Genomic DNA, 288,358 nt, shown 5'->3' on the forward strand with positions numbered 1-288,358 from the left:
ATCAATATTAATTGTGATGTTTTGGCTTAAATACATTTGTTTAATAGCGAGATACGGCTTTTGAAAGGAGTGCAATTGGCCGATACTCTTGAGTGTGTGATTATTACGTAGTCAATTCACCACACACGAATGGGAGATGTTCTCTAACTATTTTTAATGACGACGGTTACATTCACATTGACACTTCGTTTACATCTTTCATTTACAAAGTGTCTTGGTTAATTTCATTCGTTGGCGATTTCAAACTGAGAGAATGACTGATGGACACACTTTCATACATTTAGGTATAGGGTGTGTGTGGTGTCTGTGATGTACCTCTGTATTATCTATTTCTGGGAACTCCCTTTCATTACAACACGTTTTAATGAACATAGAAGGCCTAGTAGTACAGCTTCAGAGGTCTCAAACCACATTCACATCGAGTTTCCTGGACAATTCGTGGACTTGGACAAAGTCCGCATACTTGACAGAGACAGCAGGTGGTTCCAACGTGGAGTCAAAGAAGCAGCTTACATCAAAGCTAACCAACCATCTCTCAACATCTCTTCGAGTCTGTTATCTGGTCAAAGGTCAAAAAGATCGTGACCTGATACAGTAACTCACTAACTGATGAAAGATGGAGTACCATCGAAAATTCCGAGGCATCAATAATAACAATAATTATTATTATAATTATAATATAAACTGAGCACAAAAAGAAACTTATAATTTTTCACAAGGTCATATCTTGAAATCCTGTCCATCAAATTGAACCAAAATTACACACAGATTTACTTCAATACTCTACTCTTAACACATGTCGGTAACCAAGCAGTTATCCAACTGACACAACAGCAAAATGCACTGACATGGGACAGCTTCCTGGACCACATTCACAGCCCAGCCCTGTTTCATGAAAAAAGTGTATGAAAAGCAGAAAGCAGCACCGTTTTATCATCTGTGCAAGGATCTTGTGTGCATTCTCACAGATTTTTTGTCCTGGGTGCCAAATGTTGGGCTGTGAAAGTGAAGGAAGTCCAGGAAGCTGTCCCATGACAGTGCATTTTGCTGTTGTGTCAGTTGGACAACTGCTTGGTTACTGACATGTGTTTTGAGTAGAGTATTAAGGTAATCCCGTGTGTAATTTTGGTTCATTTTGATTGACAGTATGTTAAGATATGACCTTGTGATTCACAAGTTGTAAAAAATTATAAGTTTCTTTTTGAGCTCAGTTTAGTAACATTAAAAGAGAATTATTATTATTAAATTTAGTTTAAATTTGTTGTTACTCTTTTTAAATCTCAAAATGTCAAAACGATAATAGTAATAACCAACGCTCTGCAGGGTCTATTGTTCTATTGTTTCCGATTAGAGCGCTGACATATTGGAAAATGTTGCCAATCAATATTCATGAGAGTGTACATTCAACGTCCAGTTTGCGAAATTGGGTGAGTTGTGTTTGGTAGGTGTGAAATACATCTGACTGGGCGTTTTAATTACGTAACGAATGAAGGCATTGACAGCACCGAATGGCTGCCCAGTGCTGTTATGTGCTTAGTTATTATATAGGCCTAATAATTATTATTAAATGTATTCATCATTCCTGTCTTTTCCCTTCTCTGTACTTATTCTTTCCTAGGCCTACACTTCATCACTACCTCGCTCTCATTGTCCCCTCTCACCCTCCTTCTCTCATTTCCATCATTTTCCTTATATTTCTATTTATCTACTTGTCTTTATTATATCTTTTTATTTCTCCCTTCCTCCAGCCATCTCTCATTCTCCATATCCCCTCCTCCCCTCCTCCCCTCCCAAGACTTCTCACAGAGGTGAATCTGCCCCTCCCCAACCCCCTTCCCTCTTTGGGTACACCACTATTTCTATACCAATCTCCTTCTTAAAATAAAATTAAATGGAAATTTCTTAAAACAACCTTTATATGCCTATGCTTATACTTACATTTATACGTATAGCGATTACCATTATAGTGCAATATAGATATATGGACTGGACATGGCAGCATTCATACATTCTAATGTGTAATCGATCAGCGAGAGCATTCAATTTATTTAAATGAAACGCTTAACGTCAGGTGGGTGGTATTTAAAGATGATTGCATCGACAGCTAAAGCCTCCTTATATACTTCAGACCCACACAAGCACACATTTGGGATACGTGAGTACAATGGTACCACTTTACACATGACTGCCCTTACACATGACTGTAGTGTGGTCACTTATTGATACTCGCCTGTTGTGTAGAGCTTTAATATGATGCCGGATCAGTGACCAATTTAATGGCGGAACCCCTTTATTCGAAACAATGGTACCACTTTTATGAATAGCCTGTCGCAACTTCTAATCGGCATCAAACGAACAAAAGATTATATAATCTATTGCGACTCTATTTCTATTTAAAAGCTCTTTGGTAATAACTGTCAGGAGAAGTTTATGCCCATTTTAAGCCGAAATAGATTGTGAGCTGGTCGGTCGACAACACGTCTTTAATTAGTGAGTACATTTTACACATTATCAATTTGATTTGTAGTAACTTGAAATAAGAATTAGATATAATGCAAAGAAATCAAATTATTGGTTTCAGCTAGTTATTTTGTGTTTGATCTCGGTTTCCTCTTTTGGCGTTTTACATAATAAAAAAGGTAAAGTGAAATGAAAATAAATAAATAAATAAATAAATAAATAAATAAATAAATTTGTATTGTTCCTCTCAAGTAGGAATAAAAAAGTCAATTGTCATATTACTCTAGGGTGCTTAGTTCGGGAGTTGTGAGTAAATAATATATCAAATATTTCATGCTCAGAAGCCGATTTTTCAAAATGCACCTATTCAATCGAAATTTGAAAACATTTGAAAAGAAAAGAAAAGAAAAGAAAAAAGAAGAAGAAGAAAAAAAGAAAACTTTGGTTCCACTAGTGTATGAACCTAAAATCCCAAACCCATAGCGCCTTGCACTACGTTGTTAGTTATTTGCATAACGTTTTGATATTTAAAAGTGTAAAAAGGAACAGTGTTTTATAATATCTAGACTTGTTGCAAGTCCTTAGCGTCAGTTGATATAGCGAGCGAAAACACTGATCAATAACACCATTTTGATACACATCCACATAAGAATACCGTTTGGGCGCACTACAGTTTAGTCAAATTTAACTTTAACTGCTTTTTCTCATAATCAATCATTCTTCTCATCTAGATTTTAAGTTTTAGGTACTTTAGTGATTAAGGGTGCTCATTATATCTAATTATACAAGAAGCAAATATCTTGACAATTCTAACCCGTCGTCTTTCAATGAAAAATATTATGTTTGTAATAATGCCACAAAGTCCATTTGTGTCAACAATTAATATTATTTGCATTTACTAGCAGGTTTATGGTGTCATTCACAAAAGAATGTTTGAAATACTATGGATATTTTAATAGAAAAGTTTTCAATTCATTGCATCATATGAGAGGGTTGGGCGTAAGACCATGGATCGTGCAATGAACGAAGGGAGTGGAAAACAAGTTCTGTCAAATTATGCTTATACTAAAATGCAGTAAACCTTTGACGAGCGCGTGTTGTAAGGATACATCGCGTATTTACTGCGTTGCACGCACTTGTCTCTGATTGGCTGCTGAGGCGATCTGTTGTTGCCGAGTGGAAATTTATGAATGAACTGTGTGCCGTACGCGTTGTTAGCGCCGAATTTGCAACATCACGGTAGTCGCGCTCGTCAAAGGTTTGTTGCATTTGACTATAATGTCTCTAATTTTTTGAGGTTAATGTCTGTGTAGCGTTAAGAATCATTTACATGGGAATTTGGAGAGAAAAAAATTAAAGGTAAACATGTAGGCTCCTTCCATCACGAGCCACATATCGTATTGTTATAGTATTGTTATTCGTACCATGGTATGGAATTCCACAAAATAGTTATTTCAAGTTTTTTTTAAATAATATCGTGTCATAATTGTCAATTACAAGGTAACATGCTAAATAGTCTTTTTTATGATTTAAGTTAACGCCTATGAAGAGGATTTTAATAAGATACAGTTAATTTCCAAGTGCATTACCTATAATAGTAAGGTTCATCTTTAGGTGGAAAAATAAGTAATAAACACAATAACACATTTTGTAACACACTATTAAGTGATCTGGAATGAGCGTTTTGAGCGTTTCGACAGTATTTTTTGTGGGACATGAGAGCACGTCAGACATATCGAATTGCATTCTGAATACGAAGAATGTCTTTCTGAAATTCACGATATAATACAAATTTTATGACAAATTATTAAAATTTGATATTTTTCAAATTTTTGATATATAACAGTCCTCGAAATAAATTTTATAAATCTAATGATTTATTCTTAAAGTGTATGTAGCTGGGAGGAAAAGCCGACGATCAATTGAAAATTTTGAACTTTTATATTGAAGATATGGATTTTTTCCCAAAAGACCTTTTTTTTTGTGTGTGTTTTGGGGAAAAATCCATATCTTCAATACGAAAGGTCAAAATTTTCAATTGATCGTCGGCTTTTCATCCCACCTACATACATACACTTTAAGTATAAATCATCAGATTTATAAAGTTTACTTCAAGTAAAATGTGTATTACATTGCGAATTTCAAAAAATCAAAATTATTTGATATCAGAAGGACATTCTTCGTATTCAGAATGCAATTCGATATGTCAGATGTGCTCTAATGTCCCACAATAAATACTGTCCAAACGTTCATACCCCTTCCCTTAATAACATATCACATACAATTACAATAGTTTGCTTATGTTCACACACAAGTGATTTGTGGTAGAACATAGGCAAACTGTTTATACACTTCTGAAGCCAAATCAGACAATTGGCACGTACATTTATATATGGAGGGTTAAGTATGTTGACCTTATATTATAATGTCAACTCCGACTTCCAACCCCAGATTTTCTTTAGGATAAGGACCATACTGGGCCAGATATTATTGCACGCGAATATTTATTTCAATCTGCGCATGAAGACTGCTTGCAATAAATATTGCTTTTAGGATTGCATGTATATTTGCGTGCATTTAGTGATACGACATCCTATATATAAATCGAAAATCGCTCAAAATGTCGACGGTATATGACTATGTTGTGATCGGTGCAGGAAGCGCTGGATGTGTAGTGGCTACTCGGTTGTCAGAAGATTCCAATTGTACTGTTCTTCTGTTAGAAGCAGGGCCATCTGATGTGGAATATCCTAATATTGCTATACCTGCTATGGTAGCAACGCTTCAACAAACCGACATAGATTGGAATTTTAAGGTGAGGCCATAAACCACCATAAAGTGAGGCTGGTGAACCCAAGGAATACGTGTCATTTTCTTCTAGCATGATTTTTGGCATTCCCTCATTTGAAATTATAAGTTTGGGTTTCTCTTTTGTTCAGAAACCCAAAATCAAGGGATTAAAAAGTACAGTAGATCTGGTCTGCAATCATAACACTATTGTGCTGGGAGGACCCAGTATATGGTATATAACCATAAGTATATAATGGCCTATTGTGCTAACATAATTATTATCGGATATCTGTCAACGCGGGCGGTGCTTGCTGTCAGTATATAGCCACTATAAACACGCTCTTTGAAATATTTTGTTTTACTTCAGATAAGTCTGTCGTAGGGGGCATACTTTCATGCCATCGTATAATTACACCCCGAGTTCATGCGTGTATATTGAGCAGGGGGTGTTTGTTTGTACATGTATGAAACATAAACGATGCATGGCGATGGCGATGATTTGATTAGTTTATTGTCCCCGGTAAGCACAATCCATACCTCTTACCTAGGCTCCCCTCTCCCCCATCTATATAAAACCATATTCCCTAAGCGCCTCCTTCTCTCCCCTCCTCGCCTCCCCCTCACATTCGATATCTCCTCTAATTCGAACTCTCCTCCCCTTTCCCTTTCTACTTCCAATGATCACTCCCATCTGTTTCTCTTTCTACCACCCCAACCTCCACATACCTCCCTTCCCTCCATACACGGACACCCACATATCAAACACCCAAACCTCCACACATCCACACTCTTTCCCCCGGTAAAGAGACGGTAATGGGATTAATTCTGCTCAATAGAAATTGACCTTCCCCGGTAACATTTTCCTTACCGGCGAACTCCAATAGAAACTCACTCCGTTCCGATGGATAGAAGAAAGAAAGAAAGAAAGAAAGAAAGAAAGAAAGAAAGAAAGAAAGAAAGAAAGAAAGAAAGAAAGAAAGAAAGAAAGAAAGAAAGAAAGAAAGAAAGAAAGAAAGAAAGAAAGAAAGAAAGAAAGAAAGAAAGAAAGAAAGAAAGAAAGAAAGAAAGAAAGAAAAAGAAAGAAAGAAAGAAAGAAAGAAAGAAAGAAAGAAAGAAAGAAGAACCTGACAGAAAGAGGCATTTAGCCAAATGCTATTTGTCTAAGGTAAATACACAGATTTGTCTTTGGAAGCCTTTGTGAAGATTGTCCTTGTAAAAGTTAAATTGTGGTTTGGTGTGACCAATTATTTACTTACTGCAAATACCATGAATACAGCAAGGAAAACGTCATTTCCTAAATCTAACAGCTATTGCATGGGTGATAGAACAACAAAAGCTGGTAAAAAAGATTTCATCTGCACATATACAGCCTGTCTCAAAAAAAATTGTGCAAGTGAAAAGCGCCCTCTTTGGCAATTAGAAAATACCTTTGTGGCATAATGCTTAAATCAACGTCACGGGCGTAGTCATAGGTCTTAAATGCCGTTTGTTCTGTTCAATTTGCTCCTTCCAATTTCGAGATCTGTTTATTTAACAAGGAAAGGGTAAAATCACAATTACTAGGGAAGAGAGCTGTACATGTAAATCAATGATAGCTGATGTTGATGCGTCTAATGCACTCCCCCTTTCAGGGCGCATGCATTAGACGCATCAACATCAGCACGCGTGCACTGTTTTGTCTAATATCTCTCCCAACAAGTAATACGCGTTCATTAACCTATAACATGTATAAGTGCGCAATATTTGTTTCTCTCTTAACATGTCTTAAGCAGGGGCGTAGCCAGCTTTCTTATAAATAAATTAATAAATTTTGGATTTATAAAGGTCTTGGTCGGGGGGGGCAAATAAAAAAGGGGGGTCATAGGCAATTTTAGTGAAAATTATGTTTTTTGACCATTGACCGGAAGTGGATGACCTTTGACCGGAAACGATCACGTGACATTTGTAACACAACCCAATGGCCCTAGTGGCCAACTATGTATGACCAACACGGCAGAAAGCATATTGCTACGATGGCCGATTTAAGGTATTTGGTTACATACCAGAAATGACCCCTAAATGACCTTTAGACACTGGCTACAGACGATGCATGTGTGCAAGTGACGTCACGCTGCTATTTAATATGAGTAAGGAGAAGCATTTTAGTGAAAAACAGGTTTTTGGCCATAATGACCTCCGGGAATGACCTTAACATGAGCCATTTTCACGTGACATTTGTGGCACCCCCAATGGTCCTAGTAACCAAATTTGGTCAAAATTGACAAAGGCATATGGTTACGATGGCTCATTATACGATTGATAGAAGAAAGAATCTGACAGAAAAAGGACCTTAGCCAATCGCTATTTGGCTAAGGTATGTAATGAATCAATTAATATATTATTTAGAAAATAAAGTAATACAAAAGTAATATTGTAACTGAATGCAAAATTAATAATAAATTCATATATTAAAGCATATAGCCATAATGGGGTCATTGGGTGAGATTCGCCCTGTTTGGACCTAAATTAAGGGGCATGTGGGAGTATTATGATCGTTTGGGATCCAGTCCACGTTTGTTTGATGTGATCATTTATTAATGTTTCTAACAAAACATTACACATTTTTCAATCTCAATAACAGCTATTACACTAATATACACATTTGAAACTTAGATTTTAATTTCTTTATCAAATTTTTAATCTTTTTCTGTGTTTTGTGGTAATTTGTATAAACTTAATATTTGTGTGAAGATGTTTAGTGTTAAAATTTCATAGTAGTAAAAAATATTTTGTTTTTCATGCACAAGGAATTTCGATTGTCAATGTTGGGCAAAGTCACAATGTTAGTACACTGGTAATGACATCTGTTTGTAATAACATTACAATCTAGTATTATGATTAATTTTATCACTTTCAGACAGTTCCCCAGAAACATGCAGCGCAAGCATATACAGATGGAAAAATAATATGGCCTCGTGGAAAGGTAAGCCAAAATTATCAAGAACCACAAAAATACCATCTATTGTGTCCGACAAAACACCTTTTTTGAAATTCAATCAAGTTCGTCAACAGCCAATGAATGTGTGCAAGTGCCGAAGCTATGCTATTTGTGGTAGACAAGGCATTATGCTTCTAATGCTGGGCTTGTGCATTTGACGAATTGTACAATTTCTCGAGCAGTGATACGCAATTATTAACATATTTCATAGCCGAAAAAATAATTTTTTATAGCAAAATTGTCACTAAAGTGCTGGAAAAAAACAAGCACATATAAATGCATCAACCGGAAGTGCGCATATTATTATTATTATTATTATTATTATTAGTAGTAGTAGTAGTAGTAGTAGTAGTAGTAGTAGTAGTAGTAGTAGTAGTAGTAGTAGCAGTAGCAGTAGTAGTAGTAGTAGTAGTAGTAGTAGTAGTAGTAGTAGTAGTAGTAGTATTATCATTATTATTATTATTATTATTATTATTATTATTATTATTATTATTATTATTATTATTATTATTATTATCATTATTATCCTGCCAGATAAAAACGCATCATTTGAAACGTGGGCATAACCTAGCGCTGTTTGAAATCGGACACACAAGAGGAATCATAATAGGTTCTATAAAGTAGATCAAAAGGCTTGATATAAGGGGTGTAATTTCCGTCCAATGTGCATGGTTTTTTCGGAAGGAAGAACATTCTGTTTTGATATATTATTTGCCTTAAAAACCGCAAAACCTATAGAAATATAAATGCAATTGGCTTCCTTGATATTTAAAAGTACATCGCATTTTGTTGTTAACATTTAACGTTGTTTTTCTGGAATTTGAAGCATCGTCTTTCGCTAAAAAATATTAAACGTCAAGAAGGAGAAAAAAATCTCCAAAGATATATATATAGCAGCAGAGAACCAAATTGCTGCGGAGGACCAGAAATTGGTGCAGAGAGCAGGGTCGTTGCGGAGAACCAAAAATCGCTGTGGAGAAACGAAAAAAACGCAGCGGGGACCGGAAATCGCTGCGGAGAACTGAACATTGCAATGGGAAACCGAAAATTGCCGTGGAGAACCGGAAATCGCTGCAGAGAACCGAAAATCGCAGCGGAGGACCGGAAATCGGTGCGGAGATCCGTAAATCACAGCGGAGAAAATTGCAGCGTAGAATAAAAAAAATCGCTGCGGAGAATAAAAAAAATCGCTGCGGAGAACCAAAAAAATTGCTGCGGAAAACCAAAAATCGCTGCGGAGAACCAAAAATTGCTGCGCATAACCGAAAATCGGTGCAAAGAGAACCAAAAATCACTGTGGAGAACTGCCAATTGTTGCGGAGAACCAAAAGACGCAGCGAAGAACCGAAAATGGTTGTGGGTAACCGGAAATTGCAGCGAAGAACCGAAAATTGCTGCGGAGAACCGAAAGTTGCTGCGGAGAGCCACAGATTGCTGCGGAGAACCGAAAATTGCTGCGGAGAACAGAAAATCGCAACATCAGCAGCAGATAAGGGATTGAAATGATTTTCTTTATTATTATTTATAACATTTGGCCGTCAACTGAGTATGACGGACAGAGATATGGGAAGCGGACCGATTTTAGAAGCAGGAGGTCACCCGAAGAAAAAACATTGCGAGGATCGGCAACCAAACTCACATGTGACAACGCGGGGAATTGAACCAGGGCCGCAGAAGACCATTACACTAACCCGTCCTCCCTAAATAAGTGAAGTGACATGTTTATGCATTCTGCTTAAAATTATGAAATAACGTCACAATTTCATCTCTGCTATTTTCATTGGCAATTGATTTTAACCTGTTTAAAGAAAATGCAATTGCCGAAATTAATTTGTAATTATTGTGTTTCGTCAGCTTTTTTATTTTCAAATGAGATTTTTTTTAACAATACTTATTTCATATCTTGATGAATTAAAATGATAAATAAATGTTATTTGTGTTAATTTAATAAACTTCAACAGGTTCTTGGTGGTTCGAGCTCTTTAAATTTCATGGCTTATGTTCGTGGACATTCTGCTGACTACGACTCATGGGAGAGTCTAGGATGTGATGGGTGGGGCTGGAAAGATGTGCTGCCTTACTTCATCAAAAGTGAAAATAACACTTGGTGAGTAAAAAAAATCTATATTTCACAATGACCTTTTTGCGCATTTGCTCATGGTACTGAAATATTTATATTCATACTATCTATCAAAAATAATACAAATCATCATCTATCGTCAGTCTACTATATATAACAAACAATGCATCGGTATACAGACAAAATAACCCTAATCTTTTCGAAAACTTCTGTTTTGATGGGTTTTTTTTTCATTTGGCTTGTAAACTGCAATGCATTTTTAAAGGTTTCAAACTATAGTAACTTAACCCAAGCCGTACTAAATATCAAAAAGGATAAATGTTTTCCTTCCTTCCTTCCTTCCCTCCTCTCCCCATCGCCAAATTCTTTCTTTCTTTCTTTTGGAGTAACTACAGAATACCCCTCTCGGGGGTATAGTTGTATAAAGTTGTAACATGTTTGTATGTATTGGAATAGGGTGTTTTGTGCTTGAGTGGGGGTATTCTGTTTTAATGATTTGTGTATGGTAATGTTGTGAGTGTGTTATTCTGGAGACTAAGTATAGGTCTTGGTTTTTTTGTGGGCGCAGTTGGCGCAGACGTAGTCGAAAAACCGACAGAGTTGGCGTTTGACGTGGACGCAGTTTAAATTGGCGGGTTGATCAATGCAGCGTAGATGCATTATTTAAGTTGCAGTTGAAACAAAGGAAGTATGTTTGCTGGTACTACTCGGGAGTAGGCCATACTGCAGTTACTGTCCGTTTTCCTATACACAATACACAGTGCTCTTTCCCATTGACGCGTGACCTTTACAAATAGCCCTACGTTAACAGTATGGGGATATGACTTGTTAACGTCGCTGTGTGAAAAATAACCGGCCAATATTAAAAGTACTCTTCTAAAGTTCTAGAAAATATAGTTTTGTAACATGTCCTAAATTTTTAGCTAATTTAGATTTTTGGAAATATTCGTACTTTGGTGTTTTAGTTAATGTTATAGGTAATAGTACATTGCCTAGTTAACGTCGCTGTGTGAAAAATAACCGGCCAATATTAAAAGTACTCTTCTAAAATTCTAGACAATATAGTTTTGTAACATGTCCTAAATTTTAGCAAATTTAGATGTTTGGAAATACTCGTACTTTGGTGTTTTAGGAAGGATATGTAAACGACAGATAACACCAAAAATATGAAGAAATTATTTCTAAACCGTGTTAAGTCAAAAATCATTATGTTGCTCATTTTCAAGAATGCTGGTTTACAAAAAGCACGACATTGTCTGATTTCGTGAACAAAGCCACACATAACATTGTTTCCTTTCGTTTCCTTTATAATCGGTTACCCAACTGAAGCTATGAATACCATCTTTATTGCGATATCGCACATGAAAACAGTCACTTGTGCACAACCAGAGAAGATCCGATTTAATCAGTTGAGCTGTTTCAATGAGTGTTATCTTGGTTTAATAGCTTTTAATGGGGTTAAGTCCTGCAAAGGTCGAGATGAATTCTACTGTAGACATGACTGCATCATGCCTATAGGCCCTATAGGTGTCGGTTTTTAACAAGGCGCAGTCGGCGCAGACGTAGTTGAAAATTGACAGGTTTTTATAAATGGGGCGTAGACGTAGTATTGCGGGGGGATTTGTCCCCGTTATACCGTTGAAGGAGTTCAAGATGTGGTATTTTTTTGTGTGATCGTATTTGAATTAGTTGTTGGTACATGTATAGGCCTACTAGGACAAATTCTATGTCTAGTTTTTATGTCGGCGTAGTCGGCGCATGCGCGTATTTTGGGGGGGGGGGGGCTTTTGGGGGCGCCAGCCCCCGGGGTCAAAGTAGGGGGCGGCAAAAACGAAGGGGCGGCAAAAACAGGGGCGGCAAAAACGAAGGGGGCGGCAAAACGAATTATCAAAGTAAAAAGGGCGCAAAAAATTGAAAAAGCATAAAAAAAGGTTGCTTTTAGGGCGCTAGCGCCAAAAATCCTTTTTCTTTTTTTTTTTATTTATTTTTTTTTTTTTTTTGCTCTTCACTTTTCAAACGACCATGAAAAAATTGGGTCAACCTTTTCGGGCTGTTAAAGAAGGGCGGCAAAATTGTTTCTTCTTCAGCCCCCGGGGTTGGGGCGGCCACGGTACGCCACTGGGCGCAGACGTAGCTGAAAATTAACAGGTTTGGGCTTTGGGCTTGGACGTGGATAAAATTGGTGATTTTATGAATGGGACATAGTGTTTGGGGGATTTGTGCCCATGCTGTTGAATTAGTATAATATGTTAAATTGTGTGTGAATGTGGTGGCAGTACATGAACAGTATGTTGGACATAGGTCTTGGTTTTTAAGTCGGCGTAGTCGGCGCAGCCGTAGTTGAAAATGGCAGATTTTGCGTTTGGGCGTGGACGTAGTTAAAAGTGGTGATTTTAAAAATGGAGCGTGGCGTGGACGCAGTATTGCGGGGGGATTCGTCCCCCAATGGCGTTGAAGGAGTAGGCCTACAAGATGTTGTTTTGTGTTTGATAGTGTTTGAATTTGTTGTTGGTACATGTAAATTGGACAAAGTATAGGTCCTGGTTTAATGTCGGCGCAGACGTAGTCGAAATTTAGCATGTTTGGGCTTTGGGTGTGGTCGTAATTAAAATGGGTGATTTTATAAATGGGGCATGGACGCAGTGTTGGAGGGGATTTGTCCCCGTTGAAGTTGAATTGGGATGGTATGTTGTTTTGTGTTTGATACCAGAAGTGTTTGAGTGTTTTGCTGCTACATGTAGTGTTTGGACCGTAGGTCTTGGTTTTTATGTCGGCGCAGTCGGCGCAGACGTAGTTCAAAAATAGCAGGTTTTGCGTTTAGGCGTGGACGTAGTTAAATTATGTTAACTGTATCAAATAAATACCCTTATCTGGAATGAACTTTTGTTTTGGTTTTAATACTGGAACATTTACGAAAATATTGCAGGCTATTCTTTATTTTTTGCTTCAGGTCTAATGTTGCTAAAGTTTTTACAGCCCCCCTCTAAGTGCACAAAAACTTTTTAACCCCCTGTTCATACACCCAAAACTTTTGAATCCCCTATATTCATAACTCCAAAATTTTATAACCCCCCCTACATATTTTTCAGCCCCCCTAATAATTGAAGATTCAGTATGTTTTGAAAGTGATATTAGTTCTTTAAGGATGACTTTGGCTATAGGGGTGGGCTTTGGCACAATTTTATGGCACATGATTATTTTGTTCATTGCAATTTTTTCGCGCGCATTTGTCCTGGTAATTAATGTTTTTTTAGTTGAACGATTCGATGTGGAAATTTTGGCCCCTGGCTCCGGTATCCCCCTTCGCATTTTAGCATTGATAGCAAATTTTCACGGGAAAAGAGATTTTTTGGGACAGTTTGGAAAAGTTAGGTTACAGATCTGAAGGGCCAAAGCTGAATCATGTTGCCTTGCACAGGGCACCCCCCCCCCCCGAGAAAATGGTCTCTGGCAGGAGTGATGATGAGTTTACTGACCTTTACAAGTTCAACCATGGTTCAACAAAAGTCAATACGATTACGTAATTGTTCATGTGATGACACACACAGAGGGAAAGTCAATATTTACATTTCTTGGTCATAAACCTCACCTCCATGCAGTAGCCCTTTTAATAATACAGGGTGTCCCAGAAAAAATTACCGAGTGAATATAATTGAACGTAAGTCGAGAAATATACATCAGAATCAAACAATTTAAAATGTAGCGTATAGCCTGTTTTATTGTGCATCACGTATGAAAAGTGTATTTGATTCGGTCGACTGGTTGCGAGGGAATTAACGATTACATAATTCGCGCATCAATGCAGTTCATTCCAAGTTTGATCAACAGGCGCTTTTTTCATACTCACTCAGCGCTTCCTAAAGTTTGTGTATCTCATTAAATGTAGTCCACGTGATCTATTTTATAATCCGACGGTGTTATGTTATTCATGCTTTCACTGAAGATAAATAACAGTTTGTCTGACAAAACTTTGATTTCTGCAATTGGAAGGTTTCCAACTTTAATTTTTAGGTTGCGCAAATATGTTATATTTTGACTTTCCAAAGAACATTTGAGCCAAGAATGACAATGATCAAGTGCTTACAGCTTAACGTGTGAATTTTGATACTATGCAACATTATGTTGGAGTTTAAAAAAATTTAAACTTTGCATTACAATTTATTGGAAATATTCCAAAAACATTAATGTGTGTGAGAATTTTTTAAAGCCAGCTGGAATTCTTATGCAATAATTCTTTATACAACATTTATATCAACATTAACGAAAAAAAGATATTTACAAGTACCGAGCACCATCTTACATGCAAGCTTATAATTTTTCAATATTGTGCAAGTTTTCAAATTTCAAATTTCCTAATTAAATGTTTTACAAGAAACAGATTGTTTAGAAAGAACGAAAATGATTTCGCCGAACAAAGTATGAAGCCCAATGACAGTGTTAACCACTAGTGCGTATTGTGTTGAATGATCTTTATTTCAAACTTGGAATGAAGTGAATTGACACATGTGTTATGTAATCGCTCATTTCTTCACAATTAGTCAACCGATTCCAGTAAAATTAACGTATAAGATGCACAATAAGATGGGCTACACGCTGATATTTAGATTTTTGGATTTTGATGTCTATTTTTTGACTTACGTCTAAATTTATTCGCCCGGTAATTTTTTCTGGGACACCCTGTATGTTACGCATGTATAGCTGATCTGGGTAATCAAAAACAAATCTACCCATCGTGGCTTAGGGTTTTAATAACATGCTTAATTTCCGGGATTGATTGAATTTAAATAATGGATACACATTTTAAGTTTAGCATCAGTTTTTGTTATTTAGTTAAGTTGGGTTTTTGAGAATTAACAAAAAATATTTTGCTTAAATCATTAGAAAATATGTACCAACAAATTGTACCAACACGAAATTTTTATCACTTTGTAATATTTTCGCCAGCCCATTCGCGGGCTGGTATATATTTCTGGGATCGGGTCTGTTTGCTCAAGAGATTAACTTTTATTGGTATTGGAATGACTTATTTTTTTAAATTTTATGGGTGGAATTTTTAAAAATTATTGTAATTCGATTTGTCAGGAAAAGTAAGTATGTTTTGTCGTTTCAACGAATGAAAACGAGTGAGTATTACCAAAGTTATGTTTGAATTAATATGACTTTAAAAGTTTTAGGTATAGGCCTAAAATGTAACAATAATAGTTAATATACAGCATCATATGGTCAGCAGAAGAAAATTACATCACCTATGATCCGGGGTCCTTGACCACTGAACAGCGTGATATCATGTTGATAACAGATCTAAGAATCAAAATCTTCATCATATCATTGATGTCAAAGTAATTATCTATCCTATCCTGTGTCGTTTTATGGATAAAAATGACTCAAAATGCTATTGATGAAATAGTTGCTATCATAAACATCAGTTTTGTCTTTTCAACGGGAAAAATCCGATGCAAAATAAAGTTTTTAGGGCCTAGTTATAATATGGGCATAATTTATGCATGTGGGCATAATTTATGCATGTAGGCCTATAGTATTGAACAATGTACCCATTTGACATGCACTTATAGATAAATAAATTGTCTTACTTTATTAATTTAATAACTTCTATGTTATAAATAAAATGACACATAACGTAAGTGAAGCTACTTTCTATCTTTTTTATTTGATTCATAAACTTACAGTCAAAACACACAAGAGTGAAGATTGCAGTGAGTAATCAGTCCTTGTGCTTGCCATAGTAAACTATACATTGCGAATTAATATCAAATTATTTTAAAATAAAATGTACATGTAAGGTGAGTTTAAATTATGTTATATGGCGAATTAAAGGAGTATTTCGTGATCCTAGCATCCTCTTTTTATGACATTTTTCAGTAGATATCCACAAAAAAGCTTATTCTAAAAAATTTCAGTTGATTCCGATTTTGTCTTTACGAGTTATACATGATTATGTGTAGACAATGTGTTGTAATTTCGTTCTGGTATACCAGAACGAAATTCAAATTTCACGACCCCTTTGCTAAACGAATTAATCTGCAAGAAATATTTTGTACATAAACATTATGTAGCCAGAGGTTTCCAGTGATATAAAAATCTCAACTTTTTTGAGAAAAGTTGGGGATGATGCTGTGGATCACGAAATGCCCTTTGAACTAAAACCTGCAGTCAGTGCAGTGTAGTATTTGTGACGTGGTATATCGAAAGCAGACACTTTTGGGCAGGATCGGCTACCCGGGGTGATTTTTTCACGATTTGGGTTTATGATGTTATTAATGTTTAAAATATCTGATCGTTTCAGACCGGAATAAAACTGGCATCTTGTATTGTTGAGACATTTTTCAAGGTAATTCCTACTCTCAACATTGTCAATAATATTTATAAAGGCAGCTTATCTATTATTAATATTAAAGGCCATTCAGTGATTTGCTCATCCGGACGATCGTAAAAATCATCAAAATTTTGGTACCGTACCTTTGTTATTACATAGATGTGCTAAGTCTGCGAATGGTTCAGCCGAAAGCCGTGTAGGCCTATTTAAGACAAAATAAGACATTTTACACGAATCTGTATTTTTAGATACTGACAGTATCTAAAATTAGCTACATGTATTTGAATGGCGGGGCTTGAACTTCGTCAGTACTGCTGTTTTCTTCGTTTTTGCCAAATTTGGCATTTCAAAAATACCAAATGACAATTTGAATGACTTAGGCCTATCCTTCTCTTTTAAGCAATTTATAAACAATTTTAATTTTTTTACTCTTGCGCTGGGATCACTGAATGGGTCTTTAGTATCATGTCAAAAACAGACATCTTTTGACAGCTTATAAATTTGGAGGCTTTCACATAAAGAGCTATTTTGCTCCACAACGCCGTTTTCCCCAATAAAATCGGACATTCCTAAGCGAAGATATTGAGTTCGTATAAGTTATGGTATTAAAAAATTGGAAATTGAGATATCGTGGGGATAAAGCTGAAAAGACAAAAAAAACCAGAACAGAACAATTTAGAGAACAATAATGAATTAATAATAATGAACAATAATGAATTAAAGAGTTGACATGAGATTAGGAGTTAATGTTTTCTGCAGTTTCAGTGTAGGCCTACATGTTCTCACCGTTGATGGTTTGGTGGACTGTCATGTAACATGGATGTAGTAAGCCGTGATCCTAAAAATGCCTTTCACATTGACCAAAACTAATTACAAGACCTCTTCTACATTGAGGCTGGCTTTCCCTTTTAAAGGGAATTTTTATCATTTGGTATGTTTCTTCGCAAATTTTTCATTTGTTACGTTTCACATTATTTTGTATGGAAAAAAGATTTTGAAATTACTTCGGATTTTTTTTTATTTTTTGTATAATGTACAATGTTGCTTTAAGCTCATGGATTGAGAAATTTAATATTATTATTCCATGCCTTGATATTGTTTGATTGCATTTTGTAATATTGTTTTCAAAGTGATGAAAAAGTGATGAATTATTATGATGTCCAAAAAAATAGGTGCCAAAATTTCTCCCCCAAATCGTGCCATATCTAATTATATTTCGAATGTGATAGAAATCCTCACGTATCTCATCACAAAATAATTTTAAAAAATGAATGAAAAATTGGCGTCGTAATGAACAACTTTTTTCATCACAAAATAATAAGAAATATAACAAATGAAAACATTCCAAAGTGATAAAAAATCCTCACTTTTTCCTCACAAAATAATAAGAAACGTTAAACATAACAAATGAGAAGTTGGCGAAATGATGAAAATAATTCTCACTGTTGTCATCACAAAACATGATGATAACAAGTGAAAAATTTCCAAAGTAATACAAAAATTCCTTACTTTTCCTCACAAAGTAATAAGAAACATAACAAACGAGAAATTTCTAAAGTGTTAAAATATCCTTACTTTTATCATCACAAAATAATAAGAAACATAAAAAACTGCAAAGTGAGGATTCTTTCTCATTTTTAACTTTCCTTAAATCGGGCCTCAATTGTCTGAAATTGATAACATTTTATTTTTTAAAGAGGGACTATGAATTTAATTCCAATATCATATTATTGAAATTCTCATCAATATTAACTGTACAGGGTGTAACAATAAAATTTATACAATTGCATTTTGACTTCTCAGGAAAAAACTAAAAGAGTTATGGCACAAATGTTATATTCAATACAATTAGTAATATCTTGGCTAAAAGAAGACGTTTAGTTGGTTTCTTTACTAGCTTGGGTTCAAAAGTTATGTCCGATTAATTAAAACGTCCAGAAAACGTGTTGGGCCACTTTTGCCATGTTTGCGCACATCAAGTTTGTACCGCGTAGATATGCTTATCGTGCATTAGACATCAAAGAACTGACACAAAAGAATTATAAAGTCGTGTTTCTTCATATAATTAACATGAACTTAATGATAATATGATCTTTCTTTAAAATCTATAAATGAAGTCATGAAATTTCTTTAAAATTATCTTATAAATAAAGTAATTTCTCATATCCCTGAGATATCGTTGGTAAAACTGAGAACAGTTTTTGCATCCATAAGTACAAAACAATAGGATTTTGAAATTAAGTTCAGCTTGGCTTCTAGCTGTTCTGGGGCGACCACTATTGCCAGCATTTCTGTTAACAAATTCCACATACTTCTCATAGTTATATGTAATTGTATGCCTTGATGGAAGACATGAGTTTGGAAAATGAGCTATAAACAATCTTATGGTTTCTGCTTGACTCCATGTGCTACCGAATGTCACAACCATAAAAATACGCTCTTCCAACGTGAATTGGGGTTGACGTTGTTGAGCTGCAGCTACAATTTCTAGTAAATGAGGTTGTTATGTCAGTGATTAGTTGTGACTTTCAAAAACTCAAGGAGATATTCTATTATGTAATCATTTTTACCACTTCGAATTCCCCATTGTTTAAAACTACCTATCATAAGAGCATCGTCCATAGTTCCAACTCTATTCAGTCACTTTTGTAACAGTTTAGACAAAAAAGTGGCCCAAGTGGTTTTAAGACTAGGTTACATAATTGACCATATCTTCACTTTTATACCGTCGATTTTATTGAAACAAAGCTTAGCTGGTGGCTAAAGAAATTATCTTGATAGACATATAAATATCAAACCACAACATAAGCGGCATACTTGTGTCATTCTATTTTCAAAATTGTACAACTTTTATTGTTACACCCTGTATAGCTACTACTAGCTAAAACTACTGTTCTTTGAATGGTACAAAATGCAGATGATCAATCGAAATACATATTATGCAATATAGGACTGTCCGCATTTTTTAGGTGGGTAATGTGTATAAAACAAATGAATATCTACGTCATTATCATTTGTTTCCCAATTTTAAAACAAGATGTTTTAGAAAAGGAAAACAAATCATACAAAAAAAAAAAAATCACATTTTTGACCAAAAACACCTTCCAACCCAAAAATCACATTAATTTTGACCAAAAGTCACATTTTGATTTGTGATCAACAAAAAATCAAATTATTGATCAAAAAGCACATTTTAGACCAAAAACTAATTTTTTGATCAAAAATCACATTTTAAACCAAAATATCACAATGTAAACCAAAAATCACATTATAAAGCAAATATCACATGAATTGAGTAAAATTACCCGGTGTTGAGTAATTAGGGGAAAGATTTTACTCTGCTGTTTAGTAAAATTTTGCACAATACCGTACCGTACCGGGCAAATGATAGCATTTTTTGCAAATCATTTATTAGACGAGTGGATTCTATAGCCATTTTAGCTGCTGAAACCGAATCCGGAAAGCTTTTTTTGCCCCGGGGGAGGCACTCCCTATCTGAAATGGCAGGGATGTGCCTCGGCCATGTTAAAAGTAGGGGGCATTCAGGTCAAATGTACAATGACAAAATATGGGGTCATTCAGTACACAACCTGAATAAAAATGAGGTCATTCGGTATTAAACTTTGAAAAAAGGATGGTCATTAAGGTAGCAATTTGTAAAATGGGAGTCATTGGGTACAGGATTGCCAAAAGAATATCATTAAGTACACATAAATAAGTGCGAAAAAACAACTTGGCCAACTTGGAAATTTGAGAAATCTCATTATTTCTGGAGGAGAACACAAATACCACCTAAATTTGGGAATTAAAAAGGGGGGGGGGGGCATTGGGTAGCAGGAAATAGAAAAAGGGTGGTCATTGAGTACATGAATTTTTTTAAAGGGAGTCATTGGGTAATAGGTAGGACCATAACACAAAAAAGGGGGGCATTGGGTACAAGCCGGTTTGAAAAAGGGGTCTATCCGAGGCACATGATGCATATCTGTTATGGAAGTGCCCCCCCCCCCGGGTTTTTTTGCATAAAATGTATCTACATTGGTTCAGTGGACTTTTTCAAAATGGCCGGCAGTATAATTTACTGTGGTAGGGTTAGGGTTAGGGTTAACCGGCCAATATTAAAAGTACATGACCTAAAATTACAGCTAGGTTAGATGTTCAGAAATTTGGTACTTTGGTAAAATAGTGAGTGAGGGCAAGGCATAGCTAGCCAACAATAAATACATCAGTCTTATAGTCTTAGGAAGCAAAAACATTGTTTAAAATTTCAACCATTTACTAGAAACATTTTACCTTCATTTGTAAATATTTATAAAAACGAAATATTTGGAGCAAACATCGTTTTCAAAATATTTTTCAACTCCAAAATAACATTATGTTTAGAATGATTTGTACAAAGTTTTCAAAAATGTTTTTGGAATGTTATAAGAACGTAAAACATTTTAATAACATTTCAATGTCGCATTATATAAAGATCGTGAAAACATTTTAAAAACGTGATTGTAAATACTTGGACAAACATTTTTTTTCAAAATATTTTTTCAACTCCAAAATAACATTCTGTTTAGAAGGATTTGTACCAAGTTTTCAAAAATGTTTTTGGAATGTTATAAAAACGTAAAACATTTTAATAACATTTCAATGTCGCGTTATATAAAGGTCGTGAAAACATTTTAAAAACGTGATTGTAAATACTTGGACAAACATTTTTTTCAAAATATTTTTGCAACTCCAAAATAACATTCTGTTTAGAATGATTTGTACCAAGTTTTCAAAAATGTTTTAGGAATGTTACAAAAACGTTTTTACATTGTTGAGCAACGATAATGCTGTAGGATGTAAAACATATAGCCCTTAAGTTAGGCCAAATAAACAAAATTAACATGTTTCACGTCTTCTTTGTTTCCTTTGTTGAGGTTTCTTCAATTAAATTTGTATTTTGTGAAAGTCATTTATTTTAACAAAACAAATATTCTTCCTATAGCCTTGCTAATAAACTAGAAACACTTTAGGAATGTTTTGAGATAAATAAGGGGGTCCTATATGTCAGTATAACAAATAAAAAGATTTCTCCTCTTTTGTGCAGACATAGTGTATGCTAGAATAACTATAATTATGGGTATTCACGATTCTGCTCTAAAAAAATAAAATGCCCTTTCCTCCACCTTGTTTTGAATAAGTCGGATGTAAAACAGGTTGTTTATTATTGAACTTGGCCTTCACTATATAATACATTAAAACATATTAGAAACACTTTGACCAAGTTTCAGGGCAAATTTATGCAAAATAAAAGTACCCCGAACATTTATGCATGGATTTTTAGCAAAATATTGGCAAAAATTATATGTTAATGAGCTTCTCCAGTCATTTTAGCTTATTGACTTGATTGATAATTGATAAAGACAATACGATACAAAGAAAATATAAATTGATGTATTTTGAAAACCGTAGGCCTATGTCCGATTGATTCCAAAGAAAAGGCATATTGATCAGTGTACTTTGGTCTACTCAATTAATCTGTTTAGAGCACTTTTATAATGCCTGCATAACCACCTTAAACAGCTCAAGACACAAAATGTTAGGCAGTAGTCCAGTTTAAATATTATTTTCTTCATGTATTAATTTGTAAGTATTTAGTGGTGGAGGGTTTTATGTTATGTTGTTCTTCTATTTTGTACAGAGCGCAGTAAACATACGAACACATTGTTCACCCAATTGTAATTAGGTAATGTAAAACAAAGCTTTAACATAGAACTTATTATGTGTTACAATCAACAATATCATTCGGAATCCGGCAATCGTACTTTCGTTTAATATAAGAACATCAAGAATGTAGCAATGGAAACAGGCCTTCCTGTTGAAGTCAAATGTTTATTGCTTCGGAATGACAATGGGCTGAGATTGAACGTACCAGCCCTGAGGATGATTTAAGGAAGGTCCATCATGCACTGTAAAAGTGTTATCACTAGAGTTTCAACTGCCCATGATGCAGTCATGTCTACAGTAGAATTCATCTCGACCTTTGCAGGACTTAACCCCATTAAAAGCTATTAAACCAAGATAACACTCATTGAAACAGCTCAACTGATTAAATCGGATCTTCTCTGGTTGTGCACAAGTGACTGTTTTCATGTGCGATATCGCAATAAAGCTGGTATTCATAGCTTCAGTTGGGTAACCGATTATAAAGGAAACGAAAGGAAACAATGTTATGTGTGGCTTTGTTCACGAAATCAGACAATGTCGTGCTTTTTGTAAACCAGCATTCTTGAAAATGAGCAACATAATGATTTTGACTTAACACGGTTTAGAAATAATTTCTTCATATTTTTGGTGTTATCTGTCGTTTACATGTCCTTCCTAAAACACAAAAGTACGACCCTCTCCAAACACCTAAATTAGCTAAAAATTTAGGACATGTTACAAAACTTTATTTTCTAGAACCTATTTAGAATAATTTAAATGTAGCTTTTACCGGTTTTTTTGTGGCATCCTTCAGAAGTGAGCGGTCCGATACCAATATTTTCGGTCAAATCTCCATTCAAATAACACGGGGAGTTGGCTAGCTATGCCTTGCCCTCACTCATATTTTACAAAAGTACGACCATTTCTGAACATCTAACCTAGCTGTAATTTTAGGTCATGTTAGAGAAATATATTTGCTAGAAGTTTTGGAGAATAAATAAAATATTGGCTGGTTATTTTTCACACAGTGATGTTAACTAGGCAAGTGTCCATTCTCCCAACATACATCATTTGTAGGGTCACGCGTCAATGGTGAGAGCACTGTGTATTGTGTATAGGAAAACGGACAGTAACTGCAGTATGCACTATATTTTTCAAATCCCATTGAACTCTGTGCAAAAGATGTTGTTTAAGAATTGTCCGTGTGTCATTATTACTTGGTCGATTTCAGATGTAAAGTGATGTATGCATGAAGGATAAATCACACCTTCTGTAGATAAGATAACATAAAATGTGAAATCGACCAACTTTTTGAAGGTGTTTTTATTGTAAATATATCTGTCCAAATTCAAATTGAACCATGCACGTGTACGTGTGTATGCAGTGGGCGGGCAGTGTTGTCATGTTCACCCCCACAGCTATGCTAACCGCAAGACTTGCTGGGAAGTGCTTAATTCATCCTCTGGTACCAGCCGTGGGACGTGCAATACATCCTCCCCGTTTTGGGCCCGTGCTCCATAGCCAAAATTATCAAAAAGTATCATTATCACCTTCAAAACATGCGGAATCTTCAATTACATGCTTATGAAGCTTGCATATTTTCAAAAGAAAACACAGTTAACATGAATGACACATAGCCATGATTACCATTATCAACTCTATTGTACACCTTTCTGTATTTCTTAATAAGGCAAACAAATTCGTGTACATTCTAATCTTGATATAACTGTATGACTACAATCATCTCACTTATATTTGCATCCAATTTTGTAAGTATATTTTGTTATTACTATCAATAAACCATCAAGAATTTAACAATAATTGTGTATATCTCTGTCTTTGAGTCACATTTGTATACCATATCCAACTTGGACCTCGGGGACAGGGGGCACTCAACTTTGGAAGTGACGGGTATGTGCCTACCGGAGTCGCGAAGTAGGGGCCTATCGGGTACAAAGCGTTATTTTTAAAACTAAGGGGTCATTGGGTACAAACAAAATAAAAAAGGGGTCATCGAGTATAAGATTGAAAGAAAGAGTCATCGGGTAGAAAATTGTGAAAAAATGTAGCAAAATTTTGAAACTTTCGGCATAATTTGGAAAAAATGAAGCAAAATTGGACAGTTTCGGCATTTTTTAGTTGCATTTTGATGATGCTATTATAGAAAAAAGGGGTTATGGGTAGCCGCAACCAAAGAAAGGGGTTCATTGGGTAGCCGCAACTAAAAAAAAGGCCATTTTATCACGTTAAAATTGGGACAATTCTCCCGCGAATTTATGGCTTTGGAATAAACTGAATTCTAAAAAATAATAGAATCCAAATTATATGACTTTGGTCTTGTTGCGATGCATTGCACTAATTACACATGTTCTTATACCAACAAACAGCAAAATAGATAAAAATTAATGAGACTGATTGAGACTCTTTTTATGGTTTTTACAAGTAAACTAAAAATTTGATACGATTGATTCCAAATATATTACAAAAAATAAGGTCTCTCGTCCCAACGCGCAGTCGGGCTTTCTTGTTAGAACGAGGCATTCCCTCATATATTATGTTTAGTCGTGCATTGTGATTAAGTAAGGAACACTGCGAGTTCTCAACTATGAGGTCTATACCTACACGCAAGTGTGTCCATTAATTACGGAACACTGCGAATTCTCAACTATGTCCACGCCGACTGCGGCGAGGTCAAGTCCTGTTAAGAAGCATGCTGTTTTCAAAGCCCCATATCGAATTCAGAACTACGTCTACGCCGACTGCGCCACCATAAAACCAAGACCTATAAGCTCTCTATCGAATTCAGAACTACGTCTGCGCCGACTGCGCCAACATAAAACCAAGAATTGCGTGCATATCCTATTTGGACATGGACGCACTTGGTTAATGGCCCATGGTGCGGAACCTTGGACGTACTCAAATAATGAGTTTTCAACTGCGTCTACGCCGAATAATACCTTATGGCTAAATCGCCCTCTCTGTGTACAAGTGTGTTCGGTTATTTGTCCAATTACCAGAATCCAAGACATTAAGACGTGACTATAGGGGGATTATTTGTCCAACTACTAGATAGATGGCGCTTCGTTGAAGACACTGCGTCTACGCCGACCAACACCGTCGGGCTGTTTTCAATCAACACGCCCTCTCTGTCTGAAATTATTTGTCCAAATACCAGAACCCAAAAGCCATGTCGTGACTGTAGGGGGATTATTTTTCCAACTACTAGATAGATGGCGCTTCGTTGAAGACATTTGTCCAAGAACCAAAATGTAAAAGAAATTATGATGTGACTATAGGGGGATTATTTGTCAAAATACAAGAAAATATCAAATTGAGGGGGCTATTCCCTTCGAAGCAGCTCGGGGCTGTGCCCATGGTGTGGTGGGTATTGTGTAGTTATGCCCTTTCTTTTTGCTTTCTTTCTTTCGGTCTTTCTTTCTTTCTTTCTTTCTTTCGTTCGTTCGTCCGTCCGTTCGTTCGTTCGTTCGTTCGTTCTTTCTTTCGTTTGTTCGTTCGTTCTTTCTTTCAAAAAGGATAAATGTTTTCCTTCCTTCCTTCCTTCCCTCCTCTCCCCATCGCCAAATTATTTCTTTCTTTCTTTCTTCTTTCTTTCGTTCTTTCTTTCTTTCTTTCTTTCTTTCTTCTTTCTTTCGTTCTTTCTTTCTTTCTTTCTTTCGTTCTTTCTTTCTTTAGATATATTATTCAACTTACGTCATCAAACATACTGTAAATAGAATTGACGAATAGATTAAATGCATTCATTTTCTCTTTCCTTCTCTTCTTTCTTTATTTTTCTAATTTCTTCTTTCTAAATTTCTTTCTAAATTCATTCCTTCCTTTCTTCCTTCCTTCATTCGTTCGTTCGTTCCGTCCTTCCTTCTTTCCTTCCTTCCTTCCTTCCTTCCTTTCTTCCTTCCTTCCCTCTCTTCCTTCCCTCCAAATAACAAATTTTGAATATTGTTTCTATATTGATCATGATTACTTATTAATTGTTTTGATCATAATAACATGTATAGCAAGAAGTACACGGATCCAAAGTTCCACGGCGTTGGTGGACCGTTAACTATATCAGATCACCATAGTTACAGGTCGCTACTGTCCAAAGAATTCATCAAAGCTGGTAATAAGATATAAAATTATTTAAAGCCTTACAATAACAAGTAAGAAGGAAGAAAGTGGGAAGAAGAAGAACGTTGAGAAGAGGACAAACAAGATCAAGGGGGAAAATGGGAGTAACCAAGGCAGTAACCATGGTAATAGTAAAGACTATTGCCTACCTTGTGACAACACATACACAACAGCAACCAGAACAAAAATACAAAAAGGATTTAATACTAATGTTTTATTTGTAATCACACGAAATGTCCGGGAAAGAGTAGATATACGATTTTCTTGCTATATTTTGCTTGCTGTCTAAAAGTGAAGATTATTTAATCATTATAACCTTTTCTCCTTCTCAGGTATAGAACTTGGATATCCGGAAATTGATATCAACGACGGAAATTGCGTAAGGAAAATAGTAATTATGCTATATAGTAAGACAAGGGACCTTATATTTATTTAAAAATTGTTTTAGTCTCGCAGAAATATCATGATGATTATTGAAACAAAACAAAAGACTCTACCAATATGGTTTTAGATATTGATGGTAAAAAGTGTTTTGAGAAGAAAGAAGTTGCTGATCATTTCAACAAATTCTTAACTGGAGTTGCTGCCAAACTTGTTAGTGTGCTACCTGAGCCAAGTGGTCTTTATGATGTTAACTCCTACATGTTCCAAAGCTATTACAGTCGTATTAGGTATGGATTCTTTGAGCTCCATGAGGTCAGTGAGGTCTTTGATGAGCTAACCAATCTTAACATCGATAAAAACACTGGCTTAGATGGCTTGGCGGCCCGTTTTCTGAAAGATGCTGCAGAGGTCATTAAAACTCCAATCACATCTAGTATTAATCTCTCTATAAGGACTAAAGTGTTTCCAAGTAAAATGAAAATTGCCAAGGTCAAACCATTATATAAAAAGAAGAGCAAGTTGGAAGTAGGCAACTACAGACCTGTTAGTATTTTGTCTGTGGCCTCCAAAATTTTGGAGAAAGCAGTGTTTGTACAATTTAAAAGGTATCTCACGAAAAATAACATCTTATTTAAATTCCAGTCAGGTTTTAAAGGTACATATTCCACAGACACATGTCTTATCTATCTTTAAGATCATATCAGAAACCAAATCAGTGCTGGTCTGTTTACTAGAATGGTGCTTCCTGACATCCAGAAAGCATTCGACAGTGTTTTAAAATCACTCTATTTTATATTTAGTCAAAAGCTAACTGCTCTGGGAATGAACTACGCTAAATGGTTTGAGTCATATCTGAACTGCAGATCTCAGATTGTTAATTTTAATGGCTCAGATTCCAACTCTATGGCTTTAACATGTGGAGTTCCACAAGGGAGTATCTTGGGTCCCATTTTGTTCATTTGTTACGTGTACGACATGCCCAACTGTGTTGATTATGCAGACGATAGCGCTCTTTTGGTTTCTGATAAAGATCCGTTAAAAATTGGAACTATTATTATTATTATTATTATTATTATTATTATTATTATTATTATTATTATTATTATTATTATTATTACTATTATTATTATTTTGCTATTAGATGGGTACACCTTCTTTAGAAAAGTGTGAGCGATTCAAAATGTCAGGTCTGTAATTTTCGTAGTAGGACCATCGACCAGTAATAATTTTAAATTACCAGCACGACTGGCTACATTCCAAAACTGTTATCACGATAAAAACAAACACAAACAAACAAAAACACACGATAGGACGTACCCATATAATAGCATTGAAATGTCGGGTTACATAAATATTATGAATAAGTTTTTATAAAACGTCATTGTAAAATATTTTGGGCAAACATTTTGCAAAATATGTTGTCAACAGTTAAATAACATTCTTTTTATACATTTTACAGTCAGTCTACTCTGAAGTACAAAGTACTGACACGGACGCACAGATTTTGCCGACTTTGAAGGCACGCATATCTGCAGCAGAGACCCAGCACTGCGCACTGTTTACGCGCTGTATACACGCGCTTTGTCACTTTGTACTTCAGAGTGGACAAACTGTATATTAGCCGACATTTAAACCTTTTATGTAAAACGTTGGGTGTTTGCTGGGTAGTTCGACCCATGTTCTTAAGGTTTGGTGTGGGTCCGAACCCCGTCAGGGCCAACCATGAGGAGAACAAATTATTCCGTGATCGATGGTAAAATCTATAATTTAACAATTAGTGGGTTTTTAGCGGGTTAGCCGTCGGACAAGTTAATAACTGTCAAGCTTTCGTCAGGAGTAGCTCTGACTTCTTCAGGACAAAGTACCAAAGAATGAGACATGTCGACCGCCCTTGCCTACTGATTGCTCTGAAAAGAACCGTTCACTGAAGACTGCCTCTTGTCAACAGAGAACAAGCAGATCTCGCCTATCTGCTAATTTTAAAGGTTTTGGTGGCTCTGAAATTGTTATGAATTTCCGTCGTAAAAGCCTATCCCACAATTATTTCTATAATTTAACACACTATTTCACGAATTTTCAACACAGATAAAAAAAGTTTTCTACTGAACTGAGCATTTTATATCACCCAGTGAGAGCAGTTTGAGGAAGGGGTAATCTTACTGTGCGCCGGTATTTTGGCAGCATATTAAAGTAAAGCTCTGTGATACAGTGATCTGAATGTAAATTAAACTGCCTATATTTATTTTATAGTACAACCATTTTCTGAACTAATTGCCAATTACGGAATGTGTATGTGTTGCAAATATTTCACAGATTGGATTTGGTGATTGTCCTGTAACCATCTCTGATGGCGAAAGAAATAGTACCGCCCGGGCATTCTTACGTCCAGCCATGGATCGGGACAACCTCACTGTTACTACCAGTGCACTTGTCACCAAGGTTGGTGGATTCATGTCAAGTTTATCTTTAGAAAATATGATGAAATTGAGTGCCAAAATTGACTAACACAATCTGCTTCATTTGGGCTTTGTTCTTTTCTAGACGTTATTGCAACTGCAAAACGACAAAATACATTCTTGCTTTTTATGTAAAGGGGCGGGAATTAAGTAGTCTTGAGGAAGTCTTAGATCATATTGGCAAAAAGTAGTGCCATGCTTGACAAGTAAATATTTCGAAGACTGAAGTTAAAAAAGTATTTTTAATTTGCTGGCTTTATTTATAATTGTGACCTATTTGTTATTTCTCAAAAGATTCTTATTGAAGACAATAAAGCTGTTGGTGTAGAATATATGACAGGAGAAAGGACTGAATCGGCTTATGTTACCAAAGAAGTCGCTTTGTGTGGCGGAGTAATCAACTCACCTCAGGTATTTGGTTCGCGGTATTTTCAATGCCTATAGAAGTACATGTACAATACTGAATTCGCCCATTGCATATGCCATACCAGTTTCTTTGCCCAGGCGTTTTTCGTAGTAAATGTACTTGGAATGTCGATTCTTCATAGCACATTCACGTACACTATCTAGCGTCTACATGTATGTTGTTCTCAAAAAACATTTCGTGTATAATTCTTCTAACTCTTCATAGATTTTCGCCTATACGTTTATACTTTGGTGCAAATTAATCACCCAAAGAATATCAAGAATTAACTGCAACGGCTATCCTCCTATAGACATTTTAAAATGTCTGTATTATATAAGCGGTGTACACAATACACATCTAACACCTGGCAGCTATTTCAGATTGTCCAGTCACCTGGCAGCTATTTCAGATTGTCCAGTCGGATTCCGCTGATGGCTCTCCAAACGGCTTTGTTCTGCACAGTGCAGTTCATATTCTCTATATCCCAGTATCCTCGGTTTATAATAGTGGTAGTCTTTCCGTGGTTGTCCTCTTGATTATTTACCCATTATAGGCTGCAACAGCAAGACAGGGGAAGCCGTCCCTGTTTCACTTCTGGCACAATGTCCAGATAATCTCAGTCTTTACGATTTCAGTCTTTTGGCGATTGGGGAAGATTGCTTGGACTTCCATATTGGTTGTATTTGACTGCCTGGTTACACTAAGTGCCTTTGTCAGTTAGTCTTATGCAAGCGTCTTCCTACACTATGATGTAATTTTTGTCCAGATTTCTGCACCATACATCAAGACTGTTCATTTGTAGTGGTGAAAAGCTTGAATTTTAGATTTCTATAGAGGCTGCACCGACAGATCTTGCTCATGCTGTTGTATGTTGTCCATGTTTTGGCTTTCCTGATATTACAGTCTTTTTCACTGCTACCAATCCAAGCCCGAAAGTATATAGTTGACGTTATCAATTTTATGTTGATTTTTGTGCAACAAAATATTACTAACGTTAGCGAACATCTCGACACAACATGCACAAGTGTTCAAAAACTTCAACCAACATTATCAGTCCGGTCCGACTGCCTGATCAGGAAATACTGCCGAGTCAGGCAGCATGTTACCTGCGTAGGCAACATGGTATTCCACAATGCAATGCTATATTTCAAATAGAGCATCTTTTAATATACCGCTATTTCTTGATTTAGAGTAAAGAAGTAGGAAAAATATCAATGGATGTACAATAAGTAGTATTTTTCATCAATTTTAGTTAAAATGAAGGTAATTTGCATATTTAAATCCCATTTTTAAAAAACCTTAGAAATTGTTTTGTTATTTAAATTATTTTCCTCCCGTGGAATTTTTTTTCGCCCGGTGAAAAATTTCATGTGTGTAAAAATTCCACCGATCTTTTATAAAATCACCATGAACAATTTAGTCCTTAGTCTGTCAAATTTGGAAGGGTTACCAAAGCCTGTGTTGCCTGCGCAGGCAACATGCTGCCTGACTCGGCAGTATTTCCTGATCAGGCAGTCGGACCGGACTGATTATACTTTTAATCCGATGTTTGTTTTAAGGTAGTACGAGTTTTTTTAGATGACATGACATTACAATACCTTATTGAAAATCATTCCCGAAAGTAACTGATATTTAGAGCAACAACATATTAATTCCAAAGAGTCCCATAGAGTTTGCATATGCTCTGCAGGGAGTCTTTTGCAGTCGGCACCACAAAATATTATCTCCACGGATTTGTTTGGGTTTTTTTAAAATTAGTTTTAAGGCAATAGTACTGACACTAATATGATCAATATTAACAACAACATCAATATATTAAAATAATTAAATTTCTTTGACATTATATTGTAATGTGATCTTGCAGATTCTGATGTTGTCCGGGATAGGTCCTAGAGCTCACCTTCAGAGTCTTGGCATAGAATGTATTACTGATTTGCCCGTCGGAAAGAATCTTCAGGTACGTGTAATCTTTAATCAATTTCAATTCTAATATGCTATGAGGGCGTGTAATTTCAAACAATATTCCACTCACTTTTTGTGAAAAGGCTAAAGGGTATTGAAAACTTTTCAAAAACAAAGGAATCGCACGCAATTTGCAATGTTGACTAAAGACTATAAAATAAGATGCAGCTTGACCTGAAATTAATTCAACATGTTCAAAAAGTACCTAATTGTGATAATGTTAGCTTCGTGCTTTTCTTTCGCGACCCACGGTTTAGGAGCGACTATTTTACCTCAATATTTCTCACACCAACAGGATCATATATTCTGCCAATTGAAAGGTAGAATCAATGAAGAGTGTGGTGTGATGTCACTCAACGATGTTATGGATTCGAAACATCAGGAACAATATAACTCGGATAAAACAGTATGTGTACAATTGAACTCATATTATTTGATATAGCAATAAAATTTGAATTCATGATTTTGTCATACATCGGCTTTTCTGTTATGGGCTCGCTAAGACCTGTACGCTTCCACTGCTTCCAGAAAGAGGCCGTTGTTTGACACAGAAATAACATTCAGAAAAGAATAGAGAATAAACTAGAAGGCTATATATTTGTACACAGAACCGGCTATACCCGCCTGTTATCGGTGTACACAAACTTACAGTCCTTATTTGCTGGGACTTAGGTTGCTGTTGTCAGTCTCTCCAATTCACAGTGAAGCTATGCAATTTGATGGATTGAAATTCACAATACGCAATTTGATTAGGAGAAAGCTATTCCAGAGGGAGTATGTAAACTAAATGGAACAGCCATTTCAGAAGGAGTATGTAAATTAAATGGAACAGCTATTTTGGGACCATTTCAGAGAGAGTATGTAAATTAAATGAACAGCCAAAGGTATGTCATTTAAATGGAGCAGTCTTAACGCTTCACACATAGTATTTCCAATCATCATCTGTAATTATAATACGCTATTGAAATTCACAATATGCAATTTGATTAGGGGAAAGCTATTCCAGAGGGAGTATGTAAATTTAATGGATGTCCAGTACACAATTACAAGAATTATAATTAAAAAATAGTCACTGTTTTATACACGAAATCTCTCTCCATGATTCTTATGGAACAGCACAACAACAATCTCGCAGATCCACGCATTGGTTTTATGCAGCAAAATTCACAGATAATTGGTTGAATCCAACCAAAAGTGTCCACGGGCCAAAAATAAAAGTCCAAAATAAAAATGTCTCCACAATTTTTTCCTTTTGCCCAATTGATTGATGGCATGTTGGCCTTATAGGAACCAAAAGTGCCATCACTAATCTTGAAAAATAAATCCAGGACGTGTGATAGTAAATGTGACATCAAAACCCAATGTTACCTACGAATACCACTAGGATGCTTTCACTATCGCAATACTAATCAACCTAAAACAAATGGAATATTCCCATTAACACTTTTTTCGTGTAATGTAGACCATAGGGTGTCAGGAAAATGCCAGCTCAACCAGAAAATAAACTGTTTTTCAACAAAATGATTTTGTGAATTTTGATCAAAATGAGGTTGAAGAATTTGTTTGATCCAAATCTAAAATGAAATGTAAAAAAGCTGTTGGTCCTGATGGACTCCCAGCTGAGGTGTTTAAATTTTCTCTTGATTACATTTTGCCTTTGTTGGAAAGATATTTTAATTTATTTTTTGATACTGCTGTCATTCCAGATTCGTGGACAGTAAGTATTATTGTTCCAATTTTTAAGAAGGGTGATGTGAATAGTCCCTCAAATTACAGGCCTATTTCTCTTCTCGATGTCATAAGAAATAATTTTATGTATATCATAAACAGTCGTTTGTATTCTTGGTGTGAAAATAATAATATTTTGCCTGAAAATCAAACCGGTTTTAGGAAGGGCTATATGACTGTTGATAACATTTTTACACTCCATGGTATTATTCAAAAATTTTTGTTCAGAAAACGTGGTAAATGTTATTGCCTTTATGTTGACTTCTCGAGGGCCTTTGACAGCATACCTCAGGATAAGTTCCTTAAAAATTAAGGATATTGGTGTTAATGGTAAATTGTATAATATTCTTTGTAATATAAACAATATTTTAAAATCTTGTATTAAAAGTGGCTCACATCTTTCAGATCTCTTTGATTGCCCCTTTGGTCTTCGTCAGGGCTGCCAAATTAGCCCTCTTTCCTTCTCAATTTTTATTAGTGAGCTTTCAAGACTTCTTGATGTTAATGGTGGTCATGGAATTCAACTTGATAATAACACTGAAGTCAAATCATTGTTCTATGCAGATGACATTGTTTTAGTTGCAGATAGTGTTGGTAGTTTAAAAAAACACATCGATGTTCTTGAATTGTTTTGTAATACTTGGGGCATGTCAGTAAATGTAGATAAGACCAAGGTTATCATAAACCGAAAAGTAGGCAAATCAGGAAGGTACGAAAAGTGGTTTTTTCAAGGTAAAGAGCTTGAAATTGTTAGCGCCTATAAATATCTTGGTGTAATGGTTTCAACTGGTAATACTTTTACTGAAGCAACCAAAACGCTTGCTATGCAAGCAACAAAAGCAATGTATGCTTTAGAAAGTGCAATGAAAAAGGTTGGTGGTTTGCCCTTCTCAGCATATTTCAAAAATTTTGATTCAGTCATTGCACCTATTTTGCTTTATGGTTCTGAGATCTGGGGTGTAAAAAGATATGATGCTATTGAGAATGTACATATAAGGCCTGTAAAAAGTTTTTAGGGGTGTCATACAATACATCAAATAGTGCTTCTTTGGGTGAGTGCGGTAGACCCCGTATGTATATTTTTCAGGTTGTGCGTTGTATAAAATACTGGTTGAAATTAATTTTTATGTCAAATGATAGATACCCAAAGAAATGTTATCTGATGCTTTTTAATTTAGATCAACGTGGTATGACAAATTGGACTACAAATATAAAACACTTATTGCAGACATCTGGTTTCGGTGTGGTGTGGCAAACTTAAAATGTTGGTGATTTAAAATTATTTTTTAATATTTTTGCCTCCAGAATTAGAGATATTTCCTTTCAAAATTGGTTTTCTGATATGAGTTCAAGGAATAAATTAAGAACCTACATTCAGTTCAAATCACTCCTTGCTCCTGAAAGGTACTTATTATTGATTACAAATTTTGGTAAAAGAAGGGCCATGGCAAAATTAAGATGTTCCGATCACCCTCTCAGAATTGAAACTGGCAGGTGGAATAAAATAAACGCCGAGGAGAGGTTTTGCGAATTGTGCAATGATGGTAGTGTTGAAGATGAATATCACTTTGTTTTGGTATGTCCCTTTTTTCGGATTTTAAGAGATAAGTAGATTCCTGTTACCTTCGAATAAACCAATTTGGACACAAATTACTCAGAAACCAGAAGGTCGGTAAACGTTTGAAATGAAACACACATGACAGCTGACAAATCCAAGTATTTATCCCCTACGAATACTTGCTTTTATTGTTGACATCTCAGAAATATTTAAACGCAGGCTATTGAAACTTGGTAAAAATAAAGAGTGTATTATCCTGCACCTATTGCTTAACTATTGTTTACTATTCTCTCAGTTTGTGGAAATGACACAGCTTTTAACATGTATTCGGAGGTAATGCACATTTTTTACCAAACCTACCTTTGTGCCATTTAGAATTTCTGGCGGCTAAACACAATAATAAAGATGTCCGAATGCAATGCATTTCATTATTAGACATATCAAAGCTTGTATCAATTGCGCATTTATTAGTGATTTACATTTGATAGAGATATATATAGTGCTATGAAAAATTGTATTCGTAGGTAATGTAAAAAAAATACCACTCAAAAAATTATCACAAAAAATTCATAATTATGTACAAATATGTGCATATTGAACAGGCAATCTTTGAATACACACCTTTCAGGCAATCAATTTAGATTCAATCCAATGACTTCTTTTCATAACTGATTTAGATGTTTTTAAAAATACTTTAAGAAATATTTTGAAAAAATGGGTAAAAATAGCATGTTTTGGGGTCTCTGTGTCTAAGTTTTTCCCAGAAGAAGGTCTTATTATATATGGCGCGAAGCGTATGATCAAGGCGAATAAACACAATACAAAAACGAATGCCAATTGATTAATACTTTTAAGTTATGGCCCTGAACAAGCCGTGTACACTTTTCGTTGGATTGGACCAATTACTTGCAAATCACATCTGTAGCTTCTCGATCAAGTCGACGATTTATCTCAATCACATCAGCATCTCATGATTCCACTAATTGCGATGATTGTTGGAAATCAACGCAGAAAATAATCTTTTAATCACGCAAAAATCACCCCACCCCCTCCCTCAGCTAAGATTATGCTGCCACAGCAGAAGAAAATATCATCCATCCTCTAGGGGCACAAGTTCCAGGCGGTGATGGAAGCGATATCGCCAATCTTGAGGTCGCCATTGGATTAACACATAATCATGAAATCTTCACAAACAATTCTAAATTTGTTATGTGGTGTCAAAGCAAAATTATCTTACTCTAAAACCGTTGGGGTTCGACAAAGTACCCCACTGCAAGTATGTTAACTTTCCATTTATATAAATTGCTAACCGTATATTGTGAATGGGGCTGTCAGCCCTGTATCTTCGCCAGCCTCGTACGTCACATGTTGCGCTTCCTATGCCGCCTGACAAGTTCAGTTTACGGAAATACTGCCACACGGCCTGACTTTTTGCTAACTTGGCCCAAAGGTCTAAAATTCCTAAACAAATAACATTGATGACATGTACTTTGCGAAAATGTGTGTCATTGCCGTTACATTGGCGGTTGTTTCTAAACCAGTTTTTAAAAGTTTTCCGATCAAAAAAGCAAAATGCGGACTTTCCGTACAGGCCACTTGTCCGTCGTGCATATGATCTGTAGCTAATATTTATACATATTCCATCCCGATTTGTATTCGAACACAATTTATTTGATTTTTCACACCCGATCTTTCCCTCTTTTTCCTAGCTTCCCAAGATTTCAGATTGCGCGTTCAATAACTTATATTTAGATCCCCAAATCAGAATTTAATAGGTGAACCCTCATTGTTTATTATGCCAAGATATTTTCATGTGTGCGGATAATTGGGAATCATTGTTCGTTCCACCATCCCCCTGTATACGCCACTCTCCAAAATATAAACTAATTGTAATGTAATGTAATGTAATATAATGTAATTTAATTTAATTCACTTTAAATTAATACGTAGTGGTAACCGTAAATAGAAAGCATAATTAAACTTCTACGCTACTCAATTTGGTACACTCACTGGAGCGCTACACCTGTGACGTCATCGCAAATATCTCAACAACATCACTAGCAACAACAAATCCTTAGAGAAATAACGTCCGCTGAAGAGGCCAGTGAGTGTACCAAATGTAAGTAGCGAAGAAATGTAATTTTACTTTCTATTGTAATTTATTTTTCTCCAAAAGGGATTGTGGACAAACAATGGCGTAGAAAGCTATGGCTTCATCAAGTCAGGCCTAGTGGTAAGATGCTGTTTCTAAAGTGTATTCGCTGTCGTAGTGCACGTTACTATATGACCGTTGCCAGGTCAACTGGATCACGCTTTCTTTGTTACGAACCACTGATCGAAATGATCACAACACAAATCCTATGGCATATCAAAATTCGGAACAGGTGTATGAGCCCAGGCTTAGAGCAGTAACCAATGGTAACTAACGTGCACTACGACAGCGAATAGAACACTCCCTCGTCCGGATTTTGTTGGTGGGAATTATAGATCTATATTTAGAATAATGTTTAAAATATTCAACCAGGTGATAGACCTTAAAGCCTTGCATTAGTAGATTATTCTTATTATATTTAAAACTGGCAATAAAATTATAATGTTGTCTTGCCCAAGTAGATAAATAAACTTTTTTCTCATAACTTATAAAAGCAGTGATATTTAAATTTTAAAACTAAAATATACTTTTAATTTTATTAGAATGGTATTCAAATTTATGTGCATCTAAACATAAACAAAAATACTATACCAATCATCATCGTCAGTTTTTGCAGCTTATGGTAGTCTGAAAAGAGCCGTTTAGACTTTTGTTACACACTTTCTTTAACCTTAAACAAGGCGGGGGAAATGGAAAAAAGGAGTTCCATAATAGAAACTTACTTTGGTCCCATTTTTAGAAGAACCACCATAGGGATAGTATATAGGACCTATTTGTATAGAAATGTACTTTAGGTTAGGGGTTACTGGTGCTAATTTTACTGGGGATTCGTTATACATTTACTGATTTATTTGATTTATTTTATACCAAGTCAACTAAATAGTATTACTAGCGGCAATTTTTATTTTCATCTTTAGAAGTTTTAATGGCTCAGAAAAGAGCGGTTTGAATTGGAATCCTGAATAGCACCCAGTTTCGGAGAAAATGATTGTGAATCCATACTTAGACTAAATTCGCATACTGGTGAACAACTTGAGAAGCTTAGGGAGAATTTCGTCTATACAGATATACAAAGCTTGTATGTTGTCATAGTTCTCGTTTCCGATATCAAAAAGATGGGTTTTTGTTCCAAAAAATCATAGAGTAGGCTTATAATTATGCTAGGGTTTACATACATGTATTGTCATACTGTACTTAGAGAATAAAGGTATTTGTTTTTAGCCGCTGGAGTGCATCTATCGTCTCATATAACACGGGCGACATCATTATTTTAAGTAAAACAACGAGGCGAAGCCGAGTTGTTTTACGCCAAAAATAATGATGTCGCCCGTGTTATATGAGACGATAGATGCACGACAGCGGCTAAAAACAATACCTTTATTCTCATTCTTAAACACTTCAATTCAAATAAAAATATCATACAAATTTTAATCAAATTAAATCCTACATATTGCAAGGAATTACCTAGGGCTTAAAATCGATCAGTCCCGTTGTTGCTGTGCACCTCCGATTGGTCCAAACAGCGAGTACGAGTATCGCGTCGACGCACACGTGCGGTCCCGTGTCATATCGTGTCATATCACATGGGTAAAGCTGGGTAAGAACCAATAAGATTGCAGGGACGTTCTCAAGTGTTTAAGAATAATTTATAATTTTCGTTGTAACGTTTCATAGTCTAAATAATTGTAGCAAGAAAATGACACCCGGGTTCATTTGAGTGTTGTCACTACTTATTTCACACGACTTAAAAGGTCCCCTTAGCGCTTTTAAAAATAAATCGACAAAATTGGTCTTTTTTTATTTCAAAAAGTTTTAGGGTGAACATCCTATATTAGACACGTGGAACTGATAATGTACATTGATATTGACATACACACAGAAAGACATAGAATGGCCAGAGCTCCAAGTAATAGCTTTCCCAATGTATTACTCATTAGGCCCTGAGGAACCAAAAGTGCTCGGCATCAAATCTAAAGAGTAAGTGCTATCTTGTATTTAAAATCATAGGGTAGAAATGGTTATTTTGCCCGGGGCTGAATAGTGGCACACTTGATCACACAAATTCAAATGTGTGCCATATCAAAAGTAAGAAACCGAGTAACAGTCAGTCAATGTTTCTTTTAAGACTTAAAAGTACAGACTATATCCCTTAATACATCTAATTTAACCACATCTTTCAATATTTTAGGGTCTCACAGACCTGCTGACAACGTCAACATGGCTTTGTATTAAAGGGGAATGTGCCAGAATCAATTCAAAAGGACCAAACAGTGATACAACATTTTTTACGGGATTGTAGTTTCGATCCTATATCAATTATATAATTCGTCATTTCCTTAGTCTGTTGCCCGATGAAATTTTACTTTTTCTTTAATCTTGTATATTTATACTTGTACTTTATGTTTTCACATTTGTACCACTATGACCATTCAGCCTCTATCCATGCTTTGGATACGACGTAAACCAAGAAGATGTCATGTCTCGTAAAGGCTTCATTTTCACAACATTTATATTGCATCCAAAAAGTGTTGGCGAGATTACTTTGGCCAGCAAGGATCCCAATGAACCACCAATCATTGACCCGCATTACCTCGAGGATCCGCACGACGTCAAAGTTTTGGCGGAGGTATTTATTTGTTAAACATTAAGGATGTTACATTACATGTGTTTTTAAAGGCTTGATTCCAGAGGGGCGTAAGTTAATAACAGAACCAGAAGGCCACGGACCTATGAAACTAGCGGTATACTAAGGGGTAGGGCTTGGGGCGACCATGGTGGGGGGAACAAGAGGGCAACGGGTCTGATGGGGGGGGGGGGGGGCACAAGCCGTTTTCCGGCATTTTTCCTTTGGGATTTTCTCAATTTTCAAATCGATTTGCTACCCAGCAAACACAAAAATGTTCTTAAAAATACATTTGAAGGTCATTTGAAGATCATGAATATGCTTAAAACGTTATTGATTGCAAAATATTTTTTCAACAGTCAAATAATATTTTGAGTTATATAATGAAAAACAATTAATCACTGAAGTCAGCGAATCAATCGAGTGAAGAAAGAAAGAAAGAAAGAAAGAAAGAAAGAAAGAAAGAAAGAAAGAAAGAAAGAAAGAAAGAAAGAAAGAAGTGAGTGGCTGAAACTTGAGAAATATTGTATATAGGTACTTGTATGTAAAAAATAACGTTCCACAATCACGATTATTGATAATATAACAAAAGTTTATTGTTATTATTTTTTTCTTTTTTGTCATGCAATATTTGTCAAATGTTCCCCACAAACGGCCTTTTAAAATTTAACTGGTATTGCGATTGGTTCTGATAAGTGGCGACTTTATTTCTTTAAGGGGGTTTGTAGCACAACACAAAATAGGAGAAAGCAATCACTTTTTATTGGGGAGGAGGGGCACATATTTTAAAAAAGATGATGGTACCTGTTTTTGAACCGGTTTTGACGTACTTAGGCTACACTTAGAATTAAAGCCATATTATAACATTTGCTGAGGAGAACGCCCTCAATAGTTGATCAAAATTCAGTTTTTTACATGATTATATTGTACTTTATTAAACTAACATACCCTAAAAAAATCAAGACTATAGGTGCTGTAGTTTTGTCATAATCCGAGATTTTGAATAAAACGCCGGATTCGGCGTTTTATTATTACGATGGAAATATTAGTCGAACGCGTACACGATATTGACAACACAGTACGTGCATTGCGTGCGGGACGGATATACACATCAAAGGATAGTACCGTAACACAACCGACGGAGTGATACACATTGGCGACATCGGCGCTGGTAGTAAATTCCAATTTTCTTTGCTTTACCTCGGTTGTTTGGCTCAAAATTAAAAAAGGGACATATTTGATAATAAAAGCTAACATTTTATGGCAAAGAAATACTTATCTATTTGAAATGAAAATGTTATAATATTGCTTTAATATAAAATGTTAATTTTTTAATAGATCACAATTTTTTCGTTGTTTAAAATTACGCCAGTCATTCATTACACAACTATTTGAATTCTAAAACGTATTTTATTCTTTTACATATTGTTTTATTATGATAAAGTAAGTCCTCCCGGCCTTCTATATTGTACGCAAAAGCAATAAGTACCCTTAATGCGAGTTGATACTTTTGCTTATAAAAATAAGTTTATTTCTGCTGTGTAATACATTGATCTTATAAACGGGTCAATGAAGCCACTGGTCACTGGTTTTTCCGTACGTATTGATGGCATCAAATGTTCATCTTGCAAATTCGTTGATATTTTTTATTCATGTTGATATTCCCACCTTCCTTTTTATAGGGCCTGCGTTTTGGAAAGCGATTTACAGAAACCAGTGTGATGCGGCGTTTTGAGTAAGCGAAATAGTACATAATATGATTATTATTGCAAAGATAATAATAATAATTGTGTTAGAGTTAAAAACAATGAAATAAATAAATAAATAAGTAACTAAAATAATGAAAATATATATATTATATAATGAAAAAACAATCAATCACTGAAGTCAGTGAATCAATCGAGTGAACAAAGAAAGAAAAAAAGAAAGAAAGAAAGAACGAAAGAAAGAGAGAAATCATGAATACGGTGAGTGCATTGAACAGTTTCCGAAAACGGCCGTGATATTTATATACAAATAGCACGAGCTACAACAATTTTAAGGGTTTTATTCTCTATTCACTGTTAACAGTCAGAATTAATAGGTAAATTTTCACGGGAAAATTTTCTGGACACGTGACACCAATGGGCGCAGACATATTAGCATTATGGAATGTGACCCCGATCACAGCGGGTGTTCTTCCAATGTATTTGAATATGATGAATTCTTCCTTTGAGGCAAAATAAGTTACTTGTCGCAAGTTAATAATGGTATGGTAAGAGTTTCCGTAGATAAATATATTTTTCCGTAGATAGATAGATATTTTTGAAATTACGTTTTGATGATATTGTGAAAAAATTAAGATAACATAATATTCAATAAATTTGCAATGCACAAATTTCTATCAAAATTGCGGTCAAAAATACTATTCCAATTCAAAATTACTAAGACTTGAATAGCGAGGTCACCGCCGGGGGTCAGAGATCAGGCTCGAGGTTACACTCACATTGATACGCATTGGTCACGTGTCCAGAAAATGTTCCCGTGAAAATTTACCTATTAATGTTGACTGTGGTTAACACTCATTCGATAATGTCTCTAGGGCAAAGCTAAATGAAACAAAAATGCCAGGACAATCTGGTGATGCATTTTCTGACGAGAACCTGGAGATATACATTCGTAACATTGCCAATACCTTACACCATCAGTCAGGAACTTGTAAGATGGGTGGCATTGATGACGATACAGCTGTGGTCGATCCTAAATTGAGGTATGTTGCTATATAATTATTAGAGTGGATTTAATGCTATGTGTATTATTGCGATCTAGTTAGGAAAAACTCAAGTTCACTCTTAGGCGAACTATTTTGTGTTAAAACTCACAGTTTTATACTTTTAGTAATTCAATAAAAATTAATTAATGTAAGAATAGTACAATTGGACAATGCATATTATGATCGTAACGTGCATGTTACAATGTTTACTTATCAGGCAATTTTACTTTTATTGCTGATCAGTTTCGCCCATTTAAAGTTCCAGACGACTCTTTCAAACTTGTCTACCGTAGACTTGGATACAGCTAGCATATCCTTGCGGCAACGATGACGCATAATATGATGTCATTATCACATCACTCCTTTCTTCAGGAACTATTTTCAATCTATTCCACATAATTCATAGGCGTATATCCGGGGGGGGGGGGTTGTGGGGAGGGATAAATCCCCCCAATATTTTGCCTATTGGGGGGATGGTCCATACAATCATTCGTTAATGTTGACCCCTGTATGTGGGTTTCTGACCAAATTAACCTCATATTTGGCCAGTTAGCCCCAAAAATGACAATTTCTGCACGCTTCGCGCGAATATATTCGCTAATTTTGCACCATATTTCATCATTTTAGCTTCAATATGGCAACAAATTTCGCGCGCGTCGCGCGCATCGTAAAGTCGGCATTTTCCATTTGGAGATACAATCAAAAACAATATATGGATTTCTCTGTAAAATATAGTAAGAATTTGACCTTTGATGAACCATAACTTCACTTTCAGGTGTCCGATGAAGCTTGTTAAGGTGTCATTTTAAAGCTGAAACTGCATTCTTTTAAAATCTGCAATAAACAGAAAATGATCTAGAGCCGACTTTACTACCACATCCTGGTGGATGGTCACATATTTGGTCGCAAAAAGGTGCTAGATTCACTCTACATCAAGAAATCTTTTCCAACCCCCCCCCCCCCCCCTAGCAAAAATAAATATACGCCACTGCCACATTTATTTACAATATTATGCTAACTAGTGCACTTTTGGCGTCATTCACAACATTCCTCCTTCCACCAAGTGGCTTCATAGTAGTAATGTGACCACACGTCAAATATCTACTTTTACCTGTACTTTTCACAATATTTATCATTACAGAGCTATCGTAAACTACCAATCTGGGGTTTTCTCGACTTCTAATATTAGATCCGCCATAAAATTCACTTATACCTAGCTGTTCCGATTCTCTCATGCACTGATTGATCTAGGGATTCCCGTCATGTTGTGCTTGCTTATCTCGGGTGGTTTTCCCGAACTACGACAGCTCTCCACACCCTCCTGTCCTGCATCGCCGTTCCCAAGTCAGATGCTTCCAGTCCTGTGTCTTGCTTGAGCAAATAATAATAATAATGAACATTTCTATCGCGCACAAATCTGCAAAAAGCACTCATGGCGCAAATGTGTACATACATCTACATATGTACACTCAGAGAAATATTTACACGTTATGTAAAAAAAACACGATGTAAATGAAATTATACACAATATATGTAAAAGTTTGTCAAAAACTTTTACCATGCCAGTTTGTAAATGCTTCAAATACATATTTGAAATGTAACGAAGCTAGTTTACCTAGTTTGTGTAATCATTGCATGAAGTGAAGTAAAATGCCAGCCAAAAATACTTCGCTGATCGGAGAAAATCTACCTAACGTATTATGTAAATCGACACACATGTAGTTTTTACCTATTTCATGTAAGAAATTATAACGCAGACCGAAAGCAATGGCGGACACGACGTGTGTGTGATCGTGTAGCGCATACCTGCTGAAACTTCATTCAAATAGGTAGGTTTCGGGGTCATTAAGGTTAGCCGAGAGTTTTACATGCGCTTGATTTCAGAGGGGCGTAAGTTCATAACAGAAACAGCCATGCAGAAAATGAACAGGCGTACTGGGACGTAGGCCTACTTACAATAGAATATTGATCCACGGTCAAGACATGAAACTTGGCTTAGCTCGTGCCCGGAGCTCGTGAGTCGGGGGCGGGCGGGGGGTTACATGAGGGGCGACATGCCGGGTCGGATGCCGGGGAGGGGTACAAGCCATTTTCGGCCATTTTCATAAGGATTTTATAAATTTTAAAATTGATTGGGGCACTTCGTCAAGCTACGCCCTGGAAAATGTGTTGATTTTGAATTTATAGCCTTGATATCTTTGATGAAATAAATCAATGCTGCTATTCCCCTGATTACAATGTAATAGGGTAGGCCTACAACAATAACATCAACAACAATATCAAAAAGCAATTATTTGCAAATCGAATTTGGGAAGAATATTCAAAAAGACAGACTTAACAGGCCTACAAATTTCTGAATTATATAAAGTGAAAAACAATCAATCACGATTCACTGCAGTCAGCGAATCAATCAAATAAAACTAAAAAGAAAGGAGCAAGAAAGAATAAAGAAATAGTGAAAGAGAAAGAGAGAGAGAAAAAAGAAAAAGAACGAAAAAGAAAGTAAGAAAGAAAAAGAAAGAAAGAAAGAAATGAAAAAAAAATTAAAAAAGAAAAAAGAGAAAGAGAAAGAAAAGAGGAAAGAAAGGAAGTAAAAATGAGAAAGAGAGAAAAACGGAAAGAAAATTCAGCCACATGGGGACTCGAACCCACAAAAATTGTTCATAACAGATTCACAGTCCAACGCTCTATCCACTGGACCATACATTAGCTTACGCAATTTTGTATTCTCGAAGCGGATATGTAACTATAATTTGATGTAATTACTTGATTACAATCGCGTCCGCACAATGGCTCTTAGAATAAACACGCATGTCGGCGATGATATTTTGAACGAACTGATGGAGGAAAAACCTCGTTTTTTGCAATACTAGCTTCAATTTGGAGTGAAAATCAAATGAAATAGCAATTGGCAGAATGTTGAGAAATAATGTAGGTATTCAGATGTCTAAATTAACGCCCCGTTATCAAGATATCGATAATTTCACAAAACAGTTTTTTCTCAGACAAGATTCTCGAAAATGTTCCCCAAAAACGGGCTTTTTAAATTTGATCGGTACTGTATTTGGTTCTTCCCCATGGCAACATTATTTCTTTAATCGATTTGTAGAAATACAAAAAAGGAGAAAACAATCACTCGGCGTGGTTTTATACGGAGCGAACATTTGAAAAAAACTGCATGGAACGTGTTTTTGATCTTGTGAACATGATGCGTAAAAATGATTTAAACGAAGGATTTTCAAACGGATTCTAAATTTTTTTATAAACGCACAAAAATAATGTAAAGATACATCCATGCACCAACGTTTGACTCACTGCGATATTTGATTGCTGAGAAAACGCGGTTTTAGAGAACAACTTTATACGTCTTTTATACGTTTTTTATACGTTTCTTCGACTGGAGATTCGTTCGATAATTTATGCATGGATTTCTTTGAGACTTTAAAAATGGCTATTTATGGGTTCATTTTGCTAGATTGATTAACATTAGAATTGACATGCACCGGGACATTGCAGCGATCATGTGCTACGAGTAGGACAATCATTACAGTACACTTATTACTGTACTATATACTGCGTCCGGACCGGCACTGCGTGTATCTAGCAATGTGTGTACGTTGAGATAGATCACAAATACCACAGGAGATCTTCTTTGGTAATACGGACAGCGTACTATAGACGTGATATGCATTGAAATGACTTCGATAATGTAGCCTAGTGTACCAAGTGTGGGACTCGAATTAGGCTTGAAGTGACAATGCATTAGTGTACTATAGCATTGTATCGTACGTACATGCGAGAGAGAAATGCTTACATTGAACATTAACTAGATAGCGGGTTGAACTGATAGAATGAAAAGAAAAACAAAATAAAATAGTTCATGCATGAAATTATTGTATTGTTGAATGAATCTGACAGTTGACCAAGATCTGATGACTTCAAATCTATCATGAATTATGTTTCAGCATAAAATAAAACACACAAACAAACAAACAAACAAAGCCCCAATCATATTGACCTGTTTTTTTGTTGTTGTTTTTTTGCTTAACTGGTATGTATTTTTTACATAATTCAAGGTTGTGTGAAAAATACCTATTTGTTATATGCACATAAATGTTATGTATTTTTTACATACTTTGTGTAAAATATTACATAACAATTATGTAGTAAAATACCTAATAGCTGAGGTAAAAAATTTACACAATAAATTATGTAAATATTTTACCTAATATGTAAGTATTTTTTTTACTTATCTGCTATGTTTTTTTACATAATTCATGGTTATGTAAAATATACCTATTTGTTTATACGTATATCGAAGTTGTGTAAAATTTTACACAATTTGTGTATTTTTTTCTGTGAGTGTAAGGGGTGGTCTACCAGGGTTTCTTGTTCCATGTTTTGGTGCCCAGTTTATCAGGTTGGCGACAGGTTCACACTTGCTCCTAAAGCAGTGGTCAGCGAAGCGTGTTCTACTTTCTCTGATGTTCTCTGAGAACCTCGGGAGGTCTCCATACAGCTCTTTGCCTGATTATAACTAACCATACGGGTGTAACAGCCATCCAGCTCTTTAGATAGCTTGGGAGTTGGCTTCACATCCATATTTTAACACAGACTCCACTGTTGCACTGAAGACCCGCAGTTTGAAATTCTATGGCAGAGCAGACTTCCAGATCTTGCTTAGGCTGTTGCATGCTCTCCAAGCGGCCGCCTTGCGTGTTTTGACATCATGCTCTGTGCTAGCCATCCATGCTCCGAGATATTTGAAGTCTTTCACCTCATCTAGCTTTGTACCATTATTTGTGCTGATGTTAACTTGCTGATCTTGGTTAAAGGACATGAACTTTGTCTTGTTGGCATTCATCTTTAAGCCGACTCTTCCGACTGATGCTTCTACCCTTTGTAGCAGTTCCTGAGCTTGTTTAATTTCTTCTGACAGTAGGGCGATGTCATCAGCGAAGTCTAGGTCTGTTACCACTTCTGGCCCAACTCTTCTGCTCTTTCTCCTTTCTAGCTGGAATCCTAGTGCGTCCTCCTTGCCATATATAGCCATTCTCAAGGCATAGTCAGTTACAAACAGATACGGGGCAAGGGTATCTCCTTGTAGAACACCGGCTACGATGTCAAACAGCTCAGTTTCTCCATCAGGGGAGATCACTTTGGCTCTGGTTTTCTTGTATGTCCTTCCAATAGCATCCACAGTTTGTTTTGGTATCCCATAGGCTCTGAGTATTTGTAGCATCTTGCCTCGGTGAATAGTGTCGAAGGCTTTTCGGAAGTCAATGAATGTTATAATGGCTGGTAGATTGTTGGCCTTCACTCCTTCTATTATCCTTCTAAGAGTCAGTATGTGGCTGACAGTAGTTCTTCCCACTCTGAAGCAATTCTGGTTGTTTCTCAGAAGTCCATCAACTTTGGGTCTAATCCTGTTGAGTATCAACCTATTAAAGGTTTTGGCCACTATTGAGGATAGGCTGATGCCACGGTAGTTACCTCCTTGACTTAGGTCTCCTGACTTTGGTATTGGGATTATGTTAAGAATTGACCACTGATCAGTCATTCTTTCTTTCAGCAATGCATCGTTGCAAAATCCTAGCACCAGGTCATCCAGGTCACATCTCTTTAAGACTTCTGGTGGGATGCCGTCTTCTCCACTACTCTTTCCTTCTGCTATTGCTGTCTTTGCCATTGTATATTCTTCCTGGCTAAGAGGACCAACCTCAATCGTGAGATCATCTGTGATGGGCTCTATTATATCATCTTCTCTATATCTGGGGAGCTTCCTAGTAGGTCTTTGAAATGATGATACCAGTTGTTAACCCTTTCCATCTGAGTGTCTCCTTTCAGCTGGCCCCTCATTGACGATTTTCTTCCTGTAATGTCATTAATCAGTCTCCAACTCTGACTGTGTTTACAGTTGTCATGAGCCATTGCAACTTCTCTCAGCTTGATGTTGAGATCATCCTCTATTGCCTGGTTATAGGCTCCTGCTAGTTCAGACTTTGCCTGATTATAACTGAGTCATGTTGTAATAGCAAACAAATTTAGTTTACTGACTTATCATTGTGAACAGCCAAGGGAATCCCCCTCTTGCCAAAGTTATGAAAGTTTGTTTAATTGCCTGATTTGGGGTTTTCCCTCCAAAATTCTCAATATCAAATTGTATGACCAAAAAACACAATAATAAAAAATTGGTATATATTTTGTGTGCCAAGTATTATGCTGTAGATATTTGCACCACCCCCATAATGTTTTTATTTCGTCATAAACAAATGCCCATCTTTACGCCCGAACGACTTAAGCTCATTGTAGATCCATCCTTTGTGCTCTTTTTAGTGATAATATTTTCCACTAGCACCTTTTTATTCATTTCTCTCTTTCAAAGTTGTTTCAAGATTTATTGACTTTTTATCGGTTTGTTCGTTTAAAATAGCCAATTCAGGAGAAAATTCTATGAAAATCGCATGTTCGTGGAATTTGTAGCCGAAAATCAACTTTTGTACATATGCACATTTTTTGTGGACTGTTTGTACTAATTTGGTATCACTGGGTAGAGGAGAACCATATATATTAGTACCAATAAGGGTAAATGGTATTTATAATTTAAAATTAGGAACAACAACTACTCCCTGTCCGTGTTACATAATGTGGCTTAGTAATTCATAATGTCATCATAATATTTGTAAATATTTTTGAAGGTACTTGACCATATTGACAGCCTCAGGCCCCCCCCCCCCTCCATTACCCCGTCAGAATGCATTTTGGTACCAGGTGAAGGCTCATACTTTTTTATAACCCTTAGGCCGGTAAATTGTTTTGTTTTATGATATGAACAAAATTGTGGTAGTTTGGTGATGAGGTAGAAAACACACTCGGTCATTTCAAATGTTTAGTTTTAGTTTTGGTTTTGGTCACGTGCTTTCCTATTATCCTGCCTAACCACTTGAGTCACAAGATATCGAACTCTTTGTTTCTACCTTTTGTTAAAAACTGAACATTTGTATCAGGCAGATTCGGTTTTCGTTTCAGTTTCTTATAAGTGATGTGAAGATGAAAATTACAGGGTTTGAAGTTACCTGATCTAAGTATACAAAAGAAATTTTAAATTTCGCAGTGCAATATTTACGAGCAGAGAAGTCGAACAAAGCAGTCTACACTTGAAAGCATTGATTTAGTTTGAAAGCATTGACTTGAGACTACGAACTAGCCATAGCTTATTTCACTGTGAAAATATATAGACCATCGAAATATTACCACAGACATAACAATAGACACTTGACAGATTATACACTTGAGTGATATAATAGACACTTCAGTGATATAAACGATTATACACAACTCTATTTATGTGCATGTCGCACGAAAGAAGATCAATACTGCCATACAAAACAAACTCATTATAAATACAGAATGTGCATGCGCTTAACCTACAATTTTCGATCTCATTTGAGCTCGATTATAGTATGTATTTTGAATGGTGTATCAACAAAAGTTGAGGCATATCACCTATCGTATGCAAGTCATTTCGGTGAAATTAAATAGGGAAGCATCGCCTGCGGGCGCTGCTTCAAAAACATCCCACCCCCTCAATATATGCACATGATTTCTACATGTAGGCCTCGTAGAACTCGGGTGTAATTATAAGGTTTCATGAAAGTGTGCCACCTACGACAGAGAGCGTCAACTGTCGCCCGCGTTTATAGATATGAAACTGTTAGCACAATAGGCTGTTATATACGTATGGTTATATGCCATTATACTTTTGGTTATATATACCCTCTTGTGTCCTCCCAGCACAATAGTGTTATGATTGCAGACCAGTTCATCTCCACTTGATTTTTGGTTTCTGAACAAAAGAGAAACCAAAACTAATGATTTGAAATGAGGGAATGTCTTACAATCGGATTACAATATGGTCAAGCAATATAATGTTCTTAAGGGGTGGGGTATGAACGTTTGAACAGTATTTATTGTGGGACATTAGAGCACATCAGACATATCGAATTGCATTCTGAATACAAAGAAGGTCCTTCTGATATCAAATAATTTTGATTTTTTGAAATTCGCAACGTAATACACATTTGATAGCAAATGATTAAAAATGGATATTTTTTATATTTAACTGTACTCGAAGTAAACTTTATAAATCTTAAAGTGTATGTAGCTGGGAGGAAAAGCCGACGATCAATTGAAAATTTCGAACTTTCGTATTGAAGATATGGATTTGTTTTTCTTTTTTGGGAAAAAATCCATAACTTCAATATGAAAGGTCAACATTTTCAATTGATCGTCGGCTTTTCCTCCCAGCTACATACACTTTAAGATTTACTTCGAGGACTGTTATATGTGACCCGGCAGCACAAACGAGCCGTAAATTCCCTAAATTGTATTCTAAGTTATGGTGTAAAATGTGTACGAAGGTCGTATTCATCGGTCACTTAAGCCGGCGCGACATCCGTCTTATTTTGATAGTCACAACACCAATCAATAATCCTATTATTGAAGTGGATAATAAGCTTCTACCTTAGATGGCTATAGAACTTTTAATAGCGCTGGTCTTTGTTTGCTTTTGCTAAATCCTTTTCAAGTGGTGGGTTACCAGACATTGTATTTTGTATAGGTATGCATAACCAACAATTAACAATGAGAGAACCTTCTTTAAACCTCGTTGACTTGGGGATGATTTGAAATGACCGTCAATTATGACTGTTTGATATTTATTGCCAGCAATGTGGAAAAAGAGACACACATAGAAACGAAAAAAGCTATAATTTTATTGAAGGAGCAAAGTTTAACTAACCATAACTCCGCTTCTGGATATCGTTTGAAGTCAAATGATATACCATTTTAAGTTTATGATGTTTATTTTTAAACACGAAATAAAACAAAATTGACCGGGGAGGAATTTACGGCTCATTCGCCGTGGACGGTCACATATATCAAAAATGTGAAAAATATCAAAGTGTAATAATTTCTCATAAAATTTGTATTATATCGTGAATTTCAAAAAATGAAAATTATTTGATATCAGAAAGACATTCTTCGTATTCAGAATGCAATTCGATATGTCTTATGTGCTCTCATGTCCCACAATAAATACTGTCAAAACGCTCATTCCAGATCCCTTAAATTATACGAAAGGTAAATCTAGTATTTTCGTATTTTCTTCCAGAGTCCGTGGTATCAAAGGCCTTCGTGTAATCGATGGGTCGATTATGCCACATTCTATATCTGGCAACACAAATGCACCTTGTATCATGATTGGCGAAAGAGGCGCAGATTTGATCAAGTCTTCAAGTCCAGATGAATAGATCGAAACACGCCATGAGGGAACACCAAGGCACCTGTCACAGGGGAAAAAGGAAATCGCTCATTCAGCACCAGTTTTGCTGTTTCTTGGCAGATTTTTTTGATACTTGTGCGATTTTAGCAATTTGATCAGTTGAAACAATTTTGTAAAATTTACCACAATGTTCTGTGATTTATCAATGTATATCCATTTTTCACAATTATACTTTGACTACCAGCATTATGGTTAATTTGGGATATTGCACGTTTTCCACCTGTGACATGGGGCCTCCTGGCATCATAATTATATTGGTGAAAGAGGGCAGATTTGATCAAGTCTTCACGTTTTCGTGAATAGAGCCATGCCAAGAGATGAAAAGGAGATTACAGATAGCAAAAAACGCACAAGAAAACAGTATATTGCATTGCAGATATGATGAGCGGTGACATTCAAAAATAAGTATGGGCATAGCTTTTTATATAATTATGTATGTATGTCTTTTATACGAACGTAGATCAGGCAACAATATAAGCGTGGTCAAGCTGATCAAACTATCATCAATTTGCAAGGTAACCCTGTGGAAAAATATCAACGTGATAAGTCATATGAGTACCTTGGTTATTCAATCAATATGACGGGTGATTGGACTCATCAAGTGTCAGAATTATTCCAAAAATTCAACAAATTCTTACAAAAACTCGACATTGCTCAGCTTGAAGCAATCAATACATTATGCATTCCAACAGTTGAAGGATTTTTCAGCATTCTGCCTATACCATTTAAAACTTTGACGGCAATGGAGGATTTAATAATCAAGTATGCCAGATCATGGTTAGGCCAACATACTAATTCTAACCGCAAATATATACGTCGTATGAATTTCAATGGCCTTTTGTTCGAACCTTCCCGATTTCTCGTGGAACAAGGTCGCATATTATACACGTGACTGAATGTCAAAAGAAGGGGAAGGACCGTAAATTGGTGTACAAGGCAGATTTTACAAACACAATTTCTCTTTTTTCAGGAGAAATACGAATAAAAAATTGCAACGAGTGTCAACTTGTAATGTAATAATTATTCTCTTCGAATGGAGTTAAACTTGTTTTTGCAATAGATATGCCCTTTAAATAGCATTGAAGGAGGACATATCCACATTTACATATTCAAATGTGTCCAGCTTAGTGGAATAAAATCGCATCGTCCCGAATGTGGTTTGGTATCAGAGTACGCAGGACTAATTGTTCCATCTATCGACTTTTTTAGTTTCAGTGTCTTTAAGAAATGGCTTTTGTTTTAAGTGTTGGGATGCAACTTTAAATAACAATAATTATCATTTATTTCTTGCTGTTTTAAGGATATTTCACACGACTGAAAAGTCACACGATTATGAATACTGAAAATGTAACCACAACTATAATAAAATATATAACTTTGAAAGCATATCGATTTTTTCGTAGCTACAGGAAAGTACACACCTCGTTCACTAATGTTAAACGGTATAATGTTAGAAAAATGTTAATCAGAATGCAAAAAAAATGTTCATAAAAGTAAATCTCTATATATTAACAAGACAAGAATTTAAATTGGATTTATTTAAAAGGGTAGTTTTTCATTTAAAATGTCATTCCATTTAATTGCATTGTTATTTTTAACTATAACTGCAGCTCTATGAAAGTACACAATGCATACACACACTGCAACGTTGTATAAAATGTACACAGGTGCCAACAGTTTCATAACATCATAATCTCCGTTAAATGTTAATCAGAAAAGGAATAATTGGATTCATTTAGAAGGGTAGGTTTTCCTTCAAAATGTCAATTCATCAAGTTAAATTGTCAATTTTTACCTAGCTGCAGCTCGATGAAAGTACATAAGACCTACAAATGCAGCATAGTTGCATAAAATTGCTACACATTTTTATAAAATATAGTACAGTATCGTAAACGTTTCAAAATGGGATAATATTTTCTGTAAATTCCGCCACGTTAATGACGCAAAGATATCGGTAGATGTTTGTATAATTCGAGAAAGTTGTATACAAGTTATATTTACAAATTATAAAACACGCTGCTTATGAACTAAATGTCTAAATGGTGCTTTTTGGTAATAAGGTTAATATATAAAATTAATAACAAATAATTATCAGATTATTGTGAAGGACGGTATATATTAGAACCACTAAACTAACTAACTTTCTCCTCTAATACGTGTGATATAACTACTCAAATAATCAATAGATAATGTAGACAAACAAACAATTGAATACATACTAACATAAATAAATAAATAAATAAATAAATAAATAAATATAACAAGTTTACTTTACAAGTGACTAACTTTGGAATTTAGAGTGTTCAAACCCATTACAGGTGAGGTATAGAAACAAATTCAAAGTATAGACCTCTGGCAAGGCAACCGTTACTTAAAGTTTCACGGAATACCCTCACTTACGATCATTGGGTATACCGATCATCAGACGGATAATTTGTCATGATTTCAAATTTACAGATATGTTTATACAAGTATATACATTCTGTGGTGTCGAAAACATGACAAACCCAGCCAACCAGAACAGTCTCTACTCCAAAAGTAGTCGAGAGTGCTCAACCACTAAATATAGTGGGGGGGGGGTATTATAACAAGTTTACTTTACTATAGCTCACCTGTAATGGGTTTGAGCACTCTAAATTCCAAAGTTAGTCACTTGTAAAGAGGTCTATACTTTGAATTTGTTTCTATAGCTCACCTGTAATGGGTTTGAGCACTCTAAATTCCAAAGTTAGTCACTTGTAAAGTAAACTTGTTATAATACGCCCCCACTATTTTTAGTGGTTGCTCTGAGATATTAATACAGCACAAAATAATACAGCTTTCCCGAACGCAGCCACAAACCCTGTATGCAGTAGTAAATTAATTTCCCGGTAAGCTTAAAACGCATTATACATGCTGTCCAAAAATGTTCTTCAGAAATGTTGAACATAGAAAATATTGGCAAAAATTCAACTTCTTGCAACAGCACCATATCCTGCCATAGTCCATAATAGTTACATGACCTAATCCGACACTAAATTCTTATATCGCAAAGACAATAAGGTCAATTTTTAAAATTAAAAAAGGTACATGAAAGCTGTTTTACTGTGCTAATGAATAATGTGTTCCTTTATGTTTGATCAGGGTAAAATACTCAAAAAATAGTGTTTTTCATGGTGAAGTTCTTTCATAGAACACAGTAAATACATATGTGTGGCGATAGACCTGTATTCATTTTAAAGCAAATTTGAACAATGATGGCGCTATTTATCTTATATCTTGTTTGCATCTTTACAAAGGGTGGACAGCTGTACAATTACATTAAAATAAAACTACTTTTTGGGGCGCCAGCTACGACGGGCCCCTTATTTGGCTTGACTTTGTAAAAAGTTTCTAATTTCACTCTTGCTAGATTTACTTCGCAATTGTTTTGCTTAAAGTATGCCCAGCTTAGAAATAAAACCACAACTTGCTTGGTTTTGATTTTGCAAGGGATGAAATCTTGTGCGTATAGGCTCGTTATCCTTTGTTTAAAATACAAAACTAACGGACTCATAAAAACACCAAATATTCCGATGGCGCTGTGCAGCTTTGGCTGTTGGTGCCAGCGAGGGGAGACAGGCGCTTGGTGTGTTTTCATGGTTTCGTTTTGCGGATTGGGAGATGTTAATAATTTTTGTGGTTGCTTAGTATAAATGTATTATTTATAAACATTGTCAGTGCAGTAATACATCTGTTTAAATGAATGAAATGAAAGGTACTCGAAAGCAAAATAATTATTCTTGTCTTCTATACTTATTATACCTCTGCTTAACGAAATTCAACAATATTCAATATCCAATGCAATATCCTCACTACAATAATACAAAACTCCCCCACCCCAAATGATCACAAATTGACAATGAACGGTCCTGTCATACATCTCCCCCCTCAAACACATATCTTTTGAATTTAGGCCTAATAATTTTCCCTCTTCCCTAGGAAAAAAAATCATTCTATTATCTATTCCAAATCTTGTGATACCTTATGCATATAGACGAATCCAACGAGCCAAGTCATGGTGAGGATTTGGTCGGCCATCTTTGGGTCCCCGCAACAGCGAGATACTATTGATTTATATGAAAGGCTCGAGGTCACCTGAATATTATTCGACGAACGATGATTTCAAAAATCCCCAATGAAAATTAACCTGCAGGCAATAAGATTTATGCAAATAATATGATAACACTATGTATAATTTCATTCATCTGGGAAATGTTCAAATTGTGTAAAATTGAATCTTGTCAACCAGAAAAAACTCACTTTGGTTAGATGGAATCACCGACGTTGCGGCCAAAACCTTTGGCCTTCAGCTGGGTGGATGATCTAGGGTCATCCGAGGTCAATCGATGAGGAAGTTGCTTGATGATCCGATCCCAACCATGTGACAGATTCACTCTAACGCCCCCACTCCTGTTGAGCGACGGTTGTTCGGCACGTACCCACACTGCTTCTTTGACACCTCGTTCGAACCAACGAGGTTCCCGATCCAAGATGACCACGTCGTCTATGTCAAAACTGTGACCGCTGCCCTCAAGATGTTTGTAGACCGCCAAATCGTTGCCACTTGAACTGGCGCGTCTGTGTTGGGACATGCGACTCTGCAGGGGTTGGCCGGTTTCTCCGATCTTGACACTCCTGATCCTCAGCGCACTTGACACCGTAAACTACACCGCTAATACCAATACCCTGCGGCAATCGCTCGTGCACCCACAGAACAAGCAGCCCAAGGGCCGCATTAAATTTTGCTCACCTAGGTCAACGGGCAATACTTGTTAACAGTCGGGCAACGCTGTGAATTGTAGAAATATATCTTTCTCCGGTTCATAGTTTTATATTCGAAGCCGCATATATTTTGACGACCAAAAAGTATTCGAAGCCGAATATTCGCCTTCGAATATTCACTATGAACCGGCCCTTAGGGCAAAACATGGCTCGCTCGTGGTAATAAACATTACATATTTGGCATACTAAATAACACTTTAATAAAGATTGGCTATATGAATAATAGAACAAATATTGTCACCAATAGGTAGTTAAAATAGTAATATGCAATATGGAGGAATATGTAATATGGAGGAAATTTGTAAAGTAGGATTATGCCTTTTAAAATAATTATACTTCAATATACTTCAATATACTTGGTATAGACGTCTTAGGCCTATATTTGTCTTTTATTCACTGATTGGTGAATGCTATATTGCGTTGCAAAGTAGCAAAACTTTCTTTATATATGGCCCATTCGTGCCTGGAAAGCTATATTGATTTTATCAAGGAAAAGGCTATCCCCTCTTACAACCTATCAACAGGTCTGATTTTCTATAATGAGGTGTCACCGAGAACAGATAATAATACCAAATCTAAACACCATGGAATTCACCACATCACGACCAAGTTCACATTGGGCGCCCATTCCTTTTTTAAAGGAAGTTTTATTTATCGGCTTTCTGGTACTGAACCCTCGAAATGATCGCGTCACACAACCGTGGTGTTCGATTGGTAGAGTATTCATTGTGCTATTGACCAGGCATATTGTCCAGCTTTTGCTGTTGGTATGCTTTACTTCTGAACTATGGATACTCAACAACTGCTACAAATTATATCAAAATGGAGCGATGTGCCGGAGACGAAGGTAAGTCTATTGCAAAAACAATTTTATCTCTATTCGAAGACAATAATTATTACATTACAAGTTGACACTCGTTGTAATTTTTTTATGCGTATTTCTCCTGAAAAAAGAGAAATTGTGTTGGTAAAGTTCGGGCTCGTACGTGTTCTTCCCCCGTTTGAAGCGAAATTAATTTTTCTGATGACGTAAGTAAATGAAGCGGACACTATATCATGCTCTCATTTACAATCACAATCCCTTTGACAAGTTTGATATTAGTAACAATGAGTTGTACTATTATTTACCATAACAATGCTGCATAACAATATGTAGACTATTGTTCTCATTTCGGAAACAAAGCCTCACACAGTATTGTTACTATGCGTTTGCTTTGCACTGAATATTTCATCCAACTGAAACTATAATAACTATAGCATTGCAATATCGCACAGGGAAATCAGATGCATAAGTTTGTGGACTTAACACGGTTCATGTGCTAGTCTCGGATTGATCAAGCTGAATTTCTATGCTCAAATTATTATTTTTTATTTTTTAGCCCAAATATTTCTCATGATATTGATATACATATGAATTGTAATATCACAACGTCGGTCGCAACACATAGTGGCGTACGTGAAGGACAAAATATGTTTCCGAGCAAAACGTTTTTGAAGGATATGCTACCAGTAACAGAGTCGATACTCCTCCACTGTTATCTCTCAGTGGCCCTATTTCATTTGAAATTGAAGTGTAGGGTTCAAACTATTAAACTGCATCTTTAATAGTTAAGAAGGAATAACTATTATAGAATAATAGCTAGCTCTAAACCTATACGCCACTATGTGAAACGGAACATTTGAAAAATCACTCTACGCCACTATGTGTTGCGACCGACGACAATTTACTAATACAGTCATGGACAAAAGTTTGGAATATTTATATTTTTTGCATAACCCTGTTTTTAAGTGCAGAATTCTTACCATCAGTGACCATGGGTCACTTCAAAATGGATCATGGGTGTCTGACAAGGTCTTATAGGTACCATTCCATATCACACAATACCTAATGTAGGACAATGGCTTCTTATGCCTGACCAATGAACCATCGGACATCCTTTTGCAGTTATTTTAGCGATATGATTCATAAGGTAAATTTGGCTTTTGCATTACGGTGTGAAGAAACTAGCTTTATTTTGTTGCATCTGTCTGTTGCATACGATATTTCTGATCATGGGGTACGAGTTGAGCGCAGATTTTAACGCCTGCGTCATCGACTTACGTAATCGCGACTACAAACAGAAGGATATAGGTGCTGCTTTAGGAATTACATAAGGTGCAGTCTCTAAAATTGTGAAGAGACGTCGGGAGACCGGAACTACTACACCTAGACCAAGGTCAGGTCGGCCCCGGAAGACAACCGCCAGGGAAGACCGATCTCTTCTGAGACTTTGTCACAATAGCCGCACTAAGTCTGCATCTCGGCTACGAACAGAATGGCTGAGGTCCATAAAACCGCCTGTTACCAGGAAACTTGTGAACAATAGACTGGTTAGTGCAGGTTTTCGCGCAAGACGACCACTAAGACAGCCGTTACTTCTGCAAAGACATCGGCATGCGCGCTTGCTTTGGTCACAGAGACATAGGGATTTGACAGTAGGCCAATGACGTAATGTGATCTTCAGTGAAGAGGCCCGGTTCCTACCCTACAGACAAGATGACCGATTCAAGGTCCGAAGACAGGTTGGTCAAGCCCTGCTTGAGGATTGTATCCTTCCTAGAGTCCAGGGAGATGGTGGTGGAATCACAGTATGGGGAGCATGTCACAGTAGGTCGAAATCACAACTCTACATGCTAGAAGGACACATGAACCAGGACCAATACCTGTATGTTCTTGATACAGTTATGCTCGTGATCCAAGATGACAACACCACGGCGCACAGAACCCTACACGTGAGGGAATTCCTTGAAAATGAGAATGAAGATCACCTGGACTGATCGGCTTTGAGCCCGGACATGAAACCTATAGAGAACTTATTGGCAGAAGTATCTCGCAGGATAGGTAACATGGACAACCAACCAATCACCCTGCAGGAACTTAGATACGCCCTCATTGCCTTCTGGCGAGATATTCCACAAGTGACCTTGGCAAACCTGGGCGAGGGAATGTCACGTCGCCTAAATGACCTTGAGCTGACAAGGGGTGGACACACCAAATATTGAGATGTATTTTCTCAAGCAAGAGACTTATCTGAACAAATCACAGTGAGAGTTTAAGTTTTTGTTTAAACAATTAAGTTTTTTAGTGTCTTTAAGCCAGAGTAGTTTTCAAGCTGCCCCCATAAAAAAGGCTGCGTCCTCGCTTTTTGACTCTCGTCCCAAGCGGCGTATCATGGGTGGGCAGCGTGGTGAAAATGTTTTAGTGTCATTATTTGTGGCCTGTTTTACAATTGGGCGCGCAAAAACTTTCCATTTTACACTTTTTAGCCCAAAATCAAGGTGATATGTTGTGTAAATACGAAACAAAGTGTTTTGTACTAATAAAAATATCTTGCAGCATAAAACACCAATAATATTATTAGGATATAAAAACTAAAGTTATTTGATCTCAGACCGGAAATGACCCCTTTATGACATTCGACCTCACATTTGTAAACAAGATACACTTGTGGAAATTTGAAATGAGAATTCTTTCAAAAACGATGAGAATTGGACAAAACATAAATGCTTTACACACAGATAAATTTTCACATAAAGTTATGTAAGTATAAAACCTCATAACAAAAAGTTACCATGGTTACCTCAGAACTATTATAATATTTACTAAATTATGTATATTTTTACTTTATCAAGTAATAACTATAATTACTTTATCAAGCCATAAAGTTGGCTCCTTGCTTTCCTCCACGATGTCTTTCGTATAGTTTGGTAATGTTTTATACATGTTCAGGGGCCAAAACAAATCTTTCACAACCTTTCATGATGTTTTCACCCTGGAACATGTATTAAAGATTATACATGCAACCCTAAGAAACTTTACGTAGCTGTAGTGTATACATGTTGAGGGCCAATTGAGCTTACGGTCTTCTTGCGCTCAAGTCTTCAATTTTTAGCAAAGATCCTAGGGCCGTTAGTCGGTAAATCTGAGCACCATATTCTTAATTCCAAAGACTTCGCTGATAAGATTTGTGACTTATCGCTGGAAGTGAACCCGACGAGACAATCACATCATTTGATGTTACGGCACTCTTCACCAGTATCCCCCCGGTTGATGCGGTGAAAGCGATACGCGAAGTGTTGAGACAAGATACGAGTTTGCACGAACGTACTGACTTGTCACCGGATCAGTTGTGTGATTTGCTTCAATTATGCCTGGATAACACCTATTTTAGCTGTGGCGGTCAATTTTACAAACAATCGCATGGTTGCAGTATGGGTTCACCAATTTCTTCGATCATTTCCAACCTTTATATGGAGAACTTTGAACGTGTAGCTTTGTCGACGTTTGACGGTATCGGTCCATCCAAGTGGTATCGTTATGTCGATGATACCTGGGTGTTAATTAAAGCCTGTGAACTAGATCGGTTTTTCAACCACATAATCCAAGTTGACCCCAATATCAAGTTCACCCAGGAAGGCTTATCAGACAATAAGCTCGCCTTTCTTGATTGTCTCGTTCACGTTGAGGAAGACCTTTCCCTGTCAGTATCTGTTTATCGAAAACAGACTCATACTGACCAGTATTTGCACTTCGACTCAAACCATCCGCTAATCCAGAAACTCGGTGTGGTAAAGACTCTTTTCCATAGAGCGGAGACCATAGTCACCAAGGAATCCGAAAAGAAATCGGAACAAGATCACCTGCGTAAAGCTCTCCACCATTGTGGCTTCAAGAACTGGGCAATTGATAAAGCCCTGAACTCAGGTGGAAAAGACGGAAAGAGCCCACCAAACATTCCAACAGTAATTCTGGTAGAACTGCAAGTGCTACAATCTCTTACCACGGTGATTTATCAGAGAAACTTAAGCGTATATTCAGAGAGTATAATATCACAACTCACTTTAAACCAGTCAATACCATACGCCAAGCCTTAGTCCACCCCAAGGACAAGCAACCCAAAGGCAGGCAGAGTGGACTTGTATATGGTATTCAGTGCGCGGAGAGTTTCAACTCTACTGACACTTATATTGGAGAAACATCTCAACCACTAAAGAAACGGTTACAGCAACATCAGCGCTCTAGTTCGGGCCCTGCAGAATCAGCGGTTTATACACACCTAAAAGCCAGCAAACACGAGGTGGACCTAGAGGACGTCAAAGTCCTCGACCGCGAAGCACGGTGGTACGAACGGGGAGTAAAAGAAGCCATCTGGGTGCGAGCAGAACAACCATCCCTCAACCGTGGTGGAGGACTCAGAAACAACCTCTCACACGCCTGGGACAGAACCATCAGAACTCTACCTCGCCAAATGACGTCACAGGGTGACGTCATCGGGTCTCAAGGTGTATAACATCACAACCCAGCTGAAGGTCAGTGGTACTGGCCGCAACGTTGGTTGCTCCAAGGTACGTTAATCTGGTTGAATAGATTAAATTTATTCTCTCATTGTATGATTCCCAGATGATTGAGAGTATTCACAAAAAAGTCTTCAATTCTTATTGCTTCTGTAAGAATTCTCATTGTAAATTGTTCTCATTTAAAACAATGTGACATCATTCGATGCATTATGTTTGTTTGCAGATATTATCGGGAGCATGTGATGTAGAAGAAATAGGCGATGGATATGTGAACTACGTTTGGCGAATTCGGAGTCGAGAAAACCCTGACATGGCTGTGGTAGTTAAACACGCACCACCATACCTCAAGGTACACTTAACACTGTAATAGTGAGGCCACATCGGTTTATCTGCTCTAGTTAATTAAGGTTTCCTGCATCATTTTCAGACAAAGGTGCCAGCCGGGTTAAAATGAACCATGTGCATACCTAACGTAACAATGATTTCTTTTAAACAAAAATGTTTGGATTTAAAATCGTAACGTAAAATGTTCCAGATGCATTGTGACGAAATAAAAAGGTTGTGGTTATAGACTAGGAGCCCAGACCATTTATTCAGCTCACAAGGGACAAAAGGTTTGATGGCCTGGTTTTGTTAGTATAGGCCCAAGATTCAATATTCCATATTGCTGCCGGGTCACAGCCTGTACGGGCAGCATGGGGTCACAAAATAGGGGGCCAAAAATGCATTTATTCAGCTCAAGAGAGACATGGACAAAACTTGTTGCATATCACTCCCAGGAGGATACTTTTCGTGCCTATAGCAATGACAGCAATTTTGGCCTGTACGGGGGCCCAGACAGTAGCCCCAAAGGGGCCCGCCCCTATGGTGTTATTCAGCTGAAGAGAGACAAGGATAAATCTTTTTGCATTGGAACTATTACACATTGGGGTGCAAAAAAATAGCAATGACAGCTGCAACTTTTTCCTGTACGGGGGCCCAGACAGTAGCCTCAAATGGCCCAATATCCCATAACCGATTTTTTCACATTTTCCAAAGGGCCTAATGTCCCTTAACTGATTTATCCAATTTTGTCATCTTCCAAGAGATAACTACACCAGGAGTGCTCATCTTAAGAAGGGTGAAATTAGACTCCGAAGATGACCGCGCTGGTGATCTACCAATGAACTACCCATTCAGCTGAATGGCAAAAATACCAATGACACCAACTTTTTCCTGTATGGGGGCCCAGACAGTAGCCTCAATGGGCCAGATATCCCATAACTGGTTATTCAGCCAAATAAACACATGGATGGATCTTTTGATTTGGAACTATTGCATATTGGGGTCTACAAAATAATACCAATGGCAACACATTTTTCCTGTATAGGGGGCCACGACAGTAGCCTCAAAAGGCCCGATGTCCCAAAACTGGTTATTCAGCTAGCATCAGATAGTTTTACTTCATCAATACTAATATCACCAGTAGTAAAGATAGCTACTTCATCAATACCAATATCAGCAGGAGATAGGTACTTCATCGATATCAATATCAGCAATAGGTAGCTTCTTCGTAGCAAATTTTAAAGCCTCATTCGGCACAATGCGACTTTATTCCCTCATGTTAAACCAATTTTGATTGGAAAAAGAGAGCATTTAAAAATTAACACTTTCTTCCTTCATGGCGTCCCCACTGCATTTTAACATGCTCACTACATTTGGCTGATTGACCAGTTATGGGACATCGGGCCCTTTGAGGCTACTGTCTGGGCCCTCGTATAGGAAAAAGTTGCTGTCATTGGTATTTTTGTAAACCCCAATATGCAATAGTTCCAATTCAAAGATATGTGTGTCTTTTGGGCTGAAAAACATTTTTACTGGTTTTTAAATACTAAAGTGAACAATAGCCCATGAGGAGTGACACATTTCAAGAACTTATAATTATAGGCACTCGATTATATAGGCACTATATAAAAGAAAACCACATGTGCCAATCAGTTGTTCACAGTAGCTTAGGGACAACAAGAGCAGTCAGATACGCAGTCAGATGTTTGTGTGATGTCCCGCGGGACATCACACAAACATCTGACTGCGTATACGAGATCCCATGCCTCAATTGCGACAAAACATACATTGGAGAAATCGCCAGACTGTTTGGAACTAGACCCAAAGAACATAAAACCGAAGCGGAAAAAGCGTCAAAGAAAGCATATACTAGATCTCAAAGACAAGCATCCATTACAGGGGTGGACAACAAGTCCGCTATAACAGATCATGTCGCAGAAGACAATCACGTAATTGGATGAGAAGAATCACAAATCAGAGACAGAGAACAGAACAGAAAGAGAAGACACATAAAGGAAGCCATCTGGATAAGAAAGAGGGGGGCCAAAACACTCAACAGAGACGAGGGGAATTACTTTCTACCGCACATCTACGACCAACTCCTAACAGCGCCACCAACGTCAGCTCCAACCGGAAGCAGCCGTCAAGGTGCAGAAATTGGTCAGTCAATTTGAGAAAGTCTTAGCACGAAACTGTCATTGAGGTACGTAACATCAACCCAAATTTTGGATTTGTATACAAGAAACTCTAATTATCTGCTTCAATTATTATCTTAAAGCGTGATGGACCACAGTACTCATTAACCGTTAGCAGAATCAACACGGAATTTTGCGCTCTCAACAAGTTTGATGAACTCCTACCTGGGTGTGTGCCTAAGCCATATGTTCTGGATGATGAACACAAGCTTGGTAAATATAGCATAAAAGTTCGTGTGTTTTGTAATCCAATTCAAAAATGCATAATATAGATGTCATACCGGGATGTCATAGCCTTGTAAACCGATTGTTTTCTTCTTTTTGCTTTAAAACGTTGATGCTGTATAAGTAATATATTTTATGTGCTTATATGTTTTTAAATACCGATTCCGTATAATATGTTGTTACTGACATGGTTTACTTTATTATCTTTAAAAGTGGATTTGTTTCAATGAGAAAGGTCCCATATAGAAAATGCTAATCTTAGAACAATGTATCAACAACAGAAATGTTCAGGAGGTATATATGCTATGGTATGTAACCCTTTCCAGTATACATGTATGCCAGTAATCAGTAACCAGTTTAATGTTTTTCTTTCAAGTAATAATGGAAGATCTGCATGGCTACAAACCTATGCGAAAAGCATTGGTGGAGGGTGAATTTGACATGGGAGCTGTGAAGAAAACGGCTGAAACTACGGCCATATTACATCGAAAACTCATCAAAATGTGTTTCTGCTGCCCATTTTGCGGAACTTGTCAACAGATTTCAGTATGTATTTGTTTTCATGTTTATTATTGCGATATTCTATTTCTTCTCTCTGTCCATGCTATATTGCATTGTCCCCGGAGAGGGTTTTCATTGGTTGAAGGTATGTATACGGGGATGTGCCACGGTTTTGGGTTACCTTTTCAGCAATTTTGGTATATCGATGGGTGGGTTTTCAGTGGTGACCAAGCGCATTTGGACAAAAGTGCCCCTAAAAGCGCCCGATTAGGGCAAATTTGGGTGATTTGGGTGTTTTTGGTTTTTTTAGAAAAATTTGTATACTGATGGGTGGCAAAAACAGCAAAAAGTAGGTATAGAGAAAGTCAGTATAGCCTGCGTGGCGCATCCCCATATTTTTTTCGAAGACCCCCGGGGGGGCATTGTCCTTTTCTATATATGACTTTCAGTGGGCCTCAATCACTGAGTGGTACAAACTTCAGGGCAAGATTAATCAAATACATCATAAGATTTATCTTAAGGGAGGAAGTACAGCAAAACACACATTTATAGCCATATTTCATTGTCATTCCCTGTAAAAGAGCAGACTTTCTTCTTGCATGTTGTTTATTTCACAAAAATCGCACTTACGGTTCCCAAGAAACTGCAGGTTGAAGTGAACAATCTTGCGCGATATTAATGTATTATTACAAGCCGACGACGAACGTCGGCTTGTTCTGTCTTCTTCCAATTCTTTCTTTCTTTACAAGCCGACGACGAACGTCGGCTTGTTCTGTCTTCTTCCAATTCTTTCTTTCTTTCTTTCTTTCTTTCTTTACACAGCCGTGACGTTAGTCACGGCTGTGTCTTTTTTCTTACAGGTTCTTTACCTAGCCGGGACACCGGCTAGGTCTTGAAATGCTACCGGATCTTTCTTTCTTCTTTCTTCTTTCTGGCAACAAATTTCAAAGTGCTTCTTCTGTTACATGTTACATCGTACAATGACGTCACTTGCACATATGCATCGGCTATATCCAGTGTCTATAGGGTGTTCACAAATTTGGGGCTCAAAGGTCATTAAGGGGTCATTTCCGGTATAAAATCAAATATTTTCAAAATGCTTCTTCTGACACAAATTACATAGTATGATGATGCCCCTAGCACATATGCATCGGCTATATCCAGTGTCTATAGGGTGTTCACATGTTTGGGGTCAAAGGTCATTTAGAGGTCATTTCCGGCTAAAATCTAAAAATCTTCCAAAATTCATATCTGCTACATGTAACATAGTACGCTGATGGCACTTGCACAGAAATGATCCTTATAAAATCCTAAACATACTAAAAATATTTGTGATCCCATAGGTCAAAGTTTAGGGGTCAAAGGTTAAATTTTAAAATTAGTCCAATCGAGCTCAAATTTAACAGGAATGATCCTTACGGCATTTTAAACATTTTAAAAATATTCATGACCCAAAGGTCAAAGTTTAGGGGTCCAAGGTCAAATTTAAAAATTGGTCCAATTGAGCTCAAATTCAACAGGAATGATTTTTACGACATTCTAAACATGTTAAAATATTAATGACCCCAAAGCTCAAGGTTTAAGGGTCAAAGGTCAAATTTTTAAATTGGTCCAATCAAGCTTAAATTCAACAGGAAAGATTCTTACGACATTCTTAACATGTTGAAAACATATGCATCGTCTATCCAGGGTCTATAGGGTGTTCACAGTTTTTGGGTTTAAGGTCATTCAGGGTTATTTCCGGTTAAAATCTAAAAATCTGCTACATGTAACATAGTACGCTGATGCCACTTGCACAGAAATGATCCTTATGATATCATAAACATATTAAAAATATTTCTGACCGCAAAGGTCAAAGTTTAGGTGTCAAAGATCAAATTTTAATTCAAATTTCACCGTACTATTTTGCGAAACGAATTAATCTGCAAGAAATTTTTGTACATAAACATGTAGATTCAAAATAATTTTGGAAAAGTCTTTTTGTACCAAATGCCACCTTAATCTTTCCCCTCGCTCTTTCTTAAATTCCAAATAATTGCTTTTATTGTATAAAGGTAGTTTTATCGGACACCAGTAAATTATGGCCCTATTGCCATTTGACTCCAAATCTGTGACAACAGCATAGACATGGTACACGCGGCAAACTTAAAAGAGAGAGAGAGAGTTATGTACAAGATTCACAGTGTCAAGACATGAGTAATCAAACCCACACGCAATCGCGTTACCCGTCTGGGGACACCGGTGCACTGAGTATGATCGGAGATGGAGCAAAACGCTTGCAGCTTCATATAGGCCCAGACTTTGATTTAAATTTGATGCAATAATTAAAAACAGGATGACAAGCCGCAATTTCTTTAAAAAATAAATATGAAGTGTTCGCTCATAGATTTAAAGATTTATGGTTCACAAAAGCTAGTGTGTATGGGAGGGGTGGGGGGGTTTGGTGGGGTGGAGCTGGGTCCCTGGTCAATGAATTGAAAGAAGTGAGAAAAAGTGTCTAATTATTGTATGTCTGGATTCTGGTTTATGTCGTAATGCTAACATTTTTGTTTATAGCACTTGTATCATCACGATGATGAAGATGATGATGATGATGATGATGATGATGATGATGATGATGATGATATCACCTCCCCCTCTCGTAACCATATAGGCTTGGCTAAATAAATAATCTCAAAAAAAAAGCGGAATGTCAAATTATTACAGAAAACATGCAACATCTTCAGTGGTGTAGCCATGATTTTTTGCGCGGGGGGGGGGCGGGGGTGATTTTGAAAAAGTGAAATTTTGGACTTTCTTGACCAGGAAAGTATAAACAGCGATATGAAGAAGCTCATTTTTGGTTATGAACTCCCGTCGTTGAAAGCCTACGATCACACAATTCAGTTTTATTTACCTGACCTTTTTATATTCACGCAGTTATAGCAGCGGCTATGATTCTTCTCAGTTTTATCTTTTGCTCAATTTAATAGATAAATATTTTACCAATTTCACGACATCTGATGTGCGGGAATGGGAGGTAGGGGTGCATGTGGGGCGGGTGTGTGTGTGTGTGTAGTGGACAATTGCAGTGTTAGTGTTATTTTACAGCCGACACCACGCATAGTACATTCGGCGAAACACAAAGGGGTTGTGTGCGTGCGTGCATACGTGCGTAGTACACAATACAATGTATATGTCGGTAAAGCGATGTGGGCGTGGTTTGGGTGAGTGAAAACAGGTTGGTGCACGCAGACCTGCTTTGATAGCCATGGGAAAATTCCCAGTGTGTCTGTGGCGTTGCTCTGAACAAGACACGTTTGTGATTGCTCGAATAAAAACCTCGTGTAACGTGAACGTGAAATAAGAAAATTACTTGCCGTTTGTTTTCTTATTTCTTAATTTCTTGCTTGTTTCCTTCCTTCATTCATTCATTTACCCGATCATTCATTCAATCATTCATTTACTCATCTCATTCATTCTTTTATTCTTCTCATCTCTTTTCTCTGCCTTCTTTCTTTCCGTTTGAGACCTAGAAGTTGCCTAGCTTCGGGTGCCTACCCCAGGCTGTGGGGCCACATACACTAGTGGAAGTTTTGGATGAGAAAACGGACATTTTGATGAGAATCGGCCAAAATGGTGAGAATTTAATTTTCTCATTCTTTCGGATGAGAAAATAATAATCGGGGATTAGCAATTCCCACCAGTTTTAATAAGACAATAATGATTGACACACACACCAGGAAGTTTCTCATCCAAAAGAATGAGAAAATTAAATTCTCACCATTTTGGCCGATTCTCATCAAAATGTCCGTTTTCTCATCCAAAACTTCCACTAGTGTAGGTGTTCGTGATCGCAGTCTTTATTTAACACGCCACGCCGGTAGATGTCGTTGTAAAGCAGTGTTTGAGTTGGTGGTGGTGGTGGGAAGGGGGGGTAATAAACAGTCGATAACCGACCATGAATGATCAATTAATTGTCAATATTCAATTAAATTCTAAAACCTAACAAGCTAATGATGATCACAGACTGTCATGTTCAATCGCAGTCGCTAAGGATGATTAGGTCGGGGGGGTAATATGTGTGTGGTTGAGGGTGATGGAGTAAAATCGATAATCGATAATCGATTATCGATTATCGATATCGATAATCAATCATTTGTCAATACAAAATGTTTAAAATGCATAGGCCTACGCAATCGACAAAACTAGATATCTGCAGTAATTTGAAAATATGATATCTCTAAAGTGCTAGAAAACCAACATTTTTGATCATTTCTATGCATATCATATCTCATGCAACCTGAATGAACCAAATTTGTTTCCACTTGGGATTTCAAGAGCTTAAAATTCAAATTTTTCGTAAAATACGGTTCAAATATTTTGTTCTGAATTGGAAAATCTCTCTTGGTATAAAATGGCAATAAGAGGGATTTTTATCGTCAATTTCAAACTTTGTTATCTTAATCATCATGGCCGTGGACACATGATACTCTATTTTGAAAGCCACCCGAGTTTCCATTTTGACAAACGAATCAAAACGAAAATATCTTTAACGTTGTCGTCAATACAAGAAAAATCACAAAAATGCCTTTTTCTCAAGAAAAAATTTAGCACCCGAAAATAAATTTTCTTAAAAATCGTTTTTTAAATTCTTTATATATGCTTAATAACTTAAAAAAAAAAAAAAAAAAAAAAAAAAACAAAAAAAAAACCTATACTAAAATATCGTAAAGTAACACGTGCTAGTATGATAGCCTTATTGTTGGGGGGTTTGTGACCATGGTCATCAGACAAATCAAATTAAGACAAAACTCGAGAAAAAAGATAGCCAGCAGTACATAGAGTATCATGATGCCTACACTAGTGGAAGTTTTGGATGAGAAAACGGACATTTTGATGAGAATCGGCCAAAATGGTGAGAATTTAATTTTCTCATTCTTTCGGATGAGAAAATAATAATCGGGATTAGCAATTCCCACCAGTTTTAATAAGACAATAATGATTGACACACACACCAGGAAGTTTCTCATCCAAAAGAATGAGAAAATTAAATTCTCACCATTTTGGCCGATTCTCATCAAAATGTCCGTTTTCTCATCCAAAACTTCCACTAGTGATAAACGTAGCCAGGACGATAACCAACTTGTGCAAGAACTTGATATACTTGAACTTGATATATACTTGAACTTGATATATACTTGAACTTGATATATACTTGATACATACTTATATACTTTTATATAAGAACTGATATACATTTGATTAAAAGAAAACTGTTATTAAATTATTCAGTGATAACTTTGTTATATTAGACCTATTCATATTGTGAGAATACCTCGTCCCGTGACCTCGTCAATCAAAAATATCACAAACGAATATATATGAACTTGAATAAAGAACACTATACTCAATATCATCATAACTTATAATCAGTGCTTAATATTATATTCACCCTACTGCCCGGTAGGCCTAGGCCTACTATATACGAATTTTGGTTATCTAGAAAATACCATTAACTTGATATATAGGCCTACTTATACTTTATACATACTATCAACAAACAAATATGCCACGCAGATCGAGAAAGTCCCGTGTAAAGTCGGAACAGCAGAAAAAGAAAAATCTTGGTACAAGTTTAGAAAAGCATGAAGCAGGATTAACAGATAAAGATACTAAGGTAATTGGAAACTTCCACCAAGGTGATATGCGGTTTTCCGAGTTATCAAGAGGGAGGCAGTGTAGTTGCAACACGTTAGCCATGCTATGCAAAATTGATAAGGTGTATAATTCATTAAATTCATCTCATATAGACGAAATGTTGATACACGGGGATACCTTATATAAGACTACCGCTACCAAACTAGAAGCATGTAGTGAGCTTGCTGCTGACGGAATTTTGTCGAATGATCAATTGCCAACTAATTTTGCTCTTGATAATAGCACTTACACAGTTCGGTACGAAACTGTAAGGTACGGAAGGCTTGATGACAACCCCAACATTGAACGTGACCCACTTACTGTTGAATTGGAAACATCTTTTAATATTACAAATAAGGTAATTTTCAATGTTGATTGTTACATGATGGCCATTTACAAGAATCCAGAGACTGACGGTTTTATATTTTTGATTCTCATTCGCGAGATCAGTCGGGTTTCCCTGCTCCAGACGGCACAGCCATTGCATTGTTTTTCAAAGACCTTCAACATTTGCATACATATTTGAGTTGTTTGGCTAACACATTGCACTTGACTGAAAAAATGTTTTACATTATACCCATTGCTACTAATGAAGATGCACATACAGAAAGTGACCCAGCGTGTTCCTTCTTTCTAACACGGACAAATAACTCATCAAATCATACACAAGTTCAAGAACAGGAAACAGGAAACACAAGCTGTCTAAATGAAATAAGTGAGCCATGTCCCAGACTCTCGAGATGGCAAACTTGGTACCAAGGGCTTTCGAAGAAAAGAAAAGTGACCTTCTTGCCAGAAAACGAAAACGTTCAAGAGAGGATTATGCTTTGGTAGAAAAACATGAAAAAAAGAAACAACAAGCACGCGTACATTCACATGAAGCATACCAGAATCCAGATATAGCTGAAAAAAAGAAACAACAAGCGTGTGAAGCATATCAGAATCCAGATATAGCTGAAAGAAAGAAACAACAAGCACGTGTACATTCACATGAAGCATATCAGAATCCAGATATAGCTGAAAAAAAGAAACAACAAGCGTGTGAAGCATATCAGAATCCAGATATAGCTGAAAGAAAGAAACAACAAGCACGTGTACATTCACATGAAGCATATCAGAACCCAGAAAAGGACGACGTAAACGTGCTCAAGCCCGGGAAAGATCTAAAGATGCTTATAACGACCCTCAAAAGAAGGTATCAAAACTCCAGGAAAACCAGTTACGTAGACCACGAAAGTCTTCCGATATTGACACAGTTGTTTCACGATTCAAATCATTTTGCAAAGAAGGTATGCAGCTGATATTTGTATGTCAAATATGTCAAAGAATTAACTTCAGACACCAGGTCAAAATACTCAGAAAAGAAAACTACAATCAACGGATTCTACTCAAAAGTCTCCCTCCTGGCGTGTCCATTGAAGATATAAATGTAGTGGAAGATAGGGATGACCACAGAACATGGATATGTAATACCTGTCATGCAAGTATGAAAGCTAAACGTATGCCAACAATAGCAACAGTTAACGGGTTGAACATACAAGAACAGCCTCCCGAACTTTCGCATTTGAATATGCTAGAAAGGCACCTAATAGCTCCAGCAATACCCTTCATGAAGATGATATCTCTAATTAAGGGTGCTCAAAAGGAGTTCATGGCCAGATAGTGTGTGTAAAATCTGATGTTAACTCAGTTGCCCAAAGTTTACCAAGACTGCCAACGGACCATAGTCTGATCAGAGTAAAACTGAAAAGAAAACTGGAATATAAAGGACACCACATGTGCCAAGATGTCAATCCAAGTAAAATACAATCAGCACTTGTTTGGTTGAAAGAAAACAACCCTGAATACGAAGATATTGACATTAACTTTGAAGCTTTTGACAACATGTTAGATGACCAGTTAATTCATAGTGACCTCTCCGATGATAATGAACATGACATACCAGATTCAGGAAATGAATGTACACAAGATGACAGTGATACCTCCCCCAATGTGAATCATATCCAAGATAATGATGATGTTGCTTATGTTCATGACTTTGACAACGATCTCAATGATGAATCGGTCAATCATGCTGATGACAATAGTATGAATGTAGATAATGTCACTGATGAGTGTGGAGATGATATAAGTTTGCGACACTCCCATGATAGCAATGAAGACGATCATTCTGATAATGAAGATCAGACCAGAGATGACAATATTGTTGATCGAGATAACATTTCAAGTAATGAAGTCAATGAAAATGAACATGATGTTACAAACACGTCAGTACCGCTGTATTCATTCTTACACGCTGTAGATTTTGCACAGTACGCAGCAGACAAGAGTGATAGCACTATTTTGTCAGTGGCTCCAGGACAAGGCAATAAGCCAGAACACGTTTTAGAAATGGAACCGAAGTGCTTCCCAGTAGAATTTCCAGATGGTTCTAATACATATAACGAGAGCCGAGAACAAAAGCTGTCGCCTTCTAGATATTTCAATGCCAGGCTCTTTTCAGCTGATAATAGATTTGCCAGGAACCCGGAATATATATTTTTGCTCTCTACTGCACAGAAGTACATCAAATTCATTCAAATGTATCTATTGCTACCAGAATAGGTTGCACAAAACTTCAGATGGAAAAAAATCACAGCATCTATGTTACGAGACCACGAACAGGTGAAGCAACTTATTAAAAGAGACGAAGGTTACCGATTCCTGGCTCAACTTAGAGGAACCCCTGCATACTGGGAAAAATCGAAGAAAGATATCTTTGCAATGATTCGTCAACTAGGAATACCTACTTTCTTTGTGACATTTAGTGCTGCTGATAGACGATGGATCGAAATACATAATTCTATCCTTAAGATGTTAGGAAAACCACCAATGACACCAGAGGAACATAAGAATATGTCATGGGATGAACATTGCGATATCATCATGTCCAATCCAGTTGCAGCTGCCAAACTGTTTCAGGAAAGACTACACACATTTATCAATGACGTGATTATGTCACCAGCTAATCCTATTGGCAAAGTCAAAGACTACTTCTACAGGACAGAATTCCAGCAACGTGGCTGGCCACATATTCACATGGTTGCGTGGGTTGAAAATGCCCCCCAAATGGGTGAAGATCCAGATAATGAGGTCCTAGAATTCGTTGATAGATACATATCATGCGAAATTCCACCAGAAACTGATCCTGAATTACATGAAATTGTTACGAGTGTGCAAGTTCACAGTAAAAATCACACAAGATCGTGCAGAAAAACCGGGAAAACATGCCGGTTTAATTTTCCAAAACCACCATCAGACAGAACATTCATATGTACTCCAACAGCAGAAAGAGATGAAAATGATGAAGAACATCAGGAAACCCTAGATCGTGAAACAAAAGCAAAAAATATGCTGAACAACATTTGGGAACTTTTGCAGAATCCTGATCATGACTTTGCAGATTTTTATGATGTTCTTTGTTTAGCTGGAATTGGACAAGACGAATTTGAACAGGCACTAGAGACGCTTTCAAAGCGGCAAACCATGTACCTAAAAAGGCGTCTTGAAGACCAATGGATCAACAATTACAATCCAGACCTGATTCGCTGCTGGAATGGCAACATGGATATTCAATATGTACTCGATCCATATGCATGCGTTATGTATATTGTTTCCTACATTACTAAATCAGAAAGAGAAATGGGTGACTTGCTCAGAAATGCCCAGAAAGAAGCAGGACAAGGAAACAATGATGCCATACAGCAATTACGAAAGCTTGGAAGTATCTACCTCCAAAACAGAGAAGTTAGTGTCATGGGAGCAGTCTACCTTATCTGTAGTATGCCTTTGCGAAATAGCACACGAAAAGTAATGTTTCTGCAAACTGCGTTAGACGGACAACGGATATCTCTACCTCTGACACAGCTACAAGCAAATGCAGGTAATTCTGAGCAAGTATGGCAGACTACTCAAATTGAAAAATATCTTGATAGACCAAGTACGCAAAAGTACAACAACATGTGCATGGCCACGTTTTACTCAACTCACTATCAAGTGTCGGCCAAATCGGACAATATCAATAGAGACCCAGATGATAACGTAGATGATGAAACCGATGATGACGAAGCGTCTGATCGTCGTGATAAACTAATACAGTTGAACACCTATGGCATCAAGATGAAAGAACGTAAAGGAAAGCCAGCTGTCATTCGTTACCCAAGGGTATCAAAAAAGAAAGACAGTGAGAGGTATCATATGAATATGCTACGTTTGTACCTTCCTCATGGGAGTCCAAATATCAAGCCAGATAGTTTTCCCACCTACGAAAGTTATCATATGACTGGATACACAACTATCAACAATGACAGACTACGAGTTAAAGACGTGGTTGAACAAAACATGTCAGAATTCGAACCGAAAACAGATGAACTAGATGAAGCGTGGGAAGTACTTCAAGAAGTAGAAAATATGGAAGATGCTTGGGCAGGAATTGCTCCACAATCTGAGCAGCAACGTATTGATGATAGATTAAAAGATGTCAGAATCGAAGACTCAGATGATGACTTAAATGAAACTGAAGTTCCTGAACTTCAACCAGGAAATAGACCTGGCCAACGTGATGCAGGTTTACCAAGGTGTGCTATTGAAACCCGTAATCCAGATATAACTGAAGAACAGGCAGAGACTATGATGCGTCAGCTTAATGATAAACAACGACAGCTATTTAATCATGTTGCTAAATGGTGCGATGAAAAAGTCAGAAATCACAGAATAGACCCATTTCATATCTTCCTCACTGGAGGAGCAGGAACTGGAAAATCGCATGTGATCAGATGCATCAGTTACTATGCTCAAAAGAAATTTGCAACAATGACCGAGTCCGCTGATGATGTAACTGTGCTATTAATGTCACATCTTGGAACAGCTGCATACAACATTTCTGGTCAAACCATCTGTACAGCCTTAAAAACAGGTACTAGAATGGCCAAAGATTACAAACCTCTTGGAGAACAAAGTCTGAGCACGCTCCGCATAAAGTATCAACACGTACAGCTTGTAATTATAGATGAAATATCTATGGTTAGTGCTACTCAGCTATCGTACATTCACGGACGATTACAACAAATCAAAGGAACATCATACACTTCCTACTTTGGCAATGTCTCTATCCTGGCAGTAGGAGATTTCTTTCAATTACCACCGATAAGTCCACCAACGCCGTTGTGTTTCCCACACGAAGAACCCTTGAAAGACTTGTGGAATTCACTGTTTGAGATAGTTGAACTAACTGAAATAATGCGACAGCGGGATGATGCAATATTTGCCCAAATGTTGAACCGACTTCGCGTGCGGAAAAAAAATGAACCACTAGAAGAAGCAGATAAGGAACTCTTACGTTCCCGCATAGTTCATGAGCACATTCGTCAAGCACCTTCTGACGCGTTACACTTGTTTTACCTCAACGTGGATGTTGACAGTCACAATGAAACAAAGTTAGCTACACTAAACACGGAAACATTTACTATCAAAGCAGAAGACGTTGACCAAAAGGGTGGCAGAGTGATCAAAGTCCACGAAACACCACATGACACATCACGTCGAAAAGACGACACATCACTTGTACCTTATCTGAAGTTAGCAGTAGGTGCTAGAACTATGCTAATAGCTAACACTGATGTTCCCGATGGTCTTTGTAATGGAGTATCTGGTACCATTAAAGGAATTGAATTCGGTAACTCCAAGAACATGCCACAGGCTGTTTATGTCAAGTTTGACAGTGACAAAATTGGAATGAAGACTCGATCATCACAAGTTATACCACCTGAGTATGTATCGTGTGTCGCTATAATGCCACGCAAGGAAACATTTCAATTGAAAGGAAGAAACTTCACTACCACAAGAGTACAAATTCCATTGAAACTTGCTTGGGCTGTTACTGTTCACAAAGTCCAAGGACTGACAACTGAACAAGCTGTGATTTCTATGAAATGTTTCAAAGAATCAATGGCATACGTTGCACTTAGTCGAGTGACAACTTTAGAGGGAATGCATTTAACCAACTGTGATTTTTCCCGGATCTATTGCAATCCTGATGTAGCACGATATGTTGCAGAGATGCCTACTTGTGATCTATCCAATGCCAATCCTATGCTACCCATCGATCAGAATAAGTATTTCATAATTGCTCATCATAATATACAGAGCTTGCGTCGACACATCGAAGACATGAAGAGCAATACAGAAATTAGGAAAGCACATGTTATTTGTTTATCAGAAACATGGTTGACAGACAATAGTAACCTAGACTCTCTTGCAATAGAAGGATACTCTTTAGAAGCAATACATTCTACTCGAGGCAGAGGTGTGGCAATTTACATTCAAAATGGTGTCAACTACACAGTAGTGCCCATTCCAAGCGATGTATGTGATGCACTTGCAATTAGGACACATGGAAACACAAACATGCTAATTACCGTCATATACAAACCCGTTGGAACTAGTACAGGGACATTTTGTACAGAAATGAATAACATCACTGCACAAACTGATTTACTTGATACAGATTATACAGTCTTTGTTGGCGACTTCAATCACAATTTAATGGGAGGTAGAGCAAATGAGTTCCAGTCCTTAAGTCAATACCATCAAGTTATCACAGATCCTACCACGGCTGGCGGCACTCTTCTTGACCATATCTATGTAAAACCATGTCCTGCATTATATTATGCACAGGTACTTAATACGTATTATTCATATCATAATCCGACTTTCATCGCAATTAAGTATCAGTAATCTGGGAATCGATACCCGTATACGAGGAAGTACCCACATCTGCTGCATCACATCTGTATAATTTAGTGCAATGTCTGAAATTAACCTATAGTAATTATTTAGTGCAATTTATAAATATGTAGTGCAATATTTAATGCAATGTCTGAAATTGAACCTCGGAATTGAACTTGTATAAATTATTATGTGCAATCTAGCATTTAGGACGTTTCGTGCAATGTTTAGTTTCCAATATCTGAAAGTAAATCTTTAATATTTAGTACAACCTGTATATTTAGCAAGTTTATAGTGCAATATTTAATGCAATAAATTGAACTTGACTTGCATATTTAAGTGCAATCTGTAACATTTAGCACGTTTAGTGCAATATTTAGTATACAATATGTGAAAATAAACCTATATTTCACATGCTTAGTGCAATATGTAATGCAATAATTTAGTGAAAGTTATATTTGCGCGTATTGGTGCGCCTATAACATAACCTACTTCATATGAAAATGTAGGCAAAAATGTCAGCCTGAATTATCAATAAAATAAACGGATATTTTATTTCTATCCCTCTCGAAGATAATAGTAGCTCTGAAATGTCAAGAACAGGAACAGGGTAGTGGAAATTACTCCACTACCCCCCCCTCCCTTCCATTCACCACCGCCGCGCCACAACCATGGCAACGAGACCCCATCACCTGGCAAGATTTTCAGCCTTGATGCGGCAGAAGGAGTATTGGCCACATCTCACGTAAATAACAATCACAGACCAGGGCCGCACAGATATATCGGCTCAGCTCCCAGGGGACATGGCACAGTCGACAGCTTTGGTATCGCACGATGCTATACGATCTTCTACCTCATCGGACAGATGAAGGCCACACCAAGACTATGGAATATTACAACGGGGCAGGTCATCGAGTTGTCATTTCAAGACGATCGACCAAACATGCTACAAACATTGACAATAACATACTGTAGAATGAGATTTGAGGATGAAATTCTGTTTCGACGCATGCAGTACCAAGAAAACAATGGCCAATTTACATGTATGTTGTAAGTACATTTGGATTATGTAGACTGATATGACTTTATAACCCATTTAATACCAAGACCAATTCCGGGAGTTAAAACTTGCAAAATACTCTTTCTTTTAATATTCAATGAATAGTCCAACTGCAGCCCTGATTAAAACCTTAAACAGTATAGAGGCTGCAATGACCATTATACTTCATTGTTTTGATTAATAAAAATCATAGATACAATTACATTGTCCATTTCCAAAACTAAAATGAATCTCTTCATAAAATAGCCTGTGTCTTCAGAGATACCACTGTAATCGTAGATTTTGTTCTGATATCAAATTATATTTGGGTCCAAATCCCTGATATTGGTTAAAATTTTATATTACATTTACCTTTTTTTCAGGTTTCCTTAAAGGTTTTCCAGACCAACACACGTCCATGGGACCAGGGCAAAGCCTATAGAACTTCATATGAACCAGACCAAGGCCTTATCATGAATATAGGTCCTATAATTTTAGGCCTACTAGGCGACAAACTTGAATTTGGTCAATATAGGTCCCTATGTTAGCCTTTCCACGTTTACGGAATATGCGAAGTAAGTCTTCAAATTGGGATTTCAAGATCATTCAAGAAAATCTGTCACAAAAGAATAACCAAAGATTCGAGGAATGTTTTACAAATCAGACTCTCGAGGACCAAATTCCTAATAGCACATCAGTACCAAGACTTAACCAGCATGATCTGCAAAAATATTTTGTAAGTACACTTTTTCATTTGATTAATTATGGTTATAATTGATTGATATGATTAATTCCTCAGTGAAAGCTGCAAGACATCCAGTTTCTTTCCAAGGTCAATAAAAAATTTGAACAACTTTTCGTAATTTCCACCAAAAGTCATCAAGAAATGCTAAATTTTGCTCAAAAATCATAAAAAACCTGTTTTCGCCCAAATATTTTTTGTGAAGTTGATCCTAGATTTTCTCAAGAAATTGGCATTTTACCCAAATTTGACCTCCCAGATGGATTCATCAAGTCTTTTCTATTAAAATATGTATATCTTTTGTATACTGTCGATCAACAATTTTACAGTTATGAGGCACAACATTTTCCATAATTCCAGTGTTAAGAACCACCTTTCAGTGACTAGATATTGAAAACATGGAATATTCGCGCCCGGGTATTCGCGGGCATGTTCGACATGTTGAACTAATTCGGATGACTCCGGGGATGACCATTGATTTTCATTCATTCATTGGAAATGTTTATTGTCTTAAAAATTATTTATATTTTTGTTTTTCTATGATTTTCTTTACAGCATCTTTCGCAAACACCGCCGGCGGCATCCGCCTGAATCCACTAAGGGTCATGTATGCACTAAAGTTGGTTATCAAAATAGCTTTGAATAGCAACAATGAACGTGGCAAGGAAAAAATATGAATTTAAAAGGATTTTTTTACCATTGGAATTTATATATAACTTTTAAATAGTATAAATGTACCCTGACCCGTCCACCATTAAGTTAGGCAACAGGTTACGGCGACCAAGAGCCAGGACTTGCCGCTGAAAGCGCCCCGTCAAACTCGGATAATAACCCATGCATATCCAGAAGACGGAACTGCATCTGATGGAGTGCGAGCGCGGTTATGGATATATCCTGGAAAGTAGACTTTCTAACCTGGAATTACTTTTGTGCTTCAATTTGCTGAATGGATTTCTTGTGCTTTTGAGCTTGAATATGTCGGACAGAGCCTGAGACTAGAACAAAGCAGTGTATGGACTTTTGCAGTAATTTTGTTTCGTAAAAAGTTTTACTGCATGCATGGGAATAATTTTTCCTATAGGCCTATGCTGGAATATATTTCGTGTTTGTTTCCTGAACGGACATTAGACTCATGGAAACTAAAAGGTGAGCTTGTATGCTACTTCATAAACTTTCGCAATTCTTTTTATACCTGAGTGCTATTTGCCTATTTCGGCTTTGAAATAATTATAAACTATGGTGAATGACATTTGCACCGGGGACGAAAAGGGGCACGAAAAGTATCTATTCTGGCCGCAGCCGAGTGTCTGTAGCCCACGTCCAGCGTCTGTTGTTATTTTAACAAATGTATCTTTTTTGCCAACTCTGTACTTCGAATTTTTGTGCCATATTGTTACTAATCTTTTAAGATCCAGCTGTATATTTCATGTGATCCTATTGAATGTAATGATTACATTGAATGACTTGTAAAATGTTGGTTGATATTAAAGACCCATTCAGTGATTTGCTCATTCAGAAGATTATTATCAAAATTCAGTTATTTACACCATTGTTAGTAGCATATGTGCTAACATAGACTGCAAGTGGTTGAGCCAAAACCTCAAGACAAAATTCAAGACAAAATATGACATTTTACATGAAAATGTAATTTCTCTATAGCTCCATTTCGCTCGGATGACTGCATGGGACTTTTTAATGTCATTAAACTGAATAAGGCTTGTGAATTGTGCTAAATTGTTTATTATTTTTGTTTATCAAACGAAAGAAAATCTCATCTGTCATTTAGTGAAACCGCAATTTTTTCTAAAGCCATGCTTTATTTCTTGAAACTTTGATAAGGTTGTAAAAAAACTGTACATCTTGATATGAGACTGGGAAAACATAAACATTTGTTTTGCACATGTTTTGTAAATATTTTGCGATACATTTTGTCATAAAACAAGCAAAATAATTGCGTAAAATCAGCTGTTTTGATTTTGTTATATTGTTCGATGACCATCTGCGAGAGGTAATTTTTTTAGAGCATTGCTATGTGCGCGGTGCGTTCGTGCATATATAGGGTCTAGTAACCTACGGATAGTATTGTCTGGGGAAATGATGTACACCACTCCCGTAGTTATGGGCGCACCATTTAATACTCAGGAGGGAACGTGGAAGTTTAAAAAAAGAAACCTCCACCACTAGTGAGTGAATGAAATATAAAATTCTATTTAGCTGTGTATCAAATGCTGCGCTCCTATTTACATGATTTATGTCACAAACAAGGGTGTTTTTGAAATTATCAGGTGCACTTCTCAGAAATGGGGTTGGTGTATGTGTATAATGTACAAATAGGTATCAATCAGTCTTCTTATTCTCTTTGTTCTTTTGATCCTGATTGTAAACAATTAGACGACGATGACAGACTTTGTATAATACATTACTCTTGACAAATTACAGTAAAACCTTTATAATCCAAAACAATTCTATAACGTGTTGATAACTAGGCTATATTGTGATAAAAAGATTAAGAAAACGTGTGCTTATTGCTTGCACCAGAAAATTTTAGTTTTAAATATGTAATTTTCTGTTTGTTTTGAAAATGTTATGCATTATTATTAAATTCACATGCAGAACGTTGCATTTCACTCAGTTTTCTACGCGCGGGACATGCTTGTCCAGACGGGCCTCCCCATCCAGAAATGGCCTGATACCCCGCCTGATACCCTCCTTTCATCTTTTCGCTTCCGACTGTCATGCGTAGTTTTTTTTTCCTGGATTGTATTCACCATTTTGCTCTGATCTTTGCCGCGATACGTACCGATGTATGCGCCGCATTTCCGTACATGTATAATGTACGTACACCCCTACTCAGGGACCGTGTATACTGAACTTGTTTACAGTCATCAGCGAAACTTAAAGTTATGGGCGGGGCTAAAACATTGCCGCTGCAATAACAACAAACAAACAAGTTCGTAGTACGGGTTCCTTTAGCGCTATGGGGCCTACCATGTGTAGGAGTTGTAAATCGGCCCCAATGCGGATTTTGATTTTCAAAATTTTGGGAAATTAGTGTGATTTTACTTTTAATTTTACAATTAAATCAATAACTTGTCAACACTCACCAAAATTTTCATCGGATTTTGGCAAATTTAAAGCAAATTCCCATTTTCAACTGTGATGTAGGCCTACATGGTTACTGAGAAATGTATATTATTATTATTATTATTGTTATTATTATTATTGTTATTATTGTTATTATTTTTATTATCATTTTATTATTATCAAATATTATTATTACTGTTGTTGTAACATTTCAATTCCGTACAGATGACTGATTAAATGTACCAAAGACATTTATCACAGAAAATCATACTCCTGTATTCTTTGTATTCTGTTTGTTGTATTTTTTATGTAGGCCTATCGCAATATCTGGTATATTTTACCAAAACAGAACTCATTATTTACCATGATATTTTATTTTACAAAATACATTAGTGGTACGGTGTTCTATTATTATCTGTCAGTTATAATTTGAATATTCTCTATTCTTGAGATCATGTCATGTGAGGGGTGACTTCCGGTCAAAAACCAAAAATGAATTTTGTTTATTTCGAAAAGTAAACAGCAAATTGACTTTGCTTTCACATATGCATTGCTACTATCCAGTGCCTGCAGTAGATTTTTAGATACGGAATCAAAAGGTCATTAAGGGGTAACATGTTGAAAATATTTATGACCCCAAAGGTCAAAGTTAAGCGGTCAAAGGTCAAACTTTAAGACTGGCATTTCCGGCCCCGGCTAGGTCCAGATCTGTAGCCAGATCTAGTTCTTCTTTCTTTCTTTCTTTCTGTCAACCATTACATTTGCTCTAGCACTCACACGCTTACATCGATTTTGACCTAACTTGGTCACAATAATCATTGAACGTGCCCCTACATGTCATATGAAACTTGCGGGGTCAAAGGTCACGCAGGGTCTGGGGTCAAAAACGTGATTTCAACTAAAAATGCATCTTCTCCCACAACTTACGTCGGACAGCAACCCCACTTGCACACATGTATTGCTATTACCCAGTGTCTATGTGGTGTACACAGATTTGGGGTCAAAGGTCATTAAGGGGTCACTTCCGGTATAAAACGAAAAAACCTTCAAAAATTTTTATGAGCTAAATAAAACATAGCACAGTAACGGTATGTTCACATATGATCTGCAGTCACCCAATGTATATGTGGTATTTTTTTTTTATTTGGGGTCAAAGCTCATTAAGGGGTCACTTCCGGTATAAAAAGAAATACCTTTAAAATGCATCTTCTTCCACAAATTATGTGGGACAGAGACGCCACTTGCACACATGCATTTTTATTACCCAGTGTCTATGGGATGTACATAGATTTGGGGTCAAATGTCATTAAGGGGTCACTTCCGGTATAAAACGAAATACCTTCAAAACTTTTTATTAGCTAAGTAAAACATGGGACAGTAACGGTATGTTCACACATGATCTGCAGTCACCCAATGTATATGTGGTATTTTTTTTATTTGGGGTCAAATCTCATTAAGGGGTCACTTCCGGTATAAAACGAAATACCTTCACAATTTTTTATTTGCTAAGAAAAACATAGGACAGTAACAGTTTGTTCACACATGAATTGTGGTTACCCAATTCATATGTGGTATTTTTTTATTTGGGGTCAAATGTCATTAAGGGGTCACTTCCGGTCTGAGACGAAAAACCTTCAAAATGCCCCTTCTGCCAACAAATAACATGGCAAAGTGATGCCACGTGCACACATACATTGACATTAGCCAATGTCTATGGGGTTTTCATATATTTTGGGGTCAAAGGTCATTAAGGGGCCACAACACGGCTGTGTTCGTGGTCTTAGACCACAGCTAAGTCTAGTTCTTTCTTTCTTTACAAGCCGACGACGGATGTCGGCTTGTTCTATCTCTTCTCAATTCTTCTTCTTTCTTCTTTCTTTCTTCTGGCAACCAATCAACTGCATCTAGCTTCGCAAAGGATTGACAGATTTCAACCAAAGTTGACACAAATGACCACTGGGCTAGGCCAAACCTTCCATTTGACTTTGACCTCGCTGTGACCTTTGACCTAGCTATAATGGTCAAAAATGTGATTTCACAAAAAATGCTACTCCTTCCACAAATTTCATGCAATGATCATGTGACTCATGCATATGAATCAACATGTGGCAGTGCTTAAAACTTCCTAAAAAGAATTGAGGTCAAAGGTCATTAAGGGGTCATTTCCGGTCTGAAAGCTAAAAATATTCAAAAAATCACTGTCTTTACAAAATATATAGCAGAGAGTCGCCATTAGCACACATGCATTGCTACTAGCCAGGGTCTTTAGGATGCCTACAGGTTTGGGGTCAAAGGTCATTAAGGGGTTACTTCCGGTCAAAAACCAAAAATGTTCAAAAAAATTTTATCTCAAAATGTAAACAGACCAGAATAATATAACCAACATACATGAATTAGTGTTCCCTGATGTATGCATGGTATTTTTATTTTGGGGGTCAAAGGTCATTAAGGGGTCACTTCCTGTTTTTAGCTGAATAACTTCAAGAATTTTTATCTCAAGAACTGAACATGTTAGAATTTTTTAATTAAAATTGGAACAATGCATTTTGTCGGTGTACATAAGGTTTTTTTACATTCAGGTCAAAGGTCATTAAAGGGGTCAAAAGGTCAAAAAAAAATTTTCAAAAAATCAAAATCCATGTATAAGTTCCGATTAAGCTGAAATTCACCAGGAATATTTCTTATGACATCCTAAGCACAGTGCAAGAGCAGTTGACCCCATCCGTAACCCAGGTGTCAAGTTATAGGGGTCAAATTGCGGCTTGTATTCAGCGTCTGTTGACTCTAGTTACAAGCCGACGACGAATGTCGGCTTGTTCTGTCTTCTTCCAATTCTTTCTTTCTTTCTTTCTTCTTCTTCTTCTGGCAACCAATCAAAATGCTCTAGCTCCGCCAAGCATTGACAGATTTCAACCATATTTGACCCAAATGACCACTGGATTAGGCCAAACCTTCCATTTGACTTTGATCTTGCTGTGACCTTTGACCTAGCTATAATGGTCAAAAATGATTTCACAAAAATGCTACTCCTTCCACAAATTACATGCAATGATCATGTGACTCATGCATATGAATCAACATGTGGCAGTGCTTAAAACTTGCTAAAAAGAATTGAGGTCAAAGGTCATTAAGGGGGCCATTTCCGGTCTGAAAGCTAAAAATATTCAAAAAATCACTGTCTTTACAAATTATATAGCAGAGAGTCGTTTTAAGCACACATGCATCGCTACTAGCCAGGGTCTTTAGGATGCCTACAGTTTTGGGGTCAAAGGTCAATAAGGGGTTACTTCCGGTCAAAAACCGAAATATTCAAAAAAATTTTATCTCAAAATGTATACAGACCAGAGTAATATAACCATCATACATGAATCAGTGTTACCTGATGTATGCATGGTATTTTTATTTTGGGGGTCAAAGGTCATTAAGGGGTCACTTCCTGTTTTTAGCTGAATAACTTTAAGAATTTTTATCTCAAGAACTAAACATGTTAGAATTTTTTAATTAAAATTGGAACAATGCATTTTGTCGGTGTATATAAGGTGTTTTTTTCATTGAGGTCAAATGTCATTAAGGGGGTCAAAAGGTCAATCAAAAATTTTTAAAAATCAAAATCCATGTATAAGTTCCGATTAAGCTGAAATTCACCAGGAATCTTTCTTATGACATCCTAAGCACAATGCAAGAGCAGTTGACCCCATCCGTGACCCAAGGGTCAAGTTATAGGGGTCAAAGGTCAAATTTCGAAATTGGTCCAATCGAGCTCAAATTCAACAGGAATTATTCTTACGACATTCTAAACATGTTAAAAATATAATAATATTTATGACCCCAAAGGTCAAAGTTTAGGGGTCAAAGGTCAACTGCGGCGGCTTGTACTCAGAGTCTGTTGACTCTAGTTACAAGCCGACGACGGATGTCGGCTTGTTCTGTCTCTTCTCAATTCTTCTTCTTCTTAAGTTAGGCGGGCAGCCTAACTTATTTCTTTACTTGCCATTTCTTTCTTTCCTCTTTCTTCTTTCTCACAATTTGCTACTACTGCCACATGCTTGATCGGATTTCGACCAAACTCAGTCACAAGCAGTATTGGGTAGCTGGCTACAAAAGTTATGGGTTGTTTAACGTCAGAGGTCATCCAAGAGGTCACAGGGGTCAAAAAGGTCATTTTAACCGAAAATGCTCTGATTGAGCTGAAATTTAAATGCAATGATCCTTATGACATTCTAAACATGTTTAAAACATTTAAGAATTTATTGAAGATCATTAAAGGGGTCATAAAGGTGGTCAAAGGTCAAGTTTTTGAAAATGCTCCAATTGAGCTGAAATTCAAATGCAATGATCCTTAAGACATTCTAAACATTCAAAACATATTTTAAAATTCATTTAAGGTCATTAAGGGGTCATAAAGGGGTCAAAGGTCACGTTGTCCCAAATGCTCCGATTGAGCTGAAATTTAAATGCAATGATCCTTATGACATTTTAAACATGTTGAAAGCATTTTAAAATGCATTTAAGGTCATTTAAGGGGCAATAAAGGGGTCAAAGGTCAAGTTTTCAAAATGTTTCAATTGAGCTGAAATTTAAATGCAATGATCCTTATGACATTCCTAACGTGTTTTTAATATTTTAAAAATTCATTTAAGGTCATTAAGGGGGTCATACAGAGGTCAAAGGTCAAGTTTTCAAAATGCAAGCTTTCCACGATCAAGGTATATTAAAACCGCAATTAATGAAACAGTCTTATTAAAATTAATACTATCCAGCACAGTATTGCTGCTTGATCAGATCGTCACAGTCATCCGCCTAACTTACCTCGTGCCCTTGTAAAGGGCACAGTTGCTCTAGTTCTTCTTTCTTTCTTTCTTTCTTCTCACAATTTGCTACTACTTCTACATCCTTGATCGGATTTCGACTAAACTCAGTCACAAGCAGTATTGGGTAGCTGGCTACAAAAGTTATGGGTTGTTTAATGTCGGAGGTCATCCAAGGGGTCACAGGGGTCAAAAAAGGTCATGTTAACCGAAAATACTCCAATTGAGCTGAAATTTATATGCAATGATCCTTATGACATTCTAAACATGCTTAAAATATTTTAATATTCATTTAATGTCATTAAGGGTCATAAAGGGGTCAAAGGTCAAGTTTTTGAAAATGCTCCAATTGAGCTGGAATTTAAATGCTATGATCCTTAGGTAAGCTGACAATATTATTTATAAAGCCTACCCAGTCGCACTGCAGTTTTTAGCGGGATCCCGCAAATGGGGCGTACCTCATCCCATTTTTTCACACTTCTGTAAGTAGCAATTAGCACCTCTTGAATTTTCCGATAACATCAAGGATCATTAATAGTAGTGGCACCAGTCGCGGTACACCGCAGTACGGCGGACTTCTGCACTGGTGCACATTGAATAAACAATGTTCATTGTTTACTCTGGTTTAAATCATGGGTCATTATAACTATAAACAGATTCTAGGGAGTGTGTGTGAATGTGTGATAATGGATGAATATAACTGTTTACTGTTACAGTATTAACCAGCTATTGTTGATGGTATCGGTAGCTAGTGATTTTTGCTTTACGGGCGGCACTAGTATTGTGTTAGCATGGTGCTGTGTGCGATGTATTAAATTCGTGTTTGAGCTCTGTTTTGGCATGTTTGGGTGTTTATAAGATATGTCCGAAAATTGGGTTTGATACTTTGATTTACCGATTGTATTAATAATACTAATACCGCTGCACGTCGATCTTTTTTACGGGTAAGGCATATACAGCTACAATGTACACTTCATGTCAAAGTTTCACAAAAAAAGAAACACACAGGATGTTATTTCCTCATAGGCCTATTTTGTTGAACGAATCACCGTCATTCCTCTCATACCGGGGGGGGGGGTAGGCGATCTTCAACCACAAGTAAGTAGCAATTAGCACCTCTTGAGTTGTCCGATAAAATCCATGGTCACTATACTAGTAGTGGCACCAGTCGCGGTACACCGCAGTACGACGGACTTCTGCACTAGCCTGGTCAGAGATATCTGCCTGCCCAGACCTGGCCCTTGGTCCGATTAATATTTTGGAGAAGTTTCACTACCAGGTGCTTCATAAAACAACTTTACATGATCATCGGAAAAAACATGTTGAAAATTTGAAAACATGTCTCCGGGAACGCAAGAATATGTACCGGGCTATTTACTTCCTTGCCATCTAGGCCAATTAAATTTTGTAGCCTACCATGGCAACAGTTGATATATATTATTTCTGGAATATTGCCAACATACCCTTTACCCCGAGACTAGTATACCAAGACATCTAGTTGTAACCATGGTAACACGGGACGACGGTCTTTGTGGTCAATGTCTGGTATACGTACGTACAACCAATCACAGCGCTAGCTGGAATCAAGTTCACCTTATTATAATTTTATGAATGGGCTGTTGTCAACATGTTACTCGATCCCGGGGTACTCGATTCATGAATACTGTGTCTTATTGACCAGCTTATTGGAGTGCCGGGTTGGGGTCCCGGGGGGTTGGGTGTCAGGCTTATAAATAAATAATTACGGGGGTCATAGGCAGCCACGTTGTTTCATAATTATAGTTTCCGCCAATGTTCCTGGCAAATAATGGGGTTGTCATTTTCTTCGGAAAGGGGGGGGTGTTGTCACAAATATATGGGGGGTCATAATTTTTTGGAAAGATGACCAAAATTAATGGAGGGAGTCACAAAAAGACTGGTTTCAATACAATTTTAACCTGTTAACATGGTTATTGGGGTAAGGTGTAGGCCTATCGGTGCTGGTGGGTGGGGTCATTTTGCCGAAATAGGGGGGCGTAATTGTATTGACCCCCCCGAAGAAAAAATGATAGCCCTTATATATGGGCTGGACAATAATAATTATGAGCCCGAGGGGGATTTCCAAACGGCTTGCCAAAAATCAACCCCCCCCCCCCTCGGCCTGCCAAAAAATGCTTGCCTTTCCTCTCCAATTCCAATTTATTTTGCATCTATTTACTTTCTCAATAATAATTTCAATTTGTATGGGCCTTATAAATGATAAAGATCTGATAATTAATCATTATTTACAGATATCGGCACGTGCATGCATCTCCCGAATTTTATATACGCGCATGACCGTTATCACAGATTTATCAATATTCAGTTTCTTCTTGTTTATTTTTTGTAAAATTTTTCCTGCTTGTCTCACAATATCGCCAATATCATATAACCAATAGGCCAACCAATATCTAGAGCATTCAAATATGTTGATTGGAATTCAAATTTGGACCATAAAAAAGAAAATTTCGAAAGTTAACGTGACTTTCTTATAATACATATTCTGCGGGAAATGGTGCCGGCAGGCATGATTAATATTAAATTAATGAGCTCTGAAACTTCTAATCACTACGCAATAACATCGCGCTATGAGTTTATTTTCTCTCATTCATTCATCAAAATTGACCACGTGACCATTAATACGCCGTGATCTCGTGTTGGAAGCATGTTTTGGGCGGGGCCTGATGTAGTTGGCCCCTGGATTTTTAAAAAAATAATATACGAACAGGTGAAACTTTTTTCTGTCTGAAGTAAATACTAGTAAATAGGTCTAAGGAATCAAACTGTGCTTCTCAAGCATGCGTTTTAAATAAAGGCTCTGACATATTTCGATAATAAAATCAATTTTAGAAACAAAATGAAATTAAACTAGTAAAAATTTTATCATGTCCACGACACTGCATTCATGGATTTTGAATTATTGGAAAAAAAATTGCACATTTATGCAACGGTTATTTTGGTTCCTTTCCCTCCTCTTTCTAGGCAGCAACCCAGAACTGTTTTAACAGCCAGGAGGGGGGGGGGACACGGGACAGGAGGGCAGAGTGCCCCTGACCAAAAAATTGACATTCACGGGTCAGATGCATCACGATGATATAATCCTGTCCGGTTCACAGATGGTCCTGATTCCTGAAGTGTGTGTGTGTATGTGGGGGGAGTTAGGGTCAGGCAGAACTTCTTCTCTTTTTCTTTTGCCGCCTTTGGGGGCAATTTTTTCGGCGAATTGTTTTTTTTTTTCAATTTAAATGCATTCCTTCACAGAGCTGGGTAGGATTTTTTTAAATCTAGGGCAACGGATTAATTTAATTTCAATTCTGGATTTTAAATCTTGCTAGTGTAGGCCATCGGCTTTGGATTCATAATCTTGGGATGTTGGTATTGCATTTGGTTATTTCATCGGGAGCTTCCGGGCTGGGGTCTACCAAATCACAAGGCTGGCAATCTTGGGCTTCGGTGCACTTGGATCCAGACCAGGGCTGTCAACTCTCAAGCATTGGCCGTGAGTCTCACGCATTGGGTCACTTTCTCACGGTCTCACGCCAAGGTAATATAATCTCACGCCTAGGTAGTAAATCTCACGCAAAAAGCTGGAAAATGAGTAAAATCTCACTCATCGTCATGAATTATTTGTTGCCCCCCCCCCGCTTTTCACATTCTCGAGCGCCGTGGCTCAAATAATCATGGTACAAAATGAACATTGGAGTCGGCAAATCCCGGTACGCCTCTGTCTCACGCCAAGCAATTCCAAAAAGTTGACAGCCCTGATCCAGACTTGAATGTACATGATTTATTATTAAATGATGCAATTTGCAGTTTTTCGTACTGCGCTGCAACGATAAGTCGAAAGGAAACCGGCCGGGCAAGCACTATAACATGTATAAGGAATATATTGAGATGAAATAAGTTAATATAAATATATAAATATAATTGATCATACAGCACCGGGGGGTGCACCCATGCGCATTTGTGGGGGGCACCCATGCGCATTTGTGGGGGGGGGCAGGCTAAAGGCAAGCGGCGGCAAAATAGAAGGGGCGACAGAAGATGAAGAGGTGCACGTGTATTAAACGGCCAAAATCACCAGTAGGGTTTCTTTCACTTGAATACCTTGTTCAACTCAAAATGGACAGAAACCCTTCCTGATAATTATTATTAGTATTATTTCAGCATTTTGAGTATATAATAACACGTTTAGAATTAGAAGGAGGCGGGTAGAATAATTATTAATGAAAAATAACGGAAAATTTTTTGTGCACCAACAGGGCGTAGGCGGTGCTGATATTGGGGGCGTGTAACACCTCAAATACTTTACAAAACCAAAAATTTGTTGAAAAAAATTTAGCCTAGCTGCTACCCCTCCCCCCAACACTTTTTAGATTTTCGAGAGTCGTCCTGGCTGGAAAAAATTCGGGTTTTGCTGCAAGGGCGGCAAAATACCCCCCCCCTCCGTAAGAGCGGCCACGGTACGCCACGGGGATGTGCGGTCACATTGACCCGCCTTTTTCAACTCCCTCTGACCCAATGACCCCCTTTCTTGTTTTACTGAACTCCTTCTCACCCAATGACCCCCTTTTTGGTTTTCCTTTCACCAAAAGACCCCCTTTTTTCAAATATTTTGGGGACATTTCTGATAATCTCTCACTGGATGACCCCATTTTTTCATTATTTTTCTTCAAATGTTTTGAAAGTTTTGTATCAACTTTTATATCTTGACCAAAAATTGTTCCCAGTCTCACTGAATGACCCCCCTTTGTTGGTCAGAATCTTTTTTTGGGACCTTCTCACTGAAAGACCACCTTTTTTGGTGTCTAGACTCTCACCGAAAGACACCTATAGTTTCAAACTACTGTCCGCAGATTCCCGTCACTTCCAAAGTCGAGTGCCCCCGGGCCTACAGCTATAATGAGAACTGACGAAGGTCGAGTTATCAAACACACTGAGCAGCAATTTTGTCACGGGAAATAATATTAAAAGTACAGTCTTTCTAAAATTTTGGGGTTTTTTTAACGGTAATTTTGTTGTATAAAAACGTATTTGTGGTCAATTAGAATGCAAAAAAATGTGAAAAATGTTTCTTGATTTTTATAAATTAAGGTTGGTATTCTTAATTTGTACACCTTTTCCCAAAATTAGCAGATTAGGGCGGTCGATTGCGGCCAAATATAATAATGTCATCGAAAGAAAATCGAATTGGCCAAAATACTGCAGATTGTAGGCTAAATGTTTTGATTTGAACTGGCCGGCAAAACGAAAATCGAAGTGGCAAACGCAATGCAGATTATTATAATATTATTGACTTGTGGCTGCCAAATCCCATGTGTGAACTGCCAAATCCCATGCAATTGATTTAATCTGGCAATTAGGGTAGAGTTGTAAACACGGCTGCAATGTGTGAACTGCCAAATCCCATGTAATTGATTTAATCTCGCAATTAGGATAGAGTTGTAAACACGGTCCCGTTCCCGGTCAATCGAGAACAATTCACACACTTCAGTGGTAAACAGAATTAACAGATTAACTCATTATACCATTGGATGCTCAAACAATGTTAATTGGGGAGGCGATTCAATCAGGAGGTGTATCGGCGATCAGATCATGACAACCTACGAAATGGCTAATTTGAATTTGTCGAAAAAATACTGGAAACAAGGAAATACTGTACATTGTCACAAACGTTTTCAGGACTATAATTATTTTTATTAATGAAGCTTGGTTGATCATATACATGAACTTGATACGACTCGATTAAAAAAGTAAGACTTTGAAGCATGTTTTAGATCGCCCAATGTTTTCATTTATCATGTAAAGGGGGAAACCCCGACTCTGTGCGAAGCGTTTTTCAAATATACTAATTAAAATGTTTGTACATTTTAAGGAGTTTAAGCTCATTAAAATTATATAAAAATCAGATTGTTTCTCTCTTGGGAAGATTTATTATAAAATAATATGGACTATACTTTTCAGCATAACCTTTGATTCTGATATCGTAGAAAAAAATATGCAGGGAATGCTTGCACCCTCCTTTCTAGAAATACCACGTGTATGAGAACACGAGGCGATTGTGCAGATTTTTTAATGCGGAAAAGGGGATTGCCATCATGCCGTGTATTGCATGCGACGAGCGACTGATGTTTTCAGGACAGTTATCTGAAGTTTTCGCGGTATAAAAACAGTTCTATAGTATAACCCATGTAACATTACCATGAGGAATGTTATAATTATGTTACTGTTAGGCTTATTTATTGGTGTGTTAAAATCGAAAACCTTTCTAGGTTATACCCAGGGTCTATTGTTAAACCATTTTTACAAATTTACCAGCGATTTTAAAATAAGTCCTATTTTCAGGGTCATTTTAAAAAGCTTTTAAAAGCTACAATCCAAAAGCTTCAAACCCGCCTTGCCATTTCCCCTAGCAGTTATATGTTATTATTAACAATGTAAACATGATTTAAGATAAGAGTTTCAAATCAGTGACTTTAGGTAGGCCTATGTAAATAGATCGGTGCTGGAAGCTTACCGCGGTAAGCTTCGTATTGAGTTGATGCGATGGTGTTTATTGATCAGTCTCACACTTTTCGGTGATAAAACAGATTAGCTGATAACAACTAATTGTGTCGGCGGCCTGCGGTATAAAAAACAATAGATGCGGCGCGTCCGTTCTACTGCAGGAAACCTTATAAATAATATTGTCAGCTTACCTTATGACATTCTAAACAATTTAAACATATTTTTAATTCATTTAAGGTCATTAAGGGGACAAAGGGGTCAAAGGTCAAGATTTTCAAAATGCTCCAATTGAGCTGAAATTTAAATGCAATGATCCTTATGACATTCTAAACATGTTTAAAATATTTTAAGATTCATTTAAGGTCATTAGGGGGCAATAAAGGGGTCAAAGGTCAAGTTTTCAAAATGCTTCAATTGAGCTGAAATTTAAATGCAATGATCCTTATCTTATCCAGCACAGTATTGCTGCTTCATCAGATCATCACAATCATCCGCCTAACTTACCTCGTGCCCTTGCAAAGGGCACAGTTGCTCTAGTTTCTTCTTTCTTCTTCTGGCAACCAATCAACTGCATCTAGCTTCGCAAAGGATTGACAGATTTCAACTAAAGTTGACCCAAATGACCACTGGGCTAGGCCAAACCTTCCATTTGACTTTGACCTCGCTGTGACCTTTGACCTAGCTATAATGGTCAAAATGTGATTTCACAAAAATGCTACTCCTTCCACAAATTTCATGCAATGATCATGTGACTCATGCATATGAATCAACATGTGGCAGTGCTTAAAACTTCCTAAAAAGAATTGAGGTCAAAGGTCATTAAGGGGGTCATTTCCGGTCTGAAAGCTAAAAATATTCAAAAAATCACTGTCTTTACAAAATATATAGCAGAGAGTCGCCATTAGCACACATGCATTGCTACTAGCCAGGGTCTTTAGGATGCCTACAGGTTTGGGGTCAAAGGTCATTAAGGGTTACTTCCGGTCAAAAACCAAAAATGTTCAAAAATTTTTATCTCAAAATGTAAACAGACCAGAATAATATAACCAACATACATGAATCAGTGTTACCTGATGTATGCATGGTATTTTTATTTTGGGGGTCAAAGGTCATTAAGGGGTCCCTTCCTGTTTTTAGCTGAATAACTTTAAGAATTTTTATCTCAAGAACTGAACATGTTAGAATTTTTTAATTAAAATTGAAACAATGCATTTTGTCGGTGTACATAAGGTTTTTTTTACATTGAGGTCAAAGGTCATTAAAGGGGTCAAAAGGTCAATCAAAAATTTTCAAAAAATCAAAATCCATGTATAAGTTCCGATTAAGCTGAAATTCACCAGGAATATTTCTTATGACATCCTAAGCACAGTGCAAGAGCAGTTGACCCCATCCGTAACCCAGGTGTCAAGTTATAGGGGTCAAATTGCGGCTTGTATTCAGCGTCTGTTGACTCTAGTTCTTACAAGCCGACGTCAAACGTCGGCTTGTGCTGTCTCTTCTCAATTCTTTACCTAGCCGGGACACCGGCTAGGTCTTGTGATGCTATCGGATCTTTCTTCTGCTTCTTTCTGGCAACACGTGCGTGACTTGCCACGTTTCGCCCTAGCTCTGTTATGCTTTGACCGATTTTGACTATACTTGGTCGCAAACACCACTGACCATGTCCCCACATGTGACATGACATTGAACTCCATTTGACCTTTGACCTGCTCACAATGGCAAAATGCGATTTTACTCTAAAATGCTTCTTCTTCCACAAATAACATGTGATGGTGACATGCTTAGGTCATGTGACTTGACTTTGGTCGGTGTCTATAGCGTGTTCACAGATAAGGGGTCAAAGGTCATTAAGGGGGTCATTTCCGGTCTGAAAGCTAAAAATATTCAAAAAATCACTGCTTTTACAAATTACATAGCAGAGTGTTGTCATTAACACACTTGCATTGCTACTAACCAGGGTCCTTGGGGTGCTTACAGTTTTGGGGTCAAAGGTCATTAAGGGGTCGCTTCCGGTCAAAAACCAAAAATCATCAAATATGTTCATTTTTTATATCTCAAAACGTAACCAGACCAGAGTGACATAAACTTCATATATGCATTAGTGTTACCCGATGTATGCACGGTATTTTTATTTTTTTGGTCAAAGGTCATTTAGACGTCATTTCCGGTTTTAAGCTAAATAACTTCAAGAATTTGTATCTCCATAACTAAGCATAGTAGATTTTTTAAATTTAAACTGTAACAATGCATTTTCTCGGTGTATATGAGGGTTTTTTTATATTGGGGTCAAAGGTCATTAAGGAGGTCAAAACGTCAAATTTGCCAAAAAATGTTTAAAATTACGTAAAAGTAGCTGCATCTCAGCCTATGGAAGACGGATAAAGCACCTACATGCTACAGTGATGCACCATTAATGGTGTGAGATGTCCATAATAGCCGGTCAAAGGTCAAACTTTAAGATAAGACTGGCATTTCCGGCCCCGGCTAGGTCCAGATCTGTAACCAGATCTAGTTCTTTCTTTCTTTCTTCTGGCAACCGCAATCAACTGCATGTAGCTCCGCAAGGGATTGGCAGATTTCAACCAAACTTGACCCAAAAGACCACTGGGCTAGGCCAAACATTCCATTTGACTTTGACCTTGCTGTGACCTTTGACCTAGCTATAATGGTCAAAAATGTGATTTCACAAAAAATGCTACTCCTTCCACAAATTTAATGCGATGAGAACATGGTTATATCATGTGACTTGACTTTAGTTGGTGTCTATAGGGTGTGCTCAGATAAAGGGTCAAAGGTCATTAAGGGTCATTTCCGGTCAAAGTCTAAAAATATTCAAAAAATCACTGTCTTTACAAATTACATAGCAGAAAGTCGCCATTAGCACACATGCATCACTACTAGCTAGGGTCTTTAGGATGCATACAGTTTTGGGGTCAAAGGTCATTAAGGGGTTACTTCCGGTCAAAAACCAAAATTATCAAAAATGTTCAAAATTTTTTTATCTCAAAATGTAAACAGACCAGAACAATATAACCAACATACATGAATAAGTGTTCCCTGATGTATGCATGGTATTTTTATTTTGGGGGTCAAAGGTCATTAAGGGGTCACTTCCTGTTTTTAGCTGAATAATTTCAAGAATTTTTATCTCAAGAACTAAACATGTTAGAATTTTTAATTAAAATTGGAACAATGCATTTTGTCGGTGTACATAAGGTTTTTTTTTTCATTGAGGTCAAAGGTCATTAAGGGGGTCAAAAGGTCAATCAAAATTTAAAAAATCAAAATCCATGTATAAGTTCCAATTAAGCTGAAATTGACCAGGAATATTTCTTATGACATCCTAAGCACAATGCAAGAGCAGTTGACCCCATCCGTAACCCAGGGGTCAAGTTATAGGGGTCAAATTGCGGCTTGTATTCAGCGTCTGTTGACTCTAGTTTCTTTCTTTCTTTCTTCTTTCTTCTGGCAACCAATCAACTGCATCTAGCTCCGCAAGGGATTGACAGATTTCAACCAAACTTGAACCAAAAGACCACTGGGCTAGGCCAAACCTTCCATTTGACATTGACCTTGCTGTGACCTTTGACCTAGCTATAATGGTCAAAAATGTGATTTCACAAAAATGCTACTCCTTCCACAAATTTCATGCAATGATCATGTGACTCATGCATATGAATCAACATGTGGCAGTGCTTAAAACTTCCTAAAAAGAATTGAGGTCAAAGGTCATTAAGGGGTCATTTCCGGTCTGAAAGCTAAAAATATTCAAAAAATCACTGTCTTTACAAATTATATAGCAGAGAGTCGCCATTAGCACACATGCATTGCTACTAGCCAGGGTCTTTAGGATGCCTACAGTTTTGGGGTCAAAGGTCATTAAGGGGTTACTTCCGGTCAAAACATTTTTATCTCAAAATATAAACAGACCAGAGTAATATAACCATCATACATGAATTAGTGTTACCTGATGTATGCATGGTATTTTTATTTTGGGGGTCAAAGGTCATTAAGGGGTCACCTCCTGTTTTTAGCTAAATAACTTCAAGAATTTTTATCTCAACAACTAAACATAGTAGAATTTTTAAATTAAAATTGGAACAATGCATTTTGTCGGTGTACGTAAGGTTTTTTTTCCATTGAAGTCAAGGGTCAAGTTATAGGGGTCAAAGGTCAACGCCGGCGGCTTGTACTCAGAATCTGTTGACTCTAGTTCTTTCTTTCTTCTTACAAGCCGACGACGAATGTCGGCTTGTTCTGTCTTCTTCTAATTCTTTCTTTCTTCTTCTTTCTTCTGGCAACCAATCAAAATGCTCTAGCTCCGCCAGGCATTGACAGATTTCAACCATAGTTGACCCAAATGTCCACTGGGTTAGGCAAAACCTTCCATTTGACTTTGACCTGACTGTGACCTTTGACCTTGACCTTATGACCAATAATGTTAATTTCACAAAAAATGCTACTCCTTCCACAAATTACATGCAATGATCATGTGACTCATGCATATGAATCAACATGTAGCAGTGCTTAAAACCTATCAAAAAGAATTGAGGTCAAAGGTCATTAAGGGGTCATTTCCGGTAAAAGTCTGAAAAATTTGTAAAAATATTACAAAAAATCACTGTCTTTGCAAATTATATAGCAGAGAGTCGCCATTAACACACATGCATCGCTACTAGCCAGGGTCTTTAGGATACCTACAGTTTTGGGGTCAAAGGTCATTAAGGGGTTACTTCCGGTCAAAAACTAAAATTATCAAAAATGTTCAAAAAAATTATCTCTTAATGTAAACAGACCAGAGTAATATAACCATCATACATGAATCAGTGCTACCTGATGTATGCATGGTATTTTTATTTTGGGGGTCAAAGGTCATTAAGGGGTCACTTCCTGTTTTTAGCTAAATAACTTTAAGAATTTTTATCTCAACAACTAAACATAGTAGAATTTTTTAATTAAAATTGGAACAATGCATTTTAACAGTGTACGTAAGGTTTCTTTTTCATTGAAGTCAAAGGTCATTAAGGGGGTCAAAAGGTCAATCAAAATTTAAAAAAAAAATTCACCAGGAATCTTTCTTATGACATCCTAAGCACAATGCAAGAGCAGTTGACCCCATCCGTGACCCAAGGGTCAAGTTATAGGGGTCAAAGGTCAAATTTCGAAATTGGTCCAATCGAGCTCAAATTCAACAGGAATTATTCTTACGACATTCTAAACATGTTAAAAATATAATAATATTTATGACCCCAAAGGTCAACGTTTAGGGGTCAAAGGTCAACTGCGGCGCCTTGTACTCAGAGTCTGTTGACTCTAGTTACACAGCCGTGACGTTAGTCACGGCTGTGTCTTTTTTCTTACAGGTTCTTTCTTCTTTCTTCTTTCTTTCTTCTTTCTTCTTTCTGCCGACCACTTCATTTGCTCTAGCACTTACATGCTTACACCGATTTTGACCTTACTTGGTCACAACCATCATTGACTATGCCCCTACATGTCATATGAAACTCGTGGGGTCAAAGGTCACGCAGAGGTCATAGGGGTCAAAAACGTGATTTCAACTAAAAATGCTTCTTCTCTCACAGATTACGTAGGACAGTGACACCACTTGCACACATGCATTGTTATTATCCAGTGTCTATAGGGTCCTCACAGATTTTGGGTCAAAGGTCATTAAGGGGTCACTTCCGGTATAAAACGAAAAACTTTCAAATTTTTTTATTTGCTAAGACAAACATAGGACAGTAACGGTATGTTCACACATAAATTGTAGTTATCCTGTGTATATGTGGTATTTTTATATTTAGGGTCAAAGGTCATTAAGGGCCACTTCCGGTATAATACGAAATACGTTTAAAATGCTTCTTCTCCCACAAATTACGTAGGACAGTGACACCACTTGCACACATGCATTGTTATTACCCAGTGTCTATGGGGTCCTCACAGATTTGTCGTCTCTGAACTCCAAAGATCGAAAGCGGGTATAAAACGAAAAACCTTCAATTTTTTTTTATTTGCTAAGAAAAACATAGGACAGTAACGGTATGTTAACACATGAATTGTGGGTACCCAATTCATATGTGGTATTTTTTTATTTGGGGTCAAATGTCATTAAGGGGTCACTTCCGGTATAAAACGAAAAACCGTCAAATTTTTTTATTTGCTAAGAAAAACATTGGACAGTAACGAGTATATTCACACATGAATTGTGGGTACCCAATTCATATGGGGTATTTTTTTTTATTTAGGGTCAAATGTCATTAAGGGGTCACTTCCGGTCTGAGACGAAAAACCTTCAAAATGCCCCTTCTGCCACAAGTAACATAGCAAAGTGGTGCCACATGCACCCATGCATTGACATTAGCCAATGTCTATGGCCGTTTTCATATATTTTGGGGTCAAAGGTCATTAGGGGTAACAACACGGCTGTGTTCGTGGGTTAGACCACAGCTTAGTCTAGTTCTTCTTCTTTCTTCTGGCAACCAATCATGCAACTGCATCTAGCTCCGCAAGGATTGACAGATTTCAACCAAACTTGACCCAAAAAAGACCACTGGGCTAGGCCAAACCTTCCATTTGACTTTGACCTTGCTGTGACCTTTGACCTAGCTATAATGGTCAAAAATGTGATTTCACAAAAATGCTACTCCTTCCACAAATTTCATGCAATGATCATGTGACTCATGCATATGAATCAACATGTGGCAGTGCTTAAAACTTCCTAAAAAGAATTGAGGTCAAAGGTCATTAAGGGGGTCATTTCCAGTCTGAAAGCTAAAAATATTCAAAAAATCACTGTCTTTACAAAATATATAGCAGAGAGTCGCCATTAGCACACATGCATTGCTACTAGCCAGGGTCTTTAGGATGCCTACAGGTTTGGGGTCAAAGGTCATTAAGGGGTTACTTCCGGTCAAAAACCAAAATGTTCAAAAAAATTTTATCTCAAAATGTAAACAGACCAGAGTAATATAACCATCATACATGAATCAGTGTTCCCTGATGTATGCATGGTATTTTTATTTTGGGGGTCAAAGGTCATTAAGGGGTCATTTCCTGTTTTTAGCTGAATAACTTTAAGAATTTTTATCTCAAGAACTAAACATGTTAGAATTTTTTAATTAAAATTGGAACAATGCATTTTGTCGGTGTACATAAAAAAAAAATTTTCATTGAGGTCAAAGGTCATTAAGGGGGTCAAAAGGTCAATCAAAAATTTAAAAAATCAAAATCCATGTATAAGTTCCGATTAAGCTGAAATTCACCAGGAATCTTTCTTATGACATCCTAAGCACAATGCAAGAGCAGTTGACCCCATCCGTGACCCAAGGGTCAAGTTATAGGGGTCAAAGGTCAAATTTCGAAATTGGTCCAATCGAGCTCAAATTCAACAGGAATTATTCTAAACATGTTAAAAATATAATAATATTTATGACCCCAAAGGTCAAAGTTTAGGGGTCAAAGGTCAACTGCGGCGGCTTGTACTCAGAATCTGTTGACTCTAGTTTATGTATTCATTACTGGTCGACATACAGGCTGAGTCAAAAAGAAGTAAACTCGTGTTTGAGGGGCTGTAACTGTAACTAAAAATGAAAATACCACTGGAAAGAGAAAATTCTATACGTCTAAGGGACCGCTCATTATTAATGCGGGAGGGGGGCCGGAGGAATGTTGAGCTTTATGGGTGAAAAATACCTAGCCCCCCTATTGCGATGAATCAATTTCACGTAACCCCCCTATTGAATCAAACAAAATCACGTAACCCCCCCCCCCCCTTCAAGCAAACTTATAAACATTAATTAATTCAGTCACAGAGATTGGGATTTTGACATTGGGGGTGATGGGGTGGGAAACAATTTCTTGAAGTCATAGGGAATCCAGCTCTTTTTGGCAACAAAATGAGTGTAGGTTTTGTACAAATGTGCGGACATTTTTGCCATTTTGAAGCTGAATTGATGAAATATGATGCAAAAGTCGAATAAATTCGCGCGAAGCGCACAAAAATGTGCAATTTTGTGACTAAAATTGCCAAATATAAGGTTAATTTGGGCAGAAACCCACATAGGCCTACATGTGATTGTATGGACCACCCCTGGCAAAATAGGGGAATTTAACCCCCACCCATCCCCAGGGATCTACCCCTATGCCCATTATAGCCTACTTTTGATGAGAAAATTTATAGGTGTGTGCTTCAGTGGAGGTGGGGTGGTCATGTGGTGAGGAGTGAGAGGTGTGTGTAGCATGTGGCAGTGGCGTAGATTTCTTTTTTGACATTGGGGGGATGGGGTAGGAAAAAGAAAATATTTCTTGAACTTGGTATAGTGAATCCAGCACATTTTGGCCGTTGACTATGTTTATAACTACAAATGCGCGCGAAGCGCACATTTTTTGGCCCAATTGAAGCTAAAATGGTGACATATGGTGCAAAATGGGAAACAATTTTGTGCGAATAAGTCAAGTTAGACAATTATGTATGGTATGATTGATATTGTTACTGTATGCGAGATCTTCAAGGATTATTGGTATTAAAAAAATAGTGAATGACTATTAAATTTCACATGACCCCCTATCAGGAAAAATAAAATCACATAACCCCCCCGGTTTGTCAAAGTGAAAATCACATAACCCCCCCCCCCCTACATTTCCCCCATCCCTCCCACATTAATAATGAGCGGTCCCTTAAAATGAAAAAAAGAATTGTTCCAATTGCTCACAGCAAACTTAAGTTATACTCATTTGAACACAACCAACCATTTTTGTAGCTGCACACGGTTTCACTTCCCAAGTAGGGGCCTACCTATTATATTGATTGGTAAGGCGCGATATTCAAATGCAAATAAAGTTCTGTGGCAGGTGTGGTTTCGATCAATAATTCCTACATGCTAAAGGGCTCTTTTCAATATGAATTTTACCTTATTGCACTACATTATAATTAAACGGGCATAATGAAAACATGGCACGGGGGTGCACGTTTCTATCGACGAAGTATCATGAAAATTAAAGTCCCACTGAAGTTCAGCGTCTTCTTCGTCTCCACTTTCCTACAGCTAACCAGGTTTCATGTAAGGGAGCAGTATATAAGAATGTGAACAAGCTGTGAAATGTGCATGGGACACTAAGGAACAGACAGCCGGAAGCTTCAGGCAGACCGCGAACTGCTAGATCACAAGTGAACATTGCTAGAGTTAGACATGCGTTACAGCAAGACCAAAGATCAGCTCAATCCTTTACCCAACATTCCCCAATCAAGCTTCTGCCGGATCGTTCGTAAAGACTTGAATTGGTATCCCTACAAACTATAGTAGCGTCAAGTTGTTTTTTTAAATATTAATTAAAAGCAAAAGTTTTCTTTTCAACAATAAATCCTGTTAGCACTTTGCTGATTCGTCGAAATTGAAAGGATGGAAATCAATCAGCCGTGTGCAGCTACAAAAATGGGTGGTTGTATTCAAATGAGTATAACTTGAGTTTGCTGTGAGCAATTGCAACAACTCGTTTTTTTATTTAGACGTGTAGAATTTTTTCTTTCCAGTGGTATTTTTATTTTTAGAAGATTTATTGCAGTTCTTGAGTTACAGCCTCTCATACATGAGATTACTTCTTTTTGACTCAGCCTGTACGAAGTTACGTAATAATCGGATTAACTACCATAGCAATAGGTACACAATTTTTTTGATTATATCGCGCTGCACTACTACGTTTATGCGGTACCTCTGCATTGAACCATAGATGTCAAAGAAATGCTAATCACTTGCACCTGTAAGATTAGTCTCTTTGAAAAGAGCGGTATTGTATTCAATCTATTATATGATTGACGACAGGTGATGAGTGCAACCTGCTTGCAGTGCAGCGCGGTATATTCAAAATTGTTTGTACCTATTGTCCATTCACCCATATAATAATAGCAATCAATAAAAGCTAATGAACCAAATATCCACCACAACAGTCATTTATCGGGTCATATCATACGGTTTGAATAGATTGACCTCGATTTTCTTTTCACAGGACTCGCTAGTATTTTGACGTATTTTGGAGATGACTGAAAATGGTTCTTTTAAATATTAGATTTTTTTGTCTTTGAATGACAAATTGGTTGAAAGAACTACATGTTTCAGCAGGTAAAGGAATGTTACATTTACATATCATTAAATTATTTGAAAAAAAACCTGTGAATTTAAATGATAAAATGTGTAGTCGAAAATTAGTGAATTTTACTGAACTAAAACCTGAATAAAATTTCACTCCACCAAAAAAATAAAGGATATCAGATGGGAGCTGAGCATTTCAACTAAATAAAGTTCTGTGTACGTGAAGTCCAATTTGGCTTAAGAATATATCCATAGCTAACCATGGCAAAATGTTTAATATATTGGGCGATCTATCGTATGTCAACCAGTAATGTTAAGTCGTGATATACAGGGTGTAACAATAAAATTTGTACAATTTTGAAAATAGAATGACACACATATGCCGCTTATTTTTTGGTTTGATATTTATATGTCTATCAAAATAATTTCTTTAGCCATCAGATAAGCTTTGTTTCAATAAAATCAATGATATACTAGTGAAGATATGGCCAATTATGTAACATAGTCTTAAAACCGCTTGGGCCACTTTTTGTCTAAATGTTACAAAAGTGACTGAATATAGTTGAACCATGGACCAGTTGAACAGTGCTCTTATGATAGGTAGTTTTAAACAATGTGGCATTCGAAGTGGTAGAAATGATTACATAATAGAATATCTCCTTGAGCTTTTGAAAATCACAACTAAGCACTGACATAACAACCTCATTTACTGGAAATCGTGGCTGCAGCTCAATAACTTCAACCCCAATTCACGTTGGAAGAGCGTATTTTTATGGTTGTGATTTTCGGTAGCACATAGAGTCAAGCAGAAACCATACGATTGCTTGTAGCTCATTTTCCAAACTCACCTCTTCCATCAAGGCATACAATTACAATTAACTATGAGATTTATGTAGAATTTGTTAACAGAAATGCTGGCAATAGTGGTCGCCCTAGAACAGCTAGAAGCCCAGCTGAACTAAGTTCAAAATTGTATTATTTTGTACTTATGGATGCAAAAACTATTCTCAGTTTTACCAATGATATCTCAGGGATATGAGAAATTACTTTATTTATAAGATTATTTGATAGAAATTTCATTACTTCATTTATAGATTTTAAAGAACTATGTTCATGTTAAATATAAGAAGAAACGCCACTTATAATTCTTTTGTGTCAGTTCTTTGATGTTTAATGCACGATAAACATAGCTACGCGGTTCAAAGTTGATATACGCAAACATGGCAAAAGTGGCCCAACACAATTTCTGGACGATTTAATTAATCGGACATAACTTTTGAACCCAAGCTAGTAATGAAACCAACTAAGATATTACTGATTATATTGCATATAACATTTGTGCCATAACTCTTTTATATTAGTTTTTTCCTGAGAAGTCAAAATGCAATTGAATACATGAATACAAAAGCCACCTAAGTCCATAGGAAGTGATTTTGAGAGAAAAACCTGTGTATCATTTTAATTCCTTCAGTTAGATTTACCTGGTCAATATGGTAAGTTTTACGTGCAAATGAGTGGATTAACCTGTATTAGGTATGACGATTAGCATTTCAGGGACTTCGTGGGGTTCATTTTACTGATTTTAAATTTTGTGGTTTTTTTAATCATATACACAGACAACAATGTTAGAATGAGATTACCACTAGTAAGATAATACAACATAAAGCACACAGGTATGTATAATGTTGATAAGCATTCTGCCATGTAATATAAACCACACACTTCCCTTTATTAAACCCATTTTTGTTCAAAAGTCACTCTCTAGCAATGAATGTGTTACAAGTGGACTTTTATACATAATGGATTTCAATCAATGTGTTACAAGACTCAAATCATGGAATTGGGTGATTCTTTCATACATGCTATTTTTCACATGCTTAATAGACACAGAGAATGAATTTGAGTTGTTCTTTCATACATATGACAGGCCTATGTATAGCAACAATTTCCCATGCTTAACTCAATTTGGCCAAAGTATGGACTTAGGTGGCTTTTGTATTCATATATTCAATTGTATAAATTTTATTGTTACACCCTGTATAATCTTTACAGTAAATCTGTACATCAAAGATCAAATAAGTTTTATCATGTTATCTTCACAGCATATTATAATAAATAAAGTGCCTGCTTCTTTTACATATTGCATCTAATTTATCTAATTTGCATAAGAAAATAAAAAGGTGTTTCTAGATGTTTTTAGGATTTTTCTCATTTTTGCGCCTTCAAAATAGTACCAGGAGGCTATTTTACGATGGATTTGAATGAAATTTTCACAGAATGTGTGTTTTGTTATTTATAAAAAGATAGATTTTTGTTTTGACACGTACCGACACATTTTTATGTAAAAAAATCACATATCATATATCGGGTTCTGTTTTTTTTTTTTTTAATAAAATGAAATATTTTAATAAAAATCTAATAAAACACTTTTTAATTTATATTTCTTTTTTTTAATCTCTAGCATCTACGGTTTCGTCCCGGTACTATTATGAAATCCGACACCCGAAATCCAAGATAACCGACAACTGAATATGCAAATTAGATATTCTTTTGGTTTCAAGTGTCATCTACACCAAGTATGAAGTTCCAAGCATGTTTCGTGTAAAAAAAATGATTTTTGCTGCACTTCCTCCCGTAAGATGTACTGAGACAGAAATCCATTATCGGTGGAAAAATCTTAAATAGTCTACAACACAAATTTTCGCGGTTTTTTCCCGGGGTTTTTTCAACCGGTCACAGATTTTTCATGGATAATTTTTTTTATATATATCAATCTTCCATGGTGACCGCGACTACATGCGAATGCGGTTGGCTACACTGGCCTTGGGTAGCGGATGCCATTGTAATCCATATTATCACTAATAGAGGAGGTGACCGCGTTGCTGGAAAGGGTTAGGGTTTAGGGCTTCCGGCAAATACGGTCATCGTCACTCTCTATTCAGGACACCTGGGTAGGTGCCGTAAACTTACGATATATTCGGATATTCGCACATGCGGTGGCCTTGGTCGACGGTGTAGAGTCACGCAGTAGGCTCCTACACAGAGGTTGATGCACAGCTATAGACGAATCTCACCTAAAATTAATGTGAAATGATTCGGCCTTGGAGGGTATTTTAAACTGCATTCTATCACCTGTGCTACACGTAGACAAAAGAATAATGACAGTGTACAACACAAAAGAATCTAACATCACATCGAATTTTAAGCGGCTTTAATCCACCCAATTGGGCAGTCACTACCATGACTACACCAGTGTGGTGCATGCGGGGACCCGTCATGGCCGACCAAATCCTGACCATGACTTGGCGCGTTGGATTCGTCTATAGAACGTTATCTGGGCAATTCCAAGCGTTGCGGAATGATGCAAACTGCCTTTGTACGAATTTCTTTTTGATGCAGCAGCCAAATATGTATTAACAGCACAAGGTGAATAGCATAATGTTAAAGTATTTTTGGTTAGTGAATGATTAAGGTAGGAGAAACTTTTCCAAACCACCCTAATTTCCTAATTTGCATATGCAAAGTTCGCGTTGCGGAATGATGCGCACGGGACCAGTATTTTTTTGCACTAAAACATTTTTGACAAACTCTGTGAGTTTAGTAATCTGAGATATTAAATTTGCCACTTAATCTAAAGCTTAGGATGTAAACTGACAATTGTCAGTATCGATGTAAAAAAATTTCATCGTCTCTTATATGCCAAATTTTCCGACACTAGGTCACGTTGCGGAATGATGCAAGGAGCGTTGCGGAATGATGCTGTGTGTAAAATCCCATAGAAAATGAAAAGCAGTCCATGTTTGAAAATAAAAATAAATAGATCAATAAATTTGAGTAAATTGTGTTTTATATACTTGGCTACTTATGTTAACTGACAAATATCAATATTTATCCAAAAATATTTATCACCGATTTTTTTAAATCAGATAACTTGTGTTGCATGGTCACATTTTGAAACTAAAATTATGTCAACATTTTGCTAGTCTAAAATTCTTGGAAGTGAAATTTAGCACTGGGTGTTAGCCATAGGATGTAACATAACAACTATCACCATCTATCAAGAAATAATCATCACTGTTTTTATTTTATCGTAAATTTAAAGAAAAAATCCTTGCAATCCATGAATCCTTATGGCGTTGCGGAATGATGCAGGGGTTTTGTGGAGTTATGTCACTTACAATGGTTCAGGCAATGCTGAAACATCAATTACTGTAAAGATAATTCTGTGCAATGCATTTCAGAAAGTTCTAACCCAAAATTGTGAATATTTTTTTCAAACGGGCACATTATGAATTATGCATCATTCCGCAACGTTGCGGAATGATGCAACTTTAATTGGTCGTTACCGCCGCAAATTAGACCTTTTGAAAATTATTTTTGGGTCATCGGATAGGGATGAATAAATTTGCTTTGCATTCTAGTTTCCCGGTCTAGTTTCAATGAAAATCAACCTTATTTTAAAATTGCAGTGGTAATAAATGATACTTTTGCGTTGCGGAATGATGCTTTTAATCGTAAAATTGGTACTCAAACAATGCTGACGAAGCTACACGTTATAAAATTTGAAAATTTCTGGTGTTTATATTTTGAGCTACTTATAAACTTTATATTCACATGCATAATTTGTTTCCAAAATTTTACAGTACAGAGCAGTTGCTGTGTTTTTAGTTTTGCTGCTTTTACCAGTCAAGAATATGCAAATTTATGCAAATTAGGATGTTTTTCTAACAATGGACACCATTTCCTCCTAAAAAAAAGTACGTTTTCAGAAAATATAGCTTTTTAGCTACAATATGAGACCAAAATCACATACTTGACTTGATTTTTAAATTTTGACAATTTGGGCGAGGTTGCTTGGAATTGACCATCTAAGAGAAATGTACGTGAATCTGCTGCCCCCGATCCATGTCCTTTCTTTTTCGTTTTTCCTCAGAAATGACGAAATGCTGAGCATGCTAAACGATCAAATTTTTACCTATCCATTTCTTCCGTATCATAAAACCAATCGATATTCAGATGAAGTGAAAGTACAATTACCTCGCATCCATGGTGATCAAATTCTTCAAAAAAATGCGTCCAAGATGAGGGCCAAGCATACTGACATGAAACAATGTCTTGTACACGGTGATTTCCATACTGGGTCTATCATGGTGAAACATGACTTAGCCAAGGTAAGGGTATGCACAACGTCCTATTTGATCCTGTAACACTATGGACCACTATGGTGTCATACCTATGGCATAGTCAAATAACCTCAATTAAACAATCTCGGTGCAAAATTTGACCTCAAGTTGCTGAGTATGAGTGTTTGTACACAAATGTTCAAAGTTCATCAATGAATGTGCAAATGTATTGGGGTTAAAGAACTGTGCCCTTGATGGATAAGCATGTTGTGGATCCTAGTGTAACGCTTAGGCTCATGCTTCTTCCAATTAAACTGTAATTAAATAAATGAATATCTCCGTCCTTACGAAAAAAGGTCGCAAAGGGATACCAGAATGAGAACTTAGCAACAATCATCAACATTAGTTGAAACAAGCACTACCAGAAGTTATACTTACGAAACTCAGATAAAGTTTTTTATTTAGATGATCATAGTTATATTATCATAAATTGCTGCCACCTCGAAAATTTAAATAAACAATTTTGGTTCAAATTTAGTAAATATTAATGTAGTAAATACATCATCATCATCATCGTGCATCGTAATATACGGACATTTTTATCTGTAAAAAAATCGGAGCCATAGCAATTTTCTAATATAATATAATATAATATAATATAATATAATATAATATAATATAATATAATATAATATAATAGTGATGTAAGATTGATTGACACGGTCTGGTCAACCTAGGTTAAAGGAGACTTATCATCATTTACCAAGCGTGCTGATATCCATACATTTCAAGCATGCCATCATCTTTTACAAAGCCATTTATCTCTCTTCACGCGGGTGTCGACTGCAGACGACAAGTTTCAAAAAAAATTCAAAATTCAAAAATTTCAGAAATGTAAATTTTCATGACCATATTTGGAATCAGCATGAAAAATGCATTAAAATGAGTACAAACAAGCCCAGCATTGGTTCAGTGGTTCTTAAGATAGCTCTTGATATTTTGAAAAGACATCTCAAGACTTGAACTTTTTATGTTGAAGTCTATGGCTAGCACGCAGAGTATTAAATCTAACATCTTTATTTTCGATTAAAGTATTATTACCACCTATTATTTATTATTATTTTTATTTATTATTATTTTATTTTTTTTGCTTTGCTTTTGTTTTGGTTGATGATGATGTTGTGTTGCTGTTGTTGTTCACTGCAGGTAATGTGTTGTTGTTACGTATGTTGTTCACTGCAGGTAATTGATGCGGAATTTGCTTACATAGGACCGGCAGCTTTTGATGTTGGAGTACTTCTGGCAAGCTACATCTTCGCTTGTTATTCTCATAAGCTTTATCCGACAGAAGTATCGTCAGACTTTTACAAGAATCTTGAGGACGCCACGAAAGCTACACGTAATAACCATTTGAACATATTTACAAATTGTTATTAAACCCATCCAACATTTACCACGGTTGTTTGATGTGATCATTTATTAATTTTTTTAGAAAACTATAATGCATGTTCAATTCTAGACATGGGCAATACCAACAACTTTAACACTATTATGTAGGCTACATTATATTTCTTTCTGACTTTATTCATCTTTTTCTGCATTTTGTAATAGGCCTATTTTTCATTCTTTAAACTATATAAACTAACAAAAGTTTGGAAAGTTTTTTCAAGCATCTGTATCTCAAATTATTTGTGACATATTCATATCGTGTTGCATATCAATTGATAGCTACAATACTCCCCTTTACAATGACACGGCTGAATACACGCCTTGTGAATGTATTGGGGTTTCAAACAGAATTTGCCAAATTGACCATTATTCTGTGCTCAAACAACGCTAGCCACTAACCATGGAAGAAAGAGATGAGAAGGAACCACAACGACTTCGATCGGCCAAGTTTTAATCCGCTTATCTATTGACGCATGAAAAGAAAAGCTATCAATGGTACTTACTTTCATGTATGATCCATTTACCGCGATCGATGCTTGGCGAAATCATTACTGGAAAAAAACTATAACAAACCCATCCAAGAACAAACAAACGCTACCCAGAAGTAAGATTATGGAATTTCACTGATGCTCTGAACATGTATAGTAGCTTTGTTTTGGGATCTACAGTCAAACTGTTTTCTTGATCGTGTTGTATAGAAAATGTCCTTTAAAAATCGAAAAGGTCATCAAAATCGGCCGTTTTTTGCCGAGTTTCATCTTTAGCAAATAAGGTAAGATTTTGGTGACTTTTTCGATGAAAAATAGATGCAAAATGTTCTTAAATAATGTACAATGTTCCGGTTGAGTCCGGTACATGAAACCTGTTTAATTTAATAGTTTATATGTGTATAATCGTAACTAGCTAACTCGTTTCAGTGCCAAAGACTGCCAACTCTGAGAAAAAAAGTCATCGAAGTTCGGGAAAATTGGGCGAAATGGAAGAAAAAGATGTAGGCCATCAATGACCGATGATCACGTCACCAGAAAAAATCCTATAGAGTGCTTGCACGGAAGGTCATTAGTTCAAATCATCCTTCAGACACGCTCCAGAAGACATGCAAATACATGGAGTACAATACCAATCACCTATTTAACGCGGGGTATTGATCAAAGTAAATCCTCATGAATAACAATGTCAATTAAATGTCGGTCAAGGGAGTGGACAAAGTGAATCCGTTCGTTGTGGTTCCTTCTTATCTCTTTCTTCCATGCACTAACCACAGAGCATACATTGAGAGGACACTTGGCTCATTTACATGGCATTCGGACTCTCCATTGTATTTGTTCATTTGTGTATGGAGAGCAATGGCGACCCTTCATTGTATTTGTTCATTTGTGTATGGAGAGCCATTCTTGGAGCCCATGGAACTCAGGCTAGGTCCTCAGGTAGAGTCAGACGCTGTATGTACTAGAAACGCCTATTCTTAATCCCGCGTTTATTCAATGTTAGCCTAAATTTGTATTGCCCAGCGGCCCCGCGCAATGGAAAAACCTGAATTTGCTACATAAAAAGAAATGAAAATTAAAAAAAGTCGGGTTCCACCTGTCGAGTACATATTGAATGGGTGTAGAAATTGTTCTCAAAATATTAATTAATTTAGACAAACATACGGGATATAATGAACCTTTGACATGACGCCATGATGACATGATTTTATTAGTCGTTTTATATATCACCTATACTGTGTGTCATAATTCCAATATTTGTAATTTTATATAAGAACTAATTTTTGCTTCATAAATGCGCAGTCCATATGCACAAACGAATACTAATCTTCAAGATATTTAAGCTTTAGAAGACTTAAATAACATGTCACTAAGCAGGTCATGGGTGCTGGCCTTGTCCAATTGTACTTGTTCATTTGTGTATGGAGAGCTCACTGACCTGAATAGAGGTCAATGGGATAGCTTCTTTACAAGACACAACACCATCGGTTTCAGGGCGTAGTTCACATAGTGAACTCAACGGGCTGTTATTTGAAGTGCTTTTATGTTATTGCAAAACGGATCGTGGCGAAAGCTAATAAATAATTCATACCAGGGTTTAATTCATCCTGGGATGCGGACATTTCATTATTCGCAAACCACCGGGATTCGATATAGGTTTGCGTTGTAAATAAACATGTGAATAAGAGTGTCATCCCCATGGAGCTATTATAAGATGGAGATGAAATAGATTACGTAACGCATTGAAACCTTGTGCCGATTTGAAATCTGACAAGCTATTCATCGAAAGGTACCTTTTGTTTGGGACAAAGGGCTTCCACCATTAAATCGGTAAGCTGACCCGACAGTGTATTAACGCTTTACCTAGCAGGCTACTGTCAATAAGTGATCAAATACAAGTCGCGTGAAAGCGCTTAATGGAATGAAAAGTACCTATTGTTATACATAAACCCAAGGGTGTGATTGAGTAGCCGTAAGCACAAAAGGCACACATTAGCCGCTAATGCATAGTTCGTTGTCACCCCACTGACATTAGGTGCTTCATTTAAATAAATTGAATGCGCCTGCTGAATGATTACACATCATGGCTGCCATGTCTATAATGGTATTAAATAGCTACGTCCCGGGAGCTACGTATACATGTAACATATAATAAGTATACCGGTATAGGCCTATATGAAAGATTTTATTTTATTTTATTTTAAGAAGGAGAATGTCATAATCAGTGGCGTACTGAAGGGGGCAGCTCTTCTGTGAGAGGTCTTGGGAGGGATGAGGTTGAAGGAGGGATATGAAGAATGAGAGGGACTGGAGGAAGAGAGAAAGAGGAAGAAATAAAGAGAAATAAATAAATAGACGTAAATAAATAGAAAGGTAAGGAAAATGATAGGAATGAGAGGGGACAAAACGTAAGAGGGGATGGAGAAGGGAAAGGAGATAAGAAGAGGGAGTGATACTTTAGCAAGTACAGAGAAAGGAAAAGAAATGAATGACACATAAATGTAGGCCTTATAATAATTATTATAGAAACTAAACACAGCCCCCGCCCACACACCCCCACACACACCCCCACCCCTAACACTAACAGCGCTATAGGCAGCCATTCGATGATGCCAATGCCTTTATGCGTTACGTATTTAAAACGCCCAGTCAGATGTATTTTACACCTGCCACGCACAAGTCACCCAATTTCGAAAATTGGACGTTGAATGTACACTCTCATGAATATTGATTGGCAACATTTTCCAATATGTCAGCGCTCAAATCGGACACAATAGAACAATAGACCATTCAGTGCGTTGGTCATCCCCCTGCACTAACCTCAATAGCGGGTGGAAAAACCACAGGCAGCCACAATAGTCAGGCACCTTCTCATGCTGCTCACCGACCTGGTTACACATTACTGTGGGGTGGCATTCCATTCTTCAACAAGGATTCGTCGCAGGTCATTCAATGTGGTTGCATATCACGATCAAGCTGGTCCGACAGTGGCGTAACTAGGGTTGGTAGCGCCCGGGGCAAGAAACAAAATTGGCGTCCCTACCCCCACCCCACCCCCACCCCCCGCGATATTTTTAATACCTGAAAGAATTGCGCGCGGAGCGCGCGAAATTTTGGACAAATAAGGCCTACCACTAATTAATTTTGGTTACTAGAAGTTATCGATCTTAAAATGTTCTTTGAATTGATTTTGTGTTGAAATGCGAAAATTTTGACTTTCACCCCTTGGAGGGGCGCAGAATTGATGCTGGTCCTGGCTTAATTGGTCAATTTGGTGCCCCCTAACGGTAGCGCCGGGGCATGTTGCCCCCCCTGCCCCCTAGTTACGCCACTGTGGTCCGACAAGTGTTCAATACGGTTGAGGTCTAGCCCCCGGGTCTAGCCTGGTGGCAGGCCATTTTGGCTCTACCCATATTCTGTAGGTACTCGTTGACTACCGTGGCTCTGTGGGGCGAGCGGTGTCATCTTGGAGGAAAATTGCGTTGCTATTAATTTTTGTTACTCTTTTTCTGATGTTTTAATTCCATCATACATGTTATACCAGTGTCTACCCCTTGCAAAGATGAAAACACGATTTCAGATAAATAGCGCCATCAGTGTTCATCTTTTCTTTAAAATGACGTAGATGTTATCAAACAGCCGTGTTGCCAGCACGAGAAAAGCCGGTGGTAATTTTCATATTGTTATTATTTTATCAATGATCTCTGCATAACAAAAAAACAGTTATATTAAAAAGGTGCTATTGGGTGTTCTGACCTTTACAACTACATGGTATCATCTAAAAGGTCGAATTCACAAATGCTTGTCTCACTATGGACGAGTGGTGATTGAGGATCCTGACTTGAATTAATTTCCCCTGCTCCAGCGGCGGCATGGGGGGGGGGGCAAGTATATTTGTCTTACCCCCAGTTTCCCCAGTAAAGGAACAAAATAACGAAAATGTCCACTTTTTGCGGCAATTTTGCGCAATATTGGTTGACTTTGCCCCCCCCCCCCCTCCAATCACTTTGCCCCACCCCCCATGCCCCCTCAACCCGAACCTCAAAGTTGGAAGGCTTATCATACCCCGTGAAAAGGGGATAGACTCGGAAAACTACACGAATCCGTTTGATGGTTCGTCTAAGCGTGTTACGGCGGCAAGAATAAAATACGGAGAGGGTGTATCTACCCCAGCGTTAGATGAGGGTTAATGCGCTACCTGAAAACTACACATCTGCGCTATTTATCGTTATCATTTTGGTGACAACTCTCTGGTCCGAAGGTTCCCTAGTCCGAAGGCTCTTTAGTCCGAATAGAAGGTACACGTAATTAACCATTCGCAAGTCCAAATTCTGAAAATGGTTCGCTAGTCCGAATATCGGGTTCTCTAGTCCGAATAACAAATAAGGTTCTCTAGTCCGAATATAGAATAAGGCTCCCTAACCCTAACCCTTAACCAGGCCTTGCCGTTTGAGGCGAGCGATCGCTCTCGCTCGCCACCGATCGCCCAAACTCGATTTTCCACCCGCCATAGACATTTAATATCACTCGCCGCGAATCTCCCAAAATCTACCATCGAATCAACCAATTCAGCATTTAATCGATTTTGTGCCCCCTCCAAGCGGAGAAAGTCAAAAATTTTACCGCGCTTCGCGCGCATTTCAACATAAATACATAGATACCGTTTTAAGACCAAAGCTTTACTTGATTATACCCAAATAAGTGATATTTGTGAAAAATCTAGACGGCAAGGCCTGCTTAAACCTAAACCCTCACACTAACCCTAACCCCTAGAGAGAAGTCACGATCATATTATGATGCGTACTATTGCTTGGACTGTGATTGTTGTTTCTGCCCTTAATCTTTAATGGGATATATGGTACATGTTTTGATAATGATCTACATAATGATAATAATTATTATGATCATTTCTTTACAGTATCTATCTATCTGAAAGACTTAAATGACTATATGACAACAGATGAAATCAAGTCTACAGTATCAGACATAGCAGGCTTTACAGGTTGTTACATATTCGGACGGTATGTTTAAGTTCCCTGTTTGGCCCCACACATATGTGGGGCCTATGTTATCGTATCACCCAAATGGATGGTTGGGTGCCTGTTCGTTTGGCTGTCCGTCCGTCCGGGCCGCGTTTTTTTCTGCAACCATAACGGGACGCAAAATTTTATTAAATCCTAACCCTAACACTTACCGTAAGTACCCGTCGGTACTTTGTACTTCAGAGTATAGACTGACTACGTACATTCACTCCGCGCAACTAATATTTCGATCGTATATGAATTAAATCTCGTGTGTAATAATAATCTGATATTTTTGTCCAAATTACAGTTAGTTCATTAAAGGAGTATTTCGTGATCCTAGCATCCTCTTTTTTTTTTTTTTTTTAGTACATATCCACGAAAAAGCCTATTCCCAAAATTTCAGTTGATTCCGATTTTGCGTTTGCGAGTTATGCATGATTATATGTATTACACTGCTCCATAGACACCCGGGCATAGACAATGCGTTGTAATTTCGTTCTGGTGCACCAGAACGAAATTCAAATTTCACGATATCTTTGCAAAACGTATTAATCTGCAAGAAATATTTTGTACATAAACATTATGTAGCCAGAGGTTTCCAGTTATATAAAAATCTCAACTTTTTTGAGAAAAGTTGGGGGATGAGGCTGTGGATCACGAAATGCCCCTTTAATGTCCATTATAACGTGTAAAATTCAGGCCCCCCCCTTCTTGACATGAAAATTATCGGTCAACCCCATAGAAAAGCATATAAACTCAATTTTCCCAGAAAAATTTGTGGCCATTTTTCAGGGCCCCCCTTAGGAGGGTCAAAAATTTTCAGGCCCCCCTTTTTGCATCAGGCCCCCCTTACAAGTGTTTGTGAACGGTCCCTAAATGTAATAATATTGCTTTAAAGAAATGTTGAACTTGAAGTGTTACATTTTGAGTATGCACGTGTAGATATCAGTTTCTTTTATCATGTGATTTTAAACAATAACAAGAAGTTTTTCACTGTTCACTCTTCCTTAATCATGTTAATAGGACAATTGGGATGTCTCATGTTGAGGATCTGGAAGGACGCCCTCTAGCAGAGCTGAAATGTGTGCATATAGGAATCCAATTGTTGCAGCGGTGCACGGAAATAACCAATGAACAACAACTATTAGACTGTATGTTCAAATCCTGAACATGTCAGGGCAAAAACAGTTGAGATTTTTATACCACTGGAAATCTCTGGCTACATGTTTATGTACAAAAATTTCTTGCATGGACATTTCCAAAAAGAGTTTAAGGCACTTGAATACGGTGTACCATCTCCGCCAATTTCCCTTTTTTAATTTCCCCTTTTTTTTTTTATTTCCCCTTTTTTTTTATTTTCCCTTTTTTTTAATTTCCCCTTTTTTTTAATTTCCCTTTTTTTTAATTTCCCCCTTTTTTTTAATTTCCCTTTTTTTTTTTAATTTCCCTTTTTTTTTTGAATTTCACCTTTTTTTTTTTGAATTTCCTTTTTTTTTTTTGAATTTCACCTTTTTTTTTTTTTAATTTCACCTTTTTTTTTGAATTTCACCTTTTTTTAAATTTCCCCAAGTAAAATAAAGTTTGGCAGAGGCGGGGTTCGAACTCACGGCGCAGGGCTTTGGATACTCTGTGGGCCTAGCGCCTTAGACCAGTCGGCCACTTGTCATATTGTTATGCTTTTGAAAATTATTTGAACATATGGTCGCAACTTCAACATAGGCCTACCACGTGACAAGCAAAGGCAGAAAATGCGGGAGAAAATGTACCATATTTTGGAATTTTATTTGTTAAAAACATTAATGTGTATTAATAGCGCTCAATTGTTGAGAAATCCGACAATAATAAACATGATAAATGGGCAATTATTATACATGCATTATCGATTTGAACTCGCTAGGCCGTATGGCCGCACCGGCTGCACGTGCTATAATACTCCTATATACCGGGCCCGGGATACCGGGTATATACATGTGGTTCACATTATAGAACCTGCCATTTTTCGTGCATACACGGTCTGGATTTTCGCAATTTATAGGATAATTACACGTAGGTCCCCCAAAGTTCCTTCCAGTTATTGAAGTGCTTATATAATGACATGATGTTGCATTCAATAATATAAGCCTACGTATACTTTACTTTACCTTTACTGTCACTATTATAATTATATAAACTTTTTCATAACCATTTTATACTAGTATTTTGATGTAATAAATATCAGTATAATTTCGAGTTCAACTGAATGCTTTCATCATGATTAATAACATGTTTTATTTATCAAAAATCGACTATGGCATAGTCTAGGACCTACGTAAAATTTTCATAAAATTTTTACCATCAATAGAGTGTTAATTTTGACTAAATTCAGACAATATTTTGGCGTATATAAATTATAAAATTGAAATAAAATTCTCTGCCTTGATTTATTTGTTTGTTTATGTATTTATTTAACAATTACCGGTAATTGATTATTTGCTTATTTATGTGTTTATTTATCAATGAATGAATTCTTTTATTTATTAATTTATTGATCAATTAATGATTTATTTTATTTATATTTATTTCTTTATTTAATCGTTTTCATTCAATAAATTAATTGATAACAACCGTATTCATTCCAATAAGCGTCCATGCCCCAATATAAAGCGCCCACCCAGGGAAGCTTTGGGATTAAGTTTAAAATGTAGCTCCTGGATGACCTTTGACCTCGGATGACCTCGATTTTAAGTTTTACGTGTTCCCCTCATATCAAGGATTCCACCCACCAAGTTTGAGCCCGATCGGACAAAGTTTGAAATTTGACCCCTCCATAATGACTTTTGACCTCGCTTGACCTCAATTTTATTTCGGGAATATATTCCCTCGTATCAAGGATTCCACCCACCAAATTTGAGCCCGATCGGACAAAGTTTGAAATTTGACCCCTCCGTAATGACCTTTGACCTTGGTTGACCTCGATTTTATTTCGCGCATTATATTCCCTTGTATCAAGGATGCCACCCACCAAATTTGGGCCCGATCGGACAAAGTTTAATTTTTTGATGAATATGCATTTTTTTTTGCGAATATTTCCCCTTTTTTTTAATTTCCTTTTTTTTTAATTTCCCCGATATTTTTTTTTATGTGCGTATAATGTTGCAGCTAGTGGATTCATGTTAGTATACCGCGGGGAGCATTAGCCTTAGTCAAGGCTTCGTCCGTACTTTATATTTGAACACAGCTGTCCAACATGGATAGCGCTCGCATAGCTTTCTATTTTTTTTTTATATCTTGGCCTATAGTGAAGACAAAAATTAAATCCAAACCTAGTAAAACAATCCGAATCCAATAGAGTGATCACGAGGCTTATATTAAAGAAGGCCTAATTTGAATTAGATTAGAATAATAATTGTTAATAATATATTAAATATTTAGACCCTTCCACTGTATAAGTCTTTATTCGGCCTATAGCTAAAGCCACAATTTCTCCGTGTTCATGGTGTTACAAAATCTAAAATCCGTCTTGCAAATTGGACGATTCCGTGATTTTCCGTGTCCACTGTAAAGCACTAGGCCTATGGCCAGAATCTTGGATCGTAGGCCTAAAATTAATGCTAGAATTGATTGTTTAATGGTTGATTACTGCTAAATAATCACTTTTCTTTGTTTTATTTTACAAATCAACACAAAAGTTAGACATTTTATACAGTTTTTCACTATTTGGTGGCATTTTCAAATTTCCCTGAGCAAACCCCGACATAAGATGAGTTTTTAACATCTTTTTAAACATAGTTACATTTTTAGCAGTTCTAAAATATATAGGCAATTCATTCCATGACGTGGAGCTGCAATTTCAAATGACTCATGTGCTCTTATTTTGTTTCTTAAAGAAGTTGCATGTTTCCAGATCGAAGAGAAGGCCTACGAGTGGGAACATAATTTGAAAGAAGTTCAGATAAATATGACGGAGCAATAAGTAATAAGTTAAACAACAATTCATTGGAACACAAGCCAATGCAGTTCCTTACCAGTGTCTTATTAGTTTGTGAGAAAAATGCAAAAATAGTCACATAGGCCTAATAGTCATAAAATAGCTCTATTAAATAGTACGAATATGCCGTCCCTTTACATGGCAATTTTAATGACAATTTTAAAACATTTGGCATGTGCAAAGGAGGGGGGGGGGCCGAAGAATTTTTTTGGCAGGCCGAGAAGGGAAGCAAGCAATTTTTTTGGCACGCCTTGGGAAAATTACACCCCCCCCTCACGGGCCGGGATAAAACCACTGCGATTTATATACTAGTATTCTTATGGTTTTCCCGTGACTTGAAATAAGTCTACGGCCCTAGCACACAGGCTCCGGCACAGGCTATATCAGTGGTGTAAATAATACACACACATGGTCTGACCACTGACTTCTACACAGTGGGTCTGTCCATATACTATATCCATGGTCTGTCACACGTAAAGACTACAGTGCGAGCAAATTCTTGGACAACTATTGAGTATGTGTCTCGGCCAAGATTCTGCTTTGTAAGAAAATAAAAGGGGAATTAAAAAAAAGGGAAAAAAAAAAAAAAAGGGGAAAATAAAAAAAAAAGGGGAAATTAAAAAAAAAGGGGGAAATTAAAAAAAAAAAGGGGAAATTAAAAAAGGGAAATTAAAAAAAAGTGGAAATTAAAAAAAAAGGGAAATTAAAAAAAAGGGAAATTAAAAAAAGGGAAATTAAAAAAAGGGGAATTAAAAAGGAAATTGGCGGAGATGGTACACCGTACTTGAATAAGTCAAAACAAATGAAGGTATTTGTGAGAGAGTGTTGGGGTGTGGTTGGGGCCAGAGGCGGCGCCGGGAATGTTTTTTTTTGGGGGGGAGGGGGATCAACCAATTTTGTGAAAAATTGATGCAAAAAGTGAAAATGTTCGTAACTTTGAGTTTTAACTGGGCCGGCAATTTGCTCCACCATGACCACCCCGGTCCCCCACCCCACCACCAACCGTGGCGCTTTCACTGGTGAGGGTGCGTGGTCAGTGGACTTCGGTTGTATATATAAATGCGCATATATAAATGCGCACGTGACATCTACAAGTCGCCATACCGTATTAAACGATATAAGGTACCCGGATGTACATAAACTCCCCGTGCAAAAGTATAGGGGAAAATGACAGGTCGCAAGGAAAATTGCTTTTGCAAAATAGTGGCATTGATTGCAACGGGTAAAATAACTTGACCCGAAAGATAAACTCTTTATTAACGTTTTCCATTACGGAAAAAAAAATTAACTACGGAAAAGCTAGATATAGCTGATTTACAAACTTATATTTCATAATTTCCGTGCTAAATGGGCGTGCCAATTGGCCATATCTATGACGTAGTGTTGGTTTCATACAATCATGCTGCTTGCCGTCGAGCGGCGTGCCACACGCGCATTGTAGACAAACAGACACAATCAAGACTTGTGAATGGCTGGTAAGTCATGCCTCTTGTCGCACTACGGCATGAAAGTATGAAAGGGGACATGATTGGCTTTAAGGTCAGAACTGTGCAGGCGGCGGATGACATGATCGAGCCGGCAACTTGTGAAACCGCCCGGCCGTATGGCATTTTCCAATATAGTCGGTTAATTTACTAGTCAACATTTGCATAGGAACCGCATAGCCGGAGGCAAGGTTCATTATTGATTGGAGATTATATACGTATTTATTAGTAATAAACAAGTAATATATATATCGTGTGTTTGCGATTTATTCCGTAATCAGTAAGTATGATGAACAAACGCATTTCTGGCAGAAGCACTCACAGCGTAGTGGTATTCGATCTCGACTGTTAATCAAAAGGTTGTGGGTTCGAACCCTGGTAGAATTTTAATTGTAATAAATTTGTTTTTCTTTTGTTAAGAGGTAATAATTATGGCAATAAATCCGCCGTATAAAACTGAACACAGCGCAATCCAGCCTCATATAGGCCTATATCATGTAAATGTATTATATGTGATGCAAATGTTGACTAGGAAAAAAATATCGCCGCCCGGCCGTATGGCATTTTCCAATATAGTCGGTTATAATTTTGTCGGTTTTAGCTTGTATTTATATTATTTATCAACATAGGCCTATTTGTTTGTGATATTTCAAGCGTTTTAAAAATTCAAAATAATCCCATTCAATTACACGGTTGACGATGAAAATTTACTGAATTTAGAGAATGCAATGCGGCCACCACCTGGAACGGTGGTCGCAATTTTAGTGATTGACAGTGAGGTAACACGAACATGGCACTGGCCATCTGGTCACGTGCGCATTTATATATGCGCATTTATATATACAACCGAAGTCCACTGGTGGTGGTGTATGTGTCCATGTTGACCGGGTGTGTTTATGATCGTTATGGGTATAAAAGAGTGTTATTTTGTGAGGCAAACCTGAGACAGGAAAGTCAACATTGCTGTTACAATTGCTTTACACGCACATCAAATGGGCTGTGGCATGTGGTTCAGGAATCAATCAATCAATCCCTGAAACATGTATAGCGCCTAAAACCAGGAAAACTTGCACTAAGGCGCTGGGGACACATACAAAGAGCAATCATATGCAAACAAATGAAAAAATACATACATGATATCAATTCAAAATATATATTTACAAAGAAAGTTAATGCTTTCTATTGTTGTGGGTTTGCTGTTGTGTCATTTGGGCAACTGCTTGGTTACTGCCATAAGTTTAGAGTAGAGTATTGAAGTAATCCTGTATGTAATTGGTTCATTTTGATGCGACATTATTTTAAGATACGGCCTTGTGAAAAATTAAGTTTCTTTTTATGCCCGGTTTAGTTTCATCTAGGAAATTGTTAATATTTCGCCTACATGCATTAAATATAATGAAAATGCATAAACGCAGATGAAATGGCGTAAGGTATTACTTCAGAAAATTGGTATATAGCAGGATAAAATGTGATTTATATCTCCCAGGGGTTTGGGTAGGGATGTGTTTTTGAGAATATGAAAGTGGACAAATCAATATATTTTGGAAGAAATTAGGACCCATCGATACACCAAAGTTTTTTTGGCCACACAGAGGCCAAAAGTTAAATATGCTCGATTTCAACCCAAATGGTCTCAAATAGCTTGTCATGTAAACAGAAGTGTTGACCTTTCACCTTGAATATGGCCGGAGTGTTGTGAATTATTTTTGTTAACATCTTGAAAGTGTTATAGGACATAAAAGGAAGCTAAACAAGTTGGTGTGGTAGAGTCCTGGGGATGCACATTAAACCCTGGTATATACTAGACTAATAAGGCTCTTCGTATGCAAATTGTATTTGTCTTTAAGTTATTTATGGTTTATTAGAAAACACATAGTCAATCAAAATACATTCTCATACACTACTCTTTAACAAAGAAATTAACTGTTTCATAACTTATGTATTTCGACTTAACTTAATATAAGACAATTTAAGGTTTTAAATTTGGGTTCCCAAAAGTCTTGCATGTGCTAAGGGGGGGCAAAGATTTTTTGGCACATCAAAATGGGGGTGGAGGTTTCTCGCCCCGGGGTTACACTTTATACAGGGTCAAATTTCAAAGTTGCTCAAACTGTGTTAAAATGTTCCAACGTATTCCTCTAGTCACAAGGATTCAGATAATGTATAGTGTGACCTATCTAGGACGTACTTGAGTTATAACCGAAAAGGTCAAAGGTTACGTTTTTGGCTCTATGGGGATCAAAAACGTCAAAGTGCCCCGACTTAACCAAAAGGGTTTCAAATTGTTTGTTTTGATAAAACAATTTATCAAATAAGGATAGGATTATACCATCTAGGATGTTTCGTTCAAGTCGATTTAGGTTATTCCTTCCATTGAGGCCTATTGACCTTGACCTATTTTGCTGTGTTACCTAAGTATTGAAACATCCAAGACATTTTCTGAATCCTTGTGATTAGAGGAATACATTTTTATGGGTTTTAACACAATTTGAGCAACTTTGAAATGTAACCCTGTGGAAATATTGCCATAGATTGTTACAGGTTCATGGAATAAACAAAAAGTAAGGTTCAATTATAAACTCTAATGGTGACCCGCAGGTCAAATTATGCTAGAATTTACATTAATCACACCTATTAATAGAAACAATACAATTTGCAAATAGCAGCTTAATCAGCGCCAATATTGCAACATAGAAACTATACAAACATCCAACCCACCCCATATAGGCAATGATGATAAAGTGCCTTGCCCAGGGACGGTAATATATGTGCCAAAAATCGCTTGCCACCCCCCCCTTTCGACCTGCCAAAAATGCTTGCCCCCTTTGGACTGCCAAAAAATATTTGCCCCCCCCCCCCTATAATTCACCACCCCAGGGGTACACATAGTTATTGCACCACGCCTTATAATATTGAAAATATTTTCATACCGAAATTATTGTTATCCTCATTGTCTTTTGAATGTGTCGAACAGTATTCACACTGGTTTCTCTTTGCTATGAATACTCACATTGTAGGAGTTCTTTTCGGTGTGAGTATTTCTGTGGATTTTCAGATATTTCTGACAGTACTCATACTGATTAATGGTTTCGCTTTGTTTTTGGTGTGAGTATAAGATTGTTTTTCTGATCTGAGGAAAAACACTTCTGGCAGTATTAACATTGTTTTCTCTTTTGGCATGTTTGGTGTGAATTTGGATGTCTTTCTAGGTGATATTTAGAGAATAAAGGTATTGTTTTTAGCCGCTGGAGTGCTATCCTCTCATATAACACGGGCGACATCATTATTTTAAGTAAAACAACGACGCGAAGCCGAGTTGTTTTACGCCAAAAATAATGATGTCTCGGGTTATATGGGACGATAGATGCGGCTAAAAACAATACCTTTATTCTCATTCTTAAACAATTCAATGAAAATAAATATATTAATCATAAGTATACCATATTTTAACGAAATTAAATCCTACATTTTACAAGGAATTACCTAGGGCCCGGGGGGGGGCACTTCAATATGAAATGGATATAGGTGTAGGGCTGGCACTTTCGCACTAAGGGGCATTCGGTGAGAGCCAAATGTAAAAAATATGGGGTCATTGGGTCAGAGCATGATTTTTGGCATTCCGTGAGAGCAAAATGTAAAAAATATGGGGTCATTGGGTGAGAACATGACCGTTTTTTAAATGTAATCTTTGGGTGAGAGCCGAAACAGCGCCGCAAAAACCTCGAAAATCGAATTTCTAGTTCTAAATGGCGTCAAATGTCATTGTTTTTTCAAAATAAGTAACAAAATCAGTGATAAATGAAAGTTGCTGTTTAAATTGAACTTGTAAGGGTCTTTGGGTGACAGATCAAATGGAAAAATAGGGGTCTTCGGGTGACAGAGCATGTGTTCGTAAAAAAATATGGGGTCTTTGGGTGACAGCGATGCTGAAAAAGGGGTCTTAACAGCCCTACATACACATCACCTCAAAAGTTGGAGTGCCCCCCCCCCCGGGCCTAGGGCTTAGAATCGATCAGTCCTGTTGTTGCTATGCACATTCCGATTGGGTTCAAATAGCGGGTACGAGTATCGCGTCAACACGCACGCGCTAAGGTGTGTGATATCGTGTCATATCACACGGGTAAGAACCAATGAGATTGCAGGAACCTTCTGAAGTGTTTAAGAATAATCTACAAAGCATTTCTGACAGTGTTCACATTGATATGGTTGCTCGTTGGTGTGAGTAGATTACCACTTATTATAAAGCATTTTTGACAATACTCCCACGAGAGATGGTTTGATCTCTTTGATAGAAGTTCGAACATGAAATTCTAGGTACATATTACCTGCTTTTGCCACTGATTCTGTAGCTATGTCTTGGAATAGCGAGCCAGTTACTGTCAGAAAACGAGCTGAAGGTACGAGCAGGAACATAAACAGTAGATTTTAAACAGTACTAATGAGTACTTATTGGCAAACTGGAAGCCAGTGCAAGGTTGTCAGGAGTCCTCCAACACTGTCACATATGGTACTAGTTACTAGTTGGTGGTAATCATGGTGTGGTAATATGTCACTAGGTAATATCTATCTACAAAACACTTCTGACAGTACTCACTGCTATTTCTATTTGGTGTGAATAGTTCTAAGAAAAACACTTCTGACAGTACTCACACTGATATGGGTCTCTTTGGTGTAATAATAAGGAATGTCAACTTTGTAGGTGAGATTTGTCAACAAAATTGCAGAATTCACACTGATATGGTTTCTCTTTGGTATGAATAAGAGTTTGCCTTCATAAGTTGTGAATAGTTCTGATGTGGGTATTCAGACTACCTTTCTGAGTAAAACACTTCTGGCAGTATTCGCACCGATATGGTTTCTCTTTGGTGTGAGTTCGAACGTGTGTTTTTAGTTGAGATTTAGTTACAAAGTATTTCTGACAGTACTCACACTGATATGGTTTCTCTTTAGTGTGAACAGTTCGGATGTGCGTTGTAAGACTACTTTTCTGAGAAAAACACTTCTGGCAGTACTCGCACTTATATGGTTTCTCTTTGGTGTGATTAGTTCGAATGTGGGTTGTAAGACCACTACTCTGAGTAAAACACTTCTGACAGTACTCGCACCGATATGGTTTCTCTTTGGTGTGAGTTCGAACGTGACTTTTTAATTGATATTTATTTACAAAGCATTTCTGGCAGTACTCACACTGATATGGTTTCTCTTTGGTGTGAATACTTCTGATGTGATGGCTTAGACCACCACTCTGAGTAAAACACTTCTGACAGTACTCGCACCGATATGGTTTCTCTTTGGTGTGAGTTCGAACGTGACTTTTTAATTGATATTTATCTACAAAGCATTTCTGGCAGTGCTCACACTTATATGGTTTCTCTTTGGTGTGACTTCGAATGTGCCTTTTTAGGTCAGATCTAATTACAAAGCATTTCTGACAGTATTCACACTGATAGGGTTTCTCTTTGGTGTGAATACTTCTGATGTGGATATTCAGACTCCCTTTCCGAGGAAAACGCTTCTGGCAGTACTCGCACGGATATGGTTTTTCTTTGGTGTGTGTTCGAATGTGAATTTCTAGAGGCCAATTACCTGCAAAGCATTTATGGCAATACTCACACTGATATGTTCTGCCCTGGGAAAAATACTTGTACTCAGAGTGATAGCTATAGGCCTTGTCTTTGATGCCACTTATGCTGCAAGTGTACCTACGTTTGTCTGGGGCCATTTGCAAATCATTTGACAAAACTTGCAAACAATTGTTACATTTGTCCGATAGTTTCCCGTGGTTTTTCACTTGTCTGTCCATCCTACTATATTTTGACAAGACTTTCTGACAAAACACACACCTATGAGCCCGTGCATATTTAACTAGATGTCTGCTAACATGGATTTTCAATTTATCCAAAGAATAATGGTTCAATCCACAAAATGTGCAACGAAATGGTTTCAAAAGTTTCATTTTTGACTGTAGAAGTTTGTAGTTTAAATGTATATTACTGAGTGCACATTAAAAGAAACAAACAAAGTTCAAATATGTACTTCAAATTCCTATGCGCACCTCAAAACCAACCATCAACAAAAACAAGCCAGTGGAACAGCAAGCCCCGGCAGCAAGCAAGACAAGACCACAATCCTCACTGCCTTATGCAAAGTACGGTCCTGGTGATCTCTGTATCAATATATCTGAAACGTTAAAAACAATTAGAAATAATAATGTCATTTATTTGATTTAATGGTTCATTCCACAAAATTTGCAACGAAATGGTTTCAAAAGTTTCATTGTAAAATATATATCTTTGCAATTAATGTATTATTGAGCGTACATTAAAATATCATGTGCGCACCTCAAAACCAACTATTGTATAGTCAACACAAGCAAACACTAGATGGAGCAGCAAGCACAATCCGGACTGCCTTCTGTAACAGCCTGTTGGAACGTACTTGTAAATTTCAAATGCAGAACTATACCTCAACTCGTGTATCAAAATATCTGAAATGTTTAAAAATTTACGATTTGAAATAACATTTCACCAGATATCCGAAATCGTAAACGTTGATAACTTAATTTACTGTTGTTTATCATGTTGATTTGAAAGTTTATGCACATGACAGCAGTTCCCTTTTTGTCAGCAAATTTCCTATGCGATTTTCTCAATTTTAAGAAGGGGAGGCACATAGCCCCATGCCCATATGACGCTATGCCATGCACTGTCTGCGCCTGGCCCCAGACAATTTTTTGGAAGGTCGAAAGAGGGCCACTTTGAGATTGTAATTTCCATTTATTTTTAATGCAACAAAAATCTGAAATCTTAGAATATTGATGGCTTCTTCTTAGGGAACAAAAAAAAATCTATGTTTTACTATCTAAAAAGAAACTAGTTTCGTGAAATCTTGAATATATTCATACTTTTTTTGCATCAAAATCTAGACCCTTCTTGTTACAAGGTCATGTCCAAGTCATTTTGGGGTCATATCGCCATAGATTGTTACAGGATCATGGAATATGCGACCAACGCAGCGAGACAAAAATGTCAAGGTCAATTTGGGGTCATTCATCTGGTTTTACAAACCGCGAAAGTTCAATCTCAATAAAATATTACTAGTTTCCGAATGAATATTCAACCAAAAAGAAAGTATTGATATTCAACATTTTGCAGACTGTTAAAATATGACTGCACAATCTATGTTTTTTCGTTTATACCTATACGTAATGCATCAAAATAGGTCAAGGTCAATAGGCCTCAATGGTACTTGACATATTTTGCCATATTACCTTGGTAACAAAACATCCTACATCATTGTGTAATCAAATCTTAATTTGAATTGTTATATTAAAACGAGCATTTTAACACCTCTTTGTCAAAATCGGAGCATTTTTATAATTTTTACCAGAGAGGCAAAAATGTGACATTTGACCTTTTTGGAAATAACTCAGGAACTGTACATCCCAGATATAGGTAAAAAGAACCATTTTCTGAAGCTTTATGACCAGAGGAATACATTGATGGTTTTTGACACAATTTGCAGAGATGCCACTAAGAACCACTCAAAAAGTCTGAAAAACATGAAATAGCGCGTAAATTTAGAGTAAAAAAGTCCCAAAATGGGCTGAAAATAAATAAAAGTGCTGAAATTTTGACTTTATTAAAGTAGGAATTCAGACAAAAGTAGGAAAAGTGGCATCTCTGATTGAGAATTTTTGAGCTTTTTAATACCACCCCCAAAAAAAAACCTGGCTCCAATTCCTACTTTTGCATGAGGGGTCGGGTTCACTCACTAAAAGATACTATTCATGGGATAAAATCAAGGTCGTCTAATGGACAACAAGATAGGAATATCTTTGATGCAGGTGATCGATTCAACGAAATGATAATAAAGGCACTACATTTGCAAATTGGACTTTTCTGAATATGTTTGTGGTTTATTACATGTAGATGACAAATTATCAAACAAAATGCATTGTCATACATTGTTTTATACACTACCAGCTCTTTAACAAAGTAATTCAGTCTTTTTTGATTAAGGCTATTCAAATGGCAATGCTAATTTTAAATGCTCCCTGCGAACAAACCGGGATGGATTGTGACAGCAAGGGGTAAATACACTCTTTTCAAACTGCAATATACATTGTTGTAAATTCACAGGTATGACTCTCTACATCCCTCAAAAGGATGGAGCAATCTCATAATTGATTTAGGGGCTGTGCAATAATCATGAGCCCCCTCCCCCACCCCCTGCCAAATTTTTGGGATCCCAATTTACAAACTTTAAATGGTCTAGATATAGGTACTTGCAATCGAGCAGGAAAATTTGCATATTATAAGCATTTCCGTACTGTTTTCCTATGAAGCCTTTTTAGAGCGTGGTTATTTAAAGGCGCCCCATGAAGGTGTGCCAATAATTGCTTGCTTCCCCCTCTGATCTCGACTTGCCAAAACTGCTTCCCTCCCCCCTTTCTGCTCGCCAACAATTTCTTGCTCCCCCCCCATTTTACCCTCCACAGGGCTCATAATTATTGCACAGCCCCTTAACCAATTCTAAATGTACCACAAGACTATGTCTGAAATTAATCTAATGGTTGCTATGCTATATTTATAGTTGGTCTTAACCCTGGAATTATGGAAAATTTCGTGTCTCATAACTGCAAAAAAACAGGTTTTTTTCTCAAATTTTTTTCGGGAAACGTTACAAAAGAATTCGTGGGTAAAAACATTTAAAAACTAGATATTTTAATATCTTGGACGCGTTTTTAATTTTTTTGAATTTTGACCAACTTTCAGAAATTTTCACCAAAAATGGTTGGAAAATGCTAAATTTTGCTTTAAAATTATTTAAAATGCCCGATTTTCCCCCAAATTTCAAAAACTTTTGGTGAAGTTGATCAGAAAACAAAATAAATAAATAAAGGGGCCTAAATATCTAGTTTAAAAAAAAAAATTGTTACGTTTCATGAGAAAAAAAAATGGGTGAAAAAACCTGGGTTTTTTGTTTTAATTTTCTCCAAAACTGAGCATTTTTGCCCAAATTTGACCGCAGACCTGGATTTGTCAAGTCTTTGCCATTCTTGTATAGAAATATGTATACTTTTATATACTTTAGACCAACAATTTAGCAGTTTAATATGATGCTAAAGTTTCCAGAATTCCAGGGTTACGCTTGACCACCCTTGTTGCACCAGAAGCGAGTCAGTACTCTTAAGCACTAGGTAAATTCTTGTCAAATAATATACCGTATTTCCTCGAATGGTCGCCACCCCCTTCAAATAAACACCCCACCAATTTTTTCAACCAAGATGTTTCAAAAATGCCGATATGTCCATGCTATCTAGACGTTCGCCTTTCGTATCTCTTTCCTTGTTGGAAAGGTATAACGTTGAGGAGATAGGAACATGTACAGAAGATCCGGGACCTACTCTGCCATGTTTGGCTGAGTAACGGTACATGAACACAGTCTTTTGTGCCTATGTAAATTAGTCATTGTGTAAAGCTGTGTTTATACCCAGACTGAATCATTGCCGCTAACTACACAAGTTATGTGTGCCATTTTAGAGAACGTTGACCGACAGAGGGTGTCAATATAGGCCTACGTGTCGCTTTTGAAAAACAGCGAATCATGCGCATGCTCAGCAGGCAAATACGACGGCGATTTAGTACACTGACCATGCGTGCGATTCAGGTTTCTCCAAAAGCGATTGAGTATAAATGCATCTTTAGAAATGACCGGCGATTGTGTGTTCTCAAGGGGTTTTATCATGTTAATTAGTGACCTCGATCAAGCATTGAAATGCTGTCATTTTTTGTACTGGATCGTTCAAGCATCTCCAACAAATTTTTCAATGTAACAGGCATGAGAATGATCATCCATGAAAACACCTGAAGTGTTTGAAAAAAGCCTGAAAAAGTACGTAAAATTGGGCTAAAAAGGTTAAGTGCCTCTGGCCCTAGTAGAAGTAAAAACGGATACTATTGCCAGAGTTCTAGGGCTAATGCTATCTTGTGTAGTAAGCTTACCAAGTTACTCACATGGTCGATAATAGCAGCAATAATTGGCGAAAATCTGCATCGGAAACCCGGAAGTGAACCAAAAGTCAGTGTTTCTAGTTCATAGTACGTCATTTTAGCGTGACTTTTAAGCTTACCTAATGATTTTAACGGGAATTGTGCTAAAAATGACCTCTAATAAACGCCCCCCCGTTTGGTTAATGCAACGCCCCGGGGACGTTTATTCGAGGAAATACGGTAAACAGTTTCAAGAAACATTTTTCAAATTAGTAATTTACAGTTCAATAACCTGTTAGAAAGTTTTGATCAAGTTTTCGAAAATGTTTGTGAATGACATGTTTATAATAACCTTTATATGACCACGACATTTTTTTACTGATTTCTGTAACACGTTTGCTTGGGAATAATCCACTTGTATGAAGCATTTTTAGTATTCACATTGTTTTGCTTTCTCTTTGGTGTGAGTTTTACCATGGTTTTACTTAGACCTAAAAATTGTTTGATTGGCGTAATAAAAAGATAGGGTAGATCGGTCGGATGATGCCTTGGAACTTTTTCTTTAATTTTTTTAATATCCACTTTTTAAAAATGTTTTGGTAAAAAAAAAAAAAAAAGTCTAGGGTCAAGAATATTTTAGAGTTGGTCGGGTTACGCCAATCAAACTTATTTTTAGGCCTTATAGCAAAGCAATAATCACACTGCTTTTTCTTGGTTGTGATTTCCAACGTGCCTTGCTAGATGGTAATTATAAACTATTCATTTTGGACAGTGCTCCCAGGATTTTCAACCAAAGAAAGTGCGCTTGCTGATTTTTTTTGTGTGAAAAACTTACCCTTTACAGACCAAAAATTCCATTTTCTCTCAGTTTTGCGTACGGTTCTGACATTGCTATAGTTTGTGTTTGATGTGAGAAGTTTTGGATGTGAGCTTTAAGATTACTTTTATACGCAAAACGCTTCTGGCAGTAGTCACACTGATACGGTTTCTCTTTGGTGTGAGTTCGAATGTGCCTATCCAGGTGAGATTTATTCGCAAAGCATTTCTGACAGTACTCGCACTGATATGTCTCTTTGGTGTGAGATCGACGGATGTGCATTTCTAGTTGATATTCATTTGGAAAACATTCCTGACAGTACTCACAATGATATGGTTTCTCTTTGTTGTGAGTTCTGAAGTGGGTTTTAAGACTACCTTTCTGAGAAAAACACTTTTGGCAGTACTCACACTGGTAGGGTTTCTCTTTGGTGTGGGTTAGAACATGCCTTTCTAGGCGAGATTTGTGTACAAAGCATTTCTGACAGAATTCACACTGATACGGGTTGTCTTCAGTGTGAGTAGTTCTGATGTGAGTTTTAAGATTACTATTATGCGCAAAAAACTTCTGGCAGTGTTCACACTGATGTCGTTTCTCTTTGGTGTGTGTTTGGAAGTGCCTTTGTAAGTGAGATTTACTTACAAAGCTTTTCTGACAGTAATCACACTGATATGGTTTCTCTTTGGTGTGAATTCTGATGTGGGTTGTAAGACTACCACTCTGAGTAAAACACTTCTGGCAGTACTCACACTGATATGGTTTCACTTTGGTGTCACTTCTGATGTCAGTTTTGAGACAACTGGAAGTGCACATTACTTTGTGGATGATTAAATCACAATCATTTGAATAACCTTTCAAACAGTTTTTACATTTGTCTGACAAATTCTTCCTGTGGTTATTCGAGTATGAACACAGAATACCATATTTTGACAAGCTATTCTGACAAAATACACACTGTTTTCGTCTACGAGCCCGCACATATTTAACTAGATGTCGGCTGACATGGATTTTCAATTTATCCAAAGAATAATGGTTTATTCCACAAAATGTACAACAAAATGGTTTCAAAAGTTTCATTGTTATCTGTAGATGTTTGCAATATGAATTATATTACTTAATAGTGAACTTTAAAATAATCTTACAACATTAAAAAACGTAGCTCAAATAAAATATCTGTGTGCACCTCAAACCAACCACGGAAAGTCAACACAGTGGTGCAGCAAGTAGGATCACAAAAAATTCTTCTCTATTAGCCCTGGTGGAACTTGTCGTTTAAAATGCAGAATTGTATCACTGGTACAAAATATCTGAAATGGTAAAACAATTTGAATGTCATAAAAAAAATGACAGAAAATGCAGTTTATTCATCATTTTAATTGCAAATATTCTAATAAAAACACTGACAAAATATGTTTTCATTTAATTGATGCAGAAATACTCAGAAAAGTGGAAATCAGCTGAAACACAATAAAAATTGCTGGTCCTAGGAATTTGCATAATATTGATGGATTCTTCTTTAATAGAGAAAGATCGATAACGTACGACCTAAACATTACTGGTTTTGTGAAATATTGAATATTATTAATTTTTATTAATTTTTCACATCAATATTTAAACCAAACATATTTAACTTAATCACGGTTTTTAACAACCCATCAAAGTAAAACTGTAGTCCATATTAAGGTGGCTGTGTACTCTCAGACATGCATGTAGTAAAAGTGCAATAACTTTGTAATTATTCGCGCAAGACATATAAAAGTATACATTTTTATAAAGGCAAGACATCAATAAATCTTAATATAAATACAGATTTGGGGTAAAAACAACAATTATGAAGAAAATCACAAAAAAGTGAGTTTTTGGCAATATTTTTTTGGTACATCATAACATAAAAACACTCTTTCCAAAATATTTTATTTTGTTTTTAGCTCAATCATGAGGCTCCATTCCAAAAACGGTTTTTTTATTTTTTTGATATTGGCCTTAGTTTTTGAGATATTGACCATATAAGGCATCAAAATGAACTTTTAAAATTCACAAACGCCTATTTGCACAAAATGATGCCTAAAATCGGAAATAGACCAAAATATAAAAAATGAGAAAACCGTTTCTTGAGTCGATCATGCTCTTTACGATGATCATATTTGCTTACCTATAGATGCTGTATTTATTGAGTTATCGTGTACCTAAATCGTCATTTTACCGAGAAAATGAACATTGAAATAATGGCCGTTGAAGTTTAAAGTGGTCACATTTTGCCCTTTCATCGAATCTCACAGGAGAATGCGGCAGTTTTCGTTTTTCTACCTTATATTACGTGAACATCGGGTAAATCCACAGCCCGTTGAGATGTTTGAGCGAAATCCATTCATAACTTGATATTCAAATCGAGGGAGAGAACTTGAAAAAACCCACATTTTATCAGCTAAAACGGAGCCATTTGACCACTTGAAATTAGTGTTTCCAAAGGATGCGCCACGCATGCAGATACGCGTCGCGTATGCGTAGCGTATCTGTGCGTTAACAAATTGCGCGATACGCAGCGCGATGCGTTGTTGCGCGCGTGTACCTCGCTGATACAACAAAGATTTTCTCTCTTTTAAAATTGCAAACACGAATGAAATAGTGAAATAAAATCCATAAAATAGCGCAGTTGGAGTTTATAAATCTGGATTTTCTTTCCTTGTATTTATAAAAAACATAACAAAGTAACAAATATCAAAAAATCTCAATTTTGCGAAAGAAACAACGTCTTGAGTACACAGCCGCGTTAAATAATGCATATAGTGTAAACACATGACAATGGAACTTTTGAAACCATTTTCTTGTACATTTTTGTGTTCATCAATTATGTTGACAGGAAGTGTAGATTAATAATAATATACATGTATGGCAGAATACCCAAAATATTGATACACATATTTGTCAAAATGTCGTCAAAACATTTTAATCTGAAATTTTTTTTAGTGGTGTTAGAGACTGGAATCAGTGGAACCTTTCTCGTTACCCAAAACGGCTAGAGCAAATATTGTACCGTCCAAAAAGGATTGTCAAGATGCAAGTCTTACGAAATGGCATTTCCTGAAAGACGGAAAAGTTTGTCGAAATCGGCCTACTGGGGCCATGCAGCTTGGGGTAGACTGGGGATGGGGGTAGTGTGAGCCGCGAACCCTCTCCTATTATGGGTTGTTGTCAAGTTCCTATGGGAAGATCATTTAAAACAAACAAACAAACCCGCATTGAAGTTCACAAAAAGCAGTAGCAGTTAGAAAGCTATAATTTGTTTTATCATAATGTGTATGAAATTTTGCAACTTGTAAGTTGATATTCAGGGTGCACATCATACATAACATCATTACTGCATGTAATTGGCTAGTAGTAAAATCTTATCTTATCAGCTGTAGCAACTATGATTCAAGGTACCGATCGGTCAATAATGTAAACAAGTTTTTCCGAGGTTGTACTTCTGATGCACTAATTGGAAGAATTCTGCTTGCTTGTGCATGAAGGACAGTACGACAACAAATTGGTAGATTAATAATAATTGATTTGCCGAATGAAGCAGTGAGTGGCAAGCCAACCCTGCAAAACAAATATTAAGCACCGCCTCTGTTACAAAACGCAACGGAATCGCCAAGTTAATGAGTTTGAAATATGATCAGCACTACGAACGGTTTGCACAACGAGACAATTGTAAGAAATTGAACTCGTGTTCAAAATTGCTCGGACTTTTCTTTGTTAAAAACAAAGTTTTCAGCAAATAGGCAACATTGCGAGGTCATAGGTCAAATTGGGGCTGCACATGGGGCGAAAATGATTTTGTTTTGTTGACAATGGTCTCAAACTATTTGTTTTGTTATGAAGATTTAAAAAAAATACCTTTATCTATGTAGGATGTTCCATTACCTTGGTAAAGCAAAATAGGACAATATCCACTATTTCACATTGAATTCTTTATTGAGTCAATTTCACCTTGACAACTGTTGGAAACACAAAGAGTGATTTCTTAAAAGAAATCACTCTATGAGGGTTAAAACTATTTTTTTCTCATTTCTTCAAGTGCAATAGATGAATAATTTAACACCATTTTGAACCAAAAAATAAAGAGCAATTTAATTGTCACCCCTTGCGGAGCCAAAGTTAGACATGACATCACAATGTGACTTTTGCCCATAACTTCATAATCAAAAGTCATAGATACATGTAGGTCAAAGAATACTTTTTCTGAATCCCTATGGCCAGCGGATGCGATGGTGTGGGTTGTGAGCAAGTTTGAATAACTTTGAACTTGACCACCTGTGCAAAATTCAATTATCTTTTACAACTAAATGAGGGGTGTTCTTAAAATGGCTCCATAGCCTTAATCACCTCTGTATGTACTATTACTCTGACACGATTGTAGTGCATATGAACTGTAATCTCTTGAACTATTAAACTCTTCTCATCGGTAGCCACATATATTGCCATTAAGCAGCATCATGTATCATCTTACTACTTATAATTGAAAACCGAATTAAAACACTAGTTTGCGTCTGACGTCAGGGCAAAGGTGTGGCGTGAATGGTTGCTGACGTGGTTGACAGGACGTAATACACAACTAGTTTTTTTATTCGGTCTTCAATTATAGGAGATTACCTACAGTACTCTCTTCAAAAGTATAAAAAGAAGACAAGTGAACACAGGCTATCAATATTACAAAAATCAACTTGTGTCATCCAGTACATCATTAATTAAATTGCCTAGGCTCTATGTATCGAAAGACACTGCTATTCAAAAGTATCTCATTTTGGAAAATGGATCTCATTTTGGAATCATCTCAAATTGAATAGAATTGAGAAGCAATTTGAGATCCAATATGAGATCCAATTTGAGTGTCAAATTGAGATATAATCCACCCAATTAGTTTTATTGGGTGCTAACTATTATAGTTGGTGAAGTATGGTACATGGAACCAGATGTACCCAGTGTCTGGACTTCTCATGGTCAAGTATATTAGGTTTAATTGCTGTTCATGGTCTTTTGTAAACAACCAATTCATGCCTCTTGTTCTTGTCCCCAAACAAGGTCAACCCTCTGATGTTGAATGCATTTGTAGTAAACTATAAATAGTAATGTCATAAGATTTTTCAGCTTTTCTCCAGTTAAGTTTGAGAGGGAGGGAATTTAACAAATCTTAATCAAGTTTGTAGGGAAAAAATAGAGAATGCAATTTGTGTTAGCCGAGAATGTGATAAATTTGATGCACACGTTCCTACAGAAAAGTGGTTTCATTTAATTCTTGAGCACCAACATTGAGTGAAAAATATGTCAGGTACTTTTAAGTGGGAAATAAAAAACAGGTAGGCCTAATGCCAAAAATCATTTGCACAAAAATACAGTATAGTAAAATAGCAAACTTTATAAACAAAGGAATATCTAACAGAAAGGTTCATTTTCTGGTTGTTTGCTACTACTAGTATTTATTTTAAAAAAATAAATAAAAAGAGTTTTGTAATGTGGAAATAATTCATCGTAGAGAAAACTGAAACAAAACCCTGATAATGTGGGATACATTAGTGTAGTATCAATAACACATGTACATGCACTGGTATTGACCTTGTCTTCTTGGCAGAGAAACATGATCTGTAACTTGTAAGCACTAAATTCCCAATGCTACTTAAATTGGAGCATTTAGGCCTTGCTCTACCAAAATACAATTTTGGTGATCCCCATCCAACTTCTTTGACCATGAGATGACAAGCATTTTGTACTAAGCACCAATTGGGTGATTATGGATCTCATATTGGTACTCAAATTCATTCTCAAATTGCATCTCAATTCTATCCAATTTGAGATGATTTTCAAAATGAGATCCATTTTCCAAAATGAGATAGTTCTGTACAACAGTGAGAGACCTACAAAAATAATGATGACCATGTTAAAAATGTTTATACTAGTATCATAATTGGAACTTACTTTAGTATGGCCATCTGCATGACTTCGCCATCAATCAACTTCAAACTTAAAATTGATCAGCAATGATATCTTATGCTGTTTCATTTTATGGGGGTTTTTTTGTTTGTTTTTGTTTTTTTCTTTTTGGAGTATGAGCGTTTGGACAGTTTTTTTGTAGGACATGAGAGCACATCAGACATAGAGACTTGCATTCCGATATTATTGATATTTAACAGTCCTCAAAGTGAACTTTATCAATTTAATGATAAGTACTTGGGATTTAAAGCAGACGATCAATTGAAAATTTTTACCTTTCGTATTGAAGATATGGATTGTCCCCAAAAATACCAAAATAAATTTTGTATTTTTGGGAAAAATTGCCACAAAATTTTCTATTTTCTTCAAATTTGTGTCATTTTCGTTAATATTTATGTCAATAGATATTTGTTTCCCTCTTTCTTGGTGTTCTTGGTATGTGATTTAGGGGCTGTGCAATAATTATGAGCCCTGGGGGAGGGTAAAATTGGGGGGGCAATAATTTTTTGGCAACCTGAAAGGGAGGGGCAAGCAATTTCTGGCCAGCCGAGAGGGGGGGAGGGGCAAGCGATTTTTGGCACACATTCATGGGGCGCCTTTTAAATAAAAAAGCTCTAAAAAGCCTTAGGAAAAAAGAAATGGAAGCGCTTTAATATGCTCGCTGCACTCCCAACATATATCTAAACTGTTTAAGGTTTGCAAATTGGGATCCCAAAAATTTGGCGTGTGTAAAGGGGGGAAGATTTTTTGTCGGGCCGAGGGGGGGAGCGATATTTGGCAGGCCGAGAGGGGGGCAAGCGATTTTAGCAGGCTGTTCGGAAATTTTACACCCCCCGGTGGCTCATAATTATTGCACAGCCCCTTATTTACAAACCATTTCTGACAGTACTCACACTGATACGGTTTCTCTTTGGTGTGAATAGTTCTGATGTGGGTTGCAAGACCCCCACTCTTAAAACACTTCTGGTAGTACTCACACTTATATGGTTTCTCTTTGGTGTGAGATCTTCTTTTTATTTCCGATTTACTTATAAAACATTTCTGACAGTACTCACACTTATACAGATTATCTTTTGTGTGAACAGTTCTGTTGTGGGTTATCTACCACTTCCGGCTGTACTCGCACTGATATGGTTTCTCTTAAGAGTGAGCAGCATTCATGTGGATTGTAAGGTGAGCATTCCGAGAAAAACATTTCTGGCAGTATTCACACTGATAAGGTTTCTCTTTCGCGTGTATAGTTCGGATGTGGGCTCTAAGATTACCACTCTGACTAAACCACTTCTGGCAGTACACGCACTGATATGGTTTCTCTTTGGAGTGTACATTTCGGATGTGGGTTGTAAGACTACTTCTTTGAGTAAAACACTTCTGGCAGTAATCACACTGATATGGTTTCTCTTTGGCGTGAGTTCGAACGTGCCTTTCTAGGCGAGATTTCATAATAAAGCATTTCTGACAGTATTCGCACTGATATGGTTTCTTTTTGATGTGCGTACATGTAGTTCTGACGTGGGTTGTAAGATGACCACTCTGATAAAAACACTTCTGGCAGTATTCACACTGATATGGTTTCTCTTTGGCGTGTACAGTTCGGATGTGGGCTGTAAGATTACCACTCAGAGTAAAACACTTCTGGCAGTATTCACACTGATGTGGTTTCTCTTTTGTGTGAGTTCGAACGTGCCTCTCTAAGTAAGATTTAATTGCAAAGCATTTATGACAGTACTCACACTGATATGGCTTCTTTTTCATGTCACTTTTCGCAGTGTTAACACCGCTAGAAGTACACACCCGTTTGTGAGTGACAAAGTCAAAATCATTTGAAAAACTTATCAAACAATTTTTACATTTATCTGATAATGTCCTGTGGTTATCCAAGTGTCTACGCAGCGTACCATATTTTGTCAAGCTTTTCTGACAAAATAAACACTTTTTTCTACGTCTATGAGCATGCACATATTTAACTAAATGTCTGCTAACATGGCTCTTCAATTTATCCAAAGAATAATGGTTCATTCCACAAATTATGCAACAAAATGGTTTCAAAAGTTTCATTGTTGCCTGTAAATGTTGCAATGTGTATATTACTGAGTAAACATTTATAAACGAAAGAAAATTATGTGCGCATCTCAAATTACCCACAGAAGTCAATACTAAACAATGGTGCACTCACTGTCTTCTATATTATTTCCACTGGAACTTGTAGTTTCAACAGCAGACATGTATATCAGTGGATCCAATCTGAAATGTTAAACAATTTTTGAATTTAAAAAAATGTCTTATTTGCCTACATTTTCATCAATCATAATCCCCTTTAAGAGCTCGGTCACCCACCTTTGCACAGTATTTTTGTGGGACCTATAAGAGCACATCGGGGACACCAAATTGCAGTCCTTCTGATATCAAATTGAAATAATTAAGCTTTTTTGAAATCCGCGATATAATAATACATATGGCAAATTATTAAAAATTGAAATTTAACGTTTGTAGCTGGGATGAAAAGCCGGTCATCATAATGAACATTTTTACCTTTTGTATTAAAGATACTTATAAAGTTTAGCAAGAATAATAATTTTATGGTTTTTTTGGACACTTCATGTAAATTATATCTTCAATACGAAAGGTCAATTTTTTTTCATAAATTAATATGATGGTCTGCTTTTCCCAGCTACATACACTGGGGTGTATTTACAGTCTCGTTATGCTAGGAAAAGTTTTCGAAACCGTTTTACGCAATTTTATGTAAAAACAAAGGGCGCAAAGACTTGTATGCAGGGGAAACTAAGCAACTCCTGGCTAAACACATCCGGTTGTGGAGACTCTGTGTATTTGCATCTCAACAGTACCAACCACACGTTTCATATAATGAAGACAATTGTCATATTGGACAGAGAATCGCGGTGGTTTGAGAGAGGTATTAAAGACGCTGTATGTGAAGCAGGAGCCATCTGAACAGAGGACGTCTGCGCCACAACTTGGCGGGGGCCTACAGATCCCTCAACGACCAGTGGCGGCGCCACGGGAGCCATGGGCAATCCCCCCCGTCAGAACTCTTCCCCCCACCTCCTGTGGTCCCACAGTGAAAACCCAAAATTGCAAAAAATTTCTACTTTTTGCAGTAATTTGTGCCCCCCGAAATTCACTTGCCCAGTCCTGTGATCCCCATCAAGGGTCACTAACCAATCGCCTATGAGAAATCAAACTGCTTGAAAAAACAACCAGGATATGAAACGTCACCAGTTAAAAATAGTAAGTCCAGATTTTAATAACCAATTTAAGATACCTACTTCTGGCAATACTCTCACTGTGGATAGGATTTCTCTTTGGTGTGAGTTAAAATGCGCCGTTCTAGGTAATATTTATCGGTGTGGAAAAAGCATTTCTAACACATCAGTTGATGTGGTTTTTCTTTGGTATGACTATCTTCATACGTTTCTGGCAGTACTAACACTGCTATGATTTCTATTTTGTGTGAGTTCGAATGTGTCTTTTTAGGTGGGCTCTACTTACAAAGCATTTCTGACAGTATTTACACCGATATGGTTTCTCTTTGGTATGAATATTTTTGATGTGGGTTGTAAGATTACAACTCTGAGAAAAATACTTCTGGCAGTACTCGCACTGATATGGTTCCTCTTTGGTGTGAGTTCGAATGTGACTTTTTAGTTGAAATTTATACACAAAGCATTTCTGACAGAACTTACACTGATGTTGTTTATCTTGGTTGTGAATAGTTTTGATGTGGGTTATGAGATTACCACTCTGAGTAAAACACTTCTGACAGAACTCACACTGATAAGGCTTCTCTGTGGTGTGACTTCGAATGTGCCTTTTTAGGTTAGATTTAACTGCAAAGCATTTCATACAGTATTCACACTGATAAGGTTTACTTTTGGTTTTGGGGTGAATAGTTTTGATGTGGGTTGTAAGACTACCACTCTGAGAAAACCACTTCCGGCAGTATGCACACTGATATGGTTTCTCTTTGGTGTGAATAGGTCTTGTATGACTAACACCCCGAGTAAAACACTTCTGGTATGGCTTCTCTGTGGCGTGAAACGTTCCGATGTGAGTTGAAAGACGATTCCTCTCAGTAAAACACTTCTGGCAGTAGTCACACTGATATGGTTTCTCTTTGTTGTGAACATCTCCGATGTGTCTTGTAAGACTACTCTTCTGAGTAAAACACGTCTGGCAGAATTCACACTGATAGGGTTTCTCTTTGGTGTGAATAGATTTGTGTCTTGCAAGTTTATCACTCACAGAAAAACACTTCTGACAGTAGTCACACTGATACGGTTTCTCTTTGGTGTGAGTTCGAACATGCCTCTCTAGATGAGATTTAATTACAAAGCATTTCTGACAGTACTCACACTGATATGGTTTATCTTTGGTGTGAAACGTTCTGATATGAGTTGAAAGACTATTACTCTGAGTAAAATACTTCTGGCAGTACTCGCACTGATATGGTTTCTCTTTGGTGTGAGTTCGAACATGCTTCTTAAGGAGAGATTTAGTAACAAAGCATTTCTGACAGTATTCACACTGGTATGGTTTCTCTTTGGTGTGAGTATTTCTGATGTGGATTGTAAGACTACCACGCTGAGTAAAACATGTCAGGCAGTACTCGCACTGATAGGGTTTCTCTTTCGTGTGAGTTCGAACGTGCCTCTTTAGGAGATATTTCATTACAAAGCATTTCTGACAGTATTCACACTGATATGGTTTCTCTTTGGTGTGAACAGTACGGATGTGGGCTGTAAGATTACCACGCTGAGTATAACACTTTTGACAGTATTCACATTGATATGGCTTCTCTTTGATGTCACTTCTACTCGCAGTGTTGACACCACTAGAAGTACACAACCGTTTGTGTGTGACTAAGTCAAAATCATTTGAAAAACGTACCAAACAATTATTACATTTTCCCGATAATTTCCTGAGGATATTCAGGTGTCTACACAGCCTACCACATTTTGCCAAGATTTGCTGACAAAATAAACATTTTCTACGTCTATGAGCATGCGCATATTTAATTAGATGTCTGCTAACATGGTTCTTCAATTTATCCAAAGAATAATGGTTCATTCTACAGAATGTACAGCGAAATGGTTTCAAAAGTTTCATTGTTGCCTCTAGATGTTTATACATACATTACTGAGTGAACATTATAGAATCAAAGAATATTGTGTGCGCACCTCAAATCAACCATGGAAGTCAATACTAGCAAACAGCGGAGCAAAGACTACAATCCTCACTGCCTTTTGTACTATTGCCGATGTGGAACTTGTAGTTTCAACAGCACAAATGTATATCAGTGAATCCAATCTGAAATGTTAAACAATAATAAAAATGTCTTCTTTAAGGGGTGGGGTATGAACGTTTGGACAGTATTTATTGTGGGACATTAGAGCACATCAGACATATCGAATTGCATTTTGAATACGAAGAATGTCCTTCTCATATCAAATAATTTTGATTTTTTGAAATTCGCAATGTAATACACATTTTATGGCAAATCATTAAAAATTGATATTTTTGATATTTAACAGTACTCGAAGTAAATTTTATAAATCTGATGATTTATACTTAACGTGTATGTAGGTGGGATGAAATGCCGACGATCAATTGAAAATTTTGACCTTTCGTATTGAAGATATGGATTTTTTTTCCCAAAACACCAAAAAAAAAATTAGGTCTTTTGGGAAAAAATCCATAAATATCAAATTTTTATAATTTGTCATAAAATTTGTATTATATCGTGATTTTCAAAAAATGAAAATTATTTGATATCAGAAAGACATTCTTCGTATTCAGAATGCAATTGGATACGTCTGTGGTGCTCTCATGTCCCCTAAAAATACTGTCGAAACGCTCTAAACGCTCATTTCAGATCCCTTAAGTACAAACCATTTCAGACAGTATTCACACTGGATTTTCAAAAGTCATAATAACTAGTGTAACAACTTTTAATTATCATATTTAGAATTGTGGTTTATCCATGAGATGACTGGCATGCTGGTAGATGTATCAAATAGACAAGTACAGAGTTTGCTCACACAACTAGACATGCCACTGTCATGTCCCAGTAAGGCCACATGAAAACGTTTGATTGGTGTAACCCAACCTACTACATGTACATACAGAATGTACCAAATTGACCATTATTCTGTGCATCAAATTCTGCAATCCCATGTCTTCACAATCTGGGACCTGATGCAATCCTACAAAATGACAATGCTTGCCACCACAGAGCCAGAGTAGTCAAGGAATATGGGAGTAGAGAGAATGAAATGGCCTGCCATCAGCCCAGACCTCAACCCAATTGACCACTTGTGCTGTGCGTGCCAGAGTGGCCAATGCAACCACGTTGAATAACCTGCGACGAATCCTGGTAGAAGAATGTAGAATGGCAACCCACAGCAACGTGTGACCAGGCTGGTGTGCAGCATGAGAAGGAGGTGCTCGGCTGTTATGGCTGTGAATGGTTTTTCCACCCCCTATTCAGGTTGGTGACTAATGTTACTTGAGCACAGAATAATGGCAATTTGCCATATTAAGTTTGAGACCCCACTACATTCACAAGACATATACTCAGCCGTGAAAAAGGCGATTGTTTCAAATGCTGTGTCATTGAATAGAGGAATAAACTAAGTACATGTAGCTATCAATTGATATGCAACATGATATGAGCATCTCATAAATAATGTGAGATATAGATGCTTGAAAAAAAATTCCTTTTTAGGCGAGATTTCATTGCAAAGAATTTCTGACAAAACTCGCACTGGTACATGTATGGCTTCTCTTTGATGTGCGTACATGTAGTTCTGACGTGGGTTGTAAGATGACCACTCTGACAAAATCACTTCTGGCAGTATTCACACTGATATGGTTTCTCTTTGGCGTGTACAGTTCGGATGTGGGCTGTAAGATTACCACTCAGAGTAAAATGTATATTACTGAGTAACCATTTATAAACCAAAGAAATAAAGTGCGCATCTCAAATTACCCATAGAAGTCAATACTAACCAAAGGTGCACTCACTGTCTTCTATATTACTTCCACTGGAACTTGTAGTTTCAACAGCAGACATGTATATCAGTGGATCCAATCTGAAATGTTAAACAATTTTTGAATCTTTAAAAAATGTCTTATTTGCCTACATTTTCATCAATCATAATCCCCTTTAAGGGCTAGGTCACCCACCTTTGCACAGTATTTTTCTGGGACCTATAAGAGCACATCGGGGACACCCAATTGCATTCTGAATACGAAGAATGTCCTTCTGATATCAAATTGAAATAATTAAGCTCTTGAAATTCGCGATATAATAATACTATGGCAAATTGTTAAAAATTGAAATTTATTAAATGTAATGATATACTTAACACGTTTGTAGCTGGGATGAAAAGCTGATCATCATAATGAACATTTTTATCTTTTGTATTGAAGATACTTAATTTACCAAAAGATAACAATTTCATGGTTTTTTGGACACTTCATCTATTATATCTTCAATACAAAAAAGGTCAATTTTTTTCATAAATTATGATGGTCTGCTTTTCCCAGCTACATACATTAGTGAAAACTTTTTGAAATATAATCAGAAATACAAAAAAGGAGTTGATTTTTGACAAATTGCAAGATGTGACGCAATTGGGTCCCACCTCAAAAAACATGACCTTCTGGCAATACTCTCACTGTGGAAAGGATTTCTCTTTGGTGTGTTAAAATGCGCCTTTCTAGGTAATATTGTGGAAAAAGCATTTCGAACACACCAGTTGATATGGTTTTTCTTTGGTATGACTATCTTTATACCTTAAGCACTTCTGGCAGTACTAACACTGATATGATTTCTATTTTGTGTGAGTTCGAATGTGTCTTTTTAGGTGGGCTCTACTTACAAAGCATTTCTGACAGTATTTACACCGATATGGTTTCTCTTTGGTATGAATATTTCTGATGTGGGTTGTAAGATTACAACTCTGAGAAAAATACTTCTGGCAGTACTCGCACTGATATGGTTCCTCTTTGGTGTGAGTTCGAATGTGACTTTTTAGTTGAGATTTATACACAAAGCATTTCTGACAGAACTTACACCGATGTTGTTTATCTTGGTTGTGAATAGTTCTGATGTGGGTTATGAGATTACCACTCTGAGTAAAACACTTCTGACAGAACTCACACTGATAAGGCTTCTCTGTGGTGTGACTTCGAATGTGCCTTTTTAGGTTAGATTTAACTGCAAAGCATTTCATACAGTATTCACACTGATAAGGTTTGGAGTGACTTCGAATGTGCCTTTTTGTTTTGGGGTGAATAGTTTTGATGTGGGTTGTAAGACTACCACTCTGAGAAAACCACTTCCGGCAGTATGCACACTGATATGGTTTCTCTTTGGTGTGCGCTCCAATTTGAGTTTCTAGGAGACATTTATGTACAAAGCCTTTCTGACAGTGCTCACACTGATCTGGTTTCTCTTTGGTGTGAATAGTTCCAATATGTCTTGTATGACTAACACCCCGAGTAAAACACTTCTGATATGGCTTCTCTGTGTTGTGAAACGTTCCGATGTGAGTTGAAAGACGATTCCTCTCAGTAAAACACTTCTGGCAGTAGTCACACTGATATGGTTTCTCTTTGTTGTGAACATCTCCTATGTGTCTTGTAAGACTACTCTTCTGAGTAAAACACGTCTGGCAGAATTCACACTGATAGGGTTTCTCATTGGTGTGAGTAGATTTGTGTCTTGTCAGACTACCACTCAGAGAAAAACACTTCTGGCAGGATGCACACTGATAGGGTTTCTCTTTGGTGTGAGTTCGAACATGCCGCTCTAGATGAGATTTAATTACAAAGCATTTCTGACAGTACCCACACTGATATGGTTTATCTGTGGTGTGAAACGTCATGAGTTGAAAGACTATTACTCTGAGTAAAATACTTCTGGCAGTACTCGCACTGATATGGTTTCTCTTTGGTGTGAGTTCGAACGTGCTTCTTAAGGAGAGATTTAGTAACAAAATATTTCTGACAGTATTCACACTGGTGAGGTTTCTCTTTGGTGTGAGTACTTCTGATGTGGGTTGTAAGACTACCACGCTGACTAAAACACGTCAGGCAGTACTCGCACTGATATGGTTTCTCTTTCGTGTGAGTTCGAACGTGCCTCTTTAGAAGAGATTTAAGTACAAACCATTTCTGACAGTATTCACACTGATATGGTTTCTCTTTGGTGTGAACAGTACGGACGTGGGCTGTAAGATTACCACTCTGAGTATAACACTTCTGACAGTATTCACATTGATATGGCTTCTCTTTGATGTCACTTCTACTCGCAGTGTTGACACCACTAGAAGTACACACCCGTTTGTGTGTGACTAAGTCAAAATCATTTGAAAAACTTACCAAACAATTATTACATTTTCTCGATAATTGTCTGTGGATATTCAGGTGTCTACACAGCCTACCATATTTTGCCAAGATTTGCTGACAAAATAAACATTTTCTACGTCTATGAGCATGCGCATATTTCATTAGATGTCTGCTAACATGTATCTTCAATTTATCCAAAGAATAATGGTTCATTCTACAGAATTTACAGCGAAATGGTTTCAAAAGTTGCATTGTTGCCTCTAGATGTTTATACATATATTACTGAGTGAACATTATAGAATCAAAGAATATTATGTGCGCACCTCAAATCAATCATGGAAGTCAATACTAGCAAACAGCGGAGCAAAGACTACAATCCTCACTGCCTTTTGTAAGTTTGCCGACGTGGAACTTGTAGTTTCAACAGCACAAATGTAATGAATCAAATCTGAAATGTTAAACAATAATAAAAATATCTTATTTGACTGGATTTTCAAAAGTCATAATAACTAGTGTAACAGCTTTTACTTATCATATTTAGAAATTGTGATTTATCCATGAGATGACTGGCATGCATGGTAGATGTATATAGACAAGTACAGAGTTTGCTCACAAAACTAGACATGCCACTGTCATGTCCTAGTAAGGCCACATGTGAAAACGTTTGTTTGGCGTAACCCAACCTACATGTACTACATACAGAATGTGCCAAATTGACCATTATTCTGTGCATTAAATTCTGCAATCCCAATCTGGGACCTCATGCAATCCTACAAAATGACAATGCTTGCCACCACAGAGCCAGAGTAGTCAAGGAATATGGGAGTAGAGAGAATGAAATGGCCTGCCATCAGCCCAGACCTCAACCCAATTGACCACTTGTGGGACCAGCTTGGCCGTGGGCTGTCGTGCTGTGCGTGCCAGAGTGGCCAATGCAACCACATTGAATAACCTGCGACGAATCCTAGTTGAAGAATGGAATGCCAACCCACAGCAACGTGTGACCAGGCTGGTGTGCAGCATGAAAAGGAGGTGCCCGGCTGTTATGGCTGTGAATGGTTTTTCCACCCCCTATTGAGGTTGGTGACTAATGTTACTTGAGCACAGAATAATGGTCAATTTGCCATATGTGACCCCTCGGCACAACTGAGCCCTGAAGTCGCCAATCATCATTTTTGAGATATTCAACAAAAATATTTTGCTTGAAATTAGCTTTAAAATGATGTATATCATGTCTATAGTACTTGACATTTAAGTAGTGAAAAATCAATAAAACAGTCAATAAATCCTTTGTTTCCTATTGTTTATTGTTAAGTTCGATGGAGCATATCTCAATAGTGGCACTGGCGACATTCGGGCTCAGTTGTGCCGAGGGGTCACATATTAAGTTTGAGACCCACTACATTAACAAGACATATACTCAGCCGTGAAAAAGGCGATTGTTTTAAATGCTGTGTCATTGTATAGAGCAGGCGCGGATTCAGGGGGGGGGGCGGCGCACCCGGCGCGCGCGGCCCCTCTAATTTTTGCAGAGCGGCGCCTGAGTTTTAGTACTACCAAATTTGTTTGTAAGGTTCTAACCAGTTGCATAGATTTCTTTTGGACATGGGGGGTGGGGTTGGAAAAAATTTCTTGAAGTATAGTGAATGTAGCACCTTTTGGCGACAGAATACAAATTTTGCCATATTGAAGCTAAACTGATGAAATTTGGTGCTAAAGTGGAATAAATTTGCACTTTTGGGGCTAAAATGGCCAAATATGCTCAAGGTTAATTTGGTCAGAGACACACATACAGGCGTCAACATGGGGGGGGGGGATGATTGTATGGACCATCCCCCTGACAAAATATTGGGGGATTTATGTAGAACGTGGAAGCATCTTGTGATATGGCCAAAAAAAATAACATGTTTGTTTCCTGTAGCATGTCTAAAAAGTCAAATGCGAAATGCGTTTTTTTATTTTTATTTTTTTATCCATGTCTTGAAATGAAAATCCTGCATTGGTAATTTACAGTGGGTATCCCGACACACCTTGGCATATATGCATATGTCACTTAGTTTGACCTATTGACCTACTGTGCAAGGCCAAGGGCCCTCAGTACACTGGTGAAAATACATAATAATCAGATTAACTACCACAGCAACAGGTGAAAACAAGCACCGATACGTTCACGCGGTACCTCTGCATTGAAGCATATCATGATCATGCTGATCACTTGCACCTGTAAGATAAGTATCTTTGAAAAGACCAGTATTGTATTCAATCTATACTGCGCCAAATAAGTATCCTTACACTTGGAAAAATAATCATAGTTTCAAAAGTTAACCATATTGAGGGAAATTTGTTTTTTTTATGGATGCGCTATCTAATCCTGCACATTTTGACACCACATCGAATCCAATGTGATCTCAAGAAGTAAAGTTACAAGCAATTGAATAGACGAAGGTCAAGTTTTAAAAGTGACAAATTGTCCTAAACCAGGCGCATAAAGATTCCAACAAGCGCAACAAAGAGATAACACAGTTTCGTCAATGAAGGGGTTGTTTCAAGCAGTTTTTATTTCTCTGTACTTTTCATAACTTTCATTTTATTTGTCAGCTCTTTTCTTACAGTTTTCATTTGTTACTTTTGTTTTAAATTAAAGACATGCACAAATTAGCCATTCACCACTCTCAAACCAGATGTCTAGTCCGTGGAGTTTTGAATAGACCAGTTTGTCACTTTTAAAACTGGACCTTCGTCTATTCAAATGCTTGTAACTTTGCTTCTTGAAGTCACATTGGATTCAATGGGGTGTCATAATGTTCCTGATTAGATAGCGCATCTATTAAAAAAACAAATTTACCCCAATATGGTTCAGTTTTGAAATTGTGATTATTTTTCCAAGTGTAAGGATATTTTTCTGGTGCAGTATATGATTGCAGACATACACAGGACGATGACAGGTTAGTTCACCACGTAAACTTGTATGGCTCAAAATTCGGACCGCTCGCCATTTAAGTTTACTGTCATTGAGTATTTTGAAATTGTTGATGTTTTAATGATCCCCGATTTCCGGTCGATTATTTTAGCTGTGTCATGTCACGTGCATGACGCTGGTGGGAACTAGCCTAGCCTAACTTCAGTAAAAAAAACACGATCGCCGATATCGATGTGATGTGGGACTTGCATAGGATTACACAGAGATATTTCTTGCCAAAATTTGACCATTTCTAGGCAAGTTGGCCCTACTTTGTCTGTGTTACGTTATGTGAAAAAGGACAGTCTTAAGTAAGTATATGTGACCCACTGACCCATCACATCGAAACAGACTACCTCGCGGCAGAAATGAAAATGGAGATTTAAACACTAGGATAAACTGCTGCTTTTTAGTTTGAAGATGACACCTTACTAAAAATGTTTTATGAGGCAAAACAAGCTCTGAATTATTTTTATTTTCCCATCTTCTTTCATTGTTATCTGCCAATGAAGCTAGCCGCTGTTTCGATGTGATGGGTCACATATGTGCAATGCTTTTGATGTCTTGGGAGACTGTGAGGGATCCGAAACAGCGGGTGACGGAACCTATTCTTGACTACATGTGTAATATTCCTTCAACACACTGCAGTACGGTAATAATCTTATACAATGGACAGATAGTATACACCCATTGTATGTGTGAGTTTTCACAATCCTTACTGTATTTACGTTTACACATTTTGTACTGACTCTCTGGAGAACTTTTATATTACCTTGTTTGTATGGAGATGGTTTATATACCGGCTCCATACATTCGATGTATGTACAGATAGTATCAGTTTGTGAATGAGGACATTGTATTTAAGTTCCTTGTACTAATGACAGGTGATGAGTGTAACCTGCCGTGCCTGCTTGTAAGTTGCAGTGCAGCATATATGATGTGTTCAAAATTTGCCATCAAGCATCATTTTTAATTACATATCAAATTAAAGCCCTTGAGTAGGCCTAAAGAAAGCCAAAACTTAAAACATTTTTGTCATAGTAGGGAGTCCAGTAGTTTCCCGATTTCCGAATTTGTATCTGGAAGCACGTAAAACACGCAAGAATTGTCGTATGTTTTAAACATGATTTTTATGTTCAAATGGAAAAATAAATTATGATTTGAAGAGATTAAAGATTAATCTTTCTAACTGTGTGATGTTTTTTCCAAAAAAAGTCTGTATAATCCTAGATCAATGCGATAAATATGGTGTACCTTCAGAGCAACAGATTAGCAGTAGATGCATTCGTCGCCATCTTGTCACATGAGCTTCCGGATGTGACAGAGTTTTTGGATCACATCTCATTAACCCCTGACCTAGTCCAAAATCTGAGATTATTATGGGATAGACAAAAGATCAAGGTAATTTTCCCCGATTTTTCTTGTCAAAAGCCTTATAATTCGGTTATAAAGAGTCCATGAATATGTTGTTACTTTTTTATTCATTATTTGTCAATATGATATTACAATACTAGTTGTCTTTTTTAACTCCCTTTCCAAGTTTTATTAGATTTCAAATAAATTTTGAGACAGTAATCGACATAATAGGGACTTCGTTGCACACATTCCAGTTGGTCGCGGTGACAGACACAAAACCTGTACGCACACAACTTTAATTGAGCATAACTTCACTATACTTCAAGCTACTGAGCTGATTTAAAGACTGTTGGTTTTCTCTTTAAATTCTCTTTCCAGTGATACCAAAAGTGCCGGACTCCCTAGTCATATCAAGTTTCCGTAACAAAGTACATCTTATCAAAAAGATTCTGCTAGCAAAATTCCCCAAAACAGCATTTAGGGGTATTTCTAGATCTTAGTCTCATGGCGATAGCAGCTTTTTTTTATGGAACTGCTATCAAAATCCCTCTAAAATTCCATGTGCGAGTGGCTCATCACCATAAAAAATCATATATTTGGGTCAAGTGAAGTATATAGAAAACATATTTATGTAGGTTTCCTTCACCGACCTGTTCTCGAAAAAAATTCAAATTTCTAGGTAAATATGCATTGTGTTTGGGCCGGTACGTTTGGGCCCCGGTCTAGGCGAATTTCGCTGACTAGCAAATGTGTTTAATAACTAAGGTTTGCCTGGGATACCTAATTAATGACGTAACTTAGCTTCGCCAGCGTATACAAATACGATCATGACGATGGATGTACACTCAGTATACCGAGTATTAGTCCGAGGTGCTCTGACGATAACACTCCGATCGCCAGGCAAGACTACGTTTATACGGTGAAGTAGGCCAGTGGGACAACGAAACCGCTACGTGAACGAGCTAACCGAGTATGTGCTGATGCATGCAACGTCGAAATTTACATGCATGCTAGTCCGAATAAAAAAATCAGTCGCAGGACAAAATATTAATTTCTGACGTGCCAGTTTGTTCGAAAATTTCTAACTTTCGTATGAACAACCGATAGCTTGCCACACATTAACTATCGTGTCGTCGTGGATAGTAGATAGATTTCTCGATCAAATGCCAGTTGACACTGACACTGACAGTTCTCGAGTTTACACTGCAGCTACACTGCCTGGGTCTTTCTACTTACACTATTCCGCTATTCTAAAATGAATCGAATCCTTTGGAAGGGTCTCCCTTGCATGCTTGAGAATCACGACTTTCCTCATCCCTGATTACATCTTGTTTCCTATGTAGCGGTATCTTAATCCCCTTTGTCCAATGCAATGAGAAAATACGGGCAAAAATGTTATCTGTAAGTCACCATTGGACTGTGAATATTGAAAATCCTGTTCTTGTCTATGAGCACCGCCTGGCGCCAAATTCACTGAGTCAAGTTTATGGGAGTTTACCTGGGAATTTACCAGGGAGTTCACAAGATAAAGTTTCTAAAAATGTGTATAAAGTCACAAATTAGCCTCAAAGGGGCTTTCATTTTCTTCAGAAGGGGGGGGGGGTCTTGCTAAATAGGCATAATCAAAAAGTGATGTATTTTTCCCGTACCATTTGCATTACTAAATCATTTGGAGCAGGAAAATCCTGCATTTTGGCCCAAATTTGACCTCACAGATGAACTTATCAAGTCTTTGCCATTCTAAATTATGTATACTTTTATATACTTTAGACCAACAATTTAGCAGTTATGAGGCCCGAAAGTTTCCATAATTCCAGGGTTCAGACCAACCTTGGGATCCAAAATGAGCGTTTATTGCGTTTCGACAGTATTTTTTGTGGGACATGGGAGCACCTCAGACCTATCGAATTGCATTCTGAATACGAAGCATATCTTTCTGATATCAAATAATTTTCATTTTTTAAAATCACAATATAATACAAATTTTATGACAAATTATAAAAATTTGATATTTTTCAAATTTTGATATATAACAGTCCTCGAAGTAAATTATATAAATCTAATGATATATTCTTAAAGTGTATGTAGCATGGAGGAAAAGCCGACGGTCAATTGAAAATTTTGACCTTTCATATTGAAGATATGGATTTTTTCCCAAAAAATCCATATCTTCAATACGAAAGGTCAAAATTTTCAATTGATCGTCGGCTTTTCATCCCACCTACATACACTTTAACTATAAATCATCAGATTTATCAAGTTTACTTCAAGTACTGTTAAATATCAAAAATATCAATTTTTAATGATTTGCCATAAAATGTGTATTAAATTGCGAATTTCAAAAAAACAAAATTATTTGATATCAGAATGACATTCTTCGTATTCAGAATGCAATTCGATATGTCTGATGTGCTCTAATGTCCCAAAATAAATACTGTCCAAACGTTCATACCCCAGCCCTTAAGAACCCCCTGTTCTAACAACAACAAAACAGGAAGAAAAAAAACAGTTTCAAAATAACAACAACAAAATATACCGCAAAATGTCAATATACAACCCCCCATTTACCCTAACAAAAACCAAAAAAAGCCTGTTTTGTGATCAAGAATATGCAAATTATCGTGATAAATTCAATACTACATTAACTATAGGCCTAGGCCCTATTACAACATTATAACATTTGTGAGGGCTGTCATAGTTGTCGTCGCTCAATCATGTCTTATGTTATGTTATGTTATTTATTTTTTTAAATATATTTATTTATTTATTCAATTAATTATTCATGTATTTGGCCATGCGTTTTGAGTTGGGCCGGTAATGTGTAACATGTTTCGCGAGATGAAAATTGCATATTTTTTCGTTTAAATGTCCATATCTTTTACATACTATACCCAATATAAAAGTATACATTTTCTTGCAGCAAATAACCCAAGAAATCCAAACATGCACTTTAAAATGACACAGGTTGTAATACTAAGGAGTTATGAAACTGAAAGAACCAAATATTTTAGGGAAAAAATGGAAAATTTGATTTAAAAACAAAACAATTAAGTGTAGGCCCTACCTCACCTATTTAAAAGTTACATATTTTAATTCCTCTCAGTCAGAGCTTTTTATACATATTTAACACCATAGGGTTCAATAAAATGAAAAAAGTTTTGCGCTAGCCTCTTTCAAGGCATTCTTTCCCATTGACCTCAATATGTAACCCGAACAGAATATAAAATATGCAAAATTGCTTCTCAAAGCAAATTAAATTACCTGGAATATGCTTGTATGGTGTTAAAGTATGTATGGTGTTAATGTAAAGAAATGGACCTCTTGCATTATATGACTCCCGGGGTCACTTTTATTAAATTTGCTCCTCCTGGTCATCCTCCTCCTGATCATCCTCCACCCCGCACATTATGCTAATTAGATGCTAATTATTCAAATGCTAATAATTTTTTACAACATTTATTATGCTTTCTGTATTGGTCTCATCACAAGCTTTAATTTGACACCAAATTTAACTACATAGGCTGTAGGCCTATTATTATGAACCCCAAAAATGTCGCGCGCATGTTACATCTCCACCTACTGGCCCAACTTAAAACGCATGGCGTTGACTTATTGACTTATTTATTTCTTTATTAACTTATTAATTTATTTATTCATTTTTATTTTACAGACATTAAATCATGACAGTAGTTCAATATTGAGTTTACCTATTATTGTATTGACTTCGTTAAAGTATCTAAAATGAGCGTTTATTGCGTTTCGACAGTATTTTTTGTGGGACATGAGAGCACCTCAGACCTATCGAATTGCATTCTGAATACGAAGCCGACGGTCAATTGAAAATTTTGACCTTTCATATTGAAGATATGGATTTTTTTCCCAAAACGACATAATTTTTTTTGGTGTTTTGGGAAAAAAAATCCATATCTTCAATACGAAACATCAAAATTTTCAATTGATCGTCAGCTTTTCATCCCACCTACATACACTTTAAGTATAAATCATCAGATTTATAAAGTTTACTCAAGTACTGTTAAATATCAAAAATATCAATTTTTAATGATTTGCCATAAAATGTGTATTAAATTGCGAATTTCAAAAATCAAAATATTTGATATCAGAATGACATTCTTCGTATTCAGAATGCAATTCGATATGTCTGATGTGCTCTAATGTCCCAAAATAAATACTGTCCAAACGTTCATACCCCACCCCTTAAAGAAAGTCTCTAAATTTTGCTTACCTAGGTCAACGGGCAATAATTGTTAACAGTCGGGCAACGCTGTGAATTGTATATCTTTCTCCGGTTCATAGTTTTATATTCGAAGCCGCATATATTTTGACGACCAAAAAGAATTCGAAGCCGAATATAATATTCGCCTTCGAATATTCACTATGAACCGGCCCTCAACCCTAACACTGACCCGTGCTTTTTGATATCGGAGGTCATTGCTGCCCGGCCAGCAATTCCGTGAGCATATCACACTTTGGGACGCACCATTAGACTTAGGGGGAGGAAGTTTATGAAAAAAAAAAAAAAAATTCCCCCACGCAAAAAAAAACTTTCCCCACTAAAAAAAAAAAAAAAAAAACTTTCCCCACCTAACTGTATAAATGCATGAAAATTTTTTAATAAAAACTTGCCGGCGGCGAAAAAAAAAAACTTGCTCCGACCCCAACTTCCTCCACCCCCCCTTGAAGTCTAATGGTGCGTCCCATTAGGGTGATTGCGTCATCGCAGACCCTGGGATTCATGCATGCGCAGAATTTTTCACCGTGGTATTTACAAGTTTTAGGGTTAATCAAATTTCATCTTAAGCAAAATAATACCTCTTTGGATCAAACAGAGAGGATTGAATTGGAAAACAATGCCAACTCAATCAATGAATTTTTATCACACGGGAAGGTGGCAGCAAAACTGGATATAAAACAAAATGTTCTGTATATTGGTATAGTATACCTCACCAAAATCTTTTTAAAGATTTCACTGTATTAATTACATTAAATTTTGGCTGATTTTTCAATAATTGCCAGCTTCTATATAGGTATTTAAAAATACCTATATATAGAAGCTGGCAATTATTGAAAAATCAGCCAAAATTTAATGTAATTAGTACAGTGAAATAATCCACTGACAAAAACAATCAAGCCAATAAAGACCCCAGCAAACACACAAAATTGTCGACATCATTCGCAAAAGGTTATAAAAGTTTGTCAGAAAACGTTTAAATGTCGGGTTATATAAAGGGTATACAAAGGGTATAAAACGTTTTCATAGCATTCAAAAACGTTTTTTGATAACTTATTGCAAATATTCTAACATAATGTTATTTAAGTGTTGACAAAATATTTAGCAAAAAATGTTTGCAAAACAATATTTTTAATAACATTTTGAAAACATTTTAAAAATATTTTTGTAGCATCTTTTCATACAAAATGTTTTAAAACGTTTTCGTGACCTTTATATAACCCGACATTTAATGTTATTAAAACATTTTTACCAAAATCCAAAATAGAACCTGTTAAAAACGTTTTAAAAACATTTTGTGTTTGCTGGGATATTTCAAACAAGCATTCATTAAGCCATCATAAAGCGAAGTAGAAAGTCTAGACAATCTACTGACGAGATTCTTCAGGCTTTATAAACTCCATACAAAGCATTCATTAAGCCGCCATCACAAAGCGTAGTAGAAAGTGGAGACAATCTACTGAAGTCTACTGACGAGATTCTTCAGGCTTTAGAAACTCCATACAAAGCATTCATTAAGCCATCACAAAGCGTAGTAGTAAGTGGAGACAATCTACTGACGAGATTCTTCAGGCTTTAGAAACTCCATACAAAGCATTCATTAAGCCATCACAAAACGTAGTAGAAAGTGGAGACAATCTACTGACGAGATTCTTCAGGCTTTAGAAACTCCATACAAAGCATTCATTAAGCCATCACAAAGCATAGTAGAAATTGGAGACAATCTACTGACAAGAATCTTCAGGGTTTGATGAAACTCCATACAAGGCATTCATCATAAGCCATCACAAAGCGTAGTAGAAAGTGGAGACAATCTACTGACAAGATTCTTCAGGATTCAAATTAATGGATTCAAGTCATATTTCAAGTTATTAAAATTGACATTTTATTAGACGTAAAATATTCGGTTCAACCTGTCTTCGTTTTTAATCTATTCCCACTCTATTTTCATTATAAAGGGATTCACCATTAGACTTCAAGGGGGGGGGTAGGAAGTATTTAAAAAAATTCCACCACTACATGAGCAACAAAAAAAACCTTTCCCACCAACACTACACTAAAAAAAATCCCCACCTAACTGTGTATAAATGCATGAAATTTAAAACAATTTCTCCCTACCACAACTTCCTACCCCCTTTGAAGTATAATGGTGCGTCCCTAATGTTTAACTTCTAACGAATGGTTGATGCGTAGGGGCTGTGCAATAATTATGAGCCGGGGGGGGTAATATTTCCAAACGGCTCAACAAAATCGCTTGTCCCCCTCTCGGCCCGCCAAAAATGGCTTGCCCCCCCCCCCCCTTCTCGGCTCGCCAAAAATTCTTCCCCCCCCCTCGCACATGCCAAATTTTCAAACTGCATGGCCTTACCCTTACTCATATTGGAAGAGTTTCTTCTTATGATTAAGACTAAATATCTAAACAATATTGAGTTACACAATAAAATACTATACAAAATTTATTATATAGGCCTACATTGTAGCCGTTAATTAAGCACTTGTTCGGTTGAAATTACAAGTTTCAAATGTGGCGAGGAAGTTTAACTTAACTTGGCCGGATTCAAATTGTACCTTGTAGCTGCATTATTTGCCTGGAGCACAAATAAGGTAAACCGCCTTAGTTCTTCAACCTTAGCAGATGACCCTTTTGTGTACCAAGAGTCCAGGTAGTTACAATTTGCGTGCTCCAAGCGGTCGACATGAAGGTAATGACGGAACAAACATCCACTTTTATCTTAAAAGGGCATTTCGCGATCCACAGCCTCATCCCCCCACTTTTCTCAAAAAAAGTTGAGATTTTTATATCACTGGAAACCTCTGGCTACATAATGTTTATGTACAAAATATTTCTTGCAGATTAATTCATTTAGCAAAGATATCGTGAAATTTGAATTTCGTTCTGGTGCACCAGAACGAAATTACAACGCATTGTCTATGGAGCAGTGTAATACACATAATCATGCATAACTCGCGAACGCAAAATCGGAATCAACTGAAATTTTGGGAATAGGCTTTTTCGTGGATATCTAATGAAAAATGACATAAATAGAGGATGCTAGGATCACGAAATACTCCTTTAAGCATAATTATGACATATTGATTTATTGTCCTTAATCTTAGTAACTTAATCCTTATGGGTCGAAGATTGACCACCTACTAATCCACTACACTAATTATTTCTTGAGCTATTCCAAAAATTAACTGCATTCCCTAAAGAAGTCATTTTTTTTTAAATGCTCGGGAATTCTCAGAGCAGAATTTCATTGGGTAAAAATGTGAATTTTCAGTTAGGGGCAAACTCCATTGAAAAATTTCCAGAAAAAAAGGAAGAATATCACAAAGATCGTTGGGAAAGTGGAGACAATCTACTGACAAGATTCTTCAGGATTCAAATTAATGGATTCAAGTCATATTTCAAGTTATTAAAATTGACATTTTATTAGACGTAAAATATTCGGTTCAACCTGTCTTCGTTTTTAATCTATTCCCACTCTATTTTCATTATAAAGGATTCACCATTAGACTTCAAGGGGGGTAGGAAGTATTTAAAAAAATTCCACCACTACATGAGCAACAAAAAAACCTTTCCCACCAACACTACACTAAAAAAATCCCCACCTAACTGTGTATAAATGCATGAAATTTAAAACAATTTCTCCCTACCACAACTTCCTACCCCCTTTGAAGTATAATGGTGCGTCCCTAATGTTTAACTTCTAACGAATGGTTGATGCGTAGGGGCTGTGCAATAATTATGAGCCGGGGGGGTAATATTTCCAAACGGCTCAACAAAATCGCTTGTCCCCCTCTCGGCCCGCCAAAATGGCTTGCCCCCCCCCTTCTCGGCTCGCCAAAAATTCTTCCCCCCTCGCACATGCCAAATTTTCAAACTGCATGGCCTTACCCTTACTCATATTGGAAGAGTTTCTTCTTATGATTAAGACTTATATCTAAACAATATTGAGTTACACAATAAAATACTATACAAAATTTATTATATAGGCCTACATTGTAGCCGTTAATTAAGCACTTGTTCGGTTGAAATTACAAGTTTCAAATGTGGCGAGGAAGTTTAACTTAACTTGGCCGGATTCAAATTGTACCTTGTAGCTGCATTATTTGCCTGGAGCACAAATAAGGTAAACCGCCTTAGTTCTTCAACCTTAGCAGATGACCCTTTTGTGTACCAAGAGTCCAGGTAGTTACAATTTGCGTGCTCCAAGCGGTCGACATGAAGGTAATGACGGAACAAACATCCACTTTTATCTTAAAAGGGCATTTCGCGATCCACAGCCTCATCCCCCCCACTTTTCTCAAAAAAAGTTGAGATTTTTATATCACTGGAAACCTCTGGCTACATAATGTTTATGTACAAAATATTTCTTGCAGATTAATTCATTTAGCAAAGATATCGTGAAATTTGAATTTCGTTCTGGTGCACCAGAACGAAATTACAACGCATTGTCTATGGAGCAGTGTAATACACATAATCATGCATAACTCGCGAACGCAAAATCGGAATCAACTGAAATTTTGGGAATAGGCTTTTTCGTGGATATCTAATGAAAAATGACATAAATAGAGGATGCTAGGATCACGAAATACTCCTTTAAGCATAATTATGACATATTGATTTATTGTCCTTAATCTTAGTAACTTAATCCTTATGGGTCGAAGATTGACCACCTACTAATCCACTACACTAATTATTTCTTGAGCTATTCCAAAAATTAACTGCATTCCCTAAAGAAGTCATTTTTTTTTTAAATGCTCGGGAATTCTCAGAGCAGAATTTCATTGGGTAAAAATGGGAATTTTCAGTTAGGGGCAAACTCCATTGAAAAAATTTCCAGAAAAAAAGGAAGAATATCACAAAGATCGTTGGGAAATCCCATGTCCTCTTTAGTGAACATGATACATTTTTGGGAATTCCCACTGCTAAATGACGATTTTTCTTGGGAAGGCTACAAAGTTTCTACAATCCCGTGTTTTCTTTGGGGTGGAATTAAGTTCTGGAATAGCCATTTTCCATCATCTATGCAACTCAATCCCCAATGTACTTCATCACCAACTTTATTTCAATATCACAAATTTACAGCTCTGGTATTTACAACCACTACCCTTTTTAAAGGCTTTTGTTTCTTTAAATAAAAGGTAATCTGTGGTAGCACATTTTTCTCTTGTACCCACAAGCTTCCCTTTCCACACACGTTGTAATGTTATCAACATGCAACTTTGCACTGAAATACAAGGCCTTAAGGGACCGTTCACAAACACTTGTAAGGGGGGCCTGATGCAAAAAGGGGGGCCTGACAATTTTTCACCCTCCTAAGGGGGGGCCTGAAAAAAATGACCACGATTTTTCCTGGGAAAATGGAGTTTATATGCTTTTCTATGGGGTTGACCGATAATTTTCATGTCGAAAAAGGGGGGCCCTGAAATTTTCGAGGTCTGTAAAGGAGGGGCCCGAAAAATTTTCGCGATAATTTTTTTTTTGCATCAGGCCCCCCCCCTTACAAGTGTTTGTGAACGGTCCCTTAGTGGTGTGTGGTTGCTCAAACGTCCCATCAGAGAGTTAAATTTTGGTTCTCAAATGAGTTGATGTTTTTCATGTTGTCAAAATATTCATTAGGCTTAGGCCCTATGTCACATGGGGGAAATGGGAGATCACACAAAACAGCCAAATTTCCTAACTTGAAATAACGACAAAATATGTTAAAACAGGCTGCTGATTTCTGCAAAATTGTGATAAATGAGAGAAATGCTGCTAAATATGTGTGATTTACCATTTTCCCCCATGTGACATGGGGCCTAAAAATTGAAATCCTTCAAATCCTACAAAAGTAGAACTGTTGGGTTATTCCATTTGAATTCCATACTCCCCACCCGGCAAGACATCTTCCACACAGGGAGTGTGAATATCAAATGGAGTTGCCTGAATGGGTGACTATATTTGATATCTACACTCCTGTGTGCAAGATTGACGTCATGACCTCCATCTAAAGGGTGTAAGGATGTTAACTGGAACAGCCCATTGGCTGCATTTCACACATCGGACACTACACAGGTGCTGCTAATCACAGTGTAAGCACATTGTGTACTGTGGAGCTGTGTAGCAAATTCGATATAAATTTCCCGCTTTTTTTTTTAATCTCCAAGTCCACAAGTAATATGCGCGTTCTCGTTCTGAAACTTTAGTCCGGAATCAATTCTATTTTTTTTGATGCCAGGGGAAAAAAGCACTTGGAATTCCAGATAAATGCTTGTGATATTTTAATTTTACATCGAACCGTATGCAAAATATACAAGTTGGAGCCCAAATTGAGCTATATCCTACACATTTGCTGCCTTGAGATTCCAGTGGTTGAAAATATGAGCGATTTCGAATTTTCACCCCCACCCCCAACAACCAACCACCCACCGACCCCCCCTCCGGAATTTTTTTTTCAAGGCGAGTGATTTCAAATTTAAAATCATGCTCTGGAACAGGCCCTGTGTCACATGGGGGGAAATGGGAGATCACACAAAAACAGCCAGATTTCCTAAAATAACGACAAAATCTGTTAAAACCGGCTGCTGAATTCTGCAAAATTGTGAGAAATGAGGAGAAATGCTGCTAAATATGTGTGATTTACCATTTCCCCACATGTGACATGGGGCCAAGGCTTCACCATGTTCACTACCTGAAGCGAATTGAATTCCCTCCTGAGGTTAAATTTGTCAGTGAGTTGATGACCAGATCACCAGGCTATCATTAGGGCCTATAGCTAAAGGCAGCAGATAAAACATAATGGGTCAGTGGGTTACATACAAATGACCTTCTGTGGTATTAAGTTCCCAGGAAGTGAGTTTTGCCATTTGTAGTTTTAACCACAAATTGATCCCTGCTACCTTCGATTTGGTTGGAAAAGGAGGTGAGACATGATCAATTCTGGTGAGACATGATCAATGCTGTTCAGGCAGTGAAACCTAATGTCCCGAATTTGATTCCCTGACACTTTTCTTAATCACGCGCTTGTATTTGTTTGCTGTATGTTGCTAAGTTGAATTGCACTTCGGACTGGTTTGTTCTCGAATTTGATTCTCCACAGGCGCCTCACTCGACGATTAAGTGCAAAGAAGATGAACATGAAGCACCCTTGAGTAGAACATACCAAAACAAATATCCACCACATGACAGTGACATCGGTAAAAGCAGCGATGAATCCAAGAATCCAAACTAGACCCATAAGTGTAGCAATCTGACAAGGAACAGAACAATGATTGAATATGTTATTTTTGGTACATGGTTCCAAACGGGAAGATAATTGTCACACATTTATTTTATTTATTTATTACATCATATTTACCCAGGGTAACCCGATCAGCAAAAATGCTGTTCTTACACGAGGCCCTGCATCATATAACAATTGCACAACAGAAATTTAAAATTACATATAAAGGTACAACAAAATTATTAACACATATCAAATCAAACCAACATGACAAAAATAATATAGCACCAACTAGAGGAAAAATTATTTGACCAAAAAACCAAACAAATGAACATCTCTACGTATATATAAATACACTGTTAAATACATATGAAACCACTAATAACATCATATGTGACCCCTCGGCACAACTGAGCCCTGAAGTCGCCAATCATCATTTTTGAGATATTCAACCAAAATATTCTGCTTGAAATTAGCTTTAAAATGAGGTATATCATGTATATAGTACTTGACATTTAAGTAGTGAAAAATCAATAAAACAGTCAATAAATCCTTTGTTTCCTATTGTTTATTGTTAAGTTTGATGGAGCATATCTCAATAGTGGCACTGGCGACATCCGGGCTCAGTTGTGCCGAGGGGTCACATATTATAGCCTAAACCATGGAAGTACTTCTCAGTCAGTTGTGAGCACGGTCGCTAATGAGCTCAATTCGGTAGTTGTGATATGAGGATCTCGAAGAATCTCATGATTTCTCGCTCGCAATCTGTGTACAATAATTTGGACAAAATCACGCTGAGCACTGGCTGACCTGAAAGATATAGTATAGTCACCAGAGGGGGTTCCCATGCACCGAGTGCTTTTTTTTTTCTAACTTACATTTTTGTAATCCTGAAGGTGTCTAGTAAATGAATTTTGATGTTCCCAAAATTAAATATTGTCCCATGGGGCTCATTTGGCGGCCATCTTGGATTCCGACAAAATTCAATCAAATTGACATAACTTTTGAACTAGACATCATAGGAAGAAAAATTACCCCATTTTTCGGGATAATGTGGACATGAGCAATCAATTAAAAGGGTTATTTTCATGATTTAAACATGTTGGATACATTAAAATGCAAAATATTACTAAAATAGTATCTTCAAGGCATACTCGTCTGTATATATGAGCTCTTTTTTGGTACATTGAGAAGGATATTTTGATGTTATTGATTTATTTACTATTTTCTCTTCTAGGTGCATGACATTCACTTATTATTAGCTAGAACTGGTGTTAGTGAACTAAAAATCGTAGAATAGTTATAGTGAAGTGGTGGATAATCATGCCAAAACGCAAGGGTGATAAAGGTACTGAGTCAGACTCACTGCAGAAACGTCCTCCTGTAAATTGTATTTTACATGTGAGTGGTATTGAGCATCTAGATTTTACGCCGCTCAGTAACGTCACTGACAAGCTGGCTCAGCTACATGATATTTGCGACAAAAGACACATTGAACCTCATGATTCACCCTATCGCATGGATGATGTCTATAATCACATTCCGGAGAGTCTTGCTGGTGTAGATTTATATAGAAACAATTGGATATCATCGAGGCTGCTACCAAAACTTTACTGAAAATCAATATCGTTTGAAATGTAGTGCAGGAACTAATGAAGCTTCAACATCACAATCCTCTCGTAACCGTAAATTACAATTATCAACTGTCATGCGACTGTTCCCTCTAGAATGTATCTTTTGTGAAAGACTGGAAATTAAAGTGTCTGGAAAGACTGAGAGACGCAAAAATTCCCAGTATGCAAGGACAAAGACGGAGCATTTAAGGAGCCTACTTGGAAACAGATTGAGCCTCAGGCACTAGAACTAGGACTACATCGTCTACATAGCATGGTGCTAGGTGAGGACATCTTTGCAAGAGAGGCGAATGAGAAGCTGAAGGTCCTACTTGAGAACCACATTATCCATAACTCGATCGCCTATGCCAAATTTCATCTAGGTGACAAAGGGTATTTCACCAACAACCTGGTCTACAGCGGCAGCATCTCTGTCGCAGACGCGGTGACTGCAAACTACCAAAACACATACTGCTCTGCACTATCATCCGGCACCTCTACAGAAGCACACAACTCGCCACTATTCTCAGTAAGCTGGATATAACTGCGACACTGAGACATATAACTTCACCTTGGAACTTGAGACAGTGCTGGCCAAGGATCTTAATCACGGTTGTTTGATGGGATCATTTATTAGTTTTTCAAACAATTCATCATGTATAACCAAATTTTAGGCTTAAACAGCTAAAAGTGATATCGTGCTAATGTATACAGATGATTTTAAGTCGTTCCCAACTTTAATTTCCCCTCTTTTACAAAATTATTCACTTTTATAGTATTTTTATAAGCTTTTTCGGCTATAAAATGTATATATTAATGCCAAAATTGGTGGCGCTATTTAGTTACTGGAAATTACCCTTTCAAGCTTTTAATACAAATAATTCCTTTTATTGTTTGATAAAATATGTTTATAAAATTTCTTTGTTACTTGTTTTACCTATTCCAGTTGTTTTAATGGCGGTATTAATCACCTAACCCTTGCAAATAAAGAAATATGATTTAGGATAAATAGCGCCATCTATAGTTTGCATTTAGTTAATAATGAAGCCAATTCTATATACATCAAACAGCCGTGTAATGAGGTTTCCACATCCCTTACTCCGCAGATCATTACCGGCGAGGGAAAGGATGTGTTTCATCTCGAATGGGACAATCTAAACAAAACTGACGAATATTCATGGGTCAAACGTGGTGACCAGCACTGGTGGGATAATGATACAAGATGTGAAACCCGGGTTTGATACCACTAACTAACCAGGATCGGACTCTCCCTCTGTATGAGCGTAGATATACCCGAGACCATGGCTTCTGTTCATTTCTGTAGTCAAGTCGGGCCCAAATTTCCTGAGGGAACCGTGTTCACTCCGCCCATGATAAATAGCGAAATGTACTCAACATGCATCTCAAAGAATATCGTGTCTGGTCATTTAGACGGGAAGCAGTGGGGAGAAGCAGCCTGTCCCAGGGTTTGGTGGCTTCCTCTCAGCTACCGGTGTGAAACCCCAAAGAAAGTCAACTATCGACTATTTCACCCCTATCCATCACCCCTTCACCGAATTCTCGACTTTCAAGGAGCTTCTAAAGTGGTCAGAAGATGCCACCATCCAAGTGGGTCAGGAGTATGTCCTTGTCTTCATATGTGACATACTTCACAAGCATGGTAAAAGTGGAGGGGTCCTGTAAAGCGAGGTCGAGGGTCTCACAAGGAGTACATGTCTGTACGAGATTCAGCAAGGTCTTGGGGTTGGTGACCTCAACATTCTCCTCCTCAATGAATCGCTCAATTAACAAGCGCTTCACCGACTGTTTAGTGGCAGAACAGTGCTTTTGCATATGCCTTCCCTGTCAATACACTACGTAGGCAGCCACTGGTAATGAGATAAGCCACCAAACCCTGGGACAGGCTGCTTCTCCCAATAGCTTCCACAGATGTGAACAGGATCAGGGTGTATCTACTTTTAGGGAGCGCAACTTGCTCCGCGCGTAGAGAGGGAGAGTTCGATCCTGGTTAGTGGTATCAAACCCGGGTTTCACATCTTGTATCATTATCCCACCAGTGCTGTTCACAACATTTTAGCCATGGATATTCGTCATTGTTTTGTTTAGATTGTCCCATACGAGATGAAACACGTCGTTTCCCTTGCTGGTAATGATCTGCGGAGTATTATGTGGAAACCTTAGCTAGCATTGTCTCTAGTTCCTAAGGCGAAGTTGCATGTCTCACAGTGACCCAGCTTACTGAAGATAGTGGTGAGTTGTTTGCTTCAATAGAGGTGCCCGATACTAGTGCAGCATGTGCTTTGGTAGTTTGGTAGAAGAAACAGGGCCACATCCTTATACTTATCTTTGAACCCCAGCTTATATGAATAAGTCACCGCGTCTGCGACAGAGATGATGGCGCCGTAGACCAGGTTGCAGGTATATATATAGCCTTTGTCACCCGGATAAAACTTGGCAAAGGTGATCGAGTCATGAATATCATGGTTCTCAAGTCGGACCTTCAGCTTGTCACTTCTGTACTCTGGATTGGGGAAGCCACTTCTTTCAAACTCTTGTATGATTGTACAGAAGACTCAGCGATGTACGTAACATAACCTCCTTCTGCCCAACAACTCGGTCTTGAATGAAATCAAGGACAACAGTGAATGCCAACAGATGTGCAGCAGCTTTACGATCCTGCTCTGTTTCAATTGTCGCTTTCACTTCATCACGCAGGTAAGTTGTGTACTTCGTGTTGAAAGAATCGCGACAGGAATAGTGGCAATTCGCCTCTCTTGCAAATAGGTCCTCACCTTGCACCATGCTATGTAGACGATATAGTCCTAGTTCTAGTGCCCGATGCTCAATCTGTTTCCAATGCTGGGAATTTGATGCATCTCTCAGTCTTTCCAGACACTTTCATTTCCAGTCTTTCACAAAAGATACATTCTGGAGGAACAGTCGCATGGCAGTTGATAATGGTAATTAACGGTTACGAGAGGATTGTGATGTTGAAGCTTCATTAGTTCCTGCACTACATTTCAAACGATATTGATTTTCAGTAAAGTTTTGGTAGCAGCCTCTATGATATCCAATTGTTTCTAAATCTACACCAGCAAGACTCTCCGGAATGTGATTACAGACATCATCCATGCGATAGGGTGAATCATGAGGTTCAATGTGTCTTTTGTCACGAATGTCATGTAGCTGAGCCAGCTTGTCAGTGGCAGAGCCCCTTAGTTTACTGAGCGGCGTAAAATCTAGATGCTCAATACCACTCACATGTAAAATACAATTTACAGGAGGACGTTTCTGCAGTGAGTCTGACTCAGTACCTTTATCACCCTTGCGTTTTGGCATGATTATCCACCACTTCACTATAACTATGCTACGATTTTTAGTTCACTAACACCAGTTCTAGCTAATAATAAGTTAAGTCATGCACCTAGAAGAGAAAATAGTAAATAAATCAATAACATCAAAATATCCTTCTCAATGTACCAAAAAGAGCTCCTATTATATACAGACGAGTATGCCTCGCAGATAATATTTTTAGTAATATTTTGCATTTTAATGTATCCAACATGTTTAAATCATGAAAATAACCCTTTTAATTGATTGCTCATGTCCACATTATCCCGAAAAATGGGGTCATTTGTCTTCCTATGATGTCTAGTTCAAAAGTTATGTCAATTTCATTGAATTTTGTCGGAATCCAATATGGCCGCCAAATGAACGCCATGGGACATAATATTTTGCATTTTAATGTATCCAACATGTTTAAATCATGAAAATAACCCTTTTAATTGATTGCTCATGTCCACATTATCCCGCAAAATGGGGTAATTTGTCTTCCTATGATGTCTAGTTCAAAAGTTATGTCAATTTCATTGAATTTTGTCGGAATCCAAGATGGCCGCCAAATGAACCCCATGGGACAATATTTAATATTGGGAACATCAAAATTCATTTACTAGACACCTTCAGGATTACAAAAATGTAAGTTAGAAAAAAAAAGCACTCGGTGCATGGGAACCCCCTCTGGTGACTATACTAATAAGTGTATACTGGCATTTGTTTTCTAAAAAACATTTCAAAATTGCTTCCAAATTGCTAAGGAGACATGTACATTTAATTCTGTGATAAAAAACGAGACCAACCGTGGTTGCGTTTGTAATAGGCTGCTACTTGGGAAATTGTGCATGTGTATGCGTATGTTCATATGAAAGTAGTCGGAGCATAAACACATTGCATTTGAATGTATTTTCACGGTGTGAAATTCTCAGACCTTTTGAAACCGATTCATTCCGATTAAACCCCAAACATAAAATATTTCCCCCGATCGCACGCGCAGAAAAAATGCCCTCTTCAGCATTATGTACATGTACAGTGCGAAGTTCCAATGTGTAACGCGGCCCATACACGTTCAATCTTACTGATCAATATCAAGGACCCAGTGGATACAAAATCTACCACTGAACACGCACAATGGTGGATTTTGTATCCACTCCTGCATCTAGGGTCCCAAATGTTGATCAATATTTTGATCGTGTATGGCCCGCATAACAGGCATCATAACCACAACGGACTTTCGCACAATCAACTATGCACCTTTGTTTCATAACCATGAAGGTATAGGACATTTTTTGTTTTTGCTATAGCCCCCGAATGAAATTTATTTAATTATGTTTGTACTCACTCAGGTAGCATTGTGTGTGAATTTTACATCCGGACTAGAGGCTATTCTTTTTTATGGGCATTTTAGTGTCTAAAATGGCCCAAAATGAGGGTTTTTCAATATTGCCGTCCATTTCTAATCGTCACCCCCATAGGCTTTACATGTAAAATAGAAAGGCTCGTAAAAATTTAATAGCCTCTAGTTCGGATGTAAAATTCACACAAAATGCTTTTTGAGTGATTACAAAGATAATTAAATACTTTTCATTCGGGGTTATGTGGAATTTTTTTTATTATATTCCTTGTACAATGACATTTCACAATAAAATGTCCATTGGAAACAAAGGTGTATGGGTGAAAGAAGTACTTTTGCCAAGGATACTCAATCAAGCGTGTGGTGCTATGTCTTGCGTAGGAGACTAACGAAAAAGACGAACATTTGCACTTTTCTTTCCAATACTGTCATATTGTGAAGTACCAAATAGTAAAGGTGAAATACCATTGGAATATAATTCTCGCGATGGCCCATGTGACAAGTTGATTTTGGCTAAGTAAGTTGTCTTTTTACTCAAAAGTACTGCGATTTTGTCCGCCAATTTGACCCTTATAGCTTACTGAATAAATGCCGCTGTTTTCAGACCAGACACACCCTTAAGTGCATGGCAATTTTTAGCTGGTAACTGGTAATTAAGTTAAGGGCTGGGGTATGAACGTTTGGACAGTATTTATTGTGGGACATTAGAGCACATCAGACATATCGAATTGCATTCGAATACGAAGAATGTCCTTCTGATATCAAATAATTTTGATTTTTTGAAATTCGCAATGTAATTCACATTTATCGCAAATGATTAAAAATTGATATTTAACAGTACTCGAAGTAAACTTTATAAATCTGATGATTTATACCTAATTATGTAAGTGGGATGAAAAGCCAACGATCAATTGACAATTTTGACCTTTCGTATTGAAGATATGGATTTTTTTCCCAAAACACCAAAAAAATTAGGTCTTTTGGGGAAAAAATCCATATATTCAGTATGAAAGGTCGAAATTGTCAATTGATCGTCGGCTTTTCCTCCCAGCTACATACACTTTAAGAATATATCATTAGATTTATAAAATTTACTTCAAGAACTGTTATATATCAAAATGTGAAAAATATCCAATTTTAATAATTTGTCATAAAATTTGTATTATATCATTGTATATCGTGAATTTCAAAAATGAAAATTATTTGATATCAGAAAGACATTCTTCGTATTCAGAATGCAATTCGATATGTCTGATGTGCTCTCATGTCCCACAAAAATACTGTCGAAACGCTCAAAACGCTCATTCCAGATCCCTAAAGTGCATGGCAATTTTCAGCTGGTAACTGGTAAGTTAATGTTTCCAAATGCATGTATTTAACGGATGAAATAAATAAACCATTATTGCATTTAGTAGAGAATCTGATAACAATGTCACAATGCTATAAACAAATAAAATGCACTAACGAATATACAACAGGAAAACAACTTACAGTAAGTAAAAGAATTAAGGTAGCAATTACGTTTACCCCCTGCATATTCTAAACAAAATATGTCATAATTGCAACCAGTAGCAAATAGCTGCATTTTTTAGCTCGAATTTAAGACCTCAGTTGTTGAAATCGTTCACGAAATAAAGACAAAACGATTCAAAAACCCAAAGAAGATGCCAATTAAAAAGTTGCAGTTTGCTCCATTACAAGCCCTACTCGCTGTCAAAATGAAGTAATTAATCGGATTAACTAACATAGTAATGGATGAATACAATTTTGAATAGATCGCCCTGCACTACATCGTTCACGCGGTAACTATGCATTGAACCATAGAGATGTCAAAGAAATGCTAATCACTCGCACCTGTAAGATTAGTATCTTTGAAAAGAGCGGTATTGTATTCAATCTATGTTTGGTGACATACACAGGTGATTGGTGCAATCTGCTTGTAGTGCAGGGCGATCTATTCAAAAATTGTATTCATCAATTGGTATGGTAGTTCATCTGATTATTATTACGTCACTTCGACAGCGAATTGATCATGTTGACTTTGTACACGAGGCGTTCTCGAAAAAGAAAACTAGCGCCGTGCTTCCATTGATTAGCTCGTTAAAACTAGCGTCGTGCTTTCATTGATCAGAGCACAAACGTGCAACTTTTGCTTTCGTTCTTCGGGCTGCTTGTTTTAATTTAGACATATTTGTCTTTGTTTAGGATGATGCAATGGTGAACATAACTGGTACCTTAATTCTTTGGCTTACTGTATTTTCCTACTGAAAAATGTCGTTACATAAATAAATAAGAGCTGTTCTCAACAACTGATAACCTACATGTTATGATTAAGATTATCGAAACGAATATTAAGAATGTAGGCCACTCATGTGTTTGTGCTTTTTCGAGTGTGCGAAAGCATTCGATTCGATAGCTATGAATTCCAGCTGTGCTTGAAGCTCTTATGAACTAAGGAATACATCCAACCTATACAAATTACATTTAGTTCAGTAAAACTGTTCTTTTTATAGATTTAATCTATAAAAACATCATTCATATCAACAAAAATTTTCAATGCAGGTATTTGCAGGAAACTGCATTTAGCTAATAGTCTAGGAGCTATATCTCATACGGGCCTTATTAAGGATTGAGTTCAACACCAATGTCCACCAATGTTTCTTACCATAAGGTGTTAGGATAGACCGTCTGGATCACTGCTAGGGGGGGGGGGGTAGTGGACTCAAATTGTACGGTACGTTTTTTGCTAGAGGTCACGAAAGGTCACACAGGGGTATAAAATTGAATATGCTTTAATCTTGTTGACATATATACCAAGTTACAAGAAAATGTATAGTCTGTGCTATCTACGATCTATTGTTATCTTACAAAAAAACAATTTTTGGCAAAATTACATGTGCAACCAAAAATGTGTCATTTAGCCTTAAAATGAGGTTTTTGTAGGATAACTCAATAACGATAGGTCGTAGATAGCATAAAAAATACAATTTCTTAACCTTTAATACCATCAAACGAGTAATTTGATAATTATATCTCTCAACAAGATCGAAGCATTTTCAATTTTTTACACCCTGTGTGACCTTTCGTGACCTCAAAAGCGAGATGGCCGAGCGGTTAAGGCGTTGCGCTGTCGGCCGAGAGATATATGATCGACGAGGGTTCGAGTCTTGGGCTTGCCTAAGGTGAAAATTCTCTTCCCTCCCAAAAAGTTCTTATATGGTCGGGAATCCTTTAATTAAGTCCAGTTTCAGTACATAATTGATTTAATTGTAGAATTTCTTCTCGCCCCCATACACTGCTTAGCACGTGCAGATATAAGTATTCGAAAGTCACGTAAAGCCGTTGGTCCCGTGTTCAGGAGGATTCATCCCTGTGCACGTTAAAGTGTCAGAGCTATTCGAAAAGAGAAGGGGGACCATCCCCGGTTCTGATATCTGCACTCAACCCTCTAGGTTCAAGAGGACAAGATGGGCGCGATACAACGTAAGTTGTCTACCCATAAATCCAGTAGAACTAGAAAACGTACCCTACGATTTGAGTCCACTACCCCCCTATCAGTGATCTAGAGGGTCTATCCTAAGATAACAAATATTGGTAGACATGGGTGTTGAACTCGACTACTTTTCAAACCCCTTGCTCCCAGGCTATAATGATGTTGCCCTTCTAACAAATATTGCTCATGAACGGGAACAAATCATCAAGGGTTTGTGCAATAATTATGAACCCTGGGTGAAGGTGAAATTGGGGGGAAATTATTTTTTGTCAAGTATGCTTTTGGTAAGGGCGTAAGCGATTTTGACACACATTTCCTGGCACCTTGTACTTTAAAAAGGCTTAGGAAACAGTACAGAAACGTTCAAATATGCAAAATTTCCTGCTCGCTACGCTCGCATGATATTTCTTCATAATCTTGACCATTTAAAGTTTGCAAATTGGGAACCTAAACATTTTGGTATGTGCAAAAGAAAGGGGAAAAGATTTTTGGCAGGCCAAGAGAGGGACAAGTAATTTATGGCACGCCGAGAGGGTGATCAATCAGTTTTTGGCAGGCCGTTAGGAAAAATTCCCCCCTCGGCTCATGATTATTGCACAGCCCCTGGCCTATACTAGGATATCATGAATAGCAAGATGCCAACGTGTTTTAACCTGTGCATTATGACGGCAATGACATGTGGTGTAGAAACATGTGTCAGGACAAGAAACATGGAGTAGAAGTATGGAATGATGCATACTGGGAATCACCATATAAAGGGACAGGAGTGAGTACAATTGGCTACGAAACCAAACAAAATCTCACGACATCATTAAACATATTACAAACATTAAATGAATATGGTCAGGGCACCAGTGGCGTAGCCAGGGGGGAGGGGGCGTAAGAAGTCCCTTCCCTCCTTGTGGGATGCTGCCCGAACATTTTAACCCATATTTGACCGTTTTTGTCAAAGTTTGCCTCCTTTAAAGTTGCCTTGAATCCTTTTGCCCACCCTCTGAAAAAGTACTAACTACGCCACTGCATGGCACATCACGATCAAATGACAATAAATGGACAAAGCGCTGCACACAATGGAGGACAAGTTCACAAAGTAGAGCTAAAACAGATGGTGGTGTGCAATGTAAGGTTTGTAGGCAGAACATGAATGAGAGGAGCATATGGCCAAATAGCACCAACTTGGGGAGGCCTTTGCCCTGCAGTGGGCCAATGACAATTGAGATAAATGAGTACAAACGAATAAAACAGGTAAACACGCGCATTAATGGACACACACAAACAAAACACTGTATTACAGAAAATAAATATTTTACACAATTACCGTAAACCTCGCCTATAAACATAATTAAAGAATGCTTCTGGTGAATCCAGGCACTATCCATCGACACAATTATAACATTATGGAGTTTAGGCAAATAAATTACCGATACAAGAATATCACAAACAAGTGATAGTGTAAGACCAATTTATTGTATTGGCATATTTACGGCTGTTTCGTATGAATCAAGCTTTCATCCAAAAACACCATATATAATGGTAGAAGAGGTTTTACGGTATTCGTACACTGATTATTGTCTCATTTGATACTACCTTTATAAACACTAGCGTATTTTGGAGACCATCTTTTGCTCGAATTTTAGATTCGTCAGGCACTTTAGAATTTCTTTGTGTCTTCCACAGGACCACCGTAATCCAGGAGAACAGTATGAAGTTGAGTACCACGGATATAGCTACTGGTACCCCGAAAGAAATCATATTTGCTTCGGCATTTGATATCCAACAGGCGCCTTGTTGCTGGCCATATTGGAAAGAGATTCCTTCCGGTTGAGCCCAGTGAAGAATAAGGCATATGACGACAATTGCGGAAGGTATTCCCCAGCCTAAAAGATGAAAATATCTAGACATCATCAGCGTTGGTGCTATGACTCCTTCGCGTGATTTGAGGGTCTTGTATGCGAATGTGTAGGTCAGATTCACCGCAATTAAACTCATCCAACTGAAAGATGCAAGCCAGGCAAAATGACTTACAACGGCACAGGTTGTGCACAACAAACCTGGGACGCTTATGCTATCTGTTATCAGTGGCAACAGCTGTGCTGTAAACAACGAAGCAGTTACACTCATCATACACATGCCATGAATGTTACGTAATTCTGGTAGAACCAAGTGGGTTCCAAATGTCATCGCAAGTCCTGTCAACGATGACGTTGTTCCAACGATGTTTGCAATAGCAAGGCCTGCAGAATAAGCGAAGACTTCCGGTGTAGGTTCGCATATTAAGATACGACCATCAGGGAGAGATACAAACTGGTCTTGAAAAGAACAACATCACCATACCAGACTTCCGTGTGATTTCGTCTCTGTACCATTACGTACTCGTACTCATAAATCGTCACAAGAGGGCATTGTAAAATTGGAGTTTCAGAACCGCACACGTGACAGTCCTCGTAACTTGCGAATTTAAGCAGAAATGGGTTATATTGATAATGTAATACACACAAGACAAACTCGGGTGTAATGTAGACATCACCGTGAATATATACCTCTGCAATACGAGTGATATTGTTAACTCTCCGAAAGTCCATGGCTACTCCATTATACCAATGGCCGGAACATTGGTGCGTGTTCGAGTGCTTTTGACATTCATGAATGAATTCAATACTCTGTACCGAGCAGGAGGAAACGAGGCCTTGTACAATTTTGTGATCATGAAGGGCTGCTTGTATGCGATTGAGAATATTACTTGCGCTTCCATTACCAACGTCATATCCCTCTAAGATACTGGTGCTAGTAAATGATAACGAATACATGTCTTGTATATCGAGGTAAGCTTCGTTCAAAATACCAAGTATTTGGAACGCACAACCTGACATATTCTTAGTATTTCCGCCAATAAAAATCTTTGTATTTTCTTGAGCACAAAATTGACCATCAATGATGCTTTGAAGATCTGGGTCTGGAATACAGTGTCCGTCTCGCCGTTGGAATCCTGGAGCGCATGCTAGCGGTCGGCAAATGCCAGAGTAGGTGTCAAATACTTCTTCTTTCGCGCAATGCTTGCTTTTACGACTGTCTGTGTGACTGGCATACTTCCAAACGACGGAGCTTAAATATCCATTTGGAGAGGTCCAACGGTTCGCCGATTCGGTAAAGGAGCATGTCATGAAATCATTATCATTGTCAGCGCCATGACAGAGTAAACAATGTGGGTTTTTGTATCTCTTCCACTCTGTCGTAATTTTATAAAGAAAATCATCGCGGTGACAAACCGGTGCCACATAAGACTCACACGCATTTCGAACGGACTCATTCCCGTATGTTTCCGGGCAAGAGTCGATTAATTCCGGAAAGCAGCTACGTAAACGATGTCCTGTATATACATTTGGCTGCTCTTCATTGTAGTTGTCATTACTGCAAAGATCTTGAGCGATGGGATCAATGGCCCCTGCCTGACGCCTGTGACGCGGTGTACCAAAATCATATGTACTTGCCTGGTCAAATGTGGCTTGGGGTTCATCCATATTCCAAAATTCAAGAAATAGAACGTTTTGACGGTTACAGATGCCACAATATAGATTTCTAAAATTGTAGCCTTCGCGATTATATAGCGGCCAATGTCGTGAAGCCGCTTGATCACTGCTCCAAGATTTAACTTCATAGGCACATTTTTACGAATAGACTCGTTTTCCCAGTCTTCTGGGCACTTTCTTATCAAAAACGCGCTTGGGATGAATTCAGATACCTCAGAACAAGAAAACAGTTCTGCTGGAAATGTTGTTGAGTTAGAAAGCTTCTCATTGGTTGGTGATCTGCACATTGAATAGTAATCCATACAACAGTCGTTAAATAATTCACATTCTGAGTCACATTGGCAAACAGCTAATTTGGTTTCATTTCCGGCAATCCCACAACGTTGCTGACACGAAAGTGTGCGATGTGTTCGTCCTTTGAACTCGCCAACGTTAAATGCTGTGGATGAAAAATTGAATATATATGAAATTTATGGAGTTTCATATTTCCCAGAAGAATTTTTTTCCAGTGATTGTATTTTAGGAAGTAACTTCGAATATAGTTTTTCTGTCCGTGATACGGGTTTATTTTGGTAATAAAAATACTGAGACTTGTGGTAAATGTATCTTAGATCAAAATATCACTCTGGGTGACACTAGTGGAAAATTTGCAATGAGAATTCTTTCAAAACGATGAGAAATGGACAAAAGTATGAGAATTTAAAATTTTCTCATTTATATAAAACTTTCTCATTCAAATGAATGAGAAATACCAATTAACGTGTCAACCACCTGTCACATTGTTTTAAATGAGAAAATTAACCACTTGTGACAGGTTGTTGACACGGTAATTAATATTTCTCATTCATTTGGATGAGAAAAATTTATATAAATGAGAAAATTTAAAATTCTCATACTTTTGTCCAATTCTCATCGTTTTGAAAGAATTCTCATTTTAAATTTTCCACTAGTGTGATAGGATGTACAGGTTTTTACCTTTCCCGTGAGTAGACGTTGACAAAAACATTATTGGGTTTTGCCTGCTTTAGTCGGATGTTATAAATAAATAACAACTATGTGATATCGTAGAATGAAAAGAAAACCCGAATACCTCTTTATAAAACGAAAAATATTATCTAAACTAATACCATTAATCACGTCCTGAAAAAATCTAAACGTACGTACGGTTAATTTAGTTCATAATAACCTTAACGGAAATATGGCATACGCCAAAGCTTTGTCGAGTGTGAATAATAATAAGGGACCGTTTACAAACACTTGTTAGTGGGTCTGATGCAAAGAAATTTCATCGCGAAAATTTTTTCGCCCTCCCCCCTATTCAGATCTCAAAGATTTCAGCCTCTCCCCCTTTTTTTGACATGAAAATTATTGGTTAACCCCATAGAAAAGCATATAAACTCAATTTTCCCGGGAAAATTTGTGGTCAATTTTTTCAGGCCCCCCTAGGAGGGTCAAAACTTTTAAGGGCCCCCCATTTTGCATCATGCCCCCCTAACAAGTGTTTGTGAACGGTCCCTAAGTGTAAACGAAAGCTTCTGGTCTCTTCTGTTCAATTGGGCTATTCTAGTTGAAATCCATACACCCCTATGGAACACATGACTTTGAAATCATGTCTTCCATAGGGCGTGTTTAGATTTTAACTGCAATAAACCAAATCGGGAATATTGGACTTACTGTAATAACAGGAAATGCGTTGGGTGGTAGATTTTTGAATTTTTAAAAATAAGAACAAATTACATACATTGTCTAAAGCCGCAACATATATTTTACTTACGTCTTGAGCAAGTCAAATGTATAGCATGATAACCAAAGCGCTGACAGGATCCGCGAATCTGGGCCATTCTGTCTACAATAATTGCTATTGGCCTTGTACGTAGAGCATCCATATCAACTTTTACCAACATACTTATAGTAGCGTCCGTTGTCGTCCAAGTGGATTCTTCGTCTATTCCAATAATATGGTAGTCTTCAAGATCACCTCCTGATACGATCTGTCGGCAAAGTCCTTGGTATACATGTCCTTGCTGTTACAAAGTGATACGAACCAAAATAATGAGCATTCTTTTTATACAACAAAATTAATACTTGTAATCGATTTTTAAATACATTGAAAATCCTAAACACAAATACCAACCATCATAATGTTGGATAACAATCCATTACAAAATAGTTTTAAACAAGGTTTACAAAGTGAAAAAGGAAGGTTTTATTTCAAACTCTAATGGTGACCCGCAGGTCAAATTGCTAGAATTAAACATTAAACACACCTAAACAGACACAATGCAATTTGCAGGCAACAGCTTAATCAGCGCCAATATTGCAACATTGCAACAATATTGCAACAAACAACTATACAAACATCCAATCCAACCCCCACCCCACCCCCAGTAGGCAATGAGGATAAAGTGCCTTGCCCAAGGACACAACACGTTGGCACGAGCGGGGCTCGAACTCGCAACCTATAGATTATGAGTCGGGCGCCTTATCCACTCGGCCACACGTGCTCCACTGATTTCAAGACAATTCTTTAACTTAAGGGTGTACGATGTATTTTTGGTCGAGGCAGCCAAAAAAGTAGTTCGCAACATCTTGCGAATGATAGTGAGCTTGAGCAAAAATTGCATTGCTCAATTCATAGCGAACGTGTAGAAGAATTCAAATATCACAGATATACTTTTGTAGGTCCTGTGGTTCTTGAGTTATGTTGAAAAGAGGACTGAAACAACAACACTTTTGTAAAACGTACATAACTCATTAATAAATTAAGCAAGTTTTCAAAGTATATGCTTTATGTAGAATGAACTTTTGCAAAACACCAAAGTGTTATTTTTCAATAATATATTGATTCAGATAATAAAATTTTTTTTTGGCTGCTTCGACCAACAATACCTCGTATACCCTTAACTTAGAATCTTATTTTTGCCCTCTATATCAACCAAAAATAATCCATATATGTGACCGTACAGCACGAATGAGCCGTAAATGTCCTCAATTGTATTCTGAGTTACAGTGTAAAATGGGCATGAAGGTCATATTCATAGGTATTTCAATTTGGTGCTACGTGTATCTCATTAAATGAGGTACACGTAGCACCAAATTGAGGTACCTATGAATACGACCTTCATGCCCATTTTACACTGTAACTCAGAATACAATTGAGGACATTTACGGCTCATTCGTGCTGTACGGTCACATATTGTAATTATTATTTGGATCAAGCTTTCTCTATGTTGTAAAATAGGATATCCAACTCAGTACCTCAGATCACTATGGAAGTGATCTGAATTGATTTTGCAAATTTGTTGTCGTACTGGAGGTGTTGATGTGATGCATCATTGGGTTTAAAATAGCCGGATGACAATACCATATTTTTAAAATAATTTGTAGTCACCCGGGTACATCACTGAAAATTGTACAATACGCATTATTTGTACTGCTCGGAAGCCTAGATAATAATATTTATTCTTACTATTAAATTCTTAAATGCATAATTCGCCATGCACACAGTATGCCACGACCCCTGGTTATCAATATCAATTTCTACAATGCCTGAATTTATCCCAGTTGACTGACCAAGACGAAAGCTATAGGTGTCTGGAGGACTTGGTATATGATCTGCAAAATAACAGAAAACGTAACAATTTTATTATCAACGACAACCGTATAGAAACAACTAGAGGTTAATGACTTTGCATCAGTTATTTTTCGGGTATTGTGAAATATCTAAACATTGTGCTTTGAAACCGAGGGATATTCCGAGGTCCAAGGCACAATGTTTAGATATTTCACAATACCCGAAAAATAACTGATCCAAAGTCATTAGCCTCATTCATAACCGTCACTTTTCACTTTTTTAATTTAATTTTCTTCACATTTCCTTTTCCCCATTTGAAAACAGAACACAATTTTTACTATATCTTTCATTTTCCCTGTCAAAAATCGAATAGTCTATGTAGGAAATACAACTAGCGACCAATCACACTAGCGCGCAATCATGCGATGTCCAATGATACGGCGGTTAGCGTCCACGTAAATTGTTCGAAAGCATAACACGTCACACGGCGCGGTCATTGTAATGCGGACTTTTAGCTACGTTACGAGACGCGGTCATTATACTTTTTCAATAACCTGCATTTCCGTCCGCGTATTTAAAAGTTATTATCTGTGATTGGATTAAACACATAGCCTATATTGATTAATGAGGTTATGAATAGCAAATCAATACAAGCAACATGCATTTATATTTGTGGTGTTGTGATTTATTTTGACAATTAAACAACGACAATTCCATTATCAATATTAACAACATGACCTCAATATCAACATTATTATCAAAAAGCGACTATACTCCTCGCCTAAAAAATCCGATCCTTAATGTTTTGTAACGAAGATTTTACTTAAAATCTGTCGCTTTCGAAAAGGAAGAGGCTGATCTGAAAGGGAAATAACACTTATTGATTTTCATGTATTATACTAGTTAGCTAACCCCTTTGTTCTATGAAAGGGGAAGAATTCTGAACGCTTAGGCGACGTAAAAAAGAAACTCTGTTCTACGGGAGGACGGACCTTTCGAGTAGGGTCGGTCGGTCGGCCTTTTTTTTTCTTTTTTTTTAAATGAACCAAACAATCACTAAAATCTGAAAATAATTTGCAATTTGAGAAAATACAAAAAAGTTAATTTTGTTCCTAAAATTTGTACAGGAATTTTTTTTTCCGAATTTGTTCAAAATCTGGGTCGGTCGGGCCCGTAGAACAGGGTTTTCTTTTTTCGTCGCCTTAGCTTGCTATGTTGCATTCATCTAGGTTTTTTTTCTGGGAGGGGTGAGTATAGACCTTTTTCTCAGACGTCACCAATCAATCGATATTGGGGTCCAGCATTCGAGTCATCAGCACCCAAACGCAAATACCGCGCCGGCGCGCGCGATCAACTTTGCGCCACGCTAGGCGTCCTGCGCGGAATTGCCAGCTCGCAGTACGCGTTTAGTTCGCCACGGTGTAAAAAGTAAACAAAATTGTGAAACAAAACAAAGATTGAATTTTAAATAGCATCGCGGTTTTTCCGTTTCTTTTGTATTTTATGGTATCAAAACAAACTGGAACAAAGGTAACTAGTATACAGTTCCCGTTTAAACAATTATTTTATGGAAGCTAAAGTGAAATCTGACAAAACAGAGGAGAAAATACGCAGTATTTGGTGTTTTACACCATGGACACGTGAGAAACGCACGTGTTGTTTGTTTACATCTCAGACCCCAATATCGATTAGGTGACGTCATCAGAAAAAGGTCTATAGCACTTATTATTTATTTTGGTAATGTAAACTCAAGAGTACTAGTATTTGCTGAAGCTCCTTATTTACTCTTTTATATATTACCTATGCTAAATAAAAACTATATGACAACCAACACCAATCTCGGGACCAATCTCTCCACCAGTACCACAACCATTACATACATGACATATAACACCAACACAACACGCCGCCAATACCACAACCAGCAAAAACTTCATCACCAACACCAAAGAAAACACTACCACCAACACCAGCAAATACAGCATTACCAAAACTAACACCATCTAACCAGCAACACCAACACCACATCCAACAAAAACACCACGATCATCACCAACAACACCACAACCAACAAAGTCACCATTACAACCAGCAATACTACAACACCAACATCACATCACCACAACCAACAAATATACCACCACTAGCACCAACACCACCACCAACAAAAACACCACCACCAACATCACAACCAGTAAATACACCGTGTCTAAAATTATCAACACAGCAAGATAAAAGCACTACCACCACCACCAACACCACCACCAACAACAACAACAACAACAACAACAACAACAACAACAACAACAATACATTATTTATTTACTCATTCATTCATTCATAATCAATACCGTGTACATCGATTATCCCCTAAGTTACTCTTCACAATCATGTATTGGCCAAAAATGTAGGTTATACTTTACCTAAATTAAATCCGTCAACGACCTTGCTAGAGATCAATGAACTTTGTACAGGGATCAAGCTTCGAACTTGTTCCGTTTGTGTTTAAAATTCTACAATGTATTCCACTAGTTATAATGATTCAGAAAATGTGTAATTTTACTTATCTAGGATGCAGTGTTCTTGAGTTATTACCAAAAGATCGAAGGTCGAATTGTTGGCCCTAGTCTAAACATGCTCCTATTTTGACAAAAGAGATGTCAAAAGTTTCTTTTTGATATAACCACATATATATAGGTATGATTTGCGTATCAGCAAAATATGTTGAGGTCAATAGGTTGACCTATTGGCTGTTTTACCTACGTAACAAAACATCATAGATTGAATTGTTATATTAATGAACATTTTGACAAATCTTTTGTCCAAATCGGAGCATTTTTACGCTTTTGACTCCTTAGGACCAACCATTTAACCTTTGATTTTTTGGTAATACGGTAACTCAAGAACGTTGCATCCTAGATAGGTCAAACTAGATATGTCAAACTGAATTCTTAAGACTGAAGGAATACATTGGTATGATATCAAGGATTCTCGAGTAATAATACACTGTAGGATAAGCCACATGTTTGCGCAATTGAAGTCAGTCACAAACTCAATGCACAATCAAGCGTGTGGTGGTATGTCTTGTGTAAGAGATTGACTTGTGGAAGAGGTGATGCATATTTTTTGGTTCGGTAAAAAAATCTAAATGACGAAAACTGACGAACATTTGGTCGTTTCTTTCCATTATTATCATAATGTTGTAAAACTAAGTAGATAGGTGTTAGTTCAATACCGGTATGCTAGGAAAATGTTTTAACTGATTACCTATTAATGTACTTTCAACGGAAATGGTCCAAATTCATGGCAGTCGATGTGCGCCATCTTGGAAAAATATCTCAAAATAGACTTCCTCGACAGTCATTTAATATTAAGGGGCAAATGTTGACTATACGTTTTGAAAATAAAGCCGCAACAAGCTCAAATAAGCGGTGGGCTATTTTAACCAAATTTCACTGCTATATAAATCGTGGTTTGGTGGTGCGCCCTCACAAGTACGCAAGTTTTAGGCTAAAAACGCATTCAACTTCTTAGCAACAGTCAATCAAACTGCTGGTGAAGTGACTTCACTTTTTATACAGGGATTGAATACAAGTGTCACGGCCCTGATAATATTTGACACAATCGAAACAAATTCGAGGTTTGACCCCTGTACAAAGTTGAAGGGTTGTTATGGTGGGTCAAAAGGTTTCATGGCGGGTCATTTGTGTAATGTTTGAACCTTATGGTGGTGTCAAATGAAAAATAAACAAATAAGGAATACAATTATATCGAATATTTTTAGCTATGGGACTGCAACCCAGTGAGCAGCTTCCACCTGGAGCTGAGTCCACATGGCCTGAGTGCCCGCCTGAGTGGCGGTGTCTCAACAGACTAAGATCAGGGGACGGAAGGTGCAAGGTCGCTTTGCAGAAATGGGGCTGCCAACCAGAAGGACAAAACACTACCTGTGAGTGTGGAACGGTTCCACAGACTATGGAACACATGTTGGTCTGTCCACAGATGGGGCAACACTGCACACATGAGGACCTAGCCGAATTCAACGATTCTGCTCGTCACTGCGTCAGCTATTGGCTCGGGCGCATTTGACCCTGCGCTTGGACACGCTAAGAAGAAGTATAAGCAAAGTTAAAACCAATTAAAATAAAATATGCAATATACGTCACCTATATGTCAATTTTAAAATCGATCCGATTTAGCGCCAAAATTGGTGAATGTAAACCTGAATAATATGAATGGCCAAGTGGACCAAAAAACGTGTAAGATTATACGTGTAACCTTACACGTGTAAGGTGGCATCTTACGCGTGTAAGATTGCATCTTATACGTGTAAGATCGCATCTTATACGTCTTAGAATCTAGCGGGATGCTTAAATTGACGAATCGTATATAAAGAACCCATATTTAAACCCCAAACAACCTATCATCTTACACGTATTCATCTTCGACCAATGAAATCTCACCATAGCATTTCTTATACGCGTAAGAATTGCCTATTAGGGATGGGCGGTATTCCGATTTGACTGGTACGACGAGTGTCGAATAATCTCAGTCTCGATATTGATCTGCACCGCGGTAGTTTGCGCAAACGTGATTATTATAGCATCACCTCTTGAAATTTAATTGATATGAGTATTAATTAACTCCAGATAACTGAAAACAGTAGCCAACAAGTGAGATAATTTCCTCACATTGTAGCGTTCATACAAATTAAGAAAATCACTAAAATCTAAATCTTACACGTATAAGAAGTCGTGGGTGTTACAAATCACAAAACGTATTTACGTATTATTGGTTGAAGTTTGTTACGCGTGAGATGATTGGTTGTTTGTGATTTCTTACTCTGTGATTCGTCAATTCAAAAATCCCGCTTCATCCTTACACGTGTAAGATGCAATCTTACACGTGTAAGGTTACACGTATAATCTTACACGTTTTTTGGTCCACTTGGCCATTCATACCTGAACAGGAGGACAACATGTTAAAAGTCAAGCGGAGGTAATTCAAGGGCAAAGGTCATCTAGCGTCAAGTTTAAAAATGAATAGGCTCAGAATAGGCTCAAAATTGGCTGACATAAACCAAGAGAGCGTGGAAACATGTTAAAAAATAAGCAATAAACAATAAAACAAATGAACACATATAATTTTATGTGACGTGTCATGTCAAAAGGAGACACTTTTGGGCAGGATCGTAAATGGAAAAATAGCCAAAAATCTACCTGGGGGTGATTTTTTTCACAATTTGGGTTTGTTCCGAATTTGTGATGTTATTAATGTTAAAAATATTGTCTGATAGTTTCAGACCGGAATATAACTGGTATCTTGTATTTTTGAGACAATTTTCAAGGTAATTCCTACTCTCAAAATTGTCAATAATATTTTTAAAGGCCGATATATCAATTTCCAATTTTATAATACCATAACTTAGGAACTCAATATCTTCGCTTAGGGACAGAGGATGATTTAAGCACTTCCCAGCAAGTCTTGCGGTTAGCACAGCTGTGTGAGTGAACATGACACCACTGCCCGCCCACTGCATACACACGTGCATGGTGAAATTTGAATTTTGACAGATATATTTACAATAAAAACACCTTCAAGAGGTCGGTCGATTTCACATTTTATGTTATCTACAGAAGGTGTGAATTATCCTTCATGCATACATCACTTTAGATCTGAAATCGACCAACTAATAATGACACACGGGCAATTCTAAAACAACATCTTTTGCACAGAGTTCAATGGGATTTGAAAAGTAAAGTGGCAGTTGAAACGCTAGTGATAACACTTTTACAGTGCATGATGGGGCTTCCTTAAATCATCCTCTGGCTTAGGGATGTCCGATTTCATTTGGGAAAACGGCGTTGTGTAGCAAAGTATCTCTATACTAGTATTTGAGATATGTAGAAACCTCAAAATTGATAACCTGCCCAAAAGTGTCTCCTTTTGACATGACACGTCACATTATACAGATACGATGATACCCGACTGAAGCGAAATAAATTTACTTACCACTGCAATAAACTCCAAACACTTCGTTGTTATAGCAGTCACATATTGAGGTCGTCGAAAACAAAAGACAATCATTCGCAAAAGTATCAGTATCTCCGCACCCAGTCACCTCCGGATTCGTCAGGAAAACGTTTCCAGCACTATTATCTATGGCTATCTGAGTCATAGCAAGTGCATCAACGTGACCAAGACTTTGGCAAAGAAAAGAAGCCACGGGAAATTGGTACAGGTAAAAACTACGTGAAAGACAAATGTACCCCCATTTGTCAACGCCATTAAATATCTCCACTGCTCCGCCGTTTTCCTCTTGCCGCATCTGATAAGTGGCATTTCCTGAGCGGTAAAAAAAAGAAAAAGATGTTTCTGTTGATAGCAGCAAAAGACCCCCGGGGGGGGGGGCACTCAACACCAATGACCATACGGGTATGCTCCCCCGGAAAGACCCCCCTTTTTGGGTTTCGCAGCTCCGAAAGACCCCCTATATTTGACCAAAATAACGCTCCGAAAGACCCTTGATTTTGATAATTTCAGCTCTAAAAGACCCCAAAAAGCCAAGAAAGACCCTTGATTTTGACTTTTCGCAGCTCCAAAAGACCCCATTTTACTTGTTCACAGCCCGGTTCGCAGCTCCGAAAGACCCCCTTTTACCGGTACGCCGTCAGCTCCCAAAGATCCACCACCTCAAAATTCCGGGGGAGCATACCCACCAAAATTTTTGATGTGCCCCCCCCGGGAAAAGAACAGGCAATGTTTAGCCGCTTCCTCCAAAATAATTAAAACAACAATTTGTAGCGCACACAAGTTCTAGGCATGGACAATGTTGCGCATTATCGCGAGTCGCCTATACGCGTTTCCATTAACTTGCGTTCGCGTATGTACCCCAGCAAACACAAAACGTTTTCGATATCATTCGCAAAAGGTTATAAAAGGTTGTCAGAAAACGTTTAAATGTCGGGTTATATAAAGGGTATATTAAGGGTATAAAACGTTTTCATAACATTAAAAATCATTTTTTGATAATCTACTGCTCAGCAAACAAAAAATGTTTTAGAGAAAACGTTTAAATGTCAGATTATATAAAGGTTATAAAACGTTTTAATAACATTCCAAAAACAATTGAAAACTTGATACAAAACATTCTAAACAGAATGTTATTTTGGGAGTTGAAAAATATTTTGCGAAAAATGTTTGCCCAAAATATTTGCAATAACGTTTTAAAAACGTTTTCATGACCTTTATATAACCCGACATTTAAATGTTATTAAAACGTTTTGAAAAAACATTTTAAGAACATTTCTGTGTTTGCTGAGTGCAAATATTTTAACATAATGTTATTTAAGTGTTGACAAAATATTTGGCAAAAAATGTTTGCATAAATAGTTTACAATAACATTTTTGAAAACATTTTAAAAATATTGTTGTAGTGTGTTTTCATACAAAACGTTTTAAAACGTTTTCATGACCTTTATATAACCCGACATTTTAATGTTATTAAAACGTTTTTATGTAAACCAAAAGCCAAAATATAACTAATTTAAAACGTTTTTAAAACGTTTTTGTGTTTGCTGGGATCCTACTGGCCAAGTGTGGATTCATCACTTATAGGTCAATGAACGCGTATTACTTATTGGGAGAGAAATTAGACAAAATAATGCACGCGCGCTGATGTTGATGCGTCTAATGCACGAGCCCCGAAAGGGGGGTGCATTAGACGCATCAACATCAGCGCAAGTGCATTATTTTGCCTAATTTCTCGAGCAATAAGTAATACAAGTTTATTAATCTATTTCATACACAAGAACAAGAGTAACTTAGGGGATAATCGATGTACACGGTATTGATTATATAACAAATTATCACTAAAAATGTTGGAAAACAGAACCAAATATAAATAAGTCAACCCGCCCGAAAAATGAATAAATCCTACGCGACGCTAAAGCGCGAGAAACACTGCGAGTAGTACGCGGAGTGCACAATATACACAATCAATGCATGTTTCGTACTTTTCTAACAGATTTTCTGATTGGCTGCTTTGATATAGGAGTGTATGAAGGATTAACAATGGTTAGCTCCTGTACAAAGGTATAGGAAGAGTTGTTGAATGTCAATTGAATGCGGATTATCTCTTTGCATTGAATTTTAAAATGAGAATTCTTTCAAAGCGATGAGAATTGGACAAAACTATGAGAATAGAAAATTTTCTCATTCCTATGAAACTTTCCCATCCAAATGACTAATTAACGAATCAACAACCTATCACAAATGTTCGTTAATTGACACTGGAATTAATGTGAGCTTCATTTTCTCATAAGTAATTAGTATGATTACTTTGTTTTGGCACAAACAACATACATTACGTTGTGTGTGTCCAAATGGGTGCATATAAGGAGGTCATAACCAGTATCTTGAGACATTTTTAATTTATAATCTCATCGTTTTTATAATTGATCATCACTGAAAAAATATGAATCCATAAACTTCGCCGTCGCAGGTGTCATCTGAAATTTACATGGCTTTAATTAATGAGGTAAACTTATTTCCTGTTATTAATCGATTAATTAAATATTATTGAAAAATAATACTTTGACGTTTTGCTAAAGTTTATTCTACAAATCACATACTGTAAAAACTTGCTTGATTTATTATAAGAACGAAAACGACAAAATAGATTTTACACACGACGAGATACGAAACGCTCGATGATTACAGAGGCATAAAAATAGATAGGAACAAATACGACAGGTTACCATTCAGTTTACACATGACGACGAGGAGTTACAAAAAAAACGAAAGATTCAAAAACCATGACGTATCTTCTTTCAAATGGTGCACAAATCCTCAAAATTTCTTCACGCGTGAGATAATTGGGATTTACAAATAGTATAGACCCATCTTTGGACCTTTCCAATTAAACACTAATGTGCTGCATTGTATATAGTTTAGAATGGACAAAAAGAAATGAAGTAAACTCTCAGTCCTGCTGGGTACGAGTTACAAAAATTAACCAATCAAGTAATCTCTCAAAGAATGTTTTTCCCACCTTTCCCAAGCAACAACAGGGCCAGGGGAGTTCACTCAAGTTTCATAGGGGTATACACATACGTGACCAGAAAAACACAAAAATGGTTCTTTTACATGAATGAATTTCACGAATGGCGTTTAGGGGGTCACAAACGATAGTTGATGTGCTACTAGTGATTTTCAGAACATAGCCTAAACAGGGTTTACCCTTTTCAACAACAACATCCCTTTACAGGAATTTAGTATATAGGCCTACATGTCATAAATAATATCCTAGGCCTAAAACAATTGCTATTGTATCAATAAATTCACAATGGGAAGGGTCAGTTTGAAATATATTGGAAAATTATTGAAAAAATAGCCGCCATTTTGAAAAACAAGATGGCCGCCATCTGCTGCATCTGGATTTTTGTAAACATTACATTTTAACAACAAATAAGCAAGATTTGTTTATCTGAATGCTTGAAATTGGATTTGTCTATTGGGTACATCGTACACACCTCATTCCCTGAACTTTTATCTCAGCTGAATTACAGTTTATTGAACTGTGGCATTTGGAATGCATTTAATTTAGAGTCCGCACAAAAAAGTAACGTAGCTGTTATAAATACGCCTATAGCTTCAGAACTAATAATTGTCACAATATTTCAACATTGAAATAAGGATGATTTATTTACGCGCATTTTGATACCCCATTTGTCAAATGTCGTTCAATACTAACAACACATTAGTACTTTAAAGTAAAATACCCGAATTTAAAAGTTGCCGTTTACAGCGATCAATGGTTATTACGCATTGTGGTACGTATAACCCTCCATTATCTTCGCACTGACTTCAAATCAATACAAATAGCTACAACTTTTAAATTCAGGTATTATTCTTTCAAAACACGGCTGTGTTATCAATATTGAACAAAATTGGACAAATAGGGTATCAAAACTCGCGTAAGTTAATCATCCTTCTTTTCATGTTAAAATATTGTGACAACAATTATTAGTTCTAAAGATATTTTTGTGCTGACTTTTAGATCATAGTAATTGATTTACCTGGCAAGCATACAAGGCCAACATCATTGGGATATACCAATGGTTCCGAATCGTTGACGAAGTCCGCCATGTTGAACTGAAAAGGGCAATCCAGCAAATGTTGCTCCTCACCATTGCAATCAAAATCCAAGTAGTAATAAGGTCCACTAGATCCGAATTTGCCCATCACAGGTGATAAAGGAAGGGAGTATCCAAACATACGACATGCCACTCTGCTCTGTCTGAAATCCCAAAAACCTCCGTTTACGTATCCCCATGGTCGGCTACCTATGCGGATTTCAAGACGCCCTTCAAATTCGGTGTTACCTTCAACCAAACGCCACTCGTATGTAGTGTTTACTGTGAAAATAATAAATTGACATAAAACTATACATTACGCATGTTTCCGAGGATCTGAAAATTATGAACGGGAAGTTGTTACACTTGAAACAGAGGATGATTTAAGGAAGCCCCATCATGCACTGTAAAAGTGTTATCACTAGAGTTTCAACTGCCACTTTACTTTTCAAATCCCATTGAACTCTGTGCAAAAGATGTTGTTTTAGAATTGCCCGTGTGTCATTATTAGTTGGTCGATTTCAGATTTAAAGTGATGTATGCATGAAAGATAATCCACACCTTCTGTAGATAACATAAAATGTGAAATCGACCAACCTTTAGAAGGTGTTTTTATTGTAAATATATCTGTCCAAATTCAAATTTAACCATGCACGTGTGTATGCAGTGGGCGGGCAGTGGGTGTGTGTTCACTCACACAGCTGTGCTAACCGCAAGACTTGCTGGGAAGTGCTTAAATCATCCTCTGCACTTGAAATGTCATCCTCTTTCGGTGTGCTTTCATACAAAGCCCTCATAGTGATAATAATACCGAATATAGAGCTCAGAAGTCACTGGAAATGACATTTTGTCAAACGTAAAGGGGTATACTAGGACCTGTCGTTAAAGCCATTTAAACGAAGGATGTTCAGAGGACCCATGTTAAGGCCTCGGAACTCTCAAATTCGTTGCATTAGAGTTATGTTGAAGTCCTCGGAAACAGTGCAAATGGCAATGTGTCACAAGCTGGGACCTTCTTACATGACAAAACATCAATATTGCAGGTATGTAAAAGTAAACATTTTTGGAAAGCATAAAGAACAGATATTATAATGACTCAAACCTAAAGTCAGTATTCAGGGTGTACTAGACGATAAACAGGGTGTAACAATTATCTTTTTTTATCAACATGTGGTATAGTTTTGCAGTGCATATTTTCTCAATCTGACTGAGGACCACAAAATCAAACAGAGCTTGAAAAGGCCCACCAGAAAATAATACTTTATATAGGGTGCGAGGCATACTAAATAGTTTATTCGTTATGAATACGGCAGAGTGACGAATCGAGAATTTTGAGCAAATTGAGTTTTTGTATGCTTATGATTATGTTTCAGGTTATCTTTTATTTCCACCAAACATTAATGGTAAATCTTACTCTCCGACGTAGTTATTAAAATTGCGATTTGGGCGAATCGCGCCTAAGTGCGATAAATGTATATTTGATACCAACGTATAGTTGTAGGTATCTTCTATCCAGTGATACCAAAATAAGTACAAACACGCCCCAAATGATATCTTTATGGCTTAATAATGTGAGTGCTCCCCCGTGAAATTGGAAAATCCCAGAAAATCATACGCAAAATATAGGCCAGTATTTTTATTTTTGCTTTAAAATCCTCGAGTTTTTGCTAAATATTACAGGGATGACTATTTATAACTGTTTACATAACCTTAGGACAACCAGTAATTTCTACACAAAAGCCCCAAATCAAGCATGCGTGCTATAGTTTACACGTAGTTGAATGCTTATTCGACCCCAAATACGACTCTGCGCAGTGGTAGAGACATTTTGGCTACAGCATAAAGCCGAATAGCTGTTAAAACGCGCTTTGAGGGATATATCGATTGTTTCAGAACATCAAAGTATTGCAAATAATTCGTGCACATTCACCTCTATAATATACATTTCAAATGAGTGCTCACGAATGTTCTAAATTTTTAGAAGGACCAATGGTACCAAGATTTTCAAACGCCGTTTACTCAAAACAACAATTTTGCGTATTTGGCACTCTGCCGTGTTCATAACGATATGTAGGCCTATACAGCGTGATAAAAAAATGCTTCAATATCAGTTTATTTATTCCTAATTAGCTGATTTAAAACTTTTCAGTAACTGCTTTCAGTCTTAAATAATCATTCCAAACCAGAAAGAATACAACATCTGTTTGTCACTTTTACGCTAATTACTGGCAATTGAGAAAAAGCCCCGGGGAAAAAGCATGGATGAGCCTGTAAATATGCTCGTTAGTCTAATTTATGAGATGAAATAATACAAAGTACATAATTATTTAGTTACTACAATTACTGACTTCCAATTGGTACTAAATAATCATGGATTTTAGTTTTTTTTAACTCAACATAAAACGGAAAAACGTAATGTCATCAAATTGTTATGAACTTTTTCCAACTTTCTATGATGCCGTAAAAAAGAAAGACATACGGAAAAACGGACAAATTCACGAAATTCGGGGTTTGCTCACGGAAATTTGAAAATGCCACAAAATAGTGAAACATTATTTAGCAGTAATTAACCATTGATGATGCTCAATTTTAATGGCGATGTTGAGGGAGACTACAGTAAAGGGTACATGTCAGACAAAGCTTTTCAGTGCTTTATAGTGCAAAACGAAAAATCACGGAAATCATACAATTTGTAACACGGCTTTTAAATTTTGTAACACGGAGAAATCGTGGCTCTAGACATAAGCAAGTATTCATCTTCAGTTTGAAAATATCATTATCATTTCATTTTTTCACGAAAATGTCACGCCACCAGCTTTTTTTGGGTCCCAGTATAAGACACGTGGCTAAATACATTGTAGTGTCGTATTAGCGAAGAGAAGGCATGAAATGCGCACCCATCTCACTGGAGAGTGACGCGAGAGTGGACAGAAAGAGAGTGAGAGAAAACGAGAATGGTGGAGATATATTGACAGAGATAGATTTGACCGATAAAGACCTGAGCGTAAGAAGACCGTAAGTCCACTTGGCCCCTCAACACGTATACACTAAAGTCACGTATAGTTTCTTAGCGTTTTATAATGTTTAATACATGTTCCAGGGTGAAAACATCATGAAAGGTTGTGAAAGATTTGTTTTGGCCCCTGAACATGAATAAACCATTAACACACTATACGAAACTATACGCAACTTTTAGAGAATAAACGATAGGAATTTTTATTTTGCCTATCCTCTACCGTGTGATAGACGACAGGCAGGTCCAATATTTTGAGTAGTGGATGCCACTACGATAAAAATATTGGCCCTGCCTGTCGTCTATCATAGGTAGAGGATAGGCAAAATAAAAATTCCTATCGTTTATTCTCATTCTTAGTCAGTTAAATATTATTTTAATAACTGTAAACAATTTTTTTAAAGCAAAAACTAAGTTACCTTCATAAAAACTCCCCTCATTATAAAATGAACGAAACTTGTTTACAACTTCACGGATTCTGTTGCGCGTTCTGCTAGCGCGTTCGCGTATTCCGCACTAGTCTACGCATCCAGCGCGATACATACGCGCACCTCTACACGCGTGTTACGCATTATCAAGACGCATGATGACGTGGGGTCGTCTACGGCCTGATAGACGGCACCCAAAATCATGCGATTGTCCAATCAGAAATGTGTCTACGAACTAGACCACTCCCACTGACTAAGAATAGTGTATACATGTCGAGGGGCCAAGTGGACTTACGGCCTTCTTGCGCTCAGGTCTTCAGATGTTTATATTAAAAAATATATACTTACAGTGCTTTAAAGTGACATGTTTCCCAAAGCAAATTGTAGTAAGCCAGAAGAAGATAGGGATACAACGTAAACCAAAGTAGCCCATGTTTCCATCAGTTAATATGAAGAACATAAAAAGTCATAGGCAGCGAAATAGTGATGACAACTGAAATTATTGAATCTCGTCTTATATATATTATTTTCTCAGAAACACTGCCACACCCACGTAGAGTACAGACCAATGAGATTGTTACAAAATAAAACCCACTTATAACTCATTATTGATACTTCGGCCACATCTGGTTATAATTGCAGAGTTAGGGAGTGTCCCCGGGGTGTCACTCCCATTGTGGCCTGTACACCATCCGCGATAATAAAAACACGTAAAAAGGGTAGTTTTTCGTGGGTAGGCACGATACGCGCGTATCAAAAAACATGTCAAAAACATGAAAAATTTGAAAAAAAACGGTAGCAAAATTGCAGTTGCTAATACGCGGAAATGAAATTTAGGGTTTGAAATTGAAAATCCCTGTTTAGGATGTGAAAACAGGCGCGTGTTACCTGTTTAGGGTATCGTTTTAGCTAATGGTTAAATATTTGTTTAGGGTGTTTTTCAAAAGTGGATTATCGCGGATGGTGTACAGGCCACAATGGGAGTGACCCCCCCGGAGGAATGTCCAAGCAAAAGCAGAAGCAGGCACGTGAGGGTTATTTTTGGGTAAATTGTTGTTGTTGTTGTTTTGTTTTTTACAGTCACTTTTACTATGATTTAAGGAAATGTTGTGGGGTACGTGTACAATCGCCGTTAATCGAGGACACACACACGCACTCCACATTCCAACCATGGACCACTCGGCACACCGTGGACCGTCCTCGGTTTGTGGCGGTCTGCAAACGATCTCAAATGCATGTACAACGTATTTGCGAAATAAATTAACGAAAAAGGTTAAATTCCATAACCACTAAATTACAAAAAAATGGCAAAACACGTCCTCGGTATCGACGGTATGTCTATTGAGTACGGATTCGGACGTCCACGTTTGCATAGTCTTAGCGTCACGTTTGATGTCGATTACACGTAGGGGTGGAATCAGGTGTGTGTACATGTAAACTGCTCAAATAAAGAAAGTCCGCAGTCATGTAACACCAAAACCTGATCTTGTTATGAAAATGTGATTGATACGGTTGTGTGCAGAATCTTGTTAGCTCTAATTTGATACCAAATTTGATACCAAACACTCAAAAGTGACAAAAACTGATACCAGTTTATGGCATTTGGTGCATTTTCAAAAGTTGCAAATCAAAACGATAACGCGGTCGAAATTGCTTAGCGTGGCAATGTGGTCAAGCTTGCTTGCCCACGATGAACCCATGTCGACTATCCCAAGTGCGCGCTTTATTCAATTGTTAATTTAAAACGCATGGATTGCTGCAGTGCTCTACTGATGAATACTAGGGCACGATGCGATCGATATGACCTAGCTGTGCCATTCACCTCTACAGCTCCGCGTGGTCCATTTTTAATTTGCAACTTTTGAAAATGCACCAAATTTCATATACTGGTCTCAATCTCTCTGAATTTAGAGTTTTTGGTGGCAAATTTGGTATCAAGTTGGAGCTAACAAGATTCTGCACACGACTTTATCAATTAAATGTTCATAACACGATCAGGACGGGTAACATGACTGCGGACTTTCTTTATTTGAGCAGTTTATATCGTCTGAATAGGGGATCTCATCCCATATGTATAAATAATGTCTTTAGTGCCCTCTGGGTGGTTATAAAGCTCTATTAGCATATAATAATTAGACAATCGGAGATATCCCCGTTTGGCGTATCACCAGTTTATCGGGATGGAACGCAAATGTATCCCCGCATATCAATGTGTATAGCGCTCTTTAACAAAGTCATAGTTCATTGAATTCACAACCATGACAAAACAGGCCACCAAAATATTAACTCTTTGCACAAGATTTCAAATTTAAAGAGAATTGGCCATTGCTCGTTAAAATAAAGCTAGTATATGGACAATATATGTGTGCTCTTTCATTTAATGTCATAAAATTTGTGCTGGGATAGGTCGTTTTAAACAGATTTACCACATTCGCCTTGCTATAAACATTGAATTGCGTTATCTGTTGACCTAATGAAAAAAGGTGTTTTAGGGGGAAGTGTTAGCTTTTGTTCGATATAAAAAAAATCCGATTGGATGAAGGGAACACTTGAGGTTTTGAGAAAAACCAATCACAGATGCCTATTGTCCACTAGATCTCACACAGCTCACATGATGCTATGTACTCAACCGTGTGGTATAAACACATACTGCGAAGAGACTAGACTCGCTGTGCTTGCGGGAAATATTTGTGTGCTCGGGTGTATCGAGGTGGAAACTGTGCGTAGATGCATTTATGAGAGAATCATTTTAGTAGTCAAACCTTTTCATATGTTTCACGCGTCTTACACACGCACACCAATCCACCTAGTCCTTTCAGAAGGACTCAACAGTTAGCACCACAAATCACGCCGTCAGGCGAGACGGCGAGGATATAGTCCGACTAGTAGGGCTAATCCCATCTAACTGGGGATACGCACACATGATTTTTTTCCAGCAAAGTGGGGACATATCAAAACATGCATATTGCAACATAGCATAGTCGCGGTTGGATAATCCCCGTTGGGTGGCTACACACAGATGTCCCCGATTCACACGTCTTACAAGTAGGGGTGTGTGATGTGTTGGGGTGTTTATGTGTTTGTCCATCATAAGTTTTTTCCTATGTTGATCTAAACATAATGAAATATACACAAATACACAAGAAGGAAGCTTTGGGAACAACATCGGTCAAGAATTGGTCTCAACTAATGAAAAACGCCTATACGCTGGCGAAGTTACGTAATAAATCGGATTAACTACCATAGCAATACGGGTGAAAACAATTTTGAACATATCGCGCAGCACTACAAACAGGTTGAACTAATCACCTGTGTATGTCTGCAATCATAGATTGAACACAATACTGATCTGTTCAAAGATTCTAATCTTACAGGTGCAAGTGATCAGCATGATATGGTTCAATGCAGAGGTACCGCGTGAAAGTATCAGTGCAGCGCGGTATATTCAAAATCGTTTTCACCTATTGCTATGGTAGTTAATCCGATTATTACGTAACTTCGCCAGCGTATAGACCCTATCGAATATTAGGCCTACGTCATTCGCCCTCATTTAAATAACAATCTGCCCTCCATGAGGTACCACGGGGTAATTATCCGCAATCATAATAATACAACAAAACAGGTGACATGTATGAATGGTTGTGGAACCGCACAGAAAACTCGAACATTGAATTTCTAGTTCTAAATTTCTTTGTTTCTTCAAATAAGTAACAAAATCAGTGAAAAATGAAAGTTGCTGTTCAAATTTAAAAATATAAAGGGTCTTTCGGTGACAGATGAAATACAAAAATAGGGGTATTCGGGTGACAGAGCATGTGTTCGTAAACAATATAGGTCTTTGGGTGACAGCGACGTTGAAAAAGTGGGTATTAACAACCTTACATATACTCATCACCTCCAAAGTGGGAGTGCCCCTGGCTACGAATGCAATACTAGTATTTAGGCCTATTATTGTGAAGATGCATCTGAAAAATCTAAGTTCTGTGCCATCAAAATCTACAATAAATAATACGTGATTTATGAAGGTTATTCGGCATTGTTATATTGTATTCATATCAGATATCCAATTTGTTTTTGCTTTGATTATGAACACATTTTCATGGACACGTGATTTTACAAGCCTTTTTATGTGGCATTGAACTATTGGGATCGCTGCAGATAAAAAAACATTACTTTACTAATTACATGTCATCGAATAGAGAGATGTTTTCGATGTTTTCGATTGATGGGCAAAATGATCATCAAAATGTTTATCAAAATTATGAGCCCCCCCCCCCCCTAAAATTTCCAAAAGGCGTGCCATAAAAATGCCCCACCCTCCTATTCAAAAATCCCTAGCCTCAGCCTGCCAAAATCCCCACCCCTCGGACTGCCAAAAGATCTTTGCCACCCCCCCCCCCCTCTTTGCACATTCCAAATTTTTAGGATCTCAATTTGCAAACCTTAAATGTTGTAGATATATATTGTGAGCGCAGCGAGCAGGAAAATTTGCATAAATTATTTAAGCGTTTTCGTAGTGTTTTGCTAAGCCTTTTTATAGCGTTTTATTTGAAAAGCGCCCCATGAATGTGTACCAAAATTCGCCTGCTTCCCCCCCAGGCTGGCTGAAAAAAATCTCTCCCCCCAAAAAAACCCCTCCTCAGGGCTCAAAACTATTGCACAGCCCCTTAGTTACTGGTACGTACCTTTTGAAGGTTATTCCATCAGTTTATTATTTCTAATTAATGTTTCTAAATAATTTGTTTTAACAAAAACCTGTTTGTGACATAGGACATCTCTTGAGATCCCATCAGAGGTCATCAGTAAGCAACAAATAATTTGAGGAATGAACGTCATTAAACATAAGAGAAGCTGCTGATTTTAGTTAATGGTTTTTTATTGACGTAAATCATAAGTAGTGTCATTTGTGACCGTACATCCATAAAGGGTATATGGAATGCTACTGTAATAATTTATGTGCGCGGAGCGCGATTGTTTTTTTTTTGTTTGTTTTTTTGCATGAATGCTATACCTATTTGGTTAATTTTGGTATTAAAACACTTGACTTTCATAATTCTCAATTATAGTTAAATGCGCGCGAAGCGCGAGAATTTTTTAATTTTTTTATCAATATTGGTTAAAACTTTTTTGATCCCCCTCCTTCTATAAGGAGTCAAACTTTTTTGTCCCCCCTTTTGAAGACCTAAAAACTTTTTTGACCCCCTCCATAATGCCCAGCCCCACCAAAATATTTATGAACACTCCCTAATTTTCACCTTTTTGTATTACTTAAATTAAATGGTTATAAGGATGAAACATGCCTTTTCCAATGTATGCATAAATTGAAATTAGACTTCGTATAAGTCTTTAGACTTGATTGTCAGAGCATGTAAAAAACACCCAAAAAATGTATGTTTTTGGCCCTTAATTCATAACTAACTAAGTTCTACTAAACATCTCCTGGGTTAAAGGCAAAGTTACCATTCATATCATACAAGAGCCCCATAATGTTGACCTAAAACAGTACACTTAATAGTTGGAAATAACAAAAGAACTAAGAAAATGAGTTTTGCAAGCAAGTTGTGCAGAATTTTGTAATTCACCGTCGCAGTAAATATTTTATACGATAACCTTAGTTACTGGTTGTGATCATTTTGATCGTGGTTCTAAACATAGATCTAGCATGCCGGCCTAGCATGAACACGTTGACCTGTCAAAGATCGATTTTGACGTCACACTACGACGGTAAATAGTCCAAAAGTCCAGGTTCCTTACCCTACTTCAAATTTAATACGGGCCTGTCAATTTATCACTGGCCAAAATTATACCATATTTGATTGTAAACAACGAATTTTAATTCTTGTTTATTACATGAGCCTACATGGAAGCTGATGAACCAAATATCCTCTAATAACATCAGAAATCAAGGCAGCATTACTTACATAATTAATATACGTAAATCTGTAGTAATAATTTATTATTATACATTCAAAAACCACCTAGTAAACTGTTTTGCAGCTTTTTGCTGTTCATTTGCCTCTTGCATTGTTGTATAGCCTTGTTACTCATTAGGCATCTTTTGTGCAGCCCTACGCTGTACCCGGTACGGATCTTAATTGTACATGACCTGGGTATGTGTGTACAATCTGTGTTGTTTTGCCTGCTTTATGTATTTTCTGCTGTTCATTTGCCTCTTGCATTGTTGTATAGCCTTGTTACTCATTTACCCATCTTTCGTGCAGCCCTACGCTTATGGTTGGCTAAGCAGTTCATAACGTGTACTAATACGTGTATTCGAAATTTTTGAAATTTCGAATACACGTATTAGTACACGTTATGAACTGCTTAGCCAACCATACGGGTCTTAATTGTACACTAGATCACGGGGGTGACACTAAATTCACGGTTATTCTATGAAGCACACAAACCTATGACAAATCCCGCTGGTTTGCTTGGTAGAAAATGAGTCCAGTTATCAATCGGTTATGAATATTTATGTTCGTCCCCTTGATCATGTTAATTACGGTCAGTGGCGGCGCCACGGGGGCATGGGGGCAAATGCCCTCCCCAGTCAGAACTCTTCGCCCCTGTTGCCCCCCCGAAAAAACCCAAAATTACGAAAATATCCACTTTTTACGGTAATTTTGCGCAAACTTTGTTGATTTTGCCCCCCCTGAAATTCACTTTGCCCCCCTAATGCCCCCCCGAAAAAAATTTCCTGGCGCCGCCACTGATTACGGTTGACAAATAAAGCCGCCATTCAGTTTTGCGAACTTTGTATGTTCAATGCGAGTACCAAGCCTGTACCAAGCTTGAAAGTGCGCCCGCTTTAAGAGCTGAGACCAGACCTCCACTGACCTTGTTTGTTTTTGTTTCCTCGTGTGATGATAAATATGGCATTCAATCTATAGTTATCGGACGTACAAGTTGTATTACCGCCCTAAGCAGTTTGTTTTTAAAAACAAGTAAATAATCATTTACTCGCCGTTCCATTTGATCTTGTGCATTTCCCAAATCACGTAATAAATTGAAACGCCCTCAATTGAGCTGAGGCCACTGATTATATAATTCCCCGAGTGTTTTGAATTTGGATTTATACACTACAGCGTGTTAGCCGGTTAGTAATAATAATGAAGTGACACACTGGTGCACGGCGTTAATATAGCACCTGAACATTGCACTGATGTCACTTGCTGAATTACGTGTAGGCCTACTCATAGTATTTAAAATCTATGGCCTACTAGAAGAGTTTAAGTCTATCAAAAGAATGATTGAATGATTTTGGAGATTATCCCCGTAGATTATCAAGGGCTGTGTAATAATTCTGAGCCGGGGGAGGGGGGGGGAGAAGGGGGATTTTTTGCACATCATGTTCATGGTAGGCCTATGCCTACTAAATAAAACGCTCTAAAAAGGCTTAGGATAACAGTACGCGTCCGGAAACGCTTAAATATGCAAATTGTCTTTTGAACAAAACCAAATTCTTCGCCTGTTTAATAGGCCTATGGTCAATAATGCATATGGGGTATAATCTTCTTCCACGGTAACCAAACAGCTTCCGTGGTAAACCTTATAGCGCCATCACTTGATGAAAGTACGTTATTAGTAGACGTGAGTTAAAAGCTATCTGGGCAAGAACTATTGCGACTGTAGGGGTGAGCTTGGCTACAGGTAAAAAAAATACTCGTGGCGGTTATATTATACACGTTTTGTTTAGGGCAACGGGGGGAGGGGGAAAAGGAGGCTAGGCCTACTACGGGGATGTGCGACAGATTCGGGGTGCATTTTGGTTTATTGATGGCACTCAATTTCATGAAAATTTGGTTTAAGAAAGATTGTTTTTATTTTTTTAAAATTAATTTGTTTCCCAAATTTTTATCGGAAAGTGTGCCATTTTTTTATTGTTTCCATGGCGTACGATCGATGTTTACAAAAACTCATTTTAAATTTTTTGCTAATCTTTTTAAAATTTTCAGCCCTAAAATGAACAAAATCTCAAACATTTTACAGATAAGACACTTAAAAGTGACCACTTAAATAACATATTTTAACTCCCATGGCCACCAAACACAATTAAGTCAGATCTCGAATGCTATATCATACCGGTAACCCTTTCTTGTATAGTTTAAATAGGCCTATTATTATTTTGTTATTAATTGAAAATCTAAAATAGTATAAAATCGTATATGATGTCTTAAATTAAAGTTTAAAACGTTCTTCCAATATTAAAAACTATTATTAAATAATCACTAACATCTCAGACAACACGCCCTCCCCCTCCCCCAACACACACACCTACACCAACAACCATATGCCAAGTCTTGGCGAAAGTCTACCTTGTACATCGTGCACCCGGGCGTGCACCATCCAGCATTGCCCCGCTAAAATACACTACCCTATTACGAGCAATGGAATAGCCCGTCAATCGTGCACAGTGGTTGCTCCTGGAAGGAAGATTATACCCGATATGACGCGGTTGCTCATGGAAGACAAGAAGGATTATACCCCTTTTCCAATAATGAGTTAAAAATCGGTTTTGTTCACACAAAAAAAGTTTCTTACTGTAAGCCTATAGGAGAGCCTATTAATTTAAGGTTAGCGGGATCGGATGTGCAACGAGGGGTGGGGTGTCACAATTTTATTTGCAGATAAGCGATTTTTGGCAGGCCGGTGGGGGGGGGGCATTTTTTGACACGCCGTTTGGAAATTTTATCCCCGGTGACCCATAATGAAAAAATGTAATGTAAAATTTCCGAACGGCCCGCCAAAAATCGCTCCCCCCTCTCAGCCTGCCAAAAATCGCTTGCACCCCCCTGCCAACTTGGATCCCAATTTGCGGGTATCATGCGGTATGGCTTATTATGTAGCAGGAAAATTTCCATATTAAAGCGTTTCCGTACCGTACTGTTTTCCGAAGCCTTTTTAGAGCGTTTTATTTAAAACGCACCCCATGGATGTGTGCCAAAAATCGCTTCCCCCCCCTAACCTTACTTGCCCCCCTCCCCCAGGGCTCATAATTATTGCACAGCCCCTAATGATTTCAAAAGAGAAATAGGCCTACAACAATTTTATGAAAACAACACAAATACCGTAAACGTTCGCCTAATGGCGCTATGGGCTCCCTTGACATAACTGGAATTTTAGACATAAACTAAAAGTGCCCTCCCATAAAAATCCCACCAGTAAATAAGGGCACATACCCTTAATTCTTGTTGGGATTTTTAGAGGGAGCTCTCCTTTTGTACATGAAATATACCCCAAGGCAAAGGAGCCCAGGTGCGCCATTAGGCGAACGTTTACGGTATACAGATAGAATCAGCCCTAAACGAAATGGGACATCTATTGCATTGATTTTTCTTGCACAACTTTTATTTATTTATCTAATAATAATACTAATTAGTTAATTAATGAATGAATGTATGAATTAATTACTTAATTAATTTTTTATTAATTAATTAATAAATTAATTAATAAATTTGCTTGTTTATTTATTTAATTTAGGCCTATTGAAGTAACTCAGCTCTTAAACATTTCACGTACTCACTTGCAACGGCTCAACGAATCAATAAATCAATTCTTCAAGTTATCAATCAATCAAACAATAACAATATTAATAATTATATAATATTCAATTTCGATCAAGACTTATCAAACCACCAAACAATGAAACAATGAACTGATCGATCAATCAAGTTGTCGATCAATTTTAATTTTATGACTTGTGATGACGTGATGTTTGGATTGATTGAATGATGAATTGATTGATTGATTGATCGATTGATTGATGATTGATTGGTGGAATAAAGTGTGAAGGTATAACAGGTAAATGAATGAATGCAAGAGTGATTGAGAGGAGGGAGTTGATTGGTTGAAATAAAAATAAAATAAATGCGAGCAATAAATTGCCATTTTGAAGTTAAAGTGAGACAGGTGTCAAGAGAAATCCAAAAAGCATCATTATATAAATGTGTTTTTCATTATTAGACACATTAACATAATGCACTTTTGATAATACATTAAACAAGTTATGCAAATCGGATAAAAAGATTTAAAACAACGTTTTTTTTAATTTTCAAACGCGTTTTTTACACATTTAATTTTTTCACCATATTTCGACCTGAGATAAAATGTAGCTCCAAAAGTATACCCACCATAATAGGCCTTAAAACTTTGCATATATTGTCTTTAGACTATTTTCTACTGCATGCACATACAATCAAATTGATCTATCTGGGACATTTATAAAAATATTTGGTCAAATTTACAAAATTTAAATAATTTAAATAATATTGTTCATGATATAATTAATTTTGTCATCAGAATGAGATTAATTTTAAGTGAGTCAGTGATGAAGTGAGTATAAATGTTAGTGATTAAATAATAAATAAATAAATAAATAAATAAATAAATAAATAATGATAAATAAATAAATTAATTAATTAATTAATTAATTAATAATAAATAAATTATAAATTATAGTATAGACAAGTTATTGTAATATTTTTTTTCCAATAGAGGCGTAACATTCGGTTTCAAAATATTTATTTAAATTTATTTGATTATTTTCTAACTTAAATATTTTCTTTAGAGCAAAGACAAATATTTTCCTTTTCTCTAGTAGAGCTTTCTCCAATTTGAGCCCTAAATAAAACTCCGCTTCTTTTATTATTGATTTAATTTCACGATTTATTCCATTGAGCAATATCAAGGATTAAAATCACACGTCTCACATGAGATAGTTACTTGGCTTAGTGGTCGTACGCTGTGCCTTTCAACCGAGAGGTACCGAATTCGATTCCGCCTCCGCCTACTATTTTGTTCAAGACTGGAAAGAATGTAGCTTATTTGACTTTACAACACTAAATTATTCATGGCTTACCCTACGTGGTGGTGTAAAGTGCTACCCGTAAACATGAATATGAATTTATAACACAATGGCTAATTTAAATAAGAATGCGGCCTCATGCTAATTAGGGAGTGCCTCTTCCTATCAATTATTCCATGACTAGATGGCACAGTTAAAGCAGAGGGTGAAAGTGCATAGGAACAATGCCGGAAACTACGTCACTCTATTGTTCGACTTAAACTACATCATTTTTAACGCATGCGTGTTCGTTAATACAGCTTTAGTCTCCTCCACCTTCTCAACATGGTACGTGGAATGTCTGGAATCACACTGACGGCGGAGGAGAATACTAGCTGGTCAGACAGTTTAATTTTATCAAGCATATAATACCTAAACAATCACCGTCATTTGATCGATTTACTACAGAATATAATTGATTATTCAAAATTTTAATATTGTAAACATGTTAACTTATATATTTGTGTACTAAAGTATAAGGACACGTGAATAAAATCATGTCGAAGACAAAATGGCCGCTAATCCGCCTATTGTCTACTGAGTTAATCAGGGATCGATACAAAGGGATGGGCATCCTAGTATTACGTAACAAACCGGAAGATGTAGTTTAAGTCTAGACAATAGGCGGATTAGCGGCCATAGATAATGACCTGGTTGCACTAATCACCTGTGTATGTCTATAATCATAGATTGAATACAATTAGGTGCAAGTGATCAACATGATATGGTTCAATGCAGAGGTACCGCGTAACGTATCAGTGCAGCGCGGTATATTCAAAAATTGTTTTCACCTATTGCTATGGTAGTTAAACCGATTATTACGTAACTTCGCCAGCGTATAATATACTTCTTTGTATATGTTGACTGTATCAAGGTATAAGCTGGTATACAAAGAATTGGTTACATGTCAATGACCTTTTGGTTAGTATGACTTCAGGGATAGATCCTTTGTGCGCCTTTCTATTATGCAGAATCTTTACCCGCAGACATGTGCCCGTGGCATGTGCCAATATTGCGTAACGTTAGAGTTTAATATATTTCTTTGACATCGAGTAGGCTGTGTAGTTCTGTGGTGGAGCGGTCTAAGGCGTTGCGATTTTGTTGCTGTTCTGAGCGTCGCTTGTTCGAAACCGTTCGTCTATCATTTTTCTTATGCTGCTTTATTTTTCCAGCGTAGAGCCTAGAAAAACTAATTTATAATTTCTTTTTGTATTATTTATTTATTTAATGACGCTTTGGGGCTCGAGAGAACTGACACATTTATTTATTTATTTATTTTTCGATTGATTATTTGATGATTGAGTGAGCAGATTTATCGATTGCTACTTTAGTTGTGGGACTTCTATTTGATTTTGAATGACATCGTACATTAGTATTGATTTTTTTTTTAAGCATTATTTCCGTTAAGCAAATTACTGCAGTAAGTTTATATGGCGCGCGATCTCTGCCAAACCACGGTTCGCTCTTTACACCTCCCTTAAACAAATACAGGGTGATCAATTAAAAGATCGAATATTTGTGCACGCCCATCGCTTGAGAATCTATGATCGCCGTTTTCGACTGTTACTTCACGCAATAACTTATGCACAGCACAAAACACCATGATGCAGTAACATACAGTATGTGGCCCCTGTGGATACGGGCTTGAAATCAAGACTATGACAACACAGAAAAAAAGGGCTACGAACAAAATACGAAGGTTTTGTTAATGACATTAATTATTGAGTGAATTGCGTTGAACTCTATCAAGAAGAGATAAAAGAAAAAAATGCCAGGGTTCTAACCAGACACCTTAAGATCACGGGTCAGAAGTTTGGGTCTTGGTTTAGGAAAAAAAATCATAACATTCAATTGCCGTGTTATATTTAAAGGTCATGAAAACGTTTTAAAGAATTATTTGTCCGTTTCACTTTTACAAAAATGCAAAACGGGCTCAATGCGCCCAACAACTAAATAGTGCAAGCCATCGCAGTCAGAGTGTAAAGGGCTTATAGACGAATCCAATTTCACGCATTCCTGCTCCTCAATGGCAGCCATTAGCCGCAACGGGTACCCAACTATCCCACCTAAAATTTGGGACGATGTGGCCTTGAAGGGTATTATAAACTGCATTCTATCACCCAGGGCCGTAGCACAGTCGAAAAATGTGGGGCGGCCATCACAAATATGGGGCGGCCAAATTACAAATCTATGCCCATATTGAAATAAAGATACAAAGAAAAACATAACAAATTTCTCAAAAAGTGGGGCGGCCATGGCATCCCCAGCCGCCCTGCTTGCTACGGCCCTGCTATCACCCGTGTAACACGTAGACAAAAGAATGATGACAGTTCACAACACAAAAGAATCTAACATCGAATTTTAAGCGGGTTTAATCCACCCAATTGGGTACTCACAACACCTGTTTGGTGCATGCGGGTACCAATATGGCCGACCAAATCCTGACCATGACTTGGCTCGTTGGATTCGTCTATATCCCGGGGTTGGGTTTCTTGCAATTCACGAGTTTTCCTGTGGATAGTTCTTCACATCTATCCATGTTCATACGTTACACAACAACCAAATAAAAAAATAAAATACTTAATGCAAGATGAGTCAACTATAATACCCAGATATGTGGGGACATGTAACGCTTATATTAATCAAATTTAACATAAAATGGTTATATTATAATTTAACCTAGGTCATTGAAACTCATGACTAATAACAAATCATAAAAATCAAACTGCTGTAGGGAGACTTTAAAAATCTGTATCGTTTCCCAAAATACAGTAAGCAATTAATTATCTGTGTGGAAAAAGCATTTTTGACATATACACAAACAAGGTATTTTTTCATTATAGACTTTAAATAGTCTATTATCAAGGTTAACAGTTACTGATATTAATAGATACTAGTAGTTGGATTGTCATGAAACTTGGTTGATATGAAATCCCTTAAGCAGCAAATATTGAATTGAGCCGTTTGTTACAAGTATGAATTAAATGTAGACCTATTTAGCACACATTTTTCATTCAACATGAAAATTTTGAGTATTTCCTAGTATGTCATTGGTGGTATTTACCAATAAATGCCAATATTTCGCACCCGGTTAGTTGTGCCAAATATTCAAATTTACTAGCATTCTAAGTACTTGCAATGCAAAATACATGATCTGCATCCATGGCGTTGTCTTTTTAAACACATGCCTTGTTTCATCTCAGCATAATCTGGCAGTTGATGTTGTTATTGCAAACTGTGGGCGCAGTAATAAAACAATGATTTGTTTTGAATATTTTTTTTGATGAGCTGCAGTTAATATATATTCTATTGGTGTGGTTGTAGTAGTAATGATGATGATGATGATGATGATGATGGGGGAGGAGGGGGTGCAAGCAATATGAAACATTAATGTTTGCCACTCATGTTACTTGTAATGTTTAAACAAACAGCACGTTTCTATGGTGTCAACTACCCTGCTCACTTCTCATGTATGTTTTTGCTTAATACGTGTGCTATGAGCCAAAAAAGACATCATCTTCGAATACACAGTTCAGTGACCTCGAGGCCTCCATTCAACAAAAAAGTTAACCTGGTGTTATAAAGTATGATGCGTTTATACCCAATACGAGGTCAATTTATGAGTGCACAAACATTATAAGGTCAACAAACTATGTCTTTATATAACGAACAGCGTGTGACATATTTTCGCCAAGGCCAAATCGACTTTTACAATTCGAAGGTGTCTTTCTAGATCAGATATGCATAGTCACGGTCTTCAACATCATTATCATCATCATTATCATTACATCATTAACATCATCACATCAACAACTACAACAACAACAACAACAACAACAACAACAACAACAACAACAACAACAACAACAACAACAACAACATCATCATCATTACTACTACAACTACATCAATAGAATATGTGACCCGGCAGCACAAACGAGCCGTAAATTCCCTAAATTGTATTCTGTGTTACGGTGTAAAATGTGTACGAAGGTCATATTCATCGGTAATATTGCTAAATCCAGTGGTGGGTTACCAGGCATTGTATTTTGTACAGGTATGCATAACCAACAATTAACAATGAGAGAACTTTCTTAAACATCGTTGACTTGGGGATGATTTGAAATGACCGCCAATTATGACTGTTTGATATTTATTGCCAACAATGTGGAAAAAGAGACGCATGTAAAAACGTAAAAAGCTAAAATTTTGTTGAAGGAGCAAAGTTTAACAAACCATAACCCCCCCAGCAAACACAAAACGTTTTCAAAACGTTTTAAATTGGTTTTAGTTTGGTTTCGTTTTTATGAAACGTTTAAAAAACGTTTTAAAAACGCTGCCGTGTAATAGTAGAATTCATGATTGCTGAATCTTTGCACCAAAACGTTTTAATAACGAAATAATAACGAATGCATCGGCTCTTAAAACAATCATATTAGAACGCAATTATAACGGTTATAAAACGTTCCAATACAACCAAATATTTTCGTATGTACAAGCATAATGTGTCATTATTAAATCGGATGTCGTCATTTATTATCATCATCTTCATATCATTATTATCATCAACATCATCGTCATCATTATCATCATGCATCATCGTCATTATCAGCATCATCATTCCATCAAAGAAAAAAAATTTTATAACATGTTTTTATATAAAGGTTCGGGGAAATGGTTCATGTTAAAAATAATTTCTGATGATATTTTTGGTCATTTGTTAAATGTACAATTGAAAGTTATTTCCTCAAAACGTATTTTTTAAATGTTGTGCAAATATTTCAATGGAAAAACTTCCCTTTTATTAGGAAAACATACTGCATATACATGTATTGTACTTCCAGCAAAAATAGAGATATCGATGAACTTTTGAACCTCTGGCTCATTATATTGGCACGATCGTAAATTTGTTGGATTTTGCAATAGATTCAAATAATGCAGCCTCATACCACATGTACCATGTAGCTTTGACCTCTGCCTTGGCTGCAAGGTGATTAAAAGTATATGCAGGCAGTTCGCGTACTGGAAATGAGACTGCATACTTGACCCCATGGTATGCCAGCAAGACGGTTACCCGGTCCCCGCACTCCGTGCATCCGCGGGTATTCATGCTTGTCGGTGAACTTTAAAAACACCCCCGCCTTTTGCATCTCATTTCGCGAAGTTTTTAGGGGAAAAACACCCCTTTTTTAGCGATTTCGCAAATTATTTGCCCTTCGACAATACCCCTATTTTCGCTAAAACGCGAACAATATTTCTAACATACTCTTTTCTGACAGAAACACGTAGGATGCTCCATGAAAATATCCTTTTTTTTTTCAATTTCGCGAACACGTGGTTTGAAAAAACACCCCTTTTTTGTGTGTTTCGCGAATCGCATTTCTTCATCTGAACACACCCCCTATTTCGCGAAATTTTCGACGAGCATGAATACCCGCGGATGCACGGAGTGCGGGGACCGGGGACGGTTATAACCGCGGTCTGCGTACATGTAGGCCTATGTCTTTGCCGAGTCGGGGCAATTTGGATGTTGGTTTTAATACATGAATATAGGATTTTTTTTAATCAACACACCTCTCCGATGCAGGTAAAATTGACAAAATGACTGTACAGGCCTACACATCAGCCAAACTTATATCGTTTTGGAATATCATTGTAGTTTCTGCATTTACAATGTTTAATACACTCTCCTGACTAGAGCTGTTCGGATATACTGCCGTGCCATGACCGTAGTATTTTCCAAAAAGTGACATTTTCGGGTACTCAAGTTTGAGTTTTCTTCCATCGGTAATTTGCTATAGGATATTGAACTGTGTCTTAACGAAATGGGAGTTTATCATGGATCTGGATACACCAACTTCAAGCTTCTATTTAAGTAGTGGATATAATACGTTGTCGCACTAATATCAAAACAGCATGTTTGATACCGCAGCCAGTTACAAGAAACTAAACAACGGCTATGAAGCTATAGCTTTTATATTTTGGTTATCCGAATCATTCCTGCCGGCAAGAAGAACCGACGCAGCAGTGTCAGTGAGAAGTATATCAAGAGCACGGAGCCTTTGGGATATGCTTATCTCATGATGTGAATCTTCATTCATCATGTTGAATGCATTTCTTAACGGTATGATGTCTTATACTACACAAGAGATCGAGGAGAAGTAAGTTTTACCGTCGTATGATTCTGTGGAAACGTTATTTAAACGGTTAAAAAACTCCACACTTTTACGCTATGAAAACTTAATTTTGAAACGTTTTCTAAACCAAAAGTGACACGGTTTATGAAGGTAAGAAAAACGTTATGATAACGTTTTGAAAGGTTTCATGCGAACGTTATTTAAACGTAATCAAAACTCCACACTTTTGCGTTTTTTAAACGTAATATTGAAACGTTTTCGCAACCAAAGTGAAACGTTTTTTTAACGCTCTAAAAACGTATTTTGGCTAGCTGGGCCGCTTCTGGATATCGTTTGAAGTCAAATGATATACCATTTTTAAGTTTATGATGTTTATTTTTTAAACACGATAAAACAAAATTGACCGGGGAGGAATTTACGGCTCATTCGCCGTGGACGGTCACATATATTAACTGCAGCTCATCAAAAAAATATTCAAAACAAATCATTGTTTTATTACTGCGCCCACAGTTTGCAATAACAACATCAACTGCCAGATTATGCTCAGATGAAAAACAGACAATTTAAAGTCTATAATGAAAAAATACCTTGTTCACATCAGTTTTTTGGTATGAGTAGTTCTGATGTTGGTTTGAAGACTACCTTCAAAGTACTTCTGGTAGTACTAACATTGATATTTCTATTTGGCGTGAGTTCGAATGTGTCTTTCTAGGTGAGCATTATCTACAAACCATTTCTGACAGTATTCACACTGTTATGGTTTCTCTTTGGTGTGAGTACTTTTGATGTGGGAAGTAAGATTACAACTCTGTGTAAAATACTTCTGACAGTATTCACACTGGTATGGTTTCTCTTTGGTGTGAGTTCGAACATGACGTTTTAGTTGAGATTTATTTACAAAGCATTTCTGACAGTACTCACACTGATGCGGTTTCTCTTTGGTGTGAATATTTCTGATGTGGGTTGTAAGAGCACCACTCTGAGTAAAACACTTCTGGCAGTACTCACACTGATATGGTTTCTCTTTAGTGTGACTTCGAATGTGACTTTCCAGGTGACATTTAAGTACAAAGCATTTCTGACAGTACTCACACTGATATGGTTTCTCTTTGGTGTGAATATTTCGGACGTGATGGCTTAGACTACTACTCTGAGTAAAACACTTCTGGCAGTAGTCACACTTATATGGTTTCTCTTTGGTGTGAGTTCGAACATGACGTTTTAGTTTAGATTCGTTTACAAAGAATTTCTGACAGTACTCACACTGAAATGGTTTCTGTTTGATGTGAAAAGTTCGGATGTGGGTTGTAAGATTACTATTCTGAGTAAAACACTTCTGGCAGTACTCACAGTGATGTGGTTTCTCTTTGGTGTGAGTTCGAACGTGCCTCTCTAGGAGTATTTTAAAAACAAAGCATTTCTGGCAGTATTCACACTGATATGGTTTCTTTATGATATCACTTCTGCTCGCAGTGTTGACACCACTAGAAGAACACACCCGTTTGTGTGTGATTAAGTCAAAATCACTTGAAAAACTCAAACAATTTTTACATTTATACGATAATTTCTTGTGATTATTCAGGTGTCTACGCAGCCTACCATAATTTGTCAAGCTTTTCTGACAGAATAAACACATTTTCCTACGTCTATGAGCATGCGCATATTTAATTAGATGACTGCTAACATGGCTCTTCAATTTATCCAAAGAATAATGGTTCATTCCACAAAATGTACAGCAAAATGGTTTCAAAAGTTTCATTGTTGCCAGCCGGGGTTGCCAGTAGATGTTTGCAACTACTGAGCGAACATAAAAGAATCAAAGAATATTGTGCGCGCACCAGAAATCAACCATATGGAAGTCAATCATAAATACTAGCAGACTGCAGAGCACAGACAACACCCGGAGACAACAATCCTCATATTTCATGATTATCGCCGACGTGGAACTTGCAGTTTCAACAGCACTCAGTGGATCAAATCTGAAATGTTAAACAATTTAAAATATGTCTTATATATATTAAAGGAGTATTTCCTGATTCTAGCATCCTCTTTTTATGACATTTTTCAGTACATATCCACGAAAAAAACATATTCCAAAAATTTCAGTTGATTCCGATTTTGCGTTTGCGAGTTATGCATGATATGTGTATTACACTGCTCCATAGACAATGCGTTGTAATTTCGTTCTGGTGCACCAGAACGAAATTCAAATTTCACGATATCTTTGCAAAACGAATTAATCTGCAAGAAATATTTTGTACATAAACATTATAGGCCTAGCCAGAGGTTTCCAGTGATATAAAAATCTCAACTTTTTTTTAGAAAAGTGGGGGGATGAGGCTGTGGATCACGAAATGCCCCTTTAACTGATAGCTTCTTATATTAACTGTATTTCCAGAAATCATATTAACCTGTAGCCATGTGTATGTTTACGGATAATAATTCAAGAGATACAAAAATATATGACTGGCATGTCATGTCAATTGCCGAATCATTCCAATCGATCATAATCGATTGGAATGATTCGGCAATTTGTGAGTTTTCAAACAAGAATATCTTATAAAAAGTAAGACTCCCGCATCAACATTCTGCACTGTTACATGCATGTCTGATGTACCAACGAGAATATAGTTACGAGCCACTGAGGAGTCCCAGTTTGGCTACAAACGATAATGATTGGCGTAACCCAACCTACCCTTAATAATACTGCCGATCCTGGGATATGTTTATTTTGAGGGAAGAGAAAGTCTGATTTAATAATTATATTTGATAATTCCGGTATTTTGACCTTTCGTATTAAAAGGGCATTTCGTGATCCACAGCCTCATCCCCTCACTTTTCTCAAAAAAAGTTGCGATTTTTTATATCACTGGAATACTCTGGCTACATAATATTTATGTACAAAATATTTCTTGCAGATTAATTCGTTTAGCAAAGATATCGCGAAATTTGAATTTCGTTCTGGTGCACCAGAACAACGTATTGTCTATGGTGCAGTGTAATACACATAATCATGCATAACTCGCAAACGCAAAATCGGAATCAACTGAAATTTTGGGAATGTTTTTTTCGTGGATATGTACTGGAAAATGTCATAAAAAGTGGATGCTAGGATCACGAAATCCTACACAAAGTAAACAAATATGAATGAATAAATGAATGAATAAATATTTTGTCTGACAAAACTTGCACCCAAATTATTATTCTGTATACTATATGGTTGGTCCAATTAATATTAACATCGCCAGCAGCGCATAATAAAGTGGAATAATGATTATCATCCTATTGGCTCAATCCAGAATTCGTCTACAGATTTTTACAAAAATATGGCGATAAACACCTATTTGTAAAGATATTGGAACTTGAGAACTTGTTGGGTCTGACCATATTTAGCAACATTTAATTCCTTAAAAGAAGTGGAATGAGCGTTTCGACAGCATTTTTGTGGGACATGAGAGCACATCAGACCTATCGAATTGCATTCTGAATACGAAGAATGTCTTTCTGATATAAAATAATTTTCATTTTTTGAAATTCACGATATAATACAAATTTTATGACAAATTATTAAAATTTGATATTTTTCACATTTTTGATATATAACAGTCCTCGAAGTAAATTTTATAAATTTAATGATATATTCTTAAAGTGTATGTAGCTGGGAGGAAAAGCTGACGATCAATTAAAAATTTTGACCTTTCATATTGAAGATATGGATTTTTTTCCCAAAAAGACCTAATTGTTTTTGGTGTTTTGGGAAAAGAAATCCATATCTTCAATACGAAAGGTCAGAATTTTCAATTGATCGTCGGCTTTTCATCCCACCTACATATACTTTAAATATAAATCACCAGATTTAAAAGTTTACATCGAGTACTGTTAAATATCAAAAATATCAATTTTTAATCATTTGCGATTTTATGTGTATTACATTGCGAATATCAAAAAATCAAAATTATTTGATATCAGAAGGACATTCTTCGTATTCAGAATGCAATTCGATGTCTGATGTGCTCTAATGTCCCACAATAAATACTGTCCAAACGTTCATACCACCCCTTAACAAAATGCAAGTCTATGGATCTGGATATTCTACGCAGTCGCATAATCCAAACAGGTCGGCCTACCTGTGTGATATTATAGCCAGTATTGAGGAAACATGGAAACTAAACAACGGCTAACATGGCTAAAGCTATAGCTTTCATATTTTGGTTTATCCAAATCATTCCTGTCGGCAAGAAGAACCGTCAAGAGCATGAAGCATGGAAGCATTTGAGATATGCATTATCTCATGATGTGAAACTTGACCTATCATAGCTAATGCATCTGTTTATCGGTTTCATGTCTTATACTACACAAGAGATCGAGAAGTTTTAACGTCATAATGATTTTGTGGAAACTTTATTAAAACGGTTAAAAAACTCTACTTTTACGTTTATATCAAAACGTTATTTTGAAACGTTTTCGAAACCAATTCCAGTTAAGTCAAAGAAGACCATATACATCATTAGGTGATGCTTCACGGAATGTCTCATTATTCACAAAGGACATGGCAATCCAGGAGTCTTCAAATAAAGAACATCAGCTTACCAGTTGTCGAACGTCTCGAAATTCCCAACTCGTGATTTTACATTCATTTCACACACGGGACCAGGTTACATTTATCTATGTGGAAAAAGCATTTCAGACGCAGTATTCAAATAAGGTTTATCTTTGGAGTTATGTTCTGATGTGGGTTTGAAGACTACATTTATACCTAAAACACTTTTGGCAGTACTCACACTGATATGATGGTTTCTCTTGGTATGAATACTTAGTAATTCCGAGCATAACACCTCCAACAGTACTTACACTTACGAGTTCTCTTTCCTGTGATGAGTTCCGATGTGGATTTTAAGAGTATCTTTATGTGCATAACAGTTCTGGCAGTATTCGCACTGATATGGTTTCTCTTTGGTGTGACTTCGAATGTGCCTTTCTAGGTGAAATTTAATTACAAAGCATTTCTGACAGTACTCGCACTGATATGGTTTCTCTTTGGTGTGAATATTTTTGATGTGTGTTGTAAGACTACTTCTCTGAGAAAAACACTGCTGGCAGTGCTCACACTTATGTGGTTTCTCTTTGGTGTGCGTTTGCATATGAGTTTTTCGTTGAGATTCATTTACAAAGGATCTCGGACAGTGGTCACACTGAAATGGTGTCTGTCTGGTGTGAATAGTTCTGATGTGCATCTTAAGAGTCTCTTTATGCGCATAACAAATCTGGCAGTACTTACACTGATATGGTTTCTCTTTGGTGTGAGTTCGAACGTGCCTTTCTAGGTGAAATTTAATTACAAAGCATTTCTGACAGTACTCACACTGATATGGTTTCTCTTTGGTGTGAATATTTTTGATGTGTGTTGTAAGACTACTTCTCTGAGAAAAACACTGCTGGCAGTGCTCACACTTATGTGGTTTCTCTTTGGTGTGCGTTTGCATATGAGTTTTCGTTGAGATCATTTACAAAGGATCTCGGACAGTGGTCACACTGAAATGGTGTCTGTCTGGTGTGAATAGTTCTGATGTGCATCTTAAGAGTATCTTTATGCGCATAACAATTCTTGCAGTACTCACACTGATATGGTTTCTCTTTGGTGTGACTTCGAATGTGCCTTTCTAGGTGAAATTTAAATACAAAGCATTTCTGACAGTACTCACATTGATATGGTTTCTCTTCAATCTCATTGGTGTGAATATTTCTGACGTGTGTTCTTAGACTACCAATGCGAGTAAAACACTGCTGGCAGTACTCGCACTTATGGGGTTTCTCTTTCATGTGACTTTGCATATGAGTTTTTCGTTGAGATTCATTTACAAAGGATTTCTGACAGTGGTCACACTGAAATGGTGTCTGTCTGGTGTGAATAGTTCTGATGTGCATATGAAGAGTATCTTTATGCGCATAACAAATCTGGCAGTACTAACACTGATATGGTTTCTCTTTGGTGTGAGTTCGAACGTGCCTTTCTAGGTGAAATTTAATTACAAAGCATTTCTGACAGTACTCACACTGATATGGTTTCTCTTTGGTGTGAATATTTTTGATGTGGGCTGTAAGACTACTTCTGGAAGTAAAACACTTCTGGCAGTAGTCACACTGATATGGTTTTTCTTTAGTGTGTACAGTTCGAATGTGGGTTGTAAGAATACTCTGCTGAGTAAAACCTTTCTGGCAGTGCTCACACTGATATGGTGTCTCTTTTGTGTGAGTAGTTCTGATGTGGGTTGTAAGACTACTTTTCTGAGTATAACACTTCTTGCAGTACTCACACTGATATGGTTTCTCTTTGTTGTGTGACTTTCAGAAACGCCTTTCTAGGTAAAATTTAATAAGAAAGCATTTCTGACAGTACTCACACTGATACGGTTTCTCTTCTGTGTGAATATTTCTGATGTGTGTTATAAAACTACCACTCCGAGTAAAACACTTCTGGCAGTATTTGCACTTATGTGGTTTCTCTTTGGTGTGAGTTTGAACATGACGTTTACGTTGAGATTCATTTACAAAGCATTCGTGGCAGTGATCACACTGAAATGGCTTCTGCTTGGTGTGAAAAGTTCGGATGTGGGTTGTAAGATTACCACTCTGAGTAAAACACTTCTGGCAGTATTCGCACTGATACGGTTTCTCTTTGGTGTGACTTCGAATGTGCCTTTCCAGGCGAAATTTAAATACAAAGCATTTCTGACAGTATTCACACTGATATGGTTTGTCTTTAGTGTGAACAGTTCTGATGTGGGTTGAAAGTTTACCACTCTGAGAAAACCACTTCCGGCAATACTCGCACTGATATGGTTCCTCTTTGGTGTGATTAGTTCTAATGTGGATTGTACGATAAGCACTCCGAGAAAAACACTGTTGGCAGTACTCACACTGATATGGTTCCTCCTCGGTGTGAGTTTTAACGTGCCATTCTAGGCGAGATTCCATTGCAAAGCATTTCTGACAGTACTCACACTGATATGGCTTCTTTTTGATATCACTTCTGCCCGCAGTGTTAACACCACTAGAAGTACACACCCGTTTGTGTGTGACTAAGTCAAAATCACTTGAAAAACTTATCAAACAAATTTTACAATTTTCCGATAACTTTCTGTGGTTATTCAGGTGTCTACGCAGCCTACCATATATTGTCAAGCTTTGATGACAAAATAAACTTTTTCTTCTACGTCTATAGGTATGCACATATTTAACTAGATGTCTGCTAACATGGATCTTCAATTTATCCAAAGAATAATGGTTCATTCCACAAAATGTACAACAAAATGGTTTCAAAAGTTTCATTGTTGCCTGCAGATGTTTGCAATACGTTTATAACTGAGTGAACATAAAAGAATCAAATATTGTGTGCGCACCTCAAATCAACCATGGAAGTCAATACTAGCAGACTGCAGATCACAAGACAACAATCCTCACCAGGCTTAATTGATCCTCACTGTACTGCCTCTGTATTATTGCCGATGTGGAAATGTAAGTCAGTGGATCAAATCTGAAATGTTAAACAATTTAAAATACGTCTTATATTAACTGGATTTTCACAAATCATAACCTAGTAACAGAAATAGCTTTTACTTTATCATGTTTAGAAAGTGTGGTCTAGGGACCGTTCACAAACACTTGTTGGGGGCCTGATGCAAAAATAGGGGCCCTTATAGTTTTGAAAAACTGGAAAAATTGAGTTTATATGCTTTCTAAAAGGTTCCTAAGTCATAAGGGTCGCTAGTCATAGGGTGTAATGAGTTCGCTAGTCATAAACAAAGAAAGCATTGTTGCCCTTGCCCATTATGGTTGCAAAAAGAAATTACGCAAGCAGACAAAGGGTCTGCGTAGAGACTGGGTGAAGTCCTACGAGTTGAAAACATCAGCTGTAGAAAGATATGCAACTATCACAAAATAAACATTCGGTTCAAGACGAATACAATTTTATTTCTCGTATTTACTACCATACAAACATTAACTTGCACATAATTTATACATAAACTGATATAAATATGTATAGGGTGTTCATTGACATATGTGACCCGTTCTGACAAAACCAGGAACAAGTTGCATGTGTGACATTCCATAATTTGAATAAAAATGTAAGCACCGGATAATAAGCGTTAAAATGATACCAAAATTATATACATAGCACCAATACTTTTCAAGATATGAATCCTTTTGTAAATGATACCTTGATATTTTTCCCAAATTGCTATATTCTAAGTAATGAGCTAATTAGTTTGTAAACTGCTTTACACAGGATTGAATAGGGATTATCATAATTCAACTGTAAATTATTGATTAATTAAACCTTATTTTAATAAGTAGTTTCAAGGATTTGAAAGTCCACTCAGTCCCAAGGTCAAATATTATTAAATTAGGAATTCAAAAATTTGATATTTTTTATGGGAATGTCATCTTTTAAAGGCCTAAAACTCAAAAACATGCCTGACGACTTGTTCCGGGTTTTGTTGGAGCTAGTCACATATATTTATATTTTTACAACATCAAAAGTTCAGAACTTTAGTATTTTTTTTTTTAATCAAAACTTTTTTCCTCAATCTCCTAAACAAAAAAAACAATGGTAATTGGCATAAATTCCTCATACTCGTCAAATTTCCTTAACAAATCGTAACTCGAGGGCTCAGGAGATGACATTTGGAATATTTCGGTGCAGTGCCGGCAGGCTGCCCGGCTTTCATTTGTACTCCAGTAACTTATACTGAGAGCAGAATACGCAGCTCCAACATTTGGAACACTGAATCATCATAAAATCATTTCATGACTTGAATACTACAGGGTGTATGAAAATTAAGTCCCGGAATTAAGTATAGTTTGAAAAATGCCGCTAGATTAAAAAGTATGAGGTCTTTGATCAAAATTTGCTCCAATTCAAAAAACAAAACAAAACATAACAAAAACCTATCTCTCAATTCATGACAAATTAAGTGCCCTATACAGGGTGTATCAAAATTAAGTATACAGTTTGAAAAATGCCATTAGATTAAAAAGTATGAGGTTACCAATTTCATATTATAAGATCATACAAAATGGTTTTATAAAGTGAAAGCAGAAAGTTGTAAAACTTTAGCCATCAGATACCAGTATAGTAGCCATCAGATAAATTACGTTTCAAATGAGCAGCATATCATCTTACTACTCTAGGCAGAGTCTGTGTACATGACTGATGACTCATAAAGACATATGTATTTTTATGTTGCAAGGACTGTCAGAAAAAGTTTGGGTAAGAAATTCAGACCAAGCAAATTTTCAAGAGGATGTTTAAAATGGCCGCCAAATAGGGGTTTAATACACTATAGATACATAAATGACTTAATGACACATTTTAGCCAAAAACTGCTACATTTTACAAGCAGTTTCAAGTTTGATAGCCTGGGAAGACCCTAAAACAAATTGGCAGTACTTACACTGATATGGTTTCTCTTTGATGTGAATAGTTCGATTGTGGGCTGTAAGACCACCATTCAAAGCATAACACTTTTGACACTTACAAGTTCTCTTTACTGTGATGAGTTCCGATGAGTTTTTAAGGGTATCTTTATATGAGTCATGGGTTGGCTAGTCACGTCTCAGATTTTGTTTTAAATCACTTATATCAATGCCCTATATGGGTCAAATGAACACATTTCAAATGGTAGGTCGCAACTCCTTGTCGTTTACGAGTTATAGCTCGTTGAATTTTGGCTGTTTTTTGACGCGATTTTTCCACTTCCCATTGAAATACACACAAAATTGTCCGAAGTACCAACCAGTCCTAATGTTTGAAATATGTTCATAGGGCTATGATAATGTATAAGTGATTTTTAAAAACAAAATCTGAGACTGTGAGAGGGTGGCCAGCCAACTTTTTCTGAAAATTGGGTGAGTTGAATGATATGGAATGACTCTTTATGCGTGTAACAATTCTGACAGTACTCGCACATATTCATACGAGTTTTCCGTTGAGATTCATTTACAAAGCATTTCTGACAGTGGTCACACTGAAATGGTTTGTTTGTTGAATAGTTCTGATGTAGGTTGTAAGACCACTCTTCCAAGTAAAACAGTTCTGGCAGTAGTCACACTGATAGGGCTTCTTTTTCATGTGCGTTGTCCTGCGAGTTGTGAGATGAGCAATCTGAGAAAAACACTTTTGGCAGTATTCACATTGATATGGTTTCACTTTGTTGTGAATAATTCGGATGTGGGCTGTAAGACTACTACTCCGAGTAAAACTTTTCTGGCAGTATTCACTCTGATGTGGTTTTCTCTTTGGTGTGTGTTCGGATGTGGGTTGTAAGAACACTATTCTGAGTTAAACACTTCTCGCAGTGCTCACACTGATATGGTTGCTCTTTGGTGAGTAGTTTTGATGTGGGTTATAAGACTACTTTTCTGAGTATAACACTTCTTGCAGTACTCACACTGATATGGTTTCTCTTTGGTGTGACTTATAATGTGCCGTTCTAGGTAAAATTTAATTACAAAGCATTTCTGACAGTACTGACACTGATACGGTTTCTCTTTGGTGTGAATATTTTTGATGTGTGTTGTACGACTACCTTTCTGAGTAAAACACTTTTGGCAGTACTTGCACTTATGTGGTTTCTCTTTGGTGTGAGTTTGCAGATGAGTTTTTCGTTTCGATTCAGTTACAAAGCATTTTTGACAGTGATCACACTGAAATGGTTTCTGTTTGGTGTGAAAAGTTCGGATGTGGTCTGTAAGACTACCACTCTGAGTAAAATATTTCTGGCAGTACTCGCACTGATATGGCGTCTCTTTGGTATGACTTCGAATGTGCCGTTCCAGGTGTAATTTAAATACAAAGCATTTCTGACAGTACTCACACTGATAGGGTTTCTCTTTGGTGTGAATAGTTCGGATGTGGGTTATAAGATTAGACCTCACAGTAAAACATTTCAGGCAGTGCTCACACTGATATGGTTTCTCTTTGGTGTGGGTGCGAACGTGCCTTTCCAGCCAAGATTTCATTGCAAAGCATTTATGACAGAACTCACACTGATATGGCTTCTTTTGATATCACCTCTGCCCGCAGTGTTGACACCACTAGAAGTGCACACCCGTTTGTCTGTGACTAAGTCAAAATCACTTGTAAAACTTATCAAACAATTTTCTGTGGTTATTCAGGTGTCTACGCAGCCTACCGTATATTGTCAACCTTTTCTGACAAAATAAACACTTTTTTCTACGTCTATGAGCATGCGCATATTTAATTAGATGTCTGCTAACATGGATCTTCAATTTATCCAAAGAATAATGGTTCATTCCACAAAATGTACAACGAAATGGTTTCAAAAGTTTCATTGTTGCCTGTAGATGTTTGCAATACGTTTATTACTGAGCGAACATAAAGAATCAAATATTGTGTGCGCACCTCAAATCAACCATGGAAGTCAATACTAGCAGACTGCAGATCACAAGACAACAATCCTCACCAGGCTTAATTGATCCTCACTGCCTCTGTATTATTGCCGACGTGGGAATGTACATCAGTGGATTAAATCTGAAATGTTAAACAATTTAAAATATGTCTTATACTAACTGGATTTTCACAAATCATAACCTAGTAACAGAAATAGCTTTTACTTTATCATGTTTAGAAAGTGTGGTCTAGTGACCGTTCACAAACACTTGTTGGGGGCCTGATGCAAAAATGGGGGCCCTTGTAGTTTTGAAAAACTGGAAAAATTGAGTTTATATGCTTTCTAAAAAGGTTCCCAAGTCGCTAGTCATAGGGTGTAATGAGTTCGCTAGTCATAAACAAAGAAAGCATTGTTGCCCTTGCCCATTATGGTTGCAAAAAGAAATTACGCAAGCAGACAAAGGGTCTGCGTAGAGACTGGGTGAAGTCCTACGAGTTGAAAACATCAGCTGTAGAAAGATATGCAACTATCACAAAATAAACATTCGGTTCAATACAATTTTATTTCTCATATTTACTACCATACAAACTTTTAACAAACATTAACTTGTACATAACGTAAAGGGGGGTAACCCTATCAGTTTAGGATATGGATTGTCTTCAAACTTACATACAATTTCAAATATTGTCCCCTTTATGCATCTATGTGAGAAAACGAGGACATTTTCAGCGTAAAAGTGAATAATTAGCACAATTAGTAAGCCAATACGTTGAAGTGCGGTTGAATTGCATTGTGGTCCGGCATCCAGAAACAACACTCCTGTCGAGTGCTTCGCCATACCACTACGCTCATCATTCTTGTGACAAAATATCTCTTTTTTTTTTTTATTTGACCCTGATACATTTCCTTTTAATTTTGTATATTATCATCACGTACATTTTACATATTATCTTTTATTAGGATTTGTTTTAATGAAAAAAATTGGTTTTTTTATAATATTTTAATTAATTAATTAATTAATTTTATAGTGGGGACATTTTTCTCGTATTTTTTCATATTCCTCATATCATACTTAACAAGATTAGGTCTTGTTTTGTATTTATTCATCCCTTATGTATTTCTTTATTTTTGTTTTAAGCGTTTATCATTATAGCGCCCTCATTATTTCCGACCTATTTCCGTTCGTGCGAATTGGCATGGGAGTAAAACAGCTCTTATTCACGGAATAATTTGTTCCTACCCAGAATGTCGAAGGTGGCTACCAGTATAGCCTGTTTGTTTCTTGATTTCTCCGAAAATACATCAAATTGGATCGTCAAATTTCAGGATGGTAATGAGAAAAATATAATCTATTAAGGGCTGGGGTATGAACGTTTGGACAGTATTTATTATTGGGACATTAGAGCACATCAGACATATCAATTGCATTCTGAATACGGAGAACGTCATTCTGATATCAAATAATTTTGATTTTTTGAAATTCGCAATTTAATACACATTTTATGGCAAATCATTAAAAATTGATATTTTTGATATTTAACAGTACAATGTACTTGGAGTAAACTTTATAAATCTGATGATTTATACTTAAAGTGTATGTAGGTGGTATGAAAAGCCGACGATCAATTGACAATTTTGACCTTTTGTATTGAAGATATGGATTTTTTTCCCAAAACACCAAAAAAATTAGGTCTTTTTGGGAAAAAATCCATATCTTCAATATGAAAGGTCAAAATTTTCAATTGACCGTCGGCTTTTCCTCCCTGCATACATACACTTTAAGAATATGTCATTAGATTTATATAATTTACTTCGAGGACTGTCATATATCAAAAATTTGAAAATATCAAATTTTTATAATTTGTCATAAAATTTATATTATATTGTGATTTTCAAAAATGAAAATTATTTGATATCAGAAAGACATGCTTCGTATTCAGAATGCAATTCGATAGGTCTGAGGTCTCTCATGTCCACAAAAAATACTGTCGAAAACGCAATAAACGCTCATTTTAGATCCCTTAAATGATACCAAAAACTCATCAACAATGAGAAAAATCAGGGGGGGGATGATGCTGTCGATCGGGTCACGGACCTTTAAGTAATATTTATACATAAACTGATATAGATATGTATAGGGTATTCACTGACATATGTGACCCGTTCTGACAAAACCAGGAACAAGTTGCATTTGTGACATTGCATAATTTGAATAAAAATGTAAGCACCGGAAAATAAGCGTTAAAATGATACCAAAATTATAGCACCAATACTTTTCAAGATATGAATCATTTTGTAAATGATACCTTGATATTTTGTAAGTAATGAGCTAATTAGTTTGTAAACTGCTTTACACAGGATTGAATAGGGATTATCATAATTCAACTATAAATTATTGATTAAATAAACATCTTTTTAATAAGTCGTTTTAAGGATTTGAAAGTCCACTCAGTCCCAAGGTCAAATATAATTAAATTAAGAATTCAAAAATTTGATTTCTTTTTTTTTTATGGGAATGTCATCTTTAAAGGCCTAAAACTCAAAAACATGCCTGACGACTTGTTCCGGGTTTTGTTGGAGCTAATCACATATATATTTATATTTTTACAACATCAAAAGTTCAGAACTTTAATATTTTTTTTTAAATCAAAACTTTTTTCCTCAATCTCCTAAACAAAAAAAACAATGGTAATTGGCATAAATTCCTCATACTCGTCAAATTTCCTTTACAAATTTAACTTTAAATCAAGTAAAGGAAAATTTGCATAGTAAAGCGTTTCCGTACTGTTTTCCTAAGCCTTTTTAGAGCGTTTTATTTAAAAGCGCCCCATGAATGTGTGCCAAAATTGCTTGCCCCCTCTCTCGGCTGGCTAAAAATTGCTTGCCCCTATCAGCTCATCAAAAATGTCCTGACCCCCCAATTTTACCCTTCCCCAGGGCTCATAATTATTGCACAGCCCTTACGAGTTCTCTTTCCTGTGATGAGTTCCAATGTGGATTTTAAGAGTATCTTTATCGCATAACAATTCTGGCAGTACTCGCACTGATATGGTTTCTCTTTGGTGTGACTTGTGAAGTGTGCCTTGCTAGGTGATTAATTTGTACAGAAGCATTTCTGACAGTACTCACACTGATATGGTTTCTCTTTGGTGTGAATATTTTTGATGTGTGTTGTGAGACTACTTCTCTGAGAAAAACACTGCTGGCAGTGCTCACACTTATGTGGTTTCTCTTTGGTGTGAGTTTGCATATGAGTTTTCGTTGAGATTCATTTACAAAGAATTTCTGACAGTGGTCACACTGAAATGTCTGTCTGTCTGGTGTGAATAGAGATGTGCATATGAAGAGTATCTTTATACCATAACAATTCTGGCGGTACTCACATTGATATGGTTTTTTCTTTGGTGTGCCTTCGAATGTGCCTTTCTAGGTGAAATTTCATTACAAAGCATTTCTGACAGTACTCACATTGATATGGTTTCTCTTCAATCTCATTGGTGTGAATATTTCTGATGTGTGTTCTAAGCCTACCAATGCAGTAAAACACTGCTGGCAGTACTCGCATTTATGTGGTTTCTCTTTGGTGTGAGTTTGCATATGAGTGGTCACACTGAAATGGTTTCTGTTTGGTGTGAATAGTTCTGATGTGCATTTTAAGAGTCTCTTTATGCGCATAACAATTCTGGCAGTACTTACACTGATACGGTTTCTCTTTGGTGTGAGTTCGAATGTGCCTTTCTAGGTGAAATTTAATTACAAAGCATTTCTGACAGTATTCACACTGGTATGGTTTCTCTTTGGTGTGAATATTTTGATGATGTGGGCTGTAAGACTACTTCTGGAAGTAAAACACTTCTGGCAGTAGTCACACTCATATGGTTTTTCTTTAGTGTGTACAGTTCGAATGTGGGTTGTAAGAATACTATTCTGAGTAAAACCTTTCTGGCAGTGCTCACACTGATATGGTGTCTCTTTGGTGTGAGTAGTTCTGATGTGTGTTATAAGACTACCACTCCAAGTAAAACACTTCTGGCAGTATTTGCACTTATGTGGTTTCTCTTTGGTGTGCATTTGAACATGACGTTTAAGTTGAGATTCATTTATAAAGCATCCGTGACAGTGATCACACTGAAATGGTTTCTGCTTGGTGTGAAAAGTTCGGATGTGGGCTGTAAGATTACCACTCTGAGTAAAGCACTTCTGGCAGTATTCGCACTGATATGGTTTCTCTTTGGTGTGAATTGGAACATGACGTTTTAGTCGAGATTTATTTACAAAGCATTTCTGACAGTGATCACACTGATATGGTTTTCTCTTTGGTGTGAAAAGTTCGGATGTGGGCTGTAAGATTACAACTCTGAGTAAAACACTTCTGGCAGTACTCACACTGATATGGTTTCTCTTTGGTGTGACTTCGAATGTGCCTTTCTAGGTGACGTTTAAATACAAAGCATTTCTGGCAGTATTCACACTGATATGGTTTCTTTTTTGTGTGAGTATTTCTGTGGATTGTAAGACTATCAATCTTGGAAAAACACTTCTGACAAATCTCGCACTGATATGGCTTCTCTTTGGTGTGACTTCTAATATGATTTTCTAGGTCAGATATAATTACAAAGCATTTCTGGCAGTACTCACACTGATATGGTCTGTCTTTAGTGTGAACAGTTCTGATGTGGGTTGAAAGCTTACCACTCTGAGAAAACCACTTCCGGCAATACTCACACTGAATTGGTTTCTCTTTGGTGTGACTTCTAATATGATTTTCTAGGTCAGATATAATTACAAAGCATTTCTGACAGTATTCACACTGATATGGTTTGTCTTTAGTGTGAACAGTTCTGATGTGGGTTAAAGTTTACCACTCTGAGAAAAACCACTTCCGGCAATACTCGCACTGATATGGTTCCTCTTTGGTGTGATTAGTTCTGATGTGGATTGTACGATAAGCACTCTGAGAGAAAACACTTTTGGCAGTACTCACACTGATATGGTTCCTCCTCGTGTTAGTTTGAACGTGCCATTCTAGGCGAGATTCCATTGCAAAGCATTTATGACAGAACTCACACTGATATGGCTTCTTTTTTTTATTTCTTCTGCACGCAGTGTTGACACCACTACAAGTCCACAACCGTTTGTCTGTGACTAAGTAAAAATCACTTGAAAAACTTATCAAACAAGTTTTACATTTTCCGATAATTTCCTGTGGTAATTCAGGTGTCTACGCAGCCTACCATATTTTGTCAAGCTTTTCTGACAAAATGAACACTTAATATGAGCATACACATATTTAACTAGATGTCTGCTAACATGGCTCTTCAATTTATCCAAAGAATAATGGTTCATTCTACAAAATGTACAACGAAATGGTTTCAAAAGTTTCATTGTTGCCTGTAGATGTTTGCAATGTATACGCGTTACTGAGCGAACATAAAAGAATCAAATATTGTGTCCGCACCTCAAATCAACAATGGAAGTCAATACTAGCAGACTGCAGATCACAAGACAACAATCCTCACCAGGCTTAATTGATCCTCACTGCCTCTGTATTATTGCCGACGTGGAAATGTACATCAGTGGATTAAATCTGAAATGTTCAACAATTTAAAATTTACATGCATGTCTTATATACAGAAACAGCTTCTACTTACCATGTTTAGAAAGTGCTCCGGGGGCCACTCACATAATTGGTCTGTCGCATGCGTGACCAAAAAACAGAAAGGGGTGTTTTTTTAGGCAAGGCGAGTTACGCGAGTGACGCATTGAAGGTCTAAAAACACTGATTTTCAAGAATAAGGGTAGTTTTCTGAAAACTGAACAACTTGTTTAGGGTACCTTTTCAAATTTTGGTAAATTACAGAGTCCGCCAAAAGGGTACATTTTTTCATTTTTACTGGCCAAAACTCATTAGGGGGTAAATTCTATATTAAATTATTTTTATTATAGACACCCTCAGCCCAATTTTGTTTATTTTGCATTTTCTCAAATATTTCAACACATAAGATATGTTATTATAGGGGCAGGGACTACAACTACTGTGCTGGAAATTTTATCAACAGACAACAGTTGTGGAGTTTCAAAATGAGGAAAACCAATATTTGATCAATAAATCAATAACTACTTGCCTGAGTTGCTGAACTTTCAATGCAGTAATTGTAGTCCTTGCCCCTATAAAATACATATTTTATTTGTTACCAATAATTTTTGAGAAAATGCAAAATATTATACAAATTAAGTAGGGTGTAAACCCTTAAGGGCTAAATTTGCTGGTAGGGTAAAACTCCGCTTAGGGGGGTGTTTGAAAAAAAAATTTGGTCATGACATCGTAAATGTCATATTTAGTGATCCCGGAGAAAGTGTGGTTTAGGACTTCCACAAACACTCTGTAAGGGGGGCTGATGCAAAAGATTTCAAACATTTTTCGGGGCCCCCCTTTACAGATCTCAAAATTTCCACCCCCCACTCCTCTTTTTTTCATGAAAATTATGGGTCAACCCATAGAAAAGCCTTAATTTTTTCCCTCAAAATTTGTGGTCATTTTTTTTCCAGGAGGGTCACAAATTTACTCAGGGCCCCCCATCAGCCTCTAACAAGTGTTTGTTAATGGTCCCTTCATTAGATGACTGGCATGTATGTTAGATGTATCAAATATGTACAGATTTTGGGAATTAGAGTACCGTAATTTATAAGGCCACATGAAAGTGTAAGTGATTGATTGGCGAACCTAACCTACCTTAATATGTGACACGATCTGGTCCATGGGGCCAAAGGCAGTAAATTTGAAATTGAGATAAGGCAAAATATGGGTTCAAAAACAATCAAATACATAAGAAAATATACATCACAAAGCCTCATAACTTTAGAACCAAGTATGCTAGACCTTTGGTGTTTTCAGTATATGATAGCCGGAAGTTGCTACAAGGCAATAATTATAGTAACTCAATAGAGGCCTTGCACATGTGACGTGATCATCCGTGAAATATGGCGGACTACTCAAATGCATTCAACAAAGCGTTGATTGCAATCTACCATGACAGACAGTTCGCTCCTCACACACATAACCCTGCACTACAATCAAATAAGTTGATGACAACATTTGATTGAATGGACTGCACTCCGCCATAACTACGGTGAAGGACACCGCTCAAATCCTTTGTTTAAAGCCAATCGATAATTTCATGCAGGGCCTCTATTTTCAAAAATGCCTCCTTTGGCCCACATGGAGCAGATCGTGTCACATACATGTATACTGCCTGGATGTTTTTTTATTTACGTTGAGGGAGAAAAGGAAATAAGTCAGCTAAAATATTAGTTTTATATGTCCTGGTACAAGGATTAAAAAAATGCCTCTAAAAATGGAACAACCTACCCAGTAATCATGGGATTCAGTAGCAGCTGGGATGTAAAAAACATTAGGCATTATACAGGGCATCTTTGAATATTTTTGTAATGGGGCCATGGCAAAAAATGGAAATTGTGATGATGCATGGACACTCCTGCCAGGCATTGACGTCAGAAGTCAACTCATCACAGTCTACCAAATGATAAATGACGACTATCATGGAAGACTGAGTTCCGCACTCCGCAGTCTACTTTAATATGCAGGGCTGTCAACTGTTTGGAATTGCTTGGCGTGAGACAGAGGCGACCGGATTTGCCGACTCAATGTTCATTTAGTACCATGATTAATTGAGCCACAGCGCCGATAATGTGAAAAGCGGAGGGGGTTGGAGCAACAAATTATTCATGACGTATGCTTGCGAGATTTTACTAATTTTCCAGCTTTTTAGCGTGAGCTTTAAGGGATCTAAAATGAGTTTATTCACGTTTGCCGATAGTATTTTTTGATAGACATAGAACACTAGATCTGTCAATTGCATTCTGAATACTAAGCATGTCTTTCTGATATCAAATAATTTTCATTTTTTGAAAATCACAATATAATAAAAATTTTATGACAAATTATAAAAATTTGATATTTTTCAAACTTTTGATATATAATAACAGTCCTCGGTCAAAATTATATAAATCTAATGACATATTTTAAAGTGTATGTAGCAGGAGAAAGCGGCAATCGAAATTGAATTGAAAATTTTGATTCTTTTATGTGAAGATATGGATTTTTTTCCCCAAAAAGACCTAATTTTTTTGGTGTTTTGGGGAAAAAAAATCCAAAATACGAAAGGTCAAAATTTTCAATTATCGTCGGCTTTTCATCCCACCCACATACACTTTAAGTATAAATCATCAGATTTATAAAGTTTACTTCAAGTACTGTTAAATATCAAAATATCAATTTTAATGATTTGCCATAAAATGTGTATTAAATTGCGAATTTCAAAAAAATCAAAATTATTTGATATCAGAATGACATTCTTCTATTCAGAATGCAACCGATATGTCTGATGTGCTCAATATCCCACAATAAATACTGTCCAAATGCTCATACCCCAGCCCTTAATACCTTGGCGTGAGAATAATACTACCTTGGCGTGAGACTGTGAGAAAGTGACCCAATGGTAATGCGTGAGACTCACGGCCAATGCGTGAGAGTTGATTAGCCCTGCTTTATGTAGGTATACTAGGTGAATTCAAATTTGCCATCAAACTGCATCATTTATATATCAAATTAAAGCCAAAACTGAAAACCTTTTTTTCATAGCACTTTCGTAGCAATGTTACATCTTGTCAAAGATTGACTTTCATCAAAAAGATTCAGCTAGCAAAATTCTCATTATGATAGCAGCTTTTTTTAATGGAACTGCTGTCAAAATCCCTCTAAAATTCCATGTGTGATTGTCTTATCACCATAAAATCATATATTTGGGTCAAGTGAAGTATAGAAAACATATTTATGTAGGTTTCTATCTTCTTCGCCGGTTGTTTTAAATTTCTATGTAAATATGCACTGGACATTGTGGCGAATTGGGCTGACTAGCAAATGTGTTAACTAAGGTTTGCCTTGCATACCTCCACTTTATGCCTGGTTCCACTTTCAAATTCTCAGCGGCTTTTCCTACCAAAAGCAAAAACCAAATTTGAGTAGTTTCAATATTACGCTGAGGTAGTTGTTCATACTTAACCCTAGTGCCAGCATTAACGCTGTTACTACACTTTGCTATTCGCGGAGGATGTCGATATTGTCATCCTCAATCTTGCTAGCTGCACCTTCACACTGTGTTTTACATGATATTTTTCACCACTAAATGATTTTGTATCATTCTGCAATCCACCCTATCCGTGATAATAACTTACCTATCTCTGTATTGCAATACTTTTAAAGCTTCTGGATGTGCACTAGCTGGAAATGTGCAAAAATTCCAATTTCTTGCGCTTCTTCACCTTCGAAATGACCACGCCAATCACGCTAATCTTGTTTTCATGGACAACCAGTGACAACGCAGAAGTAATTATGGTTGATACGATAGTCTCATTCTCATTTGATGGACACCATACCATAAGCCAGCTTGGTGATTGTGTGGAGAGGCGTAGCAAACTAGCTATGGTGAGGAGATGTATCCCAGTCGGCATTAGCATAGTAATAGACCAATAAATATGAGTATGTGGCGAGAGAACTGTACTCAAAACGCAACTTGAAAATAGCGTTTTGTTGGAATCAGAATGGTTTTTGACATCGATTGTACACCTAAACTTTCTGTTATACAAGCAACAATTTGGATTGTGTTATATATCCAAGTGAGTACAAGTGCAACTCAAAAGTGACATAACTATTGCCATAAGCTTTACCGTTGTAACCCATTCAGTCCCTATATTAGATTAATGTCAGCAAGTAAATTTTGTATTGGTACTGATTATTCGGTCTAACCAACCCCTTAAAGTTAAAAATTCAAACAAATAATCAGTCATACATGCATATCAGTACGTCCCAACATCCATGACATCATAACATCTAGACTGCGGAACTCAGTCTTCAATCAGTGTCAAAATTTGCTTGCTGATCAAACTCTTTCTAGAGCACTATTCCGCTCTAAATGAACAATCCTTTGAAGAGGTCTCCCTTGGGAATCCACGACTTTCTCTTAACGTCTTGTTTCCAGCGAAAAGTGGCTTCTTTAATCCCTTTGTCCGATGATAAAATCACTAAAATACACCCCTGGAACAAAAACTACCTGGAAGCCGCCATTTACTGTGACGAATATTGAAAATCCTGTTCTTGTCTATAGGCACCACCCTGTATTCACTGAGTCAAGTTTATGGAGTTTAATGTGAAGTTTACTCTGGGAGTTACAAGACAATCCTAAAGTTTTTGCTTTTTCAAGTAGAAGCCGGCACTTGTTTACATTTGAGAGCGTGCAGAGCATAAATACGGAAGTGAGGTTCTGATTGGCTGAATCAATCATCTGACAATGGCGCCCATAGTTAACAGACCAATAATCTGTCTTGGCCGATTCAGAGCTGCCAACATTTGAGTCCTGAAAAAGGGAGATTTCCTGTTGCAATCAGGAGATTTGTCAAATGTACATCTTAAAGGCCCATTCAGTGATTTGCTCATCCGGGACGATCGTACAAAATCATAATAAAATTCAGATTTTTGGTACCTTTGTAATTGGCATAGATATTGCTAACATATCCTGCCCTAATGGTTCAGTCGAAAGCCGTGTATTTTAGACAAAATAAAGCATTTAGCATGATTCTGGACTTTTGATACTGACAGTACAAAAGTCCGACTCGAGATCGAAAGTCAGCTCACTCTCACCGTAACACGCGTTGCGTATTGTTTCTATTACTTATTACATCAGTAGCTACTATTTTAAACAAAATACACAATTTTAACTGTTTTTCATATTTGAATTGACCGTTAGTTTGCCTCGGTGATCTTTAATTGCTTATTTTGTTTTCTACTACAAAATTAAGCGTCTGTTTTAAATCAATTTAGACTCTACTTCCCCCGTGTTAGAAACACTGGACTAGGAAGTTTTTCCAGTCGATTGGTAGCGCACTGTACGAAAATCTCGATTTTCTCGAGTCGATCTGAGGAAGTAGAAAACCTTTCTAAAACTTCTGTTTTTGACTAATTTGTCGATGTATTCAGGGGAAAAGTGGTTTAATGAAATTCTGTAGACTTATTCTTTATTTCTAAGCAACTCTGACAAATTTCCATTTTTTAATGTTCCTGTGAAATCACTGAAAGGGCCTTTAATGGATGAAACCATTTCTTTTCAGGGGAGATGACCAAAATTAAGGGTTCTGAAGGTTTAAAGTAGGGAGTCTCCTGCGAAAAGAGGGAGAGTTGGCAGCTCTGCCGATTGTGCGTGAAAGCATTGGTCGGCACATATCGGCGCCCTTATAAAGTGAACACAAAGCTCGACGGCGTATATCCCCTCATTAACAGGGCGCTCTCGCGTCAATCTGGAGCTTTAGGAGTGCCGTTCTTTTCTGGAAACCCAGTGTAGACTACATCCCTCGAATACTCGCATACAGTGGCGTAATAGGTTTGGTAGCACCCGGAGAAGAAACAAAATTGCGTGCCCCTGACCCCCCACCATAGAATATCTTTAATAGACGCGGCAGTGGCGTAACTAGGAGCTAAGGATACACCCCTCGTTGATGAAACAATTGCGCGCAGAGCGCACACAATTTGGGACAAATAAGGCCTATACACTATTTTGGTTTAGGCCTACTAGAAGTTGAATATCGGTCTTAAAAATGTTCTTTCAATTGATTTTGTGCTGAAATGCACGCGAAGCGCGCAAAAATTTTGACTTTCATCACCTGGAGGGATGCAGAATTGATGCTGAATTGGTAATTTGGCACCCCCTAAGGGTGGCGCCCGGGGCATGTTGCGCCCCCCCTAGTTACGCCATTGCCACACACAGCCGCTCCACTATAGACTGGGGCAGACCCTGGATCGGAGCAATTAAACAACCTTGGCAAAACAACATTCGAAACCCAGGGGGACCACTCATCATTGACCAGGGTATCATGCGTGGTCAAAGATCTCAAGTTAAAAGGGTATTTTTTCATGACCAGGAACTGTACCCCCGGTACCCAGCAAACATTGTAATATTGGCCCAGTAATGGCTTAAACCGGTCTACTTCTGGCAATACCGGACACGGCTGACGGAATAACGCCAGTACAAATCCGATACTGGTTAATGTTTTGTGCCGCCGTTTTCTTATCAGGATAAGCTGTGCCGTACTTGGTCCTTGTAATTTACTTTTCAAAAGCTATGATCTGTTGAGTAACAATAGTAAAATTTTATTTGATTTCTTAGTTACCTGTGTTGTGAGATATTGCTCTGAACTGGAATTAATTACTGATAAATATAAAGCAAAATATACTTAATTCCCAGCCACCATTTACGAGTCTTGCCACTATATTATATTATTATCCTTTGACAAACTCTTGATTTGAGGAATTCTAAAAGCAAAATGAGGCCTAACGTATGCTGATAATAGCCCTACTATAGACTGTGGCAAACCAAAAACTGCGCTATATTATAGACCCTGGTTATATTCAGAGAACTGCTATAGCATAAACCCCAAACCATATGTGACCGCTCCCTCGAAAAAAAACACGCACAATTTTGACTCTTACTGCTTGGAGGGGGCGGGGCAGAATCAATAGGAGCATACTGAATTGGCTAATTCAAGGCACCCCTTAGGACGGCGCGCCAGGTGCCCTCAACTGCTCCCTTAGCCACGCCACTGCCTGAAAGTGACCGTAGCAAAGGCCCTACTAAGCATCTCAACTGCATATTTTAAGCACCTATTTTTAATTGTCACTGCACGGGAATATACTAAATGCCAATTTTGAAAACTCAAAAAAATGTTTAAATTCATTAAACCATAATTTCAGTGTAATTGGTATCTCGAGACTCATTTGAACGATAAACCACGACATTTTAATATTCCTGGATATAATTTGGAGTATATGAACAGGACTGGTCGGTACAAAGGTGGCGTCTGTACGTATGTTTCTGATAAAGTAAGGTAGAAACTCAGAAAGATCTTTGTCATGCTAATTCAAATTTGGAATCTTGTTTTAATGAAATTGAATCTAAATCTAAACAGAATGTTATAGTCGGAGTATTATACAGAGCACACACTTCAATCAATGATTTCATTACAGACATTGACCCTATTTTAGGAAGTGAACTTCGGATAAAAAAAAAGATATTTATATTATGAGCGATTTCAACATCGATTTGCTTAAAGTAGACACCGACAGATCTACCCATGATTACCTTGAACTTCTTTACTCCTATTTATTAATGCCGACTTATAAACCAACTAGAATCACAGAGTCAACTGCTACAATTATTGATAATATCCTTTCGAATAATGACAATATTATCAAATCAACAATTATGGTTACTGACATAAGCGACCACTTTCCAACTACTTTATGGATTAACCTCGAAGTGAGAAAATCGAACGTGTAAAGGGAAAGACTTAATTTACAAAAAAGAAATCAAAATAGTAAGAATATTGCTCAATTTCAAACAAGACTATCTGACGTTAAATGGGTGAAATGATAATATTGATGCAAATCTGACTATAATAAATTAATTGACACCTTTAAAAATACGCTTTACGATGAATGTATTCGTTAAAGAAATGTACTGGTAATAGAAGAAAAGAACCAATATCGCCATGGATTACGAAGGGATTGTTAAATAGTATTAATAAAAAGAATATGTTATATAAACAATACATTCAATCTCTAAACGACAAAAAATTTCAAATATTCAAAAAATTGAAAACAAATAATAATATTATCGGAGGAGGAAAGAAACAATCTGCACAGAGCAAATTTAAAGCTGAAGATGGCAGTTCTATTACCAATCCTAAAGAAATATCAAATCAGTTCAATGACTTTTTTCGTAAACGTAGGCCCTAAGCTTGCATCAAGTATCCAAAACACAGGAAAGCGAAATATTTCGCTTATCTCAATGAGAACAAAGACCAGTAGTATGTATATGAAGCATATTGTTGAATCCGATATTGTAAAAAATAATTGATAAATCTGACATAAACAAAGGTGGAGGCTATGACAATATTGGCAATCTAATCATTAAAAAGTGTGTGTAATGAAATTGCTAAATCTCTTAATATGATATTAAATTTGTCTCATATCTGCTGGGATTGTTCCTGATAAATTAAAAATAGCAAACGTCATACCATTATACAAAAAAAGATGATGCTGAGGCATTCTCAATCTATCGTCCAGTTTCTCCTCCTACCGTGTTTTTCAAAAATTTTTAAAAAGTTGGTTTTTAACAGATGTAAGGATTACATTGACAATAAGCGAATCCTCAACCCCTAAAACAATTTGGCTTTTGGTCCAAAATTATCTGGACTTTTATGGCTTTAGAGCAAATGGTAGACAAAGTTACTGCAGCAGTTGAAATAAATGAAACGACCATTGGAATAATGTTGGACTTATCAAAAGCATTTGATACAATCGATCATAACATACTCTTACATAAATTAGAACACTATGGCTTTTCGTGGTATTGTGTTAGAAATGGTTCAGAAATGATCTAAGCAAATATAAAACAATATGTTTATTATAATTCTTACGCTCAGAACCACACGATATTATATTTGGCGTTCCACAAGGATCGATCCTGGGTCCACTTCTATTTATACTGTCAATGATATAACCAATGCATTTAAAGTACTCGAAATCGTCCATTTTGCAGACGATACCACCATTTTATACTCCCATAAAAAACGTAGAACGCCAGACAAACTCAGTTAATGAAGAATTAAAGGAAGTACTCAGTTGGTTTTAGCTATAATCAATTGTTAATTAACGCTAACAAAACAAATTACATGATACTTGGTGTTAATTCCAAAAATGACATCGATGAATCAAGACCTGCAAATCACACTAGATCATCACGACTTTAGAAAGAGTGCATCAAACTAAATTCCTTGGTGTACTAATAGACGAATGTCTCACTTGGAAATGTCACATAGATTGTGTATCTCAGAACAATTTCAAGAAATGTCGGTGTCATGAATTAATTGAAACATTTTGTTCAAAATCGTATTTTATTCACACTTTATTGTACGTTAATATTGCCTTATTTGAATTATGGGGTACTTTTATGGGGAAATACATGCAAAACTTACTTAAATAAGATTGTAAAAATTCAAAAATGGGCTATAAGAACGGTGTAAAAAGTGGTCACTATAGAGACCACACAGTGCCATTGGTTGCTAATTATAACATATAAAAGTTGAAGATATGTACACACTGGACTTAGGTACATTCATGTACAGGCAAGTTACAAAATGAGCTGCCCTGTTCATTTGATAATTATTTTACCAAACGTTCTGACATACATAAGTACAAGACACGATTTTGTAAATGACCTAAATCTAACCAAAATAAGACAGTCTTTTTTTCTGGATCATGCCACACGTACAAGAGGTCCCATTCTTTGGAATTCTTTACATAAAAATCTGAAAGCTTCAAAATCTGTTAAACATTTCACGCAAATCAATTTTTTCTTGATGCGCCTGAATTGAGCTCCGCCGGCCACTTCCCCTGTCGCTCATGACTGCCCCTCTGTTCCGGAGACGAATCCAAATGTTCACATAACAGAAAACAATGACACATAAAGGAGAACGTACGTATCCACTTTTTTCGTTCTGTGAGAAAAAGATTACCCAAATATGGGTGCAAGTGAAGGCAACAATTGATATAAAATGGTAAACCTACCGGATATCGCTGGTCATATATCACAATTTTAATCGGTAAGAAGTCGAAAGCTATAAATAGTCAAAGTATTTTTTGTCTTCCAATTACAAACATATCTCGCAAGCATCAACCAATACTCTTTTGGACCTCAAATAAAATGAGCAGCTCTGTTGAACAATGAGAGAAATAACTGATATATTTAAATCCCCCTTTTTTTCGTTCTGTGAGAAAAAATTACCCAAATATGGTGCAGGTGAAGGCCACAATTGATATAAATGGTAAACCACCGGATACCCGGTTTATAAGCATCTAAGGAGAGATTATTCCCATGACCTCAAAGAGATTTTTTCTCTTTATTCGTATCCATAAAATGCCATGTAAAAAGAATAGATCCATGCACCAAGTTCATTCATGTATGCGTACACACACCCTACACCCCCACCTCCCAAATAAACACACCCTCCTCTGAACCTTACTCACATCTCTATGTTAGCTGGGCAGATTATTACGATAATTGTGCATTTGGTATACAAGCACCAAAAATTGGCACAGTATGCTTCTGTTGGATCACTTTAAATACACAAAAAAACGTTAGCTGGCAATTAGATCAAGATGGCCACCATTTTTCAAGATGGCCGCCATCGAATCGATATAATATTAAAGCACAAAATTTGATCTAACCGTTCTTTTGGGCCATTTTACTGTGGGTCATATATCAATAACATCATATCAAAAAATCCAAGATGGCCGCAATTTGTCGGGCTTGCCGCCACTCGAATGCCAAATATTGATATTACTGATGATCTAAAGGATATATATAAGGACTGAAAATGAGAAATGAACATCAAAAAGGAGTCATTTCTGTTGTCTCATAATATTAGCTTTCAGTGATATGATGTTGTCCGGAGCAATATGCCCTTTAAGTATCTGTGGGAGATCATTCCCATGACCCGTGTGATATTTTCTTTATCGTATCCATGAACACGCCAGATATTCCAGCAAGAATGGAATAAAAAATGAGTTCTTTTCAGGAATTGTTCAATTACAAGAAGAATGAATGGAATAAAAAATGAGTTCGTTCATGAATTGTTCTTCGCACTACGTCTTGCCCAATATTTAAAAAACAAAACAACAACAAAAAACTCATAGCTAGATCAATCAATGGATGGTCCAATTTTTTATCAAACTTGGGACAAAAGCTTCATTTCCCAGACTTTACATTTGACATGATCCATTTTGGGTCAAAAATATTACATAACTATGGGTAATAGACAGATGACAATTTCCCATAACTTCACCCATTTACTCCCTTTTGTTCTCATCTGGGGAACAGTAACCATCCACTCTGTTCCACTTCTTTCATTGACAGGCGTAAAATTCTTTCTTCATAAACCAAACTCCAGTAATTCGAAGGAAGATTAACTATTTGGGAAAAAAGTGCGCCCTTTGGCTTGATCCAAATCTATCTCTTTTGTTTAAAATGCCACGTTTAATCATTAGCTATAACACATTTCCAGCCAATACTTTTTATTTAATGATTTGACATTAATTGACTTCTGGGCACACATAGCAGTCAGAAGTGCTACACTAATTTGTTTTGGTAACAAAACCTGATCCAATACGATAAAGGTGTCGTAATTTAACGTAGTGATGATTTCTTACTGGACATGTGATGCAAAGCAATCCATTGATCAACATCGTTTTGCACAAGATTACCTCTGAAATAAAACAATAAAACAACAAAAAGAACATGATTTTATGAAATATTTGGATATTGGATATTAATTTCATACATGTATGCTCATTGCACGCATGTTTTCAAGAGTGATAATAGACTTCCAGGTCTATCATCGTGGTTCATATATATAATTCACTTTTAGTTGATGCTTACAGATTGAGGTTATTTTGATTCATTTGCATTTCACTCACATTAGGTTACGTATGGCTGCTTCTCTGGTTTATTTTTCTTTGGGTAACCAACAAATGCCTGTTAAGAAGAATGGGACTAATTTTTGAAACGATTTAAAAAAAACATCTTTCTACCTATATTTAATTTCTTTCTTCTAACTCTTACAATTGGATGCATAGATCAAGTTAACACCAAAATAATTACAAATATTCTGCACATGACGTCCTTATACGAGACATTAATGAAATATCGCCAATGTGGAAACTCTGAACAAAACATCAACATATCTACCATAAGCTAAAAGGTATATATTCCTTTGTAATAATTTCTATAAGAGCAAAAATAAAACATTTGGTTTTTAAAAAAAAAAAAGTGGGTAATGGTGAATCCAACGGACGAGGATTACCACAAAAACACATCAAGGACTCATAAATGATACAAGAGGATAAATTTTAAACATAAAACAACAGAAAGGAAAAACGAGCAAGGCACAATTCAACTTGATGGGGAAACAAGTAAAATACAGACTAGACAATATGGTGGGGGGGCAAATCAGCAGAATGCAGGTATAGGAAGTGGTAAAAGTTCGATAGCCAAAAAATTAACAGTTCAAAGTGTCTCACAAAAGTGCTAAAACCTGCAAAAACAACAAGGATCAATGGTAATACAAACTGCACTCAGAACAAGTGATGAAAATCACTGTGCATATAAACAGACACGCTAAAACTAAACATCCAGAGTAGGGCAATAAACAAGCAAAGTCTCGATGGCCAAAAAATTGCTAATTCCAGAGCCCACAAAAGTACACAGGAAAACAGTATGACTGAAGCGGATGAAAATCTCTGTGTACATAGTAGTCAAAACATCAACACAGACAAAAACAATTGACGTTTCGAGCAGCAGATACAACTGTCTTTCTTCAGGACAGACAACAATATAAAAGCAAACAACGAAAAACTACATGCTGTAATTTAAAAACAAATTCAAGTCAAAAATCAAAGGCAAGTTCAAATAGGAACCTGCAGTAGCAAACAAGATAAGCTCAGAGCAAAATAAGCATGTCTTACTTTAATGAAGCACAGTTTACTACAGTGAGAAACTGGAAAGCATTATAGGTAACAGTATACGACCACAGGACACATTAGGGTATTGTCCCTAATTGGATAGGGAAGTAGATGTCAAGAGGGGTCGTGGTCAATAGAAGAGGAAGAGAATGAATAGAGGGAGATAAGTGGGCCAATGTCACTCTCAAATTAAAAAAGAGAGAGTCATGCGTATATTACAAAAACAATTATTTTAAATACATATATGTTAAAAAAGAGAGAAAAATACATACAAAAATTGCTGAATAAAACACACAAGTTGAGGAAAGTCTCAAATATTAGGAGTGTAGTATGCGTATACAGAAAGAGGGGGGTAGAAAACAGAAGTAATAATACAAAATGGTTCATGTATGTTAAAAATTATGCCGAACTGCAGTTCATGTGGATAGGCCTGCAGAAGTGGTAAAGCCGCAAAATCTCACAAAAACCAAAGCACAGTAAAATACTGTTACAAATTAGCATGAAATATGCTAAAATAGGTAGTGTGATACAAGGTCTACTAAAAGATGCAAAACATAGGCAAGCAAGGAGGTACCAGTGAGAATGGCAAATGTGACACCTGACACATCATGCATGGCTAAATACATGTAGATCCAGTAGTAATGAAAAAGTAATTAGGAAAAGATATGTATGGTAGTAAATAAATATTATAGGCCTGGGTATAATACATGTGTTAAGAAAAGTAAAAAGCCAATAATTGCTGAATCAAAACACAAGTTGAGGAAGGCTGCCCATATAATAAAATGGCAGTATGCATGCAGCAGTGGGCAAGTAGGTTTTAAAGTAGGAAAAATACATAAAGTAAATTTATATGAGCTCTCATATGGACCGTGCACTGATAAAACTAATTTTCAGTGCATGTAAAGACTTTTAGATGAAAGTGGAAAAGTCAACGAAATCAATTAAAACCAAAGAACAGTGAAATACTTGCAACAAATTGACAATGAAATATGCCAAAATAGGTAGTGATAAAAGGTCTATACAAGCAAGCAAGGAGGAGGCCTACAGGTGTGAGAAAGCCACATGTGAGTTGGACCCATCAAACATGGGGTCATAATATGCATATGTATGTCAAATATGTGTTAAAAGTAAGATCCATAGGCTGTGTAAAAGTGATACACTGGCACGTTTATCTTTAACATTTAAGCCAAGTGGTTGGGTTGTCTTAAGTTTAGAGAGATCCAGTCTTTCAAGTTTCTTTCTGCATGAACGTGTCAGTCTTTGGGGGTTTGTCAATACCCATGACAGATAAGTGTGACTAAAGCAGAATGTCCTGGGAGGTTGAAATGTTTGTTACTTGGTGTATTTCATATATGAAAGCATCGGCGCAATGCTCACCCAGTCTGGTTTACAGGCTACGACCAGTCTCCTCCTGTTGATACTGAATTTGGTAATTAGCACAAGTGATGGTGGATAGATCACATTCTCACTCTGGATAACTGATGTGTTTGTGATGTCATGGTTTTCACCTGTGGAAGAACTAGGTGAAAGACGATCCTTCCCTTAGTATAGCTATTGACAGGGTTTGGGTGGATGCTTCAAGTGTTCACATGACTTGCATAAGATCCATGATGCAATAGGAGCTTCTCCTAGGAGGTGTTGGTCTGGAGGCAGGGATGAAACTGTACAATCATGTCCTTGATGTTAGTACTTCCATGATAAGCGACCATGGTAGGTTGGGAATAAATTTTTACACTACATCTATCCGAAGAAATGCAAGATACGCAAGGTTTGTGAAGTATCTGAGAAAGTTTAGGAAGCGATGGATTTTGTAAGTGATGACCAGTAGGAATGCGTCTTGGATTATCAGACCATGTCATGAGGCACCAGGTAGAGCGTCAGATCTAGGAATCTCTAGAGCTATGCTGATTTATTCAGTTGATACCAGAGCCAGGATAACCTCTGTCTTGGCCTTAAGAAAAGTTTCTCTAAGTTCATCTTTGTCTCTTCTGAAGCGCCTCGGAGAGGAGCATGATGCGATTCAACCGGAAAGCCAAGTTGTACGGGAAGACTCTGACTTTGTATGCTTTGGATGTGTATAGGGAAGTCCAGTGAAGAAACTGGTGTGAGCTCAGTGGGTTTAGAGTACAGGTCCGTATGGAGAGTATTTCCATCTCTGATAGGATACCAGTCAGCATCCAAGAAGGGCAGGGTATTTTGATAGAGGATTCAGGAGGTAAACCTTTAATTGTTGGATGGAAAGAATTGCAATAAGGTTACTAAAGTGCTAAAGTTCATCCGGACCATGTGTCCACAGAAAGAAAATATCATCGATATACACCATCCACATAGAGAGGGTTTCCCTGATGATAGAGGAGAGTGAGATGTTCTTCTAGGACGGCTCCAGCGAAAAGGCAAGCTATAGAGGGCGCCATTTTCGTACCCATACTCATCCCAAATATCTGCTTTGTAATTGTGCTGTCAAATGTGAAATTATTGCAAGTACAGAACAATGATCTATGAGGGGTCACAAAAGCACTGTTAACTTAAGAATATGCGGGTTCAAGAAAAGAATGATATGCATCTATACCCTCTTTAAAGCCGGGGATATTAGGTGTAGAGGGCTGAAACATCCATAAGAAAAGTAAATGCATGGTGTTAGCGTAAGGGCCCTTTGTGTATTAGCCAGCCTGTATCTTTGGTGTAGGAAGTCCATGTCATCCTGAACATACAGATGGCAATGATGGTACATGTGGTTTGAGATGGGGTGTCAATGAAAAGAGAACCTCTTCTCAGATGCTGCTATTGGTAATTAACTATAGGACGGCCAGGGTGGGTATAGTGTCAAAATGTTTGTGAATCTTAGGCAGTGTGTAAAATTCCACTCGGTTTGGGGACGTTTCAGGAGTGAGATAACCTTGTGGATCGCGGATCTATTAGGGTCCACTTCCAAGGCTTTGTATAAGACCTTTACATTGCACATCGCTTACTAAATTTAGTGGTGGGACTCATGATCAAGCTTTTGGTAGTGATCAGAGTTAAGCTTGAGTTGTCTCAAACACTCATGAACATAACTTTCCTGTCTTGATGACTACAGCAGAACCTATTAGCCTCCTTTTGATAACAATATTCGATTATTTTGAGGATTGCATGAGCCCTGTATTCTCATCACGTGAGATGTTCCGGATATGTTTTAGGCTTTATCCTTGGATAATGTCAGTTTTCACTTCAGTGATATAAGCATCAAGAAAAAGCTGATCTTGACCAGTATTGGGTGAAAATACTTTCCGTTTCAAGAGGGGATGATTAAGCCGACTTTCATTGGTCATATAGGGAGTGGTGTTAGTGTTCTCCTCATCGTCTCTGTGTGGAAAGTGAATTCCTTAAGATTTCAGTCGACGGGCAAATTTATCCAAGTCTGTTCTGAAGCTCAATATCATTCAGAGAGGTAATTTGAAGGGACAAAATTTAGTTCACGGGATAGAACAGACTTCATGTTCGTTAAGACTGTGGGAGGACAGGTTGACAACACTCTTTGTTATCAGTGGATAGAAGCTATTTTGGGACAGGTTGACAACACTCTTGTTATCAGTGATAGGGGCTATTTTGGGACAGGTTGACAACACCTCTTGGTTATCAGTGATAGGGGGCTATTTTTGGTGACAGGTTGACAACACTCTTGTTATCAAAAAGATAGGGGCTAATTTGGTTTTTATTTTAGGAAACATTTGTTGCACTCTACCCTTCCGTACTTAGTAGTAGGATGCTCCACTCGCACATACAGTGCTCCACTAGAACGATTTTCATCATTTACTGTGTGTGTGCACTCATACACGTATTGGTTTCATGGAGAAACTGATCAGATATAAGAAATCCCAGGTATGTTAAAATGGCGTATACATATTGTTTTGATCCAAATGTAGGCCTATATCAGGTGTTTCAAGAAATCTCCTGATTCCAATTAGAAAACATCTCATCAAACTTTTTTCCTGTTTGGTCAGTAAATAGAGAGGACCTTCCTGAATGAAGAGATCAACTTTTTTTAATGAAAAATTTAATGAGATGAGAACTACAACAGGTTGAAGTGATACCATTCCGTGCATCAGGTGTTCAAACGCAATTATCTCCGAATTTGGAGTGAATCAGACAAGCAAACTTACATACTCATAAAATTTAACTATTTATGAAGACAAAAATGTGAGGATGTTAAGAACATTTTATGAATGTTTAAGCCTACTATGGCCCATCTCAAATCATGTACTTCCCAAAAATTCTCACTCACTCATGTCCATTTCATAGGGAGATAAAACCAGGACCATCATGGCTTCCTATGCACACAGTAAAATTGCTCAATGTAGTAAAGATAACCTTTGAGTTGGAGCAAATTTTCAAAAATTGGTAGTGATTAACAGTTACCAAACTACAAGCCAAGAGATGAAATATAATAATTTTTGAAGATAAAACAAGTGCTGACCTTTAAAAGATTGAAACAAATGTCAAAGACTCACTGCATTTTTCATTTAGTCAATGCAAATTTATTGTTCATTCTCCCTCTATGGAGATATTTTTCCATGGCGGCCATCTATGATCAGTGCTTTGAGGTTTCCAAATAAACAAACCAATATGAAGTTTTGAGGTACTATAGTTTTGTTATATGTCAACAAAATCGGATTAAATTTTCAGGATGATCTTATTTTCATGTTAGCAAGCAATATAATGTTACTGATAAGATAGTTAATAAATACATTAAGAAAAAGTACCTTTAAAGTTGCACTTTCTGTTAGTATTCCTTTTGACTTTTAACTTTTTAACATGTTCCTAGTTAGCCCTATATATAAAACCGTGGTTACATTTCGAAAGGTCATATCTCTGAAACAAAACGTCCGATTAAGATTATTTAAAACGCCAAAATGTTTTTCATCAATTCCCATCCAATAAGTTAGGGTCTGAATCAATTTAAAAGTACTTTAATTTTAGTGGATATGCCTACTTATAATCGAATTTGATGGCCAACCTTGTACTCAATTAAACGATTGCAAATATACTTGTCAGCTTAAATTGCGCTGCAAGCGGTGTCGACAAACCGCCCTTTTGAGTGCTCTTCACGATAAACTTCGTAAGGTCCAGCAAAGTACGCACGTGCGTCACGAATATGAGGTGAACCAAAAGAATAAATGCATTATTTCACCAAATATGCCATATTCTTATTTGTAGCCTGTTGTGTTAAAACAAATGCGCTGCATATATATAGTATCTGAACAACGAAAAAAGTCATGTTATCATGTTGAAAACTTCGTTGTATTGAATACTTTGTTTGTTTAAGTTAAATGTATTTGCTAAGTGCAAGGCTACACACTGTTGCATAGTACGGAATGTTTACATAGGATATGAGGTACAAGTTACAAAATTGCAAGTCGGGGGAAAAGATGTTTATCAAATACAGGGTGTCCAAAAACAGAATAATTTATTGCGCCAACAAAAGGTTAACTTACTTACACTCATTCTTAATTATTTGAGTCGCATTAAATTATAAGTTACCTTTTGCTGTTTTTTAGTTTTTAGGCTCTAATTATCTCTAAAAATAAACTGAACAGTTTTAGTTGTCGAGACTCAATAATTATGAAAGCAATTTTAAAGATTCTTGGATGTCGATGATTCTCGTTCGGATTTCAAAAATCTTACATATTCAGTTGTCGATTCCAAATTTAAAAGTTATTTTGAATCTTTTTTAGTTCTGGGATGGCACAGTTAAATACTAAGTATATTTTAACTGATTTTTGGATTAAAACTCATGATTATTAATCAAAAATTGCACACATATTGGGATATTATGTATGATAGAAACGTCTCAATTATTATTAAAGTAGAGAAAATGTCTTAATATATTTTCTGGTTAAAAAAAACATATTGCACTTGGATCTTTTGCTATGGGTTATTTACAGCTATACGGTACGACATAGATACATTTTAAGTGAGCAAATCGAGTCAGTCAATTGGGACGGTACATCGACTAGAATTTCCTAGAGGGATTTAGAAATATACGCTTCAATTGTCTCACGAAATTCAAGATACTTTAAATGAATGCCACGTTGAAATAGGATTTACCGTCATGTTACACAAAAAATGGGGTGTGTCAGAAATACAGCATGGAGATTTGTTGATGTGATGTCATACGAAAACCAAAGTTGTAAAGAGGCATAAGTGACGGACGCAGGAATCCAGAGTAAAACAAAGGCAATTGCGACAACAAAGAAAGTTATAGTGACGTTTTTCCTTGATGCGCCCGAATTGGAGCTCCGCTGGCCACCTCTGCTGTCGTTCCTGACTGCCTCTCTCTGTTCCGGAGACGTATCCAACAAGTTGACTTAACAGAAAAACAATGACATATAAAGCAGAAAGCCGCAAGGAGCAAAGGTAACATAATCTAAATAGATAGCTACAAGCTTCCGATTCCCCAGACGACATAGCACCTGTAATCTTTGTTAGCGAAAATGGCGCGTAAAAGCATCAAAACTGCACCGATAAATAGATACTTATAGCTCAACATTTTGGCGCGTTCTTTGCGTAAACACATTTCGATGCCAAATTGCATGACACACTGCATGAAATATCTCTTCAAACGATATGGACGATCAAAGTTAAAAGTTGAAGCTTGTACGAGTGCCCATAAGAAAAACTCGGTTCCCCAAACACGGGCACACTAAATTGATCCGGCAACGCTGGAGCAGACGGACCAGGTCTCTGGCGCGAAATGCTGCAGTAAAAAATCACAGACGACGCTAGATCCAGCACTGATTGGTTTAAAATGAGTCGATTTGTGAAAGAGTTAAAGTATTTATACCTGTAAACTATTAACAAACAAACGAATCCGTTACCAATGATTCCTATTGTTCCTAATGAAGATAGGTACATAAAGTTGAAGAATACGCTTGGTGATATCTGGTTGTAATGGTGTTGCAACCATCTGATATTTCCTTCTCACTTTGGAGCATCAATTTCACTGCTGTTTATCATATTAGTCATACTAAATTTAACTTCTTCAAAATAAAATCCGTTGTGTTTTAATCTACGATACACTTCCTAAAACTAGCCTAGGGCTGGTTGAAATGTTGCAAACGTGATGTTTATACCAAAGTCGTTCATTCTATCAAGTAAATAATGCTGAAAATATTCCTCGTCTTGTCCAGACAATCAGTCAAACTGCTAGGCTTTGTAGGCTGTAAAATGAAAAGTAGAAATGCCAAACTCACCAATAACATCAATGTACTATAATAGCATTTGTTTTAGATCAAGCCAAACGCAGTTGATTTGAGTTAATTTAAGATATTAGTATAACAGCTACGCAAAAAGTGGTAATATCACCGTAATCATCATAGCACTAGTGATGAGTTCGTGCCAGAGTAAAAGAATGCCACTTAATCCAATAATAAATATTTATGTGTTTTGTCCATACCAGCACTGTCTGGACAATTTGAAAGCCGTATCCTTCAATTCCCCTGTTCCATCTGTCTGTGTCTATTATTTTGCCTCTGCTCAAATCCTCATGCAATCCTGAGTGAAGTTACACACAATTTTCTGTTATATTCTTAATAAGTCTCGCCTCGCCTATTAGCTTTTAAGACAGGTGAACCACTTTGTGAAACCAAATCCTGTTTGAGACATCAGAAACACTGATATAATCAACGTGACCACAGAGGGAAAGGTATTTTTTGCAGACGTTAACATTTTTGTGCCCGATTCAGACTCACTGAAATTCAGTCATCGTAGTAGTTTTTGTTCCCTGAGAACAGTAAACCTAGCTGAACAACATTTATTTTCATTTTAGACTTTTTTATAGTCTATATTTTCTTCATTTCAGCTTAATTTAGCAGTTGTCATGGTTGTGTGCAAATTCCTATTACTATTAGATACGTTGTAATAAAAACATGATTTTGCAATAACATTTGTATATTACTTTTTCTGAGGGCTTGCTGCAAAATTGATATTTTATTTTCCTTGGTATGGGTTTGTGGCTAGTAGTCAGGTAATGATGATGATATGATGATGATGACGACGACGACGACGACGACGATGACGATGATAATGATAATGATGACGATGACGATGATGATGATGAGTTGATGATGATAGATGATGATGATTAATAATACAACTGATGCTTCAGATGATTATTAGAGTCGTAGATGGTGACGATGATGGCAGTGATGAGGATTTAATTTAGTATGAAGTTTCACCCCCCTCCTGCACTCACCATTAAATAATGTTATTTGATACTGAGACAGGAACTTACAATTGGTCTAGTATTGGCTCCAACATTGCTTTTAAAGTTGTGCTAACATGAAAATAATGTTTGCCACTCATGTTACTTGCATTGTTTAAAAAACAAAGAGCACGTTTCTATATGGTATCAGTCACAGGATATGTTTTTGCTTAACACGTGAGAAAAAAAAAAAAAAATACATCATCTCCAAATACACAATTCAGTGACCTCGAGGCCTCCATTCAATGAAGAAAGTTAACCTGTTGTTATAGAAGCGACATGCATTTATAAATTCAATACACTCAGAGGTCAATTTAAAGAGTGCACAAACATTATAGGGTCAACAAACTGTGTCTTTATAATCCGAACAACATTTGACACATTCACAGCAAGGGCCTGTGCCAAGGCCAAATCGACTTTACAATGTTTACGTTGAAGAGATAAGATATGCCTAATCTCAGCTTGGCAGAGTAGATAAGAGGTCAAATTTTTCCATGTTAAAAATAGAATTACATGCTAGGCATGTTTGTTCTTCTTTTCGTTTGTGTATTAATCATCATCATCATCATCATCATCATCATCATCGTCATCGTCATCAACATTATCATCTTTGATTTGATTTGATTTGTTCATCATCATCATCATCATCATCATCATCATCATCATCATCATCGTCGTCGTTGTCGTCGTCGTCGTCGTCGTCAGTCGTCATCATCATCATCATCATTACCTGACTACTAGCCATAAACCCATACCAAGGAAGATAAAATATCAATTTTGCTGCAAGCCCTCAGAGAAAAGTAATATACAAATGTTTAAAATCATGTTTTATTACAACGTATCTAATAGTAATAGGAATTTGTAATAATAACCATGACAACTGCTAAAAGCCTGTTGAAAATGAAGAAAATATAGACTATAAAAAAGTTTAAAAATGAAAATAAATGTTATATGCTAATGTTTGTATATCTGAAGTCAGCTGATAATAACATACTAAGCTAAGCAGGCTGAATATTAAATATGTTTTCATACTTATCTAAAGGTTTATCATTAGAATTGTAAGCCCTAGTATATTTCATACTTATAGCAGAAGACATCATTGATCAAAACATTGTAAAATATTATTTCGATCAACAAAAATCTGCAATCTATTCTGTAGAAGTAAATACTAAGGAAAAAGAAAATGTCGGGATAAAAAAAAAGAAGCATGTAGATTCGAACTGGTGCGGTCAACTTTTTCCTGTTTAATTGGTACGCGCTCTACCAATTGAGCTAGTTTAATGTTGTTTGATTTGTTTGGGGGATACTTCTAGACCATATCAATGTAAGTTTGAGTTTTTACGGTATGCAGACACAATAAAGATTTTAATACTATGTTCCCCATACTGTTTACTTATGCATATACCGTCGCATTTTTCTATTTATGTCAAGTTTTGGAATCTAATTCAGTGAAGAACAGGTCTGAATACCGGTTCTCATTCAATAAGCCAATTATTATTGCATAAACAAGTGGATTAGTTTTAAACACTTTTTATTCGTTTGTAATGAATCTATAGGTACAAAGGTGCACGTAAAATACAACACCCAATAGCTCAGTGGATAAGGAGACTGATAAAGCAGTTAACTGAAGGGCGTGGGTTCAATTCCTGCATTTTTTTTTTCATTTTTCCAAGAGGCATCGCTAACGGTCGACATTAATCAGTTTAAAAAGAAATCAATGCAATTTTCTTTTCTTTAAATTTTGTCGACCGTGGGAAGTTAATGAATCAAAATTCCAATTTTATTTTTTACAACCCTAAATACATTGCCAACAAATATATTCGGAGTAAACCGATGAAATTATGTCTGTTTGATACGTTTCAGTTAAGTTTTCTATCACGCCGCCACGGACCATACGTACATTGATTAAGTTAATATACATTATAAATCGCCTAAATGTTCAGAGAGTTCCTCCTGTGGCAGCGGTAGAGGCTGTGACTTGTGAACTAAAGGTTTTAATGACAGCCATGAGTCTCGAATCTTCTGTAAGCTATCTTTTAATAATATTACTTTTCCTATCCCTCTTCTGTACGATATGCGTTTAAAAGCTTTTTTTACCTCAACTTTTCTTTCTTTTCTTCTTCTTCCATCTTTTTCTTTCTTTTCTTTCTTTCTGAGATTTAAAATAGCTCAATTGGTAGAGCGCGTACCAATTAAACGGAAAAGTTAACTCTGCACGGGTTCGAATACTACGCTACCTTTTTTTATTTTGATCCTGATATTTTATTTTTCCTTAGTATTTACTTCTACAGAATAAATTTCAGATTTTTGTTGATCGAAATAATATTTTACAATGTGTTTGGTCAATGATGTTTTCTGCTATAAGTATGAAATACTAGGGCTTGGTGGGATAAGCCTATTGATAAGTATGAAAACATGTTTAATATTCCGCTAGCGTAGTATGTATTATCAGCTGATTTCAGATATGCATTAAAATGTAATAACAACATTTATTTTCATTTTAGACTTTTTTATAGTCTATATATATATATAATGATGATGATATGATGATGATGACGACGACGACGACGACGATGACGATGATGATGATAATGATGACGATGACGATGATGATGATGATGATGATGATGATGATGATGATTAATAATACAATTTATATTGATCCAATGAGCGACCGAATTGTCCACTACGGACGAGTAATCCAATAGATAATGACTCTATTGATATGTACGAACGCAGCCCCACTGACCGAGTTTTGGGATATTTTCACTGGTTTGCAGCTGTTTGCTGTCATTTACTCATCAAGGCGGAGTACCGTTATTATAAGGACTATGCCAATTATTTAAAGATTGAAATGTAGAGAATAAGCCATAATTGATTGACAGAAAGTACTAAATTTGTACCTATGACGGTTTTATGACGCCAATCTTCAAAATACGATCAAAAAATGGCTGCCCTGGTGAAGTAAAATGTGCATTGGAATAACATCGGCGAGTTTGGATAGATGATAGGATTTCTTTTTAATAAAAATGTATGTCTCTCGTTATTAAAGCTTGTACCGGGTTGAAGATTCAGATATTTGGAAAAGAATAAGTAATTGAAACAGAGAGAAAGTACTAAAATCATAGCTTTTATACTTTTTGATATAGGATACTAACTAGTTCATCCCAAATAGCTACGATACAGCGCTACCAGTAGGGTTCAATTGCTCATTGTGAGTGCCCTCAAGTTGTGTGCATACATGTAGTTAATAATAACTTCATGATGAGTCGATCATGACAACATGTTGATAGCAACAGGGTATTGACGTCAATGAGCCCCATTAAAATGAAGCGCCCAAAATAAGAATATGTTTTCTTTCTTTATTTGAGTAATAAATGAGGTTTCCAAGTTCCTGCAATTATGACTATTATTGATTAAAGGGTTTACATTTTAGTAACAGTTAGATTTGATACGTTTTCCATTTGTAGTATCATTACAATTTAACATTTTCTGCGGTTATAGGTGCGGAAAGACATTTCGTCGCAGGCAGGTATAGGACGCGCGACCGTGACGTACGAGGCTGGCGCAAGAAGATACAGGGCTGACAGCCCCATTCAAATACACGGTTAGCAATTACAAATGGAAAATTAACATACTTGCAGTTGGGTACTTTGCAGAACCCCGACGGTTTTAGAGTAAGATAATTTTGCTTTGACACCACATAACAAATTTAGAATTGTTTGTGAAGATTTCATGATTATGTGTTAATCCAATGGCGACGTCAAAAATAGCGATATCGCATCCACCATCATCTGGTCGGGAGAGTATGTTAAGCCATGTAGAGGGGTGGGGGGTATGAGTTTCAAAAAAATCCTAGCTAATTCCATTTGAAACATTTACTCCCTGTCTCTTTCTGTGGAAGTGCTTGCTCGTATTTTGAGGCGTTACAAGAACAGGGAAGTAGTCTGGTGGCATAAACGTAATTTATCTCAAGTACACAATTGTCAGCTTTAAGCAATTAGGGGGATAATGAGTATTAACCAAAATGGCTCCATAAGAACCCTATTTGACTCATTTGTAATCAGATTTGGCCTAAACATGGGGGGAGGGGGGTCTGTCTTGGGGTCAAAATGGGTACAATTATAAATTTGGTCCAATAATGTGATGTTGACATGATTCAAAATATAAGGAAATATAATAAAAGTCATTTCAAGGTCACCAGAGGTCAAATAAAGGTTAAATGTGGTTATTAAAGTCCTATTCAGTGATCTCAGCGAAAGTGTAAAAACATTAAAATGGCTTATAAATTGGTTAAACGTGAAGGATAAGTCTTTCAAATTGGTATTTTTGAAATAAAAAATGGTAGTCCGCCCCAGCCCCGCCCCCCTGGTTACGAGCCTGCTGGTTTCTTCTATATAATTTGGAAGATTTTGAGCTGAAAATCACATGAACTTTGCCTGACCTTTGACTGCAAGTGTCATGTCATGAGCATTAACCCAATATGACCAATGTTAGTCAAAATTGACGAAACTAGGAGTAAACCAGTAAAATTAAGTAAAATGGTAAAACAAAAACTAATTGAAATAACATCTCTGCTTTCATCATTTATATTCTACTAGATCCTATTAATAGGTCCATGTACTTATATGAACATACTAAATGTTTAGAAAAATCAACCCAAAAAGATCAAACTTTATATTTTCAAATGCTTTCCAACTTGTTTGCTACATGCGGATTCAGAGAAAGTATAGTTTGAGCCATCTGTGATGTACGATCCCCGATTAGGAAAAATGTCAAATATGTAATAACGTAAAGATTTGTCTAATGGTGCACGTGGGCTCAATTTGCCTTGGGGGAAATTTCATGTACAAATAAAGAGTGCTCTCCTCTGAAAATCCCAACAAGAATAATAAGGATCCGTGCCCTTATTTGCTGGTGGAATTTATTAGGGAGGTACTTTTGGTTTGTGTCTAAAATTGCAGTTATGTCACGGAAGTTCATAGCGCCATTAGGCGAATCTTTACAGTATGACCTTTTGACCTTTTGCTTGTAACCTGTGAACGAGTACATCAAATAGTTAAAACACAATACTTTTACTATGTTGTTATGTCTGGGGGAATATTGTGGCATGGTTTTAAACAAGATTTGACCAGTTTTCAAATTAAATTTGATCCCAATATTAAATGTAATGATTGACTATACTGAATAAAACACATGATTCGAACTAGCGTCCGTGTCCTTTTCTTGCCTTTGGAACCTATTTTTACTGACCTAGGTGTATATATAGAGGAGTAAGAACAAAACTATTGACAGGAGAAAGAAAGGAAGAAGAACGTAGTCAAAATCAATACCAAATGCACTGGCTAAAAGCCACGAACATGGCCCAATCATGACACATGTCCGTTTCCCTATAAGACAAACCACTTTAACAAAATACAAAAAGACAAATACTAATTACTGCTTTCATATTGTTTGTTTTTTATTAGAGATTAAAGGTTTTGTTTTAGCCACTGTCGTGCATCTAACGTGTCATATAACACGGGCGACATCATTATTATATTTAAGTAAAAACACGAGGCGAAACCGAGTTGTTTTACGATGTCCATGTTATGCACGACAGCGGCTAAACACAATACCTTTATTCTCATTCTTAAACACTTCAATTCAAATAAATATATTAATTATAAGTATACCACATTTTAATCAAATTAAATCCTACATTTTACAAGAAATTACCTACAGTTTAGAATCGATCAGTCCCATTGTTGCTATACGCACCTCCGACTGGTTCAAATAGCGAGTACGAGTATCGCGTCGATACGCACGCGCTAAAGTGTGTTATATCGTCTGATATTACACGCTAAAGAACCAATAAGATTGCAGAAACTTTCTTAAGTGCTTAAGAATGAATGTTACATGGATATAGCATGATGCAGTCATGTCTACAGTAGAATTCATCTCGACCTTTGCAGGACTTAACCCCATTAAAAGCTATTAAACCAAGATAACACTCATTGAAACAGCTCAACTGATTAAATCGGATCTTCTCTGGTTGTGCACAAGTAGCCTACAAGTGTCTGTTTTCATGTGCGATATCGCAATAAAGCTGGTATTCATAGCTTCAGTTGGGTAACCGATTATAAAGGAAACGAAAGGAAACAATGGTATGTGTGGCTTTGTTCACGAAATCAGACAATGGCGTGCTTTTTGTAAACCAGCATTCTTGAAAATGAGCAACATAATGATTGTTGACTTAACACGGTTTGGAAATAATTTCTTCATATTTTTGGTGTTATCTGTCGTTTACATGTCCTTCCTAAAACACAAAAGTACGACCTCTCCAAACACCTAAATTAGCTAAAAAATTTAGGACATGTTACAAAAACTATATTGTCTAGAATTTTAGAAGAGTACTTTTAATATTGGCCGGTTATTTTTCACACAGCGACGTTAGCTAGGCAATGTACTATTACCTATAACATTAACAAAAACACCAAAGTACGAATATTTCCAAACATCTAAATTAGCTAAAATTTAGGACATGTTAAAAACTATATTTTCTAGAACTTTAGAAGAGTACTTTTAATATTGGCCGGTTATTTTCACACAGCGACGTTAACTAGTCATATCCCCATACTTTTAACGTAGGGCTATTTGTAGGGTCACGCGTCAATGGGAAATAAAAGAGCACTGTGTATTGTGTATAGGAAAACGGACAGTAACTGCAGTATGAGTATGGTTGGATTAAAATTGGAGCATTTTTCAACTGTAGGCCTACTACACCAAAATTTGACATTTCTGCCTATAACTCGAGAACTGTGGGCCTATATCGGAGACACGTCAAACTATACTTTATTAAATATGCTTTTTTACAATGAGTGGTGACTAAATATGTTTTTGTCCCTATTTAGCGGTGAGCCTTTATTTTCTTCATTTGACTATAGCCAAACAATGACAATCTGAAGCAGATCTGATCTGATCCGTGTTCATGCATTTCGTGCATTTGGGCAATTGACTTTTTGTAGCTTTGTTAGAGATTAAGGCCGCAAAACATTTTAGGCCAATAACGTAGACCTGACATTTTCTGGCAACCTTGATGGGCTCTTTTTTACGAAACATTTTGTGTTCGATGGGTAGTACTATCTGGGTACCATGACTATGCTGAAGTTTTAACCACAGCATCAAATTGGCATTATACATAGGGAGCCACCTCACATATTTTAGAAACAATTGACATATTGAGTTATAAAAAGTTAGCTATATGTGTGTATGGGTCATGGGTAATAACTTTCGAGTGCCCAACTAAATCAATCCTCTACATGAGGTCCAGGCATGGGGTCAAAGGTTACATGGGGTCAAATTTCAAAATTGCTCAAATCTTTTTTCATCACCAACAAAGTATTCCTCTGGTCCTAATGATTCAAATTTTGAGCTTCAAAGGGATCAACATCTTAAAAATGCTTCAATTTACACCAAAGATCTCACAAACTGCTCTTCTTTTTTTTAAATTAAAGAAAAGTTTATCATTTTAAATGTTTCGTTACCTAGGTAACGGGGTGGGAGGTCAATCTCTTTGTGAGCTCGATTCACCTTGACGACATATTTTGCTGTGTAACTTTAGTAACAAAATATCGTAGATGACCACTTTTAGGATGTTGACCCCTATTGAGGTCAAACTTTGACCTTTTTGCTAATAACTTAATAATGTCAAGGTAGGTCAAAGTATGCTTTTTTTTCTGAATCCTTATGACCAGAGAAATACTTTGATTGGAATTAAAACAAGATTCGTGCAACTGACATTTGACCCCTATATAAACTTTGACCCCATGCTGGGACCCCCTGTAGAAGAATGATTTAGTTGTCCACCCAGACCTTGTTGTCTTTGAACCATATTCCAACATTTTATGACACGACAAGTGTTTGGCTCACTAGGTAGTAGTGTGCGCAATGATTTACACCGGATTAATAAAATGTGTCCGTAGTCCACCCCAGCATTAACGTGCACGTGTTTGAATCACATGACAGTCACTGTCAGTGTCAAGCTTACGCTACAGCCATTTCAATAAAAGCGTCTCCCCAGACGTCTCCATGCTTCATGTCCCTGTTAAAAACCAATAAGATATTATATTATTATCAAAGACAGAGATCAAAAGATTTTATCGCGTCTGACGTCATCTGTCAATCAAACTCGAGCACGGGTTGTTTACAAGTGTCGTGATGATGACTTGCTGAACGCGGCGGTATAACCGGGCGCCTTATTGTTAATTTTGCACCTTCAAACACACAAACCATCTTAAAAGTTAGGTCTTTATAGTGGGAAACTTTCTTTCGCGAAGGCACCATGTCAACAATGCCTAGAAATGTTGCTTTTGCCTTGTAAAAGTACGTAATTTTTTCGCCATTTACTGCTATTCCTTTTCTCTGAGTGGCACCACATAAATCGGCCTTCCTTTTACGCGCTATTAACCAATCAAGGATTCGTAATCGACAGTAACGTCAGACGCGATAAAATCTCTTTATCTCGATCTTTGATAATAATATATTAAATTGTTAATTGATTGTATCAGATGCTACCTTTTAGTTTGGCAGCAAACTAATTTACAATATTAAAACGCAGTCCAGGGGTGTAGCCAGCTTTCTTAGTGGGGGAAAAATAAAATTTCTGGGGCGCCAACATTTTGATTTTACACTATTTTTGCCTATGCTCCGGATGAAATGGTGACAATGTGCGCGCGTTTTGTAATTTAAACTTTTGGCCCATGACCAGGTTGAATTTGGTGGAAAAGGGGCTCCTTGCCCCCTTTTTTTTTAGATGTTGTATTATTATTGTCGGCAAAAACTTCCAAAATTTAGTTCTTGAAAACATATTTAAAAAGTAGAATTCCTCAATGTGTAATTAACATTTTCAGCATTTTTGATGATATCTGTCTGAAATTTCTTAGCATTGCCGCACATCGCAGGGGCTATTTTAACGTGCCTCACTGTCACGTTCGTGCAATGAGATAAAAGTGTTGATGAAGTAGAGTGCGTTTCAAATATAAAAAATTGACATTTTTACCTGAATGTGACTGTAAGAAAGGCTCTACCATTGTTCACTATTAAAGCATATCTACACGGATTGTTAATTGTCACTGTACGAATATTTTATCTTGACACGTACGTGACAGTGAGGCACGTTAAAATAGCCCCTGGCACATCTACTGATCACTTGGTGGTCTTGGTATGGCGGCGCCCATGGATCACGGGGGCATTAGTGCCTTTTATTACCTATGGTGACTGTTTATTATGACATGCAATGCACTGATCCGTCTTTACTTCTTGACCTAAACAATCCTGCTTTCAAATGTGTCTCCCATCAGCGGTTTGCATACACTTATACTTGATATTCGCTGTCGTAGTGCACGTTACAATATGGCTGTTGCCAGGCCAACTGGATCACGCTTTCTTTGTTACAAACTACTGATCGAAATGATCACAACACAAAGCCTATCGCATATCAATATTCGGAACAGGTGTATGAGCCCAGGCTTGGAACAGTTACCAATGGTTACTAACGTGCACTATGACAGCGAATACGTGCACTAAGTTATCATAACAAAACCTGTTGTTGCTATTACAAGTCTGTAAGTCATTAAGATCTTAATTTCAAACCGTTCTGAGGGTATATACAGGGGTCATGTTTGGGTCATTTCCTATTAACACGATTTTTTTTTCAACATGGACTCTAAAAAATAATTTTTAAATTTAACTAGAGCGGTTACCGCACCATAGCTGAACCATGACGCTTCGGTAGTATTTTTAGAATATTACTGTCACCCAGGGGGCTCATACCTTCTTGGGATTTCTAGATATGAAAAGGACCCAAAATAGGAAAATTGACCCGGTACTTATGAGCAGTGTCATCCCCGGTGGGATGAATATTGACACGGGTCTTATAATGTATCATTTACTTCAGTTTCATTTCACAACTCAGGGTCATACCTTCTTGGCATTTCGAGATATAAAAGGACCCAAAATAGGACCCGGTCTTAAGAGGAGCGTGACCCCAGTGGAGAAATAATTTAAATATGCATTCTCTACTTCTTTCTCTTTCATACCTTCTTTGCATTTCGAGATATGAAAAGGACCCAAATTATATATTGACCCGGTTCTTATGAGGAGTGTCACTCCGATGGGGAAAATAATTTTAATACATTCTTTACTTTTTTTTCTCTCTTTCATTTGACACCACTCAGGGGGCCAGGGTTCGGTCAAAAACCTGTTTTTGCTGGCAAAGTGACAAAGACTGGCAAAAACCTGTTTTTGCCCGGTTTAAACCGGCAAAAAAGGCACAAAGTGGCAAAACTCATTATAGTCACTCAAATATTAAAAAGTAAAACAGAAAGCTCATAAACAGTGGCACACAACTTTTAATGAATCATTGAACATTATGCTTTGTCTCATCAAGTCCTTAAAAGTTTTGAATTTGATATATATTGATATATGCTTTTGAAATGTAAAAATTTTAAAACTCAATGATTTTCATTTTGTGCCAAGTCTACACATTTTACAAAACAATGAACTTTTTAGACTGCGACAAGTCTATTTTAGGCTGATTACAAAAAAATGCAATTTGTAGATGATTTTTTTTAATTAAAAAAAAGACTTTTTTGAGTCCATGTTGAAAAACAAATCTTGTTTATTTTAACATGGGTAATAAAAAGTTGGTGCTAATCAGTGGTGTAGCGTCATAGGGCCACGGGGGACATCCCCCAATCGATTGCAAAATTTAGAAAATCCCATAGGAAAATAAAAAAGGGCTCATCATCATCAGACCTGGTGCCTCCTCCAAAATTTATGATGACCCACGATACCCCACGGGTGTTAAAGGTGGGTAACCTGATTGACAATCTCATCCCTCCACTTTACCTCATCAAAATGCTGATATTGGTATCAAATGAAAGCTCATGTTTTTCTCATAAACATATTGAAATTGGGCGTTCTAATCGGTATATTTCCGAAGAATCATCAAAAAAACTAATTGAGACTAATTAGGCAGTTTTTTTGATGATATCTTCGGAAATACACCGAGTTGGAACTTCTAATTTCAATATGTTTATGAGAAAAATAGGGCCTTTCACTTGAAATTACTATATTACATGATCATGATGATTATCATTGATAAAAACACTGTAGACTACCAAAATCACGCTGTATAAATATCGGTAATTCCATTAGGAATTAGTCACATTTGCAAAAAAAACATTTACATGTTCTTTTTGCATGAGTGCTTGAAAGGGATGACATTTTATGTTATACGTACATTTTAAAGAATTTGATCTTCCTTTAATACTTACAGAATGGTCGCCTGCAGATCCGTCGGATAACGCTTTTTCAATGGGAAATTAACTTTGCTGCTTGGATGATGTCAGGATGAGGTTCGCATTTATTCCGTTTTGAAAAGCGTGTTCCGACGGATATGCACTCGACCAACCTCTTACCCTAACAGCCCCACTCATCGGCGCCGTCCAAACAATCTTCATAATCGTCACACTTCAAATCATTTGGTACGCAGTTGCGTTCCCCCCTACATGCAAAAGTTCCTGATTCCGTGCACACTGTAAACGTAAGTTAGTCAAAAACGGTCTAATTTGACTAATTTAGTCAATAAAATTAGTCATACAAGATACAATTTTAAATTCATGGAAAATAATGCTGAAATTATGTATTTATAATGCTAAAAGAACATTACTATCATTTCACATTAATTTGCATCATTTCAACATATTTTCATGACTTATAATATTTAATCTTTAAAGAATAAGAAATTCCATGACTATGACGAAATTATGATTTGCAAAAGTTCCTGTATCCGTGCACTCTGTAAACGTAATTTAATCAAAAAGATCTAATTTGACTTATTTAGTCACTAAAATTAGTCATGCAAGATTTAATTTTTCATTCAAGGACAATAATGCCGAAATGATGTATTTATAATGCTAAATTATCATTTCACATTACTTTGCATCATTTCAACATATTTTCATGACTTAGAATAATCAATTTTTAAAGAATAAGAAATTCCATGACTAATGACTAATTTATGACTTCGCGATTTATCGTGATTTAATCAGTCATTTACGTGCATTACTTACTGATTACTAATTGAATTACTAATTTTAATTAGTAAAAATGACTAATCATTTATCAAACAACTGATTTTCGATGTTATAACTTTCGGCTAGCTACGGTTGGATAAATGAAAAAAAAATGCCTATATAGTATAGTGGGCTAATTGGCAATGGCTATATGTCGCGCATCGCAATGTTTGCGCAATAATAATAGAGTTTTTTCCCCATAATTTGAATAGGCCCTATTTGGTATCAAATTCGTAAAATGCTCTGCCTGTCTGCAATTCCTACCTTGTAAAAATACCGACATACCGACACATTCTTGATGCCTGATGGATCATAGTACTTTAGTTGACCCGTTTCCGGGATAGGAACCGGGGGAGGGGGCTTGGGGGCTCAGCCCCCTCAATAATTTTGGTGTGGAGACTCAGCCTCCCCCTTCAATAATTCCAGATGAAGTAAAAAAATGTGACCAGATACCGGGGAAAATGGGTGTTTTTGACCTTTTTGACCCCTCGGGCACTACCAGGATGGGTCACCAAATTGTGGGGTTTGATCCCCCCCCGTCCCGTTTGTACTCCCTTCATAAATTCGCTACACTAACGATGCTTTATGTGGTGACATCAATACAAGGGCTGAGTTTAAGTGTAAAATAATAATTCATTACCGATCGACCCCACTTTTTAGATTTCAAACAATGGAATTAGTCATAGATTTGCGTTGCTAATATAATAGACGCTCAATGCCAAATAGCTAAAAAAGGTAGAATAAGTCGCTGGTTCGAATGCCGATTCCGCCAACTTTTCCTTGCTGCCCTTTATGTTGTACATAATTAACACGTGATTATATATTTTGAAAACAATTATTTATCCTCTTTCAAAAATGTCTTGATAAAATATCAGTTTATAGAAAACTGATATATTGGTTACTTTCAAATATCAAATATTTCAGATGTAAGAAAAAGGCAGCCAATTGGTTGCCTTTTTTTTTTTAGAAGCTAAGGCAAAGGGCAGCCAATTGGCTACCTTTCAGACATCAAAATACATTAAAATCACACATTTGTCAAGACATGTTTGGTAAATTCTTTATAAAATGACAGATTTGTAAAGACATTTTGGTAGATTTTCTATAAATTTACAATAATTTTATTTTATCAAGACATTTGTGAAAAGGGGAAAATAATTTTTTTCAAAAATATATAATCGGGTGTCATATCTATTTTGTAAAAAATGTGCATCGTACCAGGAAGAGGACAAGCTTCATCATTCTCATCAGAATTGTCTTCACAATCTTTTTCGCCATCACATTTGTAGCCAAGCCTTATGCATTTTCCACTGCTACAAGTAAATTGATAGTCAGCATTGCAAGCTGTGGGAGAAGCAAACCACAAATACTTATAACATATATATATAACGAGCTTAGTTTTTACGTTGCGTCAGTGACGTAGCCTAGACTGCGGAACTCATGTAGTCTTCAGTGATAGTCAGTCATTTATCGTGTTTATCTATTGGTCGTTATATGATTTAAAAAAAGGGGAAAAAAACCGCAGTGATTTATAGTGTGCTACGCACAGGCACAACGCCTAGGCATTGATCCACAAGCCTCAGCACACTTAACCCTGTTTACAGGTTGTCGCTGACCACTACGACCCGCATCATTCCATAAACGACTTTGCAGCTTCAAGCGCGCACACCCTAGACATTCCACAAATTGACCTTCGCAACCAGGATCAGCTCCCCAGCTCGTCGTACGGTTACAACGAGACAATTAGCAGTAAGTTCCTTGTCCAGGAGAATTTCAAGCTAGTTCAATTTTTCCACGAGAACATACTAAGCCACCGCCAGGGTTCAAACTAGCTCGAGATACTATAGCTAAAATACAGGTTTACATTTACTATCTTACATTATCTTGCTGTATTTCAGCTAGAGCGCCAGACAACAAGCTGCCGGGTTTTTTTTTTTAGAACAATACTGTTACGTAAGACGAAGAAGAAGCCTGCCCGGAGACCGCCCTACTCATTATTTCATTGTACTTATTGCAATTTGCCTCCACACATTACGTAATCAACACAACGCTTTTGTGAGGACTAGTGAGTGGATAAGAAATTGACAGCGGAGGATACGAACGACACGCCGATTTTTAGTTGTCAATCATGAATTGCTGCAACGTTTTAGTATTTTACTGCATGGCATTCCGCAAGCACCATGACAAATTAAGCCGTATTTTTCCAAAGATCATCTCATATGAAGTAAGCTGAATGCGATCTGTAGTTTTGCAACATTCCGATCGCTTTTGATCGCCTATTGCCGGTGAATTTGCTTGAAAACACGTGAGTTCATGTTGTGTAAACATAAACAATGCGATTTATAAACATAATTAGCATGGACACAAATGAAATTACGATGCAATACAATGCAATTTGAATGCGCATCAGATCCATAGAAATAACGTGGCCCGGTGTTATGCAGAATTTAGACCACGTCTGGTTCAAACCCGCAACCTCGGGCACCATAGTCGAACGCCTTATCAGTTGAGATAACTTAACTTGACTATCATTTGATGACTATCATAATATGACTATCATTAAGAAGACTGAGTTCTTATAATACATCCTCTGATATTTCAGACAATAGCTTGGAATTATTGGGGTAGATGTTATCTTTTGAATTCTTTCATGACCACTGAAGCATATATAGTCAAGTCTGTCAAGGACACTAAGCGAGAATTGAAAGACCATTTCACTCTCCACAAAAGAATGTCAAAGGTCGTAAAAACACCAATTTTGTGTCCGCTCCCGAGAATACTCGTATGTACCTAAAATCCTCAAGAGTTTGCAGAAGGGCTGGGGCAAAAGTGGGCAAGGTGACTTAGGCTATTCAAGAAAATAAGTGCACACACCCTACTATAGAGGAGTAAATTCACCCGGAAACTGCCTTCAACACATCCCAGTATAGATGGTAAATTATATAGTATAAATTATAAATATGGACAACGTATGAGTTCCTAATACAAAGTATGTTCCCATTGAACATACCAAACTAGAGTACCGATGATTTTTGTACTTACCCTGTCCCCAAGCTGACCTTACAATAACGGCAGAGAAAATAACCACGTACGCAATGACCAGCCCTCTCATGTTGTCTGTTTTGTAACAATGGACCTGAAGATAGTGAAAGAAACAAAATCCACTAAGAGTTTTTGTTACGTTTATAAAGGTAGAAACACGTGGGTCAGACATCCAGGCATTAACAGCTGAAATCTAGGAGATGACGCTGACGAAATTTCAGCCAGGCACAAGTGACCTGGTGAACGAAGAGGTTCGCTGTAGATAAGCTGCTTGGGGCAATTTTTACAGGGCAGGTAATTGTAGCCAACAATCGGGCTTATTACCCTGATCGGAACATATGCCCCGCCTTTTACCAGATGAGCCGCGGGGAGAGCGATTTTTTTGGCTTGCGGGGAATTGAACCCGGGACCTCTCGCACCAAAGGCAAAGACCTAAACCAGTGTGCCACGCTGCACACCGACATCGCCTGGCTAATAATTATTTGATGCAGCAGAGACATTAAAATGAATACACGGGATCCATACACGTGAATTGCTATGCACGATTTTGATATCAGACGAAAATCTTCGGATACTGGGTTACAAAATGATGAATATCTCCCGTAAATGAATTTTTCTCAAGAAACCAGATGTGGTCTCATACACTTGAAAATACGTGTTGAACAGATATTATAGTCGTTAGCGTGCGCTTTGAAAATTGGCCGTGCGCTTTGAAGTCAAAATTTGACCAAAACTCTCAATTTTATATTGCGTTGGTCCTATATGGACTACAGCGCGCAGCAGGCTATAGCGGCACTCACTCAAGTGGAGAGAGTATAACCATTGACCGCAATGTCGTATACAAGCTTGCTCACAGAGCGAGAAATCAATTACCCCGTCTATACAGTAGCCTTAGTCAAGTCACTTCGGTAATAATATGCATCTCATAAGGTCCGAATAAAATGGTCATAGGTGGCTGTGGATTGAACCTACCATGGCGATTTCTACTATGAAGATATCGGGGCGATGTCACTGTGCGCTGCTCCTACAATGATAAAATAACAAAACCATATGTGTCTTTAGATAATTTTCTTTTGTTTTATTTTATCATTTTCAAAAAGCATGTTAATTGTCAAAATGAGTTTTTGTTTAAAATGTAAATTTGAAAATTTTTCAATAATGTGCTAAGGGAGGGGTAATGTGCAGGAACCTGGTTTGGATTCCAGAGGGAGTGTGCCTCCAAGAGACACAGCCATCAGAAAAGGAATAGCTCAGATCGCGCGCCAAAATAAGTTAGCAGTTCAGAAATTGATATTTTTCCCAGCCTTGAAAAAATTAGGCAGAGCTGGGAATCGAACCCAGGACCTCGCGGTTCTGAAACTCAATGCATTACCACTAAGCCAACTAGCTATTTGCTGTGAGAGGTTTGATAGTAGTCCTTGATATTGCTGAATAGAATAAATCAATACTGATATTTATCTAATGTACGATGTTATTCAAATGTCAGTAAATAAACAAATAAATAAATAGACATAGGACCCGTAAATAAATAAATAAATACAGAATGCAGATAGTATTTTAGTTACTAAATTCCAAACATTATATTATTTATAATTTTCTGCTATACACGCAAAGGAGCTGTGCATTTAATATCCGCGCCTAATCAATAATGGGTATTTCACTACATAGTCAAACTGGTGTGTGCCCTGACGGATTATCCATTGACCAGCTTCTAAACCAATAAGTCTTTTATCTGTATGCTTTATAACCATGATAACAGATTAAGAGTCTGTAACATGGTCGGTCATTGGCGGCTTGCTAATCGGTTCTGGCATTATACAAAGAGCAGCACCAATCACAGCACATGTTTGATAATGGGCAACCAACGTATCCATAATAGTATAGTTTAGGCGCTGACGCAAGCTTTCATGCGGGAAATATGAACACATTCTCGCTAGTCGTACCCTTTTTCGAGATATTGATACGGCGCTAAAGGCCACGGCTTTTCCATGCCACAGCGACGAACCCTATAAACAGAGGTAAGTTATCATCTTCGTGAGCCAATCTGCATTATGTTGCCTGCAAAAGCCGACGATCAGGTAAAATTCTAAAAGCAGCGTGAGCAGATATTTTTCTTAATTTCATGATAAGCTTAAATTGCATTGAAAACGCCAAATTGCAGACATAAAATATATAATATTACTAAATCACCCAAGCAGATGGTAACGTAGGTATGTGGAAAAGAACTGCAATAACAATAACAAACTATGTGCCCAAAGAGTTGTTTTTGGCATGTCGCTTTTTAGAAATATCACCAAAAATATAAAATTTTGGGAAAACGCCCCAAAATTGAAAACAAACACGAACCTTCCAAAATAAATATATATTAGCACTCGGCGGCCCACTGACTACCTGCTGCTGTGATTTGGGGTAACTCGTTGCTTCCCCTCTCAAGATACATATATATTAGCACTCGGCGGTCCACTGACTACCTGCCGCTGTGATACCTGTACCTCAAGTTCGCCCATACCCCACGCCTTAATGGCTATTTACTTTCAAGATACAAAGAAATTTATTTAAACAAATATACTGTTACATGGAAAATATCTGTGCGCGAAGTAGCCTAAAAATGCATGCCACGATCAGCTCAAAACTTACTTTTTCAGATTCTTTCATTCATTTCATATATATTTATTTCACAATCGTGGCCATGGGCCAAATTACAGAGAAATATTACAATTATAATTAAATACTTAGAATAACACACAAATTTAAAACATTTATAAATACACAAGTATTGCACATGGTAGTATAAATAAACATGACACATGGAAAATATATTATTACAAGGAAATAAAGATATGAAATTTGCACAAATAAAATAGGCCAATTACAATGTAAAATATCACCAAAAGATTTGATTAAAAAGCACTAAAAATCAAAATTTAACCTGCCAGCAGGATAATATCTTTATGAAAAAAATGTGTACATCCATAACAAAATGATGCACCCGTCGGACGCCACACGCGTCCCACCCCGCACAACAGCCAGGAACAAACACCAGACCCATCCCAAGCGGAGGCCACTCTAAATCATCCGCAAGTCACATGGCCAAGGAATGTTCTCTGTACTCCCAAACCATGTGACCCAGGGATGACCCAAAGCGACATCCACCCGAGACAAGTCCGGCATCCACTCCCAGCTACCATGCAAAATGAGACACATGTAGCAGCCGACAAGCGCATCCCCCTGACATGGATGCACACAAATTGAATTTAGAAAAAAGCAAGTGGGGCATTTAATGCATGTTTAAAAGTGTGACATAAAAGGGATGGGGCTCTGTTTGAAGCGTTTCGTGTTGGCCCTGAGTTGTGTATGATCTTGAGCATTGCGCAAACTTCTGCCATGGACCGAGATTCTGGTGGGGGTAATAAATGACTGGTTCTTAGACTGTCTCTCAGTCCATTGGCAAAAGTTCGGCAATGCTCAACCCTTCTGTCTTCTAGCTTTTTAATATTGCACTGTTGTATTGACTTTGAATATGAGATGTATTTATAACCAAGTATGGTTCTAATCGCCCTTCTTTGTATGCGCTCAAGATCACTAGCTTGTTTACATGTGAGCCCCTGAATGCCAAACCACATCAGCATACTCGAGCACCGGTCTGACATAGCTTTTGTAAACGACCGTAAGTTCATCCTGGTCAAAGCCAAATCTTTTCAGGGATCTAAGCATGAAAAGACGAGTGTTTGCTTTCTTGATCATAATATCAACCTGAGATTGCCATTTCAGGTCACTTTGAATACTGATACCCAGGATTTTGGCTTTGTCAACATAATCCAGCTTGTCAGAGCCAATGCTCAAGTCTGCATGATGTGGTTTGGTTTTACTGAAATTAACCTCAAGTGCCTGGCATTTCTTGGCATTAAGATTTAGGCCATTAGTTGCTGCCCAGTCTGAGAACTTATTCAGATCTTCCTGGATATGACTATTGCTATCACTAGTAGAGTTTTCAGCAAATGTGAGATCATCAACATACTTCCAGACTTCTGCATGTGCATCATCGGCGGCATCATTGATGAGGATTTGAAAACCAATTGGGCCAAGCTTGGTGCCCTGCGGTACACCAGCTGTGAGTTGCACAAAGTCTGAAAGCATGTTGTTGTATCGTACACATTGCTGTCGATGCTGAAGAAAGTCACAAAGCCAAGGTACTATGTTCCTACGCACACCCATTTGAATAATTTTTGTGATGAGAATGGTGTGGTTGACCAAATCAAAGGCTTTAGAAAAATCAGTTAGGACAATCGTTCCGGTATTGTGACTCACTTCAGCACCAGTATGAAGGTAATGCATCATATTGACTAGATAGTGATTAGTTGACACACCTGCTACATTTCCAAATTGCCTGATGTCTAACTTGTGACTAATATCATCAATTACCCATCTCGATACAAAACCCTCAGCTACTTTGGCGAAGATTGAGGTCAAAGAAATTGGCCGTAACTTATCAAGAGTAGGGGGTCTTTGTTTTGGTATAGGCACAATGATACCTTGTTTCCATTGACTTGGTACAATACCTTCAGTAAATGAGGAATTAAGAATATTTGTCAAGGGGATGTTCATCTCATAGGCAAATTCCTTAATGATTTTACCAGGGATACGATCAGGTCCCCCAGATTTGTTGGGGTTAATTTTCTGTAACTCAGAATAAACCTCCCAAGGGTGCAGTTTGGGAGCAGGGTCTTTGGCTGGTAAATACGCAGGTAGCTTAGATGTATCCAATGGGGGTACATGCGCAGATACTTTAGCAAACATGTCATTGATCGCATCAGCCTTACCCTTCTCATCATCATCACAAACACCTGGGATGTCCAATCTGAGCTCAGATCGGCCAGAGTTAGTAACCTTTTTGATTTGTTGGTACCATTTTCTTGACTCCGTTTTTGAAGACCTCTGATTCTGTTGGCATGGTAATCTATTTTTGCCTTCTCAATTTTACGCTTGACCTCGTTTCTCAGTTTACGCCACTCTTGATCAGAGCCGGAAATGAAAGCCTTTTGACGCTTCGCAATCAGGTCCTTAATCTGAGGGGTAATCCAAGGTTTGTCATTCGTGTGAACCATCTTCTTTTTTTCGGGGAAGCATGAGCTCATACCTTGATCAAGAATGGCATCAAAAGCGTCAGCTTTATGCTGAGTACCGTAAGTTTGAGCCGTAAGTTTGAAGTAACTATTGCACAACTATTGGCAATACTTTATTTCATACGAAGTGACATATCCGTATTTTTTATGACTTACCCACCTTGTAACACATACCGTATGTGACAAAAAACAATTACAAAATTAAGTTAGAGAAATAGTTATTAATCATGTTAGTTAAAATTAAGTTAGGAAATAGTTCACACATTATATATTTACATATAACAAGCCATAAGCAAGTTTAAATCTCTCCACGCGGGTGTCGAATTTGTTTTGTTTAATTCAATAATTTAAGAATTTTCGTGTATTTTTTAAAATTTTCATGACCATATTTGGAATCAAAATGAGTACAAACATGCATAGTATTATTAGTGCAATTGTTCTTATGATAGCTCTTGATCATTTTGTTGCGAATTTGTGATATTATTAATGTTAGAAATATTGTCTGATAGTTTCAGACCGGAATATAACTGGCATCTTGTATTTTTGGAGGCATTTTTCAAGGTAATTCCTATTCTCACCATGATCAATAATATCTTTAAAGGCCGATATCTCAATTTCGAATTTTATAATACCATAACTTACGAACTCAATATCTTCGATTTTGAATGTCCGATTTCATTGGGAAAAAGGGCGTTGTGGAGCAAAATATCTGTATATTTAAGATATTTAAAAACCTCGAAATTGATAACCTGCCCAAAAGTGTCTCCTTTTGACATGACACGTCACATATATGGTATATCGGACCGAGCAATGTATGGAGGCTGCCATATTTCTTGTATAGTTCCTGGTGTATAAACGTTGGGTTTTATTTAAAATGTTCGCATAGAACTCTCAAGTTAATTGAAGAAAATGAAAGATGAGATTACTATAAAAACGAAACAGTAATCTTATATCGGGGTTCTATGTAATTTTACATAGATTTTTCATCGCCTTTTCAGCGTTCATTTTCACTAAATTCACAAAATATTTTGGCGTATATAAAATTGAACTAACATTCGCTGCCTCGTACTCGTAAACGACATCAACTGTACCATAATTGGGTATCACGAATCGTTATATATGTTGTGCAGTTAATATTCATATGTTCTTTTATACTTTTTTTTTTTTTTGTGTTATGTTAACTTTCTGATATGAAAACGTGAGATGAGAGGGTTGGTGTTAGTCTAGACAAAGAAGTGTCTAAATTTTATGGTCCTAAATTCGCGATATATTCGTTCGGTGTATAGCATGTATAGACACTTCCGCCTAGGCGGGAGTGGCTCGCGAAAATAGTATAGCATCGAAATATATACTACTTGTAGGGGCAAACTTGAATTGCTCCCCTGGTTAGCAGAAGCTTGGTACTAAATAATACAATCTTCGATGACTCGGAACCAACAACAAAAAGTGACACAAATCATCACAAATCCAAGGATACACTTTAGCTGAAACGTATCTTGATGATGTTTATTATCTTCACTTGCTATTCTTCTTCTTGTTCTTGTCACAAATACTAATTATGTTGGTTCAGGTAAAGATTAATTGTGTCTTTACCGAGAGCTTCTACACTACAATACATCAACAACCAAGATGACAGCCTCCAGTGCCAAATTCGGCACCAAATTACATGTGATTGATGGGCTGCAGGCTATGTTTAGCTTAACACTTCAAGGGCGCTCATCACATAAATAAACATGCCATAGGAATGCAATGATTAAGGATGCACAACACTTAAACAAACTTTGATTTTGGTAAATGGCATCAACATTCCGGCGCCTAATTGTCTGCTACCAGCAACAATTACTTCTTAAAACATAGTTTTGGTGTGCCATTTACTGACAAAACTGAACCTTTTACAAGAGGTGCCTTTGTGACCCCTTAAACTTCAAAACATCAAACTTGACTGATTTTGAAACATGAATAAAGTTATGAAATCAAAAAACCTTTATCAGAGATTCACTTGTGTGATAAAACTTGTATCAATGCTAATGATTCAAAACAAAAAACATTTCAAAAAAATCCAAGTGATTTTGATCCAAAAGAAAAAATAAACTGAGTTTTGGAAATTTCAAAAAGTGATTTTAACTTCACATGAAAGAATTATTTAGCTTCCTTTTACAAGATAGACGATGCTGCACTCAAGAGATAACTGCCCATGCCAGCCAAAATTACTTGAAACAAAACCAAACAAAAGCCCACACAACAGGCAAATTTTGGTGAGATTGGAAAAGCCAACTGAACACATGGGAGATACTATTTAAGTGCAACATGATCACAACATATTATCAACATGAACACAACAATGTTTAGTTTGTAAACTAGAAATGCAGTCTGTTGCTGTCCTTTAGATGAAAGTACAAAACGCCTTGCATGCGAATATCTTGTTTGGTACACCTTGTAAATGAGAATACAACTTGATACAATATGACTGCCTGTGCACAACCATAGCAGCCATGAGAAAAACACAACTTGATATAATATGACTGCCTGTGCACAACCATAGCAGCCATGAGAAAAACACAACTTGATATAATATGACTGCCTGTGCACAACCATAGCAGCCATGGCCCAAATTTGCAAATTCAGTCAATCCAGGTTATAGTCAAAACACCAGATGCTGATAGGATGCATTTACTTGCAAAGTACATGTAGAAGGGAATACACAATTACAAACTTGAGTGAAATTATTTTGGACCTCGATCATGCATACCCTTTGATAGATAGCAGAGCAATAATTTCAAGAGAAATCAAATTTGAGCATTATCGAGATTCCAAAATACACGCAGAAAACATTACTTTCAAATGTGTATCCCAAATATGGATTACATGCTATACTGTACACATCCAACAAATTGTGCACACATTTTAAGCAGTAGAATACGATGTAGAATCTTGCAAATTAAAACTCCATGGGCCTGTGGTGTACCAAACTTTAAACAAACTTGCTAATGATGCACACTGGTTCCATCGGTACAAATTGCATGCATAGGATTCTTCTTTACAAAATCAAATTCACAGATGTGGTGATCTAGGTGTCAAACATGTTCATTCTTGATCTTGACGATGAGTTGTATACGAATCTGGCAACTTCACACTAAACGCAGACACGTCGCTGTAGAGACGAATCACCAGTCTTTACATCTGTAGTACAGGTAGGTTCATCTGTCGTCACATCTGGTAGATCTCATGATGAATTTGACAGTTTGCATCAGTTGTTCTGAAGCGAAAGCAAGGTGTCAGCTTGCCTTTCGAAGCAAATTAACGTAAACTGATGTTTAGTCTGTGACTTCTGATTCTAACAGCAGACACAGTTTATCAATGGGTCTGGTGAGAATGCTTGTCCTAGTTTTCACTCGCACACGTCGAACCAGTCCATCACTTGCAGGGAGTGTTTCAACCACCCTGCCCAGGGGCCATACGTTTCTGGGAGTAGATTCATTTACAACCATGACGACATCTCCCACCTTGGCATTTCGCTGTGGGTGAATCCACTTTTGTCTTTGTTGTAACTGAGGAAGGTATTCTTTGATCCATCTGCGCCAAAACAGGTCTGCCAGATACTGGACTTGCCTCCACCGACGCTTGGCATACTGACTCAGCTTTCCTGCAGCAGCGGCTGGTGGTAAGATCATGTCACTCTTTAGTTGAAGAAGGTGATTTGGTGTAAGTGGCTCTAAGTCAGATACTTCTCCTGGAACATTGGTGAGTGGTCGGCTGTTAACTATGGCTTCTATCTCACACAGTAATGTACGAAGAGAGTCATCTGTTAGTGTTTGTTCCTTTATAACAGAGCACATCACTTTCCTGATTGTCCGTATTTGACGTTCCCAGATGCCTCCATGGTGACTTCCTGCTGGTGGATTAAAGGTCCACTCAATCTCTCTTTGCAGAAGGTAGTCATGGATTCTGTCTTGATTCCAAGCGGCAATTTCTCGGCGTAACTCTCTTTCTGCCCCTATCAAATTGGTGCCATTGTCAGAGCGGATCTGTTTCACTTGGCCTCTTCTGGACACGAATCGTCGTATGACATTTACGCAGGCATCAGTGTCCAAAGATGCTGCCATTTCAATGTGTATGGCTTTGGATGCAAGGCAGACGAACACTACACCATATCGCTTGACTATACTACGGCCTTGTTTAACTTCTAGGGGACCAAAATAGTCCATTCCAACTCTTGAAAATGGTGGCTCTCCTGGAGTGACTCTGTCTTTGGGAAGATCACTCATCATCTGCTGTTGTACTTTTGCATTCCTCTTTCTGCAGGAGATGCAACTGTTGATAACCTTTCTAGCTGCTGCATTGGCATTTGTTATCCAGTACTTCTTATGCAGATGAGCCAACATGTGGTTTCTGCCCCCATGTCCAGTTGCTTCATGGACGCCATGTAAAATCAACTTTGCAATGTGGGACTTCTTTGGTATGATTGATGGAAATTTTGTCTTTTCAGGTAGAGCTGACTTAGCCAGTCGACCACCTACTCTGATTACTCCATCTTCTATAAATGGATTAAGTCTGTAGAGAGGACTTGCTTTCTTAATCTTGCTAACTTGTCGCAAGTTGTCTTCTGGCTGACTGTCATTACTTCTCAATTGCAGCTCTTTTAGTGTCTTAATTTCTTCTGGATATGCCTTGGTTTGGACATATACTATCACAGCTCTTTCTGCTTCTTGCATGTCAGCAACATTAAGCAAATCTGTAATGTTGCCATGCTCTTCATTCTCATCATTCTTTCTACCATCATCATCTCCATTATCAACTCTATCATCAACTCTATCATCATCTCTATCATGACAGATCTTACGGAGATATTTCTTGACTCTGAGGATCCATGCAACACAACGACAAAGTTGATACCATGAGGAGAATCGTGTAAGTAGTTTCTCCATTGTATCTGTTGCTTCTTCTGTCGACGCTGTGTTGACTACTAATTTCTTTTTAACTTCTGGATCATCAGCTAGCTCTTCAGCGCTGTTTCCAATGGTAGTCTTTGGCCACTGGTTTTCTGCTTCGTGTAAGAAGTCTGGACCATCAGTCCACCTTCTATTCTTGAGGAAGCAATCAACGGCTAAGCCCTTGAGCAGTCGTCTGCAGGGTTTGAGCTGGTTCCTACATACTTCCATTGGTGTGGCTGGGAGCCATCTCTAATCAATGCGACTCGATTAGCCACAAAGGTGTGGAATCGGGCGGTGTCATTGTTAATATACTTGATCACGGTCTGACTATCAGTCCAGAAGTATGTGCTTTCGACCTTCAACTGTAGTTCCTTTTGCAACATGTTGTTGACCTTTACTGCCATTGCAGCTGCAGTTAACTCTAGGCGAGGTATAGTTATGATCTTCAAAGGAGCAACTCTTGCCTTGGCTGTCAGGAGAGTAAGATGCACTTGACCACTCTCATTAACGAATCGTAAGTAACTCACTGAACAATACCCCTTCTGACTTGCATCACAGAAGTGGTGCATCTGGACTTCACTTTCTTCAAAGTCCTTGGGCTTGAAACATCTTTCGATGGTGAAATCTGACAATTTCGGTACTTCATCAAGCCATCTTTCCCAACGGGTCAGAAGCTCACTAGGAATAGACTCATCCCAACCAAGCTGCAGCTTGCTTAAGTTCTGCAATATTTGTTTTGCTGGCAGGATTGCTGGAGCAACAAATCCTAGCGGGTCATAGATGGAGCTTACAGTTGCTAGGATGCCTCTTCTGGTAGGAGGTCTCTCTTTCACTTTAATATGGAAGCCAAACCTGTCGGTTTCTGGTGACCATAGCAACCCCAGCACCTTTTCTGATGGTAACTCTTCATTCTTCAAATCTAGTGTCTTTGTAGTCTCAGCTCTATCGTCTTCAGGGACTGACTGCAACACTTCTCTTGAGTTACTCAACCACTTTGTCAACTTGAAGCCACCATCCTTACACAAGCTGGTGAGATCACTGACGAGTTGAATAGCTTTGCTTTCACTTTCGATAGATTTGAGGTAGTCATCGACATAGAAGTTGGACAGCACTGTGTTGCATACTTCTTCGCTGTATTTCTCTTTACCATCATCAGCGGTCTTTCTCAGTGCGAAATTCGCACATGAAGGTGACGAAGTTGCGCCGAACAAGTGCACATTCATCCTATATTCCTTCAGAGGCAGACTCAGGTCACCGTAGGGCCACCATAGAAATCTTACTAAGTCTCTGTCTGATTCTGGTACACGCACTTGATGGTACATTGCTTTTATATCTGCTACAACTCCAACAGGGTGCTCTCTAAACCTCGTCAACACACCAACCAAGTTGCTTGTCAAGTCGGGTCCTTTTAGTAATTGTGAGTTTAAAGACTCGCCCATGTACTTCGCCGCACAATCAAATACAACTCGCAGCTTGCCCTTGGTGGGGTGAAACACCCCATGGTGGGGGACGTACCACACCTTGCCATCCTTTCTATTGCATGCATCTTTGGGCACTTCTTCTGCATAATCATTTTTAAACATATCATTCATGAATGCAGTGTATTGGTCGTTGAAAACCGAGTCCCTTTCTAACTTCCTCTTCAGATGGCATGCTCGCAATTCGGCTTGATATATATTGTTCGGCAATTTCATGTCATCATCTTTGAGCGGGAAACCTACTTGGTAGTGCCCATCTACATACTTGATTGATGCTTCTACTTTGTTTAGGAATTGTCCTTCACTCACGCTTCTCTCTGGTTTATCGTCAATGATTCGCTCATTGAACTCAGCATTGTAGAGTTTCTCTAATTGCTGGTCAATAGTGTCATGTGCCTTAATTCTGTGGATGACTGATGTCCTTTTGTGTTCTTTATTTTTGACACCATACACTGTCCATCCGAGTCTAGTTTGGCAGGCGAAAGGTCCTTCACCTTTGCTGTTTACTACATGTATTGGCTCAAATGCTTTAGGCACATTATTTCCTATGAGGAGACCAATATGGCATTGAGATTCATCATTTAATCTTCCTAGCTTAACTTCTTCCATATAAGGAATTGCATCAATATCATCCTGGTTGATGATGTCAGCCAAGTCACCAGGGATCTTATCTTGTGTGTATGCCTTTGGAAGAGAGATGATATTATTTCTGTTCATGTCAGAAACTTCTAAATCTTGGATGATTTCACTGTCTACTATGATATCATCTGTTATGGTTTCAATTTCCAATTTGGTTTTCTTGCCTTTAACATGCAGTTCCTTTTGCAGCCTTTCAGAACAGAATACAGCATCACTGCCGTTGTCGAGATAGGCGTAAGTTTCTACAGACATTCTGGAAACTCTTGAGTAGACTATGACTGATATTATTGTGGGATATGATTCACTAGATTTAACTCCGGCGCCTGTAAGCCCACATGTCTGATTAGCAACTTCACCAGACTTCTGTGTCTCTTCCTGTTTCACATGTAGCACTGTTGGATGGCGCTTTTTACATGTCTTGCAGGTAAGCTTGTATTTGCAGATTTTACTGTAATGTGTTGCTTTCTTTAGGCAGCCAAAACAAACTCCCAACTCTCTTAGATACTGCAACCGGTCACTTATAGGCTTTTCCTTCAATTTGTTACACATTTCCAAAGTGTGATCTTTACCCTTGCAATATGTACACGGCTTGTCGGCCCCTGGGCTACTTGACGACACATTTGGCCTGGCTCCTGGACTATATGACATTACATTTGGTCTGGCTCCTGGACTATTTGATGTCACACTTGCCGACACAGCTTCTGTGTTTGTTGCTAGATTTCTTCTAGCTTTATAAGTCTGATAGTTTGGGTTTTTTACCCTTTCTTCCTTCTTAGTACTATCTTCCTTCTCTGTCACACTTCTACCGTAGGCAGCATTAGTTGCGATTCTAGCCTGTTTTTCTAAGAAGGAGGTGAAGTCTTCAAATGTTACCACTTTGTTTCTTTCTTCTTCTACATAATCTACTTGTCTCCTCCATCTGTCTCTCATACTATATGGTAACTTCATCATCAACATTCTAATGTTTGCTGTACTTTGCAACTCATTAGTATAGCCCAGGCTGGTCATGGTATTTTTGCATTCTAACAAAAATAATGACAAATCTTGTAGCCCTGGACTATCACCTTTCACATTCGGCCACTGCCTCATCTTCGCTAAGTAAGCCTCTGCAATCTTGTGCTTATTACCATATTTCCTTTCCAGCAACCTTTTTGCTTCCAGGTAACCAACCTCATCATCCATGTGAATACAACTTTTCACCAAACTGTTGGCTTCACCTCTTGTGTACTGTTCAAGATAGTACAGACGGTCTCTATTGCTTTTGCTCTTATTTTCGATTATGAATTCGAAGGCTCGTATGAAAGTAACATACTGAAGCGGGTCTCCAGTAAATGTCTGTACTGTCCGCTTTGGTAGACTCGCTTGTTTATGTTGTTCCACCAGCAGCCTTGTTAAGTTGTCTTGGTTGCGTGCCAAATTTTCTATACTGGTATCTTTATCTTCTTCTTTCACTTCTGTTGTATGTTGCCGTGGCAACATGACTTGTTTTTTCTTCACATCAGGCTCTGGTGACGAAGTTACTCTATGACCATACTTTACTGATGAAGGCCCTTCATGTTCATACTGTTCACTGTACTATTCTTGACCATACTGACGATACTGTTCATCAATATTTTCATATTTCGTGGCTGACAAATAATGTGGGGGTATTCTGTCCCTGTACTTTCTGATTCCTCAGGTGCTGCTGCAGGAAACAAGACTTCACTTTGTGGTGGAAAATTGACTTGCATAGTTTTACTGGTTGTTAACATGCTTCTAGGTTGAACTTGTTGACCTAAATCAGCATGTACTTTACCATCAGTAGTCATACCCACTGCTGGCTGGTCTTTAGCAAATCCCGAATCCATGTGAGTGTATTTTGGTCTTGCCCCTGGATTTAGTCCTACAGCACCAATTGTATCTTGTTTAGCTAGGAACTTGCCATCAATTTCTTGACCTTCTCTAGTGTTGTGGTTCAACCACGGCCTCACTGATGTGTTTGTATCTGGTTGAGCTTCTGTGAGGTCATCAAGCACCGATTTTGGTCTACTTCTTAAGCTCTGGGATTTATGTTCATAATCCTCCAATACATCTACTTTGGCTTGCTCTATGTTTATTTCAGTCTTCATTTCCAACCAATCTCTTTGTTGTTGCAAGTCCCTTGCCCTGGCTTGGATATTAAATTCCTCACTTTCTAGAGCTTGTTTTTCCTTCAATGCTTTGGCACGACATTCTAGCTCTACCTTTCGAGTTGCAGCTTGCAATAAAGCATATTCTGTACTTTTAGATAATGCATCACCTTTATAAGATCTTCTGCTTCTTAATTCGGAACCGCTTTTATGACTCGACATGATGGTTTCGATAGTACCGAAACGAACGAATTAACGAAACGACGCCGATGCAAGCAACGAAGCGCAAATATTTTTTAAAGTGAACAACGGTTCACTAATTTATGTGAGAAACTATACGTAGGACCTGTGTAAAGTGTGCTTTGTGAGGCTACATGTGTCGAAACTTAAAATAAATACGAATGTCAGTATACACGAAACTTCGCTTGAATGCAGGCCCTACGTTGCTTACCGACGGGTGGGAGAAAGCTCGATCCACTCGATTATCGTGCACCGACAGGCGGGAGTAAGCTCTTTGCGCCCGTTTATTGATAACAAAATACCACAAAACTCTTTTTTAGGTAGAAGTCCTGAGTCAGTGTTGTATGATTCTATGAGTTATTCCTGCATGCACTAGCTGTGCAACTGCAAGATTACTAATGTCAGTATTAGAGGCGTACATGCAGGCACTTTACTACCAAACTTTATTTGAATTGTCGTAAGCGACTCGCGGGAGTAAACTTGTTACCCCTTAATTAGATATTTATTAAAATACCACAAAGCTATTTTTCAGTAGTAGTCCCGTGTCAGTTTGTGCTTTTGATTCTAGTCATTCCTGCACAACGGTGCAAGAGATCTAATGTCTGTGTTAGAAATGTACATACAGGCAGCTACTACTGATATCTTTATTTTGATTTCTACGATTCGGATTCATAGGCCTCAATAACTTCTTTGAAGTTCTAATCCTTAAGCTTCTACCAAATGTGCATTTATCTACATGCACACTCATTAATATTTGCTATATTCAGTGACGTCTGACATGACTGGAGGCTGTGGTGACTGTCTGTGCCAATGCAATGTTTATGTTTACACTGCTGACACGACCTTAAGCTTTTAGCTATTTTTAGGTAAGCTTACAAAACAGACGCTCAACTGAACCTTTATTTGGTAACTATTTACCAACTATAGCATCTTTTACAGATAATTAATCTTTACAAATGTAGGGGCAAACTTGAATTGCTCCCCTGGTTAGCAGAAGCTTGGTACTAAATAATACAATCTTCGATGACTCGGAACCAACAACAAAAAGTGACACAAATCATCACAAATCCAAGGATACACTTTAGCTGAAACGTATCTTGATGATGTTTATTATCTTCACTTGCTATTCTTCTTCTTGTTCTTGTCACAAATACTAATTATGTTGGTTCAGGTAAAGATTAATTGTGTCTTTACCGAGAGCTTCTACACTACAATACATCAACAACCAAGATGACAGCCTCCAGTGCCAAATTCGGCACCAAATTACATGTGATTGATGGGCTGCAGGCTATGTTTAGCTTAACACTTCAAGGGCGCTCATCACATAAATAAACATGCCATAGGAATGCAATGATTAAGGATGCACAACACTTAAACAAACTTTGATTTTGGTAAATGGCATCAACACTACTCATGTTGCCAAGAAGTGCGCAAAAGTCGTTCCGATTGGCGACTAAACGAGAGAATGAAATGACCAAATATCGCCCAATTGGGGCGTGCAAGTGGCGATTTGGTAGTTCCGTGTGATCAATAGACCGAAAATTACTCTACTACAGTTATTGTAAACTGCTGTTTAGTGTACATTCTCGTGTAACATAATTATATGTGACCGTACAGCACGAATGAGCCGTAAATTCCTTATTGTATTCCGAGTTACAGTGTAAAATGTGCATGAAGGTCGTACTAATCGGTAACACAAGCTGGCGCGACATCTATCTCATTTTATAGTCAAAACACCAATCAATAATCCTATTATTGAAGTGGATAATAAGCTTCTACCTTAGATGGCTATATATTTTTAATAGCTCTGGTCTTTGTTTGCTTTGGCAAAAACCTGTTCAAGTAATGGGTTACCAGGAATTAACCAACAATTAACAATGAGAGAACTTTCTTGAACCTCGTTGAATTGGGGATGATTTGAAATGACCGCCAAGTACGACTGTTTGATATTTATTGCCAGCAATGTGGAAAAAGAGACACATGTAGACTCGAAAAAAGCTACAATTTTGTTGAAGGAGCAACGTTTAACAGACCATAACCCCGCTTCTGGATATCGTTTGAAGTCAAATGATATACCATTTTAAAGCTTATGATGTATATTTCCTAAACTCGAAGTAAAACAAAATTGACCGGGGAGGAATTTACGGCTCATTCGCCGCGTACGGTCACATATTGACATTTAAACACACAATGACATGTTCCTGTGTTGTATTCGTATTACGCGGGCTTTAAATGTCGACATTTTCTCATGATGCACTGCGTATTTTGACCTCTCCCTAGCTACCGCTGGAGGCGTATCGTATTGTGAATCGACCGAATTGATTTTGATATTTTAATTGTGATAGGAAGAAATTTAATTTTTAGTGAAAATGTTCCATCTATTTGGATTGATTCTAGTTAAGGAGATTTTTTGATAATCTGGCTGATAACTTTATCCAAGCTCCAAAGCCTCATCATAGACATGCTTATTATGAGTGAGAAATATGTTCCTCAAAAGCGTGTGTGTTTTAGGAATGAGTTTGTTAATGACCCTGCTAGTACATGGTGTTACGTAACCCAGTGCAAAATTTGCTACATTAGTGGAACCAATGCTTTTTAGCTTCTAAATACCCCTACGAACAAAACCTGAGTTGGTTCCATTTTTTTCGAATGTGTCTTCGGCGGCCACTATATTTAGCCTTTTTTAAGCCATATTTGTCCCGAAATTGCACAAAGTCATATTTTTCTTAATGATTATTTATACTTTTGATTGTCAAATCCACTAAGAACATAATTAGGATCATTTTCTAGAATCCAAGATGGCTACCAAATCCAAAATGGCCGCCAATTTGTCTAAAATGATCTGCCAGCTATAAGGACATTGATTTCTTTCCTTTTTTGCTGATTATTTTCACTACTTATGTTTCTGAGAATCCACTGAGAAATAAAAACTTAATTTGGTCCATTTTCTCCAATCCAAGATGGCCTCTAAATCCAAAATGGCCGCCTTTTATTAAAATATGGCATACCGCTTTAGGCAATTACTATCACTGAGAGTAAAATACATGTATTTCATTTCTGTCAGATATGGGTAAGAAAATGATTCTAAACATCTTAAATAGTGCAACAACATTGTTTAAGGAGAATATAGGTGCATTTCACCTTTCAAAATGGCCACCAAAGTGTCTTGAAATTGGCTAAGATTTTCAGCTAATTTTCAGCATTTATGCAATGAAATGCAGAAAATCGCGTTTTAAAAGTTGAAATTTCAATATTGTAATTCAACTTTAGACGTTTATGATAGAGCTGACCTTGAGGCATTTTAATGCCTAGTTGTCATCATCTATGTTATCAGTATTTTCAAGTTCCTCAGCATAGCTGTATTGGTACACTCTTTATCTGCACATGCTTCTGTACAAGTCAGATTGTGTCGTCTGCAGGAACATCTTCTGGAGCATTTGCCTATTCCACATCCGCACCTAACAAGCTCGACAACAGACTCGGGAGCTATTGCAATATCTGACAGGATAGGTACTGGAATGTTATCTGCATCACTCGACCATCCTAGCTTGAACGGATCTGGAATATTTGGATTTACCACAAAGGTTGACTACAAATATATGCTTGCATATGCGCCCGCAGAATGTGTTGATGCCATGCACCAGAAGTTGGAGGGATTTTATCAATCCCCCCTGGTTGGCTCTTGAAGCGTTTCCATCTCAGTTTTTCAACTGTGTTGGCCTGTAGGTCATTATTTGTGCCCATGAGCCTGCACAAAAACCTCTCACAGCCTGAAACAACACTCTGAGATGGCATTGCTGCATCACCAAGTTGACTCAGTGCTGTGAGTTCTTCAGGTGCTGCTTCAGTGAAGGCATTGAAGGCAGTCTTCTTGCCTATACCTCTGATATGTCCACATGTGTCGCATCCTGCTTTTGATGTCCCAAGACGGATATGTATTGGTTTCAGCAAGATTTTCCTTCTGTTGTCACCTGTTCCCATAAGCATGATTGTCTGAAGACCAAGAACCGTTAGTCTTCGAAGAGCAAGGACCATAACATAACACCTGTATCTTGGGTCAAGATATAGACATTCTGTCCAGCTTCAGATATCTCTGCTGCATGTAGCATGATTAGAGTGTCTGCTTCCTCTTGTGTACTAAAACCTGTCGATGGCTGAACATGATTCATGTTGCTTCTCACATGCAGACGTGTTACATTGACTACAGGAATCTTCAGCTTCAAAACTTTGTTTGCCAGGAAGATTGCGAAGGTGTCCTTAGTTTCATTGTTAGCCATAGCTTTGAGTCATGGATGGGGGTTGTGTCAGCAACCATTTGGCTCTCGCTGATGATTGGACTCCTAACTTGCGACGTCTGATTATATCTTTGATTGAGTTTTCTTAATCATCAAAGATGACACGGCAACCTTCATAGTCACTGTAACACATCTGCATCATCGGTGAAAAGCAACATGAATGATGTTCAGACATCGACAGGTGTAAGTACACAAGAGGAAAGCAGACATGACACTATAATCATGCTACATGCAGCAGGGATCTCTCTGAAGCTCGAAAGAATATCCATATCATGACCCAATATACATACATACATACATAAAAAAAACAAAAAACATGCAAAAGAAACAACATCAGCAATGGTTAAAAGGATGGGGTTTCAGGCTACATTTGAAAGTAGTAACTGTGGGAGACGATATAATGGATGAAGGAAGATTGTTCCAGATTCTGTTCCAGATTCCAGATTCCAGATACAGATGTTATGGTCCTTGCTCTTCGAAGACTCACGGTTCATGGTCTTCAGACAACCATGCTTATGGGGACAGGTGACAACAGAAGGAAAATCTTGCTGAAACCAATACATATCCGTCTTAGGACATCAAAGTGTTGTTTCAGGCTGTGAGAGGTTTTTGTGCAGGCTCATGGGCACAAAAAATAACCTTCAGGCTAACACAAATGACAAACTGAGATGGAAACAATTCAAGAGCCAACTTCTGGTGCATGGCATCAACACATTCTGCGGGCACATATGCAAGCATAATGTTTGTAGTCAAGACCTTGTGGTAAATCCAAATATTCCAGACCCGTTCGAGCTAGGATGGTCGAGTGATGCAGATAACATTCCAGTACCTATCCTGTCAGACATTGCAATAGCTCCCGAGTCTGTTGTCGAGCTTGTTAGGTGCGTATGTGGAATAAGGAAATACTCCAGAATATGTTCCTGCAGACGACACAATCTGACTTGTACACTGTACAATGTACAGTAGCATGTGTTTGTGGAGCAGATGAAGAATGTACCAATACAGCTATTTTGAGGAACTTGAAAATACAGATAACATGGTGATGACAACTAGGCATTTAAATGCCTCAAGGTCAGCTCGATCATAAATGTCTGAAGTTGAATTACAATATTGAAATTTCAACTTTTAAAAACATGATATTCTGCATTTCATTGCATAAATGCTGACAAATTAATCTTAGCCAATTTCAATACATTTTGGCGGCCATTTTTAAAGGTGACATGCACCTATATTCTCCTTAAACAATGTTGTTGTACTACTTTAAGATGTTTACAATCATTTTCTTATCTAACAGAAATGAGATACGTGTAATTTACTCTCAATGATAGTAATTGCCTAAAGCGGTATGCCATATTTTAATAAACGGCGGCCATTTTGGATTTAGAGGCCATCTTGGATTGAAGAAAATGGACCAAATAAAGTTTTTAGTTCTCAGTGGATTCTCAGAAACAGTAGTAGTGAAAATAATCAGCAAAAAGGAAAGAAATCAATATCCTTATAGCTGGCAGAACATTTTAGACAAATTGGCAGCCATTTTGGATTTGGCAGCCATATTGGATTCTAGAAAATGATCCTAATTATGTTCTTAGTGGATTTTGACAATCAAAAGTATAAATAATCATTAAAAATATGACTTTGTGCACTTTCGGGACAAATATGGCTTTCAAAAGGCTAAATATAGTGGCCATTTTGAATTTCAAAATGGCCGCCGAAGACACATTCGAAAAAAATGGAACCAACTCAGGTTTTGTTCGTAGGGGTATTTAGAAGCTAAAAGCATTGGTTCCACTAATGTAGCAAATTTTGCACTGACTTATGATAATTCTACGTAACACCATGTAATACTGGTGTTCAACTCTTATTGAAGACACAAACACATTGTGTGAATTGACCATGGATACAGCTTCGGCGAAGTCGGTGTTGTCTACTCCGGTTGTGTCAACTATACAGGGTGTAACAATAAAATTTGTACAATTTTGAAAATAGAATGACACAAGTATGCCGCTAATTTTTTGGTTCGGTATTTACATGTCTATCAAGATAATTTCTTTAGCCACCAGATAAGCTTTGCTCCAATAAAATCGATGGTATACAAGTGAAGATATGGCCAATTATGTAACCTAGTCTTAAAAATGCTTGGGCCACTTTTGTCAAGTGTTACAAAAGTGACTGAATAGAGTTGAACCATGGACCAGTTGGACGGCGCTCTTATGATAGGTAGTTTTAAACAATTGGGTATTCGAAGTGGTAGAAATGATTACATAATAGAATATCCCTTGAGTTTTTGAAAGTCACAACTAAGCACTGACATAACAACCTCATTTTTACTAGAAATCGTGGCTGCAGCTCAACAACTTCAACCCCAATTCACTTTGGAAGAGCGTATTTTTATGGTTGTGACATTCGGTAGCATGGAGTCAAGCAGAAACCATACGATTGTTTATAGCTCATTTTCCAAATTCACATCTTCCATCAAGGCATACAATTACATATAACTTAAGTATGTAGAATTTGTTAACAGAAATGCTGGCAATAGTGGTCGCCCCAGAACAGCTAGAAGCACAGCTGAACTTAATTTCAAAATTGTATTGTTTGGTACTTATGGGTACAAAAACTGTTCTCAGTTTTACCAATATTAACTCAGGGATATGAGAAATTACTTTATTTATAAAGGTTATTTGAAAGAAATTTCATGACTTCATTTATAGATTTTAAAGAAATATCATATTATTATTAAGTTCATGTTAATTATATGAAGAAACACCAATTATAATTCTTTTGTGTCAGTTCTTTGATGTTTAATGCACGATACACTTATACGCGGTTCAAACTTGATATGCGCAAATATGGCAAAAGTGGCTCAACACGTTTTCTGGACTATTTAATTAATCGGACATAACTTTTGAACCCAAGCTAGTAAAGAAACCAACTAAACGTCTTCTTTTAGCCAAGATATTACTGATTGTATTGCATATAACATTTGTGCCATAACTCTTTTAGTTTTTCCCTGAGAAGTCAAAATGCAATTGTATAAATTTTATTGTTACACCCTGTACAAGTGAAGGTGCCACCCGCTACATGCGCTGTTACAACGTCTTCAACAGTGAAGCAAAATCAAACCGTTCTCTTTGCCATCCCCGCACCAAGGTATGGATCTTCCTCTGTCACTAAATTATTTCTTAATACTATAATATTCTTTCATGGAACTCATTACTTTTCACATGGGGATAAGGACAATGTAGAAGGAAAAGGGGGAATTTAGAAGACGCAAAAGGAGGAAAAAAGGAAAAGAAAAATGAAGAGAAAATAATCGAAAATAGGAAAGGAAGAGAAGTTGGAACATTAACGGGTTAGGCCATTTTAAATCGACTTTCGAAAAGTTTTTTGATACATTCATTGATTTCTCAAAAAGTAAAAATCGCAGTTTAACAAATAACGGTTCAAATGAAAGCCATTATTGGGTGCTAATTGTTGTATCACTATGAAAGGCCTGACACCAATATAAACACTTATTTCGGTGACCCAAGTTCATGGTCATTTCTGCTCACGCACTTTTTTACAGATGGCCTAGAATTTCATATTTCGGTTTCAGCGATTGCCCGAAAAAGGTGGTATGTTTTTGAAAAGCGTTTCCGCTTGGAATGTAGATAGTTGTTGTTGCTATTACTGTTCGCGATTTTAATTTATGCACTTTTTAGCCGACAATTTTCAATGCATTTTACATAATAGAAATGTCGCTGGCATAAATACCGATATTTTTAACAGTATCGTTTTTTAAATCAAAATACCATCCAAAAGAGTTCCCAATACTTTTATGAAACCGTAGATACCAAATCGGACTGCAGGTGATGAACAGATTTTGAACTAGAATTAAAAGAACCAGCGTAGGCCTTCTCAAAATGTACTTTTTTTAAAATATCGAGTTGTTTAATTTTGGACTGCTTTTTCCTTGTTTTTTATAACAAGAAAATGCTTTACATACCCCAAACTTCTCACATAGTCTTGGCTAAGTGTCCGTTACTGGTTGATATTATTAGAATTAAACGATTTTCATGATTAACTTACTTTTACCGCAATGTTTTCCCTCGCAATGTTCAAATATATCCCCAAAATGGCGTTGCTTTCTGTCTCACATTAATGACAAGGTTATCCCAAGATGTGTGAGAGTTTCTGACACTATATTCACGGGTATTCTATAGCTATTCAAACATATACAAATTTGGCTGGTTTGCGATAAGCTATACCATTTTCACCCTGATGTGGTAGACTGGATCCTTCAGTTTTTCAACAACTACGCACGGTCATCGGGTTGTGCTGTTGGTGAATAAGGCAAAGTGACGGATTGTGGGTAAATAAAAGACGCCGTCATTAGAGGCCAGAAGGATTCAGGCTACTGATATGGCAGTGACATCAGCACTGTATGAATTTCATTACACTCCCTAGCGTTCGATCAAAGCGCTGGTGTACACTCGCACGCGCTTAAAGACACCGCATAGATGCGCGAGCGAAACAGCTGCTTCAACGCGTTGACGTCACTGCCACATCGGGGTGAAAACTGGTATAGGTCAGGCTTCCTCAAATAGGTTTGTTGAAGCGCCACATGAAATAAAGACTGAAAAGCGCCACTCAATGGCTGCGAAGCAGCTTTCGCGGTGCTTTAGCACGGCCGGGAGAGTCAGAGGGGTGCCCCCCTGTGAAGTTAACGTGGTGTTTTTTTTAAGTTGAGGTGCAAATGACGCCATTTGGTGCAATATTTTGCACTATTTTAGCCTGTCTGTACACGGAGAACATGGGAATTTATTTATTTATTTATTTATTTATTTATTTATTTATTTATTTATTTATTTATTTATTTATTTATTTATTTATTTATTTATTTATTTATTTATTTATTTATTTATTTATTTATTTATTTATTTTAAATCTAAACGGCGCCTCGCGCCACTCGGGAAGCCACGCTATTTGCGGACCCCTGGTATAGGTAATAGATGACTATGAAAACTTTCCGCATACCGAATATGGGTTTAGCCCATATTTAATTGCCTTTAGGCCCTATGATTTATTTTTAGAAAAGAAAGCCTAAGACTGGAGCCTAATCAATTGAGAAGGGAATGGATTTTGTCACAGTAATATCAAAATTAATATCGTCCATAACAAGAAGGAATGCATCACGATTTTTTGATATCCAGCTATAGTATTTTAATTGATTTACACTGAACATGAAGCTATAATA

At 37.1% G+C, this 288,358-nt stretch overlaps 6 protein-coding genes across 14 annotated transcripts in view; 3 read left to right on the forward strand and 3 right to left on the reverse strand.

Annotated features, from left to right (window-relative positions):
- Positions 1–5,020: 5,020 nt before the first annotated feature.
- On the forward strand, positions 5,021–51,836 carry LOC140162905 (uncharacterized GMC-type oxidoreductase Mb1310-like). The gene is made up of 15 exons (XM_072186214.1): positions 5,021–5,275; positions 8,147–8,212; positions 10,189–10,334; positions 26,340–26,443; positions 26,784–26,830; positions 29,149–29,274; positions 29,586–29,702; positions 31,562–31,654; positions 31,955–32,065; positions 37,122–37,178; positions 38,977–39,074; positions 39,531–39,723; positions 41,403–41,455; positions 42,302–42,469; positions 51,645–51,836. The coding sequence occupies exons 1-15, from the start codon at positions 5,081–5,083 to the stop codon at positions 51,781–51,783; spliced, it is 1,713 nt and encodes a 570-aa protein (XP_072042315.1). The 5' UTR covers positions 5,021–5,080; the 3' UTR covers positions 51,784–51,836.
- Positions 51,837–65,195: 13,359 nt separating this feature from the next.
- LOC140162906 (methylthioribose kinase-like) lies at positions 65,196–117,230 on the forward strand. The gene is made up of 5 exons (XM_072186216.1): positions 65,196–65,245; positions 108,861–109,098; positions 110,293–110,449; positions 115,906–116,008; positions 117,035–117,230. Exons 2-5 carry the CDS (start codon positions 108,871–108,873, stop codon positions 117,177–117,179), a joined length of 633 nt encoding a protein of 210 aa, XP_072042317.1. The 5' UTR covers positions 65,196–65,245; positions 108,861–108,870; the 3' UTR covers positions 117,180–117,230.
- An 8,850-nt stretch (positions 117,231–126,080) lies between these two features.
- Positions 126,081–127,983, reverse strand: LOC140162907 (uncharacterized). The gene is made up of 2 exons (XM_072186217.1): positions 127,804–127,983; positions 126,081–127,642 (listed from the first exon to the last, which is right to left on the reverse strand). The coding sequence occupies exon 2, from the start codon at positions 127,416–127,418 to the stop codon at positions 126,234–126,236; it is 1,185 nt and encodes a 394-aa protein (XP_072042318.1). The 5' UTR covers positions 127,419–127,642; positions 127,804–127,983; the 3' UTR covers positions 126,081–126,233.
- A 17,279-nt stretch (positions 127,984–145,262) lies between these two features.
- Positions 145,263–288,358, reverse strand: part of LOC140162918 (uncharacterized) — a 286,934-nt gene continuing 143,838 nt past the window's right edge. For 2 of the 8 annotated variants that reach the window (XR_011860375.1, XR_011860377.1), the window contains 5 exons: positions 227,724–227,852; positions 222,277–222,405; positions 217,253–218,385; positions 215,442–215,516; positions 212,349–212,830 (listed from right to left, as the gene is read on the reverse strand). The gene's annotated coding sequence lies outside the window, so the exon portion shown is untranslated. Of the gene's footprint in view, positions 145,360–212,348; positions 212,831–215,441; positions 215,517–217,252; positions 218,386–222,276; positions 222,406–227,723; positions 227,853–232,242; positions 232,376–288,358 lie in introns of those variants that run through there. The other 6 variants (XR_011860378.1, XR_011860374.1, XR_011860373.1 and 3 more) reach the window with 6 other exon arrangements.
- LOC140162922 (CD320 antigen-like) overlaps positions 255,741–288,358 on the reverse strand; it is a 134,525-nt gene continuing 101,907 nt past the window's right edge. The window contains exons 2-5 of the mRNA XM_072186235.1: positions 264,312–264,405; positions 262,488–262,613; positions 260,616–260,732; positions 255,741–257,236 (exon numbers count right to left, since the gene is read on the reverse strand). Coding sequence (XP_072042336.1) covers positions 260,617–260,732; positions 262,488–262,613; positions 264,312–264,381 — 312 coding nt within the window. The 5' untranslated portion in view covers positions 264,382–264,405 and the 3' untranslated portion in view covers positions 255,741–257,236; position 260,616. The remainder of the gene's footprint in view (positions 257,237–260,615; positions 260,733–262,487; positions 262,614–264,311; positions 264,406–288,358) is intronic.
- Positions 284,973–288,358, forward strand: part of LOC140162921 (uncharacterized) — a 17,415-nt gene continuing 14,029 nt past the window's right edge. For both annotated transcript variants that reach the window (XM_072186232.1, XM_072186233.1), the window contains exons 1-2: positions 284,973–285,076; positions 286,185–286,272. In XM_072186232.1, coding sequence (XP_072042333.1) covers positions 285,019–285,076; positions 286,185–286,272 — 146 coding nt within the window. In that variant the 5' untranslated portion in view covers positions 284,973–285,018. The remainder of the gene's footprint in view (positions 285,077–286,184; positions 286,273–288,358) is intronic.

The sequence above is a fragment of the Amphiura filiformis genome, chromosome 10, assembly GCF_039555335.1.
Source record: "Amphiura filiformis chromosome 10, Afil_fr2py, whole genome shotgun sequence".
Lineage (NCBI taxonomy): Eukaryota > Metazoa > Echinodermata > Ophiuroidea > Amphilepidida > Amphiuridae > Amphiura > Amphiura filiformis.

Coding starts and splice junctions, on each gene's coding strand:
- LOC140162905 (XM_072186214.1), top strand. CDS start 5,081: ATGTCGACGGTATATGACTATGTTGTGATCGGTGCAGGAAGCGCTGGA. Junction 26,831..29,148: donor ATATCAACGACGGAAATTGC/GTAAGGAAAATA, acceptor AATATTTCACAG/ATTGGATTTGGTGATTGTCC. Junction 37,179..38,976: donor TCATCAAGTCAGGCCTAGTG/GTAAGATGCTGT, acceptor ACATACACACAG/AAAGACATAGAATGGCCAGA.
- LOC140162906 (XM_072186216.1), top strand. CDS start 108,871: ATGCTGAGCATGCTAAACGATCAAATTTTTACCTATCCATTTCTTCCG. Junction 109,099..110,292: donor TGAAACATGACTTAGCCAAG/GTAAGGGTATGC, acceptor TGTTCACTGCAG/GTAATTGATGCGGAATTTGC. Junction 110,450..115,905: donor GGACGCCACGAAAGCTACAC/GTAATAACCATT, acceptor ATTTCTTTACAG/TATCTATCTATCTGAAAGAC.
- LOC140162907 (XM_072186217.1), bottom strand. CDS start 127,418: ATGAAACTTTTGAAACCATTTCGTTGCACATTTTGTGGATTGAACCAT.